Source organism: Saccostrea echinata, unplaced genomic scaffold (assembly GCF_033153115.1).
Source record: "Saccostrea echinata isolate AGI-Se365-2 ecotype Australia unplaced genomic scaffold, CSIRO_AGI_Sech_v1 ptg000054l, whole genome shotgun sequence".
Lineage (NCBI taxonomy): Eukaryota > Metazoa > Mollusca > Bivalvia > Ostreida > Ostreidae > Saccostrea > Saccostrea echinata.
The window spans coordinates 54,953,299-55,241,656 of record NW_026889803.1 but is presented as its reverse complement, the minus strand read 5'-3'; the positions used below and the strand labels follow the sequence as shown (position 1 = coordinate 55,241,656).

Sequence of the window (288,358 nt, the reverse complement as noted above, 5' to 3'; positions counted from 1 at the left end):
CACGGAAATAGAAAGCACTAACCAAAAACATCAAAGTCATGCATACTTTACACAAGCCAATGGTGCAAAAAATAGACCCATGTTTTTCAGAAGTCAATGATGATAATTGTAAATATATATCTGAAATTATTTTGGGGAGAAATCGGAAGTAGTTTAAGTTAATTCACATTTGGATCCTAAGTATAAACAAAAACTACTCGGGATTGTTCTTTTTACACCCCCACTTTTACAATTGGCAACAACAATGGATGGTATTTTTACGTGAAAACATCTTTGTAGCTCTAGAACAAATCCACTAGACGTAAATAAATTGAAGGAGTATTGCAAATCATCCAAAAGAAAGAAAATGCACTTTACATGATCTCGACATTATGAAGACTGTATATTGTCCCGTGTATAGATAACGGGGAAAAATGCTTCTATTCATTACAGAAAAGAATTTCTTGCTTGAACGACCAGGAAACTCCAAATTGTGAATGTTTTATCTTTTTTCAGTCCTTTGATACCTTGACGTTCCTGTTTCGAATAGTTTTGAAATTTTAAAATATTTGAGTTACGTTACGAAATGTATGTTTTGGTATGTATGTAGCAGTCCTTTCATTTGCCCCTTAGACACTAAATTCGATACCGTTTATATTTTTTATAATTATCCAGATGGCAATGGCATAGTACGTGTAATGTCAAGTATTTTATTTTTTTCCCTCAAAGATTTATTCTGTTGTTTTATTTTGTTAACTAAAGATTGCACTGATGGTAAGTAGGACTTAGCTTTGTTTGAAACGTTTTAATATATTTGTTGTTTTAATGATAAGATTTAATGCCATATGAGAAAAGATGGACTAGCAAGAGTACAAGTAATTTTTTTTTCTTAATTAGTTTTACCTCATGAATGTATTAACCAATTTTGTGTTCAATTTCAATGTGAAACATTTACATGACTACAAAATACACAGTTATTTATTTCATATATTTGGAGCATTGTCTTTGTGATCCTTTTCTAACTTGTCCATACAAGCACAGAATTATTTTTACCTCTGTGCTTATTTGAAAATTAATTGGGATTGTATGATGCATTTTGCAATTTTGTTGACTTGATGAATAAAATTATTTTTGTACAGATTTCTTTTTCCTTATTCAGCACCTGATCAATGTTAAATACATTTGCCGTCGTTATGCCTACAAGGACGTTGTATGCATGTCATATTACGAGAGTTGTAAATTGAAATATTGATAGAAACCTCAAGACGATAATAACCTAGGCAGAAAACTGCAATAACCCAGTTTTACTTGAAATATTATCTTTTGCGGATCTTGTGATATTGTAGTGCTAAAGTGAAATTAGAAAGATGACAAGCAGCAATAGCAAAGCTGACGTGTGAAGTACAAGAACAAAATCTGTACCAGCAACGGATTAAATTGGTTAATGTGCAGCGAGATATTATTTATGACTGTCATATTGGTGATCCCAATTCGTTTGAATTCAACATATGTGTCATCTTTTGTGACATGACATGTGGAATAAATAAAAGATTACACAATACCATGAATGGTATTTGAAGTATACATTAGTACCATTTATTTTTATTCAACAACATTTGTTGTATGTTATGCATATTGGAGTGACAATAAAATATTTGGTAGAGCAGTGCAATTTCAAGATGTTTACTGCAAAGTCTTTCCAAATAAAATGTTAATCATTTCAGTTTTCAAAATACTTACAGAACGTTGACAGCTGTAAATATTGACTTTCTAACAATGTATACATAGCTTTGGATACCTCAGATACCAGTCATTTGAAACATGTTGCATTTGTCAACACTGGCTGTGTTTGATACAAGTTTTAATCGCCACAGATGTCATAATAGAAAACGACAGGAGCGTTCGATTCAACAACTGGATTATTACTTTTTTCCTCTCATTTTTTCCCCCTCTATTTTTAAAAACGTCGATTTTTTAATCCATGATGAGCTGTATAAGTAAAGATGGGGATTTTTTGTGATTAGATTATCATACTTAATAGATACTTGCCTTTATTGTTGCACATTATTGGACTTTAAATTCAAAACATTGAGAGAAAAATTTTGCTGTAGGTACCTGTCATAAGTATATGTTGTTCTCCTCATCCCATAATTTTCAAATGAAGTGAAGAAAACTTGTATATTTCATTGAAATTTTATAAAGAATTTTCCCGGTGGTGTTCAACAAACATGTGAATCTGGTCAAATTGCTTATCGACATTTAACTTGTTTTCATTTTCTTAAGTTGAATTATTGGCGAAAACATATCGCAAAGAAAAAAAATCTAATTAGCACTGTCTACTTTAGGTGCCAAAGATGGGAGAAATACATTTATTATGCTTACAAAAATAACATCTTTGTGCTGCTTTATTTATCCCTATAATTACATAAAAATAGAGTGAAGGATGGCCTTTTTTCTAACACGTTGACCTGAAAAGAAATAGAAATTAGAAATAGAACACCGCCATATCATCTTCTCAGGTTTTACATATGAAAGATTTTCTGCAGTATTATTGCAAACAATTAGATAGAGAATATTCGTCATTTGAATTAAAGATTCCAGTTGAAAGCAATAGATTTTGATTGACTGAGAGCATGCCAGTAAAAAGGTAATGATAATCAGAAAATAATCCTTTCCTTGAATTTAGAAATCCCTCAAATATATAATGTTTAAACAGACAGTCCCAATCCAGAAAACAAACAATCAGCCATGTTCTATTTGGTTTCTTTTTATATGTGGAATATTTGTGTTGTTGTATTCATCAGGTTGACTAAGAATCTTTAGAAGAGTCCCAGTATATTTATCTTGTAACGCACATTGACATATTTCATCCTAACTGTTTGATCTGCATAACATTTTAGCCAAGTTTTTATCAAACGCTGAAGTGATGAATTGCGTAACAATACAAACGTTATCCATATAATAGAATTATGACACACATCAAAGCATACCATAAGATTATATTGAGCTTTCGTATATTTCTTTGGTCTCACACTTTTTACAATAATTTGGCATTTTTCATGTATAAAAATTTTTCTTTACATGCATAATATACTCAGTTTTGTAGATGGACAATGTTCAAATATGTATTCTATTTCAAAGCTTGAAGAAACGAATCCAATGTGATATTTTCCTCTTGTTTATAACCAGCATGAATATTCAGTTTGATAATTATTTAAGATGAAAGAAGTTTTTATATCTAAGCCCTCTACCCATTGTTCATTTTTAAAATATGACTACTTGAATAGAATATGTTTTATATGACAGTTCAAAGTCCAGTTTTATAGAAAACACGAAATATAAAACCTATTAATTTCACAAAGTACGTAAACCTCAGGGTTTATTATCATCCACAGAAAATCTTTCTTCATTGATCTTACCGATAAAATTATGGTTAGCCAATTGAAATTCAGTCAAGACGATGAGGAAGACGGTGGTTTTAGTACAGGCGTACTGAAACGTGAACAACAGCACTGATCACATAGCCACTAAAGGAAGCTTCAAAATGCATCGTAGAAAGCTCAAGCAATAACTCTGGTATAGAGAAAATGTATTCACATTGTTATTTATATGTATCTGACAGGCCCGTATGAAGCAATTTTCATCTGGGGAGGGGGCTTTACCCAACCAAAAAATTCCTTGACAATCAAAAAAAAAAAATTCCAGAAGTTATTATTGAGGGGACACAGGCATAAAGTAGCTATGTTTTCTTTAGTATACTATATATATCGGCAAAATTATTAGGATGGGGGCGTTGCCGCCGCCCCTCTCCCCCTGTTCCAAGGGTCATAGTTGATAACGATCTTTAACACTTAACTTTCATATATAAAAGAAATCATTGTATAAAAATAATAAGACCCCAGGGTAATTTTGCTGCATTTAGTTGCGTACCACTCAGAGACAGGTATCGTAGGTAAATGTATTGTTTGAATTGTGTGCTCACCTAAACAATTTACTACCAAGTCATTAGAGGCCACCACAGGCTGTGCAGGTATCAGGAAAACACCGACTTAATTAAGGAAACCTTCTCTATTCAGTTCTGATGCTGTAAAAATATTTGACATCCAGATTAATTCTACGTGAGGTGCACAGTTTTATAATTACTAACCCGGCTAAGATTTGATGTAACATCAGCATATTTGATCAAACAAGTTTAGCCAATCGTTCAAATATTAGATAATCTTAAACTTGAATGTGCAATTCGTAGCACAGCGATACAGGATGTGAATTTACTCGGTATTATGTATTAAAATGGAATTCAATTTTATAAAAATGTAATCATAAAAAGCGAAACAGTCGGGTAAGTGACAACAATTCGTCAGAACTGTGTAACATGTGACCGCTTTTACATTTGTTTATCGCCAGGCTTGTTCTCGATGTGCAGGATGAATTTAAGTTAGTAGGCGTTGACAGAATAATTAATTATCTTAGAGTCATAACAGACAAAAAAAAACCATACATACAAAAAGAAAGAAAACAAACAATTTAACTGCATAAGTTACGGACTACATCACTTGAAAATCCAAAAACAGAAAGAGTTCATAATATAAAGATAACTTAAGGCTTAATTAGACCACACTTAAGTACAACCTGTGTCCAGACTTAAAGGTGTTTAAATGAAATATGAAAACATTCAAATTATTTTGATTTAATTCGTATGTATACCTCTGTACAATCAAAATAAGTAAAATTATCTCACTTAAATGGAAGGTGATTTAAGTGGTCAGAAATTATGAACATTGAGGTCAATAAATTGAAAACAATCAGTTGTCCATAAAGTTTAAGTAATTTACATGAATTCAAAGGTATTCAGTTAACATTTCAAAATTCAGACGTACTGTACTACAAATAATTCAAAGAGTGATGTAAATCAAATATGGATTCTCAAAAATTCCAAAGAACTTTTTAGAAAATTTGAAATCACAATCATTTTTTCTCTCCAGAATCAATTAGCATCAAAACTTATGACTTTTCAACACTGTATACAACCACTTCTCATTATACTGTGACCGGGTAATAGTTTGACTGTTTCATGATGTGCAAAAACATTATAATGATTCAGGAAACAGTTCAAAATGACTAATTACAATTTATATAATAGGTTAGGTAATAATAGGAAATAAAGACCACGGTTTTTGATATCATAAACAACTACTTCTTCAATAAAAATGGAACTTGGAAATTTCCATATCTTGTAATTAGTTCTCTAGAAATTTAATCAACCATCATTCTGATTCTATGCACAAGAATAGTTGATATTAAAAAAAATGTTAACGTTACTCATTGTACAATATCTATGTAATCTTTAGAGACAAGGTATTCCAACAATCTATAATTTCCATGGGCACTGATTTTGCTCCTTTATCAGCCGATCTGTTTTTATACTCATCCGAAGCAGAATTTATTCAAAGTCTACTACATGAGATAAAGAAAACTCTTGCTGCGGCCTTCATTTTGACAATTAGATACCAGTATATTGACGACATTTTATTAATTAACCATATTCATTTTTTATTCATTTCTCGATATACAAGAATAAAGGACACCAGAGTCTTCCAGATATTTGAATGTTTTACTGATTATTAAATACATGTATGGGAAAGTAACAATAAACCATATAACAAACGGTAAAGTAACAATAAACCATAGAACAAACGGTAAAGTAACAATAAACCATAGAACAAACGGTAAAGTAACAATAAACCATATAACAAACGGTAAAGTAACAATAAACCATATAACAAACGGTAAAGTAACAATAAACCATATAACAATCGGTAAAATAACAATAAACCATATAACAAACGGTAAAGTAACAATAAACCATATAACAAACGGTAAAATAACAATAAACCATATAACAATCGGTAAAATAACAATAAACCATATAACAATCGGTAAAGTAACAATAAAACATATAACAAACGGTAAAATAACAATTAAACAAATAACAAACGGTAAAGTAACAATAAAACATATAACAAACGGTAAAGTAACAATAAACCATATAACAACCGGGATGGCTTCAGCTTCTCCATCTTCTCAAGGGAAATGAATCAATGAATACATCTAACATACTATGTTTATCTTTATCACAATGGCCAAGCTTTATAGACGTTTGAAAGAAGATCTGAAGAAACGCAAGAAAAAAAGACCTTCAATGACTACTTTTATACTACGTGAATTTAAATACAATTTTAAAGATTTTGATAGATTTGCAATCCTATTTACCTGTAATTTAAATGTTTCCAAGAAATGTATGAATTTTGAAACATTTTTCCTAGCAAAAATCAACATTAAAATCCTTAATATTTTAAATCCATCGAATTAAAAAAAAAATAAATAATAGTTCAGACATTTTCAGGAATTGTCCTAGAATTGATGAGAACTATATACTGAAACGCAAAAGAAAAATACTCTTGAAAAGGAAACAACCTAACAGTCCCACCCCATCTTCAGAAACCCTAAATAAAAGGCATAAACACAAAAGAGGACATAAAATAAAATGCAACATAGAAGACCATGGGTACAATGTAATGTCAATGACAATAAAATGTTTATGATTTGTATATTATGTAAAAAAAAAAATACTGTTATTTAGAAAATGAACTTTTCAGGATGTGGAACTTTGAGAATAGATAAAGTTAAAGGGCATGAAGTGTGCATCAGATACTTGGACATCGTCTTTTTGAATTATCAATCGGAACGTTAAAATATGTCCTGAGTACGATCATTTTTTAACCAAGGCAAGCCATTGACAAATAAGGTGAAGTTAAAAGGCTTTCAACAGCTTCGTTTAAAGTCAGCAATTCGCAGATGTTCGTTATATTTACCTTGTCTACAAACATAACCTATCTTTAGGTAGGTTTATGAAAGTTTGACTGATATGTTTCATACCCATTGCCATTGCTTTTGTACAAATTTTGACAACGGGTTACTCCGTTTACCTGATCAATATACATAGGACTCACGATGGGCGTGACAGGTTGACAGTTGATAATTACTCCTCCTAGGCACCAGATCCCACCTCTGATGTTTCTAGGGGTCTGGGTTTTTTTTTTTTTTTTTTTTTTTTTTTGCCCTATCCACGACTTTTTTTTTTGTTTAAAGGATTTATGAGATTGATCTCTGCTCATATCTTCGCCTTTTTCATTATAATAAATTCGAACATGATACATAACTTTTTTGCAAAACAAATATACTAGAACTTTTATTCATGTGATAAAAGTTTTATTGTAGTGTAATGAAATTACTAGAGATAACGAACAGTAATTAAGCTCAAAAGTCCATTGAAACAATACTAATCGGGAGCAGAGCAAACACGGACCTCTAAAACTATCAGAGGTGGGATCAGGTGCCATGGAGTAAGCATGTTGACCCGTCACATCCGTGCCATGAAGGAGTGCATCCTCTGCCGACCGATCACACCCGCCGTTTGCTCCTTGTCATGATCGGGAAACGGAAAAATCCGTAGACAATTCAGTGTGTAAATAATGGCCTAACAATTAGTATGAAAAATGTCAGTCAGTATTCGACTTAGTGATAGATTGTATTTGCTGACAAGGTCATTGTATCAATCATAGAACTTGCTAAATGATGACGTTAAGCGAGACTGTTGATATTCTTGCTTCATCAATTGTTTGCCAATAGCTTGTCTCACTTTAGAAATTGTTCGTATGTAGATTATGCTCTTGCGAATCGAATCAACTGGGAGACATAAACCCCATATACAAGTGAAAAGGGTATATTGTTACAAAAGGAAGGGAAGTTGACGATAGAAAAATTAAAGTCATCACGTTAATATAAAGTTTTGTTGTTAGGTTACCATTGACGTCTTTTTCTTTTTCTTGTAAATTTTCCAAATATGAAACATATGTGTCAGACTCTATGGTATCTTTTAATTCAAGTTCACTGGGATACATCGAATCGACATATGAATGGAAGTAACTATTGTTAATTGATAACACGATATATCTTAATGTCGAGTTGAAGGCCACAGCAAGTGTTTTTTTTTCTTCTCCTGTATAAGGTTTTTTTTTAAAATAAATTCTGCTTCATATGAACACAAAAATTGGTACCCACGGAAATTCCAACAGATTGTTGGTAAACCTGGTCTCCAAAAACAACACAGACATTGTCAATCAGAAACTCAAGCATCTTTTTAATATTAACTTCAGAGTACTTATGTGTAAATCAGAATAGTGACATGTATCGCTCTAACTCCTTGTGAGACTATACTTATTTTTTGTTAATGAAGTATGATTTTCCGTACCCTAAGTAATTTATTATTCTGTTATCATGCATGAAAACTGTTTTTCCTTTGAAAGAATCTCACTAAATAAGAATTAGATAAAGTTTACGCGATTAGAATGTGATTTACTCTCTTTCTCTCTCTCTTTCAAGAGATCCTATGGAGAGATCTGGTACTATAGAAATCAATGTATATAATATCAGCCAGCAGATAATTTTAAAAAAGAAAAGTCTTGCTGACTTTTTGAGTTAATGCAATATTGGGTCACATGTGGTGAGCTTAAAGTATACAGTCTTGTGATAGTTTTTATTTTCAAATTTTAATCGATAAAAATTATGACTCATGTTCCTCCTCCAACAATCTGTGAATTTCTCGTCTACACTGGTAACCCGACAAGTCTACAGTACTCCAATAACATTCAGTTTCTGCGAAGGGCAATGAGAATCAGTAAAAAAAGAACATCTATTCTAGACACCGATTAGCGCAGCACAATTGCAAACACAAAGCAATAAAAGAGGTAAATTATATTTTTCGCATTTCGATGTTTTTTGTTCGTTAAATGGCAGGCCTACACTGTTGTTTCACCACAATACATGAAAGGCATATTTCTCGTTAATACCCTTGTTATAAATCCATTTTTCATTATTGACTAATCAATGACCTATTTTTTATTTAATCCACCTGTTATTTCTATTGATTGGCCCTATTTCTCAAGGAATCAGTATTACTTGACTTATTTTGTCTCAGAGACACCCGACTTTAATGCATTTCTTTATGCTTTGAACTATAATACAGTGTTTTTTCTTCATGACAATGTGTAAGCTATCCTAATAATAATACGTAATCTCCAAGCATGACGTGATCGAAAAGGTTACAAAATTTTATACACGGTTTAATTTGTCAGTGTGTAAAATGAATAAAAAGTAAAACTATTATATTATGTACTTTCTTTATCCATCGAAGTTTTGTTTTGCCTAGTAAAATCTGCGGTATGTACCTTCATATATTGATATACACGTGCAAGCTGATTTCACCAGAGTCAACGAAACGTTATACCCGATTTATGAACCTGGTTTCTATGTTTTAACTTAGTTTTTATTTGAGGACAATTTTTCGTGCTGAAGCTTTTTCCACCAGAGAAACTGCACATATCACTTCATATAGTATAAATGCTCAATGTAATGAGGATATGGTACGTATGTTATTTAAACAATGCTTAAAAAAATCATATTAACTAAAATTTAAACTCAGTGCTCAGAGTTTTCAACAAACAATATAAATGAGAATAATATGAACATTAAGTAAGTTATTGTTATTATCATAGCAAAATGCAGTTTCATTCAGCAAAAGGATCAAAGCTTATATGTCATGCAGGTATGTCATTAGTTAATGACAATGAAAAAAATAACGAAGAGTGATCGATCTAAAAAAAAAAAACAACCTACAAACAGTACAAATCTGTAAACAGGGCATAAAACATGGACCCCGGAAATTCCAGAGGTGGGAACAGGTGTCTAGGAGGAGTAACCATTCCCTGTCGACCGGTCGCACCCGCCGTGAGCCCTAGTATTGATCAGGTAGACGGAACTATCCGTAGTCAATTCAGTACAAAAACAAAGGCCTAACAATGAAACAAGTCAGTCAAAATACGACTCATACTAGGTTATATTTGCTAACAAGGTCATTATAACTACATAGAATTTACGAAATGCTGACTTAAAACGATGTTGTTGAAATCCCTGTAACATCAACTTATCTGTCAGTAGCCTGCCTCGGTTTAAGAATTGATCGTACTCGGAGAATGGTCTTGAGTATCGAATACGTTTGGAGACATAAACACCATATGTAGGTGATAGCGGAATATTAGTACATAGATAAGGAAAGTTGACGATGGAAAAGCTGAAGTCATTTCTTTTGTCATACAATTTAGTTGTTAATTTGCCCTTATCGTCTATAGTCAGTAAAACATCCAGTTATGAAACAGATGTGACAGACTCTGTGGTGTCTTTAATTTCGAGCTCACTGGGATATATGCAGTCGACATATGAATGAAAGTAAATATTGTTAATTGATAAAACGTCAATATATTTGAATGTCGAATTGAAAGTCACAGCAAGTGTTTCCTTCTTCTCAATTTTTTTTTAAAATAAATTCTGCTTCACAGGAATATAAAGACAGGTCGGCTAAAAATGTCGCGCAATTAGTTTGTTGGAAGATTTGGTCTCCAAAGACTACATAGATGTTGTCAATAAGAAATTCCTACATCCTTTTAATAACAACTTCTGAGTACTTGTGTGTCAGAATATTTTTTTAACAAAGTAATTTTATTGATTACCAATCACAAGATATGAAAATTTTCATTTTTATTGAAGAAGCAGTTGTCCATAATATCAAAAAGCCTAGTTTTTCATTTATCGTGAGGAATAGTTGTATAAAGTGTTGAAAAGTCATACGTTTTTCATGTTGACTTAATTTTGTGATTTGAAATTTTCTAAAAGTTCTTCGGAGTTTTGAAAATCCACATTTGATTTACACCACTTCTGGAATATGCTGTAGCACAGTACGTCTGAGGTTTATCCATTACAGAAGTTAATATTTTTGTGAGGAGTAAAGATAGGGCATTTGTAGAGCATTCGCTGGACCCGATGATGTATCTTTGTCAGGATATTTATGAAGGTAAGGAATCCAGTATAGGTAGGGCATATCGAACTCATCTACGTTGACTGGGATTAAAGACTGAAATGTGATTTTGAATAATTTCATTCTTAGAAATTGAACTTTGAGTATAAGTTGGATTTCCAGATTTAGAATTAAAACCAACTTGTTCTAAAATATTCTTTTTTATGATGAGCCTTAAAACAAAGACGATGTTGTTACAAGCCTTGTCTGTTGGAACCATGACGTATTGTTCATGTAGTTTTTCTAATTCTTTTTATCACCTCCGATTTAGGGAAGAATAGATGGTTTGCATATTGCCTTTTAACTTTCAAACATGGTTCTTCAATATATTTCTAAAACACTTAATCCATTTTGACAAAGTATTCAGGCTTTCCTCTTCATATTTCGCCCAACGTCCGGCATTTTCTTTGACAAAATTCATGATAGAATGAAGTTCTGGCACTAATTGAAAGATCGGGGCTCCATGTATTTAGGACCTTTTAAAATATTCTTTTAGATCGTCAATTTCAACTGTATTAACATCACTAGTAATGACGTGTCAGCAGGATCATAGTGGAATGAAGATGAAGATCAAGAACTCTTAATAAATAGAATTTTGTTGTAGATGTTCAATATCTAGGTTTTTTAACAGGTATATCTTTACTAACATATATTGCAGGTATATGATTACTTAACAGATATATCATTACTTAACAAATATATCATTACTTAACAGGTATTTCATTATTTAACAGAAATCATTCTATGGTTCGGGAGAAAGAGCAAGACGCTATACAAAAAGAAAATTCCAGTTTAGGTAAAATTTCTTTGGCTTATTATGAAATGAATCGAACCGTGGATTTTTTTTTCTAATGAGGAAAATTGAATTTATTTCTTTCATTTTGATTAATACGTTTAATTTAAATGTAGACGTTATTAAGATGATTGAATTACTCGTTTATCATGTACGGTTATCATGGGAGGGATAATTATATTTAACAATTGATGATCTCGTCTTTTCACCTGTATGATAAAGCAAAATCTCCCCTGAGAAAACAAGTTGTAGAATATTTATATAACTTGACTCTTCAAGTGAATTATGGCGAAATTCTTAAAAAATTTTAAAATGCTCTTCTCATAGTAGCAGTATTGATATTTTTGCCTCAAAACAAATGAAAACATAGGAAAACACAGTGAAATTATAAATAGTCATAGTTATAAATTTCAAGGTCGGACTTCAATATTACAGTTATTTATCTGATATTTTCCTCCAAGTTTTTTTTAAACCTGCTAGTCTGTCACCTAATGTGAGAGTAAAATTCCATTACGTAGGAAAGTGTTATTTGAATATTCATTAAAGTAAAAATACCACATTAAATTTTAAACGATATTTGTACCTTAATGAATATTCCAAATATAAAGGAGAATTATAAAATCAATACCCCTCGGCTTGTTTCAATATCTAAATATATTGCTATAATTTAACTTGTAGCATAGGAATGAGGTATTGTAGTGAAACGATACTTGAAATACGATTCTCTCTCTTTGCTTAAATATAGCAATATCTGATGAAGTTTTCTTCCCCAAAACGCAACTAAAAGTCATTGAAGAAGGTATATTTTGAAAACCAGAGAGCTGTCTGGAGAAGTTCTTTTACAGGACTTCATTAATTAAGGCTAAAGACTAAGCTCAGCGTTTATTGCAACGACATCTGAATTTCTTCAAACTCATTTTAGGTGAAAGGCCAGGTAAATGTTTTATATGAGACAAAATCCATATGAGAATGAATCTTCCCTACCGAGATCAAGGACGATTCCATTTATATGTATAATGTAGTGCTTCTTTGTGTCGGTGTATTTCATGGAACAAAGTCAATGTAAGAGGTGGCTTGAATCTATGAATAACTTGTCTATTTGATTTTGACTGAAATAGATATTTTTTCAGACGATACTGCAAAAGCTGCAAATTGCATATCTAGATTGAGATGGAGCCCACAATAGTTTTAAACACTGATTTTTCTCAGTATCAGAAATACTTTAAGATGTAAGAAAATGCAAGGAAAAATCATGATAATAATGGTTTTAACAGGAATCAACCCAGGGTATAATAGATTATCTTTCTTCGGAGTATAAACAGCAGCTGGTAATCGACTTTCCCCATTTGCTTTACAGCTAGTAAGATGTAAGAGCTATTGATATAGAGGTTTGAGTTATCATCCACTAAACCTAAGCTAAATGAATTATCTTCCAATAGGAATATATCCTAGAGTACCAAACCTTTCCTAGAGCAGCAACCCTCTCTGAGTGCCCCCCTTACATATATATAGGAATTTATCTATTGTTACATTCCAGCGTAACCCTCCAGTCCTACTATTCTACCATTCTAACAACTTTCATCGGTTATTTTACTTGTCAGGAAGTTTTGTTCTGCCCTATCCACTTCCCGTATGTCCTTTTTTCTGTCGCCTGCAGAGCAGAGCGACACTTAGGGATCACTTCTGTCTGTCTGCCTAGCTGTCTGTCTGTCAAATATATGGAGATAACGAACAGTATTCAAGCTCAAAAGTCCATAAAACATTACAAAATAGGAGCAGAGCAAACACGGACCTCCAAAACATCAGAGGTGGGATCAGGTGCCATGGAGGAGTGAGCATCCCCTGTCGACCGGTCACACCCACCGTTTGCTCTTTGTCATGATAGGGAAATAACGGAAAAATCCGTTGACAATTCAGTGTGTAATTAATGGCCTAACAATTGGTATGAAAAACGTCAGTCAGCATTTGACTCATAATAAATTGTATTTGCTGACAAGGTCATTGTATCGACCATAAAACTTACGAAATGGTGACTTTAAAAGAGACTGCTGATATTCTTGTTTCGTTTTAGAAATTGTACATACCTAGAGCATGCTCTTGCTTATCGAATCAACTGAGAGATATAAACCCCGCATGCAGGTGATGAAGTTATATTGCTGCATAAGTAAGGGAAGTTGACGATTGAAAAGTTAAAATCATCACGTTTATCATAAAGCTTTATTGTTAGATTACCATTAATGTCTTTTTCAAGTAAAATATCCAAATATGAAACAGATGTGTCAGACTCTGTGGTATCTTTTATCTCAAGCTCACCGGGATGGAAATAACCATTGTTAATTGACAATACGTCGTCGATATACCTAAATGTCGAGTTGTAGGCCACAGCAAGTGTTTTCTTCTTTTCACGTATAAGATTTTGGACAAATTCTGCTTCATATGAATGCAAAAAAAAAAGATCTGCTAATAACGGGGCGCAATTGGTACCCATGGGAATTCCAATAGATTGTTGGAAGACCTGGTCTCCAAAAACCACATAGATATTGTCAATCAGAAACTCAAGCATCTTTTTAATGTCAACTTCAGAGTACTTGTGTGTACAATCAGAATGTTTTTAACAAAATAATTTTGCAAATGACCAATGACAAGGTAAGTAAATTTACGAGTTCCATTTTTATTGAAAAAGCAGCTGTCAATGATATCAAAAAGCCTGGACTTTAATTTATCGCGGGGAATGGTTGTGTATAAAATTGAAAAGTCGTAAGTTTTTAAGCTGTTGATTTTGGTAAAATCTTGTGATTTCAAATTTTCCAAAAGTTCCTTGGAATTTTAAATATCTGTCTGTCCGTCTGTCTAGCTGTCTGTCTGTCCGTCTGTCACACCTCATATCTCGAGAACCGTAAGAGGTATGGATTTCATATTTTGCACACATATTGCTTGGCATTATAGCTTCTGTAAATTGCCATAATTACCGACCTCGTGTCCCCTGACTTTGACCTTTGACCTTCTTTTTTTCAAAATAGGTCATAGTGTTGATATACAGCGTATTTTTGACATTCAAGGGGTAAAGCTATGCTATTTAGCATGTGCATTGTTTGTCATACAATATTATGAAAAATACCAGCGTACAATCCACTTGACCTTGACCTTTTGACCTACTTTGCAAAAAATGTCCCGTACAGTTTAATTTACATTTCTTTTGAATTTTGAGAGGCAGAATTTTGATAATTAGCATTTATGCATGTTTATGAGCTCATGATACTGTACTTTGAAACTGTATGATATACAGTTATCACACAAACTTATATTTGAATACTATGAAAATATATCAGGATCGGTATTCCACAATAGATCGTGTAGACTGACAAATGCAGTTAAGGCAGACTGAAATCTCTTTTGGGGGATTGTTGGCAACACGTATTAATAAAATGATAAATAATTATTTCTGATAATTTCAATATAATTATTCATTTGAAGGTTGAATATTTTCTTTGATTTTCATAGTCTATCACAGTCATATTCCGTGGATGCTTTTTTTAATGCATTATCTATCATGCTAGTAGTAAACAAATAGTTGACCACTCTTAGATTTATTTACATCGTTAATGAAACTACAAATTAGGCAACACATGCGTTTCTTAGAACACTCTACGTGGAGTTTATATTTTTAAAAAATTATAAGATTTCTTTTTCGTCCATGTTAAAGGGGTACATTGGCAACAGGCAGTGGCAGGTGGCAGTCAGTGATCAGCTGATAGTACCAGTTAGTGGTGACAGTTACAAGTATTTGTCGTATATGGATTCCTATATTAACTTAATACTTAAGTATTTATTTCACCCGCTCGTGCAGAGTGAAAAAAGGATAGAAATCTTTTCCCCCTTCATAACCAGTCTACATCCTTTTTGTTTACTTACTTGCAATATCGGCGTGCATGTAATCAAATAACATAAGCAAATGTGATATAATTTACTATAAAGTACCCTGTATTGTCGTATATTCAGTTTGTCTGATAGCCTAGTATTCATGAACATGATCATAAAGCCATTTTGAACTGCTTTAAGGTCATTGTCAACCATTCAAGTTCGTTGACCTTTGTTAAGTATTAAAGTAACCTAGTGTAGTAAGGAAAAAACCATTGCTTTACTTTTTAAATAAGATATGCATTAAACCTGTCATATAAATAAACTCTCAGTCCACGTTGTACAAGGAAGAAAAAGCTGTTCTGTATAGCTCCAAGATACTCACAAAGTCGTTTATTTCTAATTGCTGTATTCTATTTTTATGCTATATTTTTGTACATTTTTCTTCAATTTGTATCCTTGAGGGGCATCAATTTATTGGGAAAAGTTTGTCCTTCTGTGGATCAAATCTGACCTCTGCGTTAATAAGTCGTACTGTGTCACTGTAGACACGAATTTTATTTTATGACAAAAGTTTTTTTTTTCTACTCAAGTATAAATATTCATGGTGGTGAATCAGTTAATATCCAAATTGACAAAAAATGGATGAATTATCGTTTTTAGTCCTGAACGTGACAAAACTGAGAAGGTAAACATCCTGAGGATGACACTAGTATATAAAAAATCGGCTTTATTATCAACTTTAAGGCTAAGTTTAGTTGATCACAGAATTAAAGTTTACATTAGAGGACACAAGGCCAGTACGCCAATGTTCAGGAATTATCAGATGGCTCTTTTCTTTTTATGTCATGCCGAATAAATTTAGGAAATTCCATTTGCCAAAAAAGAAAATCAATTTTCATTTAGTTGTACTTTAAACAAATGGATGAAATTTTAATAGAAAAATTTAAATTCTTACAGAGGCGTAATTTTATTGTCTTGAATTACTAATCGGTCTATAGGTTAACCGTACTAAAACTGGTGTGAATCATGCACAGTTTGTTATTTGAACTCGAAAAATATCATGCTTTGCTTTATGATTTCTGTAATTATTTCTTCCTACAAGATACATTTTTCCCTACACATGTATAATCGTCTATACTTTTTTAATCCCTTTCATGGAGTAAATTCCAAATGAAATGCAAAACAAAGATCAAAAGCTAATCAAGAACCTAGATCACGAACCTTCACAAAGTTTTGTATATTTTCCCTAAGTATAGGGCGACTTGACGTCCAGGTCTTGGTATTCTAATTCGATAAGTGTGAAAAATTGCAATTCTTTTAAAGTAAAATTGTGTTGTGTGGCACATGTTCTAAGAAAATAATTTACAATCGTAATTTCAGCAGAGAAATGTTGAGATTTCGAAAAGAACTTGCCTGTATGTTTCATTTAAGTTGATAAACTTTCTCATAACTGAACAAAAAACAAAGTATTGATATTCTGTATTGTCAGTGCAGGTTAAGCTGATTGGTGGATTAAACTTCGAAGTATCATTTTGACAATTATAAAAATAAATTCGACGCAGAATGTTCATAAAGAAAAAAACCCTTTTTTTTTTTTACACTTGATGCTAAAATCTAAATTTTGGAACCATACATAGCAATGTTCACTTGGTCATACAAGATCTTGCGCAGACAAAATCAATATTTTAATTATTGGTTTTTATTTTCTTCAGAGTACATGCATTAGGCCTATTAATTTTTCATTTTCTCCCCTGATACTGTTGACACAAATAACACTTTTTTTAAACTGAAAATTCCATACGATAAGACCGTCAATTCATCATATAAAATTATATTAGCTGACTTCTGTATTTTCCGATCTATCAGCAACTAAACATGCATTGATTTTGGTTAGTGACTTAGGAGTGGAACCTAAAAATCTGAAGGAAACACATAAAAACTGAAAATTTAACATTTTTTCCACTCCTGGCTACGTAAAGAAAACTCTAACCTAATCTTAAAGGCGCCATTTTATTGTATTTTAATTAACCGCTTTTTGTCACTAGGTTCCGAAATATATAACTGTGCCGGACAGAATCTGAAACCAGAGCCATATTTAATACTGGGGACTAGATTTCTTGTCTTTCGCTGTCTCCCTTATCCCGTTAATGGTTCCCTTAGTCTAAGACCGCCATGACTAGAACGTGTACAAGTTTAGAATTAATGATAGCAAACCATGTTAAATATTCTGTTGCTCATCCATTGAAATAATGTAAGAAGGGTTTTTTCCCCAGATTTTTTTATGAATGTCGACCTGAATATTTATGAATTAATTTGACCTAAAGTCTCCTTTAAAATGTAGGTCGGAGCTGCAGTATTCTATACTGTTTTCTTGCAGTAAAACAGTTCATGTTAATTTGCATAATATAAATTCGAAAATATGATGATTGTTGATTTCACAATTAATAACATAAAACACATATCTTAATGTGTGTGTGTGTGTGGGGGGGGGGGGGGGGGGGGCAGTCTGCGTTACGTCAAATTTGTCACACACTAAACACTTTCTTTTTAAAATTCATTTTAAACCAAAAAATATCAATCTTTTAATTAATATTGTTACAGGTTTTTAAGACAAACGAGATATTTATGTTATATATATATATATATATATATATATATATATATATATATATATATATATATATATATATATATATATATATATATATATATATATATATTAACGGATTTATGAAACCTGTTACAATTTCGATCTAATTTGTGATAACAGATTACAGATTTTGTGAGAACAAATCAAACCTTTTAAAATTTCAATGAAATTCGTTATTTCATAATTCGATTTAAAAAATTTTAGAATCTGTTAAAATGAATTCAATAAATTTGCTATAACAGATTTAATTCGTCATCACGAATTAAATGATTTAAAAAAATGTTTTAAGGAATTAAATTCATTTGACCGATTTCTAAAATTTGTTATACCAAATTAAATTCGTTAAAATAAAGGACAAGGAATGGTGTCGACCGAATTTGCCTTGGTCCCTTATTTCATGTTAAAATCAGAACACAGTTAAAACTGTGATAGTTTTTAATTAAGAAATTTAAATGTTGCTTGTTTTAAAACCAGCACTAATTTTGATTCAAAGAGTACAGGGAGGCTACAATAGGGTGCCAAAGTAGGAATTTTATCGAATTTCCTCAATTCTGATGGAATTCTCTCAAGTTTGAGATACTTTTCACTTCCGGAAACATAAAGCACAAGCTTGCCTATCTAAGATTTTTATACACAAGATGCATCTAATACTTGTGCATGAAATATAACAACTTTGTAGATAGGCAAGCTTGTGCTCTGTGTGTTTCTGAAACAAAATCTTATAGATTGGTTAAACGTTGTATAAAAATAAAAGGGAAAAAATTATCAGAAATTGACATATTTTGTGACCTCCTGTGATCTTTGTGTACCCCATAACTTAAAATCAACGGTCATTTTATAAGAGGGATGATAACAGCTAGGTTTTTAAATGATGAAATATTGCATCGTTCTTAGAGACCCAACAAACCAGGGGTCGCCCGCGTGGCGCAGTGGTTAGAGCGTCTGCTCTAGAGTCGCGGAGTAAGGAGTTGATCCTTACGTCGCGGGTTCGAATCCCACTGTGGGACGTGGAGACCGGTCCTTCGGATGAGACCGTATATACCGAGGTCCCGTGTCGCAGTAGGTGCTGGCACGAAAAAGATCCCTCACTGCTCAATGGCCGTAAGTGCCGAGTAAAGGACACAATTTGCAGCTCTCCACCGGCAAGTGGTGGCGTCTCCATATGAGTGAAAAATTCTCGAGAGGGACGTTAAACAACATATAAACAAACAAACACAAACCAGGGGCCAAAAAGGGGACTTAGCCTATCATGTCCTTTGACAATTCGTAATAAGCAAATTCAAAAATACTTTGGATAGGTTACGGAAGCCTATTTAGGACCTATCAAAAAAATTTTTGAATTCGATATAACGAATTGTCGAATTTGTTATAACGAATTTAATTCGATATAACATTTTTTTTGAATTTGTAATAACGAATTAAATTTGTTATAACAGATTTGCTTGAATTGTTATAACGAATTCAAAAATTTGTTATAACAGATTAAATCCGTTTATAACAGATTAAATCCGTTTAAGCGAATTCTAAAATTTGTTATAACAAATTAAATTCGTTTAAACAAATTCTAAAATTTAATATAATGAATTAAATTCCTTTAATCAAATTCAACAATTAGGGCCTATAGGAAAAAGATATGTGAATTCAATATAAAGAATTGTCGAATTCGCTTAAACGAATTTAATTCGTCATAACAAATTAAAGAATTCGTTTAAACTAATTAAATTCGTTTTAATAAGTTTCAGAATTCGTTAAAACGAGTTTAATTCGTTAAAACAACATTTTGTTATAACAGATTAAATTCGTTCTAAAGAATTCAAAGGAATTGATACAATGAATTTAATTAGTTATAACAAATTCGACAATTCGTTATCTCGAATTCAAAAATATTTTTGATATGGGCTTCCGTAATAGGTCGTAAATCGGCTTGCGAAGCCCATTAAGGACATATCTTTTTTTTTAATTCGATATAACAAATTGTCGATTTTATTAAAACGAATTTAATTCTTTATAACAATTTTTTGAATTCGTTAAAACGAATCAAATTTGTTATAATAGTTTTGTTAAAATTGTTATAACAAATTCCAAAATTTGTAATAACATATTAAATTCGTTTAAACGAATTCCGAAATTTGTTATAACGAATTAGATTCGTTTGAGCGAATTCTTTAATTTGTTAATACAAATTCGACAATTCGTTATATCGAATTCATGAATATTTTTCTGTAGGCCCTAAATGTAGAATTTGATTGAATGAATTTGATTCGTTTTAACGAGTTTTATTTGTTATAACAAATTCGCTATAGCGAATTCGAAAAATTGCTATAACGAATTTAATTCGTTTAAACAAATTCGACAATTCGTTATATCGCATTCATAAATTTTTGATAGGTCCTAAATGGGCTTATACGGAAACCAATTTAGGACCTATGAAAAAATATTTTTAATTCGATATAACGAATTGTCAAACTTAATAAAATACTAGTAGCTTTAATTCGGTTTATCATTTTTTTTTAATTCGTTATAACGAATTTAATCTGTTATAACAAATGTGTTAAGTTCATTATAACGAATTCCACAAAATTTGTTATAACGAATTAAATTCTTTTAAACGAAATCTTAAATTTGTTATAACGAATTAAATTTGTTTAAATGAATTCGACAATTCGTTATTTCGAATAATTCATAAATCCACGTGAAACAATAGTAGACAGTGGAATACTCAGTGTTTCAGAAGTACATGTATTCGCTATTTTTGCAATTTTTTGATAACTCAAGGCTTTCTTTTTAGGTCACCTGAGTCACTCAGGTGACCTATTGCTATCCGTTTTTGTCCGTCGTCGTGCGACGTGCGATGTGCGTTAACATTTCAACATTTTTAGCTTCTTCTCTGAAACCGCTCAACCAATTTCAACCAAATATGGCATATAGCATCTATGGGTAAAGGGGAACAAAAACTTTGAATTTCATGGTCCCTGCCCCCCTGGGGCCTGAAGGGTGGGGCTAAAACCACCAAAATTATTGCAATCTTTAAAAATCTTCTTCTTTACACCTGGACATCAAGCACTCAAACTGTTGGCATGATTGTAATAAGCATTAAGCCCTCTACCAAAATTGTGAAATTCATGGCCCCTGGGTCAGGGGTTCTGGTGCTAGGGTGGGGCTATATAGATCATATAGTGAAAGTGCATTGTTTCTTTGAAAATCTTCTTCTCTGCTCCTGGGTATTAAATAAACTAACTAAGTACATAGTTATGATGAGCAAGAGTGCCTTACCGAAAATTGAGAAATTAATGGCCCCAGGGTCAGGGGTTCTGGTGTTAGGGCGGGGCTCTATTGATTATACAGTATAGTGAAAATGCATTATTTCTTTGAAAATCTTCTTCTCTGCTCCTAGGTATTAAATAAACATACTAAGTACATAGTTATGATGAGCAAGAGTACCTTTTCCAAAATTGTGAATTTCATGGCCCCACGGGGTTTTGGTGTGAGGGTGGGGCTATATAGATCATATAGTGAAAGTACATTATTTCTTTGAAAATCTTCTTCTCTGCTCCTGGGTATCAAATAAACTAAGTAAGTACATAGTTATGAAGAACAAGAGTGCCTTATCCAAAATTGTAAATTTCATGGCCTCAGGGTCAGGGGTTCTGGTGTTAGGGCGGGGCTCTGTTGATTATATAGTGAAAATACATTATTTCTTTGAAAATCTTCTTCTCTGCTCCTGGGTATTATTTAAACAACGTAAATACATAGTTATGATAAGCAATGATGCCTGTTCCAAAATTTTGAATTTCATGGCCTCAGGGTCAGGGGTTCTGGTGTTAGGGCGGGGCTATATAGATCCTATAATGAAAGTGCACTATTTCTTTGAAAATCTTCTTCTCTACTCCTGGTTATTATTTAAACAAATTAAATACATAGTTATGATGAGCAATGATGCCTGTTCCAAAATTGTGAAATTCATGGCCCCAGGGACAGGAGTTCTGGTGCTAGGGCAGGGCTAAATAGATCCTATAGTGAAGGTGATTTATCTCTTTGAAAATCTTCTTCTCTGCTACTGGGTACTATTTTTTTATGAATATATGTATGTATGTATAGCGTGTTGAAAAGTCATACATTTGATGCTATGGATTTTGAAAAGTTTTGTGATTTCAAATTTTCTAGCTTATTTGACTTTTTTCAGAGTCAAAATTTGATTTACAAAACTTCTTCAATATGTTGGAGCACAGTACATGTACATCTGAACCTTCGTCTTCGATTCCTTAACATTCTTTGAGGACTAAAATTAGTCACATAGTACTATAGTATAACATGTACTAGACACTGCAAAACATCTTTACTAGTATTTGTAAGGATTCTTATGAAGTTAAGGAATCCAGTATAGGTATGGTGTAACTCAAATTCACTTCTTTAAGACATAGGATACTCAAAAAATGATAAACAGTTTGTACAGGCTTTACTTTTGCTACAACCATATTTATCACAAAATTTCCCTTTCAAACCAGTTTTTTTTCATTCTCTTCAAACCTGTACTTTTATATCTATATTGAAATTCAATTCAAAAACATTTTTAAAAAAATGAATTCATCGGAATTAAATATAAATTCATGCACTCCCCATGTAAAAAATTAATTTGAGTCTAAGAATAACGAAAAACGATAAGTTTTTATTTACAAAACCCACTTCCTCTGCATTCTAGGTATCCTATGACCTTAAAGTACTTGATTTAGAAGAATTTCATCTTTTGCAAAATGAGCTGGATTTCCAGAGAGATAATTCTAAATTTAAATAATTTGTCTTAAATTTTGCCCCTCCTATATTAAACCAGAAGTCTCTGACGAGACTGTAACTCTACTAGTTGTACTTATAAAGGAAGATAAAAGTAGCACTTGGACTTGAAACTTTGCAACAGCAATAAATAGAATAATGATCCTTGGTTTACTCTCTTTTTGTGGCTAGATTTATTGCAATCAGAATACAACTGTAGGAAGAGTAGCCTTTTAAAATAATTTTACAGAAATTTTGACTTAAAGTAACCATGGCAACATCATTCAACAAAATCAAAAAACAATAATGACAATTATGTATCTCATTGTAGTCTACTTGTATGCCAAGTTATACTGAAATCAGACAAAAAGTGTAGGAAGTAGAGTTTTGAAAGTATTTCAAGAAATTTCTATTTTTAGTAACCATGGCAACACTGTTCATCGAAATCCAAAACTGATATAGAGAATTATGTATCTTAGTGTAGTCTACTTAAGTGCCAAGTTATACTAAAATCAGATAAAAACTGTAGGATGAGTAGCATTTTGACAGTATTTCACAGAAATTTCTATTTTTAGAAACCATGGCAACGCCGTACATCGAAATCAAAAACCAGTAAAAAGACTTATGTATCTTAGTGTAGTTTACTTGTGTGCCAAGTTATATTGAAATCAGACCAAAAGTGTAGGAGGAGTAGCGTTTTGAAAAATTGTTTACAGACGGACGGACGACGGACACCTTACTATCGCATAAGCTCTTCTGGTCTCTGACCAGTAGAGCTAATTAGGCTGTATTCCATTTTCATCCCCATCTCGTAATGGAAAATTGTCATAACTACAGAAAAAAATCAAAGATTACGAAGCTCACCTCGACGAATGTTATCTATAAGGCAAGTCTAAAACTACATAAATATTCTGGTAATTTTTGCATCCCTAGATACAACATAACATACAAGTTTGGTCTGGGTAAAACTTAACGTAACGTGGATTTGTACCTATTACGAAAACTATTTAATCATCAATCAAGGTCAAATCCAGAATTAAAGCGGGTCTGGTCGTGTGTATTAATCTTCCTATGCAAGCTTGTTTAAGGTTGATCTTTAGTATAACTTTGACATACATATGTCACCGGGTTCACAGGCGTGTGAAAGTCAGTCAATAACTCATTGGTTAGAGCACTGGCACGGTACGCCAGAAGCCCTAAGGTTCGAGTCCCAGTTGAGACTTGATTTTTTTCACCACCAGTGACATTTGGCGCCCAATGTACGGATACCCACGATTCCATACGAACATGCCTCACAACATGTCCCTAACTCATAGAATTGAAGGGCGAATTTCTTAAAAAGAGGAGGAATTTGTCACCGGGTTCACAGGTTGGAAAGTCAGTATATCGGGTCTAAGTAGCTCAGTGGTTAGAGCTCTGACACCATATACGCGAGAAGCCTTGGGTTCGAGTCCCAGTTGAGACATGAATTTTCACAACCTCTGACAGACATGTTTCAAAAAATTAAACCTGGTCACTCATAAGGAAAATGTAAGTCAGATCCAAAATCCAAAGCATGTTTGGTAATGTACATCCTTTGATGCATCATCCATACAAGTTTAGTCACCATTTGGCTTGAGGGCTACTTGGGAATAGATCTTCTTTGAACGCTTTAACCTGTTTAATCATCTGGAAAATGTAGGTCAGATCAATCTTCCGAAGCAAGCTTGGTAGTACATCGATACATCCTCCACGCAAGCTAAGTCACCACATGGCTTGAAAGTTATTTGGGAATAGACCTGCTCTTAAAACTTTAACCTGTTCAATTAACTGTCAGATCCAGCATCAAAAGAAAGTCGGGTAATGTGCATCCCTAGATACGTCATCAATGCAAGTTTGATCTAAGTAGGACATATAGTTACTTGGGAATGGACCTGCTCCAAAAACTTAAACCTGTTCACTCATTCAGAAAATGTAGGTCAGATCCAGCATCTTAAGCATGGTAGTGTGCATCCCTAAATGCATCATCCATGCAAGCTTAATCACCATAGGGCTTGTAGTTAATTAGGATTGTCACCTGTTCTATAACTTGTTCATTCCTCTGGAAACTGTAAGTCAGATTCGGTATCCGAGGCAAGTCTGGTAGTGTACATCGCTAAGTGCATAATCCCTGCAAGTGTAGTCACCATAGGGCTTATATTGGAATGAGGCCTGCTCCAAAATCTTTAACCAATTCATTTAGCTTGGAAGTCAGATCCAGCATCCGTAGCAAGTCTGGTAGTATGCATTCCTAGATGCATAATCCATGCGAGTTTGGTCAAGGTAGGGCATAGGAGACCCGCTTCTAAAACTTTAACCTGCTGAAAAAACATCAACCTGCTCCAAAAAACCTTAACCTGGTCATCCTTATGGAATATATCAACTGAAAATGCAGCATCTAAAACCTGATTTGTAAACTGAAATATACTAGACGCATCATCCATCCAACTATGAATATAGAACATAGAAGTACCCAGAGAGAAAAAACTGACCCAAAAACTTTAACCTGGGACGCCGACGCGAGGGTGTACCCTACCCCTCCCTCCGACTTGGTCAAGATGAGCTAATTCAGTGCGCTGAAGATCATTCTCAGCTTAGCGAAGAATATTTATACCCCACGCAACTAGTTGCGGGAGCTAATATAATGTTTTTGACCCGTCCGTCAGTCAGTCCGTCAGTCCTGTTTTTTTTGTCAGCGCAACTCCTCCTAAACCGCTGCACAGAATTTCGCCAAACTTTGCAGATATATAGGACACAATGTGTAGATGTGCATATTACCAGGAAATTCCGATTCCTTTATTTTTTCTGGGAATTTCGGCACTTTTCAACTTAGATTTTTGGCCATATCTTGAATATAGAGATGAACAGTTTGTCAGCGCAACTCCTCCTAAACCGCTGCACAGAATTTCGTCAAACTTTGCAGATATTAAGGATACAATGTGTAGATTTGCATGTTACCAGGAAATTCCGATTCCTTTATTTTTCTGGGAATTTCGGCACTTTTCAACTTAGATTTTTGGCCATATCTTGAATATAGAGATGAACAGTTTGTCAGCGCAACTCCTCCTAAACCGCTGCACAGAATTTCGTCAAACTTTGCAGATATTTAGGACACAGTGTATAGATGTGCATATTACCAGGAAATTCTGATTCCATTATTTTTGCCCTAAGAGTTTTGCCTATTATTGAAGAAACTTTCCAGTTAGGTAATAAGGAAATCCACACTGGAATCAGCCTTTGTAATGACATTTTATGTGAAATATTTTATGACCTTAAAAGACCCCTATTGATTTTGAGATCAAAATATTAATTATTTAACAAACACACAAAATCTTGAATCTTAGATAGTTCTCAAACCCCCCACCCCCCTCAAATTGGTGCTTTGCCTTAAATAATTTCATAAGTACAGTATATAAACAAATTCATATGACTACATCATAATTATGTTTCCATCAATTATTTAAATGTGTAAGTTGTCATGTGTTGGACATGGACTTACACTCATTAACAAATCGAAATCACTGAGGAATTTAAATAACAGTTTGTCAGCATAACTCCTGCACTGAATTTCCTGAAACTTTGTAGGTATTTCAGACACAATGTATGGATTTGTATATTACCAAGAAATTTTAATTCCATTATTTGTCTAGAAACTTCAGCCCAATTAAATTTGTAACATACAAAGATTTGAATGTCCTTATATGCAAGAAGTTTTGATGTGATGATTTTTTGCAAGTAATGCCCCTTTTTGAATTATACTGTGTATTTAAAATGACTGTGCTATTCAGTACATGTTGCATTGTGAGTTTTGGGGGAGCGTGGGGCATGTGAGCTTGCTCACTTTTTTCTTTCATGTTTTATGAAGGAACACATGTTTTTGACTTTCAAAGCCTGAAAAATGTGGTTTTTGGAGAAAGAGTGACATCACAGATCAATTTTAAATCGATTTAGGGAATGAGGAGGTAATCGGACTTTATCTCTTACGGAAAACATATACAAAAGATACCGATCAATGCAAATATATGTTCAAGATAAAGAAAGACAACTTAGTTTCAGAGCATTCACGTGTAAATTGAACATACCCATATTATGCAAATCTCAAGAATAGACATTATTTAAATATGTTATAATTTTTATCTCTGTGGTTAAATACAATGTATTTTTGCAAAAAAAAAAATATCGATAAATAAAAAGTGTTTTATTTTGAATATACATGTAAAAGTAAACAAAAATATTTGACTTCGGAAAAAGAGTAAAATTACTTAAAAAGTACATTGTATTTCTAAAGGATAACGATATGTATAGCACTCCTTTGTTGTATGTGTTTATAATCATTTTGTTTCTTGATATTCAGTGAGGGCGGCAGAAACATTGGTTTTCTTCTACATGTATATTTGCATTTATAGTATCAGTGTATTTTTGCCGTTTATACGGATTATCGCATGTTCCAATGTATAAACTTGTAAATCTTTATGAACTTATCATAATTTTCCCTCTTTACACTAGCATACTAATGTCGAGTGTTCAAATGAACCATTTTTTCTGTGGAAGCAAGTCCCTCCTCAGGACAAAGAATGGTCGGACAGACGACGAACTTGATAATTCCTTTATACACGTACATGTCCGCAGCGGTCTTCAGGCGATACAAAAATCGCTGCACAGATTAAAATGGTTCCTAGTGTGTGGTACTTCCGAAAGGGGGGGGGGTAAAATCCTTTTCCCTCTACTTTCAATGACTGTGTTCTATATATATCATTGAATTGATGTACTTCCCTGTAACATTAACATGAATATTTCATCATATACGCAGTTAAATCTGAGGAAGTGCGATGATGCTAGATAAGGCATTATTACCGGTGTGGTCTGCACATTCCTTTTCTAATACAGGCATCAGAAAAAGTAGAAAGAAGACCATACAACCGTAAAATCATTACAGATGATGCATGTTCATCAATTGAGTAAAAATTAAGTAATTTTTTTTTTTGGTTAGGCGAAAAAAAAATGTATCCAAGCCCTGCAAATTGCAACGCATACACTATGAATTTAAAAGGGCTCACTACTTCATTTTTCAAAATTATTTCCAAAATTATTTAAATTTTCTTTTTATCCTCATTGAAAAATATCCCTATTATGGTGGCATATTTCTGCCCCTTATGTGCAAGTTATTTTTCAATCAAATATGTCGACATGCAAGATATATATGTTGACATGCAAGATAGTTATGTCAACATGCAACATAACTATGTTGACATGCAAGAAAATTGTAATCAAATAAAAATTATAAAAAATCTTCAAAAATCTCAAATATTGCCCACATGTGACATCCAACATGCTAGATGCTACTTATTTATGTCAACATGCATTTTATTTATGTTAACATGCGAGATAAATATGTTGATATGCAACTTATTTATGTCGACATGCAACTTATTTATGTCTACACGCAACTTATTTATGTCGACATGCATCTTGGTTATGTTGACATGCGAGTTAAATATGTTGACATGCAACATATTTATGTCGACATGCAACTTATTTATGTTTACATGCATTTTTCAGATACAGTTCTACTATGACCTTAACCTTAGACCTTAAAACATAGTTCAAGGTTCAAGAGACCTCAGACGAACAGATGGACGGACGGACGGACCGCCCGCAGAGAGGTGCCCTAAAAACGTTTTATAATCTACGGTCTCGTTTCTAAATCAACAAACAAACAAACAGAACCGTGCCTCATTGCACGTGTCTTTGGTAGTAACGAGTCTGCACGCTCGCACAAATGTTCAAATTGTGTATCACATAATTTCTTTTGCATTTAAAGAGGCTGGGGGGTTGTGGCCATTTTTAGACTATACTGATCTCCTTTAGAAGAAGAGCTCCATATGAAGATATAGAAAATGATCAAATTTTAAAACTAAAATTTTTGAAATTTTTCTTTGCCAAATGATAGTTGACAGCTTAAGATATCATATCTAAAAAATTAAGTTAAATCTGGTGGTTAATTTGTTGATCTCCCAGCCTCCTTAAATTTGATCATTTAATTCAAAATCTTATTTAGAAAATCGATCATATTTTTTAAAAAAGTATATATCCAAAATAAAATCACAAATCGATCATATTCACTGTAAAATTTTTCGCCATCCCTGTGTCTTAAGACATTCACATCGACTTGTAATTTCATTTTTGGATATTTACTTTTTTTAAAATTAAATATATATATGTTACTCAGCATAGCTAAGTTGCATGTCAGCATATTTATCTCGCATGTCAACATAACTAAGTTGCATGTTGACAAAAACAAATTGCATGTCAACATATTTATTTCGCATGTCAACATAAATAACTTGCATGTCGTCATAAATAAGTAGCATCTAGCATATTGGAAGTCACATGTGGGCAATATTTGAGATTTTTGAAGATTTTTTATAATTTTTATTTGATTACAATTTTCTTGCATGTCAACATAGTTATGTTGCATGTTGACATAACTATCTTGCATGTCAACATATCTATCTTGCATGTCGACATATTTGACAGAAAAATAACTTGCACACATGAGGCAGAAATATGCCACCATACCCTATGGTCAAAATAACAAGAGATTCTAAAAGTATTTACTTGAGAAATCTAAAGCGGATTATTGAGGGGACGAATTATAGAAAACGTGTTAAGCTACTTCAAGCAGAATTACATAACAATTAATTTAAATGAACTAGCAAACATATTTGATCCGTGTTCCAAGTCAATGAACTGTAACGTAAACTCAATCGATCACTTGTATCCAAGCATACAGGAAGTGACAAACGATGCTATAGTTTTCTGATGAAGGTAAGTCTGTTTTCCACCAATGTTCCTTTATTTGCTCACCATATTGTAAACGCATATTTGTGCAATATCTTTGATATTACTTACGTTCTTTTGCGTTAGTCAAAACTCTTCATAGCTGTCTGTATGACTTTATACATTGAGAAGATTGGACTGCATTTATAATCATCTGTGAGGTGTTATTTCCATTTTTATTTGATTCCGATATATGCAGTAGACCATGAATCAAAGTATACACCGTATTTTGTAGCGTACTGCATGAAGAGCCTTTTTTAAAAGTCATTGTCCTGTAAGTACAAAGTGTCTAAGTAAACCTTTTAAATTAAAATCTTTCTGGTATTGTTGAATGGATTAAACAAACATTGACATTCAAATATGTACATATAAACATCAAAACATTGATTTTTAACACCTTACACACTTTTATAAAAAAGCAACATCGTGTATTCTAGAGGATAAATGAGCCTCTTATCCACCGTTTAATCCTGTTTATATTATTTAATATTAATATCATGTATACATTTATTCTAACTTCAGGCAGAACATAAAGATTTGGCTTTAGTAAAAACATGAAAAAAGTAAGTATACATGTATTTGTATATCACGGGTAGCATTTTTTTTTTATTTTTTCATTCACTTTTTCAGACTCAAACTAAAAAACTAAAAACGACTGCATGATATTAATGATTTAAGAACTATATTTGTTTGTACACAGAGAACGGTTTATGTCCGTGTTGTATTTCTGAAAGTCGGCGAAATCGACACGGTAAAGGAGAAATACTGTGCAGACGTGTTTGTCCAAGCAAGATGGCGGGAACCATCATTGGATTTCTGTCAAGTATGTGTGCAGCGGAAAATTGGGGGGTTGGGGGGGGGGTAACTTTTAAGGGGTTTGAGATAAAGATGACAAAACATGGCATCTATATCATATATTCCTGATGAGTGTGCTACCGTTTAAATGAGAATTGTATATACGGTAAACTTATTTTTTATAGCATCTTCGAAACACAAAATTGGACAATTACTGGGACCCTAGAATGTCGGTTCAAAACGTGATAGACTCAAAAAAGAAGAAAGTGTTAAAAGAATTGACTTTCGGTCCCAATGAGGAGGCGTATATCGTAGAGAAGAGAAAACTAAGCGGAAACTTCTCCGAGAAATTGGAGCTTGGGGACTTTCCTTTTGATCATCAGGTACAGACTTACTATTATTTACGTGTGAAATTAAGTTTATGCAAGATTTAGATGTATCTTTGATTTAGTTTTTCTATTAGTAGCAGCGCTAAATTCAGACATGCCATAACCTTTTCTTTTCTTTTTTTTTTTTTTTTTTGCTTCTGGTTAACAATTTTGTAAATAGAAAATACTTCAGTTCCCATATTTTTACTTTGTGAATGATATTTTCTTATCCTTCATCAAGCGTTGATGTTTGTGTTATCTATTTTCCTTTTTTACTCTTAAAAATGAAGGGTAAGTGTTATTCTTCAACTGATATTATAAGCTTACTAGGGTTATCAGCATTACTTAAAAATCACTGACGTTACTTTTAACAGTATTTGAACCTGATTATTACGTCAGAAATTCCCGCCAGTGAATTAGAATTTGTGGAGGACACGGAGGAACTGAGTACCATTAATGTGTCCTGCTTTGTGGATGTCCAGGAGTGGTCACTTTATGACTATGTAGATTTTGTTCCTTACACAGAGACTAAAGTGTTCTCGCAGAAACGAAATGTCAACGCCAAGTTCCCGGGCATTTCTGTCGGCTGCTGTGCAGTCAGACGCGCGGGATTCTTCGTTTGGAACGTTATTGTGATAATGGTAAGACTAAAAACTGCTCACTCTATTCAGTCCTTAGAGATATATTCTTAATATACAATGCTATTTCAACATATTAAGGTTCACTGATACTCTGATAAGAGAGATAACTTTCACTGGGATAAATTACTTAAGTACTACTTTATAAAATTGTCAAATTAACAAGGCAATTTCTGTCAAATTTTGTCATAATTTAGAATTCTTTTGAATAATGATAAGCGTTAAGGACAGATTTTATATGAGTGAACAGAGGGGGAATGAACTGTAACCATATTTGTTTTATTATTACATACACATATATGTGCCACTTCTTTCTATTTTATTATTACAGACACTTATATGTGCAACTTCTTTCGCGACGTTTGCAGTCAGTCGTAAACTACCTCAAAACAGACTACAATTATCCATTACTTTGATGCTGACGGCAGTTACATTTAGATTGACGACAAATGCTAATCTTCCAAAGATATCATATCACACCCGTCTGGTAAGTGCAATAAATGCTTATATCTACTTAATTTAAATATATCGCGAACGTATGTCTGGGAAGTGCTACTTCGATGTCAAGTCAGTTTCTTTGCGTGTGAATTTAAAGCAAACTTTTTATGTATCGTTATTTTTATTATCTCCTTCAGGAAACTTACCAACTAATTACTAAAAATTCAGTGCATTAATACATTTACAATGGTTTCGATAAGTGTAACAGTATCTTACAGTATATTTATATTAGGAATCGGAAAATAATTGCAAAATACGACGACGTTTCATATTCAGATGGTTAATCTTTTTAGAGATTTTTAAATATAAAAACTTGTTTAATCTATTTAATTAATGAAGTAATTAATTAGTATTTACCACTTAGACTAATTTATTCTATTTAAAGTTTGAATATATATATGATTTCACAAGTACTAATTAATAGTTAAAACAGATTACGTCATTAGTTCTCGATAGTACACGTCGTTTGAATTATGTGGGTATGTTGATTTATGTTTTACCACCTGTGGATGACCATATTTTCCATACATGTAAACTATATTTAATGAAAATATAGTTTATCTGATAATATAGTTTCACGATAGTGATTCCAAGACTATCAACTTTTAACTATAGTTAACAAATGCGAATTATAGTTTACAAATGATAATTTATGATGATTTTATATTTATAAATAAAACCTAATCATTAAATTCATTCACAGGCAGATAAACTTGATTTAACGTTGGTATGAGATAGTTTACGACCGTTTAATATAGTTTTACAGATGAAAACAACAGTTCAGAAACCGTTAACTATACGCTTCTTAAACAATAGTTTACATGTAGTTTATCAACTGTACAACTATATTTTAATCTCTCTTTTTGTGAATTTGGCGTACAGTTTATACATGTAGATTTAAAAGTAATATTCATTTTATATTGGCACCATTTTACAAATGCAGCATTCTGATTGTAGGACAAGTTTATCCTTACCAACATGTTCTTTAACTGGTTGGTGACGGCGTGGCACGCACTTATAACCAGATTTGAGTACGATGAAGTCCTCCAGGAGACCATGGATAACTGGGCTTTTGTAGTTTTTCTCATCTCTTACGGCGTATTCCTACTTGTATTTGGTATCCTAGTTCTAATAACTGTAAGTCCTTATGATTCGTTAGAAACGAATACATAAAAACGAATTATATATTGATTATAACGGTTTTCAGCTGAATATAAAACATGGTATAGATATATTTTCTGTTGTGTGATTTTCAGTATGTTATTAGGAATAATGAATTAGAAACCAAACTACACAAGTACGAGGTGAGTATCTCACTGTACCCATATCAGCAATTTATACTGTATGAAGAATAAGTAGTTTTTTAAGGCATAACTGTCTAGTATTTTGGTTTTATGATGTGACAAAAAACATTTGAAAATGTAAATATTAATATATAATAATGTGCTTACAGGAAAAAGCTGAGAAACTGATGGGCGGAGATTGGAAGGACTCCCGGGAAAAAGAACACGAAAAAGTCACCGTCAAAGTAAATACCTGTAGATGTTTAAGGGGAACATCTTTGATTTTTGGAAAACCTTACTGAATATCTACAGTTATACCTTAACTAAATATTCATTTGGTTATACTTCATATTTGTGATATTCATTAAATGCCCGATACTTCGTGTAATAGCTGTTAAAAATGTAAGTGCATACCGTATATACTCGCCCATAAGTCGTTTTTGTTTGTTTGATTTTTTGGGGGGGGGGGTGTTAAATTTTTCTATCCAAAACTCTACGTCCGACTTATAGGCGAGTCCTTAAAAGATAGGTATTTTTCTGATCGGCGAAATGTAGTATTTTTTAAATAAATCCGACGATTATCGTAATCAAAAGTCGGATATATTATATCATTTATGTATTCTAGTATTATGCATTATAAAGGTACAAATATTATTTTATTTTACCTCAAGTGTGTATTATTTATTTTGTTATGTTATTTACATAAGTAATATTGTTTCAGTAACTCGTGCCCTACTGTAAATCTATCGCTTATCGGTAAAATTGAATTGCGACCCTGATATAACGCCAGTTTGGCATTAATTATTCAATTGTACTGTCTAAAATATTTCGATAAAAGATTTAATATTTTGAAAGAATATTCAAAACATAACTCTTAATATTCGTTTGTTAATGAAACTTATTGTTTCCCATGTACACGATTTTCTCGGGGCGCGTGCCACTAAGTAAACACAGTTTCAGGTAGATTAAGAGACAATAATTGTTTAGATAAACGAATGAAAATTGAATCATGTTAATAATAATAATAATAGATCAAGTGTAGCTTTTATAAAATCAATAACAACAGATATGACTCGGACATTGAGCACCTCGTAATTAGAAAAATTCATAAAAATCATCGGAATGTTATATATTGATTTGATCTGTAATACTAAATAAGAATGTTTTTTTTTTATTTTCAAGTGGCTAAGTATGTAATAAATAAAATTATAAAACACACTTAATATATCTTTATTTTAATTGGGAGAGTTAAAAGAAGGAAGGTAGAAAAAGAAGGTTAAAAAATTGTTGTGATCAGTGTTCAAAATATCTAGACGACAAGGTATATTAACTCTTTTAAAAACAAAACGTATGGATGGATTTAACAAAATGGTAGCTGTCTGGTTCGTTGAAAAATAAAAGGTTTACTATCGATATCATATCCCAAAATATTATTTAAACACAGGTAACTACATCAGAATATTAATATGAAATTGATTTGTTGAGAAGAAAAAAGATTAAATATCGGCGTCATTTCTCAAAATATTATTTGAAAAACGGGTTTAGATTTATTTTAAAACTCTCAACCGATTCTAGCAAAAAGTTGTACCGATTAATAAGCGGGTCAATGGCAAATCCCTAAAAAATAATAATACATCCGACTTATAGGCGAACTGACTTATTGGCGAGTATTTACGGTATGTGAAATGTAGATGATCATATAATACTTGAAAGAGGATACCTATTACGGATTCGTTACATATTTAATGCTCATACGATTTAGAAATGTGGTATTTCTTAGTATATAACATACCAATGTGTGCGTTTTCAGTAGATATACCGAATATAATCAAAGTTTGCCACTATTTTTAGAGACGAGCCGGATTATCCTACACAACCCCCGGTACAGCAGCCTCTGTGTCCCCCATGCATGCCTGAAGCTCCATTATAGCGGTGTCATCCCAAAAGCTTTAAACGATATACATCAGTACTTTCCATTGCATTACTGATATATTGTTATATAGAACTTTAAATCTGGACTTACCTCGAAGTGCTCAATATTTTGTCATTGTTGTGAATAGCATATGTTTATGTAATATGCAATAAAGAATTTGAAACTTCTAAGAGCCAGTTTGAAAATGAGTTTGAATTGCTAGTCTTGCTGAAATATTTAAAAACCTGAGTTTAATGTAAGCATAGAAACTAAATTGGATTACTCTCTCTTGCTTTAGGAAACATTTCAATAAAAAAAAAATGAAAAAAAAAGCTTATCAATAAATCATTTAATTTCTATAAAATAATTGATTCTGATTGGATAAAAAATTCTTTTGATAACTGCATCAATAAAATCTGGAGTTCACTTGCACTTAGCAGCCGGAACTACTTTGGCTGACTTTACATGTATATTTCCCGCTTCCATATTACTTTTGAAAGAAAAATGAAATTCTTTTACTCTATTTTCCTGAATTTCAAAACTCGTCCGTTACGTTCCTGAGTTATTTTCTACTTTAGTTTCTTTTCGAATTATCCCCCTTTGCTAAACAAATCAGATCGTCTGCAAATGACAACAATGCAGTTGCGGGAAAAAAGGAAAGAAATCATCATACGTATATTAAATGTTTGTGTTTGAGATAACTGGTATGAACAATAGAACTGTGAAGAAATGTTTTTATGCTACCAAAGCGGGGAAATGCCGTTACTCTGTTAATTCTTAGGAAACGAATGCATGAGAAAAACGACGCTGAGCGAGGACGGATATTCTTTCAAAGTTAAACAGTCGGCAACAGATTCTTCCAGATATTGAAGCATGTTGTTTTATGCCTGGACATGTTGTGATACGTATATATATGTTCGGTTTGAAATTCAGATGAAGAGATGCGCATATGAAACAGAAAATTTCTGTGACCTAGAAAGAGTTGTTAAGGTTATATTTGAGTAGCTTCCCTTTACATTTACGAACCTAAAGATATCAGCTTACTGGGGGAATATAAACATTGGGATATAGCAAAAATTAATACAACAGGTAAGTTTTTGTGTTAAAACTGTTTTTGTTAGAATAATAGTAATGACACGACAATATTTGAAAACGTTGTTTGTTCGTTATACTCGGCGTCTGAAATTTTAGACAACTAAGCTAGGCCTAGCCTATGTGTTGGACAGTCATTCGATCGTTCTCAAGTTAAATCTCATCATTGAAAGATAAATATTAAATGATAAGAAATAAATCTTATAATTTTTTCTTTCATCGATGTATCATAGAAAGCTTATACGTAAAATTTCATCAATCCAATGCGCATAGATCTGTACATTCAGCCATTTTGAAATTCAGCAACGTTGTTGTGATGTATTCCTTATGGTTACTTATGGTTACTTATGGTATTTTTCCAACACAGGTCCTGTCAAGGTCCTCTTCGTCGGACTCCAAACTTGCTTTGTGACTACTTGGGTGACTACTTGGGTGACTACCGGTGTAATCGGTTTTAAAATCTACTTTGTAATTATAGAGCACATCCTGGTCCTTCCAGAAGTTGTCTAGTCTATTCTTGAAAGTATTCAGAGTTTTAGCACTTACAACATCCTCTGGTAAGCTATTCCATAGACTGACAGTTCTAACACTGAAGCTGAATTTTCTTATATTGAGTCTCGGTCTCTGTACAAACAGCTTCTTGGAATTCCCTCTTCCTTGTTCCCTAGTAACGTGGTCTCTCCTTAACTTGATAAAGTCTGCTGCTAATGGGTCATACTTTCCACTTGTTATTTTGTACACTTCAATCATATCTCCTCGGTGGCGCCTGTACTTCAGCGTTGGTAGTTTTAGTTTCTTCAACCTTTCTTCATAGCTTAATTTTGCCAATCCTGGAATCTGCTTGGTAGCTCTTCTCTGCACTCCTTCAATCATCTCTATGTGTCTTGATTTGAAAGGGAACCAGACCGAACTCGCATAGTCTAAATGTGTCCTGACAAGTATCTTATAAAGAGGAATGAAAGTTTCTTCGTCCAAATGTTGAAAAGTTCGCCTTAACATTGCAAAAATAGAGTTTGCCTTTTTCACCTTCTCGCTTATGTGTCTATCAAAGCTGAGTTGTTCATCTATGATGACTCCTATGTCTTTTTCCTCTTGTACCTTCTCCAGAGTGCGTCCTAACAGCTCATACTCAAAGTCTTGGTCTGGGTCTTTCTTTCCAATGTGCATGTGTTTACATTTTTCTGGATGGAACTTTAAGAGCCAGGTGTTACTCCATTCTGTTAATTTCTCAAGATCTCTTTGAAGTGTCATTTTATCTTCCCTACCCTTAACTATGTTGAAGATTTTCGTGTCGTCGGCAAATAGGTACACAGTAGAGCTCACGATATCAGGGAGATCGTTGATAAATATGACGAACATTATCGGCCCAATTACTGACCCCTGCGGAATGCCGGAAGTTACGCTATGCCATTTAGATGTTGCCCCGTTTATGGATACTTGTTGTTTCCTTCCACTTAGGTAGTTCCTTATCCAGTCTATAAGTTCTTTCCCTATTCCATATGCTTCCAGTTTCTTAAGCAGTCTGTTATGTGGGACAGTATCAAAGGCCTTCTGATAGTCCATGTAGATACAGTCAACATCATGTCCACTGTCCAAAGCCTCTGTCCATTCCTCTAATACCCTTAACAGTTGTAGTGAAGTTGATCTACCACTGATAAAGCCATATTGTTTAGTTGTAAAGAGGTTGTTGCTTACAAAATGATCTATTATGTGGTCCCTAACTAGTCTCTCCATGACTTTACACACCACTGACGTTAAGCTCACTGGTCTGTAGTTTCCTGCTATCGCCTTGTTTCCTTTTTTAAAGATCGCGCTAATGCGTGCTGTTTTCCATTCTTCTGGAACTTTTCTCTCATCTACTGACTTCCTAAAGATCCTTGCTAGGGGTTCTGCTAATTCCACTCTTAATTCCCTCAATAGCCTTGGATGCATGTTGTCTAATCCTGGTGACTTATCTGGCTTTAACAGGTTCAGTGCTTTGATAATTTCTTCCTACAGTATTCTTAATTCTGTCCACTCCTTCTTGATAGGGCGTTTGTCCAGTTCGGGTATGGCTTCCTCAGGTTCTTGTGTAAAAACGCTACTAAAAAAGACTGCTAAAATATTTGCTTTCTCTTCATCCACTTCTGTTTTATTGGACTTTGGATTTTTAGGGTCGACACACAGTTCCCCGATTCCTTGTCTCGTTTTACTTTTTGAGTTAATATACTGCCATATCTTTTTTGGGTTAGTTTTTGCCTCTTGTGCTATACTCTTTTCGAATGACTTCCTTGCTTTCCTCACAAACTTTGCCACTTTGTTCCTAGTCCTATTGTACTTTTTCCTTATATTTGGATCCTTGGTAGCCACATATTTTCTGCACAGTGCGTTTTTTTCTTTGATCAAGGTGACAGTTTCTTTGTCCAAGGGCATTTTCGTTTTTCTGCTTGGTCTGATGGTGACTACTGGCACATATTTATCTTCTATGTCCTCAATTTTTTGTCGGAATTGACGCCACATCTCGTTTACTGTGCTCTGTGACTCCAGAATGCTTTCCCAATCTGTTTCGCTAATTTCCTTCTTCATACCGGCAAAGTTAGCTTTCCTATAAGTCTTCCTCTTTTTTGGTCCGCTTTTCAGTATTGCCCTGCAAACATATTTAAAGCAGATAACACAGTGGTCGCTCTTTCCTAATGGGCTTTGGTATTCCATATCCTCCACAGCATTTTCGTCCTTTGTGATCACAAGATCCAAAATGGTTGGAATGTTCGTTCCTCTCCACCTTGTTGGTTTTGTGACGGTTTGGAACATGAAGTTGTCCTGCAGACAATCTATGAATTTCTGCTCAGCAGAGTTTTCACTTTTTGTACACAGTAGATCCCAGTCTATATTAGGATAGTTGAAATCTCCCATAATGAGATAGTGTTTGCACTTCATTTTTGAGGCTTCAGTTATCAGGTTTCTTAAACATTCATTTTTTTCTTCGGTATTGTCTGACGGTGACCGATAAATGAGGCCAACTAGGAAATAGTCTGTGCTGTTTATCTTTATTTTCACAAAAAGCTGCTCCTCAAAGGACGCTGAAAGTTTTGCCTCCTCTGCATAAAGAGAATCTTGTACATATAGAAGTAGTCCTCTACCTATGCTGCTTTCAATATTTACATGAAACATCCTGTACTCCTTCGTCCAATCCATCGTATATTCAGCTGGATTAGGTGCACATGTTGCATTTTTTGCCTTCACTTCTGTTATTCCTATTATCAATGGCTTTGTGTCCCTTATCCTGACCTGGAACTCATTGAACTTATTTCTAAATTGGTCTGCATTGGTGTAAAAGAGCGAAAGTTTGTTTATCACTTTAAAACTATATACATTATTTACATTCCTCTTTGTATCTTCTAGTCTGGATCGCTTACCCTGAGCTTTACCACTTTCCTTGCCCAAGGTGGACCGCGCACACGGTACTTGAATTCCCCCGAATCATTTTTATTCAATTCCTTGGCTTTCATATACAGTTTCTTTTCATTTTCCCTCTCTGTGCGTGTCAAATCATTTGCAAGTCGTACTTCACTGAATTCAATGTTTTCCCGCAACTTTCCACCTCGTTTAAAGAACTCCACTTTTTTTTCTGGGTTTGAGAAGGTAACGAGCAATGGACGGCGTTTCTTATCCTTATTAAATTTACCAAGTCTCACTAACTTTACCATGTTTTCATCTGCGATGTTCACTTCACAAACATCAGCAACTCCTTTCACCTGATCTCTGTTATAGGAACGACGTACTTCCTTATTGTCTGAGTCACTTTCTTCTATCCCATAGATGATCATGTTACATTCTCTGTTTTTCCTCTCATTAATTTCACTCAGTACTGCTGATACTGGCACGGTGTGTTTTCCAGATTCACTCGCAGTCTCGTCCTCTGTATCAGCTTGATTTGATTCTGTTGATTTCTGTATTGCCTCAGAAACTATCTCCCTCACTTGTTCTTCACTGCATTTCTTCTCCATCTCGTCCTCCAGATACTTAATTCTACTGTCGAACATCTTCATCATGTCTTTACATCTCTCCTCAATTTCTCTGTCCACAATGATATTTTTCTCCACTTTTTCTCGGCATGGCACACAGAACCACATGATATCACTACTGTCCATCAGATTGTATTCTTCGACCGACTTGTCCAAGCACTTAATACAAAAGTGGTCCTTGCATCGTTGGCATTCCAGTAATTTGTCACTGGGGTCAGAGAACGAGTATTTGCACAAGTTGCATTTCCAAATTTCCTCCGTGTCATTTGATCCATTTACAAGTGTATTAGGGGAGTTAGTTCTGGAGTTGTTCCTAGAGTTAGATGCTGATTTAGCAGGTCTACCTCTTCTCTTCAGTTTGTTTTCCCCGCTTTGATCGAGTTCGCCATCTTGGATTTGTTTACTAGCCATCCTTTGTTGGATATTTCGTAAATTTCGTAGGCAAAATAGATTTTCTCCACCACAGATTTATTGCAAAACCTTCTCAAGCACCTTAGAGACCTACCACCACCCTTTTTATGCAATTTGAGCTCTTTTAGTTTGCAGAAAAATAATTTTTCTCTCCTTTGTTTTTCCAGTCCATCTACACCGGAAGTCACTCCCTCACTTCCTACGCACTGTCTTCGATACTTAAATTAAATATTAAAGTGAAAGAAATTTTCATTTTATTATTTTAAAATCATAATTAAATGATAAGAAATGAAAGTAATATTTTTTTCTTTGACCGAAGTATCAAACAAAAATTTGAACGGAAAACGTTTTCGTCAATGCGCTACGCGCATTGATGACGTTTTCCGTCCAAATTTTTGTTTGATACTTCGGTCAAAGAAAAAAATATTACTTTCATTTCTTAAGACAAAGATCCCCAAATCTTAGCCACCCAGTTTTGATTTTGATGGAAATGATGTTATCTTTCCGTCATTAGCAAGAGCAACACCGAGAAGTGTTTGTCTTCATTTACATGTATTTTTGTGTCGCATGCAGAGCAGAGCGACACTTTTGGATCTCTTTACCCGGCGTCTGTCCGTCCGTCTGTCAAACCTTATATCTCCAAAATTTAAAGAGGTATCGATTTGATATTTTGCACGTATATTGCTTGGTACAATGGCTTTTGTAAATTACCATGGTTACCGACCCTTGACCTTGACCTACTTTTCAAAATTTCATAGTGCCCATAAACAGCATATTTTTCACATTTAGGAGGTAAGTCTATGCTATTTAGCATGTGCACTGTTTGTCATTATATAAATAGTGCACGTTTTTTAGGGTAATAGTTGAAATTGACACCCCTCGGAAAACCATTGTCAACCGACGCGTCAGCGGAGGGTGACAATGGTTTTCCGAGGGGTGTCAATTTCAACTGTTACCCTCAAAAACATGCACTATTTATTTTATTATACTGAATGTCTTATTGATTTCGGATGTCATAAAAAAAAATTCGGAGATCGTCGTTAAGTTCACGCTTAGAAAGCTTTCAAACTCCCCGCTTCTATTTTTCTCAATAAGAAAGCTTCGGAAAAGATTTACCAACCTCTATTTGTTTGTTTGCTCCTCAAAAAGTCCTTTATCATCTAAACTGTGGACTCACTAGGATGTTTCGTCTGTCGTTTGTTGTTTTCAAGTAAGCTACGTCGGACGCAAGCTTTTATTGACGTCGTTTATTCGGCTTCTTTCAAACGCACAACCGACGTTTTGAGAATTATACGGTGAACCGTACGCGCATGCTTTGAACGCATGTGACATTTTCGTAATGTTACCCGTTGTCAAGTGTGTTGCTAACCTGAGGGTAACATTACGGATTGTTAAATGCGTCTAAACCAATCAGATTTTAGTATTTAACATGAAAGTATAATAAAAAAACATTATGAACAAGATGTGTTTGTGAAACACTGATGCCCCCGTATGGCAATATACAGCAAAGGTTAAACTTTCTCAAATGCTAATCGAATATGTTGGTACCCAAAGTAAGGTCTTGTCTCGAGAAATATACCTGTGAAATATGAAAACCCTAGCAGCAACCACTGAGTAAAACCATTGAAAAGGTTGAAGTTTTTCTCAAAATAGGTCAAACATCAAGGTCAAATGGTCAAAATTAATGGTGCCCAAGGAAAGACCTTCTCCCAAGAAATACACAGGTGAAATATGAAAGCCAAAGCACTAATCGTTCAAAAGTTATGGCCAAGGTTAAAGTTTTCCAAAAGTAGGTCAAACTCCAAGGTCAAAGGGTCAAAGTTAATGGTATCCAAAGAAAGGTCTTATCACAAGAATTACATATGTGAAGTATGAAAGCCCTAGCACCAACCGTTCAAAAGTTATGGCCAAGGTTAAAGTTTTGCATAAGTAGGTCAAACTCCAAGGTCAAGGTCAAAGGGTCAAAGTTGTTGGTATTTAAAGGAAGGTCTTGTAACAAGAATTACCGGTACACATGTGAAGTATGAAAGCCCTAGCACCAACCGTTCAAAAGTTATGGCCAAGGTTAATGTTTTTCAAACGTAGGTCAAACTCCTAGGTCAATGTCAAAAGGTCAAAGTTGTTTATATCCAAAGGAAGGTCTTGTCACAAGAATTACATATATGAAGTATGAAAGTCCTAGCTCCAATTGTTCAAAAGTTATGGCCAAGGTTAAAATTTGGTAAAATTTTGCAAAACTGGTCAAACTCGAAGGTCAAGGTCAAAAGGTCAAATATGTTGGTACCCAAAAAAGGTCTTGTCACAAGGAATACACATGTGAAATATGAAAGCCATAATTCCAACCAATCAAAAGTTATGGGCAAGGTTTAAGTTTTGCGGACAAACAGACAGCTAGACAGACAGACGGACGGACAGGGCAAAAATATACCCCCGAATCTTCGATACGGGGGCATAAAAATACCAGTGTTGCAATCCACTTTACCTTTGATCTACTTTGCAAAATATACCCTGGAAAGTTTAATTTTACTTAGGTCTTTTTATTTTTAGAGTCAGGGCTTTCATAATTAGCATTTATACATGATACGGTAGTTTGAAACAATATGATATTCAGTTATCACTCAAACTTATATTTAAATACTATCAAAATACATCGGAATCGTATTCTACAATGGATCGTGTAGACTGACAATTGCAGTAAAGACAGACTGAAATCTCTTTTGGGGTGTTGTTGGAAACAAAACTGATAAATAATTATTTCTAATAATTTCAATTTAATTATTCATTTGAGGATGGGGAAACCATCTTTTCTTTGATTGTCAGATTATATTGCAGTCTTATACTGTCCGTGGATTTTTTTTCTTTCCAGGCAAATGCATGAATTATAATTATTCTAGTAGTAAATAAATATCTGACCACTCTTATATCTATTTACATCGTCGATGAAGCTACAAAGCAGGCGACACATGCATTCCTTAAGATACTCTAGTTTTTTTATGCCCCCGTAATCGAAGATTCGGGGGCATATAGTTTTTGCCCTGTCCGTCCGTATGTCTAGCTGTCTGTCTGTCTGTCTGCAAAAATTTTAACCTTGCCCATAACTTTTGATTGGTTGGAGCTATGGCCTTCATATTTCACATGTGTATTCTTTGGCACAAGATCTTTCTTTGGGTACCATAAAATTTGATCTTTTGACCTTGACCTTGGAGTTTGACCCACTTTTGCAATATTTTTTCATACTTAAACCTTGGCCATAACTTTTGAATAGTTGGTGCTAGAGCTTTCAAACTTCATAGGTGTATACCTTGAGACCTTCCTTCAGATACCAGCAACTTTGACCCTTTGACCTTGACGTTTGACTACTTTTGGAAAAACGTTAACCTTGGCCATAACTTTGAAACTGTTAACGCTAGGGATCTCATATTTCACATGTGTATTCCTTGTGACAAGACCTTTCTTTGGATACCAAAAACTTTTACCCTTTGACCTTAACATTTGACCCTGTTTTGAAAAACTTTAACCTTGGTCATAACTTTTGAACAGTTAGAACTAGGGCTTTCATCTTTCACAAATGTAATCCTTGTGACAAGGTCTTCCTTTGGATACCAACAGCTTCGACCCTTTGACCTTGGAGTTTGACCTACTTTTGCAAAACTTTAACCTACCTTGGCCATAACTTTTGAACGGTTGGTGCTAGGGCTTGCATACTTAACATATGTAATCATTGTCACAAGACCTTCCTATGAATATCAACAACTTTGACCCTTTGACCTTGGAGTTTGACCTACTTTTGGAAAACTTTAACCTTGGCAATAACTTTTGAATGGTTGGTGCTAGGGCTTTCATACTTCACATATGTAATCGTTGTCACAAGACCTTCCTTTGGATACAAACAACTTTGACCCTTTGACCTTGGAGTTTGACCTACTTTTAAAAGATATAACTTTGGTCATAACTTTTGAACGGTTGTGCCAGGGCTTTCATATTTCACATGTGTATTTCTTGGGAGAAGGCCTTTAATTTTGACCATTTGAACTTGTTGTTTGACTTACTTTTGAAAAACTTTAACCTTTTCCATATCTATTCAATAGTTGCTGCTAGGGTTTTCATATTTCACAGGTATATTCCTCGAGACAAGACCTTACTTTGGGTACCAACATATTTGATTTGTATTTGAGAAAGTTTAGCCTTTGATACGAGTTGCCATACATGGGCATCAGTGTTTCACAAACACTTCTTGTTTTTCTCATGAACCTTTAATTTTTTTGAAGGGGTGGGGGTGGGCATCACTCTTGCAAATATTATTCCAAAGGCACTGAATACTTTTAAGATTTATTCAACATAAAAGAAAGAAAAAAAATAACAGTATAATGGTATAAGTCAATATAATAAAACAAAATCAACAAAAACGACTAGATTCTTATACATTTATCAATAAAATTTAAGGAGACAATGGTCATATTTAAAAGATGTATACAAGTATATAGTCATATCTTAAAATATGTAAATTGATAACAAAGGTATTTCAAAAGAAATACCAGGTCCTCATAACTATACATACATGCATACCATAAGAAATGGAACAACTATTTACCACTTCTGTTACAATGTAAACAAAACATTCATTAATTTCTGTATTAAAATGGCATAAACCTTGTTTAACAGAGAATTCATTGTGGTCCCCATTGCTCTATATCAAAATATATGTATGCAACTATTAAACACAAAATTAAATATACAAAACAAATTAATGTATAAAGTTTGACTAGAATTAATAAATCACAAACAGCATTTTTGATAAGTTAACTCTGCATTGAATATGCATGTGCATGTGCAACATCTGACATGGAATTTTAATCATGTTCCAATGTACATTATTTCAAAAAAAAAAAAATCAACATTTAAATTTGATAAGTATTTTCTTTATAACAACTAATAAACTGCTCAGAAAAATTTTAGAATTCAATTAAGCTTTGAATCAATATTTTTTGACATGCATTGTGTCAATAAAACATGGACGGGTGTGTTGACAAATTAAATAACGATCGAGCATGATACAATGCGTGTCAAAAAATATTAATTCAGTGCTTATATTTATATTCTCAGAAAACATTTTTTTATGGATCAAGTTTGTCTTGACTTCTGTAGGAATAAAATTTAACAGCCAGCTGACATGTTTGCAAACTGCATAAAGAAGCCAAGAATGTGATAAGCAGTTTTTTAATTATATCCATCTGCTGTGGATGAAAAAATAGTGTGAGTATCAACTTTTTTTAAAAAGAAGAAATATCTTATAATTATCTAATGTCAATAAAGTTTCATTTTTACAACAGTAAAATAATAGACCCATGGGCCACAATGCTCACCTGAATATGTACAGTCATTCTTGTTTTTCATCAGCAAAGTCTTTTTCTTATATATTTCTAAGTAAAACTTAGACAACTCATTGAAGCCCCATTTTACCTTACACTACCTGAGGATGCTTCCATGTAAATGCCTAATCATGGATTTCCTGTTCTTGAAAAGAGAATTTTTAAAGAAATTAAATAATTTTAATTAAAATTTTCAGAAATTTCTATGTATTCCCATGTATAAGTTTTATCCCCATTGTGACCCATCCTTTCCTCAGGGGCATGATTTGAACAAACTTGAATATACACTATCTAAGGATGAATCCATGTAAATATGAATTGACATGGTTTTGCCATTCTTGAGAAAAAGATTTTTCCTATTTTTTTTTTTTTTTTATATTCTCCTATGTAAAACTGTGATTGCCCATCCCCACTCCATCCCTCAGGGTCATGATTTGAATCTACACTACCTCAGGATGCTTCCATATACCCGGTAAATATAACTGATCACAGCTTTGCTGTTCTCGAGAAGATTTTTAAAGATTTTTCCTACTTATACCCATGTTAAACTCTGATTACCCAAAGTAGCTCCACCCTATTCCCAGGGGTAATGATTTGAACAAAATTGAATCAACACTGTCTCAGGAAGATTTTGCATTTTAATTGTTTCATCTTTATTAGCCCAAAGGTTATTGAGAAGAGGATTTTTAAAGATTTTTCCAGTGCATCCTATATAAAATTTTGATTGCCTATTGTAGTCCCGACCCACCCCTTGAGGTCATGATTTGAACAAATTTGAATTTTCACTACCTCAGGATGTTTCCATTAAGATATGACTGTTCATGGCTTTGCTGTTCTCAAGAAGATTTTTAAAGATTTTACTTATATATACCCATGTAAAACTTTGATCACCCATAGTGGCCCCACCCTATCCCCTGGGGTAATGATTTGAAGAAACTTGAATCTCAATCATGTCAGGAAGCTTTCACATAATTTTCATTTTTTTCCTGGCCCAGTGGTTCTTGAGAAGAAGATTTTTCCCACCCAGTTTTTTTACTTTTTCATAATTACCTTCCCTTGGAAGAGGATGTGGCCTTTAATTTTAACAAACTTGAATCCCCTTAACCCACGGATACTTTGTGCCAGGATTGGTTGAAAATGGCCCAGTGGTTCTGGAGAAGATGATGAACTTGTAAAAAGTTGATGACAGTGACAAGAAAAAGGACAGAAAGCGGACAAATTTTGATCAGAAAAGCTCACTTGAGCCTTCAGCTCAGATGAGCTAAAAAATAAAATAAAAATAGAATATAGATGATCATGCTACACAATGAATTCAATGAAAAAATTTCTTAAATGTATTCATACAACTTTTTTATTTTTCGTACAACATTTAAGTCATTCGGTTCTCATCTGTGTTACAGAAGACTGAATGCTAAAAGTTTTCTACACAGTTTCTTACTTGTGACAAGGAAAATACACATTTAACTAAAAATAAATATTCTTCAATAACACAGATGAGAACTGAATCACCAAATTAAGAAGGTGTTTAAATACATTAATTTTTTTGTGTGTGTGTTGAATACCATGATCAAACTTTTCTATTTTATTTTCTTATTTAACTTTTTTTAAATGACAAAAGATATAAATCACTTCCTCTTCTTTTTGCACTATTTTTCACTCACAGCTGAAGGAGAAGGGGAAATCGATAAATACCATTTCTGGCTGACCTTGTTTTGTAGTTTGTTTACAAGCTGGTTAAGCATTTAAATCTTATTCTAAAACAAGTAAAGATAAACTTGATCCATAAAGAAACTCTACCTGAGGATATCTTATAAAGAGAAGGATTGAATTAATATTTTTTGACATGCATTATGTCATAACACAGAAGACTGACTAATTTTGCTATAGTGCAAAAACCCCTTAGTCAATTTATCAGCACAGCCCTCCGTGTTATGACACAATGCATGTCAAAAAATACTAATTCAGTGCTTAACTAAAATATTCTTCTATACATATACATGTCACTTTTGTTGAACCCTTTGTTATTTCATTAGCATTCTCAATTACTATCAGATAAAATGGGTAAAAATAAGGTCTTCAGTAATTAAGGGAACAATAAATTATTTACATCAGTTTCATTTATTCATTTATTGTTTTTATTTTCAATTTTATTTTTTCTGTAATTAAGAAAAAAGTTAAATTTATGACGGTCAAACACAAACGTATTATTTCTAATCATTATATCAGAACACACTCAAAATTTTATTCCAAATAAATATTCAAAATCTGATTCTCCCATTATTACAAACCAAACCTCTAGAAGTTGTCTAATATTCCTCCCTGCTAATAATTTTGACTTTAAAGGGTTTAGGCTGAACAGCCTGTTGATAGGTGGACTCCAAGTTATGAGTGGTTCCTTCTGGTCTGACATAAAGCTGATGCATGATGTGTGTGAAAAAGATAAATACCTCCACATCAACCAGGCTTTCCCCAGGGCACCGCCTGTCCCCCAGTCCAAATGGAATGAAAAATTCGGGAATGTGAAGTCCACCGCTGGAATCTAGAAATCTTTCAAAAAATACAAGATCACAAATTTTTTATCACATGACCAGATTTCCAAAGCATAAAAAATATGAGATATTTAAGATGAAAAAAAATCAGATTTATTGTGAATCTATGTTACATAAGATTATGTGGATTGGCAAACTACTGCTTTTTCCTATTAAACCTTCAATTTTATACAGTTGATATTACATATTAATATACATGTATATCCATGCATGTTCTACCTTAGTGGATTAAATTTAGAGGGATTTTTCCAGAGTTTTTTATCATGATGTAGACTCCAAACACTGAACATCATAATGGTGTTTTTAGGAATGTTGTACCCTTCAATAAAAAAACTTAATATTTTTCATAAAATGTTTATGTCAGTTTAATTGTATAAAGTACTTCTTTATAATCAGATATTATTATTTAACAGTGTAATGTCTAAAAGTGTCTACCTTGAAATAAACAGTTTTTCACAGCTCTATGTGGATGAAGGAATGGAAACAGAGTGACAATCCTTTGTACTTCTAGTATTATAGCCATTGTGTAGGGAAGGAAAGGTTGGTCAACTAATGTTGGAAACCTCTTCCTACCAACAACTTGATCCATTTCTTTCTGCATTTGTGTTTGAACATCAGGAAAAGCTGCCATGTATCCCATCAGCCATGTTAATAATGCTGGTACAGAAGAAAAGCCCCCACCTGCCAACTCAAGGAGGATACAGTCCATGTCGTCCGAGTCCAATAACTCTCTATCCTCTCCCGCCTCAATAAAAATCAGAAGCTGGTCAACAAAATCTCTTAAATCATTAGGGTTGTAGGAATCTTTATGCTGATTCAGAAGAATTCTTTGAAATTTTGTCAATAAACTAGCTCTCTCTTCAACTTGTCTAATTTGTTGTTTAAAAAAGGGTTTTAAAAAGGGAAAGTAATTATATAACTGAATTTTCATAGCTTCTTTTCTGTCCTCCAAAGAATCATAGATTTCATGTGTTATAGGATCATCTGCATCATATGTATCCTCAAATAGCAGTGTCATCATGATGTGCAAGTGAGCAAATTTGAAGCACTCTGCCGGATCAAAGGCTCCCTCCTCATTCAGAAAGAAGCACATCAGACTGAGCGTCTCCTTCACTACAATTTTCTCTACAGAATAAGACAGGTGCCCTCTATCAGGATGAGGATTCCAGTGGCTGTTTAGACTATTTATCACAAAGTCTCTCTTAATTTGAGTTTTCAGATCAAAGTCCGCTGTAGAAATACCTAAAAATAAACTTCTCATTGCAATACATTTTTCATGCTAAATTTACACCACATAAATTTCGATAGAGTTGGCAAAATCAGGATAACATAGCAACAAATACTCACACAATTATAGAAATGTCTTAATTTTGTCAACTTATGGATATTTTGATAAAACTGATAATATACATTAACAGCAAATATTATTTAATAAATGCATCATCCCATTTAAATGTTATTATTTATTAGAGACTGTTTAAAACATAGAAGTCAATTACTTAATACTACATAAATTTTGTAAACATTATCTAATGATGTTCGATGGGCCTTTGCCAATTGTTGTAATTGTGTTTGTGCCAATAAATATTTGTACTTGTATTTATTTTACTGTAAATTTCACAGTTTCTATGAATAGTTAGATAGAATGTTCTATCATTAAAATGATAAATGTCCTATGGATCCGGTTTAACAACTGTGGTGAAGGCCTGTCCAGAGACACAGTTATATTAATCTAACTAGTGAATAGTAAACACCTATTTAAAATTTGAAAATACCTCTTTGTCTGTTTCCCATAAACAAATTATGGAAAACCGTAAAATTTGGTCTGCCATCAAAGTTGTTATCTGGATCTGTCAACCCTTCTAGAATGCCTTCTTGAGAACACACCACAACTATATTCCATTTTCCTGCTTTGATACTGAAAATATCTCCATACAATTCTCTTAGATTTGCCACTCGTATGTGGGATTTTGACTTAAAGAAATCTAAATTTCCAATAAATGGGAATGATATTGGACCTGGTGGATAATTTGTTCGTTGCTTTCGCCACAAATACACTAGGCTAACACAAAACGTCAATAATAAAAAGAAAATGTTCGGAGCCCTGAAGTTACATTTTGTTACATACGACTGGAAAATTTCATCTGATGAAAGTATCAAGTTCGTAACAGACTCAATTAAGGTTTTGTTCATTTTCACGCGAGTTTTCAATACCCTTGACAGGAACAGAGAAAATTCGAACTAAAAATAAATACACTGCTTAAACGCTCTCTAGTACTTATTAAAGAAACATCTCCCTCCAAAAAAAAAAAATCAACCTTTACTTCAATTTCTGACAAAAACTCATCAAATGACCTTTGCAATGTTACTGGTATAAGCCTTGTATAGAGACTAGAGTATTGATTCATGATTGAACATTCAATATTGTTTACATTGTTTACAAACGCTTCGCCGACAATCAACGTTGATCATACGCACTGTTCCTTATACCATTTGAAATAACAATGGAAAAAATAATTAAGTATCGTTGCCATAACATTTTTTGACTTATAATTCCCAGCAATTTAGACAATTTAAATATCTTATGATAAATGCTATTTGGTAAATTGAGAAACAAACCATGCCCTTTATTAACTAAGGCCGCTTGTGACACTACAAGGGTAAAGTGTAAACACTCTGCAAACTGCATGATCCCAGAATGTTTCCTAAGTTGAAACTTTGCACCAAGTATGGCATCACATACATCATAATGAATGCATTTGTTTGTTTATATTTTAATAAGTAAAATTTTGTTGAGAAAGCTATTTCGAGAAAAATAAATGAGATAAAGCAGTTACATATATCTGGAGCATGCACTCTTGATTCATTGATTGATTATGTTAGATGGATGTAAATGATACAGTTTTTTCCAATTATCAGATACTTTTCTTTTTCACAGATTTTCATCAACTGTTAACCAGTTAAGAAAACTTACCAGCAAAGGTCAGCTTTATTGCATTAAAATATTGAACATGTTGGGATAGAAAAATAGCTGTACATGTATGATTAAAGAAATAATAGTATTACATAATTTCAACAATAACAATGTTGAAGGATAATAAGAAAAAGTTGATTGGATTATCTTGTACATCATCTGATTGTGTTGATTCAAATTAACGAATGGTTTTAAAGATCGATGTAGTTTTTAAATTGTTAATAGATTTGTCACCTAGCTCCCAAAGTAATCCGAGATTCCTCTGACTCTAACCCCTTCTTTTATATTGTGAGTGTGCAGCCAGGGGAGGAGCACCATGCAGAATGCTCTTCTGCGTGGTATGAAAGTCTGTCTAGGTCATTGAAGAAAAAGTTACAAGCACTTTAAAATAAAACAATAAAATTCATTTTTAGCTCACCTCAACGAAGTTGGGGGAGCTTATGTAATACCCTCGGCGTCGGTGTCGGCGTCCCAGGTTAAGGTTTTTGGAGCAGTTTTCTTTTCAAGTATTTCTATGGCCTATATTAGTCAGAGATGCATGGAGGATGCTTCTAGTGTGTCAGTCTATGCGAAAGTCTAAAATTTTTACAGGACACAATGTCTGGTAAAAATATATATTTTACCAGACCAAGCATTTACTTACCAGACCGACCTTTTTTCTTTAAATTTAATCATACATCATTATGATAGAGATTGTTAAAAGGAGGGAGGATTCTCACTGTTAAATTGAACCTCAAATAAATCCAGATTTGAAATTATAAAAAAAATTATTTCATTGAAATGAACAAGCTTACTATTAATAATTTTCCTTTTTATAAGGTAATATACAATTCCATACAATTTTCTCTTTTTCTGGTTATTTGACACATACAAACGAAATACACATGTCAATTATTTTTTTAAACTTAAAATGCACTTTAAAATATATTTATTTCTTTCCTGAAGTAACTCATTGCGGTTACTCTTGTTTAATAATGAAAATAATTTTGCTCAACTGAATCTACGTTTGAGGTATTTAAGGATCTATGTTCCATGACAGAGGAAATTCGAGTTAGAAATAAACGATCATGACAGGATTCTTATAGATTAAAATTAAACATGTATTACTGCTAAATGGATCAAATAAAGGATATGTGTGGACAATAAGACCATATGTACATGTAAATTCAGTTTTTTAGGCCTAAATTTTTCATCGGACAATTGGTCCTGTATCCTGAATCTTTTTACCGTTCCGAACCAAATTTACCGGTAAAAACCGACGTTCCGGTGACTTTCGCATAGACTGGTGTGTTTCATTGTACCAGTCAAGGTTTCTGATGCTGCAATTTCAGCTAAAGAATGACCAGGTTAATGTTTTGGAGCAGGTTAAAGTTTTTGGAGCAGGTCTCATTTCCAAGTAACTATAAGCCCTATATTGACCAAACTTGCATGCATGATACATCTAAGGATGCACTCTACTGAACTTGCTTTGGATGCTGGATCTGACCTACATTTTCCGGATGAGTGACTAGGTTAAGGTTTTTGGAGTAGATCTCATTTCCAAGTAACTATAAGTCCTATGTTGACCAAACTTGCAAAGATGATACATCTAAGGATGCACACTACTGGACTTGCTTCGGATGCTGGATCTGACCTATATTTTCCGGATGAGTAACTGGGTTAAAGTTTTTGGAGCAGATCTCATTTCCAAGTAACTTAAAGCCCTATATTGACCAAACTTGCATGGATGATACAATTAAGGATGTACACTACTGGACTTGCTTCAGATGCTGATTCTGACCTACATTTTCAGGACGAGTGACCAGATTAAAGTTTTTGGAGCAGATGTCATTTCCAAGTATCTATAAACCCTATATTGACCAAACTTGCATGGATGATACATCTAAGGATGTACACTACTGGACTTGCTTCGGATGCTGGATTTGACCTATATTTTCTGGATGAGTAACCAGGTTAAAGTTTTTGGAGCAGATCTCATTTCCAACTATCTATAAACCCTATATTGACCAAACTTGCATGGATGATACATCTAAGGATGTACACTACTGGACTTGCTTCGGATGCTGGATCTGACCTACATTTTCCGGATGAGTAACCAGATTAAAGTTTTTGGAGCAGATCTCATTTCCAAGTAACTATAAGGCCTATCTGAATCAAACTTGCATGGATGATGCATCAAGGGATGAACAATCTCAAAACTTGCTTTGGATGCTGGATTTGACTTAAATTTCTGGATGATTGACTAGTTTTAAGTTTTCAGATAAGTCTATTCCCAAGTAACTGCAAGCCCTATCAGACACCACAACTAAATGTTGTATCTAGGGATGCACACTCCTAGATTATTAGTTTAGTGTGGGACTTTGCCTTACTTAAAGACAACATTCGTTGAGGTGAGCTCTGTAATATCTGATTACCTATGTTTTAAAATGTGATGTTCTAGATTCAACAAACACACTCTGTGTAGCTGGATGAGTTTAAAGACAACCATGTCACCCATAGCCTGGCACCAAATAACCTAGAGAAACACTTTGGTAGAGAATATAATGTACTAGGGGAGCTTTCAATTTTTTTCATGTTCCTAGGGTTGGAACTTATTGTAGTTCAAATTTTTATTATCATGCTATTTGAGACTGGAATCCTCTTCCCTTGGGAGTTAGAAATATAGCTAATTAGAGCTAGTTTTAAATTTTCTGTCAAGTTTCATCTTGCACAAGAAGTCAAAGGAGGGAAGAAAGTATATATATATAAAATTCTATGATGTAATAATACAGATTTTAATTTTTTTTTTTGGTATTAAATTTTTTAAAAAACTGTGCTTTTTATATATCTTATATTTTTTTTATTTAAACTTCAGATGTAACCCCCATCAACAAAATTCTGATTGCTAATCGTGGAGAAATAGCGTGTCGTGTAATTCGGACTGCTCGTCGTCTTGGTATTCAGACGGTAGCCATCTACAGTGATGCTGACAGAGAGTCACTTCATGTGGCTATGGTAAATAAAACAAAAAATAATATTTCCAAGTCAAACTATTTCTTAATTTGTTAAAGAAATGTTAATACATGTATATTATTAACCCATATTATTAACCCATATTATACAACTTAATCTGTGTTTTGTCTGGTTAAGTGGGGAGTATTTTTGCATAACAAGGGTTTAAAGGTTAGGTTGATATTTTGTCGATTTTAGGCAGATGAGGCCTTCCACATAGGACCTCCAGCAGCAGCTCAGAGTTATCTTCAACAAAAGAAGATCATTCAAGTAGCTAAAGAATCAGGGGCACAGGTAAGCTTTATATTTAGAGATTTAAGTTATCTGAGTAATAAGGGGTTCGTTATCTGAGTAATAAGGGGTTCAGGGGCACAAGTAAGCTTTATTCAGTCAAACCTTGTTATCTGGAACTTGATGGGACTGAGCAAAACTATCTGTCGAAATATCCAAGGGTTCGAGATACCCAGGGTAAAATACTTAAGAAATATGTGGATAGGACTTTCCAATCACTTCGACATATCCATGGTATTCGACATATCTGTGTTTGAGATACCGAAGTTCTGCTGTATTTAGAGATTTAAGTTATCTAAGTTATAAGGGGTTCAGGGACACAGGTAAGCTTTATATTTAGAGATTTAAGTTATCTAAGTAATAAGGGGTTCAGGTCAGCTAAACAGGCTAAGGCTTCAGTCTAAGTAATAAGGGTTCAGGTCAGCTAAACAGGCTAAGGCTTCAGTCATCAACACAGGTAAGGCTCTGGATAATCAGAAAACTCTGACAAGACCAAGACTCAGGTTACTATTAATTAGGAGACATGTAAGTTATTCAGAAAATTAAATAAAGCTGAATAATAAAGAGTTTAGTAAAGCTAAGAGGTCAGGCAATCAGCCAGGGACTTTGTCAAGCTAGATAAAGACTCAGGTTCACAGTCATGAGAACTGGTAAGCTTAATTGGCATTAAAGAGTTCAGTTAATCTGAACACCTGGGACTCAGTTTTGCCATACTCTGAAATCCTCAAGCTTCATCATTAGATAACATAGAGGCTAAAGCTAAATCAGGTAAGCTTACCTATTTTTAAATAGTTTAACTAAGCTGAACAGTCAAGGCCTGAGTAAGGTGGACAGTTATAGCCTTGTGTAAGTAACTAGAAAATATTGTAGGGGAGTTAATCCATCAAAGTTCAGGTAAGCATTCAGAGGCTATGGTATCCATTAAGTATAACAGGCTTTACACCCCAGATATCATCCCCCCCTGTTTTTACCAGGCTATATGCCTGGATATGTTCTTTTCTCTCTATTTTTAACAGGCTATAAATCCCAGATAAGTTTTTATTTGTTTATAACAGGCTATACACCCTGGATATGGTTTTCTGTCGGAGAACACAGAATTTGCTGAGTTGTGTAGTAAAGAAGGAGTGTTGTTTGTGGGACCCCCAGCTTCAGCTATCAGGGATATGGGAATCAAAAGGTAACTCAGATTTACTCTACAAATTGGCCTATACATGTATTGTGTTCAAACCATTAAAAAATATTTTTGAGCTCCAGATTATGTACAGTGTATGCAACTTCTATCTGCAAATATCTTTGTTTGTAGATCTCTGGAGGTAAAAGCAATTCATTATCCTGTAGAACATGTATTTACATTTGCAGTATATCTCACAAGCAAATAAAAGGATCAATATTTTGATATTTTCAGTTCATATTTCTGGCATTTTGAGTTATGCTACTAGGTACCCATTCTGTACCTTTTTTTATCAAGATTGCAATACTGTAAACATACTTTTTTCCACGGGTCATAATTCCACAGATCACAATTTCTGTTTAATTTAGAAAATTACCGGGGTTTCTTAGATTGCCACTATATACCTTAAATGTACTTGAAGTACGCTGGAACAAATTTCCGTGGAAAATGTGTGACCTTGTACATAGCATAAATTAATACCATGCGAAAAAAAGTACTTCTACAGTATTAAGTATTTTATCAAATTTCAGTACATCAAAGTCAATCATGGCTGGAGCAGGAGTTCCCATCATAGAAGGTTACCATGGTGAGGACCAATCAAATGAAACACTGAAACAAGAAGCAGCAATGATTGGTTACCCTGTAATGATAAAAGCAGTAAGAGGAGGAGGTGGAAAGGTATTAGACAAGACAGAGTTCAAATTCATTGATGTACATGTACATGTCAAATAATTATGTTTATCTTTAAATTAAATCAATTTACTGCCAAGAAATGAGCAAATGAGGAAATTTAACCCACTTATTTGTGTTCTTGTGTAAGTCATTGTAACAGGTTGGGACAAATTGTCAGAATGAGACATGATTGCCTGTTTGGATATAATATCCCAAGGGATATAAATTTACAGTGCAAAAATAAAGATTTTTTTCTTTTTGCTATAAACATTTTAAATCCACATCAAAACACTTAAAAAATAACAACTTTTGGTTAACAAGTTTTTTCCCCACTGTTGATGAGATTGATCCCTCAGAAGATATTGAACTTCTTGGAGATAAATCTTATAAACTGTGTGGTTATAGAGAAACTTGCCTGCCAATAGATATTGCATTCAATGTATTTTCATATGGATTTAAAAATTTATAGACAAAATAATTTATTTTCATTTTTTGCATCATATTTATATCTCATTTGGGATATTATATCCCAAACAGGCTATTATATCCCTATTTGGCAATTGGTCCCAATCTGATTAAGGCCTCTTTTGATAGATAACTTTGTACAAGCATTAAGGATTGTAATCATCCTTCTGTAACAGAAATTGAGAATTGCAATCAAAATCTCGATTACAGGGAATAAGAAATGAGGATTTTACTTTGATACAGGGAATTTCAGTGAGGATTCTAATCAAATACACATATCTGTTAGAGTATAAAATGTATCTGTGACTCTGTTGTAGGGAATGAGGATTGCTATGAATGCTGAGGAATTTGAGAGGCAGCTGGAGTCGGCCAGAACTGAAGGCAGGAAGTCCTTTGGTGATGATGTAATGCTGCTGGAGAAATTTGTACAGACACCAAGGTACTACACTTCATTCTGAAGTTATTTTCTTTTTATTTTTATTTCTCTATATAGATAAAGCATTAACTATCGGGTATTTGCTTTGTTCATCATTTTTTTTACTTTATCTCAATACATGTATTACTTAAAATATTCTGTTTACATTTCTTGCTGGAAGGCTTTGAAATATGAAAACAAAAGTCAAAGATGATGTCTTAAAAAACAAACAAAAAACCCCCCAAAAATGCAATTTGATTTGGAGGTTTAAACTAGCCTATTTTGGAAGTTAATTTAAATATAAGTTACTTCGTAAGGAAAATTTTCAATCTGTGATTGGTGACCATGTGAATACAAGGTCTCAGAGATATTAGATGAATAGGTTTGTCAGATGTTTGTATGTAGTGTCCTGCTGATCAGGGTTTTCTCTGATTACAGGCATGTAGAGGTTCAGGTGTTTGGGGATAAGCATGGAAACTATGTGTACTTGTTTGAGAGAGACTGCAGTGTACAGAGGAGACATCAGAAGATTATAGAAGAGGCTCCAGCGGTATATTTTATGTCAATCTGTACTTCTAATAACAACATGTTATACCACTTAGAATTGCCATGTCTACTGTATTTATCTATTCTTTTCTTCCAACAGCCCGGTTTGACGGAGGAAGTGAGAAGAGCCATTGGAGAGGCTGCAGTGCGTGCTGCTCGTGCTGTGGATTATGTTGGGGCAGGTAAGATTTATAGCTCTAACTCTGTGTCTCTAGAAAACCATCTGCATAATGGTAAAAGCTTCTTTTTAATGACATTTATATTTAGATTGCACATGCAATCAAAATTTTAAAAAACTGAAGTGAGTCAGTTAAAAAATCTCAACATGACATTGTAATCTTTCGGCACTTTGCTAAAAGACTACTAAGTTTTTGCATTTATTAAATGTTACTTATCCGTGTAACTATCAGTTGAACACCTTTAAACAATTAATGTATAGATGTGAATTCTTGAACCATAGACATGTTCATGGGCATGTTTTATGCTGTTTAAGGTACTGTTGAATTCATCATGGACAAAGATCAGAAATTCTACTTCATGGAAATGAACACAAGACTACAGGTGGAGCACCCAGTAACAGAGATGGTAACTGGCACGGATCTAGTGGAGTGGCAGATCAAGGTCAGAGCTGTGGAGAACATAACTGCAGAATTGTAGTTCTCTGGTTGAGAAAATTTGAACAGACAAACCTGAGAGCTACATATCCAAGCTTTGTAAAAACCTTCGATTTACGACGATGCTTTTTTGTCGCACACTATGGGTATTATTTCTTGTCTTATATGCATTCCCCTGCCAAAAGCATGATATCTGTTAATTGACCATGTATTTTATTCATTATCTTGATACTTTATTTACCTTGCAACTGTCCCTGACAGCACGACCCTAGCACGGATGTCGGAATGCAAAGTTTTTGAAACTGACATTTAAAGGCCACATATGGCTGTTTAGGATTGTTTAAAGATATATAAAGTAACAAGATTGGGAATAAAATATATGGTTAATATAAATAGATACCATGCTTTTAGTGGGATAATGCATTTAATACAAAAAAAAGAGTGGGAGAAAAAAAAATGTCACAGTAAATCGAAGGTTTTTACAAAGCTTGCATCTGTAGCTCTCTGGTTTGTCTGTACGGATTTTCTCAACCAGAGAGCTACAGTTCTGCAGCTATGGAAAACAGTGCCAAGCACTTTTTGAATCAAGATTACACAGAAATTCAATGATACCAGCCATATGTATATGAATAGGTGTGTGAATATCAGCTAACATATCTGTTCTTTTTAGCTTAGATATAATAGATTAGAGTGCTGGCACAGTATGCCAGAGGCTTTGGGTTCAAGTCCCAGTTGAGACTTGATTTTTTACCATCTCTGACATTTGACAACCAGCGTCAAATGTACATGTGTTTTAAGCTGTTTTAGCATCTCTTCTTTTCCTAATATTATCATAAATGTGTAGTTTACTTTTACTAATGTTTCTTTGAAATTGTTGCATCTGGCTTGTGTATATTTATAAATTCATATCCCTGACAAATATTGTACAAAATGCATATTATGGTACTGAATAAACAACTTAACACTGATTAATTAACTTTAAATATTAGGTGGCTGGTGGAGAGCCTTTACCAATCACACAAGACGAAATCAAACTCAAAGGACATGCGTTTGAGGCTAGAATTTATGCCGAAGATCCAAACAATGCATTCATGCCTGGAGCTGGCCCCCTTGACTATCTAAGAACACCAAAACCTGATGAAGATACTCGAATTGAAACAGGTGTAAGGGAAGGTAGGTGTGCGTATCAGTGGTGAAGCTGTGTTGAACAAGTCTGCTCTGTCTAATATATTTTGAGTTAAGAGTTCACATGATTTGACAAAGTTGTATTATTTGACAGGAGATGAGGTTTCTGTTCACTATGATCCAATGATCGCCAAACTAGTGGTCTGGTCTGATGATCGATCATCTGCACTTAGAAGAATTCGCTCTGCACTCTCTCAGTATCATGTGGGTATTAGTTTTCTTGGTACTTGTTTGTACATACATGTAGATGTCCAATACACGTATTGATTGATCTTAAACATATTAATACAGATGCAGTATCTGTCCTAGATTTCAAGAAAAGTCTTTGTTATATGAATTGATGATATAAAGAGATTATACATGTACATGAGTTATTTCCATAGAACATATTAAAGTGCTGACTGACTGGTTTATTTTGCCACTTTCTTTAACAGGTGCTTGGACTTAGTACCAACATCCAGTTTTTGATGGACCTGGCCAGCCATCCTGAATTTGAAGCAGGCAATGTTCACACCGACTTTATACCTCAGTTCAATGATCAGCTGTTTCCTGTCCGCACTTTATCAGACAAAACAGTCTGCCAAGCAGCTATTGCATTGATGTTAATAGAACAGGAAAAAATCCATCAACATGCTTGTAGCACTCTAGGTATTGTTCACTACAGTATATTAGATTTTTTCCCCCAAAAAACATACATTTATGACTGTAGGGATTCATATGTACATACCAATTACATTGTTTAATTTTAAAAGTATATACATGTAGAAGTATTTGTATGTATTTCAGATCCTTTCTCCCCTTTTTCTGCCCTGTCATCAGTGAGAATCAATTCCTCATCTGTACACAAAATGTCACTGCAGGACGGAGATGGAAGTAAGTTTGATTGGTTTGATAATGGGGGTTATAATTGCTGTTTGTAAACACTCAACTGAAATAAATGTAAATGTATTATGGAAAAAAAAAAAGAATAATTGTCCAGCTTTTGTTGATTCTGTGTTGTTTTTTTCTTTTATGAATGTGTTCTTACTTGGCATGATTGTTTTCATTTTAGAACTGGATATAGTTATTCAGGCAAACATTGATAGAAGCTTTAGTGTGACATTTGGAGGGAAAACTTACCAAGTGACGGGGGAGATACATGGGGAGGAGGCTGGGGTTAAGCTCACCTGTAGTATTGATGGCATCTTCTCCAAAGCTGATGTGGTTGTGAACAACAACACAGTTCATATCTTTACCATTGTAAGTCTTATCAGAGATAGATAGGTAACATGATCAAATTGATGGATGTTTTCCCTTTACATTGTTTTTCAAATCATTAAAAAATAAGCATATTGTATGATTTTTCAAATCATTGAAAAATATGCATATGGTATTATTTTTAGCTCACCTGAAAATTAATGGCAACTTTTAAAGATCTTTTTTTTTCAAGAACCAAGAACTACTTGACCAAAAAAGATGAAACTTAAGTGAAATTTTCATTACATAGTGTGACCCCCTGGATATGGTGGGGCCACAATAGGAGATCAAACCTTAATTTTGCATGGAAATTTATAGGAAAAAAATCTGCAAAAACTCTTCTCAAGAACAGCAAAGCCATTATTAGTCATATTTATGGAAGCATCCTCAAGTAGTGTAGATTCAAGTTTGTTCGAATCATAACCCCTGCAGGGGTAGGGCAGGGCAGTATTAGGCGATCAAAGTTTTACATAAGAATAGGTAGGTAAAAATCTTTAAAAATCTTCTCCTCGAGAACAGCAAAGCCATGAGGATCATATAGTTGAAGCTTCCTCAGGTAGTGTGGATTCAAGTTTGTTCAAATCAAGACCACACTAAATAATATTAAAAAGCAAAACATATATCAGTTATTTGGAATCAAAATTTCTCTAAATTGTGAGCCCTAGGTTAGGTTTTGGCAAAAATCAGGGATCAAAATTTTACGTACTGCATGAGTACAGGAAAATAATCTTCTCCAGAACAACAGAAGCTTGTTGATCATACTGATACTGAAGCATCACAATATTGCATGGATTCAACTTTGATTAAATCATAGCTCTCTTAGGGCTAGTTTTTTGTCCATGATAGGGCTAGATTTTGGTCCAAAATATGGAGTCAAAATTTTCATGAAATTTAAGAGGGAAATAAACCCTGACAAATCCTCAAGATCACAGAAATCAGTAAAGCAAATTCTTGTATAATCCACTATTTTGTACTTAAGAAGGTTGCTAATGAATGACCTGAGGGTTTTTCATGATATTGGATCTATAGCATTTTTAGGTCACCTGAGTCATTCAGGTGACCCATTGCTATCTGTTTTTTGTCTGTTGTCATGCTTCGTCCATGGTACATTAACATTTGAACATTTTTAACTTCTCTGGAACTGTTGAATCAATTTCAACCAGTTTAAGCATATAACATCTTTGGGTGAAGGGAAACAAAATTTGTGAATTTCATGGTCCCTGCCCCTCTGGGACCTGAGGGTTGGGGCTAAAACCACCAAAATTAATGCAATCTTCTTATTTACTCCTGGACATCAAGCAGTCATACTGTTGGATGATTGTAATATGCATTGAGCCCTCTACCAAAATTATGAAATTCATGGCCCCAGGGTCAGGGGTTGTGGTGTTAGGACGGATCTATACAGAATTTCATGGCCCCTGGGTGAGGGGTTCTATTGATTATATAGTGAAAATGCATTAATTCTTTGAAAATTGTCTTATTCGCTCCTGAGTATTATTTAAACAAATTAAGTGCATGGTTATGATAAGCAAGGATGCCTCTTCCAAAATTGTGAAATTCATGGCCCCAAAGTTTGTTGTTCTGGTGAAAGGGATGGGGGCTCTGTTAATTATATAGTGAAAAAGCATAACTTCTTTGAAAATTTTTCTGCTCTAGGTTATAAAACAAAGAAACTAAGTGTATAGTTATGATGAGCAAGAGTGCTTCTTTCATAATTGTGAGTTTCATGGCCCCTGGATCAGATGTTCTTGTGTAAGGGTGAGGTTCTATTGATAATATAGTGAAAATGCATTAATTCTATTAACTAATCTTGTCTGCTCCTTAGTATTGAGCAGATAAACAAAGTGCATAGTTATGATGTACAAGGGTGCTTCTTACAGATTTTATAAAACTTAGGGGTTTTAGTGTTTCTCAGGTGGAGGGAGGGGTACTCTATTGATAATATAGTAAAAATGTGTTAATTCTTTGAAAATCTTCAACTACATGTAAGTGCATAGTTATGATGATAGGGTACCTCTTCCAAATTTGTGAATTTCATGACCCTGGGTCATGGGTTCTGGTGTTACAGTAGGGCTGTGTTGAATCTGTAGTGAAAATGCACTATCTCTTTGAAAATCTTCTCTGCTCCTGGGCATATCGGAGGCAAACAGAGTAAAAGATTTAATAGGGTAAGCAAGGGTATTTTTACCAGATTTTTGAACATCTTGACCATTTGGTCAAGTGTTCTGGTCTTGGCCAGGCAGGGCTCTATTAATTTGCATTCTACTGGGAGAAGTTATTCCCCTTTGCCATTCACTTCTGATAATTAATCACTGTAGATAATGTATTTCAAAGGTTAATAGAATAAGAGAATTATGCAAGAATTTTTATTGTAGACTTACAAATAATAGATAAATACAAAAGGCCCATGGGCCACAATACTCACCTGAGTAACTTTGGCCCTGCTGTTCTTCACCAGATTTTCCCCTTGTAATGCATATTGTGGCCCCACCCTATCCCTGGGGGTCATGATTTGAATAATTTAAATTCTTCACTACCCCAGGATACTTCCTTATAAGTTTCAGCTTTTCTGACCCAGTGGTTCTTGAGAAGAAGATTTTTAAAGATTTTTTCTATATATTTCAATGTAAAACTTTGATTCCCCATTGTGGCCCCACCCTACCCCTGGGGGTCAAGATTTTAACAATTTAGAATCTTCACTACCCTAGGATGCTTTCTTGTAAGTTTCAACTTTTCTGACTCAGTGGTTCTTGAGAAGAAGATTTTTAAAGATTTTTCCTATATATTTCAATGTAAAACTTTGATTACCCATTGTGTCCCCATCCTACCCCAAGGGGGTCATGATTTGAACAATTTAGAATCTACACTACTCCATGTAAGTTTCAGCTTTTCTGGGCCAGTGGTTCTTGAGGAGATTTTTAAAGATTTTTCCTTTATATTTCAATGTAAAACTTTGATTCACCATTGTGGCTCCACCCTACCTCCAGGGGTCATGATTTGAAGAATTTAAAATCTTCATTACCCAAGAATGCTTCCATTCCAGTTTCAGCTTTTCTGGCCCAGTGGTTCTTGAGAAGAAGATTTTTAAAGATTTTTCCTATATATAATTCAATGTAAAAATTTGATTCCCCATTGTGGCCCCACCCTACCCAAGGGGGTCATGATTTGAATAATTTAGAATTTACACTACCCCAGGATGCTTCCATATAAGTTTCAGCTTTTCTGGCCCAGTGGTTCTTGAGAAGAAGATCTTTCAATGACCCCACCCTATTTTTGTCTTTTCTTGATTATCTCCCCTTGTAAGGGGCTTGGTCTTCATTTTAACAATTTAAACTCCCCTTCACCCAAGGATGCTTTGTATCAACTTGGTCAATATTGGCCCAGTGGTTCTTTAGAAGAAGTTTAAAATGTGAAAAGTTTACAGATGGATGGACGGGGGACAACAGGTGATCAGAAAAGCTCACTTGAGCTTTCAGCTCAGGTGAGGTAAAAAATTAGACAAAAATAACTTATCTTGTTAAAAATTCTTCAAAGACCAAGAGAGGACAATGTGAGAGATTTTAATATGGGGTTAGCACTTATAGTTTGTTAGTATGCATGGTGATTAGTATTAAAATGGGGGATAGTTTAGAATTTAATGTATGAGTTGTTACTGAATACTAGACTAATTATTTCACTGATCCTGATCATCCTATTTCTCTTGCTCTTGGGCAACAAAGCTTCGTCTATCAGTTTATTTTATCCTCTATGGATCCTCTAAATTGTTGTATTATATTCAGGTGACAGTTAAGGCCCTTGGGCCTCTTGTTTCAAGGTTACAGAGACACGACAATTGTAACTGGCAATAATTTAGTACAACAGAGACATCAGAAGCTCATTTGTGTCACAAAGGTTTCTGATGACTGGAAGTTTCCTGACCTTGAGCCAAGGTCTCAAGGATCAAAAGACTAATGAATGGATGAAAATACAAATTTATTTTTCTTGAAGGATGGAAAATATGACCTACACTTGCCAATTCCATCATATCTAAAGTCAAAGGATGAATCAGGCTTTTCAGAGGATGTGCTTGCTCCCATGCCAGGAGTGATAGAAAAAGTATTGGTGTCCCCTGAGACGCAAGTGCAAAAGGGTGACCCACTGCTAGTCATGATAGCCATGAAAATGGAGGTATAATCTTAAGTTATTATTTATCTCAAGAAGATTTGGAAAAGAGTCAAAGTGCCTGTCTTACTGTTTCTAAAAACTTCAAGAAGACAGCATTTTACTTGATTTTCTATATAATATACATGAATTCATTGTAGTTAATGTTAAACAGACTTCAAAATGTTTGCTTTGTCTTGCAGTATATCATACGGGCACCAAAAGATGCCAAAGTACAAACCATCCTGTATAAAGAAGGAGAAACAGTAGCCAAGGGAACAACTCTAGTTCACTTTGAGGAGGAAAAGTCCACAAAGGATGATGATTCAGAATAAATTCCATCTCAGGACTCTTAACTCCATTGGCATTAACTGATGTTTGTGAATAATTATTTGTAGATTTTAAATAATACTCTGTGAATAAAATGTATATATACTACTGTGACTGACATTTTTTTAATGTCTTGACTCTCTATTGATTGGAGTATTTCTGATATATGTACAATTGATCTGCAGAATAAAAACATCCTATCTTGAAAACTAGGAGTTAACTGAAAAAATGATGTTACAGTACCCTACTGGTAATTGCCTGTCATTTTCACCATTTCAGTATCTGAATTTTTTCCAATGGAAAGTCCAGTTAATAAAAATTCACACAGTGCTTATTCACAAATGTGCTAACATAAGAACCAAACCAGAAGTCTCTGACAAGACTGTAGCTCTACTGGTTGTACTTATAAAGGAAGATAAAAGTAGCACTTGGACTTGAAACTTTGCAACAGCAATAAATAAAATAATGATCCTTGGTTTAGTCTCTTTTTGTGGCAAGATTTATTGCAATCAGACTTAAACTGTAGGAGGAGTAGCCTTTTAAAACAATTTTACAGAAATTTCGATTTAATTGTGTATCTCAGTGTAGTCTACTTGTATGTCAAGTTATACTAAAATCAGACCAAAACTGTAGGAGTAGCATTTTGAAAGTATTTCAAGGAAATTTCTAGTTTTAGTAACCATGGCAACGCCGTTCATCGAAAATCAAAAACCGATATAAAGAATTATGTATCATATTTTAGTTTACTTGTGTGCCATTAAGTTACATGTATATTGAAATCAGATCAGAACTGTAGGAGGAGTAGCGTTTTGAAAGTATTTCACAGAAATTTCTATTTTTAGTAACCATTGCAACACCGTTCATTGAAATCAAAACAGATACACAGAATTATGTATCTTAGTGTAGTCTACTTATGTGCCAAGTTATATTGAAATCAGACCAAATCTGTAGGAGGAATAGCATTTTGAAAAATTGTTTACAGACGGACACCTTACTATTGCGTAAGTTCTTCTGGTCTCTGACCAGTAGAGCTAAAAAATTCACATAGGGCCTTATAGTATGTATTTACAGGTTAGTGTTTATGTTCCTGGTATTTATCAATAACCTTAACCTTTTGTCAACCTTTGAGCAAGCAGCCTTAAATCTATAGGTGTCTTTTAATAAATTATATTGTTATAAGATTCTGCTAGTCTTAGCTTTCTCATGATGCTGCCATTCTCTTGGTTGTCCCCCTAATACCTTGGCACTGAAGTCTCCCATAAATGCTTCTACAAGTTTGACTTTGCATGAAATACTTCAAGACTTTGTTAAAATTTTAATTATAATATAAATCCACAAAGCTTGTAAAATTGATCACGAATTAGATTTTATATAACTATCTGCCTCATTCAAAACTTGTTGAAAGTCTTTGAATTTTTCCACATATTTTAACGCAGAAGGAAGGTTCAGCCACTTGTAGTCAATGTGTTCATCAGATAACCTGATAGGTATGTTTGGGTTCTTCAGTTCTGAGAGCCAGTACACTACTCTCTTGGGATTCCCCCTCACTTCATAGTTCAATGTCCTTTGGAAATTTTCATACATATGGAAATCTCCTTTTTTTAATCCTGCCTCTTCCTCTGTTTCTCTTAATGCAGTTTGTAACTCTGATTCCCCAGGGTCTACGTGACCTGCAAAATATTGGATAGTAAATTTTAAATTGCAGTATCAATACTTCACATGTTTTATTATAGTTTTACAGTTGCTTGCATTAACACTGCATCTTTGTGATTGCATATTTCACTGACCCCAGACCATCCAATACCACACACACACACACACACTTAAAAACAAAGATATTTATTGCACCAAAAGTTATCAAATCTTTTTGCGTTTATTAGTTGTGTTGGATACTGAGAAGTTTACTATATTTCATTGTAATGAATTCCAGCTGATAGTGTTGTTGCCTCTGAGCAAGGGCATAATGACATATTTGACTCGGTCACATGTCAAAGGTTAAGGTCAGTGGACATTGTTCCTGACAATATTTTTGAATTCTGTCCTGAAAATGTTGTTGCCAATGATCAAAGGATGCTTCTGATCTTGGCTAAAGGTCACAATCAGAGGTCAGAAAGTTAGTGAGCAAGAGATTTACATTGAATCATGCCCAGTATATTATTACGAAACCCTTGTTTGGAATGAATTGTAATGGTTTTTGATGCCATGATTAAAACCATGTCATGATCTTGACTTGGTTGACAATGGTTTTCATGGGGTGAAAATGCCTCGGTTCACAATGGTTTTCTTGGAGTGAAAATTTTCAATGTTAAACTCAACTTACGAGTTTATTTCCGTCTCTTGGTTTCGAGTTGATGGTATTGGGTTTATTTCAGAGACATGAATATATTCATGTCTGGCTGAGTGGACTTGGTGACGAGTGGGTCAGACCAGGGACCTATATTACATGTATATAGTATATAGGTCCCTGGTCAGACGCAACCTTTCTGCTTAATATTTCAATAACATGAATCACAAAATTGGATGCTTATTTATCACAATTACCTTTAGGTGGTGTCCAGTGATGTTCGCCATACGATGTCTGAAGCAATAAATACTGTATTTCTTTTTCAATTCGCCTAAAAATAATAAAACCTGCAGCTACTTTCTGTTTTGGGTTCATTTTTTGTCCTCCCTCTAAAGAAGAGGGAATATCCAAAGGGCGGTAATCGGCAATCGAAGAAAAAAAATCAATTATGAATTAATCATTCATTTTGGATAAATGTCGAATGTTTGATCAATTAAACCGTCTGACATCATTTATATTTAATTCCAGGGATGAAGTTGAAGTTGGTAATAAGAAATTTTATAGCTACTCAACATTTAGCAGTGCACCTGTATTTAGGTAAGGTACTAAAGTACCGATTTTAGGGCAACAGCACGCAAGTCAGGACGGTGCGTTCGCATAAACTTACGTTTAGTTGCCCTGCACTAGCGTTAAGTACATTGCGGATGTGTTGTGAAAAATAGACGCCATCAGCAACGATTTTCATATTCAAAAGGGTTTCACAATTGACAAAATTTTATTTGATTTGGTTTTGTGCGTATATGTGTATCTTTCTTTTTCTTGGAACGGGGGGGGGGGGGGGGGGGGGGTATATGTACCTGTATATAGCTATATGCTAAGTGGTACCTATGAGTTTTGAAGTATAAATTCCTTATTAATCCTTATTCCTTATTAATAAAAATATAAGAATTTTAAAATAACATGCAACGACAAGAAACGATGACAAATAACCTACCATACAAAGACAGACAAGAAATACTATCATGAATATTTTCAAGCTAAAAAAAATGATGATGTTTATAACACATATAGACACATGTACTGTATATGGCTATAAGTGAGTCATGATTGCATTTTTAAACTATTTAAAACCAATATTTATAAAAACTTATTGTGAGGTCAATTTTAGCCCAATTTTCATGTTTTTTTTTTCACTGAATTATGTAGAATTGTTCAAATGGTGTGTTAGTAATGAAAAATGAGCAACAATTAACACAGTAATAATATTTCAGAAAAATGCATTTTTCAATGAAATAAATAGGGGAAAAGTAAAAGTATGACTTACTTATGGCCATGCAGGTACTGTATATGTACTGAGTTCATTCTTGTTTTAAACAATGTAGTATAATTTAAATTTATAAATTATTATCATTATTAATCTATGGATATTGATATAGTTTAAACTGTTTAAAACTATTATATTTATATGTACCATTTCCGCCAATTTACGATGATCTCTTCATCAATATAGCTACTTTCAATTATTTCTACGCTAAAAAAAAATAAATCATCCTCAGTATTGGACATTGATTGAAAAAATATGAAGGGGTTTATTTCGTTACTTAATATTGTACTTTTTGTGGGAAAAAGTAGGAGGAAGTCAAAATTGTTAATGTTCGTTTTGCGAAAAAAAGGAGGAGGAGGGGCTAGCCCCGCATCATTATGTGCTATGTAAAAATTTCACACAGTATAGTGATAAAACATCCACCCAAGGACCCTTGAATGGTGAATAAACGCATTTACTGAACATAAAATATCCATCATAAAATTAGAGAATAACTAACAAACCCCTTACATGCCTGAGCTCCAGGCATCATTCGTCTACATGGCCGTAGGAACCGGGGGGGGGGGGGGGCATGGGGAATTATTATGCCAATATATAGAATACTATATTGGAAAACATAGCTACTGTATGCTGAATAGTAACGTACGTCTCATGACCTTTTCTTTTTTGCTTGTCGAGGAATTTTTAGTAGTTGGAAGTGCCCCCCCCCCCCAAAAAAAACTGAAAATGTATATGGTTGTGCCCCCCCCCCCCCCCCAACTGAAGTTGCTTCCTACGTTCATGGTCTAGATCTGCTAATTCTGTGTCCATGTGTGTAATACCACCATCCAAACCTGCATGACAATCAAGTGCAATGTAGACCTGCGAAAAAAATCCTGTCTACCATCTAAAGGAAGATCCATATGATAAGGAATGGATAGTACAAATTCATCGTTACTAATGTAAGTGGAGGAATTGGGGTGTTAGCATGAGAAAAAAAAGTTACAGATCCAGTATTCAGATTTTACATCTTGAGGTTGGGCATCGTCTAAAGTCACGGTACGGAGACTGCATATAGTTTCCCCCAACCAGAAGGGGAGAGGATAAAATTTGGCCGTGGATTGCGACGATTAGGGTGGGGCTACTTTTATCTGAATGTACAGGAAAACATGTAATACTACGAAAGCCTATTAGGATCAAAATACGGTTAAAAAAAAATTAAAAGGCGTTATAACACCTTTTCAAAAGGCGTTATAACGCAAAAAAGGCGTAATAACGCCTTTTGAAAAGGCGTTATTATGCCTTTCCAAAAGGCGTTATTATGCCTTTCCAAAAGGCGATATTATGCCTTTCTAAAAGGCGTTATTACGCCTTTCTAAAAGGCGTTATTACGCCCTCCGAAAAGGCGTTATTACGCCCTCCCAAAAGGCGTTATTTCGCCTTTCCAAAAGGCGTTATTACGCCTTTTATTTTTCAATACATGACTTAGCCCACCCTGGGGGCTGATTATAATTAGATTTCCAGGAAAAAAGATTTTTAAATGTGTAAAAATTTTCAGTGTTAAACCAACTTATAGTCCTTCTCTGATGCCAGACACCTCTACCAAGATGCATGGATTTCACAAATTTGGTTGAAGGCTAATTGCTCATTATACCTATGCAAATAGTTTGCCTGTTTTTTTTCTAAGAGGAGAGAAAAATATTTCAAATTTGACATGATTTTTTAATACATGGGTAGCAAAGCCCAAAGCCGGTTCTGCCTATATCTTGAATTTTCAAAAGTAGAGTGTTGACTTCTCTTATAATACGCATGCAAACAGCTGTCTGCGAGATGTGCAGGAATATAGAAAATACTATAATTTATAATATAATTTATAATATTAAAACTATAATCTAAATATTGCATAAATAAAGATGGATTTGGTTCAATCTTTTATATATTTATTATTTTAAAATAACGCCTTTCCATTTTTGGATATAACTCCTTTCAAACAGGCCGGTAGTACGAATACGAGTGGGGGGGGGGGGGCTCCCACACCCCACCTTTTGGGAGAATATAGTAATTACGCCTTTATTTGCGTTATTACGCCTTTTTCCGCGTTATAACGCCTTTTCAAAAGGCGTTATTACGCCTTTTTTCGCGTTATAACGCCTTTTAATTTTTTTTTTACCGTAGTTTGATCCTAATAGGCTTTCGTACGGGCAAGTCATTACATTTAAAAAAAGTTTTACCGAAAAGTTAGAAAAAGATTCCCCTCAAGTTTAGGCAGTTTATTTTTTCCGGGGGGGGGGGGTCTTGTTTTATTGTTTGCTTGTCAATTTTATGGGAGGCTACCCCCCCCCCCCCCCTTCAAAAGCACGGGCCTGTCAAAGACATGATAATGGCTCTTCAAAAGGCATAATAACGCGTTTTAATTTTTTTTTTTTTACCGTAGTTTGATCCTAATAGGTTTTCGTATAATACGAACAATGAATTCCCCTATATAAAATCTGTATAGACGAATGATAAATTAGAACTAAAAATAATTGCTATGCATCTTTTTTGTTTTTTCCTTTCTTTTTGTTTTCCACGGGTTTTTCGTAGTTTACAGGTACCCTTAAATCCCATCCACCCCTCACCCCGAAAAAGGGTATTGTCCGTAGTTTCGCAGCAACATGAGTTAGACTTGAAAATGTTGATTGTGGCTAAGATTTCGTGTTAATAATCATAAAAATTGTGGCCAAAATTTCGTTTTAATAATCATAATTACATCTTAAGAATTTTGTCTTTGTCAAACATTAAGAAAATAGATGATTTTGTCCACAAGAAGGTATATTCTTTCACAGACACTGTTTATTCCAAAAAGCACGGATATAATGCAAATGAGAACGAATTCTGTAGCAGTTTTTCCGGATATAAAATTTCTGTCCATCAAAGATTTTGGTGTATATTTCATCTGGCGGGTAGAGAAGTGTGAAGTTTAGTTTAGAAGAAAAATTAAAGGAAAGCAAAATATAATGGCAAATATGAAAGAGGTTTGTTGGAATTGATAGTCAAAAGTACAATGTTGTGTGAATAACTAGATTTCTTTCAAATGAAGCCCGTTAGAGTTTTCCTATTAATAGAAACAACTCAGTTAAAAAAGAATACTGTAGACCTAGCTATAATCCGAGATTCCTCTGACTATAACCCCTACTTTTATATTTTGACATGTGCAGGGGTCAAAATATAAAAGCAGGGGTTAGAGTCAGAGGAATCTCGGATTAGCCTAGCTAGAGACAAGTAAACTATGGTTATTAAGAAATAGCTATACCTTAACTGTATACCATTAAGCATAATTTCTAGCGATTGTAGTGTACAGTATACTGAATCTTCATATCTTTATTTTCAACTTATTTCTTCAATCCGGTTTATATAAACAAGTGTTAAATTAAAAAGAGGAATTTCAATGCAAATCTTTGATTTCTAGGAAGTTAAGTCCATAGAATGAAAAGAATAAGCATTCTATTTAAGGAATTTCACACAATAAACTATATATTGATGCCCCAAAATACCCAAACACTGACAAAGTCTGTGACCCAGGAGAGCAAATCAGGTAAGATAACTACCAGAAGTATTTCGAGCGCGATTGAAATTAAGCAAAATATAGATGACTGAATTTAAGGTTTGAATAATTTTCAAGTTAAAAAAATTAAGAAATGTATTTTAAATAGCAAAAATTTCCTTATATTTATAGCTATTTTGAGCTGTCAGCACTTTATTTTTTTCAAATAATGAATACCAACTATGTCTCCGATCCCAATGAAGACGAAATTTTACAAAAGTCTGTGCATATTTGTGCTACATGTTGGGGACTTCGTTTAGGCCTGAAAAAATCTTAAATAATGTTTAAAACCATTAGAAAGTAGCAAATTTGTGCAAACACTAAAAACATAAAAACAATCTGGAAAAATAGTGTAGATGCTACACTTCCTATTCAACGTACATTTTCATCAAAATATTCCTATCAAAATAATTTTTTTCTATCTAAAACATAAGATTATATCGGAAAACAAAATAGCTACTTACGTAATCTTTAATTCTGAACTGTCCTTAGGCAGATAGATCAGAATATATTCAATTTACTAATATTGTTTACTTCACATAACAAATTCGAACGTTGATGGCCGCCAGGTCACAAACACGAGTTATCTAACTTTGCAAAAAATGGCGTTTACTGGAATAGCTACTTATAGAAGAGTTTTTATGCGAGTTTCATCTGAGTCACTATATAGCTTGGTATCTCATGGATTCGTGGTACTTACCGATTCGTTATTAAATTTATTTGATTAAAAAAATTTCAGCTTATTTTTATTGTGATTTAATGTGAATAGGTCTTATCTCTTCTTAAGTAAAAAACTGTGTATTTTCATCCCTATATATTTAATGCAATGTTTGTAAAATTTAATTAATAAGACATAATAAGTAAAATAGTCATGAACAATGGTAACAGAATCTGATTTTTAATCACTGTCAGTTGGGCGGTGTGGGCAAGTGAATGTGCTTTAGGCTCCAAGAAATGTAACATCTACAGGTACAAAATTTAAAATGAGTCTAGCAGGGACAGATGTCATACTTTCCCTACTGGATACTCAAATACATGTACCGGTGAAAATTTGCTTTATCATACTGTTATCTTTTCTTCTCAAAAGCAAATATTAAAATTAATTTATATAAATGGTAACAAAATTTATAAAATATTATAAAGCAATTTTTAATAATTTTAACAGTGATATATATTCAGTCACTTCCTTCAATAATTCGCTTTATTAATTAATAAATTATCTGCTTATAATTTTTTGATATAGCTAAACATCAATTATTTATAAGGTTAAACTTGAATTTATTTACAAGACTATTATTAATTTATGCTGCAAAACGAGAATTGACTTGCTTGAATTCCTAGGACAAATATGACAAGTACTTGTAATTTGAATGTTTATTATGATAAAAAAAATTACTGATTTATAACACTAGTTACTTTCCATACTTTTTTCCATGCCTAGCAACACCACTTAATAAAAACAGCCAATCATGCAGACAATACCTGGAAATTGTTCTGGAATCAATCTAATTTATTTCACTCATTTATCTATTTTTGTAAGAAAAGTTACACCCCACAAACGTGAAAAATATGACTTTATGTGTAATTTGTATATTTTCTGCATTATTTACCGAAAATTCCATAATTTTCGATGAGTTATGCCTCTTTGTTTTCGTAATGAACTAAACTTTCGATTTCTCAGTATAAGTTTCGTAAAAAAAACATTACGCGTGCGCAATGATGGAAAAAAGAAAATACCACGAATCAATGGGTACCACGAATTGGTGAGAAAAGACCATAATTACTACCATCCATGTGCATTGGAACATGAACATGGAAGGTGAAACTTGTTATTTCACTGGTAAAATGTTGAATTTTGGTAGAACTTATACAACACTTTTATCTCAATAGTAACATACATATAATACACCATCTGGCAAAATATGTACATGTAGATAAACGTCTTGATTAAAGGTTTGGACCATAAAAAAGTAGTGTGCCTGGTAAAAACGAGATTTTTCAAAGTGCCCAGACCCTCCATTTTGGTAAAAAGACAAATATTGTCATTTTTGTCATGTTAGTAAAGAAACTACTTTGTGCAAATAAATTGACAAATAACTTTTCCACTCTTCTTTTTGCTTGTGAATTTTGCACTGTCAACAAACCATTATTGTAGTCAACTACAGTTGATCTTCGGTATCTTGAACACGGATATCTCGAATACCATGGATATGTCGAAGTCATTTTAAAGTTCCAACTGCTTATTCCTTAAGTATTTTACCCTGGATATCTTGAATCCTCTGTTATTTCGAAGTATTTTCTCGGTCCCTTCAAGTTTGAGATAACGAGGTTTGACTGTGTATTTGAGAAATTGAGATTGTTTACAATGTTTTCTGTCCTTTTTCTGTTGGTGGATCTAACATTTTTTTAAATTAAAGAGGTAAATCAGTATTCTAGATACACTTAATTTTTATGACTGTTTTTCATAATTTTTAGTTTTAGTCAAAACTATAATTTAAATTTATTACTAGTAACAGGGACCTATATTTTAACAGGATAGGCAACTCCTTCAGCGCCATGTTTATTTCACCAAAACTCACACACAACACTACAAGTTTTTCAAACTACATTTACATCCAGTAAAGACTTTGTTTTCTGATAAATATTATCTCTTGTTTTTGTTTAGTGGAGTGGATTTTTGATAAATTTTAAAACAGCGAATTCTAAGAAATATGGCTGATCGGACATGTGTTGATTTTAAATAAACAACGTAATTACAACTAAGGTAAGGAGTATAAACAGGGTTAACAACCAGAGCTCCCACTGGAGCAAAAATATTTTTCGAGACTTACGACATATTGCGAGACTTGCGTAGTTGCCTATCCTGTGAGTATATAGGTTCCTGCTAGTTATCATCATTTTCAGAATGATGGATTTCAGTATCACCACTCACTGATGACTGACAAATTGGTAATGCCATTTTTTTTTTTAACAATGGTCCTCTCTATTACAGACAGAAGAGATTCCACCTCTAAAGAAACAGCCATCACACTGTAGGCGTGGTCTAGCCGCCAGATTAGCGGCAAAAAATAAAAATGTCACAGAAGATAAGTCAACAACAGAGATCTCAGGGGAATCGGCTGTCTACTCCACACAGGTTTCACGGATGTTAAACAAGAGAGGAATCCCTGATGTTGAGCATTTTCATTGTGTTTTGTCAGGTAAACTGGAAGAGATACAAAAATAGTGAATTTTTTGTTAAATCAGTATTGTCTAAGTCATATAGATTTATCATTAAAGCTGTATGGTCCAGTCTTTTTACTCACAGAAAAATTTGATTTATCACCATTATTCATTTTGATACAGTGTAAAAGTTTCTCACTTTCAGAAAATTACACACCCCAAGTTCACATATGTTCCAGAGAAAAAGAAATTTGAATATTAAAAAAAATTATTGTGGTTTCACAGTGCATAGTATTTATAATGACTGCTGATATGGGACATGCACATTTGGTAGTGTTGCTTCAATTGTAAACATGAGATTTTACAATGGCGGAAAAGAGTTTGACAAATATGAGGCACATGAGAAGAAGAGCAGCAATCAAACAGTCTACTTAATTTAATAAATTTCTTGAACATGGTATCACTGTATGATGCAAGAAAATGGTTAAAATATGAAATTTTTAGTTCACCTGAGCTTAAAGCTCAAGTGAGCATTTCTGATCACCCTTTGTCCGTCGTCCGTCCGTCTAGCTGTCCGTCCGTCTGTAAACCTTTCACATTTTCAACTTCTTCTCAAGAACCACTGGCCCAATTTTAACCAAACTTGGTACAAAGCATCCTTGGATGAAGGGGAGTTTAAATTGTTAAACTGAAGGGCCAAGCCTCCTTCCAAGGGGAGATAATCAAGAAAAGACAAAAATAGGGTTGGGTCATGAAAAAAATCTTCTTCTCAAGAACCACTGTGCCAGAATGTGGAAGCATGCTGGGGTAGTGTAGATTCTAAATTGTTCAAATCATGACCCCGGGGAGTAGAATGGGGCAACAACAGGAATCCAAGTTTTACTTTGAAATATGTAGAAAAAAATCTTCTCAAGAAGCACTGGGCCAGAAAAGCTGAAACTTATGTGGAAGCATGCTGGGGTATTGTCAATTCTAAATTGTTCAAATCATGACCCCAGGGGGTAGGGTGGGGCCACAATAGGGAATCCAAGTTTTACATTGAAATATGAAGTAAAAATTTTAAAAAATCTTCTCAAGAACCACTGGGCCAGAAAAGCTGAAACTTAAGTGGAAGCATGCTGGGGTAGTGTAGATTCTAAATTGTTCAAATCGTGACCCCCAGGTTAGGGTAGGGCCACAGTAAGTACTACAAGCAGGAAATCAGGTGAAAAACAGCAAGGCCAAAGTTACTCAAGTGAGCGTTGTGGCCCATGGGCCTCTTGTTCTATAACGTATTGAGTAAACAAACTCGTGTTTTACTTTGTCATACTTTCAAATTATTCTCAAAAGATTTTTACGCAGAGGTTCATGAGTATTTTTCTGTAAACATAGAATTATATATGTGTAATAACAACTTAGGCACAAGGCATAAAATTAAGTGGAAAGGATATTTTAGCCATATGAACATGTGGTAAAGAGACTTAGACAATAATATCTGTGGATAAAAAATACTGAACACATACAGACCATACATAAGTCTTGAACTCTTCACAGCTTAAAGCCTTCACAAGGCTTTTACTCTTGTCATATGTACAGCTTGTTTAAAGTACTTATTTATGTTAGGTGATGACAGCAATGATGATGATGAGGATGATGATATCATTCCCAGCAAGAAAGCCAAACCTAAAACTGATACACGGAACACAGCTGAAGTCTGTAGTCTTCTCTCTGATGAGGAGGAGGAAATAGATTGGTGAGTATCTGATAGTGACAGCAAATTTACCTCCATATTTTCTTTTTATTTGTAAGATATTTTTAATTTTTTTTTTTTTTACTGGCAGTTAGTGAGTCAATATAAAGTTAGATTTTTTGAAATTTTTTTCACTGTGTTTTTCACTATGTAAGGTTTCATTGAGACAAGTTCCTCTAAATTTTGATTTACAAACCGTATATACTTGCCTGTAAGTCAGTCCTCCTATTAGTCGGTTGTATTTTTTAAGTTTAAATTTGAGAGATTGACTTGCTAAAATACCAGTCTTTTTATAACTCACGTATAAGTCAGATAAAGGCTTTTGGACCAAAGTTTAACTCCCAAAAAACCGACTTATAGGCGAGTATATACGGTAACCTGTATTGAATGTAAACTGTGTTGGTCAGCAGAACATATATAAAGATTGAAGATCATCAAGAATGTCTTGAATTTTAGGAAGTAAGGCCCTGAAAAATACCTTTGATTCAAAAACATTTTTTTTTTAGAACAATTAGCCTTTACATGTTGATAAATGTGATATTTTAAGACTGCATATTGTGCATTTCATTACATTAAAAAAACCATTTGCAATCTTATATACATGTGTAAATAAAACAGTCGAAGAAAACTCCTTCACTGAATAAAGCTACTCTGTATCTGATGTGTCATATCCACCACACATATGAGGTTCAGATGTAGTACTTGCTGACAATTTATCCATATTGTAGCACACCCCCAGACAGGCAACCAATAGGAGTTGACTTGATGAGGTCTCCCTCCCCACCACCACCCCCTGAACCTCTAGATGTAATACCAGTTCTCACCAAACAACCTTCAATGACAAGAGCCATGAAGAAGGCCATGAAGTAAGTGTTAATTACTGAAAAGATCCAGTTACATAGTGCACAGGGATGTAATGATCTGTCAATACAATATAAGGAGATGTGCTGATGAATTGCTGTTCAGTTCAACATAAAGTGTGCTTCAAAAAATAATAATTCTACTCACTGTATACTGGTTTCTCGTAATATCACGGTACTTATTCTTTTGGGTTAAAAAAAGTTATTCTAAATTCTTACTTTAATTTGTAATCAAATGCTATTCATAAACCTATCAATGAGCTAACTTTTTAGTGGCAAATTAAATTTTGCTTTGTTCAGTTTTTTTGGTCTATTTTTAAAACAGGGTGTCTTATTTAACTCCTAAAATGGAGAGTCTCATGGTATCACCATATTGGAATACATGGAAGCTTGGAGGTGTCATGACGTACAATTTCTATTTTTTAATCCAACATGTGAATCTACGTCTTAACTAAATGATTACAACTTGTGCTTTCAAAATATGAACTTCATTATGGTTTTTGCTAGGTTTAAATATATTTAATGGTCTAAAAAAAGATAACGGGAATGGAAATCTCTAAAATTACTATTTATTTGAATAAATATTTCTCCAATGCATGTTCCATACTTTTTTCATCATTATACGAGTCAACAATGAGACGACAGACAGACAGTCCATAAACAAAAAGGATGTGATATGTATCCTAATACCGTATTTGGCTGAATATAATATGCACTTTTTTCCAAAAATAATTTTCTGTGAGAAAGGGGTGCGTATTTTACACCACAATGGGATTTTGATAGGTTTTTCTTTCATGTGAAACACGGCTATCATACGCACATACCGTAGTGTTACCTAGAGACTTATGCAATTTCTTGCTGTTTATCGTTGTATTTAAAACTTCGAAAAGTTATTGTTGGAATGTAGGCTTGTTAAAAATGTTATAACCTTTTGATAGTTAAATTAAATTTAAAAGCAAGTTAAAATTAATTTGAGCTGCATGTTCATCGTTCCGTGTAGGCCGCCATTAACGATGTTATTTATAGATGTTCACACATTCCTTTGCCACGTGCTTCCGTAATCATAGTACACATGTACCTAATCAGTCAGACACTCGGTCAAAAAAGTGATGTCAATCTTTAGTGAAATACAATTAATTAAAATTTATTTTAGGTTTTAAATAACTCAGTGAAAATTCATTTCAACATAAACTGATAAACACCCCTCTATATGTCCCAATGAATGGAAGCCAATGTTGTGAACACGTGCGCTTGTCACTTGATAATTACCCCTCAACACCCCTCCAGGCAATTAAATTGTTTACCGACTCCAAAGCATTGTTTTTACAGTTAGAGCACTGATTATTTACTGCCCTCATTAATGGCTTTGATTATTTTCTTTGTTAAAAATCGGGGGTTGGTTTATGATCTTTCTTAGGTATAAGCATGTGTTGATTACGACACATTAAACAGTTAAACGCTGGTTAAATGTAATTTTACTTTATCTTATATCGGCCTCGTGTTAAAATGATTGAGAGTTTAAAAAGGAAATATGGAGTATTTTGAAACTTAAGTGTTATCATTTACTCGAGCTCTGTAAAAAATAAGATAGCCACAAAGATTACCTCGATGTATGAAGACATATATCCCATTTTTGTACCTCATTTTTCACAGCTTTGGAGGTGTGTTGATAACTACACTTTACCACGCTTGTTAAATTTTGATTTTATTTTTATAACATCAGCTATGTATTTAATTAATTAATTTCAAGTTCAAAAGAGGAAAATCGTAGTCTATGAATACTTTGATTTGCAATATCGCTTGCCCTGTTAAATTTACATAATTTTCAACATGATTGCCTTAAACTAAAAATAAATATGACAACTGTTAAACTTGCAAATATCTTGTGCTTTGTTGAAATAAAATTATTTCCACAAAGAATAGTTAGAATACGGCGATGTATAATTTCAATATCACCGTATGCTAAAAAAAATTAATAATAAACTCTGTTAATACTTTAATGCAACATTATCTCGTGCTTTGTTAATAAATAATTTCCTGCAAATTGCCGCGATATGGAAAGTCAAGATTAAGAAATAAAAACGCATTTGAATAAAATATTGTGTTCTGTAAATTTTTGGCACTTTATCTCCGCGCCGATTTTCATAGCATATTACCGCGATTTTCAAAAGTTCAGAACACCACTTGGTAAAATTTTCTGCTGCGTATAATACAACCGAACTGCATTTTTTTCCCCCAGTTTCAGGCTCAAAAAGGGGGGTGCATATTTTACACCAATACATATTATATTCGGCCAAATACGGTATTTGGAAATACCACAATACAATGGAACTGATGAGAACTAAGTATATATCAAATCTTCAATTTACAAATGAAAGAAATCTATGCAAGCTTACATTTTCTATGACTAGTATGACACTGTAGATAAAGGGAGATAAATGTTGAGACATTTCAAGGTACCAATTCTGCTAAAAATTTGCAAACAAATATCTGATTTGAATGAACACAGGATGCAAGCAACATATGTCTTAAAAATTTGATATTTCTGAGAATTTAATTCATGCATGTAAATAGGGAGGAGAGTAGAGTATTACTGTAAACCACTTTTTATTCACAAGAACTTTAATTCTGCTTATTTATGCAAGATGATTTGCTTGCAAAAATTTCATTCTCGTGTATATTTTTAGTAGCAAGGGGTATATAAAGCAATAACCATCATTTGTGAGAATTTATCCGTATAAATACCAAAATACTTAATTCATGAAAATTTAATGATCTGTAGTATTTCATCATGTTTCAATAGAAGGATTTCTTTTAGACAGCTATCAGAAGCTAAGACCTACCTTCAGAGGGACAATACTGCCTTAAACACTTCCTATCAGGATGGAGATGATGTCATTTGTCTAGATGATTCTTTTGATGAAAACTCTGTGTTTTTCTTTGTCCAGTGTAATGCCGAGTTAAAAAAGCATCGAATGGGAAAGGTGACATTTCATGTTTGTTAATTAATACTAGTCAAAGTTTTTACTATATGTTTCTTAGAAACAAGTAAACATTTTCCCAATCACATTTATTTCCGATGTTTGCTGACATAAAGCTGTAACAAATACAAGTATGTATATTGTCAGAAATATGCACTTAAGGTCAGACGACACATTTCTTGAATATCTATTAAGCATGTCTTTGAAAAATTATCATCTTGTGATTTCTAAACAGTTTTCAAAATGGCTTTAAAAAAAGAGATACGCCAGAAATTAAGATATTGGCAATTCAAAGTGATTTCCAATAGGATTATGTAGATATTTTGCACAAATGCCTGATAAGGCAATACTTTAATGACAAATTCTTGGGGTAATTATATACTATTGAAGAACGTGTTGTCTGACCTTTATAATAAAATTCTGGTATTAGATAGCATTGTGTGAATGTAAAGAGCTTTTCTGTAACCATTTTTTTCACATTTCTAGATCATTTAATTGATTTTACTGTTTCAATATTAACTAGTGTCTGTTCTGTACAGGTTAGGCTAAATAAAGTAAAAATATGGTTCTTGGGCCCACGCACATCCATTTTGAGGTATCCTCAATGCAATTTTTTTGGTATTTTCAGTAAAATAAAACATTGGTTATACAGAGACCAATCCTGGGAAAAACATTTTGCGCACATTTTTTTCTAGGTTTGCACTTGATTTTCGTTTCCAGTAGCCATTTGTCCATGAAAAATGAAAAATATGCATATATTTGGTAATTTTATGAGATGTTAAATCTATCTTACAGAATGACTCCAGTATAATTATTACGAAAGGATTTTCATTTGTAATCTTTTAGAAAATTCTGGAATTAAAAAAAATGCCCCCCACCCCCCACCCCCAACTTATACCGGGTAATTTATTGCTGATGAAAGAAAAGAGAAAAAAAAATGTCCTCATCTGTTTTTAAGAAAATTGGCCTGAGAACTGTAATTTCAATTTTATTTTGCCTTATACATGTAACTACACATAAAAGTTATATTCAGAAAAAGGATTTTTTGTTTTGTTTTTGATTTTGCAGTGGGAGCCATTTAAAAATTTGGTGGATGTGTTGTCTTTGGAACAGAATATTCCTGCTGCTGATGTAATGTTATCACTGAATGATGTAACAATTCGTCCTTCAGATACACCTATCTCGGTCAATCTCAAGTCTGCCAATATTATAGGTGGGTACCACACAGAAAAAAAAACACTCTTATTTCCTTTCATTTACAGAATAATAAAACAGTACCAACCACAGATATACTGACAACCTGAATTTTACTAACATTATTGGTGGATACCTGATGAAAACTTTATTTTTTTTGCTCTGCCATGTGCATTGCAATGATCAGGGCATACAATCTTTCTTAATATGTCTGTTTTTCTATTCTTTAATCTCTCCGACCACCCATCTAGCATTTAGCTCCATTTCAAGGACAAAAGCTACTCAAGTACAGTATTTTCAGTAAATTTCATGATAAACACCTATTAATACATGTAAGAGGAATTCAACTGAATCATTTTCTGATCTTGGCCTTCCACACAGACACTTACTGTTATATCAGAGAAACTGTTCTAAATATTTTCATCAAACTACAAACACGGTATGCTCACACATTTTGTACAACATATATGTATTTTTATTTAAAGTGTATCGTACCATTTTTAGCTCAGCTCAACAAAGTTGGGGGAGCTTATGTAATACCCTCAGCATCAGCGTCCTAGGTTGAAGTTTTTGGAGCAGTTTTCTTTTTAAGTACTTCTATGCCCTGTATCAATCAGAGATGCATGGAGGATGCTTCTAGTGTGTTTCATTGTACCAGTCAAGGTTTCAGATGCTTTAATTTCAGCTAAAGAATGACAAGGTTAATGTTTTTGGTGCAGGTTAAATTTTTTTGGAGCAGGTCTCATTTCCAAGTAACTATAAGCCCTATATTGACCAAACTTGCATGGATGATACATCTAAGGATGCACACTACTGGACTTGCTTCAGATGCTGGATCTGACCTATATTTTCCGGATGAGTGACCACGTTAAAGTTTTTGGAGCAGATCTCATTTCCAAGTAACTATAAGGCTTATCTGAACCAAACTTGCATGGATGATGCATCAAGGGACGAACACTCTCAAACTTGCTTCAGATGCTGGATTTGACTTAGATTTTCTGGATGAGTGACTAGTTTTAAGTTTTTAGATAAGTCCATTCCCAAGCTGCAAGCCATATCAGACCAAAATTACATAAATGTTGCATCTAGGGATGCACACTACTAGATTATTAGTTTAGTGTGGGACTTTGCCTTACTTAAAGACAGCATTAGTTGAGGTGAGCTCTGTAATCTCTGATTATCTATGTTATACATATGAAAATGAATGAATAGCTTAAGATATTATTTGAAGGATAAGTAGAGACAGGAGCTTTTATCAGTATGTACCTGAGTTTTTATTTTTCAGTGATGTACAAGAACTCTCTAAAAGATAGTTGTGAACCAGACAGCTCAGATCTCTCAGGAATTCAGTTGTTTGTTCAAAGTCGAAACTCTAAAAAGAAGCTAGAGTTTAAAATTGATCCGGTAATTTTATTTTTGTTTAATTTAAAAGACAGTGTCATAGTAGAGTGAATTAAAATTTCTTTAAAACATATTTCACTTGAAATTGAAATTTTAACAACAAAGTATCTGAATAAATAAAATAGCCTTAAGATTTTTAACTTAATGTAGATTGTAAAAGTGCAAAAAGTCTCTTTGATGCATTTTAAAATTTTCCTTTCAGCTGGCCCCTCTACAGTTACTTATCAACAAATATTGTATAAAAACTAAAAATGATCCAGTAAAGTATCGCCTGCAGTTTGATGGGGAAGATGTTCATCCACAAGACACAGCTACGGACTTAGAGCTTGAGGACGGTTACTGTCTGGACATAATAGAAAACACATGATAATTACCTAACCCTGTTACTATAAAAAATTTGGGCATTGTTCAGGAAATCAACTTGTCATAGAAATGGCAGTGTTGTTACATATTTTTAAACCCAGTCATTCCTTGGCCCAGTTGCGTTGATTACATGAATTTGGTTCACTTCAGGTTTTAATAACTGTGCCAAAGTAGTATGATAATTATGTAGGCATAATGTCTTCATAATGCTACCATTACAGTGGTGTTTAATGCATGTATTTCATGTTTATGGAAGATGTTATACAGTTTACTGTGTTCAGTGTTATTTGAAAGATGTTCCTATTTTTGTTATTAACACAAAGCATCTTTGCTGAATAATATCCTGGTAAGCCTGTGTCATTAGTATGGCCTCTGTCTTCAAGCGAGTTTAAAAAGGAAGACAAAGAATCTTTATTATAACATGAAAATAAATACTACACACTGAAAAACAGACAACTGTTAAAGGAATAACTCCTGCCCTCACTTTAGAAATGTATGTAAAATCTGTAATCAACTATGTCGCTTGCTGTCAGGATAATATCAAAGAAAATCCAATATTGTCTGATAATTGAATGTTACATGTACCTACCCTTGTTTTGTGAAAAGTCTATGGTCATCTAAAGTAATCATGATTTCATCTGAAAGTCATAGTAATTTAATCACACATACATAATTGGTTATGGACTGGAAAACCAAGGGAACTTATGGAAAGCCATAGGGGACCCCCATGTCATGTTCTATATATTTCATTGTAAATCAATCCTACCCGGTCAGGATGGTAATCATGACCATGTCAAGATTTCAAACATGACCAAGCCATGATTTTCATCATCTTGACCAAGTCAGGATTGATAACATGACCAACCTATCTTGGCCAAGTCAAGATTTATAACATGGCCATGCTATCTTGGCCAAGTCAGGATTGATAACATGGCCATCCTATCTTGGCTGCGGTCATCATATAACATGGCCATCCTATCTTGGCCAAGTCAAGATTTATAACATGGCCATGCTATCTTGGCCAAGTCAAGATTTATAACATGGCCATGCTATCTTGGCCAAGTCAGGATTGATAACATGGCCATCCTATCTTGGCCGCGGTCATCATATATCATGACCATCCTATCTTGGCCAAGTCAAGATTTATAACATGGCCATGCTATCTTGACCAAGTCAGGATTGATAACATGACCATCCTATCGTGGCCAAGTCAAGATAACATGACCACCCTATCTTGGCCAGGTCATGATTTAATCTTGACCAGGTCAGGATTGATAACATGGTCATCCTATCTTGGCCGGGTCATGATTCAATGTTGACCAAGTCATGATTGACAACATATGCCCATCCTATCTTGGTCGACCAGGATTGCATTGCGCCAGGATATATTACTTCCAAACGCAGCCAAGATTTCTTCAAGCGTCAATCCTGGCCAAGTCAGGATGTATTTCTTCAAACGCAGTCAAGATTTCTTCAAGCGTCAATCCTGGCCTAGTCAGGATAACATTGCGCCAGGATGTATGACTTCCAAACGCAGTCATGATTTATTCAAGCGTCAATCCTGGCCAAGTCAGGATGTATTTCTTCAAACACAGTCAAGATTGCATTGCGCCAGGATATGTGACTTCCAAACGCAGTCATGATTCGCTTTAGTATGGTAATATGTAAGCGCTTCCCTAACACCGAAAAACCGCTGAAATGTGTATTGGGTTTCCAACCTCCCCGTTCGTCTCAGCTGACAAGTAAGGTAAGTTCAGGTGATTTTTCCCTTATAAATCTTTATGAATAGCTTAGTTTGCTGTTCTAAACATGTAGTTTACGTAATGGTTCTTTGGAGTAAATCATATGAACAGCATTCCAACAATCGAAGACATTCTGCAGTTTTCATCGAGGAAATTCGAATTTGTCTATCGACACATTTGTTATACAATTAAGATAAATGGCTCTTTAATTTTCTATGCAGTTAAGAACATGAAGAAATATGTTATTTCATTAGCATTTAGAATCAAGTTGTTTTTATACAATACATTCAAGAGAAATTTGCTTAATACTTTCATTCAATTATACAACTCTGGGGCTAAATTGGAAGGGGGGCTTCATCCTGCTCTATACAGATAAATTACAACACCTACTGCATTATATTTTTGCAATTTAAAGTAAACGTATCATTTATGTACTTTTTTTTTTCTTTTTAGTACCACGTAACAGTAATTTGTGTGTACTGAACCATCAACATATTAAACTGCAGATCCATACCGGCCAAGACTGGTGATAGATATGTATAGGTAGGTTTTCTTTTACTTCTTGTAATTTGGGGCAAATACATTAAACTTGAATTTTAATTTTGTCTTTTTATGAAAAGATGCTTTTAATACATGTATTCATATTAATTTAAAAAAAGGTAATTAGTAGCAAACAATGTTTGTGTAACTTCTTGTATTGAAAAAAAAATATAGTTTCTTGAAAATTTAAATATACATGTACATGTATTCTTTTATATTATTTGTAGATACACATATATATATGACTAATGCATGTATATTAAAAATGTATTAAATATTAATAGTATTTTAGATTGACGCATGCTCAGCTGACTGGGGACTATGAGTATGGAAAACCATTTTGCAGAATTAGGAATGTGCAGCTGAAAGTGGTACACTTCATTTACAAGCATTTCAAATTTATAATTGTCTCTATATACTTTCTGTTTGTTTTAACGAAAAGGAAACCAGCAATCATACATAATGGAATTACTTATACAGATATATTTTATGTTTTCCAATGTCAAGGTCAAAGATCAAAGGCCAAGACTGATGTCAGCTTGAAAGAAACCACTCTGTGCATTGGATTTGCTAGATAAAAGATGATGAATTAATGCACCAGTTTCAAGTCCAAAGGTCAGTACAGTAAAACACGGTTAATGTGAACATGCTTACAATGAATTGATGCTTATAGTGAATTGATTTTCATTGCCCTTGGCTTTAAATCACATTGTGAACTTAGCAGATATAACAAATAATGTTTGTAATGAAGTTAACAACTTGCATTGAATTTCATAATTTTTTAATTTACATAGATAAAGTAACAAGATGATAATCATACAAGTTTCTATTTGTATTGCTAATCATGTATTGTTTTATTCTTATTCGAAGATCGAAAAGCACCATTTAGGTCAAGGTCAACTCCAAATATTGGTTAAAACCTAATTTGTACCAACAACTGATTCCAGATGAGGGCAGTCTTGATAGGACACCCATAAAATAGCTAAACAGGTATAGTTTACCAATTTCAAGTTCAAAGGTTTGTACATTTATTATGCCCCCCTTTGAAGAAGGGGGAGCATATTGCTTTGCTGCTGTCTTTTGGTCGGTCGGTCAATTTGTCTGTCTGTCGGTCCACCAACAGTTTCTGTTCATTTTCTTCGCAGAGGTTGCACATACTGAAATGAAATTTGGTATACAGATTTATCATATGAATATCTAGGTCAGGTTCTGTTTTGGGTACGATCGAACAATTGTTGACAGAGTTATGCCCCTTGGACTTAGCTTTCTGTTCATTATCTCTGCAAAGGTTGAACAAATAAATTACTGATATATCATGAGAAACATGTTTTTGCCAAAGATGTGATGTAGAAGACTATTTCTCTTTGATGCATCTCAGATAGTACTGGTAGATGACCCCTATTGATTTTAAGTTCAAAAGGTCAATTTCATTTCCATGTACACTGCCCATAATGTATACTGCCCATAATAAAGGCTTGTGCACCCTGTAGCATAATGTATGTCCTGGGGGGGGGGGGGATAAGTGTTTCACAAACATCTCTTGTTTAGATTTAGGTATAAGGGGCCTGTTTTACAAAACAACTAAAGACTAAGACCAGAGACACACATGTACAAGCAAAACACAGCAATTCACAACTCAGCCATTATTAGCTCTGACACCTGAGCCAAAGGCTCAAGTGAACTTTTCTGATCAAAATTTGTCCATGGTCTGTCGTTGTCATCTATAACTTTTTTTTTCCAAATACCTCCCCTTCCCAACAATCACTGGACCAGTTTAAATTAAATTTGGTACAGAGTGTGACTGGGTGAAGTAAATTAAAGTTTGATCAAATAAAGGGTTACACAAATTCTTCCAAGGGGAGATAATTAAGAAAAAGTAAAAATTGGGTGAGGTCATTTAAAAATCTTTTCAAGAACCACTGGACCAGAAAAAAAATGAAAATTACATGAAAGCTTCCAAAGATAATGTAGATTCAAATCTGTTCAAATCATGACTCCCAGGTTAGGGTGTGACCACTATGGCCAATGAAAGTTATATATATATATATATATATATATATATATATATATATATATATATATATATATATATATATATATATAATCTTTATAAATCTTCTTCTCAAGAACTGTAAAGCCATGATCAGACATATTTATTTGGAAGCATCCTCTGATAGTGTAGATTCAAGTTTGTTCAAATCTTAACCTCCAGGAATAGGCTTGTACTGCAGGTAGTGATCAATTTAGATTTTACATGGGATTATATCTTAAAAAGAATCTGCTGATGAACATGAAGGGCCACAAATATGCAGGTGGGCATTGTGACCAATGAATCTTTTTTTTTTACTTTGACCTTTGTTATGTAATAAGTATATATATTAACTGCAATCAAACTTATACATCTGAAAGCAATAATTTTTGGGATAAAAGACAGGATATTTGCTAAGAGAATGTGAGGGCTTCAAGAGTATAAAATAAAATCAGCTATAAAGTAGCAAGATGGAGATAACAATGGCATTTATTCTATGAATAATTTTTTTGCTTCGTTTACATGCATTATGCATGGACCCAGAAATTTTTTCCAGGGGAGGCACACCTACTTAAAAAGCCTCTCAAAAAAAATTGACTAACTATACAAAGTTGATAAATTTGAACACTCCAGGGGAGGAGGGGGTGTTATAAATTCCCCCTGGATCCATGCATGATTTATGACTTGTATTTTTTCATTAATTACTTGTACATATTGTATGAAAAGTATCAATAGTTACTATATAGGAAGGTGACATACAAGCTGATACAAATATATAAATCCTTCATTTGAATTCAAAATGTTAGTTAGACTAAAGATGATAGATGATTGGTTTTTTAGGATTGATGTGGAAGCCTGGATGCTTAGCTGTGCCACTGATTTCATTTCCTGTGGATGTGTGCTTGGTGCAATGCAATAAGGACATATAACCCATAGAATTCACATGAATAATATGGAAAGAAATTGCTGGAGAGATTGCTTTGGCAAAACTCATTTTCTATATTTTAGAATAACTTTGTCAAAGATCAAGTTTGTTTGGATGACATTTTGATGCAATAACATTTTTTATGCATAAAATCTTGTTATTTACTTAAATGGTCAAAGGATCAAGACACTTGATGTGGGTTTTAATGAAGCACACTTACTTTGGTATTGTTAAGTTAATTGGAATATTTTCACTTTGTATAATAGGTTGACAATTGTAGATTTCATTCTCAGTCAAGATTGATATTTATGTTTTACATCCAAACAATAAACTCTTTTGTTTTGGACAAAAAATTTATTTAAACATGAAGACTTTATTCTGAAGACACACCCAAAGAAACAATTACAGGTTATTAAGGATAAATAACACAAACAAACTTTTTTTTCCAAAATTCAGATATCTTTGCTAAATTAGGTGCCTTTCTCACTTTGGAATTAATATTTGTATAGTTAAACAACATAATTTTTGGCCAAGGTACATTATTTGGCAAAAAGTGCAAAAATGCAACTTTACAGTTCAATATGTTTTTTGAAAAGTTTATAAAATGTATTCAGTTTTCTTGCTTCAAAGTTTCTGGGGAAATTTTCAAGAGCCTATTTTTACATTCTACTAAATTAAAATTTATTAATTATATTTCCATTAAAAGAAATATTGAAACAATACCAGTGTTATTCTTCTGTGTGGAAGATAAGAAAATTTGTTTGTGGTATATATCTTTATGAATGTCAGTTGCTCAAACTCAAAAGGTCTAGATTATAAAAATGAAAATAATGTGGGACCTTGTATGTCTGTCCATTTTTTTTTAATTATACAAGTTTAAGGCCATCTAATATATATGATTCATATCTGGCCAGTTTTTGAAAGTTTATTGGGGGAATGAATGAGCATAAACATTTTTGATCACATTTGAGAGTTTCATGCTTCCTGGGTAAGATGTTCTGATGTAAGGGTGGGGTTCTATAATATAGTGAAAATGCATTAATTATATTAAATAATACCCTCTGCTTCTTAGTGTTGAGCACAAAGCTCAAAGTGCTAATGCTATTGCCATTTGTGCGGTGTGTGTAAACTTTTTAGAATATGGGCTATATCTCGAGAACCCCTTGGCCGATTTTTGTCAAAAAAACTGGGTACGTTACACATAACAAGGCGGCCCTGTCTCCAAATTTGATTCCAGTGGATCCGCTTTACTGCATGATTCATGTCAAATGCACTAACCAAGAATAATCCCCAATATAGTTGCACACATTCACTTTCTATGTAAAACCACAAGGGGAGACCGGTTATAAGATGTTACTTGCGGATTCCTGATTGATGGGGCGATTCCAAGTTTTTCCTTTGTTTAGCGTCCACCCTAAATTCGAAAACCTGTCTTCCTAAGGCACGTAGCAACGGGGGGGGGGGGGGGTTGATGGCCCCCACTACTTTTTTCCAATCATAAATTTTTACTATTGAAAATGTTCATTGAAAGGCCAGCCCCCCCCTTTTATTAGAGTAAAGTCAAAAAGGGTAACATAGTAGTGTAAGAATAAGATTTGGTACTGAAAGAAGTTTGAAACCTAACACCAACCCCCACCCCTCCGGTCCCAAACCCGGAAAACCGGAATTTTTTTTTTTTTTTTTTTTTTTTTTTTTTTTTTTTTTTGCTTGTCAAGTTTTTTCCAGGAAGTTGAATTTTTTTCTCTAGGCTGCCCCCCCCCCTTTCAAAAACGCTGCTACGTCACTCTTCCTATCCGAGAAAACACACAAACCAAAAGGGGAAAAACACAACATTTTGAGAACAATTCTAGAATTTCTTATTATCATTTGGGACCTCTCCTCGCAATAAAACTAAGTTTTAAACTTCTACTTTATTGAAATAAAAAATTAATATACCACTTAAAACAGAGATGTCAATCCCAAAAGAGTAAAATGCATCTCAGGGATTCGTATTTGTTGATTTTAATTTGAGTTAACTTGTGTTTCCGTTTCAAAGCTTTGTATTATTTGTCAGTTTTAATTTGCGTTTGTTTTTAATTTCATAATCTCAAAAACCAATCCGACCCCATAAACGCTGAACATAGAAAAAAAAAAAACTTGAAACGGTCAATCATAACGCGCGTTACAGACTTCGAAAATTTTTCCTTCAAATTAAAACCGTGAATCTCCGAAGCCTTTTAAAAAAGGGGTATGCGATTTGTTTAGATCCATTTCTCGACGAACAAAATATTTTCTTTAGCCAATACTAATAATTTAATATTTTTTAGAGACAAACACGATACTTTGCATGTACATACTTATTATTTTATTAACAAACTCGAAAATTACATGTTTAAATCTGCGTAGTGAATTCGACAGGAAATGCACATGAATTCTCGGGAGGGGATTCAAATTCAGAAGGGATTCAGAATGCTCTAGTACACTCTAACGGGCATAATTCCCTAAAACTAAAATTTAAAAAGGAAGGATATAGTATGTGTGTATGATTTATCCACGTCGGCTATGAAAATCTCCGCGTGTCGTCTTCAAATTTAAAGCAATGCAGCATGAAGCGGCAGACACTTGCATTGATATCGATCAGTAAAAGATCGATCAACGGTCACAGTCGAGTGGAAATTTTTTTTATTGGTCCTCATTAAAGTACATGTATAACTTGATTATCAGTAACCCCCCCCCCCCCCCCCACACACACACACACACTTCTATTTAAATGGAGACAAAATACAAATAATCGAAATGCAGAATAACAGAACACACATAAAAGAATCAAAATTCACTTTCATGTTCCTTTTGCAGGCCCGTAGGAAGCAATTTCAGTTTGGGGGGCACAGCCATACATTTTCAGTTGAGGGGGCACTATCGACTACCAAAAATTCCTTGACAAGCAAAAAAAAGAAAAAAAAAAGGTCATCAGACGTTTTTATTGAGGAGGCACATGCGTATAGTAACTATGTTTTCTATAGTAATCTATATATCGCCCCCCCCCCCCCCCCGGTTCCTACGGCCATGTTTTTATATGCTACATAGAGATTTTATTGCTAGTTTAGTTATCAAATTTATACGAAATCTGATGTTATTTTGTTACTTGTCAGTTGTGGGAACAATAAGTAAAACACGTCACAGTGTTTCTTATAGAGTTATCCTTGCCATTCCTGGATTGTATCGCCTGATTATGTTTGTTTTTCATGTTAGTGTCTGATAAAAAAAAAAAAAAAAACCTTTAAAAATATACCTAACAAACTGCTGACATGTATTACATGACTATACATCTACTAAAACAAAAACTGCTTTAAAATAGATACTGGTGTTGCTTTAGAACTCCTCCTGATGTTTACATGTTACACAACCGTAGGTAAGATATTTTATATATATATGTGACAATGATAATGTTCTCACTTCCTTCGGATACATAAACTCGATCTGGGGCATTTCCTCCGCAAATCTTTACATTTGTCCTTGTAGTAACGATAAATTACTTTAAATATTTTTTTTTTCCGGAACGGATTATCATCACAGAAATCTTTAAAATTCAGAGATAATGTGCACCATTTTTACAAAGGTGATACTGGGCAGGAACCCCCACCCCCACCCACCACCTTCTCCAGTCCCGATGAACATCCATTGGAATACTGAACATATTTCCTATGACATACTTAATGTATTATTTCATGGATAATCTGGATAAAATCCTTTTAAAAATTCTCGCTTACTTCAAGATTATCAATATATACTAGTATAGTGTAGTTAATATGTACATTCGTTTTATACAGGTAAATATCTATAGAAATATCTTTTTTTTTCATTTCAAGACTTGAAATGCCTTAAAAATGTATTAGAAAAATAATTTCTGAAAAAAAAATCGAGTTAAATCATCGATTATGGAGCGGAAAGAGGGGGTGTCTTGTTCACAAGTAATAAATGATCGTGTTTGTATTTCTTACAGAACTGGGAACAGATAATCTTTATTTATATATAGACAATAAAAAAGGTTGATTCATGTTTCACTTAAATTTTCGTAGTAAATGCCGAAAAAGTACACCACTGTCTAGGTTTATAAACCTTATAAACTTAGTTTGTCAACATAATTAATTTTTCCTTATCTATAATTCCTTGTAAATTATAAAGTAAACCCGATTTTACTTGAAAACACTGATGTCAATATTCCGATCAGCATGATAAATGTATATATAAGATAAATGTATATATATATATATATAATTAATAAGTGTAAATAAGAACTTTTCCATTCCCAGCTGCAGACCTCCAATAAGTAAATGTAGGTCGGCAGTGGAAGATTTAGAAGTTTTTAGTCATATATAAAGCACTTCCTGATTATCCGATAAAACATTAGAATCCTTTCTGACATAATTAATTTTGTCAGATAAAAATCTGCAACAATACAGTGACAAGGATAATAAGTTTAAAAAAAATGTTCAAATGGTGACTTCTACTAGTATACGCCAAACTTCCCTCCTGGCCCCCCCCCCCCTCCCCCTTTACCTGCCCCAATCACTAGCTACATATTGCATGATATTTATGAATCCCACACATATATAAATTGAAAACAGCTGATGATTTTCAATAAAAAGGTTTAAAAAAAAACCCTTTCTTGAACAGTCAAATAAAGTCAATGTCCACTATGAAGGAGATGCATTGGAGGTACATGTATGTAATTAAATGTAAACTAATCATCTGAACCAGCCCAACTTATGTCGTTTTTTATTTTTTACGCTGTAAATATTGATTCAATATTTATTATAGTTGCAAAGACGGAAGAATTTGTTTCAAGTCCATATTTTCAACATGATTGCTCTTTGTGACGTCATTTTTTCCAATGCATGGCGTCATTAATTACATGTTATGTCCCATAATAAATTTCACTGAGAAAGGTTTATATATATGGTTTTCATTTGCATAAATAGTATTAAATTATTTTTCAAAAGCAGAATTGAATTTAAAAGACAATAAAAAGAATAATAAAACCTTCAGATACAGAATTAAACAATTTATTTCTTTAAAAGTATAGATTTATTGTGGAGAAAAGTGACGTCTATCCAAAAATGCAGCATTTTCAACTTCATTTTTTTTTTTGTAAAAACGGGTGTGGCCGCACTTTTGTAAAGTCATTTTTTCTTTTTGATATTAGAAATCGGGTTATATTTATTCTTTCTGTGAAATTTCGCATACATACTCGGATGCGGCCATATCGAAATATAGACTTGAAGAGGATGAAAACATCCAAAATAAGGGAATTCCGGAAAATAAGACCGGTTTTAAACATTATATAAATGAAAGGGCGCTTTAGTTGAGAAAAAAATGTTAACCATTTCACACAGGGAAACCTCAACAGTAACTTGATACATTTGATAAAATGTAAACCTGTGTTTAATTTTTGCCGATTTTACAGGGCCGATTATTGGGCTTACCGTACCCAGTTCTTTGTCACAGAGTATCCTTGGCCAAAGGGCTCTCTTTTATACTAAAACAAGGGATGTGACCCTTAAACAAGGGGTGATAACTAGGAAAATAAAACCACAAGTACTGGTTGCTAAAAAATCTTCTCAAGAACCATTGGGCAGATTATCGCCAAATTTACATACAAGGATGAGGATATGTTGTAGATTGAAAGTTGTTCAAGGCATCACCCTGGGGCAAAGGGCGCAGTCTTGGGGTCACTTCAAAGTTGAAAAATTATGTTTTGTTTGATAAACTTTTATACTTTGCTTACTATAAGGACTAGGATAATGAAATCTTGTCAATTGATGTACCTTAGGACCTCATATCATGTTGACTCAAAAGTAGGTCAGTGACCTACTTTTTAAATTTTGCAGGCATTCGTTTTCAAATTGATCATCAAAAAAGTTTGATCATCAAACTTTGTCAGTTGATGCATCTCTCAAAAGTAGGTCACCTTGGCCTACTTTTTTAAATTTTCCAAAACATTTTAGGTCATTATTTAAGATACTGTGAGGATTAGAATCGTCAACCCTTTTAAGTTGATGCATCTTGGAATCTTAAAACACATTCATTAAAAAAATAGGTCACAGTGACCCACTTTTTGAATTCTGTAGACATTTGTTTTCAAATAGTTTCAGAGGCATATTTTGGACACTTTAGGGCCTATGATAATCAAGCTTTGTCAGTTGATGCATCATGTGTCCCATGAGAATGTCAACTGAAAAGTAAGTTACTGTGACCCACTTTTGAAATTTTATGGCTATATTTAAATATTTCAGGTACTAATTGGCTAAGAATCATCAAACTTTGTCAGTTGATGTATCTTTGGTCCTCAGACTAAGTGTGTCAAATTTAGAGTGGTCTCTGTGACCTACTTTTAGAATTTTATGGATATATTCAAATATTTAAACACTAATTGGCCCAGAATCATCAGCCTTTGTCAGTTAATGCATTTTGGGTCCTTGAAGTATTTTAATTAAAAAGTAGATCACCATGACCTACCTTTTAATATTTATTTCTGAATATTTAAGATAATAAAGGGCTTAGAATCATTGAACTTTGTCAATTTAGGAATCTTGGGTTCTCAGAGTATGGTAGCCAAAATGTAGGTCAAATTGACCTACTTTATGAATTTCAAGGCTTCATCTAAATTATATAGGATACTAAGAGGCTTCAAATAGAAGTGATATGTAGTACAATTTATCAGAAGTTCCATTCAAGGTCCTTGGGGCTCTTGTTACATGCAGTTATTTTGACAACTCTACATGCTTAACATTTGTCTCTTTTCTCAGAAAATACAACACAATATATATATATATATATATATATGCTTTAACTTTTTTGCATTTCTTTAAAAGTTCAGTTTCAGTTTTTTATAACATATGTAAAGGTAAATAACAGCAAATCCTCCCCCCCCCCCCCACCAAAAAAGTAAAATATTTTAGTACAAGATGTAAAATGCACATTATCTATAACACAGACAAACAGTACTCTAATTTATTGCTTTCTTGTATCAAGGACCTTTCAAGATATTAAAAACAATACTAAAATGCGAGAATTAGTTTTTTTTTTCATGCTACATAGTATTTGCCCGAGAAACAAAAAAAATACTCTATACACATACACAATAAAAAAAGAAACATGAACCACATAGCTCACCAGAGTTACTTTGGTCATGTTTTCCTCAGAATACTTTTAATAAAAAAAAATTATTTCTTCATTCTTATGAAAACAATTTGCCCCTGTATAGTTTTTACATTTGGCCAAATGCATTGTGATTAGTCTTGGCCCTAGTGTTCTTCAAAAAAAGATTGTTAAAGATTTTTTTCTTTTTTCCCCAGCAAAACTTGGAACCCCCATTATGATTCCACCCTAAGGGCCACGATTCAAATGAAGTTAATTTTGCACTACCCTGAGGATGCTCAACTAATCAATTCCTATGTCAAACTGACCTCTTATTTTAGCCCCAACATACCCCCTTTGATTTAATGATCAATTTAAAATCTATGCTACATCCAAAAAACTTTAAATTCCTTTATATTTCCATGTTAAAGTTAGATCCCTATCTTCGACCTATGCTACCCAGGGTTCTCCACATTTGAAAATTTAACCATGAAGGAAGCTGTGCGAAAGCAAAATGTGATTGAAAGCACGAACATGTGTTAGACTCTCTTAACTTCATTAATCAATGATCAATTGTAGCTTACCCATGGGCGCCACAATTTGAAAAATTCAGAATTCACACTATCTTTTGTCATAAACCTTTCATCTTTTTGGCCAAGATGTTCTTGAGAAGATTTTTAAATAATCCCTTCATCCACCCCATTTTTGCCCTTCTTGATAATCTACTCTTGGAAGGGGGAAACCAGTGGTTCTCAAGAAGAAGTCTAAAATGATTACAGTATATAGACAAACAGATGCTGCACAATGGATGATCAGAAAAGCTCTCTTAAGCTTACAGCTTAATCTGAGAAGATTACATTCTATCATTTCTATGTAAAACTAATTCAGTGAAGATCTCTTTCTTTACACATCAAAAATACTCTCTATACATGGGCGGTGATTCCGCAACTGGTAGAGGTGTCATTTATTGCCAAGCTCTGAAAAAAAAATTAATTCATTTCAGTGCATATTTCAAAAAGTTTAGAGCAAAAATTGACCAAAAATATTTAAAAAGCGTTTTCTCTTAAAATATTTTGGTCCCCTTTAGGGCTGTGTCAATATATCGATTAATCAATACATATCAATATTCAGGAATGTATCGTATCAAAAAACTAACTTCCAATTTGTATTGGACAGAGAGTTTTTCTTAAAATTCTGTGAAAAAGTTGGGAATTTCAGTCCCCAAAGATTATATTTCACTGTTTTGAATTAAAGCTGATCAATAATGAAATAAACATGAAGGAGATAGCACATCTTAATAACTACTGCAAAATACATAGACAACTATTTTTCAACATATTAGTTTTACAGTCATTAAAAATTTGAATTTGAAGTGTACTTTGTAAAGAGAGTGAGACATGAACTTTCAATTTGGTAATAAAACACCCAGTTTTTATCAAATTCATGCATTAAATGATTTACAAAACCTTTTTTAATAGATTTGTTAAAGAATCCAATATATCGCATATTGCATTATGAAATATCGTATCGTATCGAAATATTTTGGTCAATACACAGCCTAGTCCCCATCTGATTTTAAACTCCAGTTTGAACAAAATGTACCGGTACAAACCTTTGAACTTGAAATTGGTAAACTATACCTGTTTAGCTATTTTATGGGTGTCCTCTTCTGGAATCAGTTGTTGGTACAAATTAGGTTTTAACCAATATTTGGAGTTGACCTTGACCTAAATGGTGCTTTTCGATCTTCGAATAAGAATAAAACAATACATGATTAGCAATACAAATAGAAACTTGTATGATTATCATCTTGTTACTTTATCTATGTAAATTAAAAAATTATGAAATTCAATGCAAGTTGTTAACTTCATTACAAACATTATTTGTTATATCTGCTAAGTTCACAATGTGATTTAAAGCCAAGGGCAATGAAAATCAATTCACTATAAGCATCAATTCATTGTAAGCATGTTCACATTAACCGTGTTTTACTGTACTGACCTTTGGACTTGAAACTGGTGCATTAATTCATCATCTTTTATCTAGCAAATCCAATGCACAGAGTGGTTTCTTTCAAGCTGACATCAGTCTTGGCCTTTGATCTTTGACCTTGACATTGGAAAACATAAAATATATCTGTATAAGTAATTCCATTATGTATGATTGCTGGTTTCCTTTTCGTTAAAACAAACAGAAAGTATATAGAGACAATTATAAATTTGAAATGCTTGTAAATGAAGTGTACCACTTTCAGCTGCACATTCCTAATTCTGCAAAATGGTTTTCCATACTCATAGTCCCCAGTCAGCTGAGCATGCATCAATCTAAAATACTATTAATATTTAATACATTTTTAATATACATGCATTAGTCATATATATATGTGTATCTACAAATAATATAAAAGAATACATGTATATTTAAATTTTCAAGAAACTATATTTTTTTTTCAATACAAGAAGTTACACAAACATTGTTTGCTACTAATTACCTTTTTTTAAATTAATATGAATACATGTATTAAAAGCATCTTTTCATAAAAAGACAAAATTAAAATTCAAGTTTAATGTATTTGCCCCAAATTACAAGAAGTAAAAGAAAACCTACCTATACATATCTATCACCAGTCTTGGCCGGTATGGATCTGCAGTTTAATATGTTGATGGTTCAGTACACACAAATTACTGTTACGTGGTACTAAAAAGAAAAAAAAAAAAGTACATAAATGATACGTTTACTTTAAATTGCAAAAATATAATGCAGTAGGTGTTGTAATTTATCTGTATAGAGCAGGATGAAGCCCCCCTTCCAATTTAGCCCCAGAGTTGTATAATTGAATGAAAGTATTAAGCAAATTTCTCTTGAATGTATTGTATAAAAACAACTTGATTCTAAATGCTAATGAAATAACATATTTCTTCATGTTCTTAACTGCATAGAAAATTAAAGAGCCATTTATCTTAATTGTATAACAAATGTGTCGATAGACAAATTCGAATTTCCTCGATGAAAACTGCAGAATGTCTTCGATTGTTGGAATGCTGTTCATATGATTTACTCCAAAGAACCATTACGTAAACTACATGTTTAGAACAGCAAACTAAGCTATTCATAAAGATTTATAAGGGAAAAATCACCTGAACTTACCTTACTTGTCAGCTGAGACGAACGGGGAGGTTGGAAACCCAATACACATTTCAGCGGTTTTTCGGTGTTAGGGAAGCGCTTACATATTACCATACTAAAGCGAATCATGACTGCGTTTGGAAGTCACATATCCTGGCGCAATGCAATCTTGACTGTGTTTGAAGAAATACATCCTGACTTGGCCAGGATTGACGCTTGAATAAATCATGACTGCGTTTGGAAGTCATACATCCTGGCGCAATGTTATCCTGACTAGGCCAGGATTGACGCTTGAAGAAATCTTGACTGCGTTTGAAGAAATACATCCTGACTTGGCCAGGATTGACGCTTGAAGAAATCTTGGCTGCGTTTGGAAGTAATATATCCTGGCGCAATGCAATCCTGGTCGACCAAGATAGGATGGGCATATGTTGTCAATCATGACTTGGTCAACATTGAATCATGACCCGGCCAAGATAGGATGACCATGTTATCAATCCTGACCTGGTCAAGATTAAATCATGACCTGGCCAAGATAGGGTGGTCATGTTATCTTGACTTGGCCACGATAGGATGGTCATGTTATCAATCCTGACTTGGTCAAGATAGCATGGCCATGTTATAAATCTTGACTTGGCCAAGATAGGATGGTCATGATATATGATGACCGCGGCCAAGATAGGATGGCCATGTTATCAATCCTGACTTGGCCAAGATAGCATGGCCATGTTATAAATCTTGACTTGGCCAAGATAGCATGGCCATGTTATAAATCTTGACTTGGCCAAGATAGGATGGCCATGTTATATGATGACCGCAGCCAAGATAGGATGGCCATGTTATCAATCCTGACTTGGCCAAGATAGCATGGCCATGTTATAAATCTTGACTTGGCCAAGATAGGTTGCATATTGGTCATGTTATCAATCCTGACTTGGTCAAGATGATGAAAATCATGGCTTGGTCATGTTTGAAATCTTGACATGGTCATGATTACCATCCTGACCGGGTAGGATTGATTTACAATGAAATATATAGAACATGACATGGGGGTCCCCTATGGCTTTCCATAGGAACTTAAAAAAGAACGCAATAAGAATTTGTACTTATTATTTTCAACTTAAGCTGTAACTTCTCTATTGCTCTATTTAAGCCAGCTTTGTTTTGCTGATTTATTTAATTTGCTACATAATTTATTGCAAATGATTATTCCTGGTACAAATTATTCCTTTTATGGAAAATGAAATTACATGGCACCTATGCACATGTATGTAATAAAGTAAAATTTACAATGGCCTACATTGTTTTTGTCTTCATTACAAATTGATATGGGGATTGTTCCACAAAAATAAAATTGTTAAGATTGATAAATATTTGCTATTTTCTTGCATGTAGAGTCTTGTATATGTGTTGTGAAATTCCTCATTAAGGTCTTCTTAAGGTTTTTTTTATTATCTTCAAGTGTTTTTATAGAAAAGTTGTAAATATAGGTGTTATTTGTTATTTAACAGTTTGCACCAGTTCAACATGTAAAACATTTTATCTATTCAATCATATAATCTAATGAGTGAAAGTGAAGAGGTTGCTGAAAAATTATTATACCCCCGCTCTGAAGAAGAGGGGGTATACTGTTTTACCCTTGTGTGTCTGTCTAGCTGTCCGTAACAAATTTTGGTCGCAGTTTTCTCAGCAATTACTCATTGCAGATGCTTGAAAGGTTAACACACACTTTGTTTAGGCATGCCATATGGTGGGCTTTGTTTTTGTACGAATCTGATGTCAACTTCCTGATTATCCGTACGGCTGTCCGTACCATACATAAATTTTGGTCGCAGTTTTCTCAGCAGGTACTCATCGCAGATGCTTGAAAGTTTAGCACACTCTTTGTTTAGGCATGACATATGATGGGATTCATTTTTGTATGAATCTGATGTCAACTACCTGTTTATCCATGTGTCTGTCCATACCATACATTACAAATTTTGGTTGCAGTTTTCTCAGCAATTACTCATTGCAGATGTTTAAAAGTTTAGCACACTCTTTATTCAGGAATGCCATATGGTGGGATTCATTTTTGTACGAATCCGATGTCAACTTCTTGTTTATCCCTGTGTCTGTCCATAAATTAACTTGTATTTACATCAGATCGGGGGTATTATTAGTGAGCATTAGCTCACAGACTTTTCATTTTACTTTTTAGCTCACATGAGCTTAAAAAAAAGTAAAAATTTTATGGTATCTTCAAAAAATCTTCTCAAGAACCACTGGGCCAGAAAAGATGACATTATGAAAAAAAAAAGTAGATTTAAGTTCGTTCAAATCATGGCCCCTTGGATCAGGGCAGGGCAAAGTAGGAGATCAATTTTTTTGCATGGATAAATATAGGAAAAAATCAATAGTCCTATCAATGTGCAAGCATCCTCAGGTAGTCCAGATGTTTAAGGCATGGCCTTGAGGTATGGTTAGGATACAATATGGGAAGTCTCAGTTTGAAAAGGTAATAATGGGAACAAATCTTTTAAAAGAGTAGATGGGCTATACTAAATCATATCAATATGCAAACATTTTCAAGTTGTGTGGATTCATTTAATCCTGGGGTAAGGGTTGGGCTTTAATTGGAGACAATTTTTTCACAATACATATATGTACAGGGGAAAAAAAGTGATCTCAAAAATCTTTTTGTCCTGAACATCAAGGCCATGCAAGTCATTCTGAAGCATCCCCACAATGTGTGGATTCAAATCTGGTTAAATCATAACCTTTTCAGGCTAGGTTGGGGCCACAATTATGGAGTGAAAATTTTAATGGGAATGAAGAGGGGGAAAATCTACTGAGGAATAAAAGGGCCAAGGTCATTCAGATGAGTATATTGGGCCTTTGTCTACTACCCCCCCCCCCCCTTCCCTTAATGGGAAAAAGACTGTTCCTTGATATTTGTGCCCAGGCTCTTTATCAAATTCTGAATGGATCCAGACTGCAGCATTCATTGTCCCATGTCAAGTCTTGATATTCTTGACTCAAGATGATGTCTTAAAGTTCAGTGTTATTGGCAAATGTGAATTTAATTTTGTGTGGATATAACATAGTCTCTTGATCTGATTGAATTAAGTTCATGTACACCAGGCCATTTACTAGAATTTTTCAAATCTTGTGTTGCTAATGACCTTATGGCATGTCATAACGTTTTATATCAACAAACAGTTGTTAGACAAAAGCTCAACTTTAAGACCCTAAATGACTATTTTTAGCTGTTTGTTGTTGCTTATTAGTTATAGAGGCATTCCTAAAGAGCAAAGGTCAGGGTCACTTTGCATTGTTTTAATGGTGTCAGCCAATAATACTGTAATAGTTACAACCAGTGAATAAAATATATTACCTTGTTTAGAGTCTGTGAAGCATGTTCATATTTACTACGTATATGAAATGAAAGCACTCCAGTGTATATCATTTTTATTACTTATACACATCACAACAATTACACTCTCTCCTTCTCTCTCTCAACATAAATGATGGCAGATGAATGAAATATATGCAACGCATGAAATGATATCAAAATTGCTTTATAGCACCACTTGAAACAAACAAAAAACATTTTTGAAAGTCGACAATCAAAATCAATGTTTCACACACTCCTTCTCAAATACGACATGTTAATGCAGAATTGTGATTCAGGTGAGACATGGACTGAAATCCCTACCAAGAGGGTGCTGTGTTGGCCAACCGCCTCATCCTCCTGAAAACAGAAGAAGAAATGTGTCCAATACAATGTCTCTCCAACCACCATTTTTTTGTTTAATCTACTAAAATTCATACGTGCATTTCTGAACCATTCAAGAAATCATTTTCATGACTAATCTGTTCACATTTTTTTCAAAATTTATAAAAAAAGACCTCTTTACATTTAGAAATTCTTTAAATACCTTGTGTTTCTATCTTGATCTCGGATCTTCTTTTCCATTTCTGCATCTGTTAGTGTTTCTAAGAATGGACACCAAGTATCTGCCTCATTCTGGTTCCTAATGGCTACCTCAACAATGGGCAAAGGCTGTTCACTGCAGGAAACACAATCTGAGTATTAACTGATTGGCTGAAGTGTTATACATGTACATCTAGTAAAATGTGGTATCCAGATAATTCATTTACGCACAACTTATACTGATTTTTTAGCCAATAAAATTTTAAAACTCTCTTGGCAAATTACTTTGGGTTTACCTAAATGCATAAGTTCTTTGGTGCCAACTTAATTGGCCTCTGATGCTATAAGCTATACATGTAATGAATTCTCCACCAAGGCCTGAAAATGATGTAAAATAGAATTAGAGCATACAAAATTTACAGAATAGTTTAAACAACAGCCATGCAGTATTTTAGATATCAGAAGCCATCTGTAAAATATTTTTTTACTTGATGCACGTACCCAGTTCTGCACACAGGGTCTTGGCAAAATCTTCTGGCGAGTTATCAGGTTCCGACATGTCCCATTCGAACTGGTCGACCAAAGATATGTTGCCTACATGTATATTTAACTGAAAAAAGCAATTACATGTTCAGTCCTGTACTTTTATATTGGATATAAAACACTGAGTCAATGACACACCATTTGGCACTTTCAATGACTCTTGGCTTCTGTCTATATGAAAGTGCAGCATCCGAGTGTTAAAATATAAATTTCAAACGATATTTTGATATATTTTGACATCATCCAAATGTTTCAGCATTTTAAGTGTCATACAACATTTGTAAGGTGTTCACAAACCTTGAGTATCACTCTCTGGTCTTTTTGTTCATCTAACAAGTTTTCCTGTGGGTAAGCCTCTATTTGTTGTCTGATGGCCTGTGAGATGGCTGGGATGAAGTTGATTGGGTTCAGATCTAAATCATCACACAAGATTTCTGCAAACTGTTCAGGAGTAATCAGGCTCTCTGAAATATCAACAACATAAAAATCTTGTGATTCTATTTGAATGTTTATAATAAGAGTTGTTATTCTATTTGAATGTTTATAATAATAAGAGTTGTTAATACTAATTTACACTTTTATTGATGACAAATGTGGTAGTACTTTGGTAATGCGGATCATTATTACCGTTTTTATTCCATGTGAAACAGTCTCTGAGTTTCTGGCCTTCGTACTCCATGTCTAGTCGGATGGGGACCAGCTGCTCCTGTAGATTGGCATTATCATGAATACTGGCAGGATCTGTATCATCAAAACTGTAAATAACAAAATGTAGATAAATTAGAACTAGTAATTAATAGAACTTAATTATCATTGCAGAATGTCAAATACATGTCACTCACATTATCATTGTAGAATGTCAAATACACGTAACTCACATTATCATTGCAGAATGTCAAATACATGTAACTCACAATATCATTGTAGAATGTCAAATACATGTAACTCACATTATCATTGTAGAATGTCAAATACATGTAACTCACATTATCATTGCAGAATGTCAAATACATGTATATGTATAGTAGGAATAAAATTAGATGTTGTCTTAACATTAAAACAGATGTTTTCCCCTCTACCCAATTCAGTGGCCTTAAATTGATGATGCACCTTGCAGTCTTACAGTACGTTAAAGTTTAAAGCATACCTTAGTTTTGGCCCAGCCATTCACAAAGATTATTTGACAGAAAGACAGAAACCTTGGCAAAAGCAGTTTGTTTCTATTCTGTTAGAGGGAAGTTCAGAACTACTACTGTGAAATGCTATCAATATCATGTCCAGTTTGTACTAACCACATGGGGAAGGTCCGCACTTGTTTTTTCCCAAGTCTGTTCCTGTTAATTGGGGTGGCACATGGAACAGCATCTAAATGATGTGAACTGCTAGGAACTGTGGGTACCCAGTTGTTCCTCTTGGATTTATAATCCCTGTTTCTGTAAAGGTAAAATGATTACCATTCTACTATGCTTGAGGGGTAAAATTGGATCAATTTTTACTAATCTACTGCTTAGAACTCACTGAAACATGTAGACTTTAAATTTGACCTTACATTTGGTAAGATGAGTCACTGTTGATTGAGACAGTTTTAAACATATCATCATTTCCTTCAAAGATGGCATCAACTTCACTAGCCTTCAGGAGTGTAATGTTTGTGGCTAAAGATGGGGCTCCAGTGTCTATAAATGATTTTAAGAAAAATTAATTAATTTGTAATCAAACCCCTAAAAACATATAAAGTATTCAAGGAACACATATGTTATAGCAAGTACTTCATATATTACAAGAATTAATAAATGACATTTTAAAAATAGATCAAGTGCATCAATTCTTTTAAAGTCGTATTCTTTAAGATCTCCCTAAAACCCATTAGAAACAATATTCTTTGAAAGCTTTAAAAGAATTTGGATCATTAGATTCAAATTTTATCTTCATGCACACAGACTAACCTCTTTCACATTTACATTATAAACTACCGGTACTGGTTTTATAAAATCTTTTATAGTCTGTTAATAGTTTATAGTTTTTCAGAAAAGAAAAGAAATTACAATCCTTCATCTATTTCTTCTTAAAATTCATGCATGATTATCCCAAAAAGCAATCCCATGATGCAATGATTTTGAAAGATTCATGAATATTGTAAAACACAGGCATATTAATTTATATACTTTATATCAAGAATTCTTCTCTACCTACTACCAGAATATTTCTTTCAAACTACTGACTCTCATAGGTTTCGCCTATGCATTACTCACTTACATACATGTATATCATATACTGAGATCAATTTATCTGAGATTGATCCATACACATTTAATTATAGCTCTTGTCCAAACAAAATTTTGAACTATTTAAACTCCATATCATGTTTGTTTCTTACTAAAATATGTTTTGCATTGAAGTGATTTGTAATAAGACAGTTGAAGATTTTTTTTGTGAAAGTATATACATGTATACCATTACATCTTTATTATTGTATCAAGTCTACCATTATGTCTTTATAATTGTATCAAGTCTACCATTATGTCTGTATATGTTATACATAAACTTACTTAGCTCAGAGATCCTCTTCCTCTCTTCCACAGTAAGAAGTCTTCTCCACATGGAGGGATACTTCTTGTATAAAGACCCCCTGAACATTCGGAGATAATTCCCAACCTTTGTAAATAAAACATATTGTAGTTTTTATTACCTAGTAACATAGATACGGTAATAAAGAATTACAATCCTTACCTCAATGAATATTATCTATAAGTTAGGAAAAGTCTCATACTAAATGAATACTAAGTTAGATCCACTAGTTACATGTTAGTTTCGGGGATGGGGTTGATTACTTTCAAAACTAATTGATTAAATTACAATTACTTTGGATTTTTAAAGTAATCAATTACAAGCTGATTACAGCCATTCTTTAAAGTAATTGATTACATCTGATTACCTTTCCATCATGTAATCATGATTACTTGTGATTTCTCTAGATTACATTATACCTGGAATCCCACTCATGGAGCGAGCTCTGACAATGAAGTTTTTGGTACTGACATGCATTGCAGCTTGTAATGTTATAAGACTTGTTTCCCATGTAAACAAAGAATAGGGTAAGTTCCCTGGTCATTTGTTTTCTCCAAATATACATTCAAGTAATGGCTCCATTTGGTACACTGTGACTTTACTTTAACTGGTTAATTAAAATACTTAAGTGGACAACTGGACATAAACTTATTTATTAGTTTAATCCTTTGTATGTCTGGATCTGGATATTAGGGATGCGCAATTATATCGGTATACCAGTATATCGTGATTTTTTAATTGTGTGATACGTATCGTAATATGGAGATTAAAATACCGGTATTGAGGTACATAATTATTAATTCCAGAAATTATTAATTTCTTTGTTCAAACTTTTAAAATACAATTACAGGAAGTGTAAACAAGAGGCCCATGGGCCACATCACTCACCTGAGCACATTGGCTAGGCAAAAGCACAATCAGTTCAGTATTGAAAAGACCGGGGGGGGGGGGGGGGGGGGGGGGGGCTTGAATTTTAAACTACCTGATGATGCTTCCATGTCAATATAACAAATGGCTTTGTTGTACTTGAGAAGATTTTTTTAAAAAAATTCCCATATATTCCTTTGTAAGGATTTCTTGAGAAGAAATATTTTTTCTATCTGTTCTTATGGAAAACTTTCCTTCCCCCATTGGGCCCCACCCTACCCCTGGGGGTCATCATTTGAACACTACCTGAGGATGATTCCATATCAAAATGACTAATCATGGTTTGCAGTTCTTCAAAAGAAGATATTTTCCTTTATATTTCTATGCAAAACTTTGATCCTCCATTGTGGCCCCGCCCTACCCCCGGGGGTCATGGTTTGAACAAACTTGAATCTACACTACCTCAGGATGCTTCCATATAAATATGACTCATCATGACTTTGCTGTTCTTGAGAAGAAGATTTTTAAAGACTTTTTCCTATATATTTCTATGTAAAAATTTGATCCTCCATTGCGGCCCCGCCCTACCCCCGGGGGCCATGGTTTGATCAAATTTGAATCTACACTACCTGAGGATGCTTCCATATAAATATGACTCATCATGGCTTGCTGTTCTTGAGAAGATTTTTCCTATATATTTCTATGTAAAACTTTGATCCTCCATTGCGGCCCCGCCCTACCCCCGGGGGCCATGGTTTGATCAAATTTGAATCTACACTACCTGAGGATGCTTCCATATAAATATGACTCATCATGGCTTGCTGTTCTTGAGAAGATTTTTCCTATATATTTCTATGTAAAACTTTGATCCTCCATTGTGGGCCCGCCCTACCCCTGGGGGTCAAGATTTGAACAAATTTGAATGTACACTACCTCAGGATGCTTCCATATAAATATGACTCATCATGGCTTTGCTGTTCTTGAGAAGAAGATTTTTAAAGATTTTTCCTATATATTCCTATGTAAAACTTTGATCCTCCATTGTGGCCCCGCCCTACCCCTGGGGGTCATGATTTGAACAAACTTGAATCTACACTACCTCAGGATGCTTCCATATAAATATGACTCATCATGACTTTGCTGTTCTTGAGAAGAAGATTTTTAAAGACTTTTTCCTATATATTTCTATGTAAAAATTTGATCCTCCATTGCGGCCCCGCCCTACCCCCGGGGGCCATGGTTTGATCAAATTTGAATCTACACTACCTGAGGATGCTTCCATATAAATATGACTCATCATGGCTTGCTGTTCTTGAGAAGATTTTTCCTATATATTTCTATGTAAAACTTTGATCCTCCATTGCGGCCCCGCCCTACCCCCGGGGGCCATGGTTTGATCAAATTTGAATCTACACTACCTGAGGATGCTTCCATATAAATATGACTCATCATGGCTTGCTGTTCTTGAGAAGATTTTTCCTATATATTTCTATGTAAAACTTTGATCCTCCATTGTGGGCCCGCCCTACCCCTGGGGGTCAAGATTTGAACAAATTTGAATGTACACTACCTCAGGATGCTTCCATATAAATATGACTCATCATGGCTTTGCTGTTCTTGAGAAGAAGATTTTTAAAGATTTTTCCTATATATTCCTATGTAAAACTTTGATCCTCCATTGTGGCCCCGCCCTACCCCTGGGGGTCATGATTTGAACAAACTTGAATCTACACTACCTCAGGATGCTTCCATATAAATATGACTCATCATGGCTTTGCTGTTCTTGAGAAGAAGATTTTTAAAGATTTTTCCTATATATTTCTATGTAAAACTTTGATCCTCCATTGTGGCCCCGCCCTACCCCCGGGGGTCATGATTTGAACAAACTTGAATCTACACTACCTCAGGATGCTTCCATATAAATATGACTCATCATGGCTTTGCTGTTCTTGAGAAGAAGATTTTTAAAGATTTTTCCTATATATTTCTATGTAAAACTTTGATCCTCCATTGTGGCCCCACCCTACCCCAGCGGGCCATGATTTGAAGAAACTTGAATGTACACTACCTCAGGATGCTTCCATATAAATATGACTCATCATGGCTTTGCTGTTCTTGAGAATAAGATTTTTAAAGATTTTTCCTATATATTTCTATGTAAAACTTTGATCCTCCATTGTGGCCCCGCCCTACCCCCGGGGGTCAAGATTTGAACAAACTTGAATCTACACTACCTCAGGATGCTTCCATATAAATATGACTCATCATGGCTCTGCTGTTCTTGAGAAGAAGATTTTTAAAGATTTTTCCTATATATTTCTATGTAAAACTTTGATCCTCCATTGTGGCCCCACCCTACCCCAGCGGGCCATGATTTGAAGAAACTTGAATGTACACTACCTCAGGATGCTTCCATATAAATATGACTCATCATGGCTTTGCTGTTCTTGAGAAGAAGATTTTTAAAGATTTTTCCTATATATTTCTATGTAAAACTTTGATCCTCTACTGCGGCTTCACCCTACCCCCGGGGTCATGATTTGAACAAACTTGAATCTGCACTACCTCAGGATGCTTCCATATAAATATGACTCATCATGGCTTTGCTGTTCTTGAGAAGAAGATTTTAAAGATTTTTCCTATATATTTCTATGTAAAACTTTGATCCTCCATTGTGGCCCCACCCTACCCCCGGGGGTCATGATTAGAACAAACTTGAATCTACACTACCTGAGGATGCTTCCATATAAATATGACTCATCATGGCTTTGCTGTTCTTGAGAAGAAGATTTTTAAAGATTTTTCCAATATATTTCTATGTAAAATTTTGATCCTCCACTGCGGCCCCGCCCTACCCCCGGGGGTCATGATTTGAACAAACTTGAATCTACACTACCTCAGGATGTTTGATATAAATATGACCAATCATGGCTTTGCTGTTCTTGAGAAGAAGATTTTTAAAGATTTTTCCTATATATTTCTATGTAAAACTTTGATCCTCCATTGTGGCCCCACCCTACCCCCGGGGGTCATGATTTGAACAAACTTGAATCTACACTACCTCAGGATGCTTCCATATAAATATGCCTCATCATGGCTTTGCTGTTCTTGAGAAGAAGATTTTTAAAGATTTTTCCTATATATTTCTATGTAAAACTTTGATCCTCCATTGCGGCCCTGCCCTACCCCCGGAGTCATGATCTGAACAAATTTGAATCTACCCTACCTGAGGATGCTTCCATATAAATATGACTTATCATGGCTTTGCTGTTCTTGAGAAGAAGATTTTTAAAGATTTTTCCTATATATTTCTATGTAAAACTTTGATCCTCTACTGCGGCCCCGCCCTACCCCCAGGGGTCATGATTTGAACAAACTTGAATCTACACTACCTCAGGATGTTTCCATATAAATATGACCAATCATGGCTTTGCTGTTCTTGAGAAGAAGATTTTTAAAGATTTTTCCTATATATTTCTATGTAAAACTTTGATCCTCCATTGCAGCCCTGCCCTACCCCCAAGGGTCATGATTTAAACAAATTTGAATCTACACTACCTCAGGATGCTTCCATATAAATATGACTCATCATGGCTTTGCCGTTCTTGAGAAGAAGATTTTTAAAGATTTTTCCTATATATTTCTATGTAAAACTTTGATCCTCCATTGTGGCCACACCCTACCCCCGGGGGTCATGATTTGAACAAACTTGAATCTACACTACCTGAGGATGCTTCCATATAAATATGCCTCATCATGGCTTTGCTGTTCTTGAGAAGAAGATTTTTAAAGATTTTTCCTATATATTTCTATGTAAAACTTTGATCCTCCATTGCAGCCCCGCCCTACCCCCGGGGGTCATGATTTGAACAAACTTGAATGTACACTACCTAAGGATGCTTCCACATGAGTTTCATCTTTCCTGGCCCTATGGTTCTTGAGAAGAAGATTTTTAAATGATGCCATTATTTTTTCACTTATTCCTAATTATCTCCCCTTGAAAGAGGGCGTGGCCCTTCATTTGAACAAACCTGAATCCCCTTTACCCAAGGATACTTTGTGGCAAGTTTGGTTGAAATTGGCCAAGTGGTTCTTGAGAAGAAGTCGAAAATGTGAAAAGTTTACAGACAGATAGACAGACGGACGCCGGACAAAATGTGATCAGAAAAGCTCACTTGAGCTTTCAGCTCAGGTGAGCTAAAAATGTTGAAAATTGTAAAAGAACGGCATCCTAACATTCAAACATGCTTTATATTATGTAAATAAATATGAAAAATAGTTACTTTTTTCGAGTATATTTGTAAGAAAAATTATAGATATTCATTTAAAATAAAATAAAAATTGCCTGTTAAAATATCACAATATCATCTTGGATCTTTGGGGGGGGGGGGGGGGGGGATAGGGAAAGTTTTTGGCGATACCCATCCCTACTGGATATACAACTTTATTTCTTGGGGTATGAATTATAATTTTCTTCATTGGTTTATTGTTGTCTTATTTTTTATGCACTTCATTTGTCTTCATTGTACTCATACTCAATTTCATTTGAAAAGAAAAAATGTTACTTAACTGCTGAAGAAATATATCTACTATACTATTACTATAAATGTAACAAGGCATGAAACTTGCCTCCATGTTGGATTCCACTAAGGGGCTCTTTCTGATTAGTAACAAAAATTTCTAACCCAAGTCAGGCTTTTGTCAGACATTGCAGTCTATGCGAAAGACATTGGACAGTTGGACCTGACCGATGTGCAGTGCCTCTGGTCCAATGCGTCATTTTTTACACCGGACCAGAATGTCCGATGTTTCAGCGTCCAGTTTTGAGCTTTACTATTTTGACACAGTCATTCAAATGTTTGTTATTAGTAAAAAAATATCGCACAAATCTAAATACGTAAATGAATTGATTTAAACCGCATGGACCATCTACAGTAATAAGATTTCTTTGGTTCTGCATTTTCACGTATTTCACTTTTTTACATTAGGTTTTTTTTTTGGTCTGACAAAATTTGGTTCCATCCTGTGTGTTCATTGATTACACAGGACTGAATGTCCTGTGTGGTCAAAAAAACTTTCGCATAGACTGACATTGGATGCTGATATATATTGAAAAAAAATTTAAAAATTTTGAAATATTAAAAATCAAATCAGGCTGAATCTTGCAGCACGCCCCTAGCATTCACCATTTTTTAGCATTTCTCAGCAAACCAGGTCTCCTCAGGTTTATGGGGGTGCAGTCAATTTGATTGCTGTTTACTTTCAAAGTCAGAGAACGACAACACAGAAAGCTACCATAATAGTAAATATTTTTTAGCACCACTGCAGTTAAGGTGGGGAGTGACCGGAGTGCCTATGGTTTTGTCGATATATTGTAGAAGAAAATGGATGAGACACTTTTCTGTTTGTTTTCCAAATGACTGCAATTCTAGAGAAGGAGTACGCTATATAATATGTAGTTAGATACCTTGTCATACTATGGGGGAAACTTTTATTATAGAAACAAGTGCCTGTGACCCATATTGACATATATATATTCTTGTATATTTATATGGAGGTTCTCCAAAATTGATGTTGGATGCGTTTATTAACTATTTTAAATGTTGCTATTACTTAAAATGTTAGACTGAAACATTGTATATTTATACATAGAGCCATTAGTGTGGTGAGATTTTATAATTGATAAAATTGCAGGTGCCTCTGCTTATAAATACACCTTTACTGCAGTCCAAATGATATTGTAAATTGGTTTTTAATTATCTCCGAATTCTCAGCTTTTCTTTACCTCTGACCCAATGTAATAAAACTCGCCATCTTCCTCTATTTGAAAGGGTCTTGGTTTTTCCCCAAAGGTCTTTGTGCCAAACACCGCCATATTGAACACACCTATGAGCGCCCTCTACTGGATGTCATTTAAATTAACTCGTCCCAAAAGTCATTCAACTTTAAAATTTGCATTTTTTACATATGTTTACGTTATATTTTTAAAAATTTTTAGTTAATATGACATATAAAAAAATCCATAGGATCTTTTTAACGGCAAGTAATAGCATAATGATTGACAAGAGAACACATGCAGACAGACCTTCTTTCACTTTCATTTCTCCGGTCAAGGTAACTTTTCACGCTGATGGGAAGTGACCCAACATGTCAAAGAATGACATGGAATATAAGGTTTACAAAAAATGTTTTAAAGAAAACTTCGCACAGAGGGTCAAGGTCGGAGTTGTATGAGAAAAACATGTTCAGCCCGTGATATTTTGTTCAGTACTACGTACATGTTTGGATCAGTTGAGTAAGCTGAAAATATTTCCACTTGTGTACCTCAAATATAGTTTGGGCGAACTAATAATACGTGCACCTGAATATCAAACACTAGCAGGTAAGACAATACTATGATTAAACAATACAGTTAAACAGTTGAATGCTGTCGAACATCAAATTTGTCTCCAAACTCTCTCATAACACAGTTTTTTTTTTAAATCAATAAAATCTGATAATAAATCATTCACTATCAACACAAATAAAATTATATAAAGGAATTAGGATGTTATCAAAATTTAGTTTTGACAGATTTGAAGTGTTGAAAAAGAAATGAAATGATTGCTTTCAGTAAGTTATCCATTTGTATTTGTTTTTCCCCAACTCTTGCTAATGAAATCTAGTCAGAACTGGTTATTTTGATGGAGACTTCATTGATTTGATGTGATTTAATCAGTATCAGTGTTCAACAGTGCAAGAACTCCTCTCAGTCACCAACTGCAAGCATGGAAATATCAAGTACTAGCAATATTTAGTCAAATCTGTGAGGGAAGTCATTTTCCTTTATTAAAAACCATTTCCTTTAAAAAAAAAAAAAATGAGTTGGGTTGTGTGAAATATACATAGAACATGTAGAATGAGAGGAAACAAATTAAAGTAAAATTATCACAACTATGAGTTTCTACCACATTCGACAGTTGCCCCCAAACTTTTTTTTTAGGACAATGTCCACACCTAAGAAGCTCCGTCTGATCACTTACTTGTCCCCAGGGATTCCCATTGAGGTGTTTGAACTTCTTCTGCACTATCTTGAGGATGTCACAGGACTGGAGGGGTACCTGATGACAGAATCACGCTGGAGTGGTCCTCCCCCAGACAGGAGGGACCCATTCACAGAGGAAGATGCCGATATTGGTAAAAATCATGAACTTTAGAACTTGTGTAATCAACTCACAGAAATAGTGTCATTAGAGCCAAAACATTTTATTAATCAGGATTTATGAGCAGTTCAGCCTACCTGCGTTTGAAACAAGAAGGGAACAATTATATAGATCTGTGTTCAGCAGCTCCTGTACACCCACACATTAAGGGAGGTAGTGAACCAGTGTACTTCTCTGATGTTGTGGTCAATGGTAGTAAAAAGTAAGTACGCAACCAGAAACACTTCAATTTAAGTTGTCTTTTTCAAAAGATAGTACCTTTTTTTAGCTCACCTGAGCAGAGGGCTAAAGTGAGCTTTTCTGATCAAAGGGTGTCCAGTCTCTGTCTGTAAACTTTTTACACTTTTTGACTTTCTTCACGAATCACAGGGCCAATTTCAACTAAACTTGCAACAAAGTGTCCATTAGTCAAGGATTTAAGTTCGTTCAAACAATGGGCCATGCCCTCTTTCAAAGGGAGATAATTAAGAAATTAGTGAGTGAAAATTTAATGGCATCTTTTAAACATCTCCTCAACAAGAATCTCTGGGTCAGAAAAGATGAAAACTTCATTACATAGTGAAGATTCAATTTTTTTTTTTCAAAACATGACCCCCAGGGGTAGGGTGGGGCCACAATGGATGATCAAAGGTTTACATAGGAATACATAGGAAAAATCTTCTCAAGAGCAGCAAACTCATGATTAGTCATATTTATATGGAAGCATCCTCAGGTAGTGAAGATTCAACTTTGCTCAAACCATGACCACTGGGGGTAGAGTGGGGCCACAATCTACAATCAAAGTTTTACATAGAAAGAATTTTTAAATATCTTCTTCATAAGAATGACAAAGCCATGATTAGTCATATTTATATGGAAGCATCCTCAGGTAGTGTAGATTCAAGTTTGTTCAGATCAGTACTCCTGATCAGGGTAGGGTGGAACCACAATATATGATGAAATTTTTACATAGGAATATATAGGGAAAAAATGCTGATGAACAGCAGGGCCATAGTAAGTCAGGTGTGCACTGTGGTCCATGAGCCTCTTTTGTACCAGCTAGGCTGAACAAAAGTTTCATTGAAGTTGTAAAATTTGATCTTATTTGCTTTAAATATGTAGGGCAAGTTACACCACATTTGTGGATCTAAAAGGACAGACATTTGCTTTCAATGATCCAGTCTCGCTGAGTGGAAGTCTGATAGTTCTAGGCAATCTAAAAAAAATGGGCTATAATTCCAACTTCTTTGGCAACATGCTGCATTCTGGTATGTCCAATGGAATTGTAGATTTGTTAAAGGGTTTGTTCTTTGTCATCTTAGATGACCAAAATGGATATTTCTTGATTGGGTTTTGTATAGTTTATTTTAAAGCTATCAGAATTTGCTTCATAGGTTCCCATTTGAACTCCATACAGATGATATTGGATGGTAAAGCAGATGTGGCAGCCATTGACTCTAATGTCCTGCAGTATTATCTCAAACAAAATCCACAAAATAGAGAAAACTTGTCAGTCTTAACTTCATTTGGACCAATGCCAGTTTATCCTACCATCTTCAATTCTCGACTCAGCTGTAAGCTTATTTATAACTTTATTCCATAATTACACAGTACAAAGGTTTCCACTTTTTAAAAAAAAAAGTCATATTTTACATTTCATATTTGTATCAAAGAAATAACAGCTGTTCATGCAGACATTTAAACAAATACCAGAGAAGGAAAAAAGGATAATGGATAAGGTACCTCCCTGTTTTGAAAGAGAAACTCTTAAAATGGGATTCCCCTCCTGGCTTTATGCATGAATTGATTTTTTTGACGTGTACTTGATACATAGTATTTTGTTTATATCCTTTAGCTGACTTTAAGAAGCAGATATCAGATGCCTTGCTGAGAATGCACAAAATACCAGAGTGGAGGTCAAGGATGAACGAGTGCTACATTCAGAACTTTGCCGAGATAGACGAATCTCTGTATAACATTGAAACAGGGCTCATGGATGTTGTCAAGGGACTTAGCTTATCTAATATCTACTATTGACCATAGCAACATACATTATTATTTGCTAAAGTCAGCTTTAAAAACAAATCCTCTGTTCATTACGATGATCAGATTTGAAATCTGAATAAGGCTACTGAAAGTAACAAAGAAATGAGCTCTTGACAAGAACTGTCAAAAAAAAAAAAGAATCAGGTTGCGAATGGGACAAATTTTCATTTATACGTCTACATTTTTTTAACATTTTTTTATTGCGCATTTGTTGCTGATGTTTATAATAGCCACCAATATTTTTAGTGCCATATATAAATTTTTTTTTGCAAAAACAAAAGGCAATATTTAAATAATACTGTAAGCATGAAATATCAACAATAATTACATGTATATGTTGGAGTATATTTTTATGGTTTAAAAGCAAAATGGAAAATTCATGTGTATTTATAGAAGGTTTATACATTCCTGTTTTTATTGGTTCAGGTGGAATTAATAATAAAAATGTACATTCAAATATTTTGAGCTGTTGAATTTATTAGACATTTATTCACTGTAAGTAATGGATATATGCCGAATACTGTTCTATATGTAAAATTAAAACATTGCTGTGATGTCTTGCCTTTGTTCTTACAGTCTAAAAATTTACCTGTAGCCGTCCGATAATAATAATTAGCAGTCCAATAATATATTATCGGACGGCAGTGATAACAAAATCGGACAGTAGTTAAAAAACAACAACTAGAGTGAAATCAAGGTTTAATTTGTCCAGAAACCAAAAAAAAAAGTTAGGGAAAAAAATTCAGGGAAAGCGAAAGCGAGGAAATTAAGTTGTTAAAATAGCAAATTCGAGAAGAAACTGGAGTTTTAACCTTCCTCAAAAGTAACACTTTCCATTCGGTTTTTTGCAAAGCGTTTTCAATACAGCACTGTGAATAAGCCAATTTAAATCCATTTCTGGTAAAGAACCAGTCTGCGAATCTCTTCATTTAATGAGGTTTGTTCGCCAATGACGGCACTTTTAAAACCCAAGATTTTCATTATATCATCCAATCAAAATTTTAGATAAAAATTCGCATTTTTACTTTAAATGCATTTTGAAGATATCATCCAACACTGTATCTGTATCAATGTCAAACGCACTTAATAAAAAAAAAAAAATATTCCGAATCATAAAAAATTCCTTCATCACCTGACCACTGTCCATAGTTCCTGCTAAGCCAAATGACTGCCATTGAATGAATGAAACAAAAGAGTTCACTCACTGATTTTACTGTCTGAAGAAAAAAAAAACTTTCTCTTTTCTTTTGTCTACCTATTAGATGGTTTCAGGTAGAAAACTATTGATGCCTGAACTCCTATTGTGTAATTATTGGACTCCTCCAGGTAACTTTTGGACATTTAAATGGCAATGTTTTAAGTAAGATATATGCCTCATACAATTCTATATGTAAAATTATCAGACTGTTTTCGGCCCTAACCGGCCTCAAACAGTCTGATAATTTTACATATAGAACAGTATTCGGCATATATCCATTACTTATCAGACTGTTTGAGGCTGGCAAGCACAAAAACGTGTTGAAGCATGAATCTTTATGGTTTATTGCATCAGTATCACAGTTGTCAATATTGTAGGTGTATCACAGTAGTGGTAATTGGACAAGTGATTTCACTGAATCTTTTTTTTTTTTTTTTTTTTTTTTTTTTTTTTTACAAAAGATGATAACAACGTGTTTACTTCAACAAGCTTTTATTTACATGTTGTAGAAGAGTACCTTTTCAGAACTAGTTTAGGTCCACCTGGGAAGGTTTATTCTCACAAGAGCAGTTGTAATAGTAGATCTTTGTAAAAATTAAGCGTGACATATGCCAAGCGCTTGTTTGAAACAATTTTGATCCATCTAAGAGGCTCTGTTTTTAATCATATATTCTTGTAAATAACCTCTCCACACCAATTAAAACGGAGGAGCAGGTAATCCTGGTAACAAATAATGACAACCTATGTCAAGGTTTCCAATCATTTCAAATATCCCTGGACAGAAAGTCAAGTCTACAGAAATTTATCACGATGAAATCTCTGAACTGTTGGTAGGGGTACTGTAAAATTCACTCCAGTATGGTTTGCATCATTTGAGCCTGGGGTCTTGGACGGTACAGATATGGGTCATTGAGCATGTATGACACAACAGAACTTGGTCTTCCCTGAAGAATTTCATCAGGGGCAAGATTTTCAACGACTGACATGGCATTAGGAGAAATATGGTGAACGTCTGCCGCCAGACTGTCTTGCACAAACCGCATCATATGTTTTACTTCTTCCAGTCGGAAAAGAGTCTGTGATTAAAAATTGTACTGTCAGGTTAGTTTACACAGAAGGTGTAATGATGTAATGAGTATTTAAAACTGATAGAAAACAATATTTTACATTGAAGATTTTTTTACCCACATTTCATTTCCACCCTATATTCCTTAATTCTTCATAGACAAACTTGAAACTTTGCAAATATTTACAGGTATCTGAGGACATTCTAAGTTGAGAAGCAATAAGGGTTTGAGTGAATTTAAAAACGGACAAACTCATTTGTTTATGTGATTGGATGAAAAAAGCACTGGATGAAATTTTTTTGATACATAGTAGGCCCAACATCAAATGATTGGGAATAAGTATTAACAACTGTATGTGTTGGTGTATGCATTATTTTAAAAGTTACCTCTGTGTTGAATGCAAAGTAGAAGTTGTCCAGTCTTGGGTCCTCCTCAATGCATGTTTTTAGTTTAGCTTTCAGGAACTCTGTTAAGGGGGTTCCAGTCATGAAGATTCTAGCCTGAGTGACCTCCACCAACTTCTTATGGAAAACCATTGTCATTCTTCCAAAGATTGCTTCATCGACTGTACACTTATAAATCACAAAAGCACATGAATTTATAAAATGGCTAATATTGTTCAAAGGAATTTTCATCATTTCATTACTTATGTTCCCAAGAAAGAACCAATTCATGATGATTAGAGTGGGTTTTTGTTTTCCAAATTACAGAGAGGAAATGCATTTAATGTACAGAATGGAATTTACATGTACCTCAAAGTCTGGAATCACCCCATAAGGCAGAGGTTTGCTAGGCGTGCGTCTCTTCCCCCGACTCTGTCCCTGGCTGTTTGCTGTAGCATCCCTGCTACGATTTTTACTTATGTACTCGTGTGCCTCCATAGTGATAACCAGAAGATCCTGTAGGGCATCAATCATAGAAATAAGGTACTCCACCTGGCCAGCCATGCTGTGTAACATCCTCCAGGACTCCACGAGGTGGACCCGATCCTATGTATAAAGAGAATATTTACATCTGATAAGATCAGCCATCTTTGTACTGTCTGTCTGGTTTGTCTTTTGATTTTTACACTTTTAAAAACCTCCAAAACCACAAAACAATTGCCATTAAACTTTCACATAGCTTGTCCTTTGGTTTGAAAAATTTCCTCTAGGTCTGATTAGTGTATTTTGGGTCATTGTCATTAGACTATTATTTGTTGAGGTTGAAAATTTGTAGGAACAGGGACCCAGCAAAATCATCCAAAATTGCACCCCAGTGTAATTTAATGTTTCCGCAATATTACAAACCTTATTCATGGCAACAAAACAAAGAAGATTATGGTCAGAAATTAACCAATCAATTAAGAGGTACATTACCTGATTCATCAAGCTTTTGAGCAGCAGCCCTCTGTGGACAGTCATCCAATCACAGCGGTCCTTAGATACAGAGATCATCTTATCCAGAAACTGCTGGGCATTCCTGATATTAGTTGTGTTCATAGGATCCCCTCCATTGGAAGGTCCACCATTTTGGTAATGGAATGCTGCCTAATCAAAAAAACACAAGACTGCAGCTAATCCAGACTTAATCAAACTCTGCCTCATTTTGAAGAATTAAATGTATGGAATAAATATCTCAAATACTTGCATTGGATATTCATTTAACTGGATTTTACAATCATTTACCCTGTCTCTGGAGAGGAAGACACTCTGATAGAAGGCTACAGGGTTATCTGGATAGAAGATCTCACCACTTAAAAACAAACAAAAAGTCAAAATCACACAAATATGAAAATAAGTTACCACTCAAGAAAAAATATCAAAACAGAAACTTTGTATTAAAATGTTCATCAAAAAAAAACAAAAACAAAAAGTTGAATTTGGTTAATATACTGGTACCACTTACTCTAGTTCATCATCTGTGATGAAGTGAAGAAGAAAGTACTTTCTGACAGGAGTATATCTCCAGTTATCCATCAAAATGAAGGCCTGCCAAAATTTTTAGAACTTAAGTACATTCTACACATTTTCATCTGCTTTGATCCTTTTCTCCATGAAAAGAAATTAGATTTAGAAAACAAGATGTGTTTGTGAAACACTGCTGCCCCTGTATGGCAGCTCAGGGTGAAGGTTAAAGTTTCTCAAATGCAAGTCAAAATCCAAGGAGAAGGTAAAGAGATAAAAAAATATTCGACCCAAAGAAAGGTCTTGTCACAAGGAATACACCTGTGAAATATGAAAGCCCTAGCACCAACTGTTCAAAAGTTATGGCCAAAGTTAAAGTTTTTCAAAAGTAGGTCAAACTCCAAGGTCAAAAGTCAAAAATATCTGTACCCAAGGAAAGGTCTTATCACAAGGAATACACATGTGAAGTCTTAGCACCAACTGTTCAAAAGTTATGGTTAAAGTTTGATAACATCTTGCAAAAGTTGGTCAGATTTCCAAGGTCAAGTTCAAGAGGTACCATATGTTGGTACCGAAAGAAAAGTCTTGACACAAGTAATACACATGTGAAATATAAAAGCTTAGTTCCAACCAATCTAAAGTTATGGGCAAGGTTAAAGTTTTTGTGGTCAAACAGATTAACAGATGGACAGACAGAGCAAGAACTATATGCCCCTGAATCTTCAAATAGGGGGCATAAAAAATGCATAAAGGGGAGTAACTATCTTAATTTTTTTTTTGCATCGTAGAGTTCATAAAATAAATTTAGACTGTGATGCATTAAAATAATATTTAAACATAGTTATAAAAAAGATAAATTGATTAATATAAATATAATTTTATACATTTATATCATTTTACTCTTGTGATATGTGTCTCCGTGATTTCTTTATATAATTTTATCTTCTTACTCAGTATGTTTAGACATTCATGCCTTAAAATTTGATACCTTTAAGAAGACAGGTTCACTCCTGGTGGTGGCACCAACCAGCATGTCCATGAAAGCTTGCTTCCGAACTAGGACTTCCTCCCAAGACCACTTCTCCTCCCCAAAAAACACGCCCACCACAGGTATCGTGTTCTTCATTACCATGTCATTTATGTGGTTATAAACTGGAATCAAACTTAGACATTAGGGTGGATATCAACTGTGATTAGCAATGCAACAAAACAAACTTCGGACATCTTACTATGATGAGGCTTTGACAGAAATTTTACTCATCTCTTATCAAGACTGTAAAATCAATCTCTTGTGGTAAGAAGAACTTCATCAGAAATGCTAGATGAAGGATGGTGTCTGATAACCCATATGATTTGTGAAATTTTCAAAATAAAATTAAGATGTAAAAATATTGGTACTTTAATTATAATCATACCCATCAGAGCAAAAAGTTGGATAGCGTCCCCTGAACAGCCTGGTGGACCTTGTATATAGTAGTGTTCATGTAGTTCCACTTCATTCAAAAATGGCTGCATCTTGCCATATAAGATACTAGGACCACTCAAAGCCAGGCAGATTCCAGCCTATAACACGTACAATATAATTATTACTTATTAGGTTTGTTAGTGACTGTCTACAGAGATCAATCTCAGACAGACAGCAAGGCAAAGCCGAGTTACCTATACGAGATTAATCAACCGGGCATTGGTAATTTATTTCTGTATATAAACAGTCACTAACAAATGTAATAAGTGTTTTGTTTTGTTATGAGGACCTGCAACAGTTAACAAACCACAAATCAATTACAATTTAAAAGGATTTTCTCATCTGTGCAGCTACCTGGTAGTCATCTTTTTGTTTACAGATTATGTAACTGAAAATGGACACTACTCTAAATTTAATCAAATCATTGCCAAATAGGTCATGACATGAATATAAGTTTTTTTTGAAAGCAAAAAATAATATGCCAGCTAATTTTTTTTTCTGTAAATATGGATGACATAACATTGCTTTATCCACCATGTTGCCATCTATATTGTTACTCGCCATCTACAGAAATATTGAGGGCAAGCATATGATATCTGATATCCAATGACAGAGCATAATTCTAGTCCAAGCCCAAACAAAAGGCATATATAGCACTTTTATAATGCAAATGTTGCTGAAAAGAATATTACTAACTATCAGAAAAAAAGATGGTACTTATAGAGTCTGGTATGAGTGAGCTAAATGCAGGTAAAACAATAGAAAACCTTGGAAGAAAACTATACTACAAACATATCGAGAGGTCACTTAGTCAATGGATGGCAATACAGGTTTAACTCTATTTAATTGATTTGTATAATCACTGCATTAAATTCATTCAGAATTTTCATAACTGAATTGACATGATCTGTACCCTGTAAGCTCCTTTTCTCTGTATGTAGTTTTGCTGGACAAACAGCTGAATAATCTGTCCCAGTGGAAGAAAAGCAACAGTGTCTAGTACTCGGAGAGCACTGGTGGTTCCTAGAAATCAAAGAAAGTAACAAAATTTTAGATTTCAAATATAGAAATATACATATTTAAATAAGAAAACGAATGTTTAAAATTTAGATGGTCATTTTTTAGGCTGTACCATAGGCATCAACTCCATTGACTGAGTAGATATAGTTCTCTGGGTCAGATATCTCCATTTGTGTAGCAAGTAACAAGTTTTCTATCTGTTCTGGTTTCTCAAAAAATAGGTCCATCCTACAAAGATTATCAACAATGAGACAATATCAGAAAAAAATGTCACTGCAAATAAAGTGTTTAACGTATTGATTATAAATTTCCCTCATTAAAAGTTGGTTTATTGGTTTTTCATTAGTTGGATTCTATATATACTTCATTGCCTATCGTCAGAGATGTTAGTGTTTGTTAGTTGGATTCTATACTACTTCATTGCCTGTTGTCGGAGATGTTAGTTTTCGTTAGTTGGATTCTATACATACATTGCCTGTTGTCGGAGATGTTAGTTTTTGTTAGTTGGATTCTATACATATATTGCCTGTTGTCAGAGATGTAGTTTTCATTAGTTGTATTCTATGAATACATACTTCATTGCCTGTTGTCGTAGAAGGGAGACAAATCTGGGGTATGGATTGGGTGGGTAATACTGGGCTCTGGCAAGCTCCAATAAATACTCTTTCCACACGTCATCCAAGTGAGTGTCCAGCATATACTTAAAACACAACAGAAGAACATGACAGAAGGTAAGAAGTCTGTACAGTTGTAACAGGATTAATTATTCATGTGAAGATTCAAAATCATTATAAATATACCATATATATTTTCTAAGGAAAAAAGTGGCACGTGTTGTAAAAAGCCACAAACTGATTAACTATAAAACAAATTAATAATAACCTGAATGAGGACAGCTTCCTTTGCAATTGCTTTGCTGTGTTCTCCATTTTCAATGCATTCATCAACATTTACAACTAAATTTTAAAGAAGTACAAATCTGTCAAGAAACTTGAAAATGATGTCAGTAGGTCAGCATTTACATAAATAAGGTTAAGTTTTAATGACATTTTCATAAAGTTTCTCCATTACAGAACAATTAACTCACTGAGCTTTTCATGAAGAAGATCTTTCATATGTTCATGCTCCAACCCATGTGAAACATTTGGATCCATTTCAACACCCTACAATCACACAAAGTTCCTACATACATCTGGGACATAAAAAAAGCCTTCTAATTAAGAGTTATAATTCACAAAACATTGAAAACAGGTCTCTGACTGCACTCTACTTTACCGTTGGGTCACGTCTCTCTCTGTGCCGGGTCAGGGGTTGTGGAATGACTTTGGGGAATGTGTTTTTCATTGCAATCATAATCTCCTACAAGCAGATGAAAAACTAGATATCATTGAGATGGTGGCCATCTCAAAGGGCCCCGCTTTCAGCAACGAACATGAAAATGTAAGGTAGCTGAAAAGGGTTTATTTTGAAGAGGAACACTTGTGTACCATTAAGGGATGTGTTGTTTGAGTCTAAAGGGCTTCTATGTCATCCTTGTTATAATAAAAAAATAGCACGAAAATCAAGAGTGCTCCATACCCTCTATCAAAAAGCAGCACAAAAATCACAAATGTTGCATATCCTCTATGAACACTATTGCATATATATCAAAATATGGAAGGAAAATCACAAATGTTCTGTACCCTAAATCAATTGGTAAAGTTTGAGGCTGACTGGACTTAAGAGAAAGAAACCATGTACCGAACAAAGATTTTAAACAGAGAGGCTATTTTTGACCTTGACCCTTGATCTAGAAACTTTGTTCAAGGTCACTGCACATCCATTGACCAGTGGCACTCTGAGAGTGAAGTATGAGCCACATTGGACCAAAAGGAGAGAAGATATGCTCTGGATGAGGATTTTTCATATAATTCTGCTATGACCTTGACCTTAGACCTAGAAACATGGATCAAGGTCACTGCATGCCCTTTACCCAAAGACACTCTGTGGGTGAACTATGAGCCAGATTGGGAAAAGGAGAAAGAAGAAATGCTCTGAACAAGAATTTAAACACAGAGGCTATTTTTGACCTTGACCCTTGACCTAGAAACTTTGTTCAAGGTCACTGCACATCCATTGACCAGTGACACTCTATGAGTGAAGTTTGAGCTACATTGGACCAAGAGGAGAGAAGATATGCTGCAGGATTTTTCATATAATTCTGCTATGACCTTGACCTTAGACCTAGAAACATGGATCAAGGTCACTGCATGCCCTTTACCCAAAGACACTTTGTGGGTGGACTATGAGCCAGATTGGGCCAAGGAGAGAGAAGATATGCTCCGGACAAGAATTTAAACAGAGAGGCTATTTTTGACCTTGATCCTTGATCTAGAAACTTTGTTCAAGGTCACTGCACATCCATTGACCAGTCGCACTCTGTGAGTGAAGTATGAGTCACATTGGACCAAGAGGAGAGAAGATATGCTCCGGACAATGATTTTTCATATAATTCTGCTATGACCTTGACCTTAGACCTGGAAACATGGTTCAAGGTCACTGCACACCCTTTACCCAAAGACACTCTGTGGGTGAAGTATGAGCCAGATTGGGCCAAGGAGAGAGAAGATATGCTCCGGACAAGAGATCTCGGACCGACAGACGGACGGACGGACGGACAGACTGATCACTATAGGGCGCCCGCAGAGGGGGGCCCTAATAAGCTCCTATTACAATGCCTCTACTGATAAAATGTTCTACATTTCAAGTTTTGAATGACATTATGATTCAATTTTGTTATAACTGATTTGTCTTACCTGAGTTTACGTACCTTGATATTATGATTAAATTTGGTTTTAACTGATTTGCTGTACCTGAGTTTACATACCTTGAGTATTGGAGTCTGACTGAGAGAGTCCTCAGCAAGTTGTATTAACAGTGTCAGACAGTACCAGTTAATATCTTTTAAAGTCTTCAGAGCCTAAAAAATGTCCATTTAGAATGAAAACAATTCTGCCAAATAAAACTAAATGTATGAAAATAACAGGTAAATTAGAACCAAAACAATAAATAAATAAATAAATAAATAATTAAATAAAAATAATAATGAAGACTATAGTAAAACAAAACAAAACAAAAAGATATTGTATCCTTTTTATACATATTCTACAAAATGTGTTTTTGGAGTTTTTTTGTTTTTGTTTTTTGTTTTTTTTTTTGTTTTGTTTAGTTCAGATGACTTATGAAGTCTTACTAGTTGGACATCAAGAACAGATTCGAATGTAAACCCCTCCCGTGGCAGGAAATCTTCCACCTGTGCCACAATGACCTTCCCTGCTGTCTTCTGCTCCAGACTTCTGTCATTTCTGAAGGTGAATCAATGTGTGCAAAAACTGTAACCTATGATTACTCATGTGCAAGACATATTCAAAAAAATTGCAGCTGACCCACACTTACAAATATTTAATTTTTTTCTTTAAATTGTTGGAAAACTGTCACTCTCTTTGGAATATTAATAAAGACAGATGGATCGATTGTTAATACATGTATAAATAGTCATCAATTGGTTTTCCATCACTGATTCATCATTCTCGAATAAATGATGTTGCAAATGTCTATTACAGTTTACCAACTGTATATTTTCAGAGTAAATAGTTTTTTCCATTCAAACCGTTTAATCTCATTGCATATCTATTTTCATAATGGCATGTACAAAATTTATGGGTAATTTTAAATCTTTCAAATGTAAACATAAGATATTTACATACAGTGTGCTTTGGAACAAATGAATCACTGCTTCTCTGTACAATGCCATGTTTTCCCTTATTACATCCAGCTGATTTGTCTGAAAAGGTTTTTGAAATTTATGTATAGGAAATAACTCAAACCATCATTTCAAAATCAATGGAACCAAAAAAAGGATGCTTGAAATATCCAAGGGTTCAATATATTGAGGCTAAAATACATCAAGAAAAAGTGATAGGAAATTCCAAATCGCTTTGAAATATGTAGGGTATTTGAGATATAGATGTTCTACTGTATTTATATGACATAATCTAAATTAAATTCAAGTATCTGGTCATCTTAAACAACCAGTGTTACTAATATTTAGAGTTATTAGAATATAAACAATAACTGGTACTTACATTGGAGAAGCCTTTCACCATGTATCTGACAGATTTGTTCTGTTCCATCAGTAAGTACATTTGTCCTACAGTACTGTGCAAAAGTCGGTATAACTCAAATGGAAGCTCCTGAGCATAGGAATCTCTAAAAAAAGGTAAAATGAGAAAAGACTCACTGACTGAGAAGTTATGACTTACCTTTTTATACTGCATTAACATGTAATACATAAAATTTACAAGTCATATACAATCATCAGATTGACATCTTAAATTTCTATAAAAACTTATAAAAAGTAATAATTCTAACTGAGTGAGTGATGCTAGGTAACCGATTTACCTGTCTAACAGCAGTAGTATAATGGTACAGTAAATAGCATCACACAGTTCAGCATGCATGTGGTGTCCCGCTTCCCTCTTCTGGAAATGGGATCTACAAAGGAAGGTTTAATTATCTCGTTTTTATTTTCATCACAGCGATCACTTAGATTTACACTAGAAATATATAACTTCTTAACATTCAATAATATGTGATACACTTACTTGATTGGGGTTGTAATCTGCCATGCATATGGGCCATATGAGTTCTCGTCTCCGATTCGGAATCCATCAATTCTGACTTTCCTGGGCATAATATGAGTGGTCCTGTCGTACACGTGTCGTTTGATCGTTCTGATGTCCTGGTCCTGGGCTCGTGTGGGTAGTCGGTTCCTACTCTGTCGACTGTAACTCCTGGGACCTCCTATCTCCAGTTTATCTGGCCTATCAGGCTGTCCCACTAACAACAGATTGATTACAATTTTGACAATACCCAACATAGAAAAAAGAATATTCCCTGTTTTGTGTCAAATTTTATTTCCAGATCTTACTTGCTGATCTTGGTCCATCATTCTGAAATGGGTCAACTTGTGGAGAAAATATAGATATATACTGTTCTGCATGGGATCTGTTCAGAAACACGCCTTCATGTAAACAGGCCATTGGAAACTCGCAGAAACTTACAATCCTGAAATAGCAAAACCATGTTGTGTGCACATAAATATAATTTGCATTCATAAAACTTTCTACTTTTGTTCAAATCTTATAGAATATTAGTAAAGATGAAAAAAGAGATTTCATCATTCTCTAAATGTCACAGTCTTGAGAAGATCAAGAAATGATCTTATTTAAAGTGAATGGATGAACACATACCCTTCTTCGATGTTATCTTTGCTAATTTCAATGAAGTTGAGTCCAAACTGTATCTGCCCTCTAATGTACTTAGGATAATATGGATCAGCTCGTAATATACACTCCATACATATATACTTATTACCAATAACAGTGTCACTTAAAACCTGCAGGAACTCCTCCTACAAAAATAAAAATCTTGTCACTTTCTTAAGTTTCTTACTGTATACAGATTAAATGTCATTTTATAGATAAAAATCAATTTTTTGGTTAATTCGTTACAAGTTTTTACCTTCTCTTCTTGGATTTTGTCTGGATCCCACAGATCATACACTGTTATGTCTGGATACTCCTCATCAATATCAGGTATATTCACACCTTAAAGACAAATGTCATTTGACAGTTTATCATAAAATACATTTCATTTGTACATATAAAACTGTTGTTTTTTGGGGATTTTCTTTAACATTTTCTCCGAATTAGCTGGTAGATAAAGAAAATTTACCTCATATGTACCAGGTATTATAATTTGATTTCATGTCATTTTTGATGGTGATTTCTTTTAGTTAAAAAAAAATTAACATTGTTCTGATAAAATACATGTACACATCATATTCTAACCCATGAAAAGATGTCTAGGATTGGAGCGTATGGATGTCTAGGAATGGAGAATACTCTTAACAATGAGAAGATGTATATGATTAGAGTACATTCTTACCCATTAGAAGATGTCTAGGATTGGTGTACATTCTTACCCATTAGAAGATGTCTAGGATTGGAGGATATTCTTACCCATGTGAAGATGTTTAGGATTGGTGGATATTCTTACCCATGAGAAGATGTCTAGGATTGGTGTACATTCTTACCCATGAGAAGATGTCTAGGATTGGTGTACATTCTTACCCATGAGAAGATGTCTAGGATTGGTGTACATTCTTACCCATGAGAAGATGTCTAGGATTGGAGTACATGGCATCAATGTTGGCCATCACACTGTTTACAAATACTGCCACACCCTGAAATCAATTGTTCTCAATCATTATTCTCTGACTGTCTGAAGAAAAGACAAAAAATTAATAAATATCTTAACATTAATCTAACCTCCTTGACATCAGGGCCTGTGATTAGATGTTCCATTCGGATTTGAACACTGTGAACACAGGGATAAAAAGTTCCATCAAACACTGCTGGACCAACTAAGGCTAGCATCACTTGATTCTAAAATAAAATTAATATTCTGTTTGACACACATCTTTACAACATGAGCTTAATATTTCTTAAATTACGGTCCTTTTTATATTAAAAAGAAAGGAGTCAACTCTGTGTGTCTTTATAAGATAACTCTAACTAAAGGTACTGTGAGCAAGCTCTCACAGTGATACCCCCTCCTGCATCCTTTTAAAGTGTCAATTCAAATTCAAATGTGACCTTGAACTTGCCAAAAATACCTTGCTTAAAAAATGTCATCATCATGTCATAAGTAATCTTTTTAGTGAAATATGAACAGCCAATGTTTCTCCATTAGAAAATTCTAGACCTGTCATGAATTTTTCACTTTTTATACCAGTGCCTTTGAACTTGCCAGAATGACCTTGGGTCAAGGTTATGACACACCTTTAGGTCATTAACAATTTTTGTACCAAGTATGAGCTTCCAATGATTCTCCATTACAATTTGAAAGTTACAGCCTGGATAAGAATTCTATAATCTTTCTGTCAGTGACCTTGAACTTGCCGGAATGACCTTCGGTTAAGGTTATGACACACTCACAAGTCATAAATAATTTTTGTATCAAGTATGAGCTTCCAATGATTCTCCAGTACAAAGTTATAGCCCAGACAGGAATTCTATACTTTTTCTGTCAGTGAGCTTGAACTTACTGGAATTACCTAGATTGAATGTCACAATACACCTTCTGGTCATATACAATCTATGTACCAAGTATGAGTTTCCAATGATTCTCTGTTACAGAGATATAACCCGGACAAGATTTTTATACCTTTTCTACCTTTGACCTTGAACTTGTGGAATGACCTTGGGTCAAAGTCAGGACACTCCCTCTAGTCATGAACAACCTCTGTACCAAGTATGAGCTCCAAATGATTCTCAATTTCAAAGTTATAGCCTGGACAAGAATTTTATACTTTTTCTGCCTGTGACCTTGAAGTTGCAGGAATGACCTTCAGTTTAAGGTCACGACACTCCCATTAGTCATGAACAATCTCTCTACCAAGTATGAGCTTCCAAACATTCTCTATTACAGAGATATAGCCCTGACAAGATTTTTATACTTTTTCTGCCAGTGACCTTGAACATGCCAGATTGACATTAGTTCAAGATCATAACACTCCCTCAGGTCATAAGCAATCTCTGTACCAAGTATGAGCTTCCAATGATTATCCATTAGGAAGTTATAGCCTGGACAAGATTGCATAGAAAGAAGGACAGACAGACATGGTGATTCCTATATAGCCCCTCCAAACTTTGTTTGCGGTGGGTATACACATAATATTAAATATCTGTGTAGTTTGTATTTATTGTATGTCCACAAAAAGAACACTCCTGTGTACTATTTGTCAACATGCAGAATAGTTCTGTGTTTTATGTAATAACTTACAGAACAGTCCTGCATTATATGTGACATCTTTGCCCTGTGTTTTATGTGATAACTTTAAGATTAGTGCTGTGTTTTATGAGATAACTTACGGAGTAGTTCTGTGTTTTGTATACTTACAGAATGGTCCTTTGTTTTATGTGTGAGTTACAGAATAGTCCTTTGTTTTATGTGATAACTTACAGAAGAGTCCTGTGTTTTATGTGATAGCTTACACAATATTCCTGTGTGTTATGTGATAACTTTCAGAATAGTCCTGTGTTTTATGTGGTAACTTACAGAAAAGTCCTGGGTTTATGTGATATCTTACAGAATAGTCTTGTGTTTTATGTGGTAACTTACAGAATAGTCCTGTGTTTTATGTGTTAACTTACAGAATAGTCCTGTGTGTTATGTGATAACTTTAAGAATAGTCCTGTGTTTTACGTGGTAACTTACAGAATAGTCCTGTGTTCTATGTGATAACTTACAGAATAGTCCGTCGCCCAAGTGGCGCAGTGGTTAGAGCGATCGCTCTAGAGTCGCGGAGTGAGGAGTTGATCCTTACGTTGTGGGTTCGAATCCCACTGTGGGATGTGGAGATCGATCCTTCGGATGAGACCATATAAACCAAGGTCCCGTGTCGCAGTAGGTGCTGGCACGAAAAAGATCCCTCACTGCTCAATGGCCTTGAGTGCCAAGTATAGGTCAAAATTTGTAGCTCTCCACCGGCAAGTGGTGGCATCTCCATATAAGTGAAAAATTCTCAAGAGGGATGTTAAACAATAAACAAACAAAAAACAGAATAGTCCTGTGTTTATGTGATAACTTACAGAATAGTCCTGTGTTTATGTGACATCTTACAGAATAGCCCTGTGTTTTATGTGATAACTTACAGAATAGTGCCTTGTTTTTGTGAAAACATACAGAATAGTCCTGTGTTTATGTGATAACTTACAGAATAGTCCTGTGTTTAATATCATAATTTACAGAATAGTCCTGTGTTTTATGTGGTAACTTACAGAATAGTCCTGTGTTCTATGTGATAACTTACAGAATAGTCCTGTGTTTTATGTGATAACTTACTGAATAGTCCTGTGTTTTAATTGATAACTTACTGAATAGTCCTGTGTTTATGTGATATCATACAGAATAGTCCTGTGTTTTATGTGATAACTTACAGAATAGTCCCTTGTTTTTGTGAAAACATACAGAATAGTCCTGTGTTTTAATTGATAACTTACAGAATAGTCCTGTGTTTTATGTGGTAACTTACAGAATAGTCCTGTGTTGACATGATGTCCTCTGGGTGAGGTGTGAGGTCCTCCATCAGCCATTTATATTTCTCCAGGGAGGACGGGTCAACAGCCCGCAGGATACTGGACAATCCCCACACGGTGTCATGTCCCCGCACACAGAATAAATTAGGGAGGTAAGTCTCCTGTAGAGCATTTCCTATTGTGTGTAAATCATACATTCAAAATCTCCTGAGTGTTATATTTGAATTTTTAAACATTGTAAAATATTCATCAGATGTGCTGTACATTTTACCTCCACTTCCCAGACATTATTTCCATAACTACAACCGTAAACATTGTTTTATTTGCAATAAAAAATGCACATTTCCATCAGATATTACGATGATTTAAGGTACTCATACTTTTATTGTTTTGTAGCAATATATTCATAAAGTATGCTTAAATAAATTTTCCCTAATTAAACGTGATTAACAGATTATAATGTTTATAGAAAAGGAAAATATCTGAGTATAGTCATGCTAAATTAAAATTTCATATCTATTATCTTGTAAGCTTACATCCATGGCCAACATTTTGAATTTGTGTGCCTAACTTACTTAATGTTTGCTGTATTTTTCCAATTGATTCTTGTTCCATATGAAATCTGCATAATCCAAAGTAATAAAATTCAATTAAATGGAGCGATATGCAAATGATATGTAAAAGTTTAATATTTGTAAAAGTTTAATATCATTTAAGTCTTAATTCATTCTGCATATTTTATGACTTAACAATGCATATTTCTATGAGAGCAACATATATAATGGCTTACTTTTCTGCAAACTGCCTGAATCTCAGGACAAACCCTGGATAGGGATTGTAAGGTAGAGTGGGTCGATTTAGCAACATCTTGACCAGCTTTCTAAATGTCTCCTCTACTCCAGTCTCTTTGAGGTAAGCTCTGAACTGTTTCATGGCTTCTGTATCATACCCATCTGGGGGAATATAAGTTCTCCTGTCTATGGCCCCCTAAATAAGAATTAGTTTTGTGTATATAATTCATAAACATATCACCATCAGTTTACATCTTACCACATTGTTACTTGTTAGGTCCTTGGGGATCTTTAGGCATATACAATTATTATGATCCCCCAAGTTTTTAAATAATCTATTAATTAGTGATAAAAATTTACAAATTTAAAATATCTCTCTCTCATTACACATGTATAATTAAAGTTATATATGGCATATTTATGATAAGTTCAGACTAACTAAAATTTAAAAGATCTTTCTATTTGTTTTATTACTTTATATAAATATATAGAACTTTCCTGTAAATTACACAATTTAAATCAATCGCGTTAGACTTACATAGATATTAGAAATTTAAAATAATTACCAATTTATTTACCGACTCCACATTTAAATATCAGACACAGTTTAAAGTCAATTTAACTATAGAAACGTGAGGTTATTCAAGTTCAAAATCGTTGAAAATTTTAATTTGAACGTAATTAACAAATATCATGTTCATCTACACTCAATCTCTTATTTTTATTTTTTACCTAAGATATGCCATATATAGATTTAATAACTAGCTGTAATGAAATATTCAGAGAAATGTAGAACTCCTGATGGTAAACATTCAAAGGAGTTTAGAACTCTGGTGTGTTGGCAATTGCTTTTAAAATCATATTCCAACTTACCCTGCCCTGGGACTGTGCTCTAGAGGGAACATTACTTCTCTGTCCTCCCCTCTGTAACGGTAAAGTACATTGAAAAGTAAAATATATATATATACTATATACACATAGTAAAATAATCCTAGCAATAGTTACAGGAATGTAAACATAAGAAATATTTCAATTTTGTTATGATATTATCATAATAATTTTTAAGTCTGTCCAAATGTTGGACAGGGAAATATGGCTAAAATACTTAAAACATTGCTTGAAACCCAGAAAAATAAAATAATCATGACAAGACATGTAATTTATCTCAAAGAAATGAAATTAAAAGAAAAAAGAAGACTTTAATTTAATAAGTTTTACAGTTAAAAAGAATCACTGAACATTCAGCCTACATAATCAATTGTTAAAAATTAAGCCTCCAAATGTTAGAACTGAACAACATATCAATCATTTATATATCACACTAGTTATCATTATCATATTTGTATGGAAGCAAACAGGACGTCACAAAGATAAGCTGTTTATGAAAATAGATTAAAGAATTTAAAATATTTATGTTATATCATTTGATGATGGAACATAAATATAAGCATAAATTGATCAATCATTTTTGCCACTTCATAGGTCTATACCATATTTCACACAGCAAGTCTTAAAAATCTTCATAGTATCCTCAAAATACATTATTCAATTAGCATGAACACCTGCATATGAGATCTATGGTACAACGAAGAGCAAATATTAATTATTAAACAATTAAATGCATAATTATAATTGTTTATTTCAATCCTGTCCATGCCATTGTAAATACACATAAAAACTTTGATTCTATTTCCATAAAATGTAATGTTTACATTCACAAATTAACATTTATTATTCGTAAGCATCTGCAACAACCATGCCTTACCTATTGTAGGTACAGTATCTTTAAAAACAATATAACTCAATGTTTTATATAATATCGTTATCCTTTAAAATTTTCCAACTCGAGAATTAAGCAGGGACCTATATACCCATATAGGTCCCTGAAAATAGAAATTTTAGATTTGTGGAAATTCGAATTAACACATTTATAATAGTGCTGTACATGTAGTAACAATAAAAAAAGATCTTCTACCTGTGACTGCGATGTTGGCTGTCTTGACATAATATTTTACTATCCTTTACGTGCCAAACATTGTTTCCAATAATTTAAAGTAATGAATATTCCGCTACATTGTACGCGTTTCTCATGTAAACAAATAATATTTTGGTATACTTCCGGAATTCTAAAAGGTAAAAATTGAAAACGTCCAAAACGATTTTTCCGGATTCTTAATGAAATGAATAATTTCCATATGACAAGTTTGTCCATCAAAACAAAAAAATTCAAAGGTATTTTTTATGCCCCCGTATCGAAGATTCGGGGGGTATTTAGTTTTTGTCCTGTCCATCCATCTGTCTAACTGTCTGTCTGTTTGTCTTTAACCTTGCCCATAACTTTTGATTCGTTAGAGCTATGGCTTTCATATTTCACATGTGTATTCCTTGTGACAATACCTTTCTTTGGGTACCATCATATTTGACCTTTTGACCTCGGAGTTTGACCCAGTTTTGCCAAACAGTAACCTTGGCCATAACTTTTGAACGGTTGGTGCTCATAAGGGCTTTCATACTTCACACATGCAATCCTTTTAACAAGACCTTCCCTTGGATACCAACAACTTTGAACTTTTTGACCTTGACCTAGGAGTTTGACCTACTTTTGAAAATTTTTAATCTTGGCCATACCTTTCAAACATTTGATGCTACAGCTTTCATACTTCACATGCACATTCCATGGAACAAGACTTTCCTTTGGATACCAACAATTTTGGCATTGACCTTGGAGTTTGACCTACCATTAAAATAACTTTAGTCATAACATGTAAACATTTTGTTCTAGGGCTTTCAAATTTCATGAACATGTGTATCACTTGTGACAAGACCTTCCCTTGGGGCCCCATTTGACCTGGAGCAAGAAGTTTGACCTTCTTTTGAAAAACTTTAACCTTGGCCATAACTTTTGAATGGCTGGTGCTAGGGCTTTCATACTTCACATATATAATCCTTGTGACAAGACCTTCCTTTGGATGCCAGCAACTTTGACCCTTTGACCTTTGAGTTTGACCTACTTTGGAAAAACTTTAATCTTGGCCATACCTTTTCAACATTTGGTGCTACGGCTTTCATACTTCATATGTGCATTCCTTGGGACAAGACTTTCCTTTGGATGCCAACAATTTTGGCATTGACCTTGAACTTGGAGTTGACCTACTATTAAAACTTTAACATTGGCCTTAACATGTGAACATTTTGTTCCAGGGCTTTCAAATTTCATGAGCATGTATTGTGATAAGACCTTCCCTTGGGGCCCCATTTGACCTTGACGTTTACTTACTTTTAAAAAACTACCTTGCTCATAACTTTTGAACAGTTGGAGCTAGGGCTTTCAAATTTCACAGGTATATTCCTCCAGACAAGACCTTTCTTTGGGTACCAACATTTTTGATCTCTTGACCTTAAGTTTGACTTGCATTTGAGAAACTTTAATCTTTGCCATTAGCTGCTATATGGGGGCATCAGTGTTTCACAAACAAATCTTTTTTTTTTTTTTTTAAATTAAAATCTGAAATATTTTGTTGTTATTTAATTGCTAGCAAATAGGAATTTAGATTTTTTTCATCCACATGTATTGTTGCTTTACAGTAAAATTTCCCTTCAAATTCATAAAGAATATGCACAAGTACATTCAATGCTTTTTATTAAATTTTCACTTTCAGTTTTCCAATCAACAATTAACAAATGGTTATTCCATTTTAACAAATGCATTACAATAAATACCTATTCTCCTATTGTGACATAAAATAAAAAAAATAATAACAACATACACATCACCCACTTTTGTCATCTTATCAATTTTATCAGTATCATATTGCTATCACTTTTATCAATTGCTGCTATTTTCTATTTGACTAATCATATTTCAATTATGAACATGTATTTACATATATTATATTATTATTAAAACATTAAATATCAATCAGTTGATGCCCATTTTTTTTTTTTAAATTTTCATTCCAACACATCCCATGAAAACAAGTATAGAAATATATACAATTTGCAAACATACCAGATCAATGTAGGATTCTTATTTTAATGTAATAAATTACAAAAATCACTGAAATATTAATAGTGACTGGTTTTAAAAGGACATTTTTTAATTATTTTTTTTTTCATTGGGGATCTGAAAAACATATTCAGTTTATAATATTGTTGATGATGTGTAATCAAAGAAAGCAAAAATAAACCACTTAGAAGTTAAATTATCAAACTTAAAAATAAAACTTAATTAAAGGTATGTATGGTGTATCTGAGCTAAAAAATATAATTTTACCAGACTGAGTGCTGATATATGTTATGTTTGTTAAAATTAAATTTTTCATCCATTCTGAACTCAGATTTAACCCCACTTCTCTATAATTATATGAATTGACTTTAAACTTTGCTCCTTGTTGAATATTTATAAGATCCGCAATGTGCATGACTGCGGGAAAATACAGCATTAAAGTCATGATGCAAGAAGAGGTACAAGTGTACACAATATTATTTTCTCTTTACTTCTCTGTCCTTGCTTTTTCTCTCAGAATCTGTCAAACTGCTTGTGTCCACTGGTCTACCTCTCTTCCTCAATGTTGCCATTGTTGTTTATTGTCTGTCGTGTCATGCAATCAGTTATTCAAATCTCTATTATTTTTGTGGAGTAAAAAACTCAGTGACTGTTTTAAATTTCTGATATCTTTGTAATGTGCTTGAATTAAATTGCATTATTTACAGAAAAGTCCTATCTTGATATAAAGTAATGACAAATAAAAAAAACTTTTATAGATAGAATTTTCCATATTCTATGATTGGGTGTGAACTTTTATCTAGCTTGTTCTCTATTTTTCTACCTCTTCATCACCAGATCAAAGATAGAAAACAACTCAAAATAGCAGATCATACACCCACTCTATGTTAAATCATAATTATGACAGAAAATTCATAAAAATCACCACTAGCAAAAAGAGGAATATAATTAATTCTCATACTCTAACACTTGCGACATAAAACTCTGCACAAAAATGATGGTCTACTGCACTCATTAAAACACTCTGCTCTATAGACTACTATCTTTCAAACATACTATAAGTGTAACATCATAACTTTAGGATATACACAAAAAGTACAATAACATAACATTTGTTTGACTTCACAAATTAAAGCATGACATACATTATATCCACAACATATCATTGCACAGTCTTTCTTAGAAATACCTTAATACATGTATGTATTTTCAGCTTTAATATCTGAAACTCATTTAAAGCAAAAATACTATTTGAATATTGAAAATATAAAAAAAAATTGAACTTAGTTCATCAGATAAAGATGCCTGCATAGTTGTTAAGAAAAAAGTTTCTACTTAAAATTGAACAGAAGTTCTGATTTGTATAATTTGTGAAGATTGTGTTACTAGAATCATAAATATATAATGATTATTTCAACATTTTTTTAATAAAGCACCTATCTACTAATGCCTGTTATTTTCATAAACTCCCCTTCTATCTCTCTCCATTAATTATCAAGAAAATTAAATTTACTGGATCACAATGACTTCTATCTATCTATATTCCTCACAATTTTAGCATAGAAAGATAATAAGAGAAGATTCCAGACAATTTTCCCATCTTTCTTTGTAAAAATTTAGCCAGTAAAACATACACCCACTGACCTACATATCAGTATAATATCAGAGCTTTCAGCCCCTAGAGTCTCTCATATACTTAGTAGTAGCATTAAAATGTCCACACTAGGCAATCAGGAGCCAAAAAATAAAGAGAACTGCTACCCATAAAAAGACTTTGGACAGGAATTGCTCTTCTTGATGGTGGGCTGTTCCTGGCTGGGCTGAAAAATAGAACACATTTTCTTTTTTTTTTTTAAATAAAAAAAACATTATGTACCTTTCACTGACTGTGAAATTCATTACACCTGTACAGTGTAGTTGGCATAGTCTTTAGTCCCCTAACAGTGGAACCCAAGTGGACCATCTGTCCCTATCAGTCTGTCCCTCTGTCAGTCAGTATGTCCAACTTTGTTTTCTGGACTTTTTTCTAAACATTTGCATATGTTGATGAGATTTTTGGTATGTGAGTCTTTTTTGACGAGATACAATTCATGTTAGCATTCCATTTTACTTCGATGATTTTTTTTTTTTTAATGGAATAAGAGCCAATACTGTTAAAGTACTCAGTACTGCTTAGACGTAATACTCTTAGAATACTTAATGGTTTTGGTTTTTCTTGTTACTATATCCAAATATATGTATATTATTAACTCTTAATGAAAAATTGGAATGTACCTGGGCCTGGTCGTCCATCATTGAAGTTTAGTGTTGATGCAAAGATTCCAAAGGGAAAAGCTCCTATTCCAAAGGACATTTGAAAACCTCCATCACCACCAAAGGCAAAGCCAGGGAAGCCCTATTGGTATAAATCACATGGTAGTAATAATTTTTCTTGTTTGCCAAACGAATACAAAACGAATATTACAATCTGAATGAAACATCTGTAATTTATTCTCTAGTTTACTGTTCTCTTACACTTTTTTTTTCATTTGTTGTAATAAAGATTTAAAATTTATTAAACTGAAATTTCTTTTAACTGATTGTACATGTGCTGTAAATCCTTTACACAGCTTCTCTCTATCCATCTATCTAATACAATATGTACAATAGATGCATATGTTCACATGAAAGTTCTCATGCAGGTGAACATAACTTAATACGATTTCTAAATGTTGGATCTCAGCCAATCAAAGAGCTAGGAATTATTCAATTATATAATAAACCATATTGTTTTCTGTATTCACAGTGTGTTAGTTGCAACATACCCTAGGCCAAATAAAAAAATATGTGTGGTTCCGGTTACCCGACCTTCCCTATTTTATACCCCCGACCCTAAACTTTTTTTGGGCAATTTTCATATTTTTTCCGGAATTTTCCCCGATTTCCATCAATGGCAGTTTCAGCAATGACGGCCTCCTTGCAGAGCATAGTTTAATAGTGTTAAATCCAAAGCAAACTAGCATGTAGGTGTCCCCTACCAATATTGACTAGTATATTATCACACCACATCTAAATGCCATTTGCAAAGCAGTGATAGGTATTATTTCTAAAGAAAAAATTAAGAAAATCATTTTGTTAAAAAAAAAAAAAAAAAAAAATCCCTACCTACCTACCCTAATTTTTATGGAGGTGTAACCGGAACCAGACATATTTTTTTGTTTGGCCCTATTGTTTTCTGTATTCACAGTGTGTTAGTTATAACAAACCTGATTGTTTTCTGTATTCACAGTGTGTTAGTTATAATTATTATACCTCTACTGATTTTTTCCCTATATAACACTAGATCATTAGATGTGACTAATTCCCTAGAAATTGTCATGAATGGACTAATCCCCGTGCGTTAGTCAAGTGAGCTAATCCCTGCTTCGAAAGCTAATTCCTGGTTATCCGTACTCCTCTAGATTTTACTTTTACATTGGTATGATATGTGAATGGACTAATCCCCGTGTGTTAGTTCATTGAGCTAATCCCTGCTTTGAAATCACGTTATATGAATCCTCTAAATTTTACGTTTGTATCGGTAAAATAAAACAGTTAAAAGTATATCATTGCGAGAGTTAGCAAGATTCCAGTTCCCCTCGACCAGGACTATTTCCCTCGGCTTCGCCTCAGGAAATAGTCCTGGCCTTGGGAACTGGAATCTTGCTAACTTCCTCAATGATATACTTTAACTGTATACAAACCCGATTGTTTTCTGTATTCAAAGTGTGTTAGTTATAACAAACCCGATTGTTTTCTGTATTCACAGTGTGTTAGTTATAACAAACCCGATTGTTTTCTGTATTCACAGTGTGTTAGTTATAACAAACCCGATTGTTTTCTGTATTCACAGTGTGTTAGTTATAACAAACCCGATTGTTTTCTGTATTCACAGTGTGTTAGTTATAACATACCCTATTGTTTTCTGTATTCACAGTGTGTTAGTTATAACAAACCTGATTGTTTTCTGTATTCACAGTGTGTTAGTCATAACAAACCCGATTGTTTTCTGTATTCACAGTGTGTTAGTTACAACATACCCTATTGTTTTCTGGCTCTGATCTCTGGCCCTGAGGTCTGGGTGGTAATTTCTCTCTACACAATAGAAAAAATTGAACAAATTAAGTTAATGAGCACTCTATAAGTTAGTGAAATTACTGTACTTATTTGAATTGTGGATCTAAAATGCAGGTGTTTTATTTGGAAAAGGGGGGGGGGGGGGGCTTTTGAGGAAAAAAAAATGTTTATATAAATTGTTTCTATTCCTTGACATTTGAAATGATAAGTTGCAGATGTAAGACATGAACATTCCCAGGACAGGAATTTTAATTGGACACAAATTGGCAACGTATCAATTAATAATCTCTGGATATGGTAGGAGTGAAACGGTTCAACGTGATATTTTTTCTCAGTTTGATTCACAGTGCAAAATCTCCATTTCCGATTCAGTTCATTTTTTTAGTCGGGATCGTTATTCAGTCAGATTTAGCATAGGTAAAAACATGTGATTCAGCATAATTAAATTTTTAAAATGTACATTTTTGAGGATTGATAGTATGTAAAATAATCTTTAACAGTCAATTCATTCGAATCAATTTCTCCTAGTCAATTTGCACATAGATTTACTGGATTTAGTGAAACAAAACATAAAACAACGTTAAATTTGTTTCCTTCTATCAAAATGTATCGTATCGAAAAATAACCAAACAGAGACAAAATTATGATATGTATCGTATCGTGAAGAGGCATATCGTTTCACCCCTAGGATATGGAAACCTTTACTTGCATGGAGTCAGTAAGTAGCTTTTATCTTTACTTTTTGAGGAAACCCCACGAGACTTTGAAAGTCGCCTGTCAAAGTTGCTAACCTTCGTTGTTCTCTTTCACTATCAGAAACTGTGAATTTTTATATAAAGGTCATAGTTTAAGGTTATATTTGTGATTTTCAGACTTGTCGAAATCCGTCGGTCCTGTCGGCAAGGCCGGTAAAAATTTGTCTGGACCGACAACTTTTAAGAAAACGTCAGTCCAGACGACCGTTTGAAAAAAATCGAGCGTGATGCAAATTTAATAAAGGTCGGGATCGGGATGCGTAGCTGAAGGTCAAAAACACAGAAAAAAATGGCCGCATACGCGGCATGTTGACGATAGCCAATTAAATTTGTTATAGCAAAGTCATAAAACGTGTGATTTAGGCCAGGTAAAATTAAACTTTAGATTCTCATCCCCGCCCGCCCCTCTCAAAGTGCCCCGCCCCGTTGATTTTATTTTGGTTTTTGGGTTTCAAAAGTATTTACATGTATTTTTTACTCAGCAAGAATCTGGGTCAAAATTTAAGAGTTATCTCCCGTCTGTATTAAAAGTCGCGTGGCGCTATTTATAGCACAAAAGTCATGGGAATAATGGAGAAAAATCGGCAATAAAAGCAGTTTAAATATGTAGGGAAAAGATAATTTGCCAGGATAGAGAAGGCAGAAAAGCAAAAATAACATAAATACATTTAGATACCATCACTGGCATGAGCAAGTTTTTAAAGAGATTTTAACCAAGTAAAAACAGACGAAGAAAATGACATCTGGTCAAGGTATAACTTAATAATAATCGCCAGTTGTATGTGATTTTTTTTTTTTTTAAAAGATCGTCGGCAGACGTTAGAGGATAATAATGCTAAGGAAATAGTAAATCTTAAAACTGTTGAGCATAGGCTTTTCAGTAGAACATTTTACAGTTTTAGACATCCTGTTTTGCAAAAATGACATATTTTAATGTTGAACGTGTCAAGTCTCAAGAACGAAAGTATGAGGACAGTGGAAATCTGTGATATTTCACACAAAACGAAAGGAGTTGTTGATAAAACTAAAAGGTATTTGGAGAAAGGCTGATGAGAAGTCGTTACTACTACATACAGCATATGCAATTTATTTGGATCCGCACCCTATTTTGTGTGGCGTGTGCTGCATCTGTGTACTTGAAAATTCATTAATAAAAACTATAAATATTAATATTCTATAACAAGAATCTTCGATAGATATTTAAAAGAATAAACAATAAAATATATTCATATTGGCATTAACATAATGTGAAAATTTTGTGTAAGAAGGGCGTTATGTAGATATTTTCAATAATAAAAAATAAAATCCGCCCACCCGCCCCAATTTTTTAGCAAATTAGGATGAGAATCTAAATTTTAAATTTATGTGGCCTTATGTCTTTTATTAAAGACTTTCTATCCCAAGGAAGGAAACTTGTAAGATTGAAAATAATCCAGGGCATTTAGGTGCTGTTATTCATATGATTATTCACAGCGTCAAAATAAGGTACATGTATCTGGTCTGACAAAACTTTGACTGGTCCGACAGAACATTTGACTTTGTCAGACCAAATGTCTGACAATGATTTAAAAATTTCGACAAGTCTGGATTTTTCAATTGTAATACTTTGTGAATATGTCATACAAAAATATTTTATATAAAAAAAAAAGGTTGAAGAACCCTTGCGTAAGGAACAAAGGGTTGAGGAGTGGGGGGGGGGGGGCATCCCCAAGCACCTGTATGCCTCTGATGCTATTTATCTAGTTTACAGTAGTCATAATACAAACTGACATGAACTCACCTGGGATCTGTTTGTTCTGAGGCCCCTCTGCCATATATAGGAATCACTTTCTCCTTACTTATACCAGCTTTACAGACAGGACATGTTTGTCGGTTTGGTCTGGTCTCTAACCATTGGTGTAAACATGGCCAACTACAACAATGTTCAAAACATATCATGACCTGAAAAACTATAACTTACATATAGTGATATACTAGCATTGTGAGTCTTGTATACTCTCGAGACCGAGAGTGACCATACCGCAGTGACGTGAGAAAATACATATAAGATGTAAAGGTATTTCTTAATTAGTACTTACCAAAATAAATGTCCACACATGCTAACAACTGCGTCTTTTGCTGTATCAAGACAAATATTGCACTCAAAGAATTCCCTGCCATCTTCTTCAGACCCACCTGTGGCTCCTCCAGACCCGTTGTCTTGTGAAGATTCAGACGCGTTCATATTTAAAATCTCTACATCCAAAATACCCACGTAATCATTAGAAATCACAAAAGAATGGGCTTTACACTGTGTGACAGTCTGTGTTGTTCTTCATCTAACGTAACTTCGGAAGAATATTCCGGAAGTACACGCAGCTTACGTTGAGGAGCGAGATTGTTTCGACCTCAAACGTGTTCGGTCCGAACTGTTGGCTGGGGCACCTTTTCATAACATTAAATTGTAATACAAATTATTGAATTAATACAAATATTAAAAAAAAAAAATTTTAATTTTTTTTTTATTTGTCATTCATAAATTATCAATTTGATATCCCATTTTTTTTTGTAGTTTAAGTTGTTGGACACATCAATTACTTTTTTTGAAAGTGGTTATTTTATATATAATGTTATCTCAAAAGTGGGAATGGGTTGTTGGTACATTTTATCTTATTTATTTTAAAAAAAATTATTTATTTACTTATTTATTTTTGACATCACCCAAATGGTTTTTGACATGACCACGTAGATGTTCACAATAATTAACATATATGTTAATTATTTATGCACATATATCATTTATTTAAAAAGTAGTGTTTGTGATAATGAACACTGCAGGACCATTTTCCTCATAAACTCTTATATTTTAAGGTCAAATGCCAAAAAAAAAAATTATGGGTGGCATTAACAAAAAAACAAAAAACATGTGTTTGTGAAACACTGTTGCCCCCATATGGCAACTTAAACTTTCTCAAATGCAAACAAATAAGTTGCTAACCAAAGTAAGGTCTATCTCGAGAAATAAACCTGAGAAGATAAGGAAAAGGTTAAAGTTTTTCAAAAGTAAGTCAAATATCAAGGTCAAGGTCAAAATAAATGGTGCCGAAGTAAAGGTCTTCTCACAAGAATACACATGTGAAATATGAAAGCCGTAGCACAAATCGTTCAAAAGTTATGACCAAGGTTAAAGTTTTCCAAAAGTAGGTCAAACTCTAAGGTCAAGGTCAAAGGTCAAACTAAACTTGTTGGTATCCAAAGGAAGGTCTTGTCACAAGGATTAAATATGTGAAGTATGCAAGTCCTAGCACCAGCCGTTCAAAAGTTATGGCCAAGGTTAAAGTTGGGTAAAATTTTGCAAAAGTGGGTCAGACTCCAAGGTCAAGGTCAAAAGGTTAAATTTGATGGTACCCAAAGAAAGGTCTTGTCACAAGAAATATAAAAGCCATAGCTCCAACCAATCTAAAGTTACCTGCAATGTTAAAGTTTTTGTGGACAAACAGACAGACGGACAGGGCAAAAACTATATACCCCCGAATCTTTGATACGGGGGCATAAAAAAAACTTGTATACATGCATGTATTGATCATCGACAAATAAAATCCTCTTCATCAATAAATGCTATGTCAAACTTGATTGAATAAATAAGACATTTCATCAAAGAAGATGAAAATGAATGATGGACAGTGGTGTTCCAAAAAAGATCAATTTACCAAGAGAAATTTTCAAAGATATAATTACCTAACCAGTAATTAATCAATAAAGATTGCTAAGAGGTCTATGGGAACAAGCATATATTTTTAAAATAAAAATTCAAATACCAGTACTAAGAATATCAATAAATGCTGTCACTGTGCTATTTAATTATTCTCTCTGTGTCCCAGAGAAGGCATGAGGCTAATTAAATGCTGTGGTGGAAAGATGTATTTAATCATAAAGAAAAGAATAATGATCGGAACAAATTTTTTACCAGGTAGATTGTTTTTATTGTTGATTTTCACTGATTACAACAAATGGAGATAACTCTTCAAGGACAGGTCAAGGTCATAAATTAAAGACACATTCTGCTCTTACATACAGATAGTAATAAATGGGAATTCTGTCCATTAATATACTGAGTATGTAGATATCTGTTATGTATTCAATTTTATTGAATCTGAGATCTTTAGGGATGGAATACCTGGAGTTTGATGTGTAAAAAAAAAAAAATTTCAACGTTTTGTTTGATAACATGTATTAATTCGATGGAACTATTGTTCTCAGGATCTTGATAAAATATTGATCAGATAATTATTGAAGATGGTTCATTGATGAAAATTTGCTTTTTTCTTAAAGTATTTCCCTTCTTTCACAAGTGAACAAATTCTAGCTTCAACTATCACAGATGAGATAGATTAATCCCCCATGTCCTTCATATACTATGAAAGGTGCCTTTGTGAAATACCATGCACAGTATATATTATCCTTGCAAGCCACGGGTTTTGTGTACATTCTATGGAATGGACACAAAACCCGTGGCTTGCGACAAAGAGTATACATCAACAGGTGTAATTTTCCCTCTCAGATATCCTAATATTTAACATTACATGTAATTTGTCCAGAATGGAAATAAATCTATGTAAATTACATGTACATAAATCAATAATTTATCTTCCTTTTCTTATATGTTTCCCACCTTGAAAGTTTGTCATGTTAAATTTCATTCCTGATGATGTGTGTGTGTGTGTGTGTGGGGGGGGGGGGGGGGGGGGTAATACTAGTGACACATTTTGTTGTTTGAAATCACCTGGGTTTCACCAATGTTGAAGCATACCATGATCCTTTTTGTAAAAACAAATAAAAAAAAATTATATAGTCTTTTGATACATGTATTTTTAATATAAATGACCAAAAGTTTAATAAAAAATTATCAGCTCTAATCACAATATTTATTTCCCCCAATCCCTCATTTTAAAGTGTTATTTCATGGACATAAATAAACCATGGTTTAATTGTCTTCCACACAGACATTTACATTGAGTAACATTGTAAACATACATACGCTTGTACATTATCTGTTCTGTTTTTGGTTTTGACTGAAATTGATGTATCACAAGCTAAATTTATTAGAAGAGGTAGCAAAAAATTAAACACAAATGTATGACCATCCACTAAATAACTTAAAAATGAATAAATAAATACACATGTTTTATGCCCGGTTGGCTTCTTAATACACATATGCAATTTCTTTTCAGAAAAGTCTGCAAGAACACTATTACAAATTAGTGCAAATTATCTCCGACATGAAAAATTCATATACATGTACCATCCAATTTTTTTTTTTCTTCAAACAAATTTGGAGATAAAATTACATCTGAAAACAGGTGTCTCTGAAAAAGGTGTCTCATTTTTCTCTTCTACAGAATAAAAAACTTAGATGGGCACAATATGATGAGTCTATATACATGTACTTTATTTTGTCAATTTCAATAAACCAGTAAAAATCATTTCCTAAATAAAGGAAAATCTTACCTTAAACTCAATTGATTGCTACAGTACATGTTTGCACCAAATTATTACACAAATATGTGATGGAAGGTGAACAAAAAATCCAGTTGATAATGAAAAAAAGCAATGCATTTGCACAACAAAAAACTGTTGTTTCCTTTGAATCAAATACAACAAAAATATACGATAACACAACAAAGCCATGATATATAGTATTTGGTGAACATTCACTCTGCTGAGTTTGTGAAACACCTATCACACTGGTGAATCCCTGTATCATCTCTGTAAGGGAGACAACTCTATCACAGCTCAAAGCACTGTCTCCTAAACACCTCACAACTTTGGTCAACTTCCGATTGTGTACAGGTTGTCATGATGCAATCACTCAATGTTATGGTTCTTTTTGCAAATTTTCTCAAATTTTCACTGACCTTTTTCCTAATAAATGGACTTTTCTTTTTCCAAAAAATTCTTCTGACATATTCAACAAAACACACTGAAAACAACTGGTGATGAATAAAATAATGAAATTTAAACAAAGGTATAACATTCAATATTGAGGTAAAAATTGACAAAAATAAATTATAAAACCTAACATTTAGACAACTATGCTATATAAATGCCTGGTATGTCTTTATACTTTGAATAAACATGCAAAGGTGAGCATCACATGCAATATTATTACATCCTGTTGCACAGTCACACAAAATACATCACATGTGCTATAATTTGATACAAGTCTATAAGACTATAAAATACTCCAAAACAGTGATAAATTCAATAGAGTTCATTAATAAAATTTCCTTTCTAATGATAGGGGGACACTCTTTAGAAGGTGCATCTCATTCCAATTCCCAATAGGAGGTCCCTAGAAGGATGTCACTGTATGTATAGCAACAACCATTCATAATCATGGCCCTATGAGGTCCCTACAGGTAGACAGGGACCTTCTTGGTAATTACTTGCGGAGGTCTCTACAGGTAGATGGGGATATTCTTGGTAATTACTTGCTGAGGTCCCTACAGGTAGATGGGGATCTTCTTTGTGATTACTCGCCGACACATATGACAATTCCGTAAAGACTCCCCACACACGTGACACACCATGTGTCCACATAGAAAAGCTGTGTCCTTCTTCCTCTCCATACAGATAGTACATACTGTAATGTCTTCATCTGTTGGTAGGGGATTGTCAATAGGCTCACACACTTCCTTATCACCTAAGATAATCAGAAACAGTTTCATTATGTTGCATATTGTTGTTAATACTAAAAACTATTAAATGTTAAATACACCCCCTTCCTTCCCTGGAACATAGTACATGTACATGTACATGTATCTCCAAATTCTAAGCTCAAATTTCAGAAAGTACAGGTGTAAATTTAGTTATATAATATATTAAGCAACCAGATTTTTGACTATAAAATACTAACTTATTATTAGGGATGTCAATTTTGTCAATAATTCATATTCGAATATTCAATGAAAGTATTCGGATATATTCGAATATTCGATAAAATAAATAAAATCTGTTTTATTTTAAATATGCATCATCCCACTCTCGTAGGTATACTTATATAGGAAGTAAAATTGTATGAAGACTTTTGTAGGTGTACAATAAGAAATTCCATTTGATATTTGTCAATGTTTAAAATAAATAATTGATTTAAATGTAGAAAAGTATAATTTTAACAAACGAAACGTGTATTTATAGTAGCCCCACCTGAGGAACCAGTCGTCTCACAAAAGGCAAGATAGCCGTAATGGTATACTGTTCAGATTTCAATACGTGTAATAAATTACAATTATCTGCCTGATAAGAGATATGATTATAATCTTTGATACAATGTAAACAAATATTTCCATAGACAATTTTCCTAGGTAATTAACTGTTTTCCCGGTAATGAATATAAATTATGTACAACCCGAGATAATCAAGTAATTTACACATTTATTCTTAAATTAAGCCCTTTACAATATTAATTACAGATTAATTCTATCGGACATTCATTCAATGATCAATTAATTTTATTTTGATAAGTATACTCTTCGTGCCTTTTAGATATTCTTAGATTTCATTTGTTGTCCCCGATTCTAGATCCGATCGTATCTATAACTAATAAAAGCTATGAAAGTACGTTTTGTATTATACATAGAGCATTATTGTACAATTCTTTACAACACCTTACTTAAAACAAAATACATGTAATTTAGAAGATTTATAAGATAAGAAAGTAGTGAAAGAAAGCAGTCGATCGAAATTGATTGCTAGTAAATTAAACAGGGATAATTCCAAAACTGTTCTAATCAAAATTTATTAATCACGGTACTTCTTTTTATGAAATCTGAAAAACACCGAATATTCGAATCTTAAATTCATATTCGAATATCAACTCATCGAATGAATATTCGAATGTTCGAATATTCGTTGCCATCCCTACTTATTATCAAAAAATTCCTTTAAAAGGCTACAGTACCTATTTTCTTAGATTCGATGTTGGAACGACAGATAAAACAGCGTTTGATCTTCTTCATCCTCTGACAGCAATCATGGCATACTGCCACATGTCCACATGGCTCAAACTTAATGTTGGCCTGCTGGTCCTCACAGATAATGCATTCTTTCTCCTTCTCCACAGATGGGATGTTGGTGACACTTAAATATAAGAGTTTGTACTTTTTATTTCTGCAAGATTCAAAGAAAACAGGTAAATTATACACATGTTTACCACTTGCAAAATTTCAATTTGTAAGTTACAGTGGCCCCTGGAAAGAGCAAGCTTGGATATAATAAGGATTACTTGTTTATTATTTTATTTTTGAAAATGTCGGTTATAGTGAGATCGCTTATAACGAGACTCTGCCTATAACAAGGTCAAAATCTGTGCCAATTAGTAGCAAACACTATTGGATTTAACAAGATACTCACGGTACAGATGATTGCACTTGATAGTTTAAGACAGATAAATAGAGAATATTACATAGTAAATTTCATATTAATATATGCCACATCAGCCAGAGCAGCCCCATATCAGCCCGAGGGCCAATGACCCTTTAGAATGTTACAATACGGAAGCATTTTTGATTTGTGCATTGTGAGCGTGGCTTGGCAGAGTTTTGGCATCATGTGAAGCTAAAAATAGCAATACTGATTTAGAATTAAGGGACTTCAATGAAAACACCATCAGATGATAACTTTTTCAATAAAGTTTCTTTAACATTAATTGAAGAGGTTGATAAAAGTGAAACAGAGGATCTGATAGAGTTAAAATATTTCTACATAAGAAATGATAGACACAGTTGAGGTACAGCAAGACTTTTTTACTGATGTAAAACAAACACTAATTCTACTTCCAGCATTTTATAGTTTTTGATGATGTAAAATTCCGATGTGTTTGACTTTGATTGTGCAGAGCAATGGTAATCTAATCATGCTTGTGAAGTGCTGTATATTCAAAGTACTTTTAAATTAATATGTTCACATGTACTAAAAACAATATTGCATATAAATTATTTAATTATTTATCAAATTTATTTTTCAACAAAGTTTATTTAATATGCTACATATTTGCTTTTTTTACAAGAATTTTAAATACTTCAGATGAGCTCATGTTCATGAATAGGCCTATATTAAAATACATGTACCAATCAACTGTGAAATGCTGATGTCAGAAATAACTGATCAAGTATAAATTACATGTATCGTAGGGAAGTGGAACATAACTTATTTTATCAAAGTACTGAAATCACTTATTGCTGGGCTTGGATGTTCATCTTAGTTTTTAAAACTACAGTCCCTGAAACGTTCTACTTTCCCATTTTTCCGTTCGCTCACCGTTCGTTCACCGTTCGTTCAGCGTGCATTCACCGTTCATTCACCGTGCGTTCACCGTTCGCTCTCCGTTCACAGTTTTGCGTTCACCGTTCACCGTGCGCTCACGTTCACCGTTCACAAAGCGTTCAGCGTTCGCTCTTCGTTCCGTTCACTTTGCGTTCACCTTGCGTTCAGCGTTCACCTTGCGTTCAGTTTTCATTGTCATTCGGAACTCCGAAGTGAAAGGACTTATCTTTTTGTAGGGAAGGAGTTACAGGTTTTTTAATTTAATAAGTAACATATCGTGTTTGAAGAATCATTATTTCATGTTTAAAAATATCTACGATATATATTTTTATTATTCTAACTTAGCTGTTAGGTTATTTATTAAATTACTCTGGAAAATAAATGTTGTTATAAGCACATTCTGTACCTATGTAGAACGATGCTGAAATATTAAATTTAACTAAGGGCAATGTGCAAATACTTCAAGCGCTGCAACACTTTGTTGTTTTGTTAAAGACGACAAATCGTTAATGGTGATATAATTATCCAAGTCAAATAATTACGCAGCAAAATTACGAAAATATTTATTTCTAACACGTTTTTTTTTTCAATTACTAAAGAAAATATGATAGAACTAGTTCTGAGAGTTATACATAGTACTGCGGATATCCTGTTAATTCATTATCTTTGGAGCGAATTAAATTGATAGTGTGGTTAAAGGAAATATTTATTTGAAATGTACTGCAGTACAGAATTTTCTCTACTATATTATGTAAAGTCTATAGTTATAGAGAAAAAAAATTTCTTCACCGTAACTTTATATGTTTGCCATTCGATATGATTAATACCCCCCCCTTTTCCCCCTGGACTGGTTACTTAGTCAGTACTGTATTTCCAGAATATTTTAATTAACATTTTTTTTTAAAAAGTTAAGGTCTTTTTTAGAACAAAATTTCAGTCTCAAAACAAACATGCATCTAAAAAAGTCACAAAACAATAGTAGTTCAAAATGTACACGTGTCGGCGGTGGTATTTGAAATTGGCAGAGAGTATGTTTCAAGTTCAAGTGTTAATGCCCAATGTATTTTATTTATTTATTATTCAAATGTTGGGATCAAATCTAGAAATGATAAAAATAGATGTTATAACTTGTTGGAAATATTCGCACTTCGTCTTCGACGTGACGAAACTTTCACACCTGCACAGTGTCGAATGATTTTGATTGACAGGACAAGCACGTGGACTTTCGTATGAACTTGAAGCAGGAAAATAAAAACGAGTATGACTGTCAAACAAATGGATATGATTTGTTGATAAAAAAAAAAGTTACTTTCACTGTCTGATATATTTAGAAAAAAAATTCAGAGTTTTCGTTTGATATAGGTACGAACATTTAGTGAAGCCTGAAAGGAGGGGGGGGGGCTAAAACGGAATATTTCTCTCTCTCTCTCTCTCTCTCATTTGTTTAATAAAAACTATAACAGCATATTACTTAAATATCAAGTTCTGAAAATTGAATTTATAACAAATAATATGAATATGTATCTTTGTATTATCTTGTCCGAGTATAACCACGGCCATCTACATATACCTGTAGTAGTCAGCTCAATGAATCATCATGAAAAATAGAAATGACACATAATATATTATTGTATTAAAAATTTAAAATACGAGAGTATAAATGCAAAACGTACACTGACCTTTGTAATTAATTTTTTTTTCATTACTTTACACGAAATCGCCCTAACAGGAGATATATGAATGGATGTTACAACCGCCTTAATTCATTCTATAAGTCAGAAGTTTTCTCTGATTTGTTTATACTTCAGCGTTCAGCAACAATTGCAATGTTTTAATGCGATAAAAATCTTGTGATTAAAAACTTAATGTGCATGCATCGTCTTTCTTAGGATAATTTTGGAGAATTTATTTTATTGACTTATTTATTCATTCATTTACTGGTTTACTTATTTATTATTTATTTTATTTATTTTTTTGGCACCTGACATTATAATACAATAAAATAGTTTAAATGCAAGGAAAAGATCAGAGGCATTCCGAATACATCGTTCATCTTGCGTTCACCGTTCGTTCAGCGTTCACTTTGCGTTCGCATTTGCACTCCGTTCGCGTTCTGCGTTCGCTCACCGTTCAGCGTTCACACATCGTTCACCAAGTTGCGTTCAGCGTTCACACATCGTTCACTCACCGTTCGCTCTGCGTTCGTTCACCGTTCTTTCAGCGTTCGCTCACCGTTCAAGTGGGAAAGTAGAACGTTTCAGGGACTGTATTCCATAATCAAATAATTCAAATCTTAAATGGACAGTACCATCCTATATTAATTTACTTTTTTTTAGTGAACAGTGTAGGGTACTTATCTAATGCCTCCCTGTTAACAGAACACTCACTTTCCTGTGGCATACTCTTGCACCACCTCCTCTATCTTAGCCTCTCCTATAATGTTCAGTGGTGTTTTTCCTTGGTGGTTTTTGTGGTACAGGTCAGCACCTTTCTCTGCCAGGTAACAGGTCATTAGTACACCCCAGGTGATCTCCTCCACTTCCTTATTCTCAAGGTGTTCTCTTATCTGTAAAAAGTCAAAGTAAAATGTTATTCATGCTGTAGACTTCATTACATATTATTAAACTACTGTGGAATCAGTTTTGGGGGACAACATTTTTTCAATTCTTTAAAATTATTTTCACTCTCATGTGATATTAAAAGTTGTTGCAAAATCTTTTATTGACAGAAATATGCCTTTGAGAGGAATGTTTTCAAATGGTGTGGTCAATCATATGGTTAAGTAAAAGAATTTTTAAAAAATTAATACATTTAATCTATAAAAAAAGGTTGCACTAAATAAGTTTCTTCATTAATGTACTTTTCTCTTTTTTACCTCTATCCTTTAACTGTCTCCTCGATGTCTGCTCTTGTTAAGCAATTCTTTAGAGGGTGTAAAATTTGGCATTTTGCTTGCTTAAAGATATGCCAATAATTTTGGCATACACAGAAGCTCATCTTTTAGATGAGTTTTCAGTCCTTGCGCAGAAGATTGAATAAAAACCAATTCCAGATGAAAGATACAATTTAAACATAAAACTGATTAAAGCTATTTTCTTTTAATCAGTACTTTTATCCAATGGTGCAAATTTAACGATTAAAATTTTGATGGGCTACTACAAAACTGCTAAAATAAGCCAAAGTTAGCATCCTGTTAAAAATACTTTCTATACGGTATTTATATATACCTGTTAACTATAAAGTAACATTATCATTTAAAACATGTAGTAATAAAATTATGCTAGATGAGCGTATTTTATGAACTTTAAATATTTATAATGCTGTTTATTAATTACCATTTTTTTGACATAACATGTATTCTTCTGTTTATCTGACATCTTAAAAAAGATGGCACCCCATTTTCTGTGATTATTAATAAATTAAATCATGTTTAAAATTCATGCAGTTTTTCTACTTTGAACCCATATAAATGTGAGGGTGGAGCTTACTTAAAACTTACAGATTCCTTCAGGCACAGTTTTGTATGCATAGGTCTTTTAATGAAAGATAAATCTGAAAATAGGTCCCAAGTGAAATATCATGATTACATGATACATGTTTTCATTATACTGGGATAAGCAGATAGGGCTTCATATATCTTAAAAAAAATATTCCTCATTATACCATGTACACCAAAGTTCTTCATAAATCAAGTACATGTATCAAACTGAGTCACTGGGCACAACAAACACAAAATGGAATGAAATACAGGATTCATGCTTACAGAGTCTAACATGGGTGTGTTCTCTTGCTCTGTTGTCACACTCTGTCTCATGAGGGCAAGATGTAGTGCAGTATCCCCATCCTCATCCTCCACCTTTAGATCCGCCCCACTGCTGACAAGGAGCTCCACAATGGAGGTGTGACCCTGAGACACAGCCAGAAGTAAAGGTGTTTGTTGTCTGTTGTTTCTGATCTCAATGTTGGCTTGACCCTGCTGACATGAAATGAAAGGTCAATTCACTATAAATAAACCTTAATGCACTAATACGAAAAAAGTCTCTTTGTTTTTTTTTTCTTTACAAACTTTGATTCTCTACTGCTGTCCCATCCTAGACTTTGAGGCATGAATTAAATAAATTGAAATCTAACTACATGTACTAGTATGCAAGGAGGCATTCACATGTTTTAGGTTTTTTTTCCTGGCCCAGAGGTTCTTGAGAAGAAAATTCTTTAATTGACCCACCATATTATATTTTCACTATTTAATTATTTCTCATTGAAAAAGGGTGTTCACATGTTTTGTTTTTTTTTCCTGGCCCAGTGGTTCTTGAGAAAAAAATTCTTTAATTGACCCACCATATTTTCACTATTTAATTATCTCCCATTGAATGAGGGTGTTGGTCTTCATTTGAACACACATGATTTCTCATTATGCAAGAATGCTTTGTGGCATATATGGTTGAAATTGAACAAGAAGTTCTGGAGAGAAAGTTAAAAATGAAAATTTTACAGACAACAGACACCCTTGGACAAAAATAACTCATTTGAACCCTTGGCTAATGTGAGCTAAAAAAAACTTTAGTATTAATGAATTAAAAGAAGCTACACAAATTTTACTTACTGATAATTCAAAGTAGAATGTAAACATAATTTAATAAAACTCAGAATAATTTAATTTTGGTTTTAGCCAAAAGTAATTATTTAAATAAATATTGTCCTATATCCTATTAGAAACATGCAATTCTGTTGATGCCACTGACTTGGGTCAGGAGAGAGTGAGTGACGTCCCGGTGTCCATTGAGTGCAGCCAAGTGTATGGCAGAGAACCCATCATCTTTCTTGATGTCAACTATCTGTCGACACTTGAGCAGAATCTTCTCAGTTGCACTGTTAATGTAAATAAGAACTTATCACATTCCATTTCAATGACCAAATAAATGCTTTAAATTACTTTAATTTGCCTACAATAAGATGTAAAAAAAAAATAATAAACTGCATAATACTCTCATTAGAAGAATAGAAACTTTTCATGGACAGATTTGATATTTTAAAACTCACAAGCTGTTTCCCTTCAGAGCAGCATGATGTAGAACGTTGAATCCTCGTTTGTTCTTCAGAGTGAAGTCAATACTGGGATAGTTAATGAGGCCCTCTATGATGTCCTGTTTTTCCTTACCAATAGCATCATGAAGAGCTGTGTCTCCATAGGAGTCCTGTCATAGAAAAAAACAAGTCATTGTTAAGAACACATAACTCTCCATGAAGGAACTTTACCTTATAGAAATAAGAGATAAGTGATTTATAGAATAAACAAGATAATTTCAAATTAATCTATTTTACATGTAAATTCTAACTGAATTTTAATCTCAGATTGACAAAAAAAAAAATACTGAACAAGCTACAATAAAAATGAGAAAAGAAATGCTCTAACAATATCCTCTTCTGATATAACTAATTCATTCAAATATTCATTGCCTTCTTTGCATACAAGCTTCATTCTACATATTAAAGCTACTTTTCAATTAACAATGAATCAGATTCATGCACTATGCTAAAATTGTAGTCAAAATTTATACCAGTACCTATCAACACTTCTCTGACTTGAGTTTTGCATGTCATCATGAAAGAATTCCTCTAAATGATCAATTTACATAATTGACATCTTAAACTTATTACAACTATTTACCTTCAAATAAATAATCTTGAGAGTACATATACTGTACGTGTACATAAATTTGTGTATTCAAAATTTAGCACAATCACTGGGTATCGAGTTGTTGGTGAAACCATGAATTAGCGCTTTACATGTCCGTGCCATATTTTGTATTTATAAATGATTTCTTAGCGCTATTCATGAATTAGCGCATCATTTTCTGTGCCAAAGCCGCTAAAATATGAAGCCCGCTTTTTTTAAGTACACAAACAGTATATATCACCTGTCTGTATCTCTCCATAATATGAAAAAAAGACACTCAGTATTGTATACCATTTACCTGAATGTTAACATTACACTTGTATTTGAGCAAGATTCGGACACACTCAGCATGCTGCTTGTTGACTGCTACATGCAATGTACTACATCCCCCATTGTTCAATGCATTAATTTGAGCACCTTTCTTGAGAAGCAATTCCATTACTTCAGGTTGGTTTCTGGTAAAAAATTAATAAATCAATAATTACAAAAAATGTGGGGGAAAAAAACCCATTATATCAAATAATTCAACTTGCATTGAACTCTGAAAGAAAGTTTACCTTTTATTATCTCTATAATGATATACATTTTCATTTGATTACCATACTGCTTATTCTAAATTAAAATTTTTATTTTTAAAACTTCCAAGATCTTTTTAGAATGCATCTCCAAATGAAACAAAGGAATCTGTTCCATAATAAACTGACCCAAAGGCTGAGTAATGGAGTGCCGTGTCTCCATCCTCGTCCTGTACGGTGAGTTTAGCGTTGTGAGCGAGCAGAATCTGGACAATCTCTTTGTGACCCTGATGACTTGCCACTTGTAGTGCAGACTTTCCCGAGCTCTTCTGGTCCACCTGTTAGATTAAAACACAAAGACATACCTGAATGTCTCAATAATTGTCTATAAATGACAAAGTTCAAAACATATATATGTAAAGAATATTCCAATTTTCTCTGACAGATAAGTACCATCAACTCATCTGTAAAATGTAATTATGAATAATCACATAAATTCATCTAGGAAGCATCACTTACTTTATCTGGGTGTTTCGTGACAATGTCCTTGACAGCCTCTGCATGACCTTGAGCTGCCTCTCTGACCAATCTCTCTGGGCCAGTGGTATCTGCTCTTATGTCCATCAACTGCTCCAGTAAATCCGAGAGAGTTGCTGTAAAAAATAACAAGTTAACATAAAATCATTATTTTAATGCAGATATCAAGTACGGTCAAACCTCGTTATCTCGAACTCGATGGGGAAGAAAAAATACTTCGAGATGTCTGAAGACTGGAGATATCCAGGGTAAAATATTTAAGGAATAAGCAGTTGAGACTTCCAAATCACTTTGACATATCCATGGTATTTGAGTTATCAGTGTTCAAGATACTGAGGTTCAACTGTATGGGTTCATAATTACACATTACTTTCTTTATAAAAGCAAGTCATGAACAAGAAATAATATGCTTTAGTATTGACTTACTAGAGTGATCATGCTGATCATGTCCTCCATTGGTGTTATTGATGTCTGGTTCTATTGATGGAACAATAGAACAACATGCTGGGTTGAAAGTCCATGTTTGATTGGCCACTGCAACTCGAAGGTCACCATCAGCGTATACCTTCAGCACTCTTCCCACTCTTCCAAGGGTCTGAAACAATAGTTAATATAATAACTATTTAGAATAGTTTCCTTTCATTGTCATAAAAGTTCAAAATCCAGGGACTTTTGATGTAGCTGAATTTTAAAAATTTACAATTTTCATTAAAAAGGAGGAATGGGGGTTGGGTCAGGAGGAGGATAAAAGTCCTGCACATGTATGGTCACAACAATGAGTTGGTAACTTACAGTTCTCATGTTCTCAGTCCATTCTCCATGACTTTTTTGAAGTTCTTTAACTTGATGTATATTGTCGGAGATCCTTACACAGTCATTGACAGCGAAAACATGCACCTAGTCAACAAACAAAAGTCACTTCCATGTAGTGATTTTAAGAATCTAGTGAAAATCAGCTTTAGACAAAATTTACATTTTGAATACTGAGGGTTAATTTTTTTCATTAGCTCCTACCTTTGTGAGTGCCCCAGGGTGAAATGTCCACCTGTTGGTACATCCTTCATACTGTACCCTAACGTCACCCCTCTCTGTGATTCTGTGGACTGTGCCAACCTTCCCAATGTACTGAACAGAACACATAAAATCAAAGATCTTAATACACATCAAATCTGACTTATCATCTCACAATATTGTGTCAATGTTAACACTCTTCTTTTTAAAAGACTTTCATGAATAACAATATTGTTTTTAATAACAAAATAAAAAAAATAATAAATAAAAAAATTATACCTCGGCCATGCGTGGGTTCCATCCTCCATGCCCTTCCTGCATACACTTTAGAATATCTGCATCTAAGTCAACACGGACTTTATCACCAACTTTGAACTGACAAGGAATTCCACCCTGGGCAACAACATCTGGAAACTCTCCTGCAAGGTGAATTTCATAATGGATATTCTAGAAGTATGAAATTTAATACTTGAACATACAGAATATAAACAAGTTTAAACTCTCAAGATATTATCTCTAACTAGTCCTATCCACACACATTAAAGACCAAAACATTGATATCAGCATTCTCTGTTGACCATCATTACTTATGTACCTAGTTTACCTAGAACAGGTAGGTGTTCCTTATAGTAGCTCCATCCTGGAGCAGCACTGATGTATTTCAAGTCCACTTTTCCTTTATGTCCCACTCTGTATACATTGGTTGACCCAGACTGCCAGGTCACATGAGCAACGCTCCGACCAGATTCCGAGTCCCATCCTCGTATGTCAGTTGTCTTACCTATCTTTCCCTCTCCACCTGTATTAGATCAAATAAATATTTCTTTATAGTCTGTATAAATTATGATGCTCATATATATTTCAATCTACCGTTTGTCCAAAGGCTCAAAATTGAATACACACAATCCATTATCCATCATCCTAAAACAGAAAGTGAAAGTTGGAATATTTTCTAGTCCTACCATCCTGATTTCCCCAGTCCCAGTCCGGCCCTCTGATGACCTTGGCACCAGCAAATATGCCATAGGACTGCAGTTTGGTGCTATTTTGAGTGTCCCTTCTCTTTGGCATTTTTTCACTACAATAAAATTTATGATCAATTATTGCAATCAATAAAATTTGCACATGTACGAAATGATTTTTCAAAAGTGATTACCATTACAGATATATCATATTCCAAAACACATCAAAACATTTTAAATAATTCTATGAGTGTGTTAGTATTTCTATTTATTTTCATGATATATTTTATTTGGGACAATCACTTACCCTCTGGAAGAAGCATTTTCAATTCTGAGAAATGCATGCCCTAGATCATGTTTGTCTGCCATATAACAGGCTGTACAGAGGTCAAAGTCATGACATTTGGTGCATTTCCATCTCATGCCCTGGATTCCTTGTTTCTTACAGGCATCACAAATTATGTTCTGATGCTTAACACCTATCAACACCAAAGCACTTTGTAATACATGTATCTATAAATGGTCATAAAATTGAATTCTAATAATGTAAAATTACTAGAAGCAGTTAATGTGTTGCAATGTTTAAATCATATTTCCCAAAGCAACATTACACTGATCTCAATCATAAATGCTTGGGAAAATTTGATATAAGGTTATATGTGGTTTTCTTTAACTTTGTTAATATGTAACATTTTTTTCATACCAATGGGTGCATTGTCTAACACTCGGAGATCATATGCTCCTTGATAGCCCACACGATAGTTTGTCCTTGAACCAGAATCCCATTGCACAACCACAGTTTTGTCTGGTGATGTGGAGCTTCCTGGCTTTCCAATTTCCACCACAGTCCCCACATGTCCCTCCCCATCATCCTGGTTTCCCCACTTCCAGTCAGGACCTCTGACAACTCTTAATCCAACCTCCATTGAGCCTGTGTTAAAAACCCCAAATACGTAAGTCTAAAATAATAATAAATTGACAAAACCAAAAGAATGAGTTATACATGTATATGCATGTTGTTTTTGTCATTTTTATGATTCTTGTATTAAAAAAAAAACTAAAAAAAAAGAAAAATTATCAACAAACAGAGAACTTCTTTGGCAGATGATAATTAACAAAAACTTTTGGATTTTTTTTTCTATTTTCCTTAATTTCTACCAAAAAAATATCTGAGTTAAAGTGAACAATATGTTGAACCCTAGTACAATGGCATTGATAGTTCTTATTCAAATTATCAATGGTGTCTGATCAACTCCTACCTGACTTACTAGACTATTTACAAATATTCAATCAACTCGTAAAAAAATGCAATGTTGGTAACAAGTTGACTTCCACCTTTTGGTTACTAGATGATACTTTGGGTTCAACCTGACTTAGTTATGTGTCGATCAGGCTACTAGTTGACTTAATACCATTCGAATGGCTTATCTGCAGTATTCATAAAGCAAAATACATGACCCTATCCTAAGTGACACTCACTTTGTACTTAAATTTGATGTTGTATATCTACAATAATTTAATGTTTTAAAGAAACATTTAACTGGGTAGAGCAATTATAAGTATTTCTCATCTCAACTTTTAGAAATAAAACGCTGAAAACCCTAAAGAAATATATATTTTAAAAAAAATGTAACACTTAACCAAAGACATTTTCTCCACCTGTGGATCAAGCTTATCAATATACTGCTGTGTGAACTTCTAAAGACATCTACACATATACATGAATATTACCTGACTGCTACAGTTGACAATTTGTCTTATCATGCACAACGTTTTTAAGGAGACAAAGTCTGACAGTTTCTCATTTTTGATATGGGAAAAATGTACCGGAAGTAGGTTTTTCCCCTCAGCAGTAAATAAAAAGTGAAGTTCCCTTATATGTTATAATACGTTATGAATTCATGTTAACCGCTCTCTTTTCATCGATTTTTTAATTAAATTTTACTTAATAATTTGGTAATATCAAGTATTTGATGGACGCAACATTTTTACGATACTTTTGTTTACAGAAATTTCCAAGAGTTTACATACTCCCTTGTAATTTTTGCATTATGAAAAATTAAATATCTTCTTCAAAGTATGATGTCTTAAAATTTGCGCCATGTAATTAAATATACAATATTATGTTTGTTTCTTTAATTAATTTTCTTTGGATAATTTTATTAGACATAAAAACTTTAGAGTATTTGTCATCGCACTTTAAAATGAGTGTTGTAAGGAATCTGTCGGAAACGAAATTTAAATTGAATGGTTCATCAAATTCATATTGACAGTGAAGTTTAAGACAAAACTTATACCTCATAGAAATGAATTATCATCATTGAATTTCAAATTTCTTCAATAGATATCATTAATTTTGGTTCTTAATTTTCAGACAAAACGAATTTTCGGAATCGAGCTCACCTTCCATACGGTTCACTTACTAAGAGATCTACGGGGCAGCCATTTTGATTTTAATTGTAAACAGTCATTGTGGGATCTTTTCTAGCTTTCTCCTTCCTTCGGGATGGAAGAAACAAAAATTATATACTACATTGACGATGAAGATACTCCATATCTAATTAAGCTACCAATACCTGCTGATCGAGTAACATTAGGCGATTTTAAGAATGCATTGAATCGACCGAATTATAAATTCTTTTTCAAAAGTGTGGATGATGACTTTGGGTGAGTTTCATCGTGATCTGCATGTTCGTTGTGCATGGAGGTGATTGTATAGATCTCAATATTACTGTCAATATAAGCAGTATACAATCAACGAAATGACTGAAGCTCATGCATTTCACAACATTCCCGTCTAAGCTGTGTGCATGTGAAAGATTTGTTCAACCAGTATTATTGAAAATACAAAAATTAAACAAGTTCTGGGGTTTAAAACTTGCATGTCTTAATAAGTTACGTGCATGTTATAGTCTCAAAAGTTATTTTCATAACCTTTGATGCCAGAGCTTCATATATTTGCAAATTAAAGCATGTAAAGCATGACATCATTGCACATGTTGAGAATAGATTGACAAGCCAAAAAAAAAAATTATATACTTAGTATCTATAAAAGTAATATTTATTTATTCAATTTTTTTTTCATAATTCTTATCGTCTTTTTACAACTTATGTATAGATATTTGGCTGATGTGGGGGTATGTAATGGTATTTACTGATTCCCTCTGTCAGTTTCTCTGTTGCTCTTCGCCAAGTTGTCAAAGTATATCCCCAGCACTGGTACAAGCAAAATGGGATCTAATTCATAAATTAATTGAAAATGTACCGCAGTGGTAATTTTGTCAAGATTGTAGAGCAATAAATTCTAAAAAGAAGCTTAATTGTTAATATAAGGAACTCATACACTTAAAGATGAGTCTTTTCAACTGGAAATGCTAGAGTTTGTAATAAGACTGGGTTGAATGATTAAGATAAGAGTGATGATACAGTACTAAAGATGTTGATCATACTTTGGACATGCCAATACTTTAAAAAGTCAGTGAATTGTAACAACAGATTCTTTTCAAAGTTTTATAAGTGATACCAATAAATGGTATCATTTCCAATGCCAAAAACATTGATTTTTTCCCAATTCTAAGATTGTAAATTCCTAATGCAACTGCTCAGAAACACACCACATTGACATTGTAGTTAACTTAGTATAAAATGTACAAATTGACTTAATTTTTCACTTCCTTTTAAATCAAAAGTAGAGATGAATCCTCATATTATGGTGAAACGTGTTGTAAACAGCCTTCTTGCACACATAGGAAGTGCTTGGCATTACTGACAACTTTAAAAATGGAGCAAGAGATATTAATATTAAATACTTCTTATTTTTTCTTTAAAACATGGATTAATAGTTGTTAATTTTAGAATAAATGTCTTTTGTTGATATGATGGAAAATTCTCAGTCGTATTTCGACTTCTTTTACCCAATGGAATGAGTATCGGTACCATTTTAATAACGGATTGACAGGGAAAATGAGCTAAAACACCTATAGTTAGTAAACAAATGAGTGTGAATGGTTATGTTCACTTGTTTGACTTAACTGTAGTTCTTACTTCTTAATCTGTGGTTTTATTCTGATTACATGTATGACATAAATCAGTAAATGGTTTTCTTCTAGTTGAATACATAATTGATGCGACGTATGTCATATGGCATTTGGAAAGTTCTATTATTTACATATTGTTTATATTTATGGTCTTGTTTTTAAAATCAGAAGTCTACTTGAGGTGAAAATGCAAAGATGCAGAGAAAAAAAAAATCCAGAATATTTGAAATTGATGGTAGTGGCAGTATTTGTTCAAGGCAATTCATAAGATGGCAGAATTAGCTTTGAAAATGTTTACATATACATAGTATATATCATAGTATATATTGTAGATCTTGTAAGCAGTGATCATTACAACTAAATACTGGACAAGCAGTTTGTGAAATATTTGTGTGAAATTATAAATAAATATTGTAGCACAATTACACACATATATAGATATTCATGATAATTCTTTACCGATTTTATTATGGATTTATTTTGGAATGTGTCTAAGTTATGGGTTAAACATGGTATGAGTAAAGAAAAACATACTGAATTGCTATTTCCACTTGAAATGTTGGGATTGGACCCTGATAGACTTATTGTGCTGCATGATGTCATTGTCAATGTTTATTTATATTTACTAAATAAAATGATTAAATTTAATTACACTTGATATTGTAGGGTTGTAAAAGAAGAAATAATTGATGATGAAGCTAGGTTACCATGTTTCAATGGACGTGTTGTGTCATGGGTAAGAAATCAGGTTTAAAACATGTTAAACATTTGGTGTTAATTATGCCCTGTAATGTCAGCCAAGGAGAGAAATATTTTGAAAGCTGATTGATGTAAAACACTTAAGTGTTACATAATAATACGCATGTTCATAATATTTTGAAAATTTCTTCAATTTTTTTTTTCCTTGGAGTCTGGGGAGTTTATTGTCTTAAAAAAAGATTGAAGAGTAGAAATTTTGATGAGAAGTAACAGATTTCACCAGATATTTGTATTACAGATAGTGATACAACAATATATTGTGTGGATTTTGATATTGCAGCTGGTTCCTGCGGAGAACAGCACATCTGATACTCAGTCCCAGTGTACAGATTCCGGGACAGGCGATGTTCATGTTCCACCAGAAAGAGTGGGGGGTATAGGAGATAGTAGACCACCATCATTTCAGTAAGTGTCATGATAAAAACTGGTCAGTCAAGATAGATAACTCCTGTAGTCTTTACTAAAAATTGTCATAGAGCTCCTGATGACAAAAGGTTTATTGAACCTTGGAACAAAAGTATAAAATAAGCTTTCAAAATCTTTATTTGGTTTCTTTTGCTATGAATGTGAATATTTGACATGAGAATACATGATTATAACATAACAACTGTGTTTATTCAGTGGATACAACTCATATAAGTACAAGAGTATAGCAAGTCATTTACATTTATTGGCATAGTAGTCTAGAACAAAAAATAAAAAAAAAAAAGAAATTGTCATTTTTAAGTACATTTTAAATCATATATTGTAGTATAGAAATTGTAATTTTTATGTATTGCAAGAAGAAGAATTTATTAATAGATAATTTATGCATAATCCATTGTGTGAAGCATAGAATTGATTAGTAGAGGATTTATGATTTGGCTAGTATGTAAATGGATATTATATAGAAACAATTATTTTAAAGCACATTTGTTCATGTATGTACATCTGATATCATGCACCATATAGGATTTCTCTTGTGTTTCTCGAAGCATTTCATGATTTTTGGATAATTGTTTTATGCTTCTCATTGTAGTGCAAATGCTTCTGTTGTTAGTCGTGACCAAACCTGTGATACCTGCACAGAAACTGATTCAGTTCTAAGCTCGCGCCGCGGTAAGTTCTGAGAGTAATGTGCAATATTTGTAGTATGTATTAATGCACTGCATGGTTTGAAATTTAATTTATATATCATGTACTCCTATAGTAGTATGTAGAGTAGAAAGTTTGAATAAAAATTGCATTATTTAAATATCATTTTACCTTTCAACAAAAAATATTTTTTGAGTAAATCTGCACCATACAGTGACAGTGTTATGTTACACAATTACAACTTATATGTATTATTCCAGGGTTCTCACTAGGATTTTGCTAACTTGGGTCCCAGGGCTCAAGATTTCTGACAAGGTTGCGTCCCAGCTAAATTTGATGCGTCCCAGAAAAATTATGTTGAGTCCCAACTGAATTATTGCAGTGTCCTTCCATCCAAACATCAAAAAAAATCTTTCATTTTTTTAACAGTTTGTTTACGAAATATTAACACATTCAAATAGGTAAACTGGTGATGCATCCAAGCCAAAGTATTCTAAAATACATGCGTTATCAACTGCCATAAAAATAAACTTGGTGTTTATAATGCTAAAATTAACTGTTGCATAATCAATTAGTACCCTAAAGTTGACTGTATACAAACACAGGTGTCATGTGCAATAAGGCATAGCTAATCCTGTCGATTGTCTGCACTGGGTGAAATTCACGAGATAATCAAGCCGCATTGTGTATACAAGCAGTAATTATGGTTTCTAGATAAAACTCAAGATTCAAAAGTGTTTAAAAAAAAAGCTGCTTTGTGTTTACAGCTATTGGAGTTTGACATGCAACACTATTATGACTGTGGACTAATAAACATGAAATATCTTATAATCAATCCCTGTTTTTAAAAAAAATAGAAATAGGTACAAGAAAAGTTGTTTCTAAGATAAACTTTATGATAGTTACAGGAAGGTTCCGATTAAATGTTTCTTTGACAAATCCTAACATCTGAAATCTCCGGTTTTTGAAAGCACCCGAATTTTCTGGCTGACGAGGACGCGTCCACTCATGAGTCCACGGACGCATCGTTTTTAAGAACCTTGCGTCCCAAATAATTTTGCTGCGTCTAGGACGCAGATTCTTGCGTTAATGAGAACCCTGTTATTCTGAGATTTTTATTGAATTGTGTCATTATAATTTTCTTCAAAAAATAAGCTCACCCTGAAGTTTATGATACATTGTTGGCCCAGTCTTTTGATACAAGCTGGGTCCTAGGCTACTGGATCACTGCAAGATTGTATTTCCATACACTTGTTGAATCTGATACAAATCATGCTTTGATATCTTTGAGCAGTGACAATGCTTGAGATGGTAATTTGCAGAAAATGTTGATGCAATTTACACTTAAATCAATACTATGGACTCCTATGTTTATTAATCAATACTATGGACTCCTATGTTTATTAACCACATAAACCTCCAAAATCAGACAGTCATGTTTTACATTTATATTTTAGACTGTTAAAAATACTTCTGGCACCAACCTTAGCTTTAGAGCATGTGATGTCACATAGTGTGTGGAAGATTATAGAAACTTTCCAAACAAAAAGGTTTTTTTACTGCCTTAACATCAGTAAATTTAAACATAAAAGAATGTCTTACAATTCCTTGTCTATCACAATGCTAAAGAAATCTCAGAAATCATTATTTTTAGATCAGACAATGGCCAGATCTTTGCTATATTGATGACATTTTTCAGTTTGTCTGTGTCAGTAATTTTATTCAGATGTTGTTTTTAGCTCTTTTGTGGGTGAAGTGTTCATATATTTATATTTAATCTTCGAACTTTACTCTAATATGTATTGTAAGTCAGGATAGGATATAATAAATATGCCATTAGACCTAAGAAGAAAATATGTTACCTGACGGACCCTTATTTTATTCTCTGACCCATTTTTTTATTGTAAAATCTTGAAATTGCATGTATGTTTTCCTTCAAACATAACAGTTTATTTGTTGTAAGGTCACTTTTAAGTAGCCATTTTAAGAGCTATCAAGTAGATTTAAAAAACGATGTAATGGTTAGAAGAAGAGAGCTTCAAATGTCTTTTTAAAAGGTGTATTTACAAGAATATGCTTTATGTAAAGAACAATAACATTAAAAAACAAAACAAAACCCTTCTTCCCAACCCTATTTTTTATTGGCGTGTAAACATTTTTTTTGCTTAACCTTAGGGTTGTCTTTGGGCATGACATTTGACCTCATAAATAATAAAAGATCTAAGGTCACCAAGGATGTATATACCAACGGGATTGGGAACTCTTGTCAAGTCTCACAATTTCTTGGAAGTTTCAGGATTTTGTAGACCAGCTTTTAAATATATCTCTAATGTTATGATTATCAAATATATAAGAACAAAACCTTTATAGATTAAAAAAATATTCAAAATTTGTTATTTGCAACTTGCACTCCTTATCATAGTATAATTATGTTGTTTTATCATAATCAACACATGCCTTTGTTTGGCCATATTTCTGAGATTTCCCAGAATTTTGGTGGTGTTTTGCTCTATATTTAAATTATTTTAGAATGTATGCCTTAAACATGGGGGGGGGGGGGTGTTGTCTTTTAACATGGGCCAATAAATATTATTCTGGACTAGTGAAAATTGAGAGGTTGATGGCCCATTGGGATACTAAATTCTAAAAGTTTAGATTCATTGACCCTCTGATGAGAGAGATAACTTTCACTGGAATAAATGACTATTATTACTCTATAAAAAATTGTCCACCAAAAAGACTATTTCAGTTATATTTTGCCTTGCATTTATGTTTATGCTGATATTGTGTGTATTTTAAATATAAATCTGATTTCTTTAAAATTATTAGGATTAAAGCAAAATTTTATATGAGTGAACAGAGGGAGGATTGACACTTATTGTAATCCCCTGCTATCCTTGACATTTGACCTTGAGAATGATGGAAAACTTGTCTTTGTGTATTTTAGGATATCTTAGTATGGTTATCTCATTTAATTTCACTTATAAATGTCAAAGGATATGTTGATTTACCATAAATTGAATGAGTGATTTATTTGCAAGGATATGTTTTTATCTCAGTTCTTTTTTAATGAGCAGTTACTTTAGGACTAATCACAGTATTCTAGATTTTATGTAATTTTAACTACTTTGCAACCTGGTCATTTGTCAGTTTCTTGTTTTATAACTGGATAGGGGTATTTCAAAACTTATTTTTACATCTCTTATTTAAAAAAAAAGTGATGATATTCTCAGGTATTTTAAAAGCATTAAACTTTTTAATAGGTTATAGATAGATATGAAAGTTTAATGCAGATCATTTCAAAACTTTTTTAAATCAATTGCTCTTAACAGTAGAGATTCATGTAAAAACAGCATTTTTTGTTTCATTGGCAATGCAGCAAATATTTGATCCAGCAAGAAATTGACATATGCATATTTTTTAAATCCCTTAACAGCCATCAAGATGTTTATGCTGTGGAAAGAAAAACAAATTGAAATAATAATTCATCTGGTAATGGATTGCAACTTTGTGTTGAGGAACATTACAGGGCTTTTAGAAATATCTACTTGAATATAAATGAGGAGAATGGGAACAAAAGCGGGGAGTGTTTTTAAAGATAGTTTTGTTGAGTTTAGTCATCTCTAGAACAGCTTGAGATGGTTACACAGTTACTCCGACAGCATGATAAACTTCACAACAGACCTACTAATCCCCCAAACTTATGACTGTTTACAAAAGTAAATATACACAAAACAATGATTGAACTCTCAATTGTCATCATTATGGAAAGTATGTGAGAAACCTGGCTTTTAATCAACTGTTGATCATTAAATATTTGCAAAGCGATATGATCACTAGGAATTAAGTCTTCAGAGGGATTTTCACCAGTATTAAATGTAAATTTTTTCCCTACCTATTTCCAGTTAAGATAAGATGTCTTTATCTGCCTTTGTACTTGGCACTCACTGATCCAGCTGTCTACCTAAACAATTGGGATAATTTCCTTTGCAGATATTGGCAAACCAAAACAGATTTATCTTTGATATATTTATTCAATATAAGAATTTTATGAAATTAAACTCCTTATATCAAATTTAAGACTTTTGATTGACACAATATTCATTCTCAAGATAAACCATATTTATTCAATCACTATATTGTTGTCCATAGATTTATAAGTAAGAGACATCAGAAAACTGCATTCGTCCATTTATCTTCAGAATTATAGAATTTGTCACAACATTAATCCCAGACTGTTAAGAAGAGATTCAAAACACAAACTGATTTATAATGCAGTACATGTATGTAACGGAGCAATAGAAAGTGATGGTTACTTTCACAGATTCATCTTTCAGATTTCTTTAACTTGTACCAATGGTCAAACCAGCAGATTTTGAGGTCAGGTTAATGAATGAATGAGGCTCCTTATATTTAAGGGAAGAGAATCAACAGTTCTTTATACTATTAAAGAGGTGATGCAGTCTATTGTGAAATGTTACGCTGGCTAGATATAAAACTATCAAAATCTGCCACACTGCTACAGTTAGCATGCTCAGACTGATTTAATTAGATCAGGAAGTAGAATACTGGTACTTACACATTATCTTAAATCATCATTGCTCCATTTTGTCTATAAACACTGATTATTTAAAAGGTCTGTATTAAGTTCCTTTAGAGGGCTACAGTACTAAGACCAAGAATAGGTTAATGAATGTGGTAGCGGGCTGCTTTGAAGTGAAGGGATTTGACAAATGTCAGAAGGGATATACAATTTCTACCCTGCCCGCTTTCTCTGTTGCTCAATTTTCCAGACAGCTAAGTGTAGCATGGATAGGCTAGTCATGTTACTGGAATTCTTAAACTCCTTTGATGACACAAATAACACTTGGTTCTTAAAAGACATTTGGCTATTTGAAAATTCCAGGCTTAAAAATTCTAACACCTCTGTATATGAATATGTCATAAAGAATAGTTTGATTAAATTTAAAATCAGGGTCCATGTCTTTAATGTTAGGTATCGTGTACAGGTGTACAATTCACCACTGGGCTGCAAAAGGGTGGACCTATTGTGTAGACTACCCAACTATCCACCTATTGTTGCTTCATGAAAATTAAATATCAGGTGTGATTTCAAAAATTTCAATAAGGTCACAGGGGTGTTATTTATCAACAAGACAGGTTGCCGTTGAGGTAGGAACAATTTTGATGGACCTTGATAAAGGAAAGGTGCAATTTTCCTGTTTTCTAACGATTACATATCTGTTCATCTTCAGGAGAAAATTTTAAACCCTAAAGAAAGTAATTATTCTTTACTTGCCATCCAGCATGCACTGTGATAAAGAGAGAGTTGTTTACTAATTTAGTTGATTGAATAGTGGGAAAAGAGAGGCAGATACTATCGACTGAGAATTTAAATTTCTGCGCTTTTAAACATGACTATTATTTCTGTTGGAGCCGTTTGGAAGTATAAACTAAAGGTGTGTAAAGGATGAAGAATTCGGTTTTAGAACCACACATTGACATATTGGAAGTGATGCCGTCTTTGTAAATGTTTGTATGTTTGTTGCACTGTTATTGACCACTGTCGGATGGCTTGGTTTGTAATATCTTGCTCTAGAATTGAGGACTCTGACAGTTTAAAGAAAAGTCTGCTGTCACAAACAGGTAGAGTCTAAACCGTCTTTAACTCAGAATCATGCCAAGTTTTAGAAATTATGACCATGTTTTATTGATGTAGATCATTTGTTTCTTAAATATTTACAATGGATTTTTATCTTGGAAATAATTATAAAATTTGATACATACAAAAGCTGAGATGATGTTGGCAGTGACTGCAGATTGAAAGTTAATTTTAAAAGTTAATTATTCAATAACAAACTTAGTTACAGGATGAAAAAAGATTGTAAACAAGACAGATTATTTGTAATGAAAATAGTAATATGATTGAAATGTCTAGTCATCATCATAATGACTTTCTCTGAACAGTGAAATCTGATTTTCTTTGACAATTCTTGAGACAACAGGGAGTAATAAATATTAAAAAAAAAAAAAAGAAGAAGAAGAAAATTGGGATAATGTAGTTTTCAATCCATTTTGATGGGATACCCATTGTAGAGTAAAAACAAATGAATATTTCTGAATTGTTTAAATTCCTAAAAGCATTAAAGTGCACATGAATGATCACAAGCCCCCCAGTGTGTGTTTATTTAGTAGTCTGTAGCTAATATTTTTGTTTCAATAGATGGACGATCTAGACAAAGTTATAGCCATTATAGAAACCACCATCGCCTTAACAATGAATCTAATGGTAAGCTTTGTGTAGCATCCAAATTCCACCATGTTTGCACCTAACCCTCATCTACCCACTGACATTGTTCCTGCTGCTTATGTCACATGCCTAATCTGAATATAAATCGCTGCTTACCCCAAAACAATTATCTAACACTCATCTTTTATAAACTTTAATATATATTTGGTATATCAATAAGAATGAATGAAGTTCTGATGGAAATGTTAATGTCAAATTACAGTTATTCAGGATAATCTTCTTTTGAATGATTTTTGCATTTACATCTAAACATCTTCATATTGATGTTTCATGATAAAAACAAATGCATTTTGGTTAATAGAACGTGAAAGATATCTCCTGCCTAGAGAATAGCTCTGTAATGAACTTAATTTGATTGTAGCTTCAGACATGCAGGGCTTGTTATAATTACCTTACCTTGATCCAGGGAAAAGAAGTATACATGATTAGCTATTTTTCTTGAACTGTTGAGTAAAGTTGACTAAAAGATGATTTTTAAATGATTTATCTTACCTATTTGTTAACTTGTTAATGCTGCCAATATAAAAAAGATCATTTCAGACAAGACTGTAAGCAGTTTGTACAGTCACTATTGAAATAATCATGTGAAAAGAAAAAAAAAGACTTAAAGTTAAGATAATATTCTAGACAAAACTTGTAAAGTTCATTAAATTGTTCCTGCATCTACTGATGATGATTTTTGAGTTAATTTTGATAATTAAACAGAATTCTCTTTGTACAGGGCTGCTCTACTACCAGTTCACTTGTTTGCTTGTCAAGAAAAAATAAAGTCCTTCACACTAATTCAGTGAATAATTAATATTCGTGCTGCACAGAGAGTAAATGTACATATTTGCAAAGTATGAGAAATGAATAGAAAATAGGCAAGGTTTTACGTAATGTGTTAAGTTCTGATGTAAGAGGACCAAAAATAAGTATCATATTGCTATTTGTTTTCAGAAGATGGTGGGTGTATTAACTGGGATATTTCAGAATCAAACATTCAAATATTTTAGGTTTGGTTTTTAAAATTTTATGCTTAAATGTCCTAATTCTATGTGAATGTACTTTTCCTCATTATTTTATTATGTAAACAGGATGACATTAAATTCAGATTTTAAGTGCATTTGCTTTTTGGAGAGGCAATTTAGCTATTCATATGCAAAAGAGATAATATATTTGTATCTTAAATGTGATGAAATTTTTATAGATCTTAAATAACAATTGACTGGCATGATGATTAGCTTTGACGTTATATATGTGTGTAAATCTCAAACGTGATTTATACTGAATGTAAAGGATGACTGCACTTAAGGACATGCGAAAATTGTGACAAAATAAACTTTCAAAACAAGCATTTTTCTTTTAATTGCACGAATGGTCAACATCTAATCTACAACTTTATGTAATTACATTAAATAAAAGTGCGTATTTACGAAGTACGAAGCTGTTTTCTAAGGCGGGGGTCATCACAATATCTTGAATCTCCGTTCGATAATGAGGACGCCCACTTTTTCACTGACTTTATACATAGTCAGCGCATGTTTGTCTATTGTTCTCCGTTTAACAGTAGTTGTATATTTGTATTAACAATGTTGTATCAAAAGGAGATTAATAGACAAACATGCGCTCATGGTTTAAACGAGAAAAAACTGCTTCTTCTTACATTCGCTCTCTCTATTGTAACCAAGGGCTGTATCATGTTGAATATTATAATTCACCACGTGATTTCTTACCTCAGGTAAGTCTGTGAAAACTAAATTCCGTCACGTGACTTGTAAAGTAGCATGTTTTGTGCTAACTAGGACAAAGTGCTCGAACACGTTAAATTGTTAGGCATTGATTTAAAAGATTCTTTACTTACATGGACCTCGCTCATATTGTTAATTTCGTTTTTGAAACCTCTGAACATAGTGTACTTGTGCTATACAGAATAAAGTGGGAATGGGAAAGAGTGATCTCGTATTTTTTTAATACATGTCATTGTTATTTATCTAGTCTAATTTTAGACCCATTCTTACAATATTAGCTCCACCTCTCATGCATACCTAATGTTTAATCAAGGGCAGGTAAGTGTAAATTCTCTATATTCGGAAAGAGTAAGGACAGAAAACATAGAATCATTTTATTGTATCACAGTCCAAGATCATTTTAATATTTAAATTCGGCTCGAAATTGACAGGATTCTTTCATAAATATATAGAAATGAAATAAGATAATGATATAAAAGCAACAGAAGCGATCGAAAAAGACCCAAAACCCGGCGTTAAGTGCAGTCATCCTTTCACATTTAACTTGTTTCAGAACTGTAGTAGGTATTCTGTTCTCTTTTAAGAATACTCTTCCATTTCATGGCATACAATTCGTTATTTTTTTTTATAAGGTGCACCTTTTTGTCAGTAGTGGGTAATATTGTTAATATTTTTGTTTCTTTCAGCTCCTCGTCACAATGGTCACCCTAAACATGAGAGACACCGTCACATGTACGGTGACACATCCACAATGGCCAGTAGTGACCTTGACACGACCAGTTTCTTTGACTCCGAGGATGACAGTCGATTCTCAACTGTAACAGAAACAACCAACCGATCGTCTTCGCGCTACGGACGACATCGACGAAGGAGGCGGAAGCATAAACTTCCACCAATCAGCAGAGTAAGAATCATATGTCGCCGAGATAAAGTGGAGCGATGTAACATTGTAATATACTAGGCTAATTATACTAAGCTCATGAATCAAGTGATTTCAAATTAAAATTATAATGTTGTATAATGACAGTAAGAATGGAGTGAAGCAATACTGAAATAGCTATACAGTTAATAGAAGATTGTAAGGAACAAAAAAACAAGTAGATTTTTCTGAATTATGTTTGAACATGTTTCAGGTGCTGATTTATCAAGATTAATCATTTTACTTTACTTTACAGGCCTCATCTTTCAGTAGTATAACTGACTCAACCATGTCTCTAAACATTATAACGGTGACTCTTAATATGGGTAAGTTTTTTTTATAATATTTGTGTAAGCAATATTTGATAGAGGATTTTAATATTGATTTGGTTGACTTACTTTAGCTATCATTTATCTTTCCATAAATAAAACCTGTATGTAGCAGTGACATAAGTATAAAAATTCTTTTCTGTTCAAAACATGAGATTGAATCATCATGTAAATTTTATGAATTGTTTGATTTGTTTTGTAGATACAGTTAATTTCCTTGGAATCAGTATTGTAGGCCAAAGTAATAAAGGTGGGGACGGGGGGATCTATGTGGGATCCATAATGAAAGGGTAAGTAAGACTGATGAAGATTTTTATATGTGTGTGCTGTAAAATGTAAATTAAAATATTCTTTTCAATATTTGAAGTATATCTATTCCTGGACAGTGATTTTATCAGGATAAGCACATGAAAATTCCAAATATAATTATGTTAAATGTAATTATGTATACAGAGGTGCTGTGGCTCAGGATGGGAGGATTGAGCCGGGAGATATGATTCTGGAAGTGAATGGTGTTAGTTTTGAAAACATGAGTAATGATGACGCAGTACGAACACTTCGAGAAGCTGTAACAAAACCAGGGTAAGACCTTACACTAATCCATTTCTCAACTTGTTCTGATTGGCTATTGAAGTGTGAAAACTTTTACTTTCTAATTGCACAAAAAAAGTGATATTGTAATTTCACTGATCAGATACATAGTTACGTTGAATGCATCTTAGATCATGAGTATGTATATTGTGTATTTTACAGTCCTATAACTCTAGTCGTAGCCAAATGTTGGGACCCTAATCCAACCAAGGGATACTTTACAGTACCACGTCAGGAACCTGTACGACCTATTGACCCCTCTGCATGGGTGGCCCACACTACAGCCATGCAGAGGGAGTATATGACTCGTATTGGGGGCCCGGCCCCATCCATTAGCAATATGACCTCCACAAGTTCTTCACTAACCAGCTCAATACCAGAATCAGAAAGTAAGTAATTGGAAGTATAATTGTAGGAATTGATTTTCACTGCAAGCACTTTTTATTTACAGATGAAATTCAATACATGTAAGTGACTGTATGTAATTGCACAGAATTTTCAAGTTGAAATTTTGTATGTATTTGAGTAGTGTTTACACTTTCTACTATGGTTTGTTTTCACTGTTTCCCCCATAGAATGAATTGTGAAATCAACATGGAGAATTTTGCTTTGATATTGCATGAATAATCAAGATTTAGCATACAGAAAATGCAGAACTGAGCAAATTATTTTTTAAATATATAAAATATGAAGTATTAAAGAGAGATATCTGTACAATTGTATGTTGTTGTTTTTTTTGCCACTGGAGCAGTAGAGCAATTTATCCATGAAATGCATAGAAACCTGATCCAGAACCTTGATTGTTTTATTGTTGCAGGGTTTGATGACCTGAACCTCTCCATCAACACAGACATGGCTACAGTTGTAAAGGCCATGGCCCAGCCTGACTCTGGTCTGGAAATCCGTGATAGAATGTGGTTAAAAATTACAATACCTAACGCATTTATAGGTAGGCCACTGAATGAAGTTTGATCAGTGAATACTCTGGAATCATCATTGTGCCTGGGGGACTAATGTTGTCAATTTCATGGTTCGCCTTCATCATTGAATTTAAATCCCCAGAGGCATTTTTTTTCACTCCAATTTTAAAAGCTACCTTATGCCTTTATGAGAAGGAAAAATCTTTGACATTTTGAGGTTTTTAGAATAATTTGCAGAGCTACTTAACAAGACAGTTTTAGAAATTTCTGGCATAACAGTTGCATCAACAAGGTGCAATGTATGCAATAGAAGGTCATATTTCAGTCCCTGTAATAGGGTAAATTTTGTACAAGACAGTAGACCTGGTAAAAACAAGTATTTTACAATACCAAGCTTTTACTTACCAGACTTAGCTTTTCTAATTGATCTTATGATGTGAGATTGATTTGAGATTTTGGGGGAAAGGGGGGTGGGGGTAAGTTTCTCACAGTGTGAAATTGAACTTAAAATAAATTCAGAGCTGTGGTTATAAAAAAAAAAGAAGATTTTCCGAAGAAAAAAAAGCTTTCTTTTCCACTGTACAAGGTAGTACTCAATGTCCTCTTTATCTGGTCATTGGACTCTACAGATTCAACTTTTTTTTTTCAACTTTAAATGCACTGTAGAGATATATTTCTTCTGGAAATAACTTATTATGCATACTCTTAAGTTGTTTGAGTTATTGAAATGTTTTGTTTTCTGCATATGAGCTATCTATCTGTATTACCAGGACAGAGAAAATGGAGGAAAGTTGGATTACAAAATGATCATGATGATGGATATTGAAATAAACTATAACCATATGATACTGCTAAATGGGTCAAATAAAAACAGTCTTCTTAAAGTATTTGTTACAAAAATTTGTTTGATATAAAACTTATCAATTAATCCTGTTGGGAAATTTTGAACACCAATTTGGGAATTTTTTGTCTATTTTGCTGGGAAAACTTATAAAATTCTAAGTATGAAAAACACTGAGAGGTGAATATAGAATGTGTAATTTGTGGTATTACTCTCTATTTCTCAAGTTGTCCCACTTTAAAATCTTGTATATACCATATGTTACACAAGAAAACCAAAGCATTAAAATGAAAAAAAAGTGTTCAAATCCTTTTATGAAAGTGAATTAAGTTGGTTAAAAAAAGTAGCCCTTCCTTTTCAAATTATTAAGGAATGTTTTGTACATAATGTCAAAACAGAAAGAAATGAAACATAATGAACATTGTGTGTGTGACCATATTGATGTCTTAATTATAATCAAATATTCAATAATGTACATGAAGCTTCACATTTTAATTTGGATTCTTCAGTTTTAAATAGACTACCTACAGTACAATTAGAGTATATGTATCATAATAATGGATTTTGCTAAAAAAAAAAAGAAAAAAAAAACATGGGACAACTCCCCCACTTTCGTTAAAGCAGTGGGGGAGTTCATGCACTTTCATAAATTTCTAAATTCACCTGTAATCCCCACAGACCATGACTTTGTCAGTGTATCTGTTCATCGAATCTTTATTAGTGTATACATGTACATATGAAATTACCCACAAAATAACATCCCCACAAACCAGTAAAATTTTTAATTCCCACGAACATTGTCTGCAGTGAATTAAAATGATTCCACAGTAAAACGTATGTTTATATCAATGCTTAATGAAAATGCAAGTGGTTTCTGGTCAAATTAAGAAAAATTCTATTCCAGTGGTGATGCTTAATGGTTTTGAATTATGTATAATAGAGAAAATATTAAAGAACTGAGCATCTTAAGGAATAATGAATACTTTTATTCAATGCTTTTTAGGTTCAGACCTTGTAGACTGGCTGTTTACACATGTAGATGGATTTGCTGATAGGAGAGATGCCAGGAAGTATGCCTGTAATTTACTGAAAGCAGGATTCATTCGACACACAGTCAACAAAATCACATTCTCTGAACAGTGCTATTATATATTTGGGGATATTTATGGGAGTGAGTATATCATATATATACAATCTCTGATTATCAAAATGATCATCTTGAAAAATGAAGGGAAGAAATCCAGGAATTTTTCAGTACTTAACCAGCTTTCAAATTGCCACGATACTAGGAGCTTACTAAATATGAGACTTTTTTATGAGATCCTTTAACTTATTTTGGTATCAAGCGATATCCAGTACAAGTGAGAGGTAGTAATATTTTTATAACATCACAGTTTCCCCATCACAAGGCAACTCCTCTGCTGCACTTTCTTTGATCAACCAAATTATAGGCTAAAGGCACATAAAAGTCTTCTTTTTTTTTTAGTTTACAAAAATATTAAGAAGTAAAGTAGAGCAGAAATATGTTTCTTTCATCAGTTTCTTCAGTTAAGCACAAGTTTCCAAGGAGTTCTCAGTTCCTCAATTATCCTTGGCTCTTTAAGCACACATAGTTAACCAGAACTTTATTGTCCTTGTAGATGGGCCCATGTATCCAGGTTAGTAGGTCAAGGTCATGACCTTGTATGGTTAGATGTAGTAACACATTAGTATCTTGTGGTCATTTTTCCTACTTTCAGTTCTACAATTTACAAATGACCACAAGAGAAAATGTAAAAAATTTAGACATAACTAAAATTAGGTTGTGTTTATATATTTACATGTTTATTATTGCATGCATTCCATAATCAGCTTGCTCTCTCAAATCCTGATAAAATCTTTAGAATGTGAATGATCAAAGTAAGAAAAAAATCAATTAAATGATCTATCTTTTTTAAAGAAATTTACTATGTGTTTCAATATTGCATGTTATTGCTACTTCAGAGTTTTGCTCTGTTAGTCATTTATACTCGTGTACTTAAAACATGAAAAGTTTCTGCTATTAAAAGAAAAAAAAAATATCAAAAATCTATACTAATCTGCAAGTTTTCATATACTAATTATTTCATTTACTAACTATTTCATTTTTCTATGTTCACATACCAATAAGTACCAGTAAGTAACTACTGGTATATACTCACTGCTATTTGCATGTAATGAAATTTTAACCCTAATTAAGGAAATGTACATGAGTTCTATACAAAAGTTTTATGCTTTGAATAACTTTGATTGTGCAAGTTTTTAAACTTGGATATATACGTATGTATATTGCTTCATTTTTTTTAGTGTTTCAGTCATTTACTCAACATTACATATCTTTCTACCCCCCCCCCCCCCCCCCCCCCGCTTGAAAAGTGGGGGATATATAGTAGTGATGGGGGTGTCTGTCTGTACATTTTCTTGCATACCTCTGGTACACTTGGGGGTACCCATCCCTTATCTGCAACAATTTCCTATACTACTGAATAAAATTTCATGAGACTTACGGAATCTTTATTACACTGTGCCATTGTGCACCTCTTATTTTACATTTTGATTAAATGCATATTTGGGGTTTTCCATAGCAAAACCTGGACTTTGCCATTATACTCATATGGGGGTGGCCCGAGGAGGGGATATCATTTTGTGAGCTCAGTGCTTACAACTGAGCTCACAGTGCCTCTAGTTTTCTTTAGTCACAGGTGAAAACATTTCTCAGCTTAGTCACTTATATATCACAGGCCTTTTTTTGTTTATCACTTAAGATTATTTGATCACAGCTTATTTCATCACTGCTTTTAGTACAGTGCATTTAAATCAATCTACATTTCATTTAAATGTCATTATCATGTACCATTATCATCATCATTATTAATTACAGTACATTATCAAAAGGTGTTTCATCATTGAAAAACAATACAGTTATCTCAATATATGTTTACTTCTTTTGTTATTTTAAAGATTTTTGGTAATGTATTACAGATTTGTCAGCATTAAGTCTGGAGGATGTGGACTCGGTATCGGAGGCGGATCGTGACACTCTGGCCCCCCTTCCTCCCCCTCACTGGAACAACCAATATCCTTACAGTGGTAATCCTATGTATCTGCCTCAGAACCTTAGCTATATCCCTCCCTATAGTTATACCAGCACAGACTCTCAGAGTTACATAGGTAGTTTTGTTGATGGAGATAAGAGTCAGGTCAGTGGAATGACAGGGCTCACTGCGGGAGCAGGAGGTGCAGGAGGGGGCAATAACAGTGCGGGAAGTGTCCATAGTGCCTCAGGTAAGGTGTCACATTGCATGAAAAGTATACAAGAGATTCACTTATGACACATTTTGCAATGAAAAAAAAGAAATATGCTTGTAGTTTTTTTAATATTTATTTGCCATTTCGTTAACTGCAAGACTTAAGTGTTGTCTCCATAATTTTTTTAATAGCTTTATTTTGTGTGCTAGTTTGTCACGCAACTAATGCTGTCAGCTTGTGATTTAGTTTTGTACTGAAGCTTGCATGTTCCATGTTTTATTTTTTTCCAGTCGCCCCCAAAGACTGCACATGTATACTCAGTACTTACAATCATATCCGAAAATTATGGACAGACAAAGATAAAGAACTATATAATCATCAACATCAACATGTTCATAGCACAGGGACCCACACAGGGGGAGACCCACCCCCCTCAGATCACCGGCTTGATCACTCCAGGACACAGGGGACGCTGACAGGGGGAGTTAATTCTCTATCAGATCCCAGGATCCAATCCGCCTATTCCAAATCCTCTTTAGCTAGCTCCACTGGTAAATTCACATTTATTTAACACACTTTTACTCATTATTTCAATAGGTCCTTCAGTGTTGAAGGTTTTTATGCCTTTAGACACAATATGCATGTTTTAGTGCATGGGTGCAGTTTTTGGGGGTGGTGGTGGTTAAGAATAACCACATAACATGTATTACACTGTTGTGTACTTGTGAGCTGCTATAGTCAAATCTGTTAATATATGCTGTACTATACATATATGTATGGGTCTACACAGGATTTGTGAATTGCCAAATTGCAACATTTTTTTTTCCTTCTCTAGATATAAGCATGTATGTGATACTTACAGGACCAATTCCTAAATTAATATTAATGATAATTAAGGACCCTCTATCACATTTCTAGATCCTGCCTTAACACTCTGTGTGCTACATGTGGTGATGATTTCTCTGTTCATTGTCAGTCACTGTATTCTTGTTTGTGTAGAGTTAGGTTATTCTTACATTATCAATTGCAAATCTAGAAACAGTTTTGATTTTCATGAACCTATGGGCTGGGACGATACATTTTCTTCTATATCGATACATATCACAATATTTGTGCCACGATAAAATACATTTCAGGATATTTTTGATTGGTTATAAAATTTTTATTTTGCCTTGAAATGATCAATATATTTCTTCGCAAAAAATAAATAAGAAAAATTTTATTCACAGAAGCTGTAAATCTGTTGTAAAGCAAAATTATTTAATAACAAAAGTGGATTTAATTATTATGTATTTTATATTTATATTTAATATTTAACATATTTATTTTATATATGAAACCCAAAATGTGAAGTAGAAAGAAGAATGAGTCTGTAATATTTGTGATATTTCTACACACATTTCGTTATGCATATCATCATTTTGATATATCGTCCTAGCTCTACAATCATTAGAATACTGAAACCAAGTTTAAAGTACCACTTCTCCTGTGAGCATATTCTTTATTTTGTTTTTGGATAAGTATTTCTGAATTTGTCTTCTGTTTCTAAAGTTTAAAAAAAGACAAGTGCAATTTCTAGAAAAAAAATTTAACTTTATAAGCATTAACTTTCAATCTTGATTAAAACAGCATGATAACTTTTTATATATATATTTATAACCATAATGCATTAAATATAATATATACATGTACATGATCACAAAACCTTTATGTTTAAGCATGAATTCAATGAATCTTCTTTTTCTTCCAAGAATTTTTTTTTAATTTTTATACAAAACTTTTAATGTTAAGGTTAGTGGGCACTCCTTGTAGAAATGTGATGTCTCAGTTTGACCCTATACCCTTAATTTTTGGCAGTTCACAATGCCTGTTGTTTGCCAGTAAATCTACAACCTGCTGCACAAAAACTTTTCTCAAAAGCATTTTGTGAAGGAAATGAACCAAACAACAATGTAAAGTGCAAAAAATCCACAGACACAACTAAAGAAATAAAAAAGGATGGGGAGGAGAAAGAAAAAAATGGCAAAAAATCAGATGAGACCAAGCTGGAAAATGTCACCGAAAACAAAGTCAAAACAACTAAGATGGTCAGAATAAAAGAGGCTTCCGAAGACAAAGTTGAGGAAGGTCAGGAGGTCAAGGCCGAGTCACCTGATGGTGATAAGGTTCACATCTTCCTGTAGGAAGGTACCTCTGTTTACATGTATGCATGTGTGTGGGATGAAGTGAGCAGAGAGAGCTTCAGGGGAAGTAATGCATGGCATACTATTAACTCTGTAGACACTGACCTTCGACCCACCAGAGCGTAGCCATGACAACCTGCTTCATTGCTTCTGTCGCCTCCAGCACACCACTCGCACTGAGTGCCGTCTGTCTGCTAGTGTGTGTGCAGCAGATCACAGGATTAATGCAGTGATGACTGTTTATAGAATATTGTAGATATGGTTCCGCATGGAGTTTGCTAAATTATGTCATGTATCACTGGACTCTGTACTCAGTTTGATGTTTGAATAAGTTTTGATTTGTCTTTTTAAAAATAAATGTTTTATTACTTGTCATTTTAGGAAGCAGTGCTTCTGGGAGCAGTCGGAAAGAGAAAGACAGGAAGTCTGGAAGTCCAGCAGGAAGTGGTAGTGACTCAGATAATGCGAGCTTAGCAAGTGCCAGGAGGGTAAATCTTGTACCATCACCAAGGGATCTATCCAGTGTGCCACAAGACCTAAGTGGTAGTAGACAGTCTTTCAAAATGGCAATGGGAAATCCTTGTGAGTTCTTTGTGGATGTCATGTGATCAGTCATGTGGCCCCTTTACAGCCAATCAGATTTCATATAAAAGTTTGCATGATCTTCTCTCTTTTCTAAAAAAAAAACATGTTTGAATTTGGCTGCGATATCAAAAGTACATTGTCAATACAACTGGTTTGTAAGAAGGACAGCCAGAGACTGTATTCTTATATGTGAGCATTATGATACAAATCTGTTTTGTATATTTAGAACAATTTTATAGTTGCATGATAATTCATTTTATTTGTCAAACATATAATTGATGTTTTATAGCATGCCAGCAGAAGTATTATTTATTTAGGGATATTGTGAGAAAGTGACATGTGTGGAAGTGAAATAGAAAGAGTTTTTTTTTTCAACATGAATGTTACTTGTATAATTTTATGTTTGTTTTATAAATAAGTGTTTCAGAGTGCAATTTCCATGTATTTCATTTGTTGTAAACTTGGTTTGTTATAAATCATGTCAACTCCCGTATTAACCATTGCCACTGTTTCGCAAGTTCTTACATTTTCTAAGAAAAATATGGTGCTTTCTTTTTTGCTTATGTACAAGAAATCTTAACTAACTGTTCTGTCCAATAATTGTGATTAGACTTTGCTGATGATGCTGACTTTTCTCTCCTGTAGGCGACTCTGTCATGGATTCATGACCTTTGGCCTTCCTAGATCCTTCTAGTGTCCATGGCAACGACTTCCATATATGGAGTGGCTGACGTGGTGCATGCCCTGCTGCTAGGAGTCTCATGCTTGGTGCTGAGTGGTTGGCTGATATAATCTTAGAGAAATTCTGCAACATAATCTGTCTTCATATTTTACTCCTTACACTCCCACATGTGATGAAATATTCTTTGTTGTGGCTTCATCTCAGTTGGCATGTCTCTGTCCTCCTCATGTTCATTCTTTACTTTCGGATCTTCTTATTTTTCTTTTGACAGTTTCTGGATTTTTTATGGATTTTTCTTTTAAAACATTTATGAAGAGTATTTCTACCAATACTTTTTAAAAACTTCTTGCATGATTCCAACTTGACTCTTTAATCTTCTGCCAGTATTTTGTCCAGATTGAGTTTTGCACGTGATCTTTGATATAACAGTGTCGGTATAATTTCTGTCATTTAGTTTTTCCAAATTTTCATTACATTTTGTTGGTTTTCACCTTATTTTGGTGCTGATTAGTGTGATTTTATTTTTCCATATAAAACTGTTCCTATGGTAACAGCTGCCAAAATGATTTTTTTTTTGTATAAACTGTTGTGAATTGCCCACCAAACATATCTGATTGTCAATTATGCAAGGCATTGTAAACCATCTTGGTTGTATTTCACATGTGAATGAAGTGATTGATTTCCATTCTGCTCTTGACAATGCATAACCTTTTTTCCCCGTGTTACAGACTTACAAATGTACCACAGTCACATTTCAGATCAAAATTCATTTGCATGATATTTTAATTCACCATAAAATATTTGCTGCTTTTGAAAGGTTGTAAAGTTGTGCCTTTTCAATGTCAGATCATTTCTTGGTTGCTTAATTACAATACAGTGTTGTATAATAGAAATTTCTCGCACCATTCATAGTTCATTCTTCGAAAATAAACTGCCAATAGATATAGACATTATACAGAATCATGTGAAACCTTCCAGCATTCTTTGAAAATGTAGTAAATTTTCTCAAGCGTCCACCTTTGATACCTAATTCTCTCAGTATAGTGAAGCAGGTTTTCTAGCTATGGTTTCTTTGGTAGTGTGTCTCTTGTTAAACTAATTGTAGATGCATCGAAAAGACCTATGACACAGTTCTGACAGTTTTCAGTGAACCATGTCACATGTTTGTCACTTAACCTATCGTCACACTAAATAGTATTATGCTGAATTGTAGAATGTACATGAGGGTCACATGACCAATATTAAAAAAAATATTTCACAAGCATTGAGTCTTTGTATCGTCTTTTTAAGTATTTAGTGACTGTGGTCCGAGTTAATTACACACCTGCTTATTGCAAGCAAACGAGCCAAATATGATCAATGTTTTTCATTATTTTCTGTGCAGAGATGTCATTTTTCTTTAAATTAGAGAGCCAGTGACAGAGGTGAATGTATGAGCAGATGGTATAATACAGAATATCTCAAAGAAGTAAATTTTTATTTTCTAATGACCAATATTTGACCCAAAAATAAAACTTTGATGTAGAAATCTGTAACTACATGTATGTTCTAAAAACATTACCTATATTCATCAGCCATGACGTCATATGTTAGATACGATGTCAAGAAGATGACGTAAATTTAAAATTTCAATGATTTTGAAAGGAAAAGGTATATTTTTATGCCCCCTTTAAAGAAGGGAGGGCATATTGCTTTGCTGCTGTCTGTCGGTTGGTCTGTCTGTCGGTCCACCAACAGTTTCCGTTCATTTTCTTCGCAGAGGTTGCACATACTGAAATGAAATTTGGTATACAGATTTATCGTAAGGATATCTAGATCAAGTTCTATTTTGGGTACGATTGGGCAATTTTTGACAGAGTTATGCCCTTTGGACTTAGGAAAATTCCAATTATTTGCAGTGTCCGTTCATTTTCTTCGCAGAGGTTGCACATACTGAAATGAAATTTAGTATACAGATTTATCATAGGAATATCTAGGTCAAGTTCTGTTTTGGATACGATCGAGCAATTTTTGACAGAGTTATGCCCCTTGGACTTAGGAAAATTCCAATTATTTGCAGTTTCCGTTCATTTTCTTCGCTGAGGTTGCACATACTGGAATGAAATTAGGCATACATATGGCACGCCAAATTCACAAAAAATGAGCTAATCATAGTTTCACAGTTGATAAACTAGGTTTATCGACTGTAAACTATAGTTTACGGACCGTAAACTACATTTAACGATGATAATCCATGTTTCACATCTGTAAACTATAGTTTACACATGCCAAGAAAAGGTACGCATTCTAGTTTTAGAGCGAACTCAATAAAAGCGGAATTAGCGTTAATCTGTGATTTTTCCCCAGGGAGATGTGTGCGAGGCAATTAATGTCAGCAGTTTTGAGGGAAGGATCTTAAGTTTTACTGGTTTGAAATTAAAGCTAGAATACTAACTATTTAGAAGCCTTTGCACCTTTTTTCCTGTTGTTTTTTTAAAAGGGGGGGGGGGCGATTTTCCATGCAAATCATATGCGGTTAAAAAAGTAAAAAAAAAAAAAAAAGAAGAAGAAGAAAAAGAAAGTGAAATAAATTGTAGTGAACTAATTAATTGTTCAGTAAAAATTAGACGCCTTTCAAATTTTTCAGTGTTTATATATCAAAATATTTTTTTCCTAGTGTAAATTAACATCGGGCACGATGAACTTGGTTGTTGTGGAAGTCTCGCGCCTTATTAAGGTATACCGGTAATTGACCAATGAAAATGAACTTAATCAATTGTAGTTCCATACATGTAAAATTATTATTTTTTCCTTTTGAATTTTTTTTTAAAATTTCCTTCCAGTCTATTTTTACAATTTTGGTACCTGTGTCTAGTGCATTTTACATATTTTGTAAATAAATAAAGGTTTTTGACAGGAAATATTTTTTTCAGGGCATAGGAGGCTACATGTACTTCCTGGGGTAGAAGTTTATTTTTCTTTGACTAAGAAAACGGAAAACTTAGGATCCACCCCCTCAAATCTGCTGCCGTTAATTGTCTCGCCAGCGTTAGGGGAATATGGGTGATTTGAATCAATTACACTTTTATTGACTCCATCGCTGTGGAAAAATGGACGGGATTTCTTGGCATGGTCAGAAAAATTGTGTAGATACATGTATAAGATCATTGGCCTTGTCATGATTTGCTCTTTTTAGGAGCGTTTTTTTTTATTTCTAAATTTTTAAATAATTTGTGCATAAATAATTTTAGAGAGTGTTACTTTTATCTATTGATTATGGTGTTCTGCAGGTTTCATGCATTTCACTCGACCCAGTAAATCAACATTAAGTCATTTTCTGTCTAAATATATTATTTCAAATGAATTTGATGCATTGGAAATGAAATTCAAACAGAAGCACGGAAAAGGGGGGGGGGGGATGTCTTTTACGGTCAGAAAAATTGTGTAGATACATGTATAAGATCATTGGCCTTGTCATGATTTGCTCTTTTTAGGAGCGTTTTTTTTTATTTCTAAATTTTTAAATAATTTGTGCATAAATAATTTTAGAGAGTGTTACTTTTATCTATTGATTATGGTGTTCTGCAGGTTTCATGCATTTCACTCGACCCAGTAGCTAATCAACATTAAGTCATTTTCTGTCTAAATATATTATTTCAAATGAATTTGATGCATTGGAAATGAAATTCAAACAAACAGAAGCACGGAAAAGGGGGGGGGGGGATGTCTTTTACCGTCGATAATTTATGTTTCACAAGCGTAAACTATAATTAACACGGAAAACAATCATTTGCTACTGCAAAATATAGTTTATCTGATAAATATAGTTTCACGATTTGTAAACTATCATTTACAACTCTAAACTATACTTAACAAATGTAAATTATAGTTTAGGGTTTGTAAAATATACTTTACAGACATTCAAAGCGCCAAATTCACAAAAATACGATAAACATAGCTTTACATTTGAGAAACACAGTTTAGGAAAGAAACTCTTATTTTGTATCGGAGATGCACAATTTTCTGTGAAACTAGATTTCACGACCCTAAACCATAGTTTACGATCAAAACTATAGTTAACAATAGTTTTTTTTTTTTTTTTGTAAATTATAGATCGGCTAATCCTAGTTACAGCATTATAAGATTTTGCTATGTAACGACAATTACATGTATATCTTATATTAATCTGTAAATATAGACATAACACAGTGCATGTAACATTGCAGGCGCGGAATTTATTTTTCAACAACCGAATTTTCTTCATACATAAATAAAAGTGGCCTTTTTAATACGGAACACTTACTTTTGATTAGTAAAAACACAACAAATATTTGGGACTTCTCTCTCTCACACACACACACATATTCAAAGGAGGACGTTGAAACCCCCACAACCCCATCTAGATCCGCCACTGCATTTCCTCTCTTTCAGTTTCTTTGTTTTGGTGATGAGATGTGGCGGGAAAATGCTTGGCACATTGCATTGTAAAACGCGCTTCACCCTCCTCTGCTTGAGCAAAAATCTTGTAATATTCTGTCTTTTAAGAAATTATAATTTTATCATATTTTTAAAAAATTCCCATAGGAAATGTATATATACACGACATTTTAAAACAAATACAATTAATCCTATTTAAATAGAGAAAGTAATATTGATTCTATATAACTCGGTCTTTGCTTTAGATAATGCCCAACACTTGTCCCTCCGCACTGATAAAACCTCTCGCGATTGGTGCCGCGAAATTTTGAATTAAAAACTATCGTTAACAGGTGTTTAGATTGATAAACTATATTTAACACCTCTTAACTATAGTTTACGAGTGTGAATTATAGTTTATGACGACAAACTATGATTAGCAAATGTGAATCATAGTTTAGCTCTCAAAACTATAGTTTACGATCGATAAGTATAGTTTACGTCTGTTAAATATAGTTTTTGAGTATAAATGACAGTTAACTATAGTTTACGACCGAAATCTACAGTTAACGAATGTAAAACATATTTTATCTGATAAATATAGTTTCACGATTTGTAAAACTTTGATTAACAACTCTTAACTATGGTTAACAAATGCAAATTATAGTTTACATACGAAAATCTATATTTATCACTGAGCAAAATCTATTGTTAACTTTTATTTACAGACAGATAAACATAGATTAGCATTCGTAAACTACACTATACAACCGTTAAATATAGTTTTACAAATGCAAACTACAGTTAACGAATCGTTAACTATAGTTTACAGTTCGTAAACTATAGTTTACAATCGATAAACCTAGTTTATCAACTGCATGTTAAACTAGGTTTATCTAATTTTTGTGAATTTGGCGTGCCATACATACATATTTATCATAACAAGCAATTCTGAGAATATTGCATTAGCAATACTATAGTCCCCTACCGGCAAGTGTAATCTGGTTCCCGTTAAAAATTTAAAATGCCATAAATCCGTCAAAAATTAGTGAAGCGGAACGAAATGCAAACTTGATCTATAACTCAAGGTAAAGTCACATACCAAAAATCAGCTCAAATATCTGCAAGCGTTTAGAAAAAAAGTGCGGAAAACCAAGTGGGACAGACAGACGGACGGACAGACTCAGAAGAAACCTAGAGTAACCTCCGGTTTCATCTGTAGGGGACTAAAATATCTTAGTCAAGTTCTGTTTTGGGTATGATCGAGCAATTTTTGGCAGAATCATGCCCCTTGGAGTTAGAAAAATTCAATTATTTTTTTTTTTGGGGGGGGGGGGGCACAAGTGTTTTACAAACATCTCTTGTTATATTTTACGTCAATAATTTGATTATTAAAGTCGTAGAGCGCATGTCTGCCCCAGCTCGATCTTTTGATATAATGTGGAGAATTATAATGTGAATGGAACTTGTGAATTTTGTTTTGCTGCAAGCTTGCGCTCAGTAAATTCTACCCTCAAAATTGAACAAATTTTGTCCTCTTTATTGAAAAAATTGGAAACTCCAAAAAGAATTCCTTAATAATCTACTTCAAAACTATGATAATTTTTGCTGATCAAAATTTTTCATACACTATATACAATCGTGTACATTTCTAGACGGGGATAAAAGAAAATAGACAAGCATGCTGTAGAAGACAATGGTAACAAGCATTCTGAGAGTATTGCATTAGCAATACTAGTCCCCTACCGGCAAGTGTAATCTGGTTCCCGTTAAAAATTGAAAATGCCATAACTCCGTTAAAAATCATTGAAGCGGAACGAAATGCAAACTTATTCTATTAGTAATCAAGGTTAAGTCACATACCAAAAATCAGCTCAATATCTGCAAGCGTATAGAAAAAAATTGCGGAAAACCCTTAAAAATTGAAAAGGACGTAATTCCGTCAAAAATCAATGAAGCGGAACGAAATGCAAATTTGATCTGTAACTCATCAAGATACACTCACATACCAAAAATTAGCTCAATATCTGCAAGCGTTTAGGAAAAAAGTGCGGAAAACCAAGTGGGACAGACAGAGGGACAGACAGACAGACTAAGAGGAAACCTATAGTCCCCTCCGGTTTCACCGGTAGGGGACTAATAAACAGTTTGCCAGTGCATTTTCTCTGAAAGTGTAAATCGCTGCAATTCTGGGGAAGAGGGGGGAGGGGGGGCACTCGATGTAATTCAGTTAGATACCTTGTGTAATAAATGTACTATGGATTTAAAAATCATTACAAAAACAAGTGCCTCTGACACAGGCACTTGTTTCGTATATGGTCTAACCCCCTTCTTTTTCTTTCCACCTTGAGGAAAGAAAAAGAAGCGGGTGACCCCATATACAAAACGAATGCCTCTGCAAGGTTAAAGTTTTTCGAAAATAGGTCAAAAATGTTGATAACTGGAGTGACGCTGGGCAATTGAAATCCAAAGTTTAATCATCTGAAGGAATATGAATACATACAACACAAACATAGAAGAATACTTTACAAATTAATATTTCTAGCCTTCTTATCAATATCTTCCACCAAAACAAGATGCGTTTGTGAAACACTGATGCCCCCGTATGGCAGCTTATGGAAGGCTAAAGTTTCTCAAATGCAAGTCAAAATCCAGGTCAAGAGATAAAAAATGTTGGTATCCAAAGAAAGGTCTTGTCTCGAGGAATATACCTGTGAAATTTGAAAGCCCTAGCTCCAACTGTTCAAAAGTTATGGCGAAGGTTAAAGTTTTTTCTTAAAAGTAAGTAAATCTTCAAGGTCAATGTCAAATGGGGCCCCAAGGGAAGGTCTTGTCAAAAGTGATACACATGTTCGTGAAATGTGAAAGCCCTAGAACCAAACGTTTACATGTTATGGCCAAGGTTAAAGTTTTTTAATAGTAGGTCAAATCTAAGGTTAAGTTCATTGCCAAAATTGTTGGTATCCAAAGGAAAGTTTTGTCCCAAGGAATGCACATGTGAAGTATGAAAGCCGTAGGACCTAATGTTTAAAAGGTAAGGCAAAGATTAAAGATTTTCAAAAGTAGGTCAAACTCCAAGGTGAAAGTGTCAAAGTTGTTGGTATCCAAAGGAAGGTCTTGTCACAAGGATTAAATATGTGAAGTATGAAAGCCCTAGCACCAACCATTCAAAAGTTATGGCCAAGGTTAAAGTTTTTCGAAAGTAGGTCAAACTCCTAGGTCTAGATCAAAGGGTCAAAGTGGTTGGTATCCAAAGGAAGGTCTTGTCACAAGGATTACATATGTGAAGGATGAAAGACCTAGCACCAACTGTTCAAAAGTTATGGCCAAGGTTAAAGTTTTTCAAAAGTAGGTCAAACTCCAAGGTTAAGGTAAAAATTGTTGGTATCCAAAGGAAGGTCTTGTCACAAGAAATACACATGTGAAGTTTGAAACCCCAAGCACCAACTGTTCAAAAGTTATGGCCAAGGTTAAAGTCTCATAAAATTTTGCAAAAAAAAAAAGTCAACTTACCTGAAAAAAATCTTTGACAAGCCCCTTCTTCAAAACTTCAAATTTTATTGGAGGGGGAGGAGTGTAAGGTAGGGTCCATTAATGCACGAGCGTTTTGACTATACTGTATCAGAAGGGGGGCCAGCCTTTCTAAAAACATTTTCTTACTAAATTAATTGTATTAATTTACGTTCAGAAAAAAGAGTGGGGACGGTGGAGTGCATCGTAGAAAAAATGTGAGGTGCATAGCATCGATAATGAAAGTGTGTGTGGAAGGGGGGGGGGGGCATTATAAAGGAAAAATTGACAACTTACGTTGAAAAAAACTTTGACATCCCCCCCCCCCCAAAAGATGAGATTTCGCCAAACTGTATGGGTGGGGGAGGTGTTAGGGGGTAAGGGATGGTCCATTAATGTACGAGGGGTTTGACTATACTGTATCAGAATGTGAGGAGAGGGCAACCAGCCTTTCAATGAACATTTTCATACTAAATTAATATTAAAAATTTACGTTCAGAAAAAAAGTGTGGTCAGGGTGGTAGCCTCCCCCCCCCCCTTCCCATTCTAGATGCCTGAATGTTATGTTCTCCTGAGTGGACGTCGGATGCAGGTTAAATTTTAACTTTTCAGATTTTTTTGTATATCAATTTGGAAGTTTTCAATCTTGTTTTCGTCAAATGAAGAATAAAGAAACCCCTATGTTCGCCTTGAAGGTCATATGCAGGTGAACATTTTGTATTGTTTTTACAATGTTGGATCTCAGCCAATCAGAGAGCTAGGAATTATTCAATCATGTAATAAAGCATTTTATGGCCGTTTTACCCCCCTTCTCCAGTGACCGTTTGTCATTCCATCGCCTGTCATTTGAAAACATTGAACTAGGGCCACAACACTCACCTGAGTCAAATAGGCCCTTTTCTTTCCCCTATATTTTCATATGTGATTTCATTCTGTGTGGCTCCACCCTACCCCAGGGGGTCATGATTTGAGCAAATTTGAAACTACACTACCTGAAGATGCTTTCATATCAATATGACTAATCATGTCTCTGCTAATCTTGAGAAAAGTTCCTGTGTAAAACATTGAATGCTCATTGTGACCCCATCCTACGTCTAGGGGTCATAATTTGAACAAAATTTGAATCCACACTACTTTGGGATGCTTCCATATACATATATGTAATATAAATATGACTAATAATGGCTTTGCTGTTCTTCAGAAAAAGATTTTTATAGTTTTTTTCCCCAATATATTCTTATGTAAAACTTTGATCACTTAAAAACTTTAAAACTTATTGTGACCCCACTCACCCCTGTGGGTCATGATTTGAACAAACTTGAATCTACACTACATGAGGATGCTTCCATATAAATATGACTCATCACTGCTTTATTTTTCTTGAAGATTTTTTAGCTCACCTGAGCTGAAAGCTCAGTCAAATTTTCTGATCAACCCTTGTCCGGCGTCAGTCTGTCCGTAAACTTTTCACATTTTCAACCTCTTTTCAAGAATCACTGCGCCAATTTTAACCAAAGTTGGCTCAAAGCAGTCTTGGGTGAAGAGGATTCTAAATCATTGAAACGAAGGACCAGGCTTGCTTCCAAGGGGAGATAAAGGCAAAAATAGGGTTGGGTCATTAAAAATCTTCTCAAGAACCAGTAGCCCCGAAAAGATGAAACTTATGTGGAAGCGTAGATTATAAATTGTTCAAATCATGACCCTAGGGGTTAGGGTGGGGCTAATATAGGGATCAAATTCTACATTGAAATATATATGAAAAATCTTAAAAAATCTTCTTCTCCAGAACCACTGGACTAGAAAAGATGAAACTTAAGTGAAAACGTCCAGGCTTAATAAAGATTGTAAATTTATCAAATCATAAATCCTAGAGGCAGGGTGGGGCCACAATAAAGGATCAAAGTTTTACATTGAAATATATAAAAAAAAAAAAAATCTTTTAATGAAGGCTTCCTGAGGAAGTGTGAATTCTAAAGTTTTCAAATCATGATCCCGGGGTATAAGGTGGGGCCACAATAAAAGATAAAATTTTTACATTGAAATCTTTAAGAAAAATCTTTAAAAATTTTCTTCTCAAGAACCACTTTATATTAAAAAATATAAAAATTTAAAAATTCTGCTGAAGAACAGGAGGACTAAAGTTACTCATGCGAGCTTTGTGGTACATGGGCCTCTTGTTATAATTTCTCCTATATATGTATTCCTATGTAAAACTTGAATCACCCATTGTGACCCTACCCTTCCCCTGGGGGTCTATTTTTGAGCAAACTTGATTGTACACATGCCTGAGGATGCTTTAATATAAATATCCTAGCTTTGCTGTTCTCGAGATGATTTCGATGTAAAGTAATAGAAATATTGTATTTCCATCGTAAAACATTATCTAGCATAGAAAAGGACTACACTTTTTGCAAATATATTCATTTCACAAGCGTACCTCGATCAAAAGCTTCACGTCTTAAAACAAACAACTTTCAACACTACTATCCCCAAGGACGCAATGTTGAAGCCGCCCGAGCCTATCAAATTTTTCCGGCTCAATCGGCTCACCCGGCTTGATGCGTGCGCAATTCCGGCTCAGAATCAAGTGTGTCGCCGGTCATCGCTGGTTTACCCGGGCGCGCCGGATGGTCAGAATCAAGTATGCTAATATATATCGAAGTCGCCTACGGCGACACTATATTTTAGCGCGTTTTTCTGGGAACCGGTATTTAAAGTCAAGTCGTTCCGAAGACCTATATATATAAAATACATGGCTATTTTCTTGAAATATAAGCGATATTGCCGAGCCCTCCTTCACGTTTTCGACCCCAAATATCGCTTATATTTCAAGACAGTTATCATGTATTTTGTTTATCCTGCAACATATTTTTACATTTGACGTCCAAAAGGAGCTATTTTCAACAGATTTAGGCACATCTCTGCAGTTGAAACTAGGACGTCACGGCATAAACATTGTAATGTGTATGACGTCACAATGCTTTTAGAACGTCGGAATACATGCACGAGGCTTTATTAGGGCATTGACAGAATAAAGCTTTGGTTTATTAGGTTACCTTTATTAGGTCAATGCAAGGGGTAGTTGCAGGATAAATATTCCTATGCAACACTTTGATCGTCCCACCCTACCCAGGGGGTCATATGATTTTAACAAATTTGAATTTACACTATGCTATGAATCATTCATATGAAGAGCAAGGTTAACTAAGGGCCTTTTTGGCCCTGTGAATTTCTGAAAAATCAAAACTGCTCAGTTTAAGTTGACAATGCACATGCGCATTGAATATCACTTGGACCCGTGGTGACTTCATATCTATTTTTTCGATCGAGGGGTGAGCTAATATTTTTATTCTTTATCAAAGGTATTCAAATACACATGTTTTCTGCAAAATTCAAACACAATGCAGGGCCATTTTATGCATAATTTTATTATGCTCCCATATCGAAGATTCGGGAGTATATAGTTTTTGCCCTGTCCACCCATAACTTTTGATTGGTTGGAGCTATGACTTTCATATTTCACATGTGTATTCCTTGTGACAAGACCTTTCTTTGGGTACTATCATATTTGACATTTTGACCTTGACCTTGGAGTTTGACCCACTTTTGCAAAATGTTATGAGACTTTAACCTTAGCCATAACTTTTGAATGGTTAGTGCTTGAGGATTGAAACTTCACATGTGTATTCCTTGTGACAAGACCTTCTTTTATATACCAAACACTTTGACCCTTTGACCTTGATGTAGGAGTTTGACCAACTTTTGATAAACTTTAACCTTGGCCATAACTTTTGAATAGTTAGTGCTAGGGCTTTCATACTTGACATATGTAATCCTTGTGACAAGACCTTCCTTTGGATACCAACCACTTTGACCCTTTGACCTAGGATTTTGACCTACTTTTGAAAAACTTTAATGTCTGCCATACCTTTAAAACATTTGGTGCTACGGCTTTCAAACTTCACATGTGCATTCCTTGGGAGAAGACTTTCCTTTGGATACCAACAATTTTGGCATTGACCTTGCATTTTGACCTGCTTTTAAAACAAGAGACCCAAGGGCCTAAAATTGCTCTTCTGATAAACTGTACAACCTATCACTTCTATCTGAAGCCTCTAAGTATCCTGTATATATAGATAAACCCTTGAAATTCCAATTCACACTCTGAGAACCCAAGATGATTCTAAGCCAATTAGTACCTGAGAGATGGTCCTGGTGATCTACTTATCACTTGTCACTCTCTGAAGACCCATCAACTAAGTTTAATGATTCTAAGCCAATTAATACCTAAAATATTTTTTAAAATTCTAACCATAAAATTTTCTAAGTAGGTCAAAGTGATCTACTTTTCAGTTGTTGTACTCCAAGGACCCAAGATGCATCAACTGACAAAGTTTGATGATTCTAAGCCAATTAGTACCTGAAATATTTAATTAAAGCCATAAATTTTCAAAAGTAGGTCAAGGTGACCTACTTTTCAGTCAACCTACTCCGAGGACCCAAGATGCATCGACTGACAAATTTTAACGATTCTAAGCCAAATATTACCCGAAAATATTAAAAACAGCCATAAAATTTAACAAGAGGCCCAGGGGCCACATCGCTCACCTGAGCACTGTGGCTAGGAAAAAAGAAAAAATCAGTTTAGTATTGAAAAGCTTAAATGCATAAGTGGTCCCAACCTACACCTAAAAGGTAGTGGGGGGTATGATTTGAACAAAATTAAATCTACACTTACTAATGATGCTAACATAATTTTTTGACTAACTGTGATGTTTCTCTCTACAAGTTTGAACTTTCATTGTGGCCACACCCTATCCCTGGAGGTCATGATTTGAACAAACTTGAATCTACACTATCTGAGGATGCTTCCATATAAATATGACAAACAGTGGCTTTGCTGTTCTTGAGAAGAGTTTTAAAGATTTTTCCTATATATTCCTATGTAAAAGTTTGATTGTTCATTGTGGCCCCACCCTACCCCTGGGGGTCATGATTTGAACAAACTTGAATCTACACCACCTGAGGATGCTTCCTAATAAATATGACCAATCATAGCTTTGCTGTTCTTGAGAAGATTTTTGAAGATTTTTCCTATATACACCTATGTTAAACTTTGATCGTCCATTGTGGCCCCACCCTACCCCTGGGGGTCATGATTTGAACAAACTTGAATCTACACCACCTGAGGATGCTTCCATATAAATATGAACAATCAAAGCTTTGCTGTTCTTGAGAAGGAGATTTTTGAAGATTTTTCCTATATATTCCTATGTAAAACTTTGATCGTCCATTGTGGCCCCAAGCTACCCTCGGGGGTCATGATTTGAACAAACTTGAATCTACACTACCTAATAATAATTCCACATGAGTTTCATCTTTCCTGGCCCATTGGTTCTTGAGGAGAAGATTTTTCAATAATGCCATTAATTTTTTGCTATTTCGTAATTATCTCCCCTTGGAGGAGGGCGTGGCCCTTCATTTGATCAAACTTGAATCCCCTTCACCCAAGGATTCTTGTGTCAAGTTTGATTGAAATTGGCCCTGTAGTTCTGGAGAAGAAGATGAAAATGTGAAAAGTTTACCACAACACCAAGGACAACGACGACAGACAACGGACAAATTTTGATCAGAAAAGCTCACTTGAGCCTTCGGCTCAGGTGAGCTAAAAAGTAGGTCACCGTGACCTACTTTTCAGCTGTTGTACTCCAAGGACCAAAGATGCATCAACTGACAAAGTTTGATGATTCTAAGCCAATTAGTACCTGAAATATTTAAATTAAAGCCATAAATTTTCAAAAGTAAGTCATGGTGACCTACTTTTTAGTCAACCTACTCCGAAGACCAAAGATGCATCAACTGACAAAGTTTGATGATTCTAAGCCAATTAGTACCTGAAATATTTAATTAAAGCAATTAATTTTCAAAAGTAGGTTACAGTGACTTACTTTTCAGTCGACCTACTCCGAAGACCCAAGATGCATCAACTGACAAAGTTTGATGATTCTAAGCCAATTAGTACCTGAAATATTTAATTAAAGCCATAAATTTTCAAAAGTTATGAGGTTACGGTGACCTACTTTTCAGTCAACCTACTCCGAAGACCCAAGATGCATCAACTGACAAAGTTTAATGATTCTAAGCCAAATAGTACCTGAAATATTTAATTATAGTCATATAAATTTAAAAGTAGGTCAGGGTGACCTACTTTTCAAATGATTTTTTTTTAGGACCCAAGATGCATCAACTGACAAAGTTTTATGATCATAAGCCTTAAAATGTCCAAATTATGCCTCTAAAACGCTTTGAAATCGAATGCCTGCAAAGTTCAAAAAGTAGGTTACTTGACCTACTTTTTAATAAATATGTTTTATGGTCCCAACATGTATCATCTTACAAGATTTAATGATTCTAAACCTCTCGGTATTCAAATTAATGACCTTAATTGTTTTGAAAAAGATTAGCCATAAAGTTCAAAAAGTAGGTCAAGGTGACCTACTTTTTAGTTGACGTACTTCGAGGACCCAAGGTACATCAACTGACAAACTTTGATGATCACAGGCCTTAAATTGTTCAAAATATGCCTTTAAATCATTTTGAAAAAGAATGGCTGCAAAATTTAAAAAGTAGGTCACCGTGACCTACTTTTGAGTCAACATGATATGAGGTCCTTAGACGCATCAACTGACAAGATTTGATGATCCTAGTCCTTATAGTAAACAAAATATCAACATTTTAATATAATGTAATTTTTGGTCAACTTTGAAGTGACCTTGAGACCACGCCCTTTGCCCAAGGCTAAATCCCCGTGCAAATTTTAATCTACAACATATCCTCATCCTTTTGTGTAAGTTTGGTGATAATCTGCCCAGTGGTTCTTGAGAAGAAGATTTTTTAGCAACCAGTACTTTTTTTCTATTTTCCTAATTATCTCCCCTTGTTTAAGGGTCACAACCCTAGTTTTAGTATAAAAGGGAGCCCTTGGGCCAAGGATACCCTGTAACAAATTTGACAATAATTGGCCTAGGGGTTCTTGAGTTATGGCCCATATTCTAAAAAGTTTACGCACACCGCACAAATGGCCATAGCATTAGCTCTTTGAGCCTTTGGCTCAGAAGAGCTAAAAACTTTAACCTTGGCCATAACATGTGAACATTTGGTTCTAGGGCTTTCACATTTCACGAACATGTGTATCACTTGTGACAAGACCTTCCCTTGGGGCCCCATTTGACCCTGACCTTGACGTTTTTCTTACTTTTGAAAAACTTTAACCTTCGCCGTAACTTTTTAACAGTTCAAGCTAGGGCTTTCAAATTTCACACGTATATTCCTCGAGACAAGACCTTTCTTTGGGTACAAACATTTTTGATCTCTTGACCTTCAGTTTGACTTGCATTTGAGAAACTTTAACCTTCACCATAAGCTGCCATACGGGGGCATCAGTGTTTCACAAACACATGTGAAAAGTTTACAGATAGGACAGATGGACACTGGACAAAATGTGATCAGAAAAGCTCACCGAGCTTTCAACTCAGGTGAGCTAAAAACACTTTCAATCCATAATCACATGGATAATTTTACCGGTAGTTAAACTGCCTCAAAACACTTCATTAGGGGAGTTGAAAAATGGAATAATTAAAAAATAATCATTCTCTACAACTGCTAGGACAGAAGACAGAAAAATGGGGGGGGGGGGGGAGCATTAAAATTCTGGACATTAGATTTAGCAGCAATAATGTTGCCTTTAGCATATTTTTGTTGTTGACGTTTTCAGGAATATTGGCGTAAATATATAGATAAGTAAAAATGCCTAATGACATCACTAAAACATCAATCAATAAATGCATTCTGGATGGAAATCCCATATTTACAGCATTTTCCATGTATATAATAAGGGGATTCCTACATTAAGCTAAAAGATATGCTCCTGTTTTCTTGATGGAAGTCACAAAATTTATCAAAGATCAGCTGTTCATACCATACAAAGCTAACATACCGTATGAATTCAAGTTGATTAACTGACATATGAACATAAAATTCATCATATTTTTGAATCAATTTATATCTTGCATTTTTTCGAGTCATTTACTTCTGATTTGAGCCAAAATATTTGTGGGAGCAAATGACTGTTGCATTTGATGTAAAGGAGTTGTAGCCCTAAAGAAAAATATGGGATTTAGGCTAAATTATTAAATACAGCTAATTAAAGTTTCCTAAAACTATAAATGGACATAAAGAGAAGTATAAAATGTTTAAATATATCAACATAATTAAGTTTTCAAATATTTTATTATCAAACCAAAATTCTTTGATTTTTTATTCTTCAGTAACAAGATATTTGTGTGCCTGCATGAAAATTTTAGTCTGGGTAACATGCATATATAAAAAGAACAAAATTATTGTACTGAAAATGTACATGTAACCAGGGACCTACATACTAACATAGTATACATATCCCTGATAATACAGAAGAGTTTGAGCTCTACTCTCTAGTATAACTTTCAGGAAATGTGTACTTGTAAAAAAAAAAAAAAAAAAAGAAAAAGAAAAAAAAAAAAGAAAGTATATGCACCCCTCAACAAAAATGTAGGATATACATTAAATGACAATAAAAAGATTGCTTCATTATTTAAAAGATAAATTATGAAATATTTAAAGCACAAAAGTAAACAAAAGCACAACACAAACACAAAAGAATTATACTACAGGAAAAGTTTTGTAAAACTTTATAGATTAAGCATCATTGCCAAGGCTCTGCCTATTCCACTTGTACCGGTATGTTAATTTCTTTGAGCATTTTAACCCAAGTATATCCATCTATACCTGTTAATTATATATTACTCATTTTAATACAGATTCATACAGCTAGTCTTTGATACATGTAGCTTATTAGAACAATGGATCTGTACGCCAGCTACAGATTTCTTATTTTGTTTGATTACTAAAACAACAAAAATATACTTGTGATAAGAAACTGCAAAAAATCTTCATAGAATCAAAGAGCAAGAGCCACTTAGGGTCTTTTTTGGCCCTGAGAATTACTGAAAAATCGAAACTGCTTAGTTTTGGTTGAAAATGCAGTATTTATCACTTAAACCCTTGGTGACCGTGTATCTATTGAAAATGAAGTAATTTTCTCTCTAGTCAATGCATTATGACGTCATAAAATGCGTCATTTTCCCCATATCCTGTAAATTCCTTTAAAAATTGCCAAAAATTGCAGTATTTTTTTCAATATTTCATATAGAGCACAACCTTTGATCCAAAATATGCAATTACATAAAGAAAGATCTATTTCTGAAGATCATAAAACATGTTTTAATTTTTGGATCGTGGGCTGTGCTCATATTTTAATTCTTTGCTGAAGATAGTCAAATACACATGTTTTCTGCAAAATTCAAGAAATTGCATTTTCTATTAGACTGTTATTCAATACCTGGATTCTCAAAAGGAAATTTTGTAACAGGAAATGAAAGAACAAAGTCCCTACTTTATTTTGATATATGAAATGGGACAGAGGGTGATAGTCAATTACTTGATATAAGGATAGGGCCATTTTATGCATAAAGTGAACCTAGCTCTTTGGTTAGCTTCAACGGAGATACAAAGTTTAACTGAGAAATTATAAAATTATAACACATTGTGAACATCATGTAAACAAAACCTTGGAACTTGTTCTAAGGCACATTCCATATGGGCCATAATTTTGTCACATTCTGTGGCCCTTTGTATATGATGTTTAAGGTTGTAAAATATCTAATTAAGTATTTTGCTCTTAAAACTATAATTTTAATGCCTGAACAAATCAGAACTTTCTACATTTCTACCTAATGATATAATAGATCTGTAGGGCCTTTGTTAATCATGACACACCTTCTGGTCACAGAGCTATGTTGCTACATAAAAATGAAACAATTTATATTCCAAAATACTAAATATAGCAAAATACAGTACAAACATACTTCTAATTTCAATTTCATGCACTTTTTGGTACCCACTAACAAGTCTGTTATAAGCAGAAATTCATTATGAAGTGTTCGCTTTACAAAACATATTTTACTTAACAATATTTATACCACTGAAGATTTTCTCCTTAATTTCTTTCCACTTCTTTAATGCTGGTTAGAACTGTTTTTCAAGCCACCTGTACTCACTTGTGCAGTGTGCTTTTCAATCAAGAAACATACAATAACATACATATCAATGATACAAAATTTAACATGTTTAAACCTACCTTTACATGTACATGATTATTTATACAAACCTAATATAAACATTAAAACGCCTCTCTTTGTTTGTTAGTATGGGAATTAACAGTTGCAGCTATTGCAGAAAAAAAATGACATAACCCTCTTATGCTGGTTATGTGTAAGCATGTTATAAATTTGTATATTTTTTCTGCAATAGCTGCAATGTTAATTCCCATACTAACAAACAAAGAAAGCATTTTATTGTTTAAAAAATGAAAAGAATTTACAATAATTAATATAAAACTGAAACTACTTGTACTTTGCCATTATTTTTGTAACCAAAATGTCTGCAAAAATATTGTGAGCAAAGTATATGTACAAGTTTACAAAAACTTACTGTTGTATTCTTAATACAACAAACTTTGCTGAAATACTGTATTCAGAGACAGTTTATTTTCGGAAATGATATATAACCAGCCTACAGCATGATATTATAAATTTGCAAAATTCAACAATTTTGTATCTCGTAGAAGTTAAGACAATGTCATTTGCACTTGCTCACTAGCATACAATATGTGTCTACATTTCATATACCTTTCATAAAATAATGCATATAATACTGGTATATCACATCAAAAATTAACTCGGAAATGCAACAAAGTGTAAATAGAGTCACTCTGTATAATCTCATATAAAACACACACTGAGTGAGTGAAATTATAGACTGTACATTAAAATAACAAAGACCACTCATGTTTATGTGTTGAAAGTACATGTAAATATCCATGCTCTGGAAAATCTGTTAGGAGTGAATGAATACAGAATATCAAATCCTTCAAAAAATATAAATATATATGGCACCACGGTAATGGGACTATTTTCAAGTTTATTTTTGGTCGTTCAGTATGAATGAATGGATATCACATGGTCTCTGGCCCTCTAAGCATTGTGCCACAGTAAAATACACAAGACCACAAACACATTATTGTTAACTCCTAAATATGTGGACAGCTCGTACAACATTCTGTCGACAGATTGGACATTCTGCAAGGCGACGCCCACATTGTGTACATGTAACCATGTGTCCACACTCTAGAAGTACACAGTTAATGGCCGCATCCATACAAATCTTACAGAGTTCATCTTCAGCTGATGTAGCTATTCCTCCTGGTGCATCTAAGTTTTAAATACATGAATAAAATGGACATTACTAAACTTTATCAGTGGTCATTTATTATGATTGCTTTTGATAACTGTTACTCAAGAATGCAAAATATACATGCACATCTTACTCCTATTTCAGAAAAGGACACAAAGAATTTTATACGAAGAAAAAAGAATCTTGGAACATACAGCAGTTTTGAATCTTCTCAAAATAAAAAGCATAGAGTTTTTATACATGATTTGAAAAAAATTAATATTGTTATACTCACTTTCTGATGCATTTATGATTTCTTGTGCTGCAATGGAAAGAAATGTCACAGTCAGAATATATATTTAGTTACAAGTTCTGTAATAACAATGAACATTGGACCCATAAGCAGTCATTTGAGTATCCCGACTTTCTTGACATATTCTAACTTAGCTTGTCCTGAAACTGTCTACTTAGGACTCATATGGTGAGGACTGATTTTTATATTATCAAAATGCATGAATTGTACCAGCTATGCTCAGGAAAGAAAATTCAATACATGTATAATTATATGATCAACTTCCTTTTACCTTGGAGTCTTAAACCTGGACCAAGGGATATGAATTTTAGCATTTTGGCAGAGGGCTTATAACTCATTATTTTCAATAAACACCTCCTAAGTCTGCTAGATGTCCAATAGTAAGAAGATATTTTTTTAAAATGATGAATTTTCAAGATACTGATAGAACTGGTAACTAAGCCCCATCCTGTGCCTTGATCCCTGAGGGTCATGAATTTCATGTACAGATTTGATAGAGGATTAACTGCTCTTTAAATTCATAAAAATAGTCTGCCTGCTAGAATTTTGACAGTTTTAGCACCATCTCTCAGCTCTTTCAGCCATAGATGCTACTAGTATGTACCAAAATTGACTGATATTGATTCAAAAAAGGATGGGATATCAACTAAGTGACTCAGGTGACCAAACAGTAGATTCAAATGGGTTTAACAGAGAAACCCAGAGAAACTTTAAGTGTGCAGAATTTTTTAATGTACGACAACAGTTTGGAAAAAGCAGTTTATGCATGTCACTCGAATGACTCAGATGAGCCTAAATAAGAACCTACTTTTTTGTTTGTTATTTTGGTGTTCTTTCCACAGTCGGGTGACCTTTTGTTGTAGTTCTGTTTTCTCTACACAGCCTTTGTAATCTACAAAGTTGTTCACCAGTACCTCTTTCATTTGTCGGACAGTTAGTGTTTCTATGTCATCTAATGATTTTATATTGTCTAATGTATATCGTTTTGCCCTCTCCTGTTGAACTTGATGCTATCAAGAGGAAAAAAAAATTGACATCAACAATTCTTTTAACTTAATTATTTTCAAATCTGTTGATGTTTTATTCAATAACTTTTCCAATCACCCTTAAGTATGATACTAAAACCACACACCTCATTTTCAACTCGCCGCATCTCTTCCATCAGTCTCTCTGCCACCCTCATTTCTTCCAGCTGTCGCTGACGTAATCGTTCCGCACGTGCAGCCTCTGATTCATTCTGCTGTAGGGACTGGGATCGCTGAGGCTCCTCCTGAATATAACAATAAAATGCAGAGATAATTTGTAAGTCATCATTTTTTTAAATACTTATCCTTACTTTTCAAGCTATATATGGCCCTTCTGAGCTAAAAAATAATAATACGAAATCTTTAATTTTTTGTTGGGTCAAATTATCAAAGTTTGAGGTAAAAAATAGTGATTATTGAGAATTTGATCTTGTGATAGAAAAATAATGAAACTTTTGTCTTAAAATTCTAAAATTTCATGGAAAATATGAATTCATGGATCTCTTCATGCCATGATAACAATGAAAATTATTCCCCACCCCCACATTCAATCTGAAAATTGGCAATTTTGTAAAAATAAATCTGTCTTTTTTTTTTTTTTTTTTTTTTTTTTACCTCTACATGTATTTGTTAGTGACAAACTTTCAGAATTAAAAACTTTGAAGAGGTGATTGAGATTTAGGTCACTTGAGAAGAGACAATTTATCCATTAATTATAAAATACACTTACCACATGTGGTGCCTGAGGTTCCTGGAGGGATTGAGATCGCTGTTGATTGTTGGGTGGGACAGAGCTTGCGGCAGTCCAGGATGCAGCAGGAACTCCTTGCGGTGACGGAGATTGCTCACTACTGCTTGATGATGTGGAACCTTGCTCTTGTAAGTCACCACGGTTACCAGTTATTGTAATCTGGGAAAGACAACCCAACATTGTTAAAATGTTTATCCATTTAATAAAAAGTTATAAACCAGATACAAATTCTACACTTTTTCTGCCAGTGACCCAAAACTTGCCAAATGACCTTGAGTCAAGATTACCACACACCCTCAGGTAAGAGACAATCTTTGTCAAATATGAGCTTCTTATGTTTCTTTATGATGAAATTTTGGTCAGAACACAATTGTACAGGCAGACAGTCAGATGGACAGCCAAGGTTTGAAATTTCATGGAGGATACAGATGAATTCATGGACCACAAAAAAAATTGAAAATTTAACCCCCACAAAAACAAGAAGTCTGTGAGTGAATGCTCACTAGTAATACCCCTGCTCTGATGAGAGTATACACTCTCATGTTGACATCAAATTCATACACAAATGAATCCAACCATTTGCATGTCTAAACAAAGATTGTGCTTAAATTTCAAGCATCTGCAATGAGTTGTTGCTGAGAAAACTGCGACGAAATTTATTACGAACAGACGCACAAACGAACAGGAAGTTGACATCGGATTCAAACAAAAATAAATCCCTCCATATGGCATGCCTAAACAAAGATTGTGCTAAAATTTCAAGCATCTGCCATGAGTAGTTGCTGGGAAAACTGTGACGAAAATTTGTTACGGATGGACACACAGACAAGGGTAAAACAGTAAACCCCCCTCTCCTTCGAAGCAGGGGTATAATTAGTCATTACACAATATCCCCAAAACTTTGTTTGCATGAGGTAAAATAACCTTTACATATCTCCTGATTCTGCAAAGTAGGCTTTCTATTTTTCAGGAAAATGTTTCAGTGTGTCTTTACTTTATTGAATTCACATATAGATGGATGATATATATGCTCGACAAACTTTGATCAGAGAGCAATTTTGAACCTTCTTGCTCAGGTAAGCCAAAATGTAAACCTTCCTGAACATTTTCATAAGTTAAGTTCTGAGGAATGATTTGACTATGGCGCCGTAACTGATTGCTTTACTTACTGTGGTTTGGGCTGTACTGGAAGACCTATCTCCTGAGTTACCCTGACTGACCACACCAAATGTGATGACTAAGAGGTCAATTAGGTCATGCTTCTCTGTACACGCTTCAGTGGAGATGTTCCGCTTGTTGAGCACTGACCGGAGATCCTTCACCTTCCATTTCTGGAGGTCCTGTCTTGTGAAGTTGCCTGTGGTCAGAATGTTGCACTTTTTGCACTGACGATGTGATCTTTTTACATTTTGTTGTAGTTGCATCACACAATTTGCACAGAAGTAGCGTCCACAGTCCTTACATAGTTTCTACAAATTCACCATAAAATAAAAGATTTAATGGATCAATTGCTTTATTAGATACGTATAACGTACAAAAAAAGAAAATTGATGAAAGTACATCTTCGTTGCCATTCTCTGCCTCCACATAAACTTGGGACTGTATGATCATGTGATTTTAACTCTAATCCCAATTCATTTGGGTTTATGTCATAAAATATATCTGTACTAAGACCCATTTTTTCCATATAGAGAACTTACAGTTGTTGCATTTTGTAAAATGGTAGAAGTGTTGATTCATCCTTAGTCTGGTTAACAGCTAAATGAAGTCACAATGTTTCATTTTTATTCTCAAATGTAGCAAATATATGTATGAAATCTCAGGTAGGTATAAATGGAATGCTCTAATAGATATCTGTGTATGAAGTTGAATGATCTAATCCTACACGGAATTCAAAAAGATACAATCTATACAAAATGTGAGGTTCAAGGTCAGAAAGGATCAGAATCAAATAACAGAAACAGTTGAATGATTCACACCAATTTGTATCAGTGTATGAAGTTAAAAGAAATATTATGAACAGTTTCTTTGAAACTGAGGTAAATGCAAAAAAAGAAGTGAGGTCAAGGACAAAGGAAGGTTCAAGGTTAGAAAATAATGACATAGTTGAATTGCTCTCATTGATACTTCTTACTTCTTTGGATGAAGTTTGATTTAAAAAATCTTTAAATCAGACTTCAAACAAAAAAAGGTCATAAGAAGGTGAAGTTCATAACAAGAGTCAAGGTCAGAAAGTTATGACAGTCTCTCTTCCTCTGTATGAAATTTGATAGAAAGATCTTGATGTCATAAAGAAAGTCAAGGTCAGAAAATTATGGTTGAATTTGTTCTCATCAATTTGTACTAAAGCATGAAACTTGATGAATTTTTGACTGGTTTCTTTGAAACTAAAGTAAATGCAAAACAAGGAATAGTGATGTCAAGGATATAAGAAAGGTTAAGGTTAGAAAATTACGACAAAGTTGAATCACTTTCATTAATTGGCGATTTGTATCAGTGTATGAAGTTTGATGAGAATATCTTAAACAGTGTCCCTGAAACTAAGGTAAACATAAAATGAGAAATTGTGAGGTCAATGTCAAGAGAAAGGTCAGAAAATTATTCTCGCAATACATCAGAATATATATATCTTGAACAGTTTCTTGGAAACTTAGCTAATTCCAAACTGAGGAAGGACTTGAGATCATGTTCATAACAATAATTTGGAGCTACGATCAATCTTTCCATGCTAAAACCAAATTTCAAAAGAAATGTCTTAAGATCCATTAAATTAAATTTTGGAGTAGCATTCCTCCTTAATTACAAACACTTTAAAATATGCCATCATAATCATGCCAGGGCAAAAAATTAACTAATAATGAATTAAAGAATATTTACTAAGAAGAGATCAAATGATGATTTTTTTAGGGTGAAAGACATGTATATCTTTAATATAAACATCCTTAAGTTAGATGATGTCACCTCTATTTATAGAAAGATCATCATCAGACATGGATTACTTGTGTTGTGATGTATGGTTGTAAATACAATATACATACATTCCTCCTTTTCAGCCACGAGTAAACAACATGTACAAAACTACCTGTACTTATTGATACTTTTCTGTATGATATCAATCAATATATTTGTTAATATTCTTTGTAAGGTTAACTGTGATTTCCTTCTTTTCACACTAGTCATTCTAAAGTATATTTATTAACTGTTGTTTTGGAATGTGATGCAGTCAAATTCTTAGTACATGTATAAGTATGCAACATTTCCCTTTGATATTAATGATAACAAGTGAGATACTTAAACAAGTCTAATCTTATGTGCACTGCTTGAAAACTTCCTCGTGGGGAAGTAAACCAAAGGAGTGTGTATGTGACATTTATATGGGTGATATCTTCAATAAAACTATACTCATGTCATATTGTTGCATAGCAAAATTTTACCAATTCTTCAAATGTTACATTCAATATTGTATTTATATGTATTGCATGCACCTCAACTTTTAGGCCATAGACATAAAATATACCCTTTGAGTGATTTTAATTGACCATTAGCATGGTACATACATGCAAATATTATATCTAAAATTCAAAAATATTTGCCGGCCCATTTTCGTACCGTAATTTCATTTTCGTAAATTCCAACTAGATTGGGCCTTGTTAATAGAACAAGACGTTTGTATTTCATATAGTTTTCCATTTCATTTAATTCTGGTTAATTATGATATTGACAAAATGCATGATTTTCTAAATTATTTTTTTGTATTAGATCAACAACTCATGAAACTACAAATTTTAAAACCAAAAAATGCCTGAAACAGTGACAACAGTTGTGACAAAGGAGAAATGTAGAAGTATGTAAACATATCTATCTATCAATTTGAAAGTTTGTGTAATTCAATATTATCTCACAAACTTCCTGCTTTAAAAAGAAACTAGAAGTTTCCTTAACAAATTAAACTCCCCAAACTGACCTTCCTGTTGAAGATGTTGAAGCTGGCACTACAAGACTCACAGACCATTTCTGGTGATGTTGGTCTATCCTGGTTATTACCAGCTAAGTTGGTGTTGTTTCGCTGTGAAGTGGTGTAAACATGAGTCGTGTGAATGTCATTACGTATTAAACTGGCTCCCTGTCCCATTCAGACAGTTGTTACCTGTGTTTACATAAGAAAACTTAACGATAAAGCAGACACCAAGGGGGTGGATCAAAGATTAAAAAGAGCAAATTTCCATCATAAAAATATACACAGGTACATTGTAGCAATTATTGGTGCATGCATTTTCTTAAGAGGAATGGAAACAAGGCATAAATGAGAAAATAGAATAAAAATTTAACTGAAAGCAAGGTGGTTAAAAAAACCTTTTCATGCAAATCATGAATAACAAATAGAATTATTATAGTAAGAGACAGTTCAGATTAATTCATAAAGAAAAATAAGCTGAAACTTTTCACCTTTCATGTTTTTCATGACTGAACTAGGCCTGCATGTATAAAAATTGTACAAAAAAATTATATTTAAAGTAATATCAAATTTCAGAATTATGTTTGTCAGATGAATAAAACCTGTTAAGAATCGCATAACACTTAATTAATGATGCATCTCTTAATTAGAAATCCTTAAAATCACTTAACCCCTGGTCAATAACTAAAGAGGGATTGAATATTCTGCAAGATAAAAATTCTAATCAAGGCCATGCAGATTTAATGACAAAACCTGTCATTTATGGTATTTGTCAACTGTAAAATGTTAATGTTACCATGACAACTTCGAAGTTTTTCACTGCACCTGTCTTGAAGGGTCTTAACAACCTAATACAGGACATTACCGAGGCAGTATTAACATTGATTTTTTCTTCTGATTCTTGGCTACTTCTTCAGCTTCCTAGCTATAATTACTGCATGTCAGACTTACTTATCTGAGTATAACTGACATCTGCCTTTTATAGATAAAGACTGCCATCAGACCATTGAATAAACATCATGAACACACGTCCTATTAACTATACCAATTACATTAACAACTTCAATATGTATCCGCTTTATCACTGCATGTATTCATTCATAATTTTTCAAACTAAACACTGCAAATTTTAACACAGTATCTGTTAAAGGTGTTCCAAGCTGTGTGTCTCTTTTCATTTTTCTTAAGATATTTTAGATATATATATTCCTAGGTAAAAATTGTATTAATTCCTTTATTGTGGGACTATGATATTCCATCATAATTTTTAAGTTTATCTTTAAGTTTAAAAGTACTCTTCACTATTGAAAACAATGATTGTAAACTCTCTAAAGCAAATAAGTATTTTATAAGTATTAACAATTTATTGAGGGAAATATTAATATGTGTGCATGATGCATCAAATACAAAATCTGTACATGTACTAACATCACCATGTAAAGGGGCACGTGGGGTTTCGTTTTGTATCATAGGGAGTTTCAGAAGATTTTTAAGTTTAGTCATTACAAATAAATGTGTTCTTCATGTACCGGGTATTCTAAAATTTGAATTCTTTGAAAATTTATGTGTACAAAGGAGTTTAAAAAATTTATTGGCCAAGGCTCAGGAGCTGAAGTCAGATGTGTTTATTAAATAGTCTGTTGGATCGACAAAACCTCTAGGGATAAGAAATCAGTTCTTTAACATTTTAAACAAACAGTGCACATGACTTACTTCTGTCTTTGTTCCTTATACTGTTAAGTCATACTCAGAGCAAAAACATTGTAATATGTCTTAGAACAAGAATTCTTTTATCATAACTCACACAGGAGCAACAAAAACATTCATAGTATATAATGTTAATAGAATGTTAACTTGTTTATAGGTATACATACAATGACACAAAACACTTGAGAATTTAATTAACAATAGGAAGGAGATTTCACAATATATTTTTAATGTAATAATTACAACAGGTGTTTCCCAATGACAAAGTGATTACAATATTCCTGTTTTTTAATGATTTTAATACTGATTTACATAAATAAAAAAAAAGAAACTTGGGCATATTTGTCAAAATAAACTAATATCAACTTGTTTACTTTCAGCATGTTTAGAATTAATAGAACAGTACTTCACCTGAACTCTTTAATGCATTGTTGATAAATTTTTAGCAAGTTAGTATGTATGATAAATTATTAATTGGCAAAAATATTTATCATATTAAGATCTACAATGAAATTATATCAATAATTTCTGGTTATTTTGAAATGTAAGGTTCTCTTTACCGGTATCATCACACATATCAGTTTTCTATAAAGCACCGATTTAACATTTTTAATGTTAAGCTGTGAATGACTAGTGTTGTTTAGAATATCTCTGTCACTACTATATATATCATATTGACAGAGCAGTCTATGAAGGATGTGAAAAGTTTCTCTATAAATTATTTTTCCAAATAGGAAAGACCAATTATTTTGACCAATAAGAAACAAAATTCAGATTCTCTCACCAGATGATCTGTGATCACATTCTGCATGATTCACCATGCCCAACAAAAGGCCCATGGGCCACAATGCTTACCCAAGTCTCCTTCATTTTCAAAATTAAGGTATTTTTCCTTCATTATTCCCATAAAAAATGTTGAACCTCTTTCCACCCTAGCCCATCAATACAATCTATCCTGGTCACATGAAAAATGAATGGTATCATTTTGATGTAGTGTGCTGCTCTCATCAATAATTTGTTCCTGTTCATGAAGTTTGATAATTTTCCTTTAAAACAATTCTTTAAAACTGATTCAATTACTTAATGCACAATGCACATGCATACCCCCCCCCCCCCCCCCCCAAATGTTTTCTCCGTGACTTATCAAGTCTCGGCTGATGGCCCGCTGGTCTGGTTCTAGTAATTTTGGATTTAGGCTAGTGCTTTGTAGAAAGCATGTGCCCTTGGGACCAGTGATTATTTTATGCATATCACAATCAATTCACAGTCTGGTTAGTTAACTAGACAGGCTTGTGTGTCCATGTTCTATTTGGATGCGAAATTTTTTTGTTTTGTTAGGACATACTATAAAATAACGCAATGTTAATTCAATATCATGAATATTTCTAGAACCAAATTTTCTTGAGGAGTATATTCTTAAACATTGTAATGTTCTCTAAATGCTGTTTCACCATGGTGGAACAAGATACAATAAAAACAAGAAAAATGTGCAGTAAACAAGGGCTAAGCAGAATCTGAAAGTGGCACTAATAGAGGTGATTAAGAATCAAGATTCAACAGTGAAGAAATATGATTTTTTTAAACAGTTGGTTATAAAAATTGGAAAATAAACACTGGGTTACATTAAATGTAGTCTGATTTTTCCCCCTCGCAACAATGTTGTTGTGTATATAGTAACATCGCTTGTGTGCCTATGGTTAGTGAGCCAGGGCATGCGTAACAGAAGTTACGCAAGCAATAATTCATATTGGGATCAGTGTGCTCTTTTGTGAGGGGATTCTCCCTCTTCTGGTGCCCTTATTTAAGCACTGGTTTAGGGCTATAGTTTATACCTGCTAACCAAATGGTACAGTGAAAGTTATCAATTAACCAATAAAATTTTGAGTTGATAGTCTGAGTGACCAAAGAAAGAAATAATTATTTCAAGCCCTGCTTATTATTCATTCTATAAACATTCAGACATTCTAATGTGACAGTCATACAATGATGTAATAAATTATAGTGAGTGCAGCAAGCGGCGCTAAGCGCTTTATTATGGTATTGTAACTTATACGATATTATGTACTGTCAGAGTTTAAGACGTCTCATGAGGTTTGAAGAGGCGGATCTGAATTTTAGTTTAAACACTGAATATAGGTATCCATCTGGGCTCACCCTAACGGTCACACCGTCAACATATTAAGGGTAAAATTACAGTCCTTTTGTATCCAATCTAATTAAAATTAGATGTTCCGAATCCGCTACCGCTTCTCAAACATCTAACAACATCCCATTAGGGGTCACGTCAGAGCGACCTTTCGATTACCCAATGAAATCGCCGTCTCTGAAATCTTGGCTTATAGTTCGGATGCGTTTTTTTTTACTGCCAAATCTAAACGCCCGAGGGGTTTCGTAGTAAACAAATATGCATGGTAAATATGAATGTGACGTGCGGGATATATACTCATAATATAGACGTATACATGTAGTTCGTGCATTTTCGTTTGCATTATTCAGGTAAGAATGCCAGATTGGCGGACTATATGTTCAATTTATACCAAAATTACTTTAATTCAACGTAAAACAGTCTACTGGGCATCAATAATGTAAAGATGTAGCCGTGGAACTAATTTTAGAATGTATACAGAAGGTTGAATCTGATTGGCCAAAATTTTTATGTTTATTCATAATCGAAAGGTCGCTCTGACGTGACCCCTAATGGGATGTTGTTAGATGTTTGAGAAGCGGTAGCGGATTCGGAACATCTAATTTTAATTAGATTGTTTTGTATCAAATTTAAGAGTGCAATGATAAACCGTTTGACGGTATATCGCGGTATATTTTTCCGCGGTTCAATTCACGATACGCAACACTGATATCGCGGTTCGGTTCAATCGGTCCAGAATTATCCAAATCGTCCGTTTTGTTTCCTTGTTAACAATTTCAAAATGGCTTCCTTGCAAAACATGAGATCGACGATAACGCCTTAACGGCAGTTAAACTCATCTCCAGCATCTTACAGACCTCAGATTTTACATGGTGAAGGACTTTATCTCATTGCTCATAGATTTTAAGGCAAGTGATAAGCCCTTTAGATCTAAACGTATTTTATAGTAATATACACACATGTATTTCGATGAAAATTCGCTGTCTTGTTGACTAAAAGCTGTTAACACGAGAAATGACAACTGGTTTTCTACATGAATAAAAGGAATAAAAGAATGAAGTCTTCCTTTTCATTCCAATTTAAAAGGAAGATTATTAGGAAAGGGCCCCGTAGTTCCCTGTAAATGTTCATCATTGGTTTAGAATATTGTCACAACTCAAAGATCTACCTATCAATCCAAATCAAGTTAACAAAATGATACTTTAATTATTATTGAAAAATATGAACATTCGATATAACCCTGTCAAGTTTCAAAAAGTATGATGACAGACTTGAAAGACTTAACCTTGTCATGTATCGTGATACGTATCGTATCGTGAACTGAATACCGTGATACGTATCGTATCGTGAGGTTGGTGTATCGTTGCACCCCTAATCAAATTAAAGTTCCCTGATTGTTGATAGTCTAAGAAGTCTGGATGGTTCCTCCGAAACCAAACAGGCACTACCCTGGACCCGCTGGGGACTTTTGTCACTTCAGTGGTCTGCAGACCCCTTGCCATCTAAACGTATTTAAGCCTGCCCCCCCCCCCCTCCCCGACAAAATCATGGATCCACAATTTAAAGAGAAACTGAAAGACGAACATGACAAACACTGTCTCCATGACAATAAACTTGTCAGGGTGTATAAAAAATATCATCAGCAAAGGATGTTTGCGACTTTATATTGTCAGAATCGAAAGAAGTTGACTGGGTTAAATATTGCCTCTTCTTTAAGAAATAGATACTTACATTAACTGTGCTACAAATGTTAACGTGTAAAAATATGTCTTGTTCTCACAACACATCCATCAACATTTTAAGTTCCTTTTTATCTCAATTTAAACGGTATAAATTCACGTTAACCTTCCCCAATGAATACAATCTCCAATGCCTCAAAATTACGTCACAGGTCTGAATCCAGAAAACTCTTCATGCGAACAGGTTTAAAAATGGATAAAAAAAACTTAAAAATCCGATCGGATATTACGGATTTTTAATTGCACAAGCATGCATCTCTATGCAGACATAGTTATCATTGTTGTAAAAAAATAACATGAAATATTGTATAACTCTCTTACCTAATATATCTCAGAGAAAATCATTTTTACTGAAGTAACAGAAAATAACCCTCCGATCAGTATACTAGCGATAATTAAGGACCTTAATTCAAGTACCCCTTAGTTACACTGCACCTTCTATAATTAAAATGGCTCCTGAAGTTTATGCAGCCAATTCATTGAGTAACCAAGTCAACCAAACCTTGATCGTTCAGCTCAGGAAGAGTGGGCAGATAAACTGTCAAATAATTATATTGTCATCGGTCAAAATAGCATGGATATGTAAAACACGACAGCATTTTTGGTATTTGATACACTACCCCGAAATATTTTTTCTATGACACTGAAAGTTCTGCATCAAACTATACTAGTTTATTGCCAGAAACTGTATTATATGAGGAAAATAAACACAGACTTTCTATATACGGTAAAGAAATCAAGAACTATAGCTTATTATAAAGGGTGGCAATTTTCTGCCAACATTTCACTTGCCAAATGTTTATATATCGACCTGTCAGATAATTATGTCGAGTTGTCAGATCTTTTTTGTAGACTTGTCATCACTTATTCAAGTGTTAAGAAATTCAACATGAAAACGTGCCCATGCTTAGTTTATGTCATCCAGTTGACAACATAAATTTCTGACAAGTCAAGGATCCGACAAGTCGACATAAAGATCTGACATATGACATAACTTCATCCCAAGAAATCCCGTCCGGTTTAGCTATGAGCTGAACTCAATACAAGTGCTATTAACGCTAATCACCGATATTCCCCTAAGAGTGATTCGAGACAATTTATGGCAGAATCTTGTAGAGGTGGATCTAAAAAAAATACTTTTACAAATATTTTCCTCGGATGTCATTGATAATTATAGCATTTATTTCCTTTAATATGTTCAATATGATTTTGCTACCACGCGTTCTTCTACCTTTTTGCATGTGGAATTTATTTAAATTTTATTTAGAATTAATTAAATTTATCTTGAAAATTAGCGATTTCTTCTTTATTATAGCCTTAAAATATTTTTAAATCTAAGGAGAATCTATAGTGTACAAGTCCCTCTAAGACACCGTGAGTTACCCCATACCCTGCATATTTAACTTACCCCTTGAGAAGAAGGTAAACATGGCCTATTTACACCCTTCCTACTACGCATTCAAAGGCAATATTTCTCAATGTTTGAAATTTTAATTCTTTTCCCCCAGACACTCTCCTTCCCATCTATGCCCTAAAATCAGCCCATTCCACCCCGTATACATCCGAAGACATATTTATGAAAAAACCTGTGTTTTTATATGGCACTACTACGCTTATACTTTCTAGAAGAAAAAAAAAAAAAAAGGTTACAAACCCAAACATGGAATTTAATTTCCTTTTTATTTTAATTTGTTATCGTTTACTCGTTTATTTTCTATAATTATATGTTTCATTTTAAACTCGTTATTATTATTGAGCACGTAGGAAATTGTAATCACGCCCCCCCCCCCCTCCAATGAAAGGCCTTATATTATATTGTTCTTTTAAAGCTTTAATTTTAAATCTGAAAAAAATGTTGGATCCTTCCCTCAACAGTGCTGCCATCATTTGTCTCGCATCACTCTCATGGGTAATATAAAGATTAGCGTTAATTGCGCTTTGATTGAATTCAGTCTAAAGCAACACCGGAGAAAATCCACAGAATTTCTTCCCATGTCTAGCAAGTTATCAAAAATACCTGACAAGAAGATATTTTATTATATATTTGTTATATAATACAGGTTTTTTGCATCCCTGATATGAACACAGGCACGCGCCCTGTATTACACACCCTGTATCAGCACCCTTTATTTTACCCTTTATCACACCCTTTATTACACCTTTCCGGAACATCTCTGTATTTTTCATTCGGAGTACCTCGGATCTTTTCCTATTTCTTTCCAAAGTTTATTCAAATTGTAATTTTATTTCATCAGACATATTATGTTATTCAAAATAATTATTTGTTTGATTTATAATAATTTCATTTCGTATCGCTGAATGCATTTATTTCCCTTTAAAAAAGATTGAGAAACGGAAATTCAACAAGAACAGAACACATTCAATTATTAAAAATTCAGTAACAAGTTTATATATGATTTTTAGACACTATTTTCAAATACATAATAAAAACAACAATACATGACGAAATCTGTATCACACCCCATATCAACCCTCGACCAATATCAGCCCTCTGGCCTTCGGCCCTCGGGCTGATATTGGAGTCTCGGGTTGATATGAGGTGTGATACAGATTTTGCCATGTATTATTCTCTATATTATCTGACAAGTCGACATACAGTTAACGTAACACCCAAGTCGACATCATTATTTGACAAGTCTACATAATATCTAGGTGACAAGTCGACTTCAGAAAATTATGCCGGTGACCTTGCCAGATAATTATGCCGACTTGTCAGAAATGACTATATAGTATGTCGAGTTGTCAGATAAATACGACGACTTGCCAGATAATTATGATTTGTCCGAAAATGTTGTCGATTTGTCAGAAAATTATGTCTACTTGTCAGAAAATGAGATCTTTTCATCTGATTATAAAGTGTACTTCTGGACATTTATGTCGACTTGTCATATATTATGACAAGTAAATATAGTTTAGTGGCATTAAGCTCTTGCATGACAAGATACTGAGTTCCTATTCATGAAAATTGACAAGATCTGTCGGTTCAGTTCACATAAATATCTGACAAGTCAACATATAAACACATTCGTGAGAAGTCGACGTAAACGTCTGACAACTTGTGGTAGAAATATACCACCATAATTATTCCCCCAGTTTTAGTTCTAATAATTTTCAAAATAAATTTGCTATATAATGCTTTTTCAAATAAAAAAGCTAAATTATCTATTTTTCAATTAATTCCGCCTTTTATTATTTTGTGCTATTTGTATCACGTGATGTAAACAATGTGCCTAGAAATTGATACTGCGTTTGCCTCAGTCGCTTAGTCGATTTTTTGCAAAGCAAGTGTAAATGCCCGAGCTTCTTTGACGATTCGCACTGGATCAGCTTGCAAAAGACTGACTGCAGGGTATATATCACAGTTGACGTGTTAGCGCCAAATCAAACTATGGAGGTAATCAATTTTTTCGGGATACCGTAATTTGGGAAAATGATTTTTATGAATGTTTATTTTGATAAGATTTTACTTTTTAGAAGCAGAAGCTGTGGGGAGGTCGATTTACTGGTGCTACTGATCCTGTTATGGAGAAATTTAATGCTTCTATTCAAATCGATAAGCGAATGTGGCGAGAAGATCTGCAGGTAAGTGACCCCCCCACCCCACCCCACCCAAGCATTTGGAGAGTATATTATATATATATATATATATATATATATATATATATATATATATATATATATTAGGGATGTCAACGAGTACCCGGTTAACCGGGTACTCGATCGAACGTCCGAGTATCAAATACTAAAAATGGTACTCGGTTACTCGGAAATGTATTTTTTCTTATTTTAAACTACATATTTTCTTTAAAAAAAAAAATATTTAAAAAAATAACTTAAAACTGCAAACGGTTATTAGCGCGTCATCATTTACACCTGTAAAAAAAAACCGTTATCGCCGTGGCTGTGTATAAACAGTAATTAGTGACCAATCACCTGGTACACAGCTGTTCTCCCTATTGTGGTCCTTAATTTTTGGATGGCTTGAATGATTCGATTAAGTATGGTCTATTATCTTCAAACCATTTTAAAATTATTTAGTTAATATATTGCAGCGAAATCGGACATGCATAGAAATGCCGCTACCCACTTCAGAAGTGAAGAAATATTTAGAAATAAATAAAGATTCAAAATAATGTTGAAAGGTAGTTTGTGTATAGTAAATTTATACGGGGGGAAACAACCACCTTGAACTAGCAATCCCAACGATGGCCGTTCCCTCCCTGTCGCTAGTCTAATCATCACAAACCTGCGTAACAGATTTTTTTTTAATTTTTGATGTATTAATTGTGTCATTTGTGTTTATTTGATAAATAAATTTAGTACCAAAAAATCAAATCCATTGGACTAGATGTTTATATACATTTATAAACGTGATAAAAACAGCTTTGGGGTTTAACAGAGCTTAACGTGACTCAAGAAAATTAACACACTTGTATTTACTTTTTTACATGTACCGAGTACCCAGGTACTCAATCGGAAAAACGTCCGAGTAACCGATTATCAAAAATTGACCGATTTGACATACCTAATATATATATATATATATATATATATATATATATATATATATATATATATATATATATATATATGTATGTATATATATATATATATATATATATATATATATATATATATATATATATATATATATATATATATTCAAGGGAACTCTAACTTAAATTTCAGGGGAGCAAGGCTTATGTTAGAGCCATCCAAAGAGTAGGTCTGGTCTCAGAAGATGAGTGTCAGTCAATTTTAACTGGTCTAGAAAAGGTAATTTTCTTGTAACCAAATTAAAATAAGGTTCTTTTGTTCTACTTGACTTGTCTCTGTATTTGTTTTACTTGTCTCGATCTCTATTTGTTAACAAGTTTAAGCCTTGGCTGTTAAGCCTTAAACTGTATGACTGTGATAAATTAAACATTAGGCCATCATTAAAAATATCCTTGTTTCCCCTAACCCAACCCAAAAATCTCCAAATGGGTAGGTAGGTAGGCAAATAATTTTTTTTTTTTTGACTGCAGCTTTGAAAATATATTCTTAAAATCTAATAGAATGATATCTTTATAAATAAGTTAAGTACAAAAGAAAGTGATTTGTAAACAGCTAGAATACCATACAAATGCAGTTTAAACTCAACATTTAAGGTAAATTAATTCACAACTATTATTCAATCAAAATATCTCATACCAGAGTAAATTTGTTGAAATCGAATACATCTGTTTAAAAGATTCTCGGGTACGCAAAGAGTCTGGACACCAGAGTATTTTTATACCTACTATCAGCTTCAATTGCTTTCTACTTTGTACTTTTTCAAGGGCTTCGAATTGTGCAGTGCTTCTAGAGCATTTCGTTTTAGAGTCTCAAAGTAAGGAGCTATTTCTAAGTTGCAGGTTCAAATCCCAATGTGGGACGTTGAGACCTGTTCTTCCAATGGCACAGTAAAAACTTAGGTCCAGTTACACAGTAGATACTGGCACGAAAAAAAATCCTCACTGCTAATGGCCTACACGTCTAAATTTGGAGTCCTTCACCAGACAAATGTTTAGATAAATGTTGTTGTCCCAACAATTATCAAAGGGATTCAAATCAAAGAAACAACCAATCTTCCAGGGTCTTATTAAAGAAAATTACACGGACGTCTCAGGAAGCTTGCATCATAATTTCAAATCTATTTGGAAAAAGCATGTTAACAATATTTAATTGAGGCAAACAATATATAAAAATGATAACATATCATACACAATGTCAATGTTATGAAGTTTAACCCATGATTAAAAGGCATGAAGAAAGGCCATTTGATTTCTATTCATTAGGATGAAATATTCAGACTTATTTACAACTCCTATGGTCCCATATAGTAAACATTGGAATATTGATGAACTGTGTATAAGATCAAAACTCAAATTAAATAAAATGCAATGAAATTGATTGGTGTTTTCACAAGGTGGGCCCCTTGTCTGCTCATGAGGGGTATCATGAGGAGGGCTTATGGGCCTAAGCATGCTCTCTACATACCTTAATTTTAAGACAGGCTAGTAAATACAACCCAAACACTTTCAATTAGTCATTGGATATTATATTTTATAAACAAAGTGTTTCAAGAGTGCAGGATTCTAATATGCTAAAGACATAAGGTTGATACGTTGCCTTTCTTTTAAAAAACGAACTAATCTTCTGTGACCACATGTTGTAGGCGCTATTTTGTCTCCAATAAACGCTTGAAAATCACAGAACAAAATCAGTCATTCTGATAAAAAACAGATTTGATGGAATTTTATTTTATTGAAGTTGATAAACGTATAAAAAAGAAAAATATTTGAATCATCTTATGGAAAAAAAACTTTCCAATTGGCGCTTTTTAATTGGGTCGGTCGTGTTAGGGGAAACAAAGGTATTTTTCATTTTGGCCTTATATAAAAAATAATATAATTATGTATATATCGAACTCGATGGGACTGAGAAAAAAGTTTGAGATATCCGAAGATTTGAGATATTGAGGGTAAAATACTTAAAGAATAAGTATTTGGGACCTCCAAATCACTTTGACATATCCATGGTATTTGAGATATCAGTGTTTGAGGTAATGAAGTGCAACTGTATATACATATACAATTTGGAAAAATTAATAAAGTAATTTTACATTGCATTTTGGATATATTGAATAAGAAATTGCCTTGAAATATGATACACAATTTATTTTGTAAGACACTGCAAAATTTGTCAAAAAAAATATTGTGAAATCACAATTTTTGCATGATTTGGGAACAATTATAAAGATATATATTTTTCTTACTTTGGATAAAATGTAGAGATAAAGAACAGTGATCATACTCAAAAGTCCAATAAAAAAACAATGCAAATTATATTTGAGCCAACATAGAACTCTGAAAACAGGGTGGGACCAGGTACCTTTGAGGAGTACAAGTCATCCCTCCCTCTGTCAATCAGTCACACCCACATGTGCTCCTTGCATTAGGGTAAATGGAAAAATCCATAGACAATTTAGTATGAAAATAATGGCCAAACAATTTGTATGAAAGACGTCGGTAAACATTCGACTTAACGACAGATTGTATCTACAAATACAGTCACTGAGTTGACTATAGAACTTGTGAAATGTTGACTTGAAATGAGATTGTTGATATCCTTATATCATCAACTTGTTTGTCAATAGCCTGCCTCATTTTAGAAATTGCTCATAGAACATAGAACATGCTCTTGTGTATCAAATCAACTGGAAGACATAAACTCCATATGCAGGTGGGAATGGTATATTGCAAAATAAATAAGGGAAGTTGACGATAGAAAAGTTGAAGTCATCACATTTATCTTAAAGTTTAGTCGTCAGTTTGTCATCAATGTCTTTCTTTTGTAAAATCTATGAAACAGAAGTGTTAGACTCTGCAAGAAATTCATGAATAAAAATGTAAATTGAATTGAGACTTAATGAAGAAAGGTCAGGTCCTTAAACAGATCGAGGAAACTATATTCTCTGACGGTTGAATAAAATTACATACTAAATGAAATACCAACGTGACTTACATACTGACCAATCAGCTAAATGAGTTGAAATGCATTATCTTGGGTTACTACAAGAATACTTCTGAATTTCTATGCGTTCTGGGAAGCACATTATAATTTTTTTCATGCATTTCACAGATTAAATAAAATATTTACCCGGTACATTATTATCTACTATTTCCTTGCTTACATTTACAAACAACTGATTTATAAATGTAGAATTCTAGTTTTCTCCATTCCATTGTCTACTGCGACTTGTGGACAATTGCTTGTATTCCCATTTTGTAGTATCTGTGAATACAAATTTCACTTGGATTCCCTGGACCAAGATTATAGTAGGATGTCTACATGTATTATCGTGCGCTGACCATATCAAGTTTTAAATGCTAGAATTGTGACGGTTTAGTGATGGGATTTCTATCTATTATATAACTCAGAAAAACAACTTCGTTTCTTAATGTTAGCATGGAACATCTTTATTGATACGTTATCTTTGTATTTTTTTTTTAAAACAATGAAAATAAGTTTCAATTGTCTTTCCCGCATTTTAATAAATATTACCTCATAAATTGACATGAACCACGTGTTTGTAGTAAAATGTAAACATGTAGCAGACCATCGTGCTCTGCTATTCATTTAGCAGATTGGACAACTGTTCACAGTAAGCTCTGCTGTGTGCCATAATGATAATTCACATATAACACAGATCCTCTACCCATTATACATCAGGTTGGATCAAAGATGTAATCATCTACTCACAGAGCAAGTTTCCAAGCAATTTTGGTCACACACACCCACAACTATGCATAGCTTTCTGTTAATTTTTTTCCTAGAGAAATGAGTTGTCTACATATAGGCTATTCATGATTTCATTTATTAATACTCTCTATAAAGACAGATGTATGTGTATAATTATAGGTGGGGGAGGAGTGGGAGAATGGGAAGTTTGATATTAAAGACTCAGATGAGGACATTCACACAGCCAATGAAAGAAGACTAAAGGTACAAGTAAACTGATTTAACAGAAAATTTGAGTCAAAAATATATTTAATTTGAATCATCTTAAAGTTAAGGGTATCCCAAATTAATGGGCCTGAAGTAGGGAAAGGCTTATGCTGTATACCCTTGATAAAGGGATCAATCATTTGGAAGAAGTTTATACCACTGTAGACAGTAAATACCAAACTTGCACTAATGTTTTGATGACTTTCATGAGTACTGTAGATTCCTAAATATACGCGAGGAATTAATTATCACGTAATTACGCGAGAAGCACCACTCGCAAAATAAAATTTCTCGCTTTTATTTTTATGGTGCTGAAATCAATGTAAAATCCCTTGATCAACCGTCCACTTGTGAATTATTGTTCTCGCGATTTGACGTTAAAGAGCTATTTCGCGATTATAAGTACTCGTGAAAAATAAGGAATCTACAGTAACTTAATACTCAGTATTATCAAATCAGGTTTTAAATTGAAAATCATTAATGCATTTGACATCACTGTGACTTATTTTTTTATAGTGTGTTTGAGTATTGTTGTTTTTCTTTCAAATTTTTAATAGAAGTGATAAACTATTATAAAGATTTATTTAGGACTGAATAATGACTGATAGAAGATAAGATAAATGTACTTATGATGCAGTTAACAGGTTAAATAGTAAGAATGAAACCACTAACTTATTAGCAATTCTGCATTTGATTGCTATCCCAAGTTTTAAATACTTAACATCATTTGATAACGGGAGAAAGTTGCGATAATTATGGTGTATGTGTTAATATTGATCATTTGAGAATTAAGGCAGTATTTCCTATTTCTGTTGAGGAAAAAGAGCTTAATAAACATAGAAAATGAAAATTTCCTCTAAAGCAAATAAGACTTGTTGACATTGGCATCTCGCAGCTTTATTAAATATGGGAACTATGCTCATACAGATTCAGTGAATCAAATACAATTCATTTATTTCCTAAATACTTGTTATAGATTTTTACTGCATGGTATGTATGCTTGCTGGTTTGTGTTTGTTTTCTCTAACACTACAAAGACAATATTAACATTGTGAAAATGACTAACAGTATTACAATAGAATCACAGTGTATTTCCTTAAGTAATGCACTAAATAATAGAAAGTAGCAAATTTAACAATAAAACTAAGGGTCAAACCAGTATTTATAAAAGACCTTTGGTCATAAAAAGATTTTCAAATATTTTAATATACAAGATTTTCAAATTTGATTTGTTTGTCAATGAGACAGTTTCTAACATATAACATTTTTAAGTCTTAGTACTAACTGTTAAAATATATCAACACATGGAGTAAATTTTCTGACTAGCAAGGTGAAGTAAAAGAAATGAAAAAACTCAAAAGAAAAACGGTTCAAAAAGGTAATTGTTTATATACATATAAAAATTAAAACATTAAATATTCTAGAATATGTCGTTCTATATATGATGATGCAGATGAATGCACATGTAATGATTATCTAGGAGTTGATTGGTAGTGCAGCCAGCAAACTACATACAGGTCGCAGTCGTAATGACCAGGTCAGCACAGACATGAGACTGTGGATGAAGAATGCCCTCCCTGTCCTGAGGGCTGAGCTACAGACCTTTCTCACAGTAATTCTCAACAGGGCCAAACAGTAAATATTAACAACACTTCAGTAGGGCCAAACAGTAAATATTAACAACACTTCAACAGGGCCAAACAGGAAATATTAACAACACTTCAACAGGGCCAAACAGGTAGTAAACAATGGGGCCAAACAGTTTGTAAACATGAACAACACTTCAACAGGGTGAAACAGTTAGTAAACAACAGGGCCAAACAATTTGTAAACATTAACAACACTTCAACAGGACCAAACAGTTAGTAAACAACAGGGCCAAACAGGTAGTAAACAATGGGGCCAAGCAGTTTGTAAACATTAACAACACTTTAACAAGACGAAACAGTTAGTAAACAACAGGGCCAAACAGTTTGTAAACATTAAAGATCTTACAGTCATCCTTAACAGGGCCAAACATTAAATAAAATTTATATCAACAGAGCCAAACAGTTAGTAAACATTAACATCACCATAACAGGACCAAACAGTCAGTACATGTTAATATCACCTCAACAGGTCTAAACAGAAAACATTAACATCACAAAGCCAAACAGTAAGTGAACATTACCATCTCCTCAACAAGGCCAAGCAGTAAAACATTAACAGAACCTCAACAGGGCCAAACAGTAAACATTAACAGGACTTCAACAGTGCCAAACAGTTAGTAAACATTAACAGCACCTCAACAGGGCCAAACAGTAAACATTAACAGCACCTCAACAGGGTCAAATAGTTACTATACATTAACATCACTTCAACAGGGCAAGACAGTTAGTTAACATTAACAGCACCTCAACAGGGCCAAACAGTAAACATTAACAGCACCTCAACAGGGTCAAATAGTTACTATACATTAACATCACTTCAACAGGGCAAGACAGTTAGTTAACATTAACAGCACCTCAACAGGTCCAAACAGTAAACATTAACAGCACCTCAATAGGGCCAAACAGTTACTAAACATTAACATCACTTCAACAGGGCAAGACAGTTAGTTAACATTAACAGCACCTCAACAGGGCCAAACAGTAAACATTAACAGCACCTCAATAGGGCCAAACAGTTACTAAACATTAACATCACTTCAACAGGGCCAAAGAGTAAACATTAACAGCACCTCAACAGGGCAAGACAGTTAACATTAACATCACTTCATTTAGTAAAAATTAACATTTCCTCAAAAGGGTGTAGCAGTTTGTAGACATGAGCAATCTCTCAGGCACTGATTGCAGAATACAACTAGTATTCTCTATTTAAAAAAAAACAAAACAAAAAAAAACATGAACATAGAAAACAATTTAAAAAATATTTTTTTCAGTGATTCAAACATATTTTTACAACATACCAATTTACCACAGCAGTATTTAACCTCTGTTTATATTGTTCATTAGAGAAATTGACATTTTGATGCCAGGCTACACCCACCTTCAGAGAGCCCAGCCAATCAGATGGAGCCACTGGCTGCTCAGGTATATGCATTTTGGTTTGAACTCAGAAATGACAGTTGCCTAATCTAAGTACTAATGCTGAATTCAGCAACTCACTAACTCTTGGAACATATCAGTATTAAATTGTAAATGCTATCATTAATTAAAATGAATTTATTTATTCACATTTTTCGGCCCTGTCATGAATATTGCTGGGGCATAGAGGGTTTGTTATGTCCGTCTTCTGTCCTTCTGTCCTGTCCTTTCATCTATTTTTCCATCACACTTTGCATTAAGCTCAGTTTCAAAGAAACTATTCAAGGTATTTTTATAAAACTTCATGTGCTGATACATATTGATGAGCCCCTCAACTGCATCAACCTTTTTTTTTTATCTGTCTTTGATCTTGACCTCACATTTCAAAAGTTTGTGTATAGCCCAGTTTCAAAGAAAGTATTCAAGACATTTTAATTAAATCTTATATGCAGATGCATATTGATGAGAGCTTTTCATCTGCATCAAAATTTTTTGACCTTGACCTTTCCTTTGACCCTGACCTCACTTTTCATGAAATTGTGCTTAGCTCAGTCTCAAAGTATTCAAGATATTTTTATTAAACCTTGTATTCTGATACATATTGGAGAGAGCTATTCAACCATTAAATCACATGTATTCCTTGTTACAAGACATTTCTTTTGGTGCCAACATTTTTGACCTCATGACTGATCTTGTAGTTTTACTTACTTCTGAAAAAAACCCTTCAACTTCTGATTGGTTGGTGTTAGATCTTTTATATTTCAAATGTGTATTCCTTGTGACATGACTTTTCTTTTGGTACCAATTTTTTGACCCCATGACTTTGGCCTTGGAGTTTGACTTACTTTTGTAAAACTTTATCTTTGGTTATAACTATTAAACTGTTGGTGCTACAGCTTTTATATTGCACTTGTTTATTGTTTGTGACAAGACCTCTTTGGTTACTAACATGTTTGACCCCATGACCTTGACCTTTGAGTTTGATCTACTTCTTAAAAAGCTGCCATACTGGGGCATCAGTATTTCACATACACATCTTTTTTTTTTTTTTTTTGCAGCTATGGTTGGATGTTGAAGCGTGATCTTGAACGTTTACAAGGACTAGAGACTCGGGTTAGCTCTCTGACATTGGGAAGGTAAAACATCTATAAATACTACTTATGATTTACCTAACTTAGCATTTTATAGCAAGGTATTAGAGCATGTAAATGGCATATAAAAATATTTCACATACAAAGATAAATACTTGTATCTTATTATCCAAGGAGAAATGTCACTTAAAAAAGAGAATTCATATGTACATGTATATGTATGAGCAATGTGGAAAAGACATTATCAAGTACTTGTTAAATAAATCAGATATTTGGCTATTCCTTTTTGTGAAACATTAGTGTGAACTTTCATTTTTTGGGTTATAGTTAGATATCATAGTTTTTCAAGTGAGGTGTATTTTCTAAACATATTAAAAAAAAAACTTTAAATGGCCTTTTATAAGCAAGATCTAATGAAGTAACATTGCAGGGAAAAGTACTGCTACATATTTTGTAGTTCTCTTGAAATTTCTTTCCAGTGGGGCACTGGCTGGAAATCCATTTCCAATAGACAGAACAAGTCTTGCTTCAGGTGAGAAACAGATATGTCAAAATTCTGCAGTATCTATCCTGTATTTCTTTCAGAGGGAAAGGTGAGATCTTTTGTAATACTGAATTTTGTGGGTTTGTTTTTAGACCTTGGATTTCTGGATGTATCTGGAAACAGCTTAGATGCTGTAAGTGATAGAGACTTTGTAGGTAAGTTTCATGAATGACATTTTGGTTATTATTTAAGTGCAGATGCATTTTGTGCCTCACTTTGTTGCAAGCTGTAGGTTCAGTTTGCCACCACTTCTTCAAAGTGAGGCTTGCATCTCAGTGCATCTTGAAGTAATTCTTTACGCGAGAAACAAACAATCTTGTAAGCTTTTGATTCACATTATTTATATCTCTTTTAATTATTTTGTTCATCTTGAAGTACATGTATTTGTGGTTTTAAAAACGCTTACTACATTTTTTGTTGATAACTTAAAATCAATTTTTAAATAATGCCTGAGAAAGCTACAGTTAGTATAGTCTATCAAAGCTGTACAGAATGAGCAGGAAAATGATACAAGTATGAACTAGAACTTTTTTTCTGTTGTTTAGCGGAGTTTCTGTTCTGGGCGTCTATGGTGGGGACACATCTGAGTCGCTGGTCTGAGGATCTTATTCTGTACAGCTCTAAGGAGTTTGGTTTTGTTACTCTGGCTGATGCCTATAGGTACTGATAACATATCAGAGGTTTTCTCCATAAGTGAACTACATACTGCATAAAGTAATCCGTATCATCTACTAAATAACTCATTATTGAAATTGATATTGCTTTCCATATAAAATGATTACAGTCTTATCTTAACAACATTATTGATTGTGCAAAGAAAAGTTCTGCTTGGAAAATAACAAGCATTTTAGATGGGTTTTATTCGAGACCATTTTAACTATTTCTATATACAAGTGTGTTGGAAAGGTACATCTAATTTTCTAATTTTATATGTACCAATGACATTTAATTTCTTTGGTACAATACAGCATTCTACCTTTTTAAGTTTAACAGCTGTATATTAGTTGAAAAACCAGAGAACTTTTCAGTGTAGACAGCAGTTTGCCTTGTTCACATATTATGCCAATTATAGTATTCTGCTTTGTTTTAGTACAGGCAGTAGTTTGACTTGTTCACCTGTTCTGCTTTGTTTTAGTACTGGCTATAGTTTGACTTGTTTACCAGTTCTGCTTTGTTTTAGTACAGGCAGTAGTTTGACTTGTTCATCTGTTCTGCTTTGTTTTAGTACTGGCTATAGTTTGACTTGTTCATCTGTTCTGCTTTGTTTTAGTACTGGCTACAGTTTGACTTGTTCACCTGTTCTGCTTTGTTTTAGTACAGGCAGTAGTTTGACTTGTTCACCTGTTCTGCTTTGTTTTAGTACTGGCTATAGTTTGACTTGTTAACCTGTTCTGCTTTGTTTTAGTACTGGCTATAGTTTGACTTGTTCATCTGTTCTGCTTTGTTTTAGCACTGGCTATAGTTTGACTTGTTCATCTGTTCTGCTTTGTTTTAGTACTGACTATAGTTTGACTTGTTCACCTGTTCTGCTTTGTTTTAGTACTGGCTATAGTTTGACTTGTTCATCTGTTCTGCTTTGTTTTAGCACTGGCTATAGTTTGACTTGTTCATCTGTTCTGCTATGTTTTAGTACAGGCAGTTGTTTGACTTGTTCACCTGTTCTGCTTTGTTTTAGTACTGGCTATAGTTTGACTTGTTCATCTGTTCTGCTTTGTTTTAGTACATGCTATAGTTTGCCTTGCTTATGTGCTCTGCTTTGTTTTAGTACAGACAGTAGTTGGACCTGTTCTGCTTTGTTTTAGTACTTGCTATAGTTTGACTTGTTTACCAGGTCTGCTTTGTTTTAGTACAGGCTATAGTTTGACTTGTTTACCAGTTCTGCTTTGTTTTAGTACAGGCAGTAGTTTGACTTGTTAACCTGTTCTGCTTTGTTTTAGTACTGGCTATAGTTTGACTTGTTCATCTGTTCTGCTTTGTTTTAGTACAGGCAGCAGTTTAATGCCCCAGAAGAAGAATGCTGACAGCCTGGAGCTGATCAGAGGAAAAGCTGGCAGGATGTTTGGTCATGTTAGTATGTCATACAATCTAGAGACTGAGTAGAGTTTGATATGGAATATCAGTCAAGAAGCTGACCTGTCATACAATCATATAGACTGAGTAGAGTTTGATATTAAATGTCAGTCAAGAAACTGACCTGTTATACAATCATATAGACTGAGTAGAGGTCAGTCAACTGACCCTGTCAAAATGGGTAAACCCGAGAAGGATTACAGTAAAATGTTTTTGATACAGAATTTTCCCTTTCTATTTAGATACAGGGTTGCTATTAAAAGATACTGTAAAAGTGGAAACATTGATGAAATTGACAAATGACTTAAAATTGTCAATGTTTCCAGTAGTTAACTGTCAAATTCTTGTAAAAAGGACATGTACTGTTAAATACTAAAAGATTGTCGAAGTTTTCACTCACCGTATTTCTAATACATATATCCAAATTGTCATACTTTCAACCCTTCATTATAACCACATTTACAGTAATTTATAAACTTGTTATCATTATTTGAACACTTGTTTGGTATTTTTCTACTATTTTGCAGTGTTCTGGATTCCTCATGATACTGAACATATAATCATTATTTGAACACTTGTTTGGTATTTTTCTATTTTGCAGTGTTCTGGATTCCTCATGATACTGAAGGGAATACCCAGCACATACAACAAGGATCTTCAGGTTTCTATATAATTGTGTTTGACTCTTCCATAAATTATATGGAGATTTTACACAGTTCACAGTTTGCATTGAAATGAATACATAGTTTTAATTTAATTTATACATTTTTAAAAGATTTAGATCTTGCTAATGCCTATAATCACCTTGTTCTTTATAATGACAGGAAGATAAAGAGGCTATGTTTGATGTGTATGACACTTTACTAGGTGTGGTTAAAGTAGCAACAGGTGTTCTTTCTACTTTGAAGGTATGTTACCCTAAAATATATACACACATCATAAACTTGTGTATATTTACAGTCAATATTACATATATCTTAAGTGTTTTCATTGATGGAAATATGAATATAACTTCTCTATTTATATTTAGATAGATGCAGACAAAATGAGACAAGCTCTGAGTCCAGAGATGCTGGCAACAGATATAGCTTATTATCTAGTCAGAAAAGGGGTAAAGTAGGCTCTGTTTTAACAAGTTTTTGTGGGCAGATAGTCTTTGGTCTGTCCATGTGTCTGTCAGCAAAAACTTTAAAACTTTAACCTTGCCCATAACTTTTGATTGGTTGGAGCTAGGGCTTTCATACCACTTAAGTATATTCCTTGTGACAAGACTTTTTTTGGATACCAACATATTTGACCTTGACCTTGCAGTTTGACCCACTTTTAACGCTAAACGCTGAACTTTTAATGCTAAAATTGAATATTCCATATTGGTTGTTATAGATATCTTTCTGGACATTATAAAATCACCAAAATTACTTCTCGCTAAAAATACCTACCAATTATTGGGGATAAATTGCTAAATTTGCATCTCGCTAAAAATTCAACTATCGTGGTATTTCACATGTATATTCATTTTGACAAGTCTTCCCTTGGGTACCAACATTTATAATCTATTGACCTTGACCTTAGAGTTTGAGCTACTTTCAAACTTTAACCTTAGTCATAACTTTTGAATGATTGAAGCTAGGGTCTTCATACTTCACATTTGTATTCCTTGTGACAAGACCTTCCCTTGAGTCTCAACATTTTTGATCTTTTGACCTTCACCTTTAGCTATTTGAAAAAAGTTTAACATTGGCCATAACTTTTGAAGGGTTAGTGCTAAGGCTTTCATTTTTCATTGTGACAAGACTTTTCCTTTTGCACCAACATTTGTAAACTTTTGACCTTGACCTTGGAGTTTGACCTACTTTTGAAAGACTTTGATATTAAATTCTGAATGGCTGGTTCATATTTCACTTGTATATTCCATGTGGCAAGACCTTAGGTACCGGCATTTCAATATGTTGACTTTTACCTTGAGTTTGACTTGCATTTAGAAAACTTGAACCTTGGCCATGAGCTGTCATATGGGTGCATCAGTTATTCACAAATACACCTTGTTGATCCTAGTCATATTTTCAGAGTAGAAGATGGTACCTATTTTGATTATTAGGATTCATTTTAATGGACACAAGCCAGTAACTGGCAGTCTATCTCACCATATGACTACTGATCTCATCACTTGTCCAGAGTATATATAATCTCCTCTTGACCCAATGTGTCACTTATTTCCCCTATAAATTGTCCCAAAGGTAAAGGGTGCATATGACCTTGAAGAAGGTTCTAACTCAGTGGTCAGTGTCACATCTACAATCCATTCTATATACATGTACTTTGTAATGAGTAATCTTACTGTCACATGTATATTCCTTTTGACAAGGTCTTCCCTTGGGTACCAACATTTAGGGAAGGCCTGCTCTAAATAACATTTGGTGTTGTTAGTAAGGTTACTACACAGGTTATTTATGAGAAATAAAGCTTTGACTTAGAGCAGCCCAGTCCTGAGAAGGTAAATGACCAAAAAAAAAAAAACTAATTAGGAAATTTATGATCTCCAGCTTAGACCTAAGAATTTCTTAGAAATGTAGATGGAGAAAGAACAGTAGGATTTACCTTAACTTTTAACCTTTTGGCCTCAATACCAACAAGAGTCTTTAACAAGTTAGAATCATTACGTTAAGTTTCATTGCAATAGCTCTGAGAAACTACAATTATCATCTAGAAACTATTTTATGCAGTATATGAGTTTCTGACAGTGATCTTTGATCTGAAAATTTAGGGCCTTCATTAATATATGGGGAGTTGAAATATAAAATTCCATTGCAGAAGCTTAAAGAGAAATTTATCATTATGCAATGCAAACATTTCTTACTTTGACCTTTGACTTTCTGATCTCAAAATCAACAGTGATCTTCTTTAGGCCAAAGGGAGTAATAATATGAAATTTTGTTGGAAAAGTACAGAAAAAAGAGGACAAAGTTATAATCAAGAAACCATGTTATGCAATATATGTATATAAATTTCTGACCTTTGAACCTAAAAATCTAGTAACCCCTACTGGATCTTCATTAAGTAATAGGAGGTGATTCAAAATTTCATTGCAAAGGTTTAGAATTTTTAGGTATCGCCCAGAAACAACAGTGTGACACATGGATGTTACGCCAAGGAATGTAATAAATCTGCACTGGGTATGAAAATACTTAATGGATGAAAAAAGTCTTTACAATCTCCTACATTAGTGTCTTAGACAGGTCGGGTACACTACCTTTTATGGAAGGCACTTTTCAACACGTGACTATGTTTTGTCAAACCCATTCTCCAATCGATTGAATGAGTCGCAAAGCATGACAGTCCACTACGTGTTTACGATTCAATAGCGACATGTGGTTTTCGTCGGTTTACTGCAAAATATTTACTTGGTCACCGGAAAAAAAATCGTAAATCTTCTTTTTTACTTTATAATGCTAAAATTGAAAGATTATATTCCGAAGACACTGTTCCATGCTCACATTTAATATTTGAGTTGTTTTAGATTAATAGTTGCTTCAAATACCGTACAAACGCTCTGATGTTTGAGTGTACATAAACATTTTTTTATGATATCGAGCAGATTTATGCTGACGTCAGAAAATCTAGTGGTCTCGACCTGTTAGAATACACTACTAGATAGCTTTGTAAACAATGAGAAAAGAAGCATTCAGTAGAAAACTATTGAGCACAGATTTCTTCGTACAATAAGCACTTAGTCTGTATTTCAATATAAAGCTGCCAATTGAAAAGATAATGTCAGGTAAAAATGTTTACCCTGCCGTTCATAAATTCCTCTATCAAATACACAGTTGGAAATCATTACATATCTAAAATCACATTCTGAAGAGGCTAGTGGTTGTTGTTTCTAGAAAAGACCCGATAGGCCTGCAGGCGCGGATCCAGGAATTTTTTCCAGGGGGGTCCACCCCAGTCAAAAAAAATTCCAACCCAAAAATTTCTTGACAAGCATAAAAAAATACAAAACAAAGCAAAACAAAAAACCAAAAAAAAACCAAAAAAAAAAAAAAAAAAAAAAAAAAAAAAAAAAACCAACGTAAAATCCATTTCCAAACCATGAAAAACACATATTTCACGGGGTAACTGTTTCCCTTAAGATAATTTATGTACATGCGATCATATAGTATACGTCAATAGGAAACAAAGCTAAAGAACGTCACCCTGTTGACCTTTTTTTTTTTGTTGTCTTGGCTTGTCAATGAACTTTTCAATTGTTCAATTACCCCCCCCCCCCCTAAAAAAAATAAAATAAAACTAAAACTGATTTTTCTTTCTACTGAGCTGTTCACTGAATATATTTTTATTCTTTAGATTAACATGAATTTGATGATAATTCCCGTTTTTGTTAAGTCTTGTAGATTGTCCCTTCACCGGTATATAAAAATACTAGTATTGCCTGTGGCGATGTTATGCACACATTTACTATATATGTTAAAAATAGTACAATATTGATTGCATATTAAAGCCTTCTTTGTACAGTTTAGAAATGGAATTAGATAATGTGATTTTTGCGATAGGTATTCGGAAAAATCGAGACCTTCCTTTCTTAAGTGCTACACGTTTAGTATAATTTGACCATTTCGAATTGAACATGCATCAGACTGACGCATGTTCAATTCGAAATGGTCAAATTATACTAAACGTGTAGCACTTAAGGAGGGATTCTTCTCTGATTTCTGACTAGACGAAATAATCCAAGTATATTTGGTTGTATGTCTTTTATACGTAGCTGTAATGTACTTAAAGATCATATTTTTCTTTACTCGTCATAATCGTACAATTTTAGATAGAAATGGTAAACTGAGTTTGAAATCCAGCAGGGACTATATTATTGTTACAACTACGGTGTATGAAAAGATCTCCTTTTCTGCCTATCAAAATCACTTACAGAACAATACATTGAGTTAAATTTTTTAAACAATCAAACACTGAAAGAAATTTTGAAATTACGTAAAATTAATAAATATGCCCTAAAGTTTTAAACTATAGCAAATAATAATGATTTTCTAAACAAGCTACATTTTTGTTAGCTTTTGAAAGCTTCAGATCTAAAAACAGATTTGAGCAAAAAATCAGTAAAAAGTGTTTTTTATCTCTTACTAAATGGTCAAAGCTTTTTGTTTTCGTATCATTTTGTATATTTCTATGACTACTTTACCATAAATATAAGAAGTATATAAAATAACTAATATATCCTGAAAAATTAAGAAAAACAGAGGAAATTCGAATTAGCCAATTTCTCTTTTAGTTAAATTATGTCAATTAAATTGGTAGAATCATCTGATAGACCCGATATGGTAACATCTTTTTGTGTAAAAAGAAAACATTGTAACTTTTAAAATAGAAGTAGGCATCACATGATTAGCAACAGTAATTTTTTAATCTAAATGTCAAGGAAAAAGATTGATTGATTGTATGTTGTTTTACGTCCCATTTAAGAATTTTTCACTCATACAGAGACGTCACCATGTACCGGTGAAGGGCTTCAAATTTTGACCTTTACTCGGCATTCAGGGTCATTGAGCAGTGAGGGATCTTAATCGTGCCAACGCCTGCCGTTACACGGGGCCTCGGTTTTTAAGGTCTCATCCGAAGGACCCGCAACTTTCACTTCATTCAAGTGCCGAGCGCATGGCAAAGGAACAGTTGCTACCCATTTTTTTATCGACTTGGGTCTGTCCGGCCGAGATTCGAACTCACGACCTTCCGATCACGGAGCGAGCGCTCTACCGACTGAGCTACCGTGAACGGTTCAAGGAAAAAGATAATGACCTTGACCTGACTTTGCTTCTAAAATAAAACGGTCAAATTCAATCTAACTGATACCATCACTTAGTGATAATGTCTTCTTGAGTCTATGGAAATTTCATTAATTTTTAAATACAAGTAATATGAGAAGAATCCCTCCTTAAGAAAGGAAGGTCTCGATTTTTCCGAAGACTTATCGCAAAAATCACATTATTTAATTTCATTTCTAAACTGTAAAAAGAAGGCTTTAATATGCAATCGATATTGTACTATTTTTTACATATATAGTAAACGTGTGCATAATATCGCCACAGGCAATACTAGTATTTTTATATACCGGTGAAGGGACAATCTGCAAGACTTAACAAAAAACGGGAATTATCATCAGATTCGTACTCGGTGAATACTATATCCAGCTTGAAAATTGAAAACTATACTTTGATTTTACACAACAGCTTTCGCTCTTGTATATTAAATTAAGACTCTCCATACCTAAATCACCCCACAGGGAAAAAAAACATGACACCTGATTTTTTTGTATCGTTATTCAATAATTTCAACCCTTTCTCATTTATTTTTCATTAATTCATTATACGAAAGTCATACAAAAAATACATAGACAATCATGACAATATCGATCTTCATGATATGATTTTTTCAAGATTTATGATCAAAACATTTTTAAGTGCAAAACCATTTATTTTGTCGTAGTGTGAAGTTGCTACCAAACTTTAAATTCAACATATTTTGTCACCACGGAGCACACAACGTCAAAACAACGTGAAAGTTACAATTACTCTCCCTCACTAAGTTAAGTCTTTTGACCAGATTTTTAATGAAAATATGTTTCCTCATAGACTGTACATCGTCAGATTAAAACTCTCAACCACTCAAACACTGTTTTTACGATATATAAATGCATGAATCACTTCTGATATATTTCCTGATTTCTGCAGCATTTTCAGAATTTGTTTAGAGGTTTCCCGAGTGCAAAGCAAAATTATATTGCTACTCACTGCTCTGTGACGTCCTTTAATTAATTTTACGTCACCTTTCTACAAAGAGGCCTACCTGTCTCTCTCTAACGAAGCGATGTATTACATTACAATTTGGTACTTAAAATTATAAAACAAAAGTATATTTAAACATTTAAATTCTTTTTCGTTTAAGCGCCATTGTCAAAGATGTAACTAGACATAATTAAGTATATTGTAATTTTGACCGTGCTCCGTTACTCTATTTTGACAGTTTTAAATTTTAAGTAATTTGGATATTTATCATGATATAGTTGATTTTTAGGTCACCTGAGTCACTCAGGTGACCTATTGCTATCCGTTCTCGTCCGTCGGCGTGCGTCGTGCGTCGTGTGTTAACATTTGAACATTTTTAGCTTCTTCTCTGAAACCGCTAAACCAATTTCAACCAAATTTGGCATATAGCATCTATGGGTGAAGGGGAACAAAAATTATGAATTTCATGGTCCCTGCCCCCCTGGGGCCTGAGGGGTGGGGCTAAAACCACCAAAAATAATGCAATCTTTAAAAATCTTCTTTTTTACTCCAGGACATCAAGCAGTCAAACTGTTGGCATCATTGTAACAAGCATTGAGCCCTCTACCAAAATTGTGAAATTCATGGCCCCAGGGTCAGGGGTTCTGGCCCCAGGGTGGGGCTATATAGATCATATAGTGAAAGTGCATTATTCCTTTGAAAATCTTCTTCTCTGCTCCTGGGTATTAAATAAAGTAACTAAGTACATAGTTATGAAGAGCAAGAGTGCCTCTTCCAAAATTGTGAAATTCATGGCCCCAGGGTCAGGGGTTCTGGTGTTAGGGCGGGGCTCTATTGATTATATAGTGAAAATGCATTAATTCTTTGAAAATCTTCTTCTGTGCTCCTGGGTATTAAATAAAGTAACTAAGTACATAGTTATGAAGAGCAAGAATGCCTCTTCCAAAATTGTGAAATTCATGGCCCCAGGGTCAGGGGTTCTGGTCTTAGGGCAGGGCTCTATTGATTATATAGTGAAAATGCATTAATTCTTTGAAAATCTTCTTCTCTGCTCCTGGGTATTAAATAAAGTAACTAAGTACATAGTTATGATGAGCAAGAATGCCTCTTCCAAAATTGTGAAATTCATGGCCCAAGGGTCAGGGGTTCTGGCCCCAGGGTGGGGCTATATAGATCATATAGTGAAAGTACATTATTTCTTTGAAAATCTTCTTCTCTGCTCCTGGGTATTAAATAAAGTAACTAAGTACATAGTTATGAAGAGCAAGAGTGCCTCTTCCAAAATTGTGAAATTCATGGCCCCAGGGTCAAGGGTTCTGGTGTTAGGGTGGGGCTCTATTGACTATATAGTGAAAATGCATTAATTCTTTGAAAATCTTCTTCTGTGCTCCTGGGTATTAAATAAAGTAACTAAGTACATAGTTATGAAGAGCAAGAATGCCTCTTCCAAAATTGTGAAATTCATGGCCCCAGGGTCAGGGGTTCTGGTCTTAGGGCAGGGCTCTATTGATTATATAGTGAAAATGCATTAATTCTTTGAAAATCTTCTTCTCTGCTCCTGGGTATTAAATAAAGTAACTAAGTACATAGTTATGATGAGCAAGAATGCCTCTTCCAAAATTGTGAAATTCATGGCCCAAGGGTCAGGGGTTCTGGCCCCAGGGTGGGGCTATATAGATCATATAGTGAAAGTACATTATTTCTTTGAAAATCTTCTTCTCTGCTCCTGGGTATTAAATAAAGTAACTAAGTACATAGTTATGAAGAGCAAGAGTGCCTCTTCCAAAATTGTGAAATTCATGGCCCCAGGGTCAAGGGTTCTGGTGTTAGGGTGGGGCTCTATTGACTATATAGTGAAAATGCATTAATTCTTTGAAAATCTTCTTCTGTGCTCCTGGGTATTAAATAAAGTAACTAAGTACATAGTTATGAAGAGCAAGAATGCCTCTTCCAAAATTGTGAAATTCATGGCCCCAGGGTCAGGGGTTCTGGTCTTAGGGCAGGGCTCTATTGATTATGTAGTGAAAATGCATTAATTCTTTGAAAATCTTCTTCTGTGCTCCTGGGTATTAAATAAAGTAACTAAGTACATAGTTATGAAGAGCAAGAATGCCTCTTCCAAAATTGTGAAATTCATGGCCCCAGGGTCAGGGGTTCTGGTCTTAGGGCAAGGCTCTATTGATTATGTAGTGAAAATGCATTAATTCTTTGAAAATCTTCTTCTCTGCTCCTGGGTATTAAATAAAGTAACTAAGTACATAGTTATGAAGAGCAAGAATGCCTCTTCCAAAATTGTGAAATTCATGGCCCCAGGGTCAGGGGTTCTGGCCCCAGGGTGGGACTATATAGATCATATAGTGAAAGTACATTATTTCTTTGAAAATCTTCTTCTCTGCTCTTGGGTATTAAATAAAGTAACTAAGTACATAGTTATGAAGAGCAAGAGTGCCTCTTCCAAAATTGTGAAATTCATGGCCCCAGGGTCAGGGGTTCTGGTGTTAGGGCGGGGCTCTATTGATTATGTAGTGAAAATGCATTAATTCTTTGAAAATCTTCTTCTCTGCTCCTGGGTATTATTTAAACAAACAAAGTGCATGGTTATGATGCATAAGGATGCCTTTTCAAAAATTGTGAATTTCATGGCCCCAGGGTCAGGGGTTCTGGTGTTAGGGCGGGGCTCTATTGATTAAAGAGTGAAAATGCATTGATTCTTTGAAAATCTTCTTCTCTGCTACTGGAGATTATTTAAACAAACTAAGTGCATGGTTTTGATGCATAAGGATGCCTTTTGAAAAATTGTGAATTTTATGGCCCCAGCGTCAGTGGTTCTGGTGTTAGGGCGGGGCTCTATTGATTAAAGAGTGAAAATGCATTGATTCTTTGAAAATGTTCTTCTCTGCTACTGGAGATTATTTAAACAAACTAAGTGCATGGTTTTGATGCATAAGGATGCCTTTTCAAAAATTGTGAATTTCATGGCCCCAGCGTCAGTGGTTCTGGTGTTAGGGCGCAGCTCTGTTGATTTTATAGTGAAAATGCATTGATTCTTTGAAAATCTTCTTCTCTGCTACTGGAGATTATTTAAACAAACTAAGTGCATGGTTTTGATGCATAAGGATGCCTTTTCAAAAATTGTGAATTTCATGGCCCCAGCGTCAGTGGTTCTGGTGTTAAGGCGCAGCTCTATTGATTTTATAGTGAAAATGCATTGATTCTTTGAAAATCTTCTTCTCTGCTACTGGAGATTATTTAAACAAACTAAGTGCATGGTATGATGCATAAGGATGCCTTTTCAAAAATTGTGAATTTCATGGCCCCAGGGTCAGTGGTTCTGGTGTTAGGACGGGGCTCTATTGATTATACAGTGAAAATGCAATGATTCTTTGAAAATCTTCTTCTCTGCTACTGGAGATTATTTAAACAAACCAAGTACATGATTATGATAGGCAAGGATGCCTCTTCCAAAATTTTCAAATATATGGCCTCAGTTTTTGGGGTTCTTGAGGAAGGGGGGGGGGGCTCTATTGATTATATAGTGAAAAAGCATTAATTCTATTAATTAATCATTAATTAATCCTGTCTGCTCCTTAGCATTGAGCTGATAAATAAATTGCTTAGCTATGATGAAAATGGGAACTTGGAACAGAATTTTTAAATCTTGTGGTCCTAGGGTCAGGGGTTCTGGCATAATAAGGGGGGTGGGGGGGTGGGGTGGGAGGGGCTTTTGATAATATAGTGGAAAAGTGTTAATTCTTTGAAGTCCATAGTTATGATGATGAGGGTAACTCTTCCAAATTTGTAAATTTCTTGACCCTTGGTCTTGGGTTCTGGTGTTAGGGTAAGGCTTTGTTGAATCTGTAGTGAAAATGCATTGTACCTGTGAAATTCTTATCTACTTCTGGGCATATTGGAAGAAAACTGAGTAAAAGTTTAAATAATATAAGTAAGCGTGTATCTACCAGATTTTTGAACATCTGGACCATTTGTCTAAGCATTCTAGTCCTGGGCAGGGCTCTATTAATTTGTATTCTACTGAGAGAAGTTATTCCCCTTTTCCATTCACCTTTGATAATTAATCAGTGTAAATAATGTATTTGAAAGGTTAATAGAATAAGATAATTATGCAAGAATGTTAATCATATATTTCAAAAAGTATTTTCTTAGTTTTAATAATCAGGTAGACCTGTAAGTAATAGATAAATAAAAATGAGACAAAAATAACTTATCTTATTTAAAAGTTCTTCAAAGACCATAAGAGAGGTCAATGCGAGAGGTCTTAATATGGGTTTAAAAATAGTACAGAAGCACTAATAGTTTGTTAATAGTCTGCATGGTGATAGTGTTAAGTGGGGGACAGATTAGAACTTAATTTATGAGTTGATACTGAATACTAGACTAATTATTTTGTTGATCCTGATCTTCCTACTTCTCTTGTTTTAGGGCAACAAAGCTTCATCTATCAGTGTATTTAACTTCTAAATTGTTGTATTATACTCAGGTGACCGTTAAGGCCCTTGGGCCTCTTGTTAAAAAACAAATTACTTGGATTTATAGTTAAACTATGTCTACCAAATTTGGTGATAATATGAGATTAAATAAAAATGATATGACAAAAGTCCACGAACATTTTGAATGACCCTCGTACAACAATTTTTGATGTCCTAGGACTGCCAAAACATATGAAATGAAATCGGAAATGACAATGGCATATGGTCTAATTAAACTAGTATAGATCTGAAAGAACCACGCACGCTAACTCGATTCCCGTCTACAATTTACACTCATTTATTTCAATACATATGGCAGTTAGGCCATTAAAACTTGATTGAATGCAAAAATGAGTTCGTTATTAATTGATTAATAATTTTAAAACCAGTGTCAAAAATTTAATTGCTCTTATTTACGACTCTTTTCAAAAGGGGGCTGAAAATTTTATCCATTGAAATCGGGCTTTAAACATCGCTAGATTTTCAAAAACGCATGGTAATGGAAAAATGACCCTTAAAACTTTCCGTATGTTTACTTATGTAAAATCCAACATAAAAGATTGATAAAAAAAAAAACTCATTTTATTCATAATCTCCTTTGAAATTGATAATAAAATGACCATTTTTGCAGTTTTTTGTCTGTAAACATATCCCCCCGGTGAGACAACAAAAGCTTTGGTATGAATTTCTGAAATAACTATTCATAAAACCCATAAAAAGGAATTTTTGTTGAACGGGGGGGGGGATGTTTTAAAAATATTTTTCGTTTTCCGTTGATTTCTATAGTGAAAAACGCAATTTTTACCAAAACTAAAGAGTTATCTCTCTTAGTTTTCCCAAATCAGTTATGTTTTTTAGCTCACCTGAGCCGAAGGCTCAAGTGAGCTTTTCTGATCACATTTTGTCCGTCGTCCGTCCGTCGGTCTGTCTGTCTGTCCGTCTGTAAACTTTTCACATTTTCGACTTCTTCTCAAGAACCACTGGGCCGATTTCTACCAAACTTGCCACAAAGTATCCTTGGGTGAAGGGGGTTCAAGTTTCTTCAAATGAAGGGCCACGCCCTCTTTCAAGGGGAGATAATGAAGAATTAGTGAAAAAATTAATAGCATCATTTAAAAATCTTCTTCTCAAGAACCACAAAGCCAGGGAAGATGAAACTCATATGGAAGCATCCTCAGGTAGTGTAGATTCAAGTTTGTTCAAATCATGACCCCCGGGGGTAGGGCGGGGCCACAGTGGAGGATCAAAGTTTTACATAGAAATATATAGGAAAAACCTTTAAAAATCTTCTTCTCAATAACAGCAAAGCCATGATGAGTCATATTTATATGGAAGCATCCTCAGGTAGTGTAGATTCAAGTTTGTTCAAATCATGACCCCCGGGGGTAGGGCGGGGCCACAGTGGAGGATCAAAGTTTTACATAGAAATATATAGGAAAAACCTTTAAAAATCTTCTTCTCAATAACAACAAAGCCCTAATTGGTCATATTTATATGAAAGCATCCTCAGGTAGTGTAGATTGAAATTTGTCCAAATCATGACTCCTGGGGGTAGGGCGGGGCCACAATGGAGGATCAAAGTTTTACATAGAAATATATAGGAAAAACCTTTAAAAATCTTCTTCTCAATAACAGCAAAGCCCTAATTGGTCATATTTATATGAAAGCATCCTCAGGTAGTGTAGATTGAAATTTGTCCAAATCATGGCCTCTGGGGGTAGGGCGGGGCCACAATGGAGGATCAAAGTTTTACATAGAAATATATAGGAAAAATCTTTAAAAATCTTCTTCTCAATAACAGCAAAGCCCTAATTGGTCATATTTATATGAAAGCATCCTCAGGTAGTGTAGATTCAAGTTTGTTCAAATCATGACCCCCTGGGGGTAGGGCGGGGCCACAATGGAGGATCAAAGTTTTACATAGAAATATATAGGAAAAATCTTTAAATATCTTCTTCTCAGGAACAGCAAAGCCCTGATTGATCATATTTATGTGGAAGTATCCTCAGGTAGTGTAGATTCAAGTTTGTTCAAATCATGACCCCCGGGGGTAGGGTGGGGCCATAATGGAGGATAAAAGTCTGAAATAGAAATATATAGGAAGATATGTTCTGATGAAGAACTGCAAAGCCATGATTAGTCATTTTGATATGGAAGCATCCTCAGGTAGTGTAGATTCAAGTTTGTTAAAATGATGACCCCAGGGGATAGGGATGGGCCATAATGGGGGATCGAAAATTTTACATAGGAACATATAGGAAAATATCTTCTTCTCAAGAACTGAAAATCATGTTTAGTCATTTTGATATGGAAGCATCCTCAGGTAGTGTAAATTCAATTTTGTTCAAATGATGACCCCCGAGGGTAGGATGGGGCCCAATAAGGGGATCGAAAGTTTTACATAGGAACATATAGAAAAAAATTTCTTCTCAAGAACAGAAAAGCTATGTTTAGTCATATTGATATGGAAGCATCCTCAGGTAGTGTAGATTCAAGTTTGTTCAAATGATGACCCCTGGGATAGGGAGGAGCCACAATGGGGGATCAAATTTTTACAGAGGAATATATGGGAATTTTTTTTTAAAATCTACTCAAGTACAACAAAGCCATTTGTTAAAACAAATTATATATTGACATGGAAGCACCATCAGGTAGTTTAAAATTCAAGCCCCCCCCCCCCCCCCCGGAATCTTTTCAATACTGAACTGATTTGTGCTTTTGCCTTGCCAATGTGCTCAGGTGAGCGAAGTGGCCCATGGGCCTCTTGTTTAAATTAAGAATGGAGCAAGGAAATTTTCCTTTCTTCTCATTGTCATCTACAAACCTACTTTGCAAAAGCCATTGTGATTCAACACACAAGAATATGTATTCTGAAGCTAATATCAAAAAGGTGTCTGACTTCCTCATTGACAACCAGCAGTCTCTTGAAATTTCCATGGGTCTAATTGTGCCCCTTTATTAGCAGACCTGTTTTTGTATACTCATGAAGCAGAATTAATTTTTAAAAAATTTAAATGAAAAGAGGACGTCTCTTGCTGAGGCCTTCGGTTCGACATTAAGATATATCGATATCGTTTTATCAAAGAACAATACTGATTTCATTCATATGTTGATTCGATATATCCAAATTGAACTCTGTATAAGAGAAATACATTGATGGCATACTATCAACTAAATTTTATGAGTAACTTGATAGCTCTAACTTTTCTATCGTCAACTTCCCTTATTTATTTATATACCATTATTAATTGCATATCGGCTTTGTGTCTCCCTGGTGATTCGATACACAACAGCATGTTCTATGTACGAACAAATAAGTTGATGATATAAGGTATCAATGATATGTACAGTCAGCATTTTGCAAATTCTATGGTCGATGCAATGACCTTGTTAACAACAAAAATTTGTCGTTAGATTGGTTGACTGACGTCTTTCATACAAATTGATGGGCCATTTTTTCATACTGAATTGACTGCGTATTTCTCCATTAACACGATCATAAAAAAGGCCACGTGGCAGGTATGACTTCTCAACAGGGAAAGCTTTCCTCCATGGCATCAGATCCCACCTCCTCTGATAATTTAAAAGTTTGCTTTGCTCATAATTTGTATTTTTTTATTTAACTCTTCAACATGATTAATGTTCGTTGTCTTCACCTTTCGTGGAAAAGTTGAAATCATTTCGCTTGTATACAGTTTAGTTGTTCGTTAACTATTATCGTCTATAGTCAGTAAAAACACCCAAATATGAAACAGATGTTGTGGACTCTGTGGTGTCTTTTATTTCGAGTTCACTGGGATATATCGAGTGAACATATGAATGAAAGTAATCATTGTTAATTGATAAAATGTTGTCGATATATCTGAAGGGAGTGAAAACCCACAGCAGGATTTTTCTTGTTCTCCTGTAGAGGTATTTGAATAAAACCTGCTTCACAGGATGATAGAAACATACAGGTGTGCTTATAAAGAAGCACAATTTCGTCCCATCGAAATTCCAACTGACTGTTGGAAGACTTGTCTTCCAAAGGAACTCCGGCAAATTTTTAACATCAACCTTAAGAGTACTTCTTCGTTGAAGAAGACTGGTTTTTTTAAATTACAAATTTTAAAATTGTATAATGACCAGTCACGAGAAAATTCCCAAGTTCCATTTTTCTTGAAGAAGCCGTTCTGATATCAAAACACCTAATTTTTAATTTATCATAAGGAATGGCTATATAAAGTGTTGTAAAATCGTACGTTTTGGTGTTTTTACTTTGAAAAAAAGTGATTTTAAATGTTTTACAAATGTAAAAGTTCTTAAGAGATTTTAAAATCCGTAATTTATATGATTTACACAATTTTATGAATATGTTGAAGCATAGTGCTTCTTAACTTTCTCCTTCACAGCAGTTTATATTTTTGTGAGAAGTAAAAATATGGGATTGATAGAGCATTTGCTGGAACCTGCATGTATCTTTGAAAGGACTTTCCTGATGTTTAAGAATCCAGCATAGATAGGATAAATCGAATTCACTTTCGTTGACTGAAATGTTAAGACCATTTAAAGACTGAAGAGTGATAATTCCAACCTTAGAGAGTACATCTTTGAGTTTAAGTTGAATTTCCGAAAAAAAAGGACTAAGTCCAAGTTTTTCTAGCAGATCGCTAATTAGATGTCCTTGAAATGTGTAGGTAAAACATAGTTATACATGGATATTAATTCTGCTGTAAATACTGTAAAACTGGTTATTTTTGTCGTGTATTTTTTCTGTTCTATTGTCGTATATATATATGTGTATATACAGCTGTTTAATCGATACAAGAAAAAATTCTGTCACATCTTGTCCAGTATTCAGGAAAAAATAAACTCAGGCATTTTTTTCCTAGGCGGCAATTTATAATGAGTAGTATATCATAATAGACTCCTGAAAAGGGAGGGGGGGGGGGGGTAAAGGAGTCCTTTAGATGGTCATTCTAGAACAATACGTACTTCTTCAATAACTTTTGTCAAAGACAACCATGAAATAAGATATAAGGTGTACTGAACAACAACTGTATTTTCGGGATGCAATAGGTTTCCTGATTTCAGTCCGATCTATTTATATGATAGAGGAAATTCAAATTATGAAACTGAGAAATATATTAGAAGTTACAAGTACGTATAAATCCTGCATAACAACTTCCAGATCGAACACAAGGCACAACGCTGTAGTCGGGGGTCAATATACAACAGGGTCAATTTTCAACGCGTTTATGTCATAAGTGCCGAAAAAATAAATTGCCAATATGTTGAAAAATGACCACGGGTATAAATTCCACTACTTTGGTTTCAATTTTCAACGGAGAAAAGCACCCCCGGTTCAATATTCAACGTTAAAAAATGAACCCCGGGTCAATTTTCAACCCGGGTCAATATTCTACGTTACACTGGCTTAACCTGTGAAGATCCTTTGCTTGAGAAATATAAAATGTAGATGGTTTGCAATGGTTAACCCCCCCCCCCCAAAAAAAAAATTGCCAATTTAGTATATCATTTACGTTGTAGATCCCATTTCGGGAGGCTCATGGTTTATCAGGAATGTGTGTGGCGCTGGCTGAAAAGAAGCAATGTTCTTTATCAGATCTGACTCTGCAAGACTTCAAATCTGTCAGGTAGAACTATTCATATAAATCATATTAACTTGAACATGAAAAAAAGTAATTATGGTTGTTTTATTGCTGGGTTTACATGTTGATGGTTTTACAGTGAGCAGTGTACTGAGGATATCCTGTCTATCTGGGATTATGAGAAGTCTGTAGATCAGTATAGTGTATATGGAGGAACAGGAAAAGCAAGTGTTACAGCACAGATAGAGAATCTAGAAACCTGGCTAAAGCAATAGAATCTGCACCACGGAGAGAGAGAAATCTAGAGACCTGGCAAAAACAGTGAAATATCCAGCACAGAAAGAAAACCAGCAACCTAGAAACCTGGCAAAAACAGTCAAATCTACAGTACAAATAGAGACTTAAGGAGCCTGAAAAATAACAACAATCACAGAAATCTGACAAAGTTATTACACTGAAAGAAGATTAATTTTAGTTTCCTTGTGTAACTTATACATAAGATGGCCACTGGATTGTCATTGGACTGTGTTAAATCTCTTGACACCTCTTGATGGCTGACAGTACAGATTAGCATTGTTTTCATACATTTTGTTACCACTAGTATGTCATATTTAATAAAACAAGACTCAATCTTTTTTTATCTAGCAAAACAAATTTGGGTTTGAAGGAAAGAACTTTGTAATATTAAAAGTGAGGAAGACAGAAAAGTCTGCGGAAGCTTTCAAAGTTAAACTTCGCTATCTTAAATTTTTTCTGCCTCATTATGCTGCTGTTGCCCTGTCATGCATCAGGACAGTGGTGTAGTCCGAGGTTTTTTTTAGAATGACAACTTTCAATATATATTGTATGTGTAGTACCATACAACTTCAAAGTTTCTGATGCGTTATACCATATTGATAAGATAATTTTAAGGATATGCATTGACTTCCTTTGATTGACTTTATTTGGGGTTATCCAACTGTTTAGGATAGGAATAGTATCATAAGTTTTTGCATATGAATAACAACTTCTTTTAGGGAGAGGAAAAGACCTAATAAAATTGGACATTAAGATGCAGATTTGGGGATGAGTTTATTTTGTACAATTATTTCCAAGTTTAATTAATACAATTAGCTAAAAGATCACTATCAGTGTTTCATAGAAATGCATTGTGAATTAAAACACTGCAAATAAAAAATAGTAAAACAACTAGTATATAAATTAAAATATGTAACAAGAGCCCAAGGGCCTTATTGGTCGCCTGAGTATTATACAACACTGTAAAGGATCCACAGAAGTATAAAATAAAAAAAAGAGGCCTGAAAGAGATCCATTTGCTTATCATAACTATGGTCGAAAATTCTCAAAGAATGTTTTTTAACTACATAATCAATAGAGCCCCGCCCTAACACTCCATGAACCAGGGCCCATGAAATTCATAATTTTTGAAGAGGCACCCTTGCTCATCATAACTATATGCTTAGTTTATTTACTTAATACCCAAGAGCAGATCAAAGAAATAATGCATTTTCATTATATAATCAATAGAGTCCCCACCCCACAGGAACCCCTGACTCAGGAGCCACGCATTTCACAGTTTGAAAGAGGCACCCTTGCTCATCATAACTGTGCACTTGGTTTATCTGCTGGATATCCAGGAGCAGAGAAGAAGACTTTCAAAGAATTGATGCATTTTTCCTATATAATCAATAGAGCCCCACCCTAACATCAGAACCTCTGACCCAGGGCTTAAGGAATTCACAACTTTGGAAGAGGCATTTTTGCTCTTCATAAGTATGCATTTAGTTTGTTTTCTTAATACCCAGGAACAGAGAAAGATTTTCAAATAATGCATTTTCTCTATATAATTAACATAGCCTCCACCTTACAAACCTCTGACCCAGGGGTCATGAAATTCACGATTTTGGAAGAGGCATCCTTGCTCATCATAATTATGCATTTAGTTTGTTTGCTGAGTACCCAGGAACAGAGGAGATTTTCAAAGCATTAATTTATTTTCACTATGTAATCAATAGAGCCACCACCACCACCCCACCCCCTGAATCCCTACACCCGGTGCCACACGTTTCACAATTTTTGAACAGGCACACTTGCTTTTCATTACTGTGTACTCAGTTCATCAGCCTAAAACCCGGGAGCAGAGAGGAAGATTTTCGAAGAATTAATGCATATTTACTATATAATTAATAGAGCCCTGCACTTACACCAGAACCTCTGACCCCTTGGCCATGAAATTCACAATTTTGGAAGAGGCAACCTTGGTCATCATAACTATGCATTAAGTTTGTTTGCTGAATACCCAGAAACAGAGGAGAAAATTTTCAAAGCATTGAGCCATTTTCAATTTATCATCAAAAGAATCCCCACCTCCACACGCACACCAAATCCTTGACCCAGGGGCCATATATTTCACAATTTTGGAAGAGGCACCCTTGCTTTTCACAACCATGGACTCAGTTCATCGGCTTAATATCCAGGAGCAGAGAAGATTTTTAAGGAATTAATGCATTTTCCCTCTAATCAATAGATCCCCGCCCCCATCGTGGAATACCAGCGGGTGATCTCGTCTTTTACTTATTGATAAGTTAAAGACGAGATCACCCGTCGGTATCCAACGAAGCCCCGCCCAAAAACTAGAATCCCTGACCCAGGGATCATGAAATTCACAATTTAGAAACACCCTTGTTCATCTTAACTATGCATTTTGTTTGTTTGGTGAATACGCAAGAGCAGAGAAGATTTTTAAGGAATAATGCATTTTCACTATATATTCAACAGAGTCCTGCCCTATTATAGCACCTGAATCCCTGACCCTGGGGTCATGAATTTCACGATTTTGGTAGAGGGCTCAATGCTTAAATATTACAATCATGCCAACAGTTGAATTGCTTGCTGTCCAAGAGTAAAGAAGATTTTAAAAGATTGCATTAATTTTGATGGTTTTAGCCCCACCCTCACAATTTTTGTTCCCCTTCACCAATAGATATATGCCAAAATTGGTTGAAATTGGTTAACTGTTTCAGAGAAGAAGCTGAAAATGTTCAAAAGTTTACGAACGACGGACGACGACGGACAAAAACATACAGCAATAGGTCACCTGAGTGACTCATGACCTAAAAATCCAATTTCTGAATTCATGTGATTGAGGAAATAAATGCAAAAGTTTGACTTGAATGCGCCCCACATCTATAAAAGCACATGATATCAAAATGCACAGGTATACTTAAACTGAAAAAAAAAATGTTGCACGCATGCGTTAGCCTGCCCATGTCTGTTTTAAAAAGAAAAAAAATATGGCAGGCTATTGACTAGAAGCCATGTTGCGTCATTTATGTGTACTGTTTGAATTACAAGGACAAAGTTCATTAAGATCTGTCTCTAGATAAAGTTGTGAAGCATAAATGGCGAATACGGTAAGACGATACATGAATTTGTTGTTCAGTGTGTTTTTTTAAAGGAAAAGTATCGATTTATTGTATTGAACTACATTTGTTATCAGATATCCCTAGCATTTAAAATGAATCTTGATATGGAACATTTCATAATCATTTTAAGTGTTAAAGCAGAAATATCTTAAAATTGATTGAGAGAACAAAGTACGGACGACAACTTACTATACTTTACATGCAAAATAAATTAACCCCAACCCACCGTTTTGTCTCTTTAAATGTTCTTTAAAAATATACTTTGATTTTCTTTTTAGGTTTATGACAAGAAAGTTGTTTTTACATCACGACATTTCAAAAAAGAAGTCTTTGTAAAACTACATACACAGAATGTACCTATATGGATTCCTTTACAAATAACAGAGAAAAGCACACGATCTTTGATTTTGCACTTCAGTTTAGATGACGGAAGTAAAACATCACGTTCACTTGTTTTGACTGTTCCTTTACACGTCAACCTCTCCCCGGATGTCAACGATTACACATGTGAAGCATTATTTCAAGGTCTGCTTCTTCCTACTTTCACACTTGCAAAATTACATACATGGAGCAAGGATAAATCTGTTCACTCTTTCATAAATATACTGAAAGGAAAAAGAAACGCATACCTAAATATATTAGTATATACACGATGGTAGCCAAATACAATTTTACGTAATATTTCATTCATAATTGTCATTAATGAAAGCATAAAAGATATTTTCAGCACCGCAGCTATTGATTATAGGGAGCAGCGTTCAGAATTTTAAAATTCAAAGTTTCAAAAGTCAAATCGCGTGTGTCCTCATCCTGCATTTACAGCAGCTGGTATTATTTTGAGTGTAAAATTGATCTTGTTGTTGATTTTTAGCCGGGCTCATTGCTCGTAGAGCAATAGCCGGCTTATGTTACGGTGTTCAACCGGAAATGCTGCTTCCTCACCGCCAAATCAAAGAGGGTGTTGCAGTTCTTTTGTTATTTTCCCTAAAGTTGTAGCAGTTCAAAAGAAAAAAATTAAGTAACAGAAAACGGTCTTAATTTTTTTTCAGATACAACGGTATATACAGCACAATGTAGAACAATATTTAGAAACTGCATATCGATTTCCAATTTGCCATTAAATGAAGTGTAAATTAGTCACATAGCAAAATAAGTCAAGTTTTCTGTTCTTCAAATAGGGAATCCCCATTGCTCTGAAAAATTGCTTCCTTGAAACAGAATGAATTTGATATATGCATAAAGAGACAGGATTTTCCTTCAAAACTGCCATTTCTGATTTTTGTTTCAAAGAGGCATATTTTTGAAAATCACAAAAATCGAATAAAAATTATTATCCATCTAAAATGTAAAATGTGCACATACAATAGCAAACAATGGTTCATTGTCGAGTTGGTCTAGTGGTAAAGCGTGTGGACTCTATGCAAAGATTCTTTTTACCTGAGAATGGGTTCGAATCCTGGAATGGCTGGTATAAATTTACATATTTTTTTTTTAAATAATGGAAGTACAATGTAACATCTCTCTTGAGAGAGAAAGAGAGAGGGAGAGAATGTCAGAAAAATAATGGGTAATATTTTAAATGCATGCAGAATTAAATTGTTTTCCTTGATTTGTGATCTAAAACTAATAAGACATATATTTAATGTTTTTATTTAGTGGCAATGTCTTAAAAAATAAAGTACTATCATTTTAAAGAATTTAATTTTTTTCATCCGCATTTCGTTTCATTATTGTTCTGTTAATTAGTGGCACAGATTTGACTTGAAACAACTAAATTGAAAGACTCAATGGAATTTCTTGGATATTGCATCAACAGCGTGATTATTGAACACATTTTTATATATTGAAAAAATATTAATGCATGCTGTCCACAGTACATCTATCAAAATGATGTGCGAGGTGCACTTGCCATTAATTGTGTGGCTTTTTATCGTTCTAACTTTTCTGGTGCAATATGGCGACAGTGACCATAGATGTGAAAAAAGTTTACTTACAGGTCGCCAGTCTATGTTAGGAAAAAACTATGCATGAAATAAACGTAAAATGTTAAACGTTTTGTTATAACAAGCTGGACATACCCATCGTATAAATAAAGTCATCTACGTAGCATTATCTATATTTAGAGATAACTCTTCATGCGTCGTGGGTATTTAAATGCCCTTCTCGATATAGGGAATAATCACGAGTTTCTGCAACACCCTCTTTACGAGTAAGAATATAGTACGTATGCTCAACCACCTTTAATTCGGATAGGGTTGAGTTTTCACGCCTCCGTAAGTGCTTGCCTCAGCTCATTAGTAATTAGTGGCGTTTGAAATCGGACATAGAAGTCAAATTTTTCGATCTATTTTGTACAATACTTGCCCAGCTGGAGACAATTCGGGACTACATGATGACCATTCTGTGCCCGTGCGTTGTTGGTCACATGGAAATCTCGGCATACCCTTGCAACATGGCGTTCTTTCATGTGGAACGTGGTTATTAAAGGGTGACCTGTGTGCTTTGAGGCCCACCTCTATGAGACTAGTGCATACCGTTTTCTCTCTGATTCTGGCATTGGCGTCCAGGAATGTTACTAGCCTTTTCATTTGCAGTAGACCTGTTCCATCGGTGGATGAAACGGATTTCTTTGTCCGGAAGTCCCGTTGCCCCCTAAAGACGCCAGCTTCTTGGACGGTCTTTAACGCTTCTGCTAACATGAATCTTCGTTCTAGCTGCGTTACAGTGGATTTGGACACGTTAAATTGCTCAGCAATTTCATTCTGATGGTGACCTTTCATTACCTAGGCAATAACCAGTTCTCTTAGAATTTCAGTAAGACATGGGAGCTTTTAGGGTCAAAATTTGTTCAAATTCTCACTGGACGTTTTCAAGACAATCACTGGAAATTGCAAAAATGGTTCAACTTATCCAAATCTCCAACTACATGACTTCCAATCTGAAGCTCATGGGCAATTTACTCGTACTCATGTCGAGCATTCCAGAGTCATGGTTGAATGATTATTATGAGGGGCCGTTTTGGTATTTTATTGCCACTAAGTGATATCACCTATTCGAATGGGTGATATCACTTATTCAGTTGTTGATATCACCTATTGGAATAATGAAATATATGGAGATAACGAACAGTATTAATAATTATTAATAATTAATAATAGTTAATAAGTGATATTAACTATTATAAGTGATATTCGAATAGGTGATATCACCTATTTGATTTGAATTGGTGATATCATCAATTCGAATAGGTAATATCACCTATTCAAATAGGTGATATCACCTATTCGTTTTGAATAGGTGAAATCACTTATTCGAATTAATCTTATATAACCTTATTTTATGGAAGGGTTGGTGGTACAAACACGTTTACAATCTTTCTTTCTTTTTTTGTTCTTAAAATTCATAAAATATATGGAAACATTTTGAGTTAAACACACATTTCGCTAATCTACAATAATGAATAAATGATTATGCAATGTACTGTATTTGATAGAAAGAGTAATCATCCTTTTTTCAAAATTTTATTAATAAATCGTTTCTACTCTAATTTACTGTAAAAGTTGTCGCCCGCGTGACGCAGTGATAAGAGCATTTGCTCTAGAAAAAGATTCGTCACTGATCAAAGCTGTAAGAGCCGAGAACAGGTCTAAATTTGCAGCCCTCCATCGGCAAGTGGTGGCGTCTCAATATGAGTGAAAAATTCTCGAAGGGACGTTTAATAAACCAAAAAAAAAAAAAAACTTTAATAGTTATAAAAAGAAACTATTAGCAGTAAAACAATGAAAAAGCATTAAAAAAAACCTGTTAATATACTGAAGAATAAACTTGTAATAATTATGCAGATATACAGTTAATAATTCTGTAATAATTATGCTTTTAGATTGCAGAGATGGAAAGGAACTTATTAAAGTGCTGAAAGAAACTTCAAATGTGGTAATTGTTTACTCTTAATTAAATTAATGAATGTTTTTTTATAAACTGTTTTTTAATGACATTGCTTTTTATTTCAATTGTGTCTTCTTAATCGATAGAAAAACCGTAATTTTCCTCTCTAACCACAATATGTATAATAGTTTTCCGTAGAGTTATTTCCCTATTACTGTTTTCTTTTGAAGAAGAAATCTGATGAGGGAAGTAATTCGAAAGTGGCTTTTTGTCGAATCTTGTGAATATGAAATATCCCCATGCTGTTTTTTCCCCAATTTTTATAACTTATATAAGAACTTTACAAAATAAATGCGTTCATATTTTTTTTTAATTTCAGGGATCATTTTCTGTAGATGTCACACATACGCCTCCTTCTACATATACTGTAACAGACCTCAAAGAATCAACTACTGAGACTGGAACACCATTATATGGACCCTCACAAGTCTCCTCTCAGCTTGACTTCTCTATACGTGACATTCAAGAAGGACTTCGAAAACTGTGCATTTTTTCTACTTCAACTGCGCGGAATGGTCTGGTACCATCATTACACAATGGTCTGGTACCATCACTACACAATGGTCTGGTACCATCATTACCACTAAGTGATATTTCAAATAGCAATGATCACCAGGTTGAAATACCCGTAACCACCTCACGAAATAACAACAGGCAAAATAATGCTCTAAAATGGCTAAGTCTTATTTTTCTGAAGGACGTAGAAACAGGAGTAATACTATTATACACGACAGAGGCGTCTCAGTTTACTTTCCCGTTCCAGCTTCGCCCTATTTCTGATTATGAACTAATGGTATTTCGGGGATGTCAAATTCAGGATAATTGTTTTCTCATTAAAGGGGTGACTCTTTGCTCATTTAGATCTTGTAGGTATCAAGATGCTGATTTTACAATCTCTTACTCTCCCCACATCCATTCATCCAGAGTAATTTTTATATTTTGAGTAATTTAAGTGTGCATAACGATCTAAAATTGTATATATTCTAGTAATATGCTAATGAAGTTTCTTTATATGGCAATTTTATTTTTTAAAATATGATTATTTTCAACGATTTTGGGTCTCAGTTTAACTTTAATGGATGTAATTTTTACAGACATGACGACACAAGAAGTCAATATGCTATACGTAAGGGCTTGTTCACATGTGTCATCGATGGGCATGGAGCAATTTGCTAAATTTATTCCCATTTCACATCTTTATCGCAGCAAACCTATACTACACTTTCTGAATATTTACAACAATACAAATGGAATCATGTATAAATATATAAAGAACTTTGGTGGAGATCCGTCTTCAACCCTTAACAGAAAACTTCATGGTCTGTTTTTCAGTGCAAACGTTGATCCTCTAACAGGTCTACCTCCTGCTGTGTCGTATTACGGAAACCAGAGAATCCACATTCCCGTGAGGTTCATGATTAACTCTGACATAAACTTGTATTTCGCAGACTTTTATTGTCATTACGTCAATCATCACGTGACTTTGGTTATAACTGTAAAAGGAAGTGAAGCGGATCTCTTTTGTAGTAAAAGATTGATGCCCCTAGATCCAAACTTTAACGTGTTTCTGTTTCGGCGTCCACATGATCTGCATGCCATGGTGAATTCAAAAGTCACAGTCGAAGTATTTTACACAGAAAGTATAAATATTGTTCAGATGTTAAAAACCCGCTGTGCTTTTTTAACATCTGTAACTCAGAAAGGTAATGCTGCTCTTAAAACAGCAGTGGGTCTCCCCAAAAGACAGGACTGTAAAATATGTAATCTAAAAACTAATTCATGAACCTTTTATTTTTATCATTATTAGATACTAACTTTTTTTAAAGGTTGATGAAAATTGATTTCAAAAACTGAAATTATTACATTTGTTATGAAGCAAGATTTTAGAATATGGATTAGATAGGTCCTTAATTGTTACATCGTTATTTCGATGATTTGCAGTGGTGCCTTAATTAAAAGATTATTAAAGTCAGGCCCGTACGTAGGAACAGTATGAACCAATAATTTGCCAGCATATACTTTACTATAGAAAACAAGGCCAATTTCCAGTTGTGCTCCCTCAATAATTTGGCCAGTATACACTATACGTTAAAAAATCTTCACTGTTTTATACCCCTTCAAAAACGTCTGATTGCTTTTTTCCTTATCTTGTCAAGAATTTCTGTTAACGCCCCCACCTTTTGCATGAATTTGAATTGTTTATTAAAAACGTATGGCATTTATTAGACTGGACAGTAAACATAACATTTTTTCTTTTATGAAATAAAAGTTATTTACAGGAGGAAAATTTTCAGGTCCTTCTCTACACTTCATCCTAATTTTAGGGTATACTTTTGTGTAGTTAGACTGACCCACAATTTGACATAAAATAGAATAAATTGTAATCTGCACTGTATGACATAATTTAAAATAAATCCAAGTATTCTTAACATTATATTAGACCAAGATAGAGTAGTTAAAAACTTTACTTGCTTGTATTTTCTCCATTTGAGTAAGCAAAGGCGATTTTTCTTAATCATCACTCTATTGTCCTGGATAAAAAGGTACGATCCCTATTTCAAAAATGAACTACATGTAGTTAATTTCAAAACATCCTCCTTTAATCCTCCTATAATTTTCTTAAAGTCAAAAAAAAAAACAAAACAAAAAACCCACCATTTTTCATCAGTGTATAGAGGGTCCTTAGGTGTATTTTGGCATGGCAAATCATACATGACAGAACTCTAATATTCGATCAGTTTTTGCAAACGTTTCAACATTTAGTTGCAGAATAATTCACAATCAATCATTCGAAAATCATTTTATTTCGAAACGATGCATGCAAATAGAATAGAATTAAAAGTTAAAGATTCATTAAAAACTTTGATATGAAATATGTGGAGATGACGCACAGTATCTGAGCTCAAAAGTCCATTAAACATTACAAAATAGAAGCAGAGCAAACACGGACCTCTAAGACATCAGAGGTGGGATCAGGTGCCATGGAGGAGTGAGCATCCCCTGCCGACCGGTTACACCCGCCGTATGCTCCTATTCATTATCGGGAAATAACGGAAAGATCCGTCGACAATTCAGTGAGTAAATAATGGCCTAACAATTAGTATGAAAAAAGTTAGTCAGCATTTGACTTAATGAAAGGTTATATTTGCTGACAAGGTCATTGTGTCGACCATAGAACTTACGAAATGATGACTTTAAACGAGACTGCTGATATTCTTGTTTCATCAACTTGTTTGTCAATAACTTACCTCGTTTTAGAAATTGTTCATACGTACAGCATGCTCTGGCGTATCGAATCAACTAAGAGATATAAACCCCGTATGCAGGTGATAAGGGTATATTGCTGCATAAGTAAGGGAAGTTGAGGATTGAAAAGTTAAAGTCATCACGCTTATGATAAAGCTTTGTTGTTAGATTACCATTAACGTCTTTTTCTAATAAAATATCCAAACTTGAAACAGATGTATCAGACTCTGTGGTATCTTTTATTTCAAGCTCACCTGGAGATATCAAGTCGACATAAGAATGGACATAGCCATTGTTAATTGACAATACGTCGTCGATATATCTAAATGTCGAGTTGAAGGACACAGCAAGTGTTTTCTTCGTAAAAGATTTTGAACAAATTCTGCTTCATATGAATACAAAAATAGGTCTGCTAATAACGGGGCGCAATTGGCACCCATGGGAATTTCAATAGATTGTTGGAAGACCTGGTCTCCTAAAACCACATAGATACTGTCAATCAGAAACTTTTAATGTCAACTTCAGAGTACTTGTGTGTACAATCAGATTGGTTTTTAACAAAGTAACTTTGCAAATGACCAGTGACAATGTAAGTAAATTTACGAGTTCCATTTTTATTGGAAAAGAAGCTGTCAACGATATCAGAAAGTCTAGACTTTAATTTATTTTGGGGAATAGTTGTATATAAAGTTGAAAAGTCGTAAGTTTTTATGTTGTTGATTTTGGTAAAATTTTATGATTTCAAATGTTCCAAAAGTTCCTTGGAATGTTTTAGTATCCACATCTGGTTTACACCACTTCTCGAATATGTTGTTGCACAGTACTCTTGAAGTTTCTCCTTCTCTACTGTTAATATCTTAGTGAGGAGTAAAGAAAGAGGCTTGGCAGAACATTTACTGGGACCCGCTATGTATCCTTGCTTGTAAGGATTTTTATGAAGTTTCGGAATCCAATATAGACATTGTAAATCAAATTCATTTTGGCTGTTGGGAATATTAAAATTATTCAAAACTGACATATGAACATGGACACGAAGGAGGATTATGTATCAGATGCTCAATATCCAGGCCCTGTAAAGTTTTCTTGTAATTAAAAAGTTTGGAAGCAATAGTCGATGTATATTTGTAGGAAATACAAGGTGTAGTCTTCAACTTGAAATATGGCGGAATACAAGACTGGCTCCTTTTGTGATTAAGAATATTACGTATATTAACCGCGTCAATTCCTTTGTTGGCATATTGGAGTTTAAGGAAAAAACGGGTTGTTTTAGCTGCATTTTCTTCAGTAAAACGTGACGGTTTAAAAAGCTTGTGATTTGCAATATCCATAATCACAGATCTGAGCCTGTATTCTGGTGTCGAGGAATAAAACATGGACTTTCCTTGACCTTTTCAAGTAGACTATTCAAAAGTTTTAAAGAGACAGAGTAAAGTTTGATGCGAATGTGATGAAGACCTAGCTGTTGATTTACATAAGGTAGTAACGAATCAAAAGAGACATCGTGTATTAAAGGTTTATTGTAAGACCGATTACGTCTCTGTGTATGGTTGAAAAGTCCCATCACATTGACATTGTTACACTGTGGACTGGAAAGATTTCCAACACTATCGACATTGTCATTGCACCTAAGTGGAAAGGCCCGCGTAGCGCAGTGGTTAGAGCGTTTGTAGGCCTTGTAGAGGAGTTGATCCTTACGTCGCGGGATCGAATCCCATTTTGGGAAGTGGAGACCGGTCCTTCGAATGAGACGTATAAACCGAGGTCCCGTGTTGCAGTAGGTGCTGGCACGAAAAAGATCCCTCACTGCTCAATTGCCCTGGGTGCCGAGTATAGGTCAAATTTTGCAGCTCTCCACCGGCAAGTGGTGGCGTCTCCATATGAGTGAAAAATTCTCGAGAGGGACGTTAACCAACGATAATCAAACAAACAAACAAACAACGAAACGGGTACTAAATGATGGAGTTAAAAGTATTTTAAACTGCATATTGTTAATATGTAAGTGTCTCTTGCAGTGTCTAGTGCTCAAAATTTCAAAATTCCTTTGAAAACTTCGATTCCAATATTGCACTGTTGATGTCAGTTCGGAATGACATATACCATTGCTTGTTTCTATTTTTTTCTCTCTATGATTTTTTTTATTTTGATAAAGTCTGTAATTTTGCATATTTTTACTATGTGACTAAAGTTGTTTTGACTATGTGATCAAAGTTAAAAATATGGTTAAAGGGATATGGTTTACACGAGCCTTTTAAACAAAAACTTCCGGAACATTCATAAACGAAAGATCTCAAATTACCACTCGTGTCAACATGTACGACCACGATTATGTGTTGCAAGAAACGTGCTAAAGTTTTTGATCATTCTCACGCAATGTTTTAGTCCTCCTATGAATGAAGAATTGTTGAGGTCATCAAACTGAATTTTAATTTACTTTACTCCCATTTTCCCTTAAGATCTAAGGTTTGCTATTTTGTATTGTAATTATAATATAAAAATCATGTTTGGCGAAAGGAAAAATAAGTCTGCTAAAGTTAAATTTGTTTTGATAGTTAAACTAAAACATCTTATTTGTTTTCGAATCAAGCAAAAAATATATTTTTCATTGCACATCTTTGATTTTACTTGAAAAAAAAAACGGAATCAATTTAAATCCCAAAAACAAGATAAAAGTAAAGAAGAAAGTCCAAAATTATACAATCGGTGAGAGAAAGAACTGTACGAGGGCTGTAAGATCATTTTACAATGCTGAGAAAGGAAATGGTATTTTAGTAGCGTAACAGGCAAAATAACATTTACTGTATCCCCCTTTTGCTTATTTTATTGTCAGGTAATAAATGTTTTATTTTGATCCGAACTTGTAAGAACTTAGCCAAAACACTATAATTATACAAAATAAATGTACATTTCAAATATAAAACATTGGAGTTTTTAGTAAAGCCGATAAAAGCTTTATATGATTCCTTTGATATTAAGCACATTCATCTACCTGCAACATACATAAGAGTGTTTAATTTCAGGGGACTTTTTTCTGTAGACGTGGATCACAAACCACCTTCCTCATATACCGTAATGGACCTTCATCTCCCAGACGTTAGGACGGGATCCTGCACCCACTAAACCAGCAGTATCACCTTTAATCACTTCATCAAATCACAAGGGATACCCGGTTATCACAGACAGTTTTAATCTTATATTTAATCTCATATTATGAACTAATGTCACAACGGGGGTGAAGACTCCAAAACCATTGTTACCTTATTGCTGCAGTTGCAGTTTGCTTATTTAGGACATGTAGGTATTTCAAGGAATAAAAGAATATGTAAAGCCTCAGTCTCAACCTGCCGCACGTTTTCCTTTCATCATACGTCTTTTGTGTTTTTTCCGTAGATGAGAGTCGCACAGGCCGTAGAGGTGGAAGAGTGGAAATGGTAGCAATCCGTTTGTAAGGTGCGTAAGTGCGCCATGCTTTCCGGAAGAGTGACATAAGAAGTGTTAATTTTTGTCGTAGAAGTATTACGTGAGCGGCAGTAGGTATATGCGCAAACGACCCTCGAATAGTCATAAACGCCCGCTGAAAGTGCAAGATCCGTGCGTTTTCCTTACGTTCATTTTACATTTATCAATAGTGTGGAGACAATATGGCCGTACTTTCGCCTAAAGTGTTTTATTGCATTTTTGGTTTGATTGCACTCTCGTTTACATTAAAAGCACCTCTTAATACCCGGTCCTTCTTCTTTTCACCCCTTTTTTTTAACTTCCCTTCTTCTACTCCTTCCTTTTCCTTTCGGCGGCATTTCCCCCTATGCATATAATTTCGTAGGACGTGTAGCACGAGCAGGGGCTGCATAAGACCTTTTAAAGCGCCGCATTCTGTTTTATGCGATTGCGCCCTCGTACTTTACACGCACGAGAAACTTGTGTCCACCTTGCGACCGACTACTGTCTTGGATACGATATTTCTTCCAAAAACCAGAAAAAAGCACGCCTTACCTCCTTGTTTTTTGCTTCAGGAGCAAGGCACACTTGCATCCTCTGCGTTTCTTAGGAAATTTGCATCCTCTGCGTTTCTTTGGAAATCGAAGAGTTTGTTGTACATGTCCAATATCCATCATACGTGCTTATGGGCTGTCTTCGTGCTAAAAATTTCGCAGTGATCGACTCTACGAATTTTATGCAATCATTGGGGGGTTTTTGCCGTATACAACCCGAGTGGATGCCAGTCGGTTGTGATTGAGGCATTAAGTTTAAAATTACTAAATACATGTATAAAAGAATATATTTACCCAAGCTGGTAATATAAGAAGCACGGGACCGTAATATTCGTTGACATAATTGTTCTATTTAAAAAATCCCGTTCCTATTATTGATTGTTGGCTGAAAGTGAATATAAGAAACAGTCTAACGTTATGTCTCCCCTAACAGAAGATCTCACATTAGTTTAACCAATGGTTGTCTGTATGTCAAATAACTGTGTCTAGACCTTATCTAGCTCCTTATTCCTAGTATGTCTTGACTCAAAATCAAATCTCAGTGGTCAAGGTAATGTCGACAAGGTCAAATAGTGATGGCCAATGGTTTAAATGGGGAGATGGTTTCTGTCAGAAAAGTATGGTGTTATTTGTTTGATAATAGTGTTATTTGTTAGATAATGTTTCAAATTGGGTGAGAATATTCTCTATGCCGTGACATTTTATATTGTACTTTTATATTCATCAAAGCAGGGTTGGCAAAAAACTGGAAAATACTCATATTTCCCAGGACGGTGGGAAATACTGGTAATTACCGGGAATTACTGGTATTTCCCGGGAAATACTGGGAAATAAGAAATAGCTACATATTTCATTCATATTGACATGTGGTACACCCTATTGGCTAAGATATCTACCTGGTATCACTGTCCCTGATTTAAAAAAAAATCTAGTTTCCAAGTACATGTAATTCATTTTATATAATCATAACACAGCATATACCAGTAATTTGTTTGATGCTTGAGCCAAATGTAGTATATAAAGGTCCATGAAATGAACCCAAAGATCCCAATTGGTTTTTTAGGTAACTAAAGAAGGATCTAAGAAAATTCTTAAAATTAATGTAGAGCATGGTATAAATGTCAAACCTAAGAAGAAGCCTTTCAGTTCTACTCAAGGTAATTGTGTCTCAAAACAGGAGCACAAAACTGTCCAGAGCAATTTATTGAAACAACATGATTGTTTGTAATAACTACAGTGTTTATAGAAGGATTAAACTAGTGTTTTTTTTGTTCTTGGATTTATAGTTAATAGACTTAATAATTTTACAAATCTGAAAAGAAAATTGAATTGGAAAACTTCAGTTTTATACAGCCAGGGAAATGTTTCAGAATGCTTATTGGTATGGGACCTGGAGTAATGATACATTCTGAATATGTTAAACTGCAATTGAGACATATTCCATATTATTCATCTTCTGTTTTTATGTTTATTTTATTTTTGAATTTTGTATAAGATTGAATGAATCAAAGAAATAGAAAACTTTAACTTTGTATTTCCCACTATTTCCCAGTTTAGAGAAAATTTGTAGTATTTCCCGGGACGGAAAATACCGGTATTTACCACTGGTAATTCCCACCACTGGTATTTCCCGGCCAACCCTGCATCAAAAGGAAAATTCCTCTGAGATTTTCATTAAGCAAAAATCTCTATCAAAAAAGGAAGCCGATGACTTGAGAAATTTGCAAATCATTGCTTATTCAAATGGAAAAAAAACATTACATAGAAATGCAAATTTTCTAAATACTCCGAAATTTTGATTAAAAAAGATGGTTGGATTTTTGATTGACAATGTGTAGATTTTGGAGATCAGGTCTTCCAACAATCTGTTGGAATTCCCATTGGTACTTTTGTGGCCCGTTATTGGCAGACCTGTTTCTGTATCCGTAAAAAGCAGAATTGATTAAAAAACTTCTACATTCCATTCACATTTTATTCATATACGCATCAGTAAGTTCAAAATTTAAAAAAAAATCAATGATAATTAGCTCCATATCTTGCTTATTAAATTATCTTAATTCAGACTTCTTTTTTTTAAAGAGACATGACAAAACAAGAAATTTCTATGTTGCATGAAATAACTCTCATGTATATGTTATCAACAAACATAGGACGTTATGAAAATTATGTTCCCATCTCATATCTTTATCGTAGTAAACCACAGCAGTATTTTTGGAATATTTACAACAAAACCTCATCATGTTAAATATAAACAGAAGCCGGCTATTGCTCTACGAGCAATGAGTCTGGCTAAAAAAGAATTTTCGTGGAGGCCCGTCATCCTCACTGAATAGAAAACTCCATGGTCTATTTTTCCAGTGCTAATGTGAGTTCCACTACGGGATTACCTCTTTTTATGGAGATCAAAGAATCCATATTTCTTTAGGTTCATGATTAATTCTGATACGAACTTGTACTTTACCTACCTTTCCTATCATTACACCAAGCATCACGTGACACTTGTTGTAACTGAAAGGTACAGATGCCTACTTATTTTAATTTGCCGTAAAAGACTTCTTTCTCTCAACTCAAAATTCGATATGATATTTATTCTGTTTTCTGTACTGTATTGTTTTATGAAACAAAAAAATCGAAAATCAGGCAACGAACTCTTCTTGCATCGAACACCGTAGGAATGGTGAGGGGAAGGGGGAGGGGGCATGGGTTAACTGTTTCCCTGAATACATGCGATCATATAATATACAATAGGAAACAAAGCTAAAGAACGCCACTTTGTTGACTTTTTTCTTTTTGGTCTTTTTGCTTGTCAGTGAATTTTCAATTGCCCCCCCCCCCCAAAAAAAGAAACAAAAACTAAAAATGATTTTTCTTTCTACTGAGCTGTTCACTGAATATATATATTACTGAATGCTATATCGAGCTTGAAAATTGAGAGCTTTTTTTAATTTTACACAACAGCTTAAGCCCTTGTATATTATTAAGAAATTCCATACCGAATCACCCACAGTTAAAAAACATGACACCTATTTTTTTTTTTGCATCGTTATTCAATAATTTCAACCCTTTCTCGTTCCATTATACAAAAATTTTTGATGTCCTACGACTGCAAAAACATATGAAATGAAATCAGAAATGACAATGGCATATATGGTCTAACTAAAATACTAGAGATCTGAAATTTGGTAATCGTTCTCTATGAAATGAAATAACTGAAAAGGAAGATGTAGCCTTTTCCACTAAAGTTTATAAGTTGAAGTACGGGTTCGATGATTTTTTTTTACAACATACATGCATACCGGTAAACGTAATTTACAACCAAAATGAAAAAAGTGGAAATAACAAATAGTGAATGACCTCAAAATTCTCAAAAATTATACAGAGGAAACTCCAGAGAATGAATCAGATGCCTGGGGAGTAAGCATTCCCTGTCGATCGGTCACACCTTACTTGAGCTCTATGTATTGATCAGGTAGTCAGAGTAATTTAGTGTTAAACAATGGCATAACATTGGGTATGAGCATGCTGTGACATATCGAATACGTTTGGATACATAAACACTATAAGCAGGTGATAATGGAATAACAGTAGATTAGAAAAATTGATTTTTCAACACTTTATACAACCAGTCCCAGTGATAAGTAAACAACCAAGCTATTTGACATTATAGACAACTGCTTTTTTAATAAGAATGGAGCAAGCAAAATTTACTATCTTCTCATTGTAATCTTCAAACTTACTTTGCAAAAACCATTGAGTTTTAAGACACAAATACCTGTAGTGTCGTCTGAAGCTGATATTAAAAAAAGATGCCTGAATTCCTCATTAATATCCACCAACCTATTGAAATTTCTGTGGGTCTAATTGTGCCCCTTTATTAGACCTGTTTTTGCATACTCATTATGCAAAATTAATTAAAAAACTTTAACATGAAAAGAAGAGGTCTCTTGCCGAGGCCTTCAGTTCGACATTAAGATATATCGATGACGTTTTATCAATGAACAATACTGATTTCATTCATATGTTGATTCGATATATCCAAATTGAACTCTTTACTAGAGAAGGACATTGATGGCAAGCTATCGACTAAATTTTATTATAAACGTGAAAACTCTAACTTTTCTATCGTCTACTTTCCTTATTTATTTAGCAATATACTATTATTACTTTCATATCGGGTTTGTTTCTCCCTGGTGATTCAATACACAGGTGCATGTTCTATGTACGAACAAATAAGTTGATGATATAAAGGTATCAATGATCGTACAGTCAACATTTTGAAAATTCTATGGTCGATACAATGACCTTGTTTAAAAAAAACTATCTGTCGTTAGGTTGGTTGACTGAGGTCTTTCATACAAATTGATTGACCATCTTTCATATGAATTGACTGCGTATTTCTCCATTTACACGATCATGACAAATAACACGCGGCGGATGTGACCTCTCGACAGGGAAAACTTACTTCTCCATGGCATCTGGTCCCACCTCTAATAATTTTAAAGTTTGCTCTGCTCACAATTTGTATTGTTTAATTGAACCCTTCAACATGATTACTGTTCGTTACCTTGTTTTTCATACAGTTTTGTTGTTAGTTGGCCATTATCATCTGAAGTCAGCAAAACACCCAAATATGAAACAGATGTTATGGACTCTGTGGTGTCTTTTATTTCGAGTTCACTGGGATATATCGAGTCAACATATGAATGAAAGTAATTATTGTTAATTGATAAAACGTCGTCGATATATCTGAAGGGAGTGAAAGCACACAGCGGGATTTTTCTTGTTCTCATGTAAAAGTATTTAATAAAGTCTGCTTTATAGGATTATAAAAACATACAGGTCTGCTAATAAAGGAACCATTGAAATTCCAACAGACTGTTGGAAGACTTGGTCTCCAAAGACTACACAGATCTTGTGATAGAGGAACTCCGGCATATTTTAAATTCAACCTCAGAGTATTTGATTGTAGAAGCAGATTGTTTTTTAAACAAAATAATTGTAAAGTGACTAGTCACGAAACAGGAAAATTCCCAGGTTCCATTTTTCATAAAGAAAGCATTATATGATATCAAAACACCTAATCTTTCATTTATCGCAAGGAATCGCTAAATAAAGTGTTGTAAAATCATATGTTTTGGTGTTATTACCTTGAAAAAAAAATTAAAGTGATTTTAAATGTTTTAAAAATGTAAAAGTTCGTCAAAGATTTTAAAATCCATAATTTACATGATTTACACAATTTTATGAATATGCTGAAGCACAGTGCGTCTAAAGTTTCTCCTTCACAGCAGTTAATATTTTTGTGAAACGTAAAAATAGGGGATTGGTAGAACATTTGCTGGAACCTGCATGTATCTTTGTTTGTAACGACTTTCTTGAAGTTAAGAATCCCGCATAGACAGGATAAACCGAATTCACTTCGATGACTGGAATGTTAAGACCATTTGAAGACTGAAGCGTGATTTTGAGGAATTCCAACCTTAAAGAGTAAACCTTTGATTATAAGTTGAATTTCCGTATAAGTAGAATTAAATCCAAGTTCTCTAGCAGATCGTTAATTAGATGTCCTTGAAACGTGTAGGTAATAAAACCTATGCATGGATATGAATTCTGCTGGTTTACATATCTATATCGCAATCAATTTATTAAAATTTAGGTATCAAATACATACAGGTAAATACTGTAAAACTGGTTATTTTTGTCATAAATTTTGCTGTTCTATTCTCGTTTATACATGTGTACATGTATATACAACTGTGTAATCCATACAGGAAAAATATTCTACCACATCTTGTCCCAAATTTGGAAAAAAAATAATCTTATGCATTTTTATCTTAGACGGCAGTTAATAATAGACACCTGAAAGAGAGGGGATGATAAAGGGGTCCTTAGGATGGTCATTCTAGTTCTTCTTTAATAACTTTTGTAAAAGACAACCATGAAATAAGATATAAGGTGTACTGAACAACAACTGTATTTTTGGGATGCTATGGGTTTCCTGATTTCAGTCCAGTCTTGTTATTATGCTAGAAGAAATTCAAATTATGAAACTGATAAATATATTAATCGTTACATGTACATATAAATTATGTATAGCAACTTGTTTATATTGTTAGCGCACATCTGGGGGAAATGTATATTTTGTATATAATTTATATGGAAAATTGATTCTTTTAACAAATAAAACTAGAGAGTGAGGTATTTGTAAGTTAAGGTTACGTAATGGTAGACACACAAAATGCTCTGATGGAGCAGTGGTTTTGCACATGAGGAAATCCTGAAGGATTATTTCCCCTACGGTTTGTTTTTTGTATTTGCGTTTTTATTGATGTTTTTCGAATCTTTACATTTTTTCATCTATGTGTGTACTAACTATTACAAGTACTTAAAACTTTGATTAATGATTTCGCCACTGAGAGACTGATGTGAGCTTCTTAATTATTTTTAATTATTATCTTTTTTTTTTTTTGCTTTAAAGTTCAATTAATCTGCAATCCATATTATAACCAAGCAACCTAAGTTTTCTATTGATTCAGAAATTTTTCTATGAATATTTCTTTGTATATTTCCACCTTATACAATTTTCAGTCAGGATCAGTTTCATTTCCATCGGGATAAGTTGAAATTCAAAAAATTAGCAATATTCACAAGCAACCTTTGTCTCTACCGTTTCTCCTTTTCAAAGTGACTAAAACAATTACCCAGTGATCTTGACCATGTCCAAAAGACCTTGGTACAAGCCCAAGGTAAAGGCACACCACTGAACACAAGCCACTATGAGTCTACAAGTTTCTAAGTAACAAATTATGACCAGACAAGTATTTTTCCCCTCTTTTTCCTGTCACAAAAGTATTGAATGAACAATGAACTCTTTAAAAAGTTACAATTTTTTTTAAATTTCAACGAACTGATCTAAAATACCATAGCATAAGTTAAAATGGTATGTATGGAGGATATCTACTAGTATACTGTGATTTTATATTTGCTTTATTGAGCAAGTTGAAATGGTGTATATTCACGAGGCTTGCCATGCAAATATTCACCATTTCAATTTGTTTGATAAAGCAAATATAAAATCACACAATTATAGATATTTTATTTATCTCATTTGATTTAGCCCCTTGTAATACTAACCATACCCATTGACGCATGATTTGATGACGTAACCCTGTTGATGTTTTTGACATTTGTAAATACAAAGTATGAAAACTTTGAATTAGTTGCCTACTTTAAAACATATGAGACAAATATATTCGAGATTTATTTCATACAAACTTTTGACAGTAAGTTGTAATATTCCAAGGATAAGTGCCGAGGAATACTTTCTCAGGATTTTTATGCATTTTATATGGTCAGGTGGTACATGTATAAGTTATATATGTTTAAAGTATCATGTAGGAAAGCATCATAGAGAGTGACTAGACTTTTTTGCATGGTCAAATGTCAAAACTGCTAGGTCTACCTATGCAGACCATAGTGATAATGGTGCATAATGTTTGGGAAGGGGTGGTGGTGTTAAATATTGCAGTACATCAATGACATTTGACATTTTAGTGAGCTATGTTAAATGTTTTCTTGCTTTTAACTATAACTTTTGCTCATTGAAATTCATTTTTACATTTCAATAACTTTCTCAAATTGAAGTTTCAAATTTTCAATCTTGAAGTGAGGGATTTATGTCAAAAGCAGAGGTATCATTGATAAATCATTACTCGTTAATAAAGCTTAGGTTTATCCAACGGGTATTATCCACTACACATATAAGATAAATATTAATTCTATAGAGTTTTTAAAAAATAGTTTCAGAGTTCATCTCCAGACAAAAAAAATGACTTCAGACAGATGAACATGGTTATTCCAGAATACCCCCAAACTTTGAACATGGGAGTTACCTGCCTTAAAAGATAACTTAAGATATCCATTGTATAAAATTTTGGTGTATTGAGCCACCTTAATTTAGAATGTACATTTACTCATACAGATTAACATTCATGTATTATATTCAACAAAACATGACTGATCACTTGTTTTTCAACACAGGATTCTGCCACAGGGTTAGTAGTGCACAAACAGCCCAGATCACATATAACCGATCCAAACACACTAACAGGAATACAACCAGACAATATTTTGAAGGTTCTTATTTTCCTAATTGCCCGTTCAATGTGAATGCGATGGGCTGCTATTTTCTGTGTAATTTCTACACCTGCTTGACACATTTGAGTACATGCATTCACAAAAGATGGCAAGTTAAGATGCATACAAATATTCTGAAATTCATAAGAAATTGTAAAACCTTTGTCTGCCATTACAGAATCTCCATGTTTAATGTACCCTGCCACAATGAACTGCTCTAAGGGTTTATAATACCCTTTACTAACAAATACTATGCTTCCCATGGTGTCACATGCTATCAGTCCTTTAGAGTTATTGCGGACTTGTAATCAGAGTACATTTAAGACTGTAATTTCAATGATGATGGTTTTTGAGTCTTGAATTCCGTGCATCAATGATGGCTAAAGTTTCAGGAAATTCTGTTCTGAATTGTGACGGCATGTTTTTCATGATGTCATTTCTCTGTGGCCATATTGATATAAATCCTAGGATCAAATAATGCACCTCCAATTTTACTTTTTGATCGGACACTTACGTCGTGTCTACCATAGTAAAACAAAGACACTGCCATTTTTTCTGTAATATTGAGGGGGACCCATCTCTTATCCGCAACTCCTCTTGTACCACTGAATAAAATTTTATGATACTTTCATAGAATCTATATTACATAGTGCCATTTTGCACTTTCTATTTTACTTTTTGATCGGACACACATTTCAGTTTTCCAATAGCACAACATAGAACACTGCCATTCTTTCTTTAATATTGAGGGATACCAATCTCTTATCCGCAACTCCTTCTATACCACTGAATAAAATTTAATGAGACTTTCTCAGTATCCTTATTACATTGTGGCATTGTGCACCTTCTATTTTAGTTTTTGATTCGGACTTTTGTCATTATAAACATATGGGAGGCTCTGTAAGCTCTGTGCTCAAAATGTCTCTAGTTTCAATATAGACATCCACTTCAACAAGGGAAATTGTGTGCACTATTACTTTATTATGATAATCTTTTGTCAACATTTGCATGGTTAGCTTTTCCTCTGTGTTGCTATGCATCTAATACACAACACTGTGATTACATTTTCATGTAATTTACCATGCACATCCATATATGTCACTATCTAAAAACATTGTTGTCTCCAATTTTCTAAGAGAAAAATTGTAAAATAGCATGCATTACTCTTTACGCTACATTTCAGTCTTCATAAAGACATTCACCTCTTCAATAAAAATTACTACAATAGGTATTAAACTACAAGTAGTTGTATTTTCAGCTGTCTTTCGGCATTTCTGATCTTTTCGAATGTTTTCCTCAGATATTTCATTTTTATATAACACCATTTAAAGAATCTTCAATATCATGTCATATTTACTTCTTTCAAATGTTACCTGCATGCAGGTACTGTAAATTTCACTCATATGAATTCCTTCTGTTTGAGATACAAATAATAAATATTTTCAGTCATTCTACAAAAACATGACCAATTAAGAATTTTTCATGTCGCTTACAAATTTACCGTTGTAATATCTTAACTATAAATTTAAAGGTCGATTTCAACACTTAGACTTAACATACACACATGGTTTTCTAAATATTCACTGATATATATGCAGTTAAAGTTTTGATATGAACATAATGTAACGTTGAATTCGCTTCATTTATTTTTACAAATTTCAAGATGAAATTTTTAGCCGTAAAATCGTTCCTAATAGATTGCAATGAATGTTTAAAAATGTCTTTTATCCTATATAAAAAGAAATTAAAACACTTCTCACAAAGAAATGCATGAATCTCCTTTCATGCGAAATCATAAGCATGTCGCTTAAAATCGATTAACTTTCGTAACGATTTTGTTTTAAACTTTCCGCATAGAATGCAGATTTCAAAAAGAACTGAAACTTATCTGAAAGTGACCACGGAACCTTATACCATCGATTCTTGTTACGAGTCAGCTATTTTTGACGAATACATTTTCGACATTACAAAATGAATTCGACAAAAACAGTTGTCTCTTTTAAAAATTTAACCTCCGTAACGGTAATTCAGGAAAGTTTTTGCATTAAAGGTATAATTTTTTATTATTATTTTGGGAGCGAAATGCTTCATACTTTTGTTTAATATCCTTAAACAAACTTTGATTTTAACTATTGAAGAGAACTTTTATTGCTGGGAATTAACTTCCGTAACGATTAACTTCCGTAACAATATTTTCCCCGAAAATTTAATTTAAATTCGGATCCATGCGAGACTTCATGAATCATACTTTAGCGTTCTTTACTGAACATCAGAAACTAAAAATTGGTCAAATTCAGCTTTATTTAAAAAACAATAAGGCTTGATCAAGCATTAACTTCCGTAACATTACCTTAAAATCAATGGTATCTTAAAATTGTTGTAGTGAAAGAAAAAGTGAGCAAGCTCACATACCCCACGCTCCCCCAAAACTCAACAATGCAACATGTACTGAATAGCACAGTGCATTTTAAATACACAGTATAATTCAAAAAGGGGCTTTACTTGCAAAAAATCATCACATCAAAACTTCTTGCATATAAGGACATTCAAATCTTTGCATGTTACAAATTTAATTGGGCTGAAGTTTCTAGATAAATAATGGAATAAAAATTTCTTGGTAATATACAAATCTATACATTATGTCTGAAATACCTACAAAGTTTCAGTAAATTCAGTGCAGGAGTTATGCTGACAAACTGTTATTTAAATTCCTCAGTGATTTCGATTTGTTAATGAGTATAAGTCCAGGGGGGGGGGGGGGGGGTGAGAACTATCCAAGATTCAAAATTTTGTGTGTGTGTGTTAAATCATTAATATTTTGATCTCAAAATCAATAGGGGTCTTTTAAGGTCATAAATTATTTCACATAAAATGTCATTACAAAGGCTGATTCCAGTGTGGATTTCCTTATTACCTAGCTGGAAAGTTTCTTCAATAATAGGCAAAACTCTTAGGGCAAAAATAATGGAATCGGAATTTCCTGGTAATATGCACATCTACACACTGTGTCCTAAATATCTGCAAAGTTCGATGAAATTCTGTGCAGCGGTTTAAAAGGAGTTGTGCTGACAAACTGTTCATCTCTATATTCAAGATATGGCCAAAAATCTAAGTTGAAAAGTGCCGAAATTCCCAGAAAAATAATTTAAAAGGAATCGGAATTTCCTGATAATATGCACACCTACACACTGTGTCCTAAATATCTGCAAAAGTTGACGAAATTCTGTGCAGCGGTTTAAAAGGAGTTGTGCTGACAAACTGTTCATCTCTATATTCAAGATATGGCCAAAAATCTAAGTTGAAAAGTGCCAAAATTCCCAGAAAAATAAAGGAATCGGAATTTCCTGGTAGTATGCACATCTACACACTGTGTCCTAAATATCTGCAAAGTTTGACGAAATTCTGTGCAGCGGTTTAGGAGGAGTTGCGCTGACAAACTGTTCATCTCTATATTCAAGATATGGCCAAAAATCTAAGTTGTAAAAGTGCCGAAATTCCCAGAAAAAATAAAGGAATCGGAATTTCCTGGTAGTATGCACATCTACACATTGTGTCCTAAATATCTGCAAAGTTTGACCAAATTCTGCACAGCGGTTTAGGAGGAGTTGCGCAGACAAACTGTTCATCTCTATATTCAAGATATGGCCAAAAATCTAAGTTGAAAAGTGCCGAAATTCCCAGAAAAAATAAAGGAATCGGAATTTCCTGGTAGTATGCACATCTACACATTGTGTCCTAAATATCTGCAAAGTTTGACGAAATTCTGTGCAGCGGTTTAGGAGGAGTTGCGCTGACAAAAAAACAGGACTGACGGACTGACTGACTGATGGACGGGTCAAAAACATTATACCCCCCGCAACTAGTTGCGTGGGGTATAAAAAGTAAACGATACCAGATATGTGGACAATTCTTTGTTTTCAAGTTCACTGAAATATCCTTTAGAGAATTAAGATGATCATTTTGCTATTTGAAACAATTATTTTTTCATGTTTTATACTCTGAATTGGTCCATTTATTGTAGAATGACTGTTTTTTCACTTTCCATTCTTCTGATGAGTGGCAAACAAGTTAAACTTTAAAAAAGTATGATGTTTTTGTACAAAGTCTTAAAATGCATGGTAACGAACCCCCCCCCCCCCCCCCCCCCGAAAAAAATGGATGGGAACCTTTATTCCTTATGCTTTTAATTTCTGTAGATATTGATTATTTTGTCAGGCAAGCTTTTTAAAAAGCTATTACTTGGTTTGAATGACCATTTTAAAACGACGGCACGAATATAGCAAATAACGAATCAATGGGTATGCAACCATGTACATGCAATTTGTTTTTCATAAATGTTAATTCTTTATGATAGTTAAATTGAAGTTATTGATTGTGTAACTTTACACTAGTCTTCTGTTGCAGACTGTTAAAAACGTGCAAGTATTTAAAGGTATGCACACGTTTTTTTTATCTGGCAGTATCGTGTGAATAAGTATACGATAAACATTTCGTGCGACAAAATTGGCTGAGGTGTTCTCCAGGGTATCTGAGACGTTTATGTCAGTTTTAGTGTAGAAAATGGCTGACACGGTAAGATGCATTTCAGACATATTTGTAGTGAAAAATTAAATAATAAATTGCTTATTAGAAGTTTATAACGAATCGATTATCCATATTCATTATTGCTAGTGTATTGTGAGTATCTCTACAAGCAGTAATGACTGAATTTTAATGGTTACTAGTACTCTGTTATGTATTTTATTTTCTTTCTTTTTCATTTTATTTTCATTCCTATTTCAATCATTTTATTCTCTGTAGAGTAATAATTTCTTTAATTTCAAGGACATAAATAAAGTGGTATGTAATTTTGCCTATAAATATGTGATTGAAGCTGAAAATATGGTTAAGATACTCTAAAAAAAATTCTTTCCAAAATTTTTTTTGTTATTTCTTACGACAAGTTGGTAAACGAGAACAACCCCTTGACACCAGACGACGAAGTTAGTAGTTTGCTGAACACTTTTTTGATACATGAATCCAGTTCTAAAAAACATTTATTACCTAATTTGTTCCGTAAACGCTGACTTCTAATGTTTACGTATTGACACATAATTAATCATTCTCAAGTTCACCAAACAGGACTATTTTTAATCATTCCATTCAGATCTGAAGTTTTAAATTTTGAACTTACCAAAATTACCATACCCTTTGACGAGGAAGAAAACCTACATTTGTTCGCCAAGTATTCACCGACAAAATATGCACAAAGTTAAGGATCATATCACTTGACAACTTTAAATTTATCAATTGATCTTGTATTTAAGATGTTTAGGCTTTGAAATGCACATGATTGTAATGTTTTTGAATTGTTAACTCTCTTTATTCAATCTTTTGTGTAAAAATTTAAATCAAAATACAGTGAATTACTAATACATTGCCTATAATCTGTTTTTAGATCTATCAAAAGAAAGTTATATTTTCATCAAAATATCGTAAAAAAGAGGTCATAGTAAAGCTGCGAAAACCAACGGTACCACAATGGACAATTTTACAGATAACAGACAAGAGGACACAGTCTTTGGTTCTGTATTTGTTCCTTGATGACGGAAGAGAGACCTCCAAAGATCTTGTTTTGACTTTGCCTCTCCACGCCAAACTATCTCAAGACGTACACAACTACACATGTGAACCATTATTTCAAGGTCAATAAATTCATTACTTTTTACCTCAATATTATTTAGAAATCATACAAACAAAACATGCACTTGAAGTTGAAGTTGCAGATACTTGTAGTTCATCCAAAATTTTGAAACATATTGAAAAGATATACAAAGTGATGCTGATAAGCAACCTCTTTGTACATTGCATAATGTAAAGTAATTTTTAAATCCTAGATTACATTTTCAATCATGTTTGTGTAAGATATTTAACTTTTTTTAATTACATACATATGTAAATGGCCATACATGTATATAATAATCGTACAAAAGCAAAACGAACAAACAATAACGAGGACAATCTTTCAGATGGAAGAGATGGCAAAAAGATCATCGAAATAGTAAAACAGATTTCCAATGTGGTAATTATCTTTCTTAATTTCATTTTTCAAAAAAAAAAAAAAAAAAAAAAAAAAAAAAAAAAAAAAAAACAGTCCCTCAAGATTCTTGAATTCGACTTGATTAAACGGCTGCATAACAAGACTTCGTACACATACGAAATTGCTTTCCGTTGTCGGTATTGTTACACCAATAATTTAGTCCGCAGAAGTTTTAGCAGATGGCTTAAACAATCTTGATGAAACTTCACAGGAATGATAATCAATAAGTCTAGTTGTGCACTGGACATTTAAAATTTTCAAAATATTGACCATTGCCATAGAAACAGAGGAACTTTGAAAGATTGCAATTTTATTTTCCCCTATAAATTTTTGAAACTTTAAAGGATTATTCCTTGCTCATGTCAAAGTGGTATTTGGAAAAAAAAAAGTTTAAATGTTATTTCTTTCTCTAAAGAGTATTTTCAAACTGCTAATTGTTAATATGTAGGTGTCTCCCGCAGTCTCTAGTGTTCAAAATGTCAAAACTGGCTTTCGAGTTACCGCTCGTGACAACGTGTACGATTACGATTATGTGCTGCGTTTTTGAGCATCTCACACAACGTTTTAGTCCTTCTATAGATGAAGAATTGTTGAGGGTTAAAAACTGAATTTTAATTGACTTCATACTCCTTCTTTTCCGCGAGATCTAAGGTTTGCTATTTTGTATTGTAATTATGATATCAAAAATCATATTTTGCTGAGAGGAAAAATACGTCTGCCAATTGAAAGTAAAATTTGATTTCTTTTATTATTAAACTAAAAGATTTGAATATTTTGCAAACCTGATAAAGGCTTTATGTGCTTCCTTTGATATAAGCACATTCCTCTACCTGCAACTTACATAAGATTGTTTGATTTCAGGGGACTTTTTCTGTAGACGTGGATCACAAACCACCTTCCTCATATACCGTAATGGACCTTCATCTGCCAGACTTTAGGACGGGATCCTCAACCAATGAACCAGCAGTATCACCTTTAATCACTTCATCAAATCACAAGGGATACCCGGTTATCACAGACAGTTTTAATCTTATATTTCTGAAGGACATAGAGACAGGGGGAATACTTCTTTACACTACACAGGTTTCTCAATTTACTTTCCCTTTCCAGCTTCGTCCTGTGTGTGATTATGAACTAATGTCATTACGGGGATGTAGACTGCAAACCCATTGTTACCTTATTGCTGCAGTTGCACTTTGCTCATTTAGGACATTTAGGTATTTCAAGGAATATATGTAAAGCCTCGGTAACAACTGTCCGCACACTTTTTTTTTACCTAAAAACTTTTTTGTGACGTCATCTTTTGTTAAACCTGATTCAGCAAATTTCTTAGTGTCCTGCACTCGTCGAATAAGGTATCTGTAAGTGTCCAGTAAGATTCAACTTATTGGACAGCTACAGGTAACCATAAATGAAAACAAAGGGCTAGACAGATAAATAAATAGTACTGAAAAGCTTTTGATAAATCAATTTTTTTATATAAACTATGTAGGAAATTAGTAGCGTAAATTATAAATATTTCACCAAAAATCCTATTAAAATTGAATAATCCACGGTGAACTGAATGTCTCACATGAAATATTGTAGAAGAATCTGTGACACCGAACTTTAAATTTCCTAAATTCAATGTTCATTACTATTCATTTCACAACAATTGATACACGGAACATTCACAAATTCTTCGGGACAGAAAATACGAATCAGATGTATGCGTTTTCTTACATACCACCTTGTACTTTTTGCTTAGTTAAACATCCATTTTTCTGCCTTTACCTATTCCACTCACCAAATTTCAACTGATTCTGCGATGTAAACAATCATGTATTTTCGTTCCGTGATTTGTGCCGGTGTAAAGACGAATAATGACCCCCATAGAATAATGACCGGGGGGTCATTTTTCAACGACAAAAAAGGACCCCCTAGCCGTAGAAAAAATTAATTTTTTGTAGAAAAAGAGCCCTAGGGGTCATATTTTTATATGTGCGTCCTACAAAAAATTGACCCCCGTTGGAAAATGACCCCTTTTCCAACAGATACACAATTTATAACAGGTGATTGATGTCAAGGTTTGAACCTCAATGTTTAATTCTTCTTTATGCCCTTTTTCATCAACCCTGGACGAAAGCGCAATTAAAATGCAGTAAAACAGCATTACATTTACATGCATATTATTTCTATCGTTCAAGCCTATTGTGTTCTCAGCACATACTGAAAATCGCAAAATGACTACTATTGGTTACAACTCTTAACGTAATCTCCCTTTATGACTGTCTTCCATTTGTTTCATATTTCTGATTATAGACATTCATACACGTAGCTAAATAAGAGACAAGCGGGGTGTTCTGGCTTTTCAATGGTAAACATGTCCCTCAAAGTTTTCAGCATGCTTTGAGTAGGATCAACGTTATTTTTTAAAAAAGTGAATGAAAAAAAAAATGAATGAGATACGTTTTCGGAAATAAATACGGGGAGTTATGCAATCGGCATTGAAAGCAAGTTCTTTGACTTACCTAGATAGCCGAGCGGTCTAGCGCGCTGTTCCTGTACTGCTAGGAGACAGATTCCGTAGGTCGAGAGTTCAACCCCGGGCTGGGGCGGAAGTGGGTATCCTTATAAAAGTGAATTTCTTTGTGCTTTCTGTATATATATATATATATATATATATATATATATATATATATATATATATATATATATATATATATATATATATATTAATGACATGAAAGGTGTGTAAATGAGGTAGAATGTACCGCAAATGACATAATATCTCGTGCGAACGACATACTGTGGATATATTTCCTAATATAAAAAAAAAAGGTGAAGATATCAAACAGTGATGATTTTAAAATATCGACAAACAATTCAATTCTGTTAACAGGGCATAAAAAACGACCCCTGAAAATTGCAGAGATAGGATCAGGTGCCTAGAAAGAGTAAGCATCCCCTGTTGACTCGTCACACCTGCCGTGAGCCATATAAATAAATCAGGGGACATTCCGTTGTCGAATTTAGTTTTGAAAAAAGTCCAAACAATTGACCCAATTATAGGTTATATTTGTTGAGAGGGTCATTGATACGACCATTGAATTTACGAAACGTTGACTTTAAACGAGGTTGTTGAAACCACTGTAACATCAACTTACATGTATCTGTCAGTACCCTGCTTCGATTTAAAAATTAATCGTGTTCTTGGGTATCGAATAATTTGGTAGACGTTAACATCATATGCAAATGATAGCGGAACATTACTACATAAATAAGGAAAGTTGACGATGGAAAAAGCTGAAGTCATCCCGCTTGTCAGACAATTTAGTTGTAATTTGGTCTTTAGCGTCAATAGTCAGTAGGACGTCCAAATAGAAAGCAGACGTGGCAAAAATAAAAAGGACATCAAATTTCTGAATGTCTGAAATATATACAATCGCATAATGTGCATTCAATTTTATTTATAAACAGTGGTCTATGGGAATTTCTTTTCAGATATATAGAAGTAATAAAGAAGAATCCCAGTATAAAGTACATATGTACATTCAAGCCTGTTAACATGGTCGTCTGAGAATAGGATACATACATGTAAGAGGAATAATTTTCTTTAGAAATCCACTTTAAAACAGTGATACATTTGGCAAATAAATATGGACACATTTCAATACAATGTATATTGAAGTAGATAAATGTTTTTGATCTATCATTAAAGACAGACCATTTTATTGACCTTCCAGGTGAATATAAGGATTTATTTTTCCTACATTGAACTAAATAGATTGAAAACAACTCTGAAAAGTTATTTCACCTGCATCCGAATTCCACTCAAGTTAACATAAAATTCAGGTTCAAAGAATCGGAGAAGGGGTGGGGGATTGCTCACCCCTACTTTTTCTGAATGTAAATTTTAGCAATTTCTAGTTTGAAAATGTTCATTGAAAGTCTTGTAAACACCCCCTCTTTTTTATACAATATAGTTAAAAAATCTCTCTTACTTGAGTGGACATGGTGAACATAACATTCAGGTACATAGAATCAGGTGTGGGGTGGAGTGTCCTCCCCCTTCCATTTTCATGAACGCTATTTTCTATTTTTTCGCTTGAAAATGATCATTGCAAGTCTGGTTGCCCTACCCCAAACTTTTTGATACTGTAGAGTAAAAGGAAATCCCCTTACATCAATAGACTTTTTTACGGTGGCTGCTATAGGACATGGTATGAGATTTTTTTTTATTAATTCGTGGCCACGAAATAAAAATTCGTGGCCACGAAATAAAATTCGTGGGAACGAAATAAAATTCGTGGGAACGAAATTAATTGCGTGGCCACGAAATAAAATTCGTGGGAACGAATTTTTATTTCGTGGCCACGAATTTTTATTTCACAATTATATGTACATATAGTGTTAAAATGATAATTTGCTATGGACCTATTGAGAGTCTGTCCCATGACACATAGACACAGTTAGATTATTGTAACTGGCCCGCACTGATAAACATCATTATAAATACCCATATATTTAATTTGCATATATATTAGAAGCAGCTGAGAATTGGTACATGCATTATGAACATAGTCTAGATGTAAAAAATAATAATAATAATAAACTATCTCTTTTGCTCTGTGCCCAAAATTAAAACAAGACATTCAAGCCGATTCAATTGACTGTTCTGGAGTTTAAGGCAATTCAATGATACTGCATCCAAAATGACATCCTAACCAAATGATAAAACAAAATGAAAGTGTTCTCTTCAGCTTGTCATCATGCTACATGACACAGCATGAAGTCACGATTTTTTAGATGATATGATACACAGGGACAATTTTATATTAGCCAAGTTATGTATTTTTCTTAACTACAATAACTCTGGCAAGTTTTGTTCCTGATATTAGTCAAGGCAACCCGAACATTAATGACTTTAAAGGCTTATTTGCTGTTTTCTCACATTTTCTATTGAATCCTGTCACATAGTTGTAATGAAATAAAGACACAAAATCTTAGCATGTTAGGAGTATAACTTCTCATGTGAAACATGTTCTACGTAACAGCATCGAATCTCATTGCTCATTACACATATATCCCGTTGGCTCATTCCAATTAAATGATAATTATATATAAGTTCGTTCATCTTGAATGACATAAAACAGAAGAAGCTAAAAATGGCATTATGTAGCACAAATTTATTTCGTTCCCACGAATTTTATTTCGTTCCCACGAATTTTTATTTCGTGGCCACGAATTAATAAAAAAAAAAATCTCATACCATGTCCTATACCAGCCACCGTACTTTTTAAGGGGTTCATCAAGATATATTTGGGGTAAATTGTCATTTGGCCTCTTATAATGCCCCATTTCCCCTTTCGATGCTATGCCTGACATTTATTTTTCTACATTGCACCAAAACTAGATTTCAAATGCAAAATTAAAACTGGTCATGCTTATTATGTTAACTCCGATTCTCTCACTGTGTTTGGCGAGGACTTGAGCAAATGTAAACAAGAAACTTGACGTGTCTTCTTAATCAGTTTGTATCAATTAAATCGTTGAATCATATAATAAAACAATTACTGCTGTTTTTTCTGTCAGTACGATGATTTTCTACCATCGAGAAAAACAATGTTCACCCCGCCCTTTGGGCTCGATAAATCTTTTACTATTCTAGATTCTGAATCATCGCATTAATTTTAAAAACGGCATTAATTGTAGAATGTAATGAAATCAACATATCATCGATTTATTCCCAATTTAGCTCAGGTGAGCATTTTGGTCAACAGGCCTCTTGGTTTATTATTTTTAATTATTTTTATTTTGCCCCCTAAAAATTTCAGCTTTAATCCTCTTTAATCCGCAAGGGGTCATTATTCTACGGGGGTCATTTTTCTTCACGTGGGGTATGCAGATTTTTAGGGCGATGACACTTTTTCTACGGGCAAAAGGGTCATTTTTCGACGTCGAATAATGACCGGGGGTCATTTTTCGCCGTTGAATAATGACCGAGGGTCATTATTCGATGGCGAAAAATGACCCCCGGTCATTATTCTATGGGGGTCATTATTCGTCTTTACACCGGATCATTTGTCTATCTTGTCCCGCGTTGTTTGAGCGAGTGTCTGTCGTTGCTTTAAGGAGTGGCTGGAGTAAAATCCTTCAAAACCTGTACACGATTGAGAAACTTTTGTTTCAAATTTTAAAAAAATTGAATCAGAAATAATCTCCCAATTTCACAAAAGAAATGCCTAAAGAATTATTGGAGTAAAACCCTCATATCCTGTTGCTTTACACAAATGAGAAATTGTTTCCTGCAATCTCCGAAATATAAGAATACATCCGGATTTCACAATGAAAAACATAAGCTTAACGTAGGTCGCGGGTTTGCAGGCCTTTTAAAAGTGTCCGAAAACATACCATGAAAATTAGTTATATGATTCCTCTACCTTTGTTTTACATTCTCTGAAAATTTTATAAAATTCGTCTGCATCGTTTTTATGTAATTAAATCCCAAAGATGCCATTGTTGTAGTAACATTTTCGACGCTATTGTATTGAATTATATAGGAAAAACGTCGATTTCGGCTCGTTTTCAGGCAAGATTTTTTTTCAAAAAATATCATTAACTTTTAAATGGTGCAGACGAAATTGTTCTCCCTTTGGTATCTTAAAATAGAATTGATTTGAAATAAATCTATGTGAAAAAATTAATATGTCTTCGGGTTTGTTTTCTCGTAATTTAAATGTAAATAATTGCTTTTATATTGCAAAATTTAACATTTTTAAGAACTACGTCATAAAATATCGCGACGTCACGCTTGACGTCGTGAATATCGATCCGGTATACAGAGCAGAAAAACAAATTAAAATATTTTTAATTCACGTCTATCTGTTTTCATATGACCCACGAATCGTATCATTATAATTCAATAGCAATGAAATGATTATTAGACATGTTTCTCTTCTTATATTCTTTGTACGTCTCATACTCAAGGGACGTAAAACGACAATCGGTCCTTTAGTTTCTTTCTTTCAATGTATTTTCTTTATGTGTTGTTTTCTAACCGTTTCTTTTCTTTTTGTTTTGTTTTCTTTTTCGTAGATAAGTATCCAATATTTGGCTGTGTATTTTTTCAGCGTGTCGGCGGAAAACGATTATCCTCTTATTCGAGTATACATATGAAATGTTTTTATTTAGAACATTCAACAATGCGCTCATAGCTACGATAACTTCTCAATGAATGAATTTCCGCCAAATATCGTCCCGGCTAAATACATTGTATTTTCAGTATATATTTAAAAAATGTTTTTCTTCATTTTTACATACAGACAGGGGATAACTCAAAAATATCTGAACTTGATTTTATGATTATATGTATAAGAATAGAAAAACAACAACAACAAAAAAACAAACAAACAAACAAACAAACAAACAAACAAACAAAAAAACAAAAAAAAAACGAACGAACGAGGCATGGGACGAGAATCTAAAAATTAATTTTATCTGACGTAATCAACAGGCAGATTTTTTTTTTTTTTTTTTTGTTTTTGTTTCAAAAGACTTTCAATGTACATAACATTAATTCGACTGGTTGGACATGGAAAGCAAAGTAGCGAAAAAAATCTGTAGATAACAGCATTGTAAGCCGTTACTTACACAGACACTTGGGGTATTGAACCCCCCCCCCTTTCATTTTTTATTTCTTTTTAAGTCTGGGGTCGAGTCACCCTTTTCTAATATGTACTATATGTTATCAATAATGTAACCCTTTTGTCTCTTTAAACTGTTTTTAAATATATTTATATATCGTTTTCGACTGATACATAAAAATGCCCCCCCCCCCTTTTTTTCTTTTTAATTCTTGGGTCGAGTTACCTTTTTCCTATTATTGTTTTCTAACATGTATTATATGCTATCGATAATGTAACCCTTTTGACTCTATAAGCTGTTTTTAAATATGTATCGTTTCGACTGATACATAAAGAGAGAGAGATCTTCTCGTCGTTTAACTCACTTCTTAAACTTATAAACTTCGCATGATTATTTATCTAAAGCATAAGAAAACATGAAATATGCAGACATCAACAATTTTTTTTTTAAACACATTCTTCTTCCGTTTCATATTTCCATTTAATTTTCATGTGCCCCCGATTAGTAAATATTTCGATTAAATCACCCGCATCTAAGGGCATCTTTACGGCCTAAGGGTAAATTGTCGGTATTAAAATACAGAAATAGGAAAAAGGTGACTCGATCCCAGATTTAAAAAGAAAAAATGGAAAGGGGGAATCCATATCTAAAGTGCCTGTGTTTACTTACAGGAGCTAGGTCAGTGTCGCTCAAAAAATGCATTAATTATGTTTCATAGTACCTTAGCAGTTTTTAATTTGTGATAAACCTTTAAATATATTTTTAAAATGTCCTTTTTAAAAATAAAGGTAAAACTTTTAATGTAATAGGTGTATTTGCAATTGTTTATATAATGATTTCTTTATTAATTAAACAAACTGTTAATTCAAATACGTTCAAAGGAAAAGAGGTCAGTTGAAACTTGTGCCCATATCGTTTCGCGATACCATGTGATATCTAATTAATCGCAATTTCGCGGACCTTTCCGACAAGCCGAAAATTCCGAGCTCTCCGGGATGCGATTGATAACACATAATGAAACGCTTTCTAATACTTCCAGTGTTGGATTCGAATCGTAATAAGCCTTCATTATATTTGATAACTTCAGTTTGTTCTATAAATAATATTACACTAAACTACCATTTTCAACAAAAGTTATATCTAAATATTGTATCGACTATTCAAATCGTAAAAAGCCTTCACTGTTTGTGATAAGTTGTGCCTTAAATAATATAAAAATAAAATACCAATTCCAACAAAAGTTATAGCTAGATAATGACGTACTGAAATTTCTTTTTCATTGTGACGTCATAATCAAATGTGCACAAGAAAGTCGCCCAAACCATATAAATTGCGTACCCAGTTTTAATGACGTCAGCAAACCCACGACCTACGTTAAGTTTGCATTTTGGTGTTCTCGATTAATGGCATTGTCAAAACTCCTTAATCTGGAGTAGTCGTTGTTTAAAATGCACGCCGTTATCCGTGGTGTTTCGTTGTAAAATGAATAAATCGTCGGAATTTAATAGAACTAACTTTTACTGATGCGAAGCATATATCGAAATGTCGCAATGCGGATAAATAAGACTAAACAAAGTAAATCTTCATATTTATCGAAATTAAACATGGCTCGATGATTCCTACTATAATTGAAAAAGTACAGAAGAAAATCCAAAACTAGTTTTCTTTGGCCTAACTAAATGAACAATGCCAGGTAAAGTAATCCAAACAGAACGAGAACCGCTTACCTGTGGCTGTCCAATAAGATAACAGTGGAAGTATTAGACATTGGTAAAATGTTTTAAGTAAGTTATAAGCCTCAAACTGACCATTCTGTCAGATATTAGACTCTCCTCGGCGCTATCGAGCCTCGGACCGTCTAATATCTTACATATCTGACATAATGGACAGTTTTCGACTTATAATCATTACACATATCATACCGCACTCCCTCCATGCCATCTATTTTATGTGAGTGTGTCCTTCGTACTTTACACCCACGAGAAACTTGTGTCCACCTTGCGACCGAATACGATCTTGGATACGGGATTTCTTCCAAAAACCAGTAAAACAGGCATGTCTTACCTGCGTGTTTTTTGCTTCGGGAGCAAGGCACACTTGCATCCTCTGCGTTTCTAGGAAAATCGTAGAGTTTGTTGTACATGTCCAATATCCATCGTACATGCTTCTTGGCTGTCCTCGTGCTCAAAATTTTGCAGCGCAACGACTCTGCGAATTTCGTGCGTTCATTGGCGATTTTTGCCGTGTACAACCCGAGTGGATGCACGGCCTGTTGTGACTGAGGCATTAAGTGTAAAATTACTTATAAAAGAATATGCCTATTTACCCAAAATTTATTAATTTAAGAAGCACTGGACCGTAATATTCGTTGACATAATTGTTTTATTTTAAAATCCCACTCCTCTTATTGATTGTTTTCTGCAAGTGATTATAGAAAACAATTTAATTTTTATGTCTCTCCTAACGGAAGATCTCAGTTTAATTTAATGGTGGCCAATGGTTTAAATGGGGAGGTGGTTTTTGTCATAAAAGTATAGTGTTATTTGTTAAGATAATATTAAAACATGTTTCAAATTGGATGAGAATATTCTCTATGCCTGGACAATTTATATTGTACTTCTGTATTCATCAAAAGGAAAATTCTCTGGGACCTTCATTAAGCTTTATCAAAAAAGGGAAGTTGATATCTCGAGAACTTTGCAGATCATTGCTTATTCAAATGAGGAAAACATTGCATAGAAATGCAAATTTTCTAAATACTTTGAGGTTGTTACTAAAAAGATGGTTGAGTTTTTGACTGACAATATCTATGTAGTTTTTGGAGACCAGGTCTTCCAACAATCTGTTGGAATTTCCATGGATACTTGTTGTAGCCCGTTATTAGCAGACCTGTTTTTGTATCCGTACGAAGCAGAATTTATTCAAAAACTTCTACTTCAAATTAGGATGTATAACTAGAGGAAGACATTGATGACAAACTGACAACTTTTTGATAAAAGTGATGCCTTCAACTTTTCTATGGTCAACTTCGATCCCTTTATTTATGTAGCAATATATCATTATCACCTGCATATGGAGTTTATGTCTTCCGTTTGATTCAATACGAAAGCGGATGTTCTACGTACCAACAATGTCTTAAACTAGAAGGCTATTGACAAAGAAGTTGAGGATACAAGGATATCAACAATCTAGTTTAACATCAACATTTAGCGAATTCTATGATCGATACGATGACCTTATTTGCAAATACATTCTGCATTTCGTTGAGTCAAATGTTCAAATGTTTCATATAAATTGTTAGACCATTATTTTAACACTGAATCGCCTCCCGAATTTTCTGTTTACTTGTCGCGATCATGACAAGGAGCGTGTGACCGATCGACAGAGGATGCTTACTACTAACCCTACCTCTGTCTTCAGAGGTCCGTGATGGCACTACTCATTATATGAATTTTTTAAATGGACTTTTGATTAATCACTGTTCGTTTTCTTCACATCTCATTCACACCCCTTCTAATGTGTTCGGAACATTTTATTTTTCGGTGTTCTGCAAATTATAAAATCCGAGGAGTTCCCAGTAGCTCTTACAGTAGCTCTGGCGAGATCTAGCGAGACTACAACGAGATAATGTAAATTATTCACGGAAATGTGGCTAGGAAGTGAGTAGCACGCGGAGACATGGTGAACAGAAAACTTATCTTGCGTTTCATATTTCACCGCTGAATAATATCTGTAGAAATGTACTTCAAACTCTCCTGAATTCATTCAAACGTCAATAAGTATTCCTCATGACATTATTTTCTGCACTTATGTATTGAAATTTCTTTTTGGACAAACATGCTTGCATGGGAACTGGAACTATATTTTCTGGCGTTAGATTAGCAAATGGGGTACCAATATAGCTA

At 33.8% G+C, this 288,358-nt stretch overlaps 17 protein-coding genes and 2 long non-coding RNA genes across 36 annotated transcripts in view; 10 read left to right on the top strand and 9 right to left on the bottom strand.

Moving 5' to 3' along the window:
- LOC133172421 (uncharacterized) overlaps positions 1–1,117 on the top strand; it is a 5,806-nt gene extending 4,689 nt beyond the window's left edge. For all 3 annotated transcript variants that reach the window (XM_061307302.1, XM_061307301.1, XM_061307300.1), the window contains exon 2: positions 1–1,117. This exon is cut by the window's left edge and continues 2,874 nt beyond it. The gene's annotated coding sequence lies outside the window, so the exon portion shown is untranslated.
- A 29,314-nt stretch (positions 1,118–30,431) lies between these two features.
- LOC133205027 (gamma-aminobutyric acid receptor subunit alpha-2-like) lies at positions 30,432–35,514 on the top strand. The gene is made up of 9 exons (XM_061340769.1): positions 30,432–30,440; positions 30,578–30,700; positions 30,858–31,055; positions 31,415–31,681; positions 32,010–32,165; positions 33,134–33,313; positions 33,433–33,480; positions 33,630–33,704; positions 35,311–35,514. Exons 1-9 carry the CDS (start codon positions 30,432–30,434, stop codon positions 35,374–35,376), a joined length of 1,122 nt encoding a protein of 373 aa, XP_061196753.1. The 3' UTR covers positions 35,377–35,514.
- A 2,941-nt stretch (positions 35,515–38,455) lies between these two features.
- Positions 38,456–39,637, bottom strand: LOC133205026 (uncharacterized). The gene has a single exon (XM_061340767.1). It carries the CDS (start codon positions 39,635–39,637, stop codon positions 38,456–38,458), a length of 1,182 nt encoding a protein of 393 aa, XP_061196751.1.
- An 8,882-nt stretch (positions 39,638–48,519) lies between these two features.
- Positions 48,520–51,057, bottom strand: LOC133171918 (cytochrome P450 2F5-like). Its single transcript, XM_061306710.1, has 4 exons — positions 50,572–51,057; positions 49,232–50,038; positions 49,016–49,115; positions 48,520–48,794 (listed from the first exon to the last, which is right to left on the bottom strand). The coding sequence occupies exons 1-4, from the start codon at positions 50,987–50,989 to the stop codon at positions 48,554–48,556; spliced, it is 1,566 nt and encodes a 521-aa protein (XP_061162694.1). The 5' UTR covers positions 50,990–51,057; the 3' UTR covers positions 48,520–48,553.
- Positions 51,058–51,438: 381 nt separating this feature from the next.
- Positions 51,439–65,951, top strand: LOC133171917 (methylcrotonoyl-CoA carboxylase subunit alpha, mitochondrial-like). The gene is made up of 17 exons (XM_061306709.1): positions 51,439–51,523; positions 51,735–51,778; positions 54,625–54,764; positions 54,960–55,055; positions 56,108–56,229; positions 56,754–56,901; positions 57,678–57,799; positions 58,214–58,325; positions 58,422–58,503; positions 58,815–58,942; positions 59,925–60,108; positions 60,215–60,324; positions 60,555–60,768; positions 60,907–60,993; positions 61,172–61,359; positions 65,344–65,523; positions 65,700–65,951. Exons 1-17 carry the CDS (start codon positions 51,495–51,497, stop codon positions 65,829–65,831), a joined length of 2,118 nt encoding a protein of 705 aa, XP_061162693.1. The 5' UTR covers positions 51,439–51,494; the 3' UTR covers positions 65,832–65,951.
- Positions 65,952–67,126: 1,175 nt separating this feature from the next.
- On the bottom strand, positions 67,127–68,535 carry LOC133171920 (bis(5'-nucleosyl)-tetraphosphatase [asymmetrical]-like). The gene is made up of 2 exons (XM_061306714.1): positions 68,368–68,535; positions 67,127–67,496 (listed from the first exon to the last, which is right to left on the bottom strand). Exons 1-2 carry the CDS (start codon positions 68,483–68,485, stop codon positions 67,180–67,182), a joined length of 435 nt encoding a protein of 144 aa, XP_061162698.1. The 5' UTR covers positions 68,486–68,535; the 3' UTR covers positions 67,127–67,179.
- Positions 68,536–72,341: 3,806 nt separating this feature from the next.
- Positions 72,342–85,391, top strand: LOC133171919 (uncharacterized). Of its 2 annotated transcripts, none has more exons than XM_061306711.1 (8): positions 72,342–72,427; positions 75,989–76,196; positions 77,761–77,890; positions 78,616–78,753; positions 81,566–81,731; positions 82,797–82,941; positions 84,208–84,326; positions 84,526–85,391. In XM_061306711.1, exons 1-8 carry the CDS (start codon positions 72,410–72,412, stop codon positions 84,688–84,690), a joined length of 1,089 nt encoding a protein of 362 aa, XP_061162695.1. In that variant the 5' UTR covers positions 72,342–72,409; the 3' UTR covers positions 84,691–85,391. The 2 variants fall into 2 exon arrangements, with proteins under 2 accessions (XP_061162695.1, XP_061162697.1); XM_061306713.1 differs by having other exon boundaries at positions 72,395–72,463; positions 75,993–76,196.
- A 583-nt stretch (positions 85,392–85,974) lies between these two features.
- Positions 85,975–90,570, top strand: LOC133171639 (uncharacterized). Of its 2 annotated transcripts, none has more exons than XR_009718831.1 (6): positions 85,975–86,433; positions 86,882–86,971; positions 87,261–87,339; positions 87,476–87,583; positions 87,839–87,958; positions 89,838–90,570. It is a non-coding gene; the product is annotated as an uncharacterized LOC133171639 (long non-coding RNA). The 2 variants fall into 2 exon arrangements; XR_009718832.1 differs by having other exon boundaries at positions 87,253–87,339.
- A 7,020-nt stretch (positions 90,571–97,590) lies between these two features.
- Positions 97,591–99,366, bottom strand: LOC133171839 (uncharacterized). Its single transcript, XR_009718881.1, has 4 exons — positions 99,287–99,366; positions 99,043–99,150; positions 98,682–98,787; positions 97,591–98,018 (listed from the first exon to the last, which is right to left on the bottom strand). It is a non-coding gene; the product is annotated as an uncharacterized LOC133171839 (long non-coding RNA).
- Positions 99,367–103,600: 4,234 nt separating this feature from the next.
- LOC133171619 (SWI/SNF-related matrix-associated actin-dependent regulator of chromatin subfamily B member 1-A-like) lies at positions 103,601–113,940 on the bottom strand. The gene is made up of 10 exons (XM_061306406.1): positions 113,847–113,940; positions 107,176–107,281; positions 106,176–106,302; positions 105,919–106,059; positions 105,254–105,381; positions 104,924–105,090; positions 104,585–104,693; positions 104,380–104,461; positions 104,088–104,219; positions 103,601–103,900 (listed from the first exon to the last, which is right to left on the bottom strand). The coding sequence occupies exons 1-10, from the start codon at positions 113,934–113,936 to the stop codon at positions 103,861–103,863; spliced, it is 1,122 nt and encodes a 373-aa protein (XP_061162390.1). The 5' UTR covers positions 113,937–113,940; the 3' UTR covers positions 103,601–103,860.
- Positions 113,941–114,229: 289 nt separating this feature from the next.
- On the top strand, positions 114,230–117,745 carry LOC133205166 (uncharacterized). 2 transcript variants are annotated; one of them, XM_061340913.1, is made up of 6 exons: positions 114,230–114,443; positions 115,044–115,237; positions 115,318–115,465; positions 116,365–116,510; positions 116,637–116,816; positions 117,098–117,745. In XM_061340913.1, the coding sequence occupies exons 2-6, from the start codon at positions 115,048–115,050 to the stop codon at positions 117,277–117,279; spliced, it is 846 nt and encodes a 281-aa protein (XP_061196897.1). In that variant the 5' UTR covers positions 114,230–114,443; positions 115,044–115,047; the 3' UTR covers positions 117,280–117,745. The 2 variants fall into 2 exon arrangements, with proteins under 2 accessions (XP_061196897.1, XP_061196898.1); XM_061340914.1 differs by lacking the exon at positions 114,230–114,443 and adding an exon at positions 114,822–114,841.
- A 1,216-nt stretch (positions 117,746–118,961) lies between these two features.
- On the bottom strand, positions 118,962–135,919 carry LOC133205901 (uncharacterized). 2 transcript variants are annotated; one of them, XM_061341795.1, is made up of 30 exons: positions 135,834–135,919; positions 134,732–134,782; positions 133,858–134,054; positions 133,643–133,689; positions 133,064–133,242; positions 130,296–130,412; positions 130,135–130,210; positions 129,487–129,572; positions 129,216–129,376; positions 128,894–129,030; positions 128,568–128,802; positions 128,365–128,457; positions 128,049–128,172; positions 127,671–127,747; positions 127,157–127,268; positions 126,791–126,883; positions 125,200–125,283; positions 125,012–125,087; positions 124,807–124,880; positions 124,500–124,624; positions 124,037–124,152; positions 123,818–123,927; positions 122,855–123,002; positions 122,428–122,591; positions 121,441–121,523; positions 121,221–121,287; positions 120,912–121,082; positions 120,306–120,542; positions 119,940–120,125; positions 118,962–119,562 (listed from the first exon to the last, which is right to left on the bottom strand). In XM_061341795.1, exons 1-30 carry the CDS (start codon positions 135,861–135,863, stop codon positions 119,335–119,337), a joined length of 3,684 nt encoding a protein of 1,227 aa, XP_061197779.1. In that variant the 5' UTR covers positions 135,864–135,919; the 3' UTR covers positions 118,962–119,334. The 2 variants fall into 2 exon arrangements, with proteins under 2 accessions (XP_061197779.1, XP_061197778.1); XM_061341794.1 differs by lacking the exons at positions 133,064–133,242; positions 133,643–133,689; positions 133,858–134,054; positions 134,732–134,782; positions 135,834–135,919 and adding an exon at positions 131,960–131,964.
- A 1,562-nt stretch (positions 135,920–137,481) lies between these two features.
- LOC133172328 (E3 ubiquitin-protein ligase RNF185-like) lies at positions 137,482–145,025 on the bottom strand. Its single transcript, XM_061307189.1, has 5 exons — positions 144,793–145,025; positions 144,495–144,626; positions 141,923–141,977; positions 140,139–140,259; positions 137,482–139,684 (listed from the first exon to the last, which is right to left on the bottom strand). Exons 1-5 carry the CDS (start codon positions 144,936–144,938, stop codon positions 139,587–139,589), a joined length of 552 nt encoding a protein of 183 aa, XP_061163173.1. The 5' UTR covers positions 144,939–145,025; the 3' UTR covers positions 137,482–139,586.
- A 2,512-nt stretch (positions 145,026–147,537) lies between these two features.
- On the bottom strand, positions 147,538–162,528 carry LOC133172607 (E3 ubiquitin-protein ligase MIB2-like). 5 transcript variants are annotated; one of them, XM_061307536.1, is made up of 18 exons: positions 162,451–162,528; positions 161,423–161,650; positions 161,027–161,198; positions 160,720–160,835; positions 160,353–160,556; positions 160,037–160,176; positions 159,761–159,871; positions 159,539–159,643; positions 159,173–159,341; positions 158,729–158,862; positions 158,399–158,547; positions 157,993–158,149; positions 157,058–157,212; positions 156,760–156,886; positions 155,781–155,993; positions 154,405–154,583; positions 150,654–150,832; positions 147,538–149,396 (listed from the first exon to the last, which is right to left on the bottom strand). In XM_061307536.1, the coding sequence occupies exons 2-18, from the start codon at positions 161,643–161,645 to the stop codon at positions 149,197–149,199; spliced, it is 2,733 nt and encodes a 910-aa protein (XP_061163520.1). In that variant the 5' UTR covers positions 161,646–161,650; positions 162,451–162,528; the 3' UTR covers positions 147,538–149,196. The 5 variants fall into 5 exon arrangements, with proteins under 5 accessions (XP_061163520.1, XP_061163522.1, XP_061163521.1 ...); XM_061307538.1 differs by having other exon boundaries at positions 160,362–160,556; positions 162,451–162,521; XM_061307537.1 differs by having other exon boundaries at positions 155,781–155,990; positions 162,451–162,519.
- Positions 162,529–163,132: 604 nt separating this feature from the next.
- LOC133206412 (segment polarity protein dishevelled homolog DVL-3-like) lies at positions 163,133–186,481 on the top strand. Of its 7 annotated transcripts, XM_061342386.1 has the most exons (17): positions 163,133–163,386; positions 165,423–165,492; positions 165,796–165,920; positions 166,534–166,613; positions 172,813–172,878; positions 175,316–175,533; positions 175,805–175,874; positions 176,080–176,167; positions 176,331–176,459; positions 176,631–176,857; positions 177,286–177,417; positions 179,233–179,400; positions 179,870–179,887; positions 181,230–181,532; positions 181,787–182,047; positions 183,354–183,683; positions 184,061–184,197. In XM_061342386.1, the coding sequence occupies exons 1-16, from the start codon at positions 163,226–163,228 to the stop codon at positions 183,677–183,679; spliced, it is 2,442 nt and encodes an 813-aa protein (XP_061198370.1). In that variant the 5' UTR covers positions 163,133–163,225; the 3' UTR covers positions 183,680–183,683; positions 184,061–184,197. The 7 variants fall into 7 exon arrangements, with proteins under 7 accessions (XP_061198370.1, XP_061198372.1, XP_061198371.1 ...); XM_061342388.1 differs by lacking the exon at positions 172,813–172,878; XM_061342387.1 differs by lacking the exon at positions 179,870–179,887.
- Positions 186,482–203,472: 16,991 nt separating this feature from the next.
- On the bottom strand, positions 203,473–215,954 carry LOC133205752 (E3 ubiquitin-protein ligase rififylin-like). Of its 2 annotated transcripts, XM_061341622.1 has the most exons (9): positions 215,808–215,954; positions 210,715–210,743; positions 210,233–210,415; positions 207,438–207,737; positions 206,248–206,427; positions 205,625–205,762; positions 205,301–205,502; positions 204,475–204,501; positions 203,473–204,217 (listed from the first exon to the last, which is right to left on the bottom strand). In XM_061341622.1, the coding sequence occupies exons 3-9, from the start codon at positions 210,398–210,400 to the stop codon at positions 204,030–204,032; spliced, it is 1,203 nt and encodes a 400-aa protein (XP_061197606.1). In that variant the 5' UTR covers positions 210,401–210,415; positions 210,715–210,743; positions 215,808–215,954; the 3' UTR covers positions 203,473–204,029. The 2 variants fall into 2 exon arrangements, with proteins under 2 accessions (XP_061197606.1, XP_061197605.1); XM_061341621.1 differs by lacking the exon at positions 210,715–210,743.
- A 3,158-nt stretch (positions 215,955–219,112) lies between these two features.
- Positions 219,113–248,639, top strand: LOC133171618 (argininosuccinate lyase-like). Its single transcript, XM_061306405.1, has 16 exons — positions 219,113–219,230; positions 219,311–219,418; positions 220,526–220,612; positions 224,282–224,365; positions 225,849–226,003; positions 227,362–227,439; positions 228,492–228,569; positions 229,004–229,056; positions 229,161–229,223; positions 229,614–229,728; positions 231,051–231,135; positions 231,740–231,799; positions 231,963–232,046; positions 232,169–232,249; positions 247,946–248,052; positions 248,147–248,639. The coding sequence occupies exons 1-16, from the start codon at positions 219,225–219,227 to the stop codon at positions 248,280–248,282; spliced, it is 1,380 nt and encodes a 459-aa protein (XP_061162389.1). The 5' UTR covers positions 219,113–219,224; the 3' UTR covers positions 248,283–248,639.
- A 2,693-nt stretch (positions 248,640–251,332) lies between these two features.
- Positions 251,333–257,631, top strand: LOC133171617 (phytanoyl-CoA hydroxylase-interacting protein-like). Its single transcript, XM_061306404.1, has 5 exons — positions 251,333–251,420; positions 251,711–251,957; positions 255,313–255,365; positions 255,697–256,243; positions 256,472–257,631. The coding sequence occupies exons 1-5, from the start codon at positions 251,409–251,411 to the stop codon at positions 257,158–257,160; spliced, it is 1,548 nt and encodes a 515-aa protein (XP_061162388.1). The 5' UTR covers positions 251,333–251,408; the 3' UTR covers positions 257,161–257,631.
- Positions 257,632–275,308: 17,677 nt separating this feature from the next.
- Positions 275,309–278,066, top strand: LOC133172049 (uncharacterized). The gene is made up of 4 exons (XM_061306853.1): positions 275,309–275,320; positions 276,186–276,432; positions 276,757–276,809; positions 277,689–278,066. The coding sequence occupies exons 1-4, from the start codon at positions 275,309–275,311 to the stop codon at positions 278,064–278,066; spliced, it is 690 nt and encodes a 229-aa protein (XP_061162837.1).
- Positions 278,067–288,358: the final 10,292 nt, after the last annotated feature.

Excerpts from the sequence above, each read along its gene's own strand:
- LOC133172049 (XM_061306853.1), top strand. Across the intron at positions 276,433-276,756 it reads ATGTGAACCATTATTTCAAG|ATGGAAGAGATGGCAAAAAG; the intron begins GTCAATAAATTC and ends ACAATCTTTCAG. Across the intron at positions 276,810-277,688 it reads TAAAACAGATTTCCAATGTG|GGGACTTTTTCTGTAGACGT; the intron begins GTAATTATCTTT and ends GTTTGATTTCAG.
- LOC133171619 (XM_061306406.1), bottom strand. The coding sequence starts at position 113,936 with ATGGCGGTGTTTGGCACAAAGACCTTTGGGGAAAAACCAAGACCCTTT. Across the intron at positions 105,382-105,918 it reads GTGCGGACCTTCCCCATGTG|TTTTGATGATACAGATCCTG; the intron begins GTTAGTACAAAC and ends TGTTATTTACAG. Across the intron at positions 104,694-104,923 it reads ACCAGAGAGTGATACTCAAG|TTAAATATACATGTAGGCAA; the intron begins GTTTGTGAACAC and ends TGCTTTTTTCAG.
- LOC133205166 (XM_061340913.1), top strand. The coding sequence starts at position 115,048 with ATGTCCACACCTAAGAAGCTCCGTCTGATCACTTACTTGTCCCCAGGG. Across the intron at positions 115,466-116,364 it reads GTGGTCAATGGTAGTAAAAA|GGCAAGTTACACCACATTTG; the intron begins GTAAGTACGCAA and ends TTAAATATGTAG. Across the intron at positions 116,817-117,097 it reads CTTCAATTCTCGACTCAGCT|CTGACTTTAAGAAGCAGATA; the intron begins GTAAGCTTATTT and ends TATATCCTTTAG.
- LOC133172607 (XM_061307536.1), bottom strand. The coding sequence starts at position 161,645 with ATGGAGGTTGGATTAAGAGTTGTCAGAGGTCCTGACTGGAAGTGGGGA. Across the intron at positions 159,872-160,036 it reads GGAACCCACGCATGGCCGAG|TACATTGGGAAGGTTGGCAC; the intron begins GTATAATTTTTT and ends TGTTCTGTTCAG. Across the intron at positions 158,548-158,728 it reads TCACGAAACACCCAGATAAA|GTGGACCAGAAGAGCTCGGG; the intron begins GTAAGTGATGCT and ends TTAATCTAACAG.
- LOC133206412 (XM_061342386.1), top strand. The coding sequence starts at position 163,226 with ATGGAAGAAACAAAAATTATATACTACATTGACGATGAAGATACTCCA. Across the intron at positions 175,534-175,804 it reads AACTTCCACCAATCAGCAGA|GCCTCATCTTTCAGTAGTAT; the intron begins GTAAGAATCATA and ends TTTACTTTACAG. Across the intron at positions 181,533-181,786 it reads AAGTGTCCATAGTGCCTCAG|TCGCCCCCAAAGACTGCACA; the intron begins GTAAGGTGTCAC and ends ATTTTTTTCCAG.
- LOC133171618 (XM_061306405.1), top strand. Across the intron at positions 231,800-231,962 it reads CATACAACAAGGATCTTCAG|GAAGATAAAGAGGCTATGTT; the intron begins GTTTCTATATAA and ends TTATAATGACAG. Across the intron at positions 232,047-232,168 it reads GTGTTCTTTCTACTTTGAAG|ATAGATGCAGACAAAATGAG; the intron begins GTATGTTACCCT and ends ATTTATATTTAG.
- LOC133171617 (XM_061306404.1), top strand. Across the intron at positions 255,366-255,696 it reads TGAAAGAAACTTCAAATGTG|GGATCATTTTCTGTAGATGT; the intron begins GTAATTGTTTAC and ends TTTTAATTTCAG. Across the intron at positions 256,244-256,471 it reads TCTTTGCTCATTTAGATCTT|ACATGACGACACAAGAAGTC; the intron begins GTAGGTATCAAG and ends TAATTTTTACAG.
- LOC133171920 (XM_061306714.1), bottom strand. The coding sequence starts at position 68,485 with ATGAACCCAAAACAGAAAGTAGCTGCAGGTTTTATTATTTTTAGGCGA. Across the intron at positions 67,497-68,367 it reads TCACTGGACACCACCTAAAG|GTCACGTAGACCCTGGGGAA; the intron begins GTAATTGTGATA and ends AATATTTTGCAG.
- LOC133205027 (XM_061340769.1), top strand. Across the intron at positions 33,314-33,432 it reads GTATCCTAGTTCTAATAACT|TATGTTATTAGGAATAATGA; the intron begins GTAAGTCCTTAT and ends TGTGATTTTCAG. Across the intron at positions 33,481-33,629 it reads CCAAACTACACAAGTACGAG|GAAAAAGCTGAGAAACTGAT; the intron begins GTGAGTATCTCA and ends ATGTGCTTACAG.
- LOC133171919 (XM_061306711.1), top strand. Across the intron at positions 77,891-78,615 it reads GAGGAGGAGGAAATAGATTG|CACACCCCCAGACAGGCAAC; the intron begins GTGAGTATCTGA and ends TCCATATTGTAG. Across the intron at positions 82,942-84,207 it reads CAAGTCTGCCAATATTATAG|TGATGTACAAGAACTCTCTA; the intron begins GTGGGTACCACA and ends TTTATTTTTCAG.
- LOC133205901 (XM_061341795.1), bottom strand. The coding sequence starts at position 135,863 with ATGTCAAGACAGCCAACATCGCAGTCACAG. Across the intron at positions 129,573-130,134 it reads TCCTAGACATCTTCTCATGG|GTGTGAATATACCTGATATT; the intron begins GTAAGAATGTAC and ends TTTGTCTTTAAG. Across the intron at positions 120,543-120,911 it reads TCAAAAGCTTGATGAATCAG|GATCGGGTCCACCTCGTGGA; the intron begins GTAATGTACCTC and ends CTTTATACATAG.
- LOC133172328 (XM_061307189.1), bottom strand. The coding sequence starts at position 144,938 with ATGAACGCGTCTGAATCTTCACAAGACAACGGGTCTGGAGGAGCCACA. Across the intron at positions 144,627-144,792 it reads ATGTGTGGACATTTATTTTG|TTGGCCATGTTTACACCAAT; the intron begins GTAAGTACTAAT and ends ACATTGTTGTAG. Across the intron at positions 141,978-144,494 it reads TCAGAACAAACAGATCCCAG|AGAGAAATTACCACCCAGAC; the intron begins GTGAGTTCATGT and ends TCTATTGTGTAG.
- LOC133171917 (XM_061306709.1), top strand. The coding sequence starts at position 51,495 with ATGTTTCCTAAGTTGAAACTTTGCACCAA. Across the intron at positions 61,360-65,343 it reads CAGTTCATATCTTTACCATT|GATGGAAAATATGACCTACA; the intron begins GTAAGTCTTATC and ends TTTTTCTTGAAG. Across the intron at positions 65,524-65,699 it reads TGATAGCCATGAAAATGGAG|TATATCATACGGGCACCAAA; the intron begins GTATAATCTTAA and ends TTTGTCTTGCAG.
- LOC133171918 (XM_061306710.1), bottom strand. The coding sequence starts at position 50,989 with ATGAACAAAACCTTAATTGAGTCTGTTACGAACTTGATACTTTCATCA. Across the intron at positions 50,039-50,571 it reads TATGGGAAACAGACAAAGAG|GTATTTCTACAGCGGACTTT; the intron begins GTATTTTCAAAT and ends GTTTATTTTTAG. Across the intron at positions 49,116-49,231 it reads GAAAAACTGTTTATTTCAAG|GGTACAACATTCCTAAAAAC; the intron begins GTAGACACTTTT and ends TTTTTATTGAAG.
- LOC133205026 (XM_061340767.1), bottom strand. The coding sequence starts at position 39,637 with ATGGATTGGACGAAGGAGTACAGGATGTTTCATGTAAATATTGAAAGC.
- LOC133205752 (XM_061341622.1), bottom strand. The coding sequence starts at position 210,400 with ATGGGACAGGGAGCCAGTTTAATACGTAATGACATTCACACGACTCAT. Across the intron at positions 204,502-205,300 it reads CCAAAATAACAAACAAAAAA|CACAAGAAATCATAAATGCA; the intron begins GTAGGTTCTTAT and ends TTTCCATTGCAG. Across the intron at positions 204,218-204,474 it reads AATCATAAATGCATCAGAAA|ATGCACCAGGAGGAATAGCT; the intron begins GTGAGTATAACA and ends TTTAAAACTTAG.